This window comes from Rhinolophus sinicus, chromosome 9 (assembly GCF_057876585.1).
Source record: "Rhinolophus sinicus isolate RSI-liver-muscle chromosome 9, RSI-T2T, whole genome shotgun sequence".
Taxonomy (NCBI): domain Eukaryota; kingdom Metazoa; phylum Chordata; class Mammalia; order Chiroptera; family Rhinolophidae; genus Rhinolophus; species Rhinolophus sinicus.
The window spans coordinates 26,849,914-27,090,283 of NC_142509.1; the positions used below are offsets into that span (position 1 = coordinate 26,849,914).

Consider the following 240,370-nt stretch of genomic DNA (forward strand, 5'->3'; position numbering starts at 1 on the left):
CTATTTTCATTGGCATGTTGACAATGAAAAAAGTTCTCTGGGTCAATGGGAGACCAAATTTGAGTGTCAGAGCGATTGCCCTTTTCCAGGAATTAAAGGTATCAAGATTTAGAAGGATAGTTTTTTCCTGGTATATGTTGTCTATTTAGAAAACCTTATTGAAGAATTGTTTCTCTTTCTAAACAGCTAAGAAGTTACAGAAGCATTTGTGTATATAGTTAGAATAATTTAGTAGCCAGCCACAGAAACCTCATGCACAGTGAAGAAACTCTAGCTACAGTTTGTCATTGATCCATTCAGTCAATTATCCATTTCTATAGCACCTTGGCAACTGGTAACTCAAAATGGCACTGTCCTCAACCGAAAATCTATGTGAACACCCAGACGTCCTGGTTTTCCTTGCCATTCTCAAAATAGTGACTCTTGGAAGCATGATTCTCTGGGAGAAATAATTTGGATGATTGATGGAGAGGAGTAATGACTATGAAACTGGTCTTGCAGGGAAAATGCAACAACAGGTCAGCTTGTCCTCAAGCAAGGTTTTGTGGCATTTTCTATCGTCATGGCTATAGGAAATTCATGTAGACGTATAAATAAATCTATAGATAAATAAATTTATAGATAAATAAATAAATTTATAAATAAATTTATAGATAAATCTGCATGTAGTTGTATATTTTTTAAATAAATGAAGGAAGCTATTCTTCTTTAACTTGTGAATTAACTCCCAGATTCCCTTGGTAAAACATTATTTGAATGGAATATTACTCTGGAATGAAAAAAAAGAACAAACTATGGATACCTCCAGCAACTTAGATAAATCTGAAGGGCATTCTTAGTGAAAAACGACCTCAAAAGTTTATATGCTGTGTGACTCCATTTACGTATCCTTCTCAACATAATATGATTGCAGAGATAGGGGACAGGAGTTAGAGAGAGGATGGTTGGTATGACTATAAAACGTAGTGCATCCTTAGGGATGATGGAGCAATTCTGTATCTTGATTGTCATAGTGGTTACATGAATCCATACATGTGATAAAATTACAGGAACCACACACACACAGACACACACGTAAAAACTAGCGAAATATGAATAAAGTCTGGATTATCCCAGTGTCAATATTAGTTACATTACATGGGGGAAAAGCTGAATGAGGGGTACGTGGGACCTCTATGTACAATTTCTGCAACTTCCTGTGAGTATAATTATTTTAAAATAAAAAGTTTAAAAAGAAAACCCCTTATTTGGGAACATTAGAGATGGAGCCATTCGGAAATAACCTCAGAGGGAACTGGGTTTGAAGAGCAAATAGAAAAAAGGAAGAATTAAAGCCATGTGAATAATGACACGAATATTAACTGAGTACTTCGTGCCACTTGTTTGTGAATCATCCACTTGTTGGCATATTCAGTTCATGGGCAATTCATTCAAAATCTCACTTGATGCAAATCACCTGGGCAGTTGCCTCTTGCCTCCAAATTAGTTGGATGATAGGAACTTGGTCAAAAGTTGGAAAGTCCCCCTCTTAGCTCATGAGGAAGCGACTCATGATTTACGTCCATGTTTAGTATTTATAGAGGATGATTTTCACCATGTTTCAAATAATAAGTTCTGTGCCATGATTTTGTGACTTTATAAAACACCAAAGAGTCAAAATGCAATAGGTAGTTTTTAAAAAACTTTATTTTGAAATAATCATAGAGTCACAAAGTTGCAAAAATAGTACAGAGAGGTCCCATGGTACCGTCAATAGTTCCATCTTACATCGCTCAAGTACAGTATGTAAACCAGGACAAATCACGTTGGTGTGATGTGCGTGTGTAGTTCATGCCGTTTTAACAGATCTGTAGGTTTATGGAACAACAACAACCATTGAGAGTAATTATGTTTACTCTGAGTGTCTTAAGTGCTAATTAATTAAGCTCATTAAGCCTTTAATAGGCTCATTCTCATATTCAGTGAGGAGGCATTTTCACTAGAATTTATGAAGTGGCTTCTAAGTCATATATTGGGTTCAAAGAATACGTACTTGGGTTAGGTAGTTGACTCTTGAATCTCATTTCCAATACTTTCGTGTTTAATTTTGCAACTGATTTTTGGTATGGCTTATTTTTAAAGCAAAGCTGTGTCTAAACTAGGCTGGTGTGTTTTTGTTTTCCTACCACAAAGACTCAGATGAGCACTTTCCTCGAATCAACCTCCACTATCTTACCTTCTCTTTTGACTAACAAAATAAACCTTTTATATGAAAAGCAAATCTTAAAGAAAAGCAAAATCACACACAGTCTTACAGCCAGGAACTTACAACACTATTTTAAGTGATGTTCTAATTAACCATTTTTGTTGGCATCTGAGTAAAAGCCATTGAAAAGATGAAGCATTGAGTCCACGACTATTGTCTTGTTGACTGTTCCTATCATTGATTTTTTTTTTTAAAGATTGTAAATTCTGTAATGCCTGGCACACAGTAGGTGCTCAGAAGTTGGTGGATCAGGTGCTGTGTTTACTTGAAAAGAAAATAAGCCGCCATAATTATGATGATTTGGATTGTGCTCATGTCCCTATTAGAATCACTCAACTTTCTAATGTGATCATTTGCTTCTTGACAGTACAGATTCTAGGGTCAGCATTTCCAATGGTAGTTTGAGCAGGTTCCATAAAATTATTTCATTTTGTCTCTGCTTGAATCAAGCATCCTCTAACGCAGTAGATGCCGTCCATGGTGGTTGGAGAATCTAGTTCTAATTAGTTTCTTTTTCTCATTACTGTCTATTAGAAAACGAAACTATTTTCCCTCCCATATAGTATTCTGATTATTCGGGATTCTGTCCGATGAGCTTTGCTCTCTTTCTTTGCTTCAGAATTTGTTTTACTAGTGACTGGAACAAGAAGATACTCAGTAAGGTTCAGAAAATGAAGGGTTTTTTCTTCTTTTCAGGGGTAGATCCCTTGTCACAGCAGCCTGGCTCTGCTCATAATTCCTCTTTTGATAGAGTCTTTGAAAGATGACATTTATTGATGAAAATAATTCTAGTCCTTAGTTTTAATACTTTAATTGGGGGCACTTGGCCAGAAGATTCATAAACAACACCACTGTGATCCGTGGAAATTACCAGCAAATTCACTGTTGCCTGAATTTTTATTTCTAACCTTGTAATTCTGCATGTTTCAATTCCAGATGATTTCACACTACGTGATATGTTATAGTGGCATTTTTAATTTATGAGGATTAATCATGTTACTTAAAAAAATAATATAAAACCACATATAAAACATTATCCCAGTATTTTTACATACACACATGCACAAGGCAAAGGAGGAATATTCCAAAATGAAAACAGTGGTAATTGTTGAGTGGTAGAATTTTGGGTGATTTTTATTCTCTTTATTGCATTTTTTCAGAATGTCTAAAATGAATGTGTAATTTTTTCATAATCAGACCAAAAAAACTTTTAAAAGAGCTATATTCATGGGGGGCTTTTGTTTAAAGATTTTATTGGGGAGAGGATACAGGACTTTATTGGGGAACAGTGTGTACTTCCAGGACTTTTTTCCAAGTCAAGTTGTTGTCCTTTCAATCTTAGTTGTGGAGGGCACAGCTCAGCTCCAGGTCCAGTTGTCGTTACTAGTTGCAGGGGGCACAGCCCACCATCCCTTGCGGGACTCAAGGAATTGAACTGACAACCTTGTGGTTGAGAGCCCACTGGCCCATGTGGGAATCGAACCGGCAGCCATCGGAGTTAGGAGCACGGAGCTCCAACCGCCTGAGCCACCGGGCTGGCGCCATGGGGGCTTTTAATAGTTGTTTATTTAATAAGTATATTTTTCACCCTAGTCTCCCTACTTTATCTCTTCATAAACCATTCAATATTAATAGCAAAATCCAGAAAAGTCAATTTTAAAAAATTGTATGTATTTCTTTATTTCTTCCATGTTAGTCCTAAAGGGGTGCCTGTATGGGTTTTCTTTCTCTCTCTCCTCCCTTCCCATAAGAAACCGTAGAAATCCCAGCCAGAAATGCCCAGGATATCACTTGCCCCATGTGGAGTAAATGTTTTCAGTAAATTGACGCAGTCTATGACTAAAGAACTTGTACATTTTGCTTTCTATGAAAAATTGGGGACAGAAAAGGTCTATTTCTTTAGGAAGAGAAATTTTAAAGCCTGGCACTATTGTATCGTTTTGATTTCGATGTGTACTTAACGTTTCCTTGTATGGATTTGGGATTTAGGCCTTTTTGGCTGACCTCCCCTGTACAAGAAAAAAAAGAAAGGGAGCCTGTCCTGCCTGCTGAGTTCAATGTCACCAAAGAGAAATAACCTGACTGGTGTTTGAGATGGAGGGAAAACAGGTTGGAAAAGTTCGACTACATTCCAGTATTAGGAAAAAAAAAAAGGTTGGAGTTACAGTTTGTACAACCAACAAGCCCTTACCTCCCGGTCGGAGCTGGCAGAGGCCTGCCCTCCTGGTCTTTGTTCCCTCCTCCCTCCTGGGTAAGCCCCTTTCTCAACCTAACAGTGTTTGATGGAGTTTTCTGTCTGCCATTTTCATATTCACACTGCCTCAGGGGAATGCTGGTTTCCTCTTAAAGAGCTTTCAGTCTTCGTTTAAAACTAACTTTAAAATTTTCCCAAGATCTCTGGGTCTTAACATCAGTGATATACAGTCAAGGACACGCTAATCATCAAGGGATCTTGTTCAAATGCAGATTCTGTCTCAGCGGTGCCCCTGGAGACCGCGTCTCTGACAAGTTCCCAGGTGATAGAGTTACTGCAGGTCCATGGACCACACTGAGAAGTGGAGTTGTAACGATGGTCCTGGCTAGCCTCATTGGAATGCCTGGGGAGGGGACAGGTACCTGTTAAACATGCAGACTCCTGGGCCCACCCTCTGTGTGTTTTCCCAGGCTTCACCAGGCCATTCACCTGCATGTTGAAAGTTTGAGAACCATAGTCTCAGGTTTAAGTGATTTCTAAACCTACCAGAAGACACAATGTTTACCTGAGTGTTATTTAAACACCGCTTTCTGGATGGGGAATAGTTAAAAAGCCACGTTGAAAGTTATCTATTGTGTGAGGTCTATTAAATTCCTCATTGCCCCCAAAGCGACATGGACTGAGATGGAGGGGAAAGAGAACAAAAAACATAGGGAAATTTCAAGCTACATTTTTGCATCTGTTGATCCCAATAGATTTTAGTATAATCCATGGTCAATGTCCAATTTCTGCTGAGTGTTTCAAGGCTCCCGGTCCATGAAATATCTGATATTCTAGGGAAAAGATCTCTGAGGGTACCAGAATGATGTTCCTTCGGACAAGAAAATGCCTCTTTTACAAGTTCAGCTACAAATTCAGGGAGACAGGACTTCAGGGAAAATCCATGGACTTCAGGAAAGGCTCAAAGTAATTCGAATCGATAGCCTCCATTTAAAATGGCAATATCGAACCCTCATGTTCATTACAGCATTATTTACAATAGCCAAGACATGGAAGCCATCGATGGATGAATGGATAAGGAAATTGTGATATATATATATATATACACACATATATATATACACACATATATATACATATATAAAAATATAATTTGGACATAAAAAAGCATATCTTGCCATTTACTACAGAGTGGATGGATTCTGAGGACATTATGCTAAGTAAATAAGTCAAAGAAAGACAAATACTGATGTATGATCTCACTTTTACGGGAACCTGGAAAAAAAAAAAAGTAACCAAACTCAGATACAGAGAACAGATTGATTGGTGGTTGCCAGAGGTGGGGGTGGGGTGAGGGTTGGGAAACATTGGGTGAAGGGGGTCAAAAGGTATAAAATTCCAGTGATTAAACAAATCCTGTGGATGTAATGTACGGTGACTATAGTTAATAATATTGTACTGCATATTTGAAAGTTGCTGAGACAGTAGGTCTTCAAAGTTCTCATCACAAGAAAAATTTGAGACTGTGTAGTGAGGGACGTCAGCCACACTTATTGTGGTGATCATTTCACAATACATACAAAAATCAGATCATTGGGTTGTACACCTGACACTAACATAATGTTCCATGTTAATTATATGTCAATTTAAAAAAACCTGTGTGAAGGGATAAAAAAAAACTGCTACAAACTTCCAAAGACCTTTCTTTTCATTTAAAAAAAAAGTATTTAATTTATTTATTGTCAGGAAATAGCGAGAGCAGTCTAGGTTCTCACATTCGATATTTTTCAGGCCCTCCTTATGCTGAAAAATATGGCCATGTAACTGCAACGTTTTTCTCCACCTGCAACACCCATGGGGCCATTAAAACTCCATGAACCGCTCTAATTCTTCCTAATCCCTAAGGTAATTTAGAAGCATTATTTTGTCTGCTGCTATTCATAATTATACTTATTCCGCAGTGATTAAAAGGCTGCAGTTGGACGATACAACGCCAGCAGTCCTTCTGTCGTTAAATGGAAATCTAGTCCTCCAGTTCAACTGTTGAACTGTCAGTGTTGAGCAAATCAGACATTTTAAAACTCGCAGTATCATAATGCTTGTGTATTACCCAAGTTTGGTCCTTGTGAGTTCCCCAGCTAATACCCCTTAAATCCAAATCTCAGACCATGCTTACTTTCTGGACGGACATTTGGTTTGTATTTTAGCTGCCCGGGTGTACTGCCATTCAGAAGGGTTTCCTTGAGAAAGCTAGACGTGTCTGTCTGTAGCGCAAGCACTTGGTAAGTTCCATAGGAAAAACTGCTACCTGCTGCTTGCCCAGTTAATTTTGGGTTTGTGTTTGGCGAGCGGGGAAGCAACAATGGGTCTGGAAAGAAAACGTCCCAACTTGAGTTCTAAATGACTTTATGTTTCAACATTTAACGATGCGGTGTATAAGGAAGATCTTAAGAAGTATCCCAGCTCCATATTTGAGGGAGGTATCATAAACCCATTCAATATTTATTTGGAAAGGGTTCAATTTGAAATTTCCCTTTGCTTCTCTGGGTGCATGCAGTTTTTAAAGAGTGCTGATTCTGAAGTCTGGTTCCTAAAGGAAAGGGAAATGTGTGCTAAATAGGATGCAGAACAGGGATTGGCAAACTTTTTCTGTAAAGGTCCAGGTAGTAAATATTTTAGGCTTTGTGGGTCATGTGGCATCTGTTGCAACTACTCACCTCTTGTAGTGGGAAAGCAGCCACAGACGTATGTAAATAAGCATGGCTGTGTTCCAACAAGTATCAACACTGAAATTTGAATATCATATAACTTTCTCATGTCAATAATAATGTAATATTATAAGAGTGTATAATTATAACATATTAATATTATAATAACATACGAGTATTATAATATATTAATATTAATATAATAACTTTTTTTTTTTTCACTTGGGGCCAAAATAGGCAGCTGCCTGGATTTAGACTGTAGGCCATCGTTTGCTGTTCTCTGACCTGGAACATCAAACCTGTTTTGTTTTTAGAATTTCCTTGACCATTGGCCAAGCTTCTATCATTGGCTTCATGATGAATTTTGCTTTCTCCTTAAGGACCCACTGATCTTATCTAGCATGTTCTCGCTGTTTGACTCTGTGACACATCATGAGGGTCATCAGAAGCGGGTGTAACATGCAAACATCAGGGTTGCTGTTGCAGGAATAATAACAGTGCAGGGGCACATGGGCCATTTTTGAGAATCCGTGCAAGCCAACGCCTGTTTGTGCTCACTGGTTTCTCACCCGTGTGTTCTGGAAACACCTAGGCGGTGTGTATGCTGTGTGCAATATGCAAAGTAGAAACGACCCTAGAAGTGTTCAGTTAGATCTGTACATATTCCAGTATGATTCGCTAGATGAGTTAATCTGGTGAGACTTTCAAGATTGTTTTCCCTGCCGCTTTCGGGAAGGATCCTCGGGTATTAAACTCGTTTACCCTATTGAGAATGTCTTAGAAGATGGCTATACGATAAATATTTTCCAACCTTTTCTACTCATAGGCTTCTAGGTCTTTGGGTCTGAGTTTTTAATTACATTTTTAAATGTAGGCATTAAAGGACTGTGCATACAGTCCATCGGGGGTTGGCATGTGGTCCCTTGCTGATGCAGAAAAAGTTTCAAATTGTTGTTATTCAAGATGGTTTTGGTGTCTGTGCCCTGGAGATGGCCTTTTGCTATGTAGGGGCGGGCAGGAGGTGGCTGGAAGCTGTCCGCTAGCTAAGCGAACTGCGGGCTGGATTTCTGGCCTGAACCCAGACGTCTGAGTGCCTCGTAGCTCATAGGGGACCTGACAGGCAATTGTATTATGAAAGCTGACATGCTGAATGGACCGCTTTTGACGATATTCTTTACCTGTCTCTTTGTGTTAAAGTGGGAACAAGCAAAGTAGCAGAGGAGAGAGTCGATGAAGGCGGGAGGGAGATGGCAGGTGGAATAAAATAACCTGGCAGTTTCATGTGTGGAGCCGATGTCGCCTGCGTAACAAGAAAGGGTTGCACAGAACAAATCTCTTTTGTTCGCTGTCATCTTTAAATGAGTGTCAAAGTAGGCAGGGGGGCTTTGACCGTTAACCGCACAATTTAGACGGCCTGTTGTGTCCTGTGGGCCCCACCTCCGTGGAGTTTCTCAGATTAGAAAAGAAGGCCCCAGCCCCTTATAAATGGGCCATCTCTTGTTCTTTGTGTCCAGATTACCCAGTGTGAAATCCACAGTGACGTTAAATGTTTTCTAATGAATAATTACTGAAAGGAAATGGAGGACTATATGTGTAATGGATTGTAGCGCATTAAAATGTTTTATTTGGCGCACAAAAATGGTGTCCTTCACAAGCACCAGGATTGTTGCAAAAAGGCCTTTGTGCCAGACCTGTTTCAATGGATTATCTGCAAGCGTTTCCATCCCCAATGGGAATCAAAGGGAGCCTCTGGCCAACAGTTTTTCAAGATGGCAGCCATGAAACACATTTAGTATTTAAAGTTGCGGGGTTTAAAGGAATGTTTGAACTCGGGAGATTTTCTCACTTTCCCCCCTTTTGATTTGGGAAAGTGAAGCAGCTTTCCCCCCACCCCCACCTCTGTTCTGTTCCAGCGGCTGGATGGTCGCCTTTACAAGACTCTTGGAACCCATTTCTTTGAAATAATCAAGAGGTCCCAGGAATGGCGGTTGGCACTTTCTCTTGGCTTAAACTTCACTTTTTAATTTTTTTTTCTGGATATGTGTGGATTAATATGAGACTGCAGAGAATTTCAAATGTCACCGTGTTGTGAACTTAAGAATTTCCCGGTGGGTTTTTACTAGGGAAACTATTGGGGTTAGAGTGGCTATTCAATCTCGCTCTAAGGACTGAGACCCTTGGATTTGTGTGCCAGCTCTAATCGGTTTATGACAAAACTAATGGGAGTTTCTGAGCTTCTTGAATCAATGTGGAGATGTCAGTTTCAGAGTTTCAATGCTGTTTTGTTGCCAATTAGATAACTGCCATAGCAAAGGTCTTCTCTCTCTCTCTGGAACTTTATTAAATAATGTTAGGGATCTGGAGACAAGAATAGCTGTGGTTTGTTGATCCTTGTAGACTAAACTTTTCTGGAAAGCACAGGTTTCCAAACTCTTAGGTCATCTGCCTTCATGGAGTAGAGGGTAAATGTGTGTGTTGCCTGGAAAAAGTCTCTTTGGTCCTCCTGGTGGGTGTGTGAACTGTAGGTGTTTTTTCTCCATGGGAATTATCATATTGAAGTATTGTACTAACAAGACAAAAAAACAGAGACACATTTCTCATCTGTGAATTAGAGATGTCGAAAGAAGTAGGTCTTGCTTGTAAGACTCTGCCCGAAATTCCTGTTGGTTTTGAAGCTTTTATACATTACACGACCACAGGATTCAGTGTTAGAGGAGAAATAGAAACAAAGATCAACCCTTTTGAAAAAGTACAACAGAAAGCTGATATATTCTCCTTTCTCACACAGGAACAACCCCTATCTACCACGTTGTTCTCTTTTAGTTTACCCTATTTACCTGCTATCTACACAAGTTGAATTTTCCAAATGAAATAAGACTTCTCAGTAACTTGGCTTTCCCAGCTATAATTTATAAAGAATAAGTGAAAAATGAAAGTGTGGAGTTCCTCGCAGGGATTGCTGTCCCATATTCTTTTCCATGAGAGGAAACATGACAATTATGACGTGATGTTTTTAAAAGACTTTTTATTGTAGGATACAACCCATATACTGAAAAGCACATAAAATAAATATGCAATTTAATGAATTATTATTATAAGACACACACACACATAACCACCATTTGGGTCAAGACAGAACATGCTAGCAACCCAGAAACCCCTCATGTGCCTCTTTCATTCAATTCCCTTCATACCCATTAAAGATAGTGGATTTTCTATTGGAAAGTAGATTTTTGGATTTTCATGACTTGTTTTTGAATCATTTGCTGAACATTTGATTTCACAAAGTGGAAGCATCAAGATAATTTTAACCGGCAGAAAGATGAGAGTAGTTGCATCTTAATATATCTCACAAAACATAACTAGCAAACCCAATGCATCACTGTTTAGATACTATTACTTAGAACAAGATATTCTGTTATTAATCCTGCATCCGTGCAAAGAAAAAAAAAAGGAGTCAAAAAATAGAAAATATGAGATCTGCACACTGCAAAAGTCAGAATGAAATATGGATTCATTAATAATCATCATTTGGATTGGGGCCGATTGCTTTCTGTTGAAGTTTGCAAAGAGAAAGCAGACATCCCATGGCATTTTATTGCTCAGTTCCCAAAGTCTTCGTAATCTGTCAGCAAAAGTGAGAGCTTTTACTTAAAAACTACGTATGGCCAAATAATCCTTGGAGAGCATCAGGGTAAAGAGTGTGAACTTATTTTGTTGAGGTAGGGTAGGGCTCCATTGGCTGTGAGACTCACTGAGGAGACATATCCCTGTATTCAATGTACGGCTTTACAATGTGAGCTCTGGTTTGAGTCAAAGATAATCTCGTTTCTACTGAATTTATAATTTTATTATTTAAAAATTCTACCCGTTAGGTCATGTTTTGTGTCATGGGTTACAAGTCATAGAAACAACCCTAACTTATTCCAAAAAGGAATGAACGACTTGTTTCTTTTCCTCTGACCTTAGGTGCAGGGAGTGTTCCCCGGCTCACATCACACAGTCATTTTGGTCTTTTAAAGCCTCTCTCCCAATTTGTTTTGCTCCTTTCACACCCCACTTTTACCTCCCCAATTAGGGACTTTTCTCACCACGGTGCATTTGGTGTGGGTCCTTAAACATGGCTGTATCCATGTGCATCACGGAGCTTTGTTTTGCGTCTGAGTTCATTGCATGTTAGTTAAAAAGCACATTTCTTTTTCCTTCATAATGCATTTAATATCCTTCCATGATGCTGTGAGCGTATTCCCCTGGGTGCATCTCCCATGCTTACTCACTCCCTAGACAGAGGCACTGAAGTCTCCTCCAAACTGAGCTGTCGGCAACAGCCATTTTCCTTCTTTACGCCCCTGCAACCAAGATCTGAGTCCTCAAGAGAGAAATCTGGAAGTCCGAGCTGTGTCTTCTGTCGTCCTCTTGGCTAGAGGAGGTGGGAGTATCTTGTTGGACTGCCTGTGCCGCTTGCGACCTTCCACTGGGGGAGAGACACGCCACCAGGGAAAGTCAGAGGAGGCACGAGAGATACTGGGAGAGCAAAGGGAGACACCTAACATTACAATGGGAAAAAACCCCCACAATACTCTTGATCAGACTTGGTATCTGACCTGTCCGTGGGGAAAGCAGACAGACACTGAAAATGGGAAGGGGGGGGAAAGTCCAGGGTCTATACCTGCCACTCCATGTAACTGTGTCCGTTCCATGTCCCAGGCTAGTCTGGCTCCGTGGTACGTGTGCAGACATACTTTGGAATTGACAACGCGCAGACATTTGTATTCTGCTGTTCTCCCTTAAGAGGGAGAAAACATTGCTTGTGTCACCTTCCTAAACATTACATTAATATCTGGATGTATCCTATCTTATAGGTAGAATACATTTGGCTACTGTTGGCAATGTAATGTAAATCCCCACTTTAGATAACACTGCAGAAACACAGATACATGTTTTCATTGTTTGAAATGTTTCCTTAGGAGAAATTCTAAGGGAATAGCATTACTGGGCCTAATGGTGTGATTGTTTTAATGATTTTTTTTTTTTTTAACGTATGACTGACAACATTGGCTTTCTAAGGGACAATCAAAATATATAATGCCACTTGCCGTGTTTGGGTTTCAATCTCACCTCAGTCTTGCCAGTATTGTGTATTAATCTCTCCCTTACTCGTCCTCTTATGGTAATAACATAGCGCTGTTGTTATTTGTATGCATTTGGTTGTTACAGATGTTGACCATCAAAAGGCAATCTTTGACCAGAATGCTAGGAAGTGGCGAGAGCAATGACACGGCTCAACACGGGGCCTGCTTCCTTATTCCAATTTTGTTGCAGAACTGAAAATACTTTCCAGGCAGTTGGGGGTATGTAGGTGAAACAGAAGTAGGATCAAGCTTCTATGTAGAAGAACGGCTTTGGGCTTTTCTCCTCAGTCCTTTGCTTCCATCTCATACTTTTCCCTTTGGGTACCTGGAGCCTCCTGGAAGTGATGGGCTTGGACGAGCTGGGCTGTGGGAGTCCGGCTGTTGGAATCCAGCCATTGCTGTGAACGCTGCCTCCCTCGCTTATCACCTGTAGGGCTTGCAAGTTTTCCCTTTTGAAAAACTGAGGTAACTCCGACCTCACAGGGGCTTTGTGCAGATTAAATGAGATAATGAGGTGATCAACATATAAGTAAGGCCGTGGGCCTGGTGCCAGCACTCGGATGAAATGCTTCAGTGAGCTCTCGCCACCAGACCACACAGGTTACTACCTGCTTTTCCTTTCAATTCTCTCTCTCTCCTTTTTTTTTTTTTTTTTTTTTGCCAAAACTTCCTAAATCTGTGTCCCGCCACAACCTTAGCCCAAAGCAAAGGGGTCCAGTGGTGAATTTTTAGCCAAGGCTACAGTTTAACCAAGATGGGGAAAGGCTTGGAGAAGTTGGGGGTCTCTTTCCATACCCCTCGGTGCTAACCACATAAGGATCCTTGAAACAGCTCTAGAACTGGCTTGAGACCATCGCAGCTGGGGGGTTTTATTTTGTGGTTTATGTAAGATGAACAACCTATTCAAGATTCCAGAATGATTTCCTTGCCACAGAACTGGAAGCTCAGGATGGACGACCAATGTGTGGTTCTCATTCAGATGCAGATAAACCTACTTAGAAATTCAAAGGGATACAGTACAACGTTGAGCATTGAAGCTGACATTAAAAGAAAAACCACTTGCATTTGCTACATAAGAGGCTAAATTGAGTAGGTAAAGACGGGCAGTTTGGGGTGACAGATGTGGGTTGAATCCCAGCTCTGCCCCTTACTGGCTATTGAAACTTCATCATTTCTCATTGTTATTACTACATCTTTCATTATTTTATTATCTACTATTTCTGGGGGAGGGGCAACTTTTTATTTGGTGCTGTGTCTATCGTCGTCTCAGATCCTTGCAACAAATCGGTTAAATATGACATGACCTCACTTTATAAAGGGAGAACTAGAGGATTATAGTCTTCAGTTTCAAGGAACAAAAACCCAGACAAGTAAGTTTATTTTGTTTTAGAGTCACAAGAAACTCAAAGGGCTCCAAGAAGAGGCAAATAATCCTGGAGTCATCCACACCACAAAGGAAAAATGCATCAGCCCTTTCTCTGCAGGAAAAAGTCCACAAGAAAGTCAAGAGACAAATGGCAAACTGGGAAAAATAGTCTCAGTGCATGGCAAAGGGATAATTGATTAACTTTACAAGAGGTTGTTCAAATAAAAGGCAAAAATAAGGTGTCTGTTAGAATCCAAGAAAGGATATCCGTGGGCAGATCATAGAAAAAACAAATACAAAAGCCCAATAAATATACATATATAAAAAAATCAAAAAGACGTTCCCTCCTGCTTGCAGGTCACAAAATGCTCCCATCTCCAGCTCTGTGACTGGTGAGAATTAAGGGTAAAGGGGTCAAATATACAGTGATGGGAGGAGAACTGTGTGGAGAATGCACAATGCAATATATAGATGATGTAGTACAGAACGGTACACTTGAAACCTGTATGATTTTACTAACCAATGTTGCCCCCGTAGATTTAACAAAACATTGTTAAAAAGACCTGTAACTTGGGGGGGGAAGCTGCCTTTTCATACCGTTTGTTGGAAGGAAAGTTGAAGCCATCTTTTAGAGGCATGTTTGCTAAGTTGGCTCTTTAAGTTTTCTTTTGATAAAGCAATTTCTGCATGGCAAATGCTCCCTACTGGTTCTCTGGCAAAAGAAGCTGAGTTTCAAGTAGGAGTATAGGAGGCCTATTACAAATGGTCTGTGACACGAACAATAACCTATGTATCCATCTGTAGGAATGTCACTCCTCAAGGAGTGTCAAAAGGACCCAAGAGCCCATTTAATAGGTTCCCACTCACCAAAAATTGGAATTTGAGCCTCAATAAGAAAAATTGCCATGGAATGAAACAAAACACATCAAATACATTCAAACCCATGAGCTCATAATGATATTAAAAATATCACCTTTGGAGGATCCTATGGAAGCAGCTCATTATTCTGCAAATGGGCAAATCAAGCATTTATCCTGCCTTTCTTTACAAACTGTACCTCAGGGCAACCAAATCGTTGATAAGCAAAGTTTCTCTTTATAGGAAGGTCCCAGAATATACATCTCGAAAAGACAGCCAGACTTGATGTGTGTCCTGCTGGAAGTGCAGTACACTGCCTAGGAAGTGTTTGTTTTTGCCAAAACAAGTCAATCCTGTATCTGATCAGGTCTCTAGATCAAACTGCCATTTTTTCAAGAAATTCAGTGGAAGAACATGTTCACCCCATAGGAATGCAATCAACAAATTCCAGAATGGGGGAAATTCTACAGGAAAAAATGTCCAATTTCTTCAATAAATTACAAGAACAAAGAAAGGGGTAGGGAACCTGTAGAACAAAAGAGATTTGGGAGACACATCAGCTAAACGCGATGCTGGACCTTGTTTAGGTCCTGATTTGAGCAAGCCAATTGTATAAAAATGTCACATAAGATGATTGATTGGGTATGATAATTACTATTAAGGAAATGGGAAGTTCTTTATGATAATGGTGTTGTGTACATATATTGAAAAGAGTCTTGTCTTTTAGAAGATATTGAAATATTAATAGATAAAATGATATGTTTGTGACTTACCTTGAAAGAATCCAGTGTTGGGAGAAGAGCTGAAATAAGAGACTGTAAGTTGGTATTTATTGAAGCTGAGTAAGGGGTACATTCGATTTGTTGTGATTTTGATACTTTTGTGTATGAACATTTTTCATAATAAAGGACTTCACTGTGTATATTTACAGGAAAAAAAGTGATTTAAAGAAATGCATGAAGTAAAAAAATAGTACTGGTGGTGCGCAGATATGATTATAAATGTAAAAAAAAATAGTACTGGTGGTGCACAGATATGATTATAAATGTATTCAAATCCTGAAGCTTGGGGAACACGATTCAGGGGATATGTAAGGGTTTGCAAACTCTTCTTTGTCCTGGGGGTCCCCAGATTCGCTCCCATATGTCCATGGGCAACCAGTGAGACTTTCACCTTTCCTTGAATCAAAAAGGCTCTGCTTTCCTTAATTTTATATAGTTAGGTTTTTTATGATTTCATGGTTGCATTCCTGAATCTAGGATATTTTGTCAACTCTCTTTGAGCTGCAAGTTGCATAAGGTGCTGAGCTGACCGCAGGGCTCACCCTTGTATGTACATCACCCTCCCATCTCTAGAAATGAGATTAAAAAAAAAAAAGCTCTTTTCATCTCTACACCCTCTACCTGCCGAGCTCTGACTACAGTAATATTTGTGGGTGTAGCCTCAAAATGCTATTTCAGATTCCAGCCCACTCACAGTTTCAGAGAGACTCGTTGACTACTAACCAACAGATATTTTTGCTTTACTATGTTCTTGTTTCCAGTGATCATATTATTAATACTAATGAGGACCGAAGCAAGTCCCCACTGAGCTGATATTGTGTCTGGCACTGTTCAAGTGTTTTCCATGATTCTGTTCAAGCCAGCAACCCTGTGAAGTAGGTACAATTGAGTCCATTTTACAGACATGAAGCACAGACCGGCCTTGGAGAGATTAAGAGAATTTCCCAAGGTTGTACTGCCAGGAAGAGAGAGAGAGAGAGTATTTGAACCGGGACAAGCTCAGTTCAAAGTCCTTTGTGTTTAATCACCATGCTGTACTGCCTGTCTTAGAAAAATAAAACAAAACTTTAAAATGAGAATTTGGAATCACCAAAATATTGTTTGATCTAAATGCATTGTTTTTATCCTTCCCGAGCAGGTGATTGTTTATTCTAGCCCCAGTTGGCTAGTGTAGGGAGACACCTCGTGGCCATTCTGTTTTTTTAAAACTTCTGATGGGAAATTTAAAAACATACAAAGTAAACAGAATAGTCTAATAAATCCCTCCCATACCCAGCTTTACCAATTAAACACATTGTTTTCATTTATACTTCCATCCACTCTCCATCCCTCCCCACTTAATTATTTTAAAGGTAACTTTTAAAATAAAAATTCCGTGTCTCAGAATGCACAAAATCTTAACACTGTATCTTGACAAACAGATACACCCATGTAACTCCCAGCCCTATCCAGTTAGAGAACGTTTCCATCACTCCAAAAATGTCCTTTGCCAGACAATCCCCCTCTAACCAGGCAACAATTGTTCTGATTTTCACTGTTGATTCGTTTTGCTTGTCCTAGAATTTCACATAAATGGAATCATACGGCATGCACTCTTTTGTGTCTGAGTTCTTTCACTCTGCATAATGTCCATGAGAGCCATCGTGTTGTTGGGCACACCCGTCATTTCTCTTTTTTCGTTGTGCCCATTCTATTGTATAGATGGTCCCCATCCATTCTCCAGTTGATGGAAACTTGGACTGTTTCCAGTTTGGGGCCATTATGAATAAAGGTGATGTAAACCTTCATGTTCCAGTCTTTTTGTGGGCATATGTTTACATTTCTCTTATGTAAATACTTAGGAATGGAATTGCTGACTCAAAGGTTAACTTCATTAGACACTGCCAGACCTTCTCCCAAAGTGACCCTCTCAGTTTATATTCCTACCAGCAACGTCTGAGAGTTCCGTCTGCTCCACATCCTTGCAAACATTTGATGTCGTCAGTCGTTTTTATTCGAACTATTTGGGTGGTGTCTCATTGTGGTTTTCATGTGCGTTTCCCTGATGACTAACGACGTTGAGCACTTTTCTGTGTGCTGCTTGACCGTTTGTCTGTAATATCGTCCTTTGTGAAGTGTCCATTCAAGTCTTTTGCCCCGTTTGTATGGGGTTTGACTTTTTATTATGGAGCTGTGGGGTCTTTTATTCTGGATACAAATCCTTTGCAAGTATATACGTTGTGACTATTTTCTGCCAGCCTGTGGCTTGTCTATTCGTTTTTCTTAACAGTGTCTTCTGATAAGAAGTTATATATTGAATGAAGTCTAATTTCCTTTTTTGTTTTCTTTTATAATTGTTTCTTCCTGTGTCCTGTCTAAGAAAACTTTGCCTTCCTCTGTATTCCCCTGTTTTCTCCTAGTAGCTTGATACATTTTGCATTTACGTGTAGGTCTAAGATCCAGCTCAAGTTCATATATATGTGATTTTATATATATATAAGTATATATAAATTTTATATATAGAAATCATTATATACAGAGGGTGCCAAAAATGTATACACATTTTAAGAAAGGAAAAAACTGTACTAAAATTGTAATACAATGAATGGTGCTAGCATTCATTTGATTAACACCATTCAATGCAGAAAATAAAAATCTTCTCAACCAATAGTGCAGGAACAACTAGAGATCCACAATAAAAAATTTCATTTCAACCCCTATCTAATTCATATATACACATATATGTGGGTGTGTAATACATTCATATACATAATAAGCATATATTAACATTATTATAACATATATTATTAAAATATATTTGAATATATATGTAAAATCAAATATATATAAGATAGGGGTTGAAATGAAATGAAAACTTTCCCTATGGATATCTAAGTATTCCTGTACTCTTGGTTGAAAAGATATTCCTTTTCTGTACTGAATTGTTTTCGTGCCTCTTTCAAAAATCAATTGACGCACAGTGTTGATTACTTACAGTGAGGGAGTGTGAGTCCTCTAGCTTTGCTTTGCTTTCCTTTTTTCAAGGTTTTTTCCGCTATTCTAGGACCTTTGCACATCCCTGTGTGCCGGCTGTCAATTTATCGTCTTTCAGATCAAAGCTCGCTCTTTATTACCTGCATTTTGGTAATGAATTGTTTTCCTTAAGCATTTCTCCTTGAAGTGAGCATGATGTTAATCTTTGTCAGCAGAGGGCGCTGGAGGGACATTGCACTGTGCGCTGGAGGGAGGTTTCTCTTCCTGGCTCCCTTTGCTATGTCTCACTTTTTCTTGCTTTTCAGCTGCACAGTCAGCGGCACAGTGGTATGCGGGTGGGATGTGCGCTAACTGTGTGCCCAGAGCACAGTCTCTCGGTGACCTCTTAGCCCTGTCCGGAGTGTGATGACCACATCGCGGGCCTCCCAGTACAGACATGACACACTGCCGGCCTCCAGCTACAGCTGCACTCCCACTGCCTCTGCACACCCTCCAGCCTCAGCTTGCCTGAGCCCTGGGGAGCCATTTCCTGGGACTCTCCTGACTCAAACGGTGTAGCACTACGTCTGAATCCCTTTGCTCCCCTGTGCCCAGGAGGGGTGTTCTGATGCCTGGGACTGTGGACCAGCTCTGGCCCTGGTAACCCAGTGAGATTCTCTACCATCCATTCGGCTGCAACCACACCTTCTTCAGGGAGGTCTGAAGTCCAGCCTTGAGGAGGGGACCCTCCAACTTGGTCCTTCCTTGAAAACTCTTCTATAATAAGAATTTCTCTTTCTGAACAAATTATTCATCGTTTGTCTAGGAATTACATAGTGAGTTTAGGCAACTAACATTCACTGAATACATTTGATGGTCAGGAAAGCAGGCTGTGGGGCCAGGCTTTCTAGGTTTATATCCTGGTTCTGCCTTTTGGCATGTCTTGGGCATATTTTATAACCTCTCTGTCCTCAGTTTCCTCATCTGTAAAATGGGCACGATAATAGTATTTACTTCAAAGGGTCAGAATGAGGATTAAAGGAGATAATACATATCAAGCATTTAGAGTAGTGCCTAACCCAGGAAATACTCAGTTCCTGTTAGCTGCTGCTGTGACTTATCGCTTTTATCATCATCCTCTGTATCCCTCACCGGATGTAAACTCTTAATGAAGACAGCATCATTTAATCTCGGCTCTCTACTGTCTCTAGGGCTTAGCACCTTGCTATTTATTTCTGTATTAGATGTGCAATAGACATTACTGAAGAAATGAGCTGCTGAGGCATGTTCTGTTTCCTGCAGAAAGAAGAGGTGAGGAGAAAGCACATCCGTCTGCACATGGAAAGTACGCTGACCGCCCGGGACAAGGTCGGGGTGCAGGATTTTGTGCTGTTGGATGCATACACCAGCGAATCTGCTTTTTTGGACAATCTTCGCAAGCGTTTCAGCCAGAACCTCATCTATGTAATGTAACCCATTTTTCATCTGTATTCCTACAGTGGTGGTTCCCTCCCTGCCTTCACAGCTTTGATGATTCTGAACAATATCACCCAATAAAGGGAGGTGTGGAGGTAGCACTATGAGATGCACTTTGATCCTTTGAGTTAAGGCCTTTATGGTTGCCAGTGACAGAGACCCAGCTTAAACTGGCCTACTAAGCCCCAAAGGGGAATCCGTCAACCTATGTAACTTTAGGGTCTATGATAGATCTAGAGTCTCAAGGGATGTCTTGAGGACTCTTCATCCATCTTGAGGGCTCTTTCCCACCTCTCTACTTGCTTTTGCATCAGTTTCCTTCTGGGGCAGCCTCTCTACAAGGTGGCAAGATGGCTGCCAGTGGAACCAGGCTGACATGTTATCAGCTTAGAGTTGCTACGGAGAAGAGAGCAAGTCTTCCCAGAGATGCACACTGGTTGGCTCTGATTGGCCCATCTTGGGTCATGTGCCTATCTCTGAACCAATCCTCATAGCTAGGAATGAAGAATATCCTGATTGGACAGACTATATCCAAGCCCACCCCTGGAGAGGAGGGGTAAGGCTCGTACCCCGTGTGACCATATGATATTGACTGAGAGCTGGAGAAGAGGGTTCGTCTAAGGAATCTATTGGAAGAAAGGGAAGTAGATGCCGAGCAGGCAAAATAAGAGATGTCCACCACATTCCCTGAATCTTCAAGAGTCAAGACCTCCTCAAGTTGGTCTTGTTGCTTCGAGTGGTGGCCAGTTGTTATTAAGATCTCAATTTATCACCCCATCCTGATTTGATTGGTCAATTTTTAGGTAAATTCTTCTAGGGTGTACTTGGCAGTGTGTGTGTGTGTGTGTGTGTGTGTGTGTGGAGAGGAGGGTAGGGGCAGATGGGGGGGGTGTTGTTAAGTTTATTTAATTTTATTGAGATTGTACTAGCTTTTGTTAACAGTAAATTAGATAATCAGAAGCAGTTTAAAAATATTTAAAAATTAAAAAATTTTGTCTTGTAGTTATTTTGTTTGTAATGGTACCTATGACTTAATCTATATGTTGAAACCAAGGGTCCCGGAAGACGTAAGCAAGGAGCTTCTTAGAGCACGTATTTTTTTATATATAAATTTATTTTACATATAGAATTTATATATAGATTGATTTTATGCATCAACAAAGGAGAAATAGCACTATATGGAGAAGTGTAAGTGGGATGCTAGGATCACCATGAGTAAACTAAATGTTTTCAATTTGAACAGATAAATTTCAGAAACTACATTCTACCCTGGAAGTTTTCTACTAATTGAAGCGATGCGGAATTTTAGTGAAAATACTCTTCCCTGTTTTGGTTCTCTGCTTGACTTGGTCCTAGAGATTGGAGACAATAGTTGGAATGATTTTAGCATAATTTAATGTAGGCTCAAATACCTCCAGTAGTCAAGACCTTGAAATGAAAAGCGACAACACACAACTCAGAATCTGAAAGCACCAGATGTGTGTTCAAAGGAGGCCAAATATTTCTGTTTTTCTATATTAGCTTAGAGCTTTGTTTATTCTCAATTGTATGCCAAGAAGTTTTATATTAGTAGTTACATTACAAATATAAGTACTTCAAGAACATGAATATTAATAGAATCCACTGTGAAATCAAGGAAATTAATTAGCAGTAGTAGGAGTGTTTGCCCAATGTTAGATGGCTAATACTCTACTTGCCCTGCTTTTACCTAATGGCCAGAGAGAGCTTTGTGAAACATAAATCAGTGTGGTGTTCCCCCCTTAAAGCCATCTATTTTGCACAACAATTCAGGGTTCGGTATTTCATTTCAATAGGGAATGGTGTCTCCACCATCCATTACATTTGGAATAAAACCCCAATTCCTTATACCCTGTGTGATCTGAACTCACTCCCTCTCTGGCATCCTCTTTTACCTTTTTCCATTCTCTCTTCCCTCACTGGCCTCCAGTGCAGCCAGCCTGCCACACTTGTTCCCTCGGCCTGAAATGCCCTTTCTGCTCACTTTTTTCATGACTGGCTCTTTATCTTTCAAGTCTCAGCTCAGATGTCACCTCCTTAAAGAAACCTTTCCTACGCCTACTAGCTAAGGTGACCTTCTTTAGTCATTTGCTCTCTTCTTACCTTATTTATACCTTTCTTAACACTATTTGAAGCAGGCTCAATCCCTTGGTGGTTTGTCCTCCCCTGCCCCCATGTAAGTGCTGTGGTAGTAGAGGGCTCACCTGTCTTATGTATTGTGTTATGTTCCCAGCACTGAATGAACGCATGGGGCTCATAGCATGTTAACGGTCTTTGGCTGTAGCTATTTGCACCTCGGAATTCCTTACTAGTGCTTTGGTCCGTTCCTCTAGACATATATTGGCACCCTCCTTGTGTCTGTGAATCCATACCAGGAGCTTGGAATCTACAGCCTGAGCCAGATGGAGCTTTATGAAAAGGTCAATTTCTTTGAACTGCCACCACATCTGTAAGTAGCACTCATCAGGGCATCAATGGATGTATTTTTTGATTTCCTTTCTCTCTCTCTTTTTTCCCTCCCTCTCTCCCTCCTTTCAATCCACCCTTCCACCATTCATTCATCCATCCATCCATCCACCCATCCATCCACTCATCATGCTTCCACTCATCATCCATCCATCCATCCATCCATCCATCCATCCATCCATCCAAATCCTTGATACATCCTCATTAAATTTTGTATCTCATTTAAACTGCTGCCTTCTTGTGAAATAAATCTGTCAACACAGTAGAAAACATCAGTAGGTCATTGTCGAAATCTCAGCTTAAATATGGAGAGGTGTAATCATTTGTAGCTGCTGAGAAACCTGGGTATGGTTAAAGAGGTGTCTTCTCTAGGAAGTGGGTTACTACTACCGTTCCATCTACTGGTGCCTGAGTATCATGGCAGTGAAGGAGAATGCCCATTAGTAGAAACTTACTAGGGCTGCAGAACCCAAAGTCAAGCAATGTCCTGGGTAATCTCCATGTGATCTGGGGCTTTGCTGAACTTCCCAGTTCTCCTTGTTGGATTTCTGGGCTTATATTTAGATTCTCCCTCCATTTTTCTTGGCAACTCGATTCACCTCCCAAGGCATTTAGAAACCTTTCTGCATTGCTACCACCAGCAATTTCTGAAATAACCAGCTTTCAAACTCGGCCACGTGCAAAGATTATATTCTTGGGAGACCTTCATGCTTTGGTTTTTGATCTCTGAGATAAAGCCCTTATGACCTCTTTAGGACAAGAGCTATCACAGAGGTTTAAAATGTTTGCGGTTTCCTGTCTCTATACTCTTAATATTCTAGGTTTTGAGGGAAAGAGAAAATGTGAGATCTTATTATAGCTATTGAATTACTTAATATTCAGACAAGATGTTATTACCACCTGTAATGAATAGGGCATCTCTTGGGGACGTACTTTAATATCTGGCTTATTCTTATCAGAAATGTCGATAGATTTTTTAAAAAAAATGTTAAATTAAAAATTATTTTCATTACTGCTCAAATTCTTCGTTTTATCTCTTGTACTCTTTGAGCTTTGGTTTCTAGTACACTTTGTGTGTGGTCAGCCAGTGGGTTGTGGTAGGGGTTTGATCTCTCTCTGAGCTCAATGCACTTATACCACAGTCCAGATGTGGCTTCCTGGGGACAGGGTACTTTGCTTTTCTGCTCTGGTGAGCGTCAGAGCCAAGGAAGTAGCGTTATAGCCACTTCCCACTCTTTCCGTTTCTGTCCCCCTTCTTCTCCAGCTATGCCATAGCTGACAACGCTTACCGCATGATGTGCTCTGAGCTAAATAACCACCTCATCCTCATTTCTGGAGAGAGTGGGGCAGGGAAAACGGAAGCCTCCAAGAAGATTCTCCAGTATTTTGCAATGATCTGCCCAATGACCGACTCACTACAAATGGCCCGTGACAGACTGCTGCTCTCCAACCCAGTGCTGGAGGTAAGCGATCTTTGAGGACCTATAGAGGGGAGTTCCAGGAAGGTCACTAAGTAAGAAGACTCCTCAGTCAAAATGGGTAGGTCACTGTCTGGGAGTTAAGAAGAGGGATCTCCCATCCAGCAGGTATCGAAGCTAATCCCAGGGCAGCCATGCACCAGTACGCTTCAGCAAATCACTTCATATCCTGGAGTCTGTTTTTCCATCTGTGGAATGGGTCTACTTATAGTACCTACCTCTTAAAAAGTGTTGAGGATTAAACGAGATGAATGCATACAAAGCACGCAGCAGAATTAGTAAGCACTAAAATAATGCTTGATTACTTATTAGTATTTAGCATTAAAATTATTAATTTATTTTAATGATTATTTCTACTCTTGCAACTCACTGACTCGCTGAAGGAATCTGAACAAGTTATTTTTCTCCGTGTCTTCATTGCCCTTTGTGTAAAAACTGTTTATGGTTGAAGGAATTTTCCTGATGGGTCTTTGAGCTGAACAATTTACCTCTTTGATATAAGAAGGGGTCTGGTGATGGGGGCCATCAACTGTGCCTTCTAGAACAGCAAGGGCCTAGGATCCTAAATACCTCTCCTTGGGCCATTTTAAATCTATTCCTAGATTGAAATCCAGGGAGAAGATATTCTTGCGGTCCAACCCCAGTATTTGGCATCAAATCCTCCATAGTTAGTGAGTCCTTCTTAGAAGATAAAGTATGGCTTTCATCACTGGCTTCCCCTCCCTCCACCATTTTCACCATACGCATGGCATTTTGGGTCGGGAATTTGATGAGCATAGTGAGCTTCAATGACAGTGAACGACAATTTGGTTCAGTCTCTCCCCTCCTTTGTATCCCAAGGCTTTTGGAAATGCCAAAACGTGCCGGAATGACAACTCCAGCCGATTTGGAAAATACATGGACATACAGTTTGACTTTCAGGTACGTTGAAGTTCCCGTTACTGGTTCACGGGGACCCCTTAACTTGCCAGCGACAGAAACCCAACCCAAGGCACCTTAAGGGAGGAAGGGTATTTGTTGACTCAAATAACTGAAAAATCCAGGATTAGTACTACTTTTAGGAAATGCGAATAAAGACCACAAGGAGACACCATGCTATACCTTCTAGATGGGCAGAAATTAAGAAGTCTGATAATACCAGGTGCTGATAAATGCGGATCATTAGGAACTGTTACACATTGAGGGTGGGTGTGTGGGTTGGTACAACCCATTTGGAAAACAATATGTTATCTTTTGAACTTGAAATCTAAGGTGGAGACGTTCCACTCCTGGAGATTTTCCTACAGATGTGCAAGCATGTCTAGAATATCACTGTTCATGATGGTAAAAGGACTGGAGACAGCCAACACATCTGGAGAGGACTGAATGTCCATCTGTAGGAGACTGGCTGGTTAAATGGTGGGGTGTTCCCACAATGAGGGGTTGTAGGGCAGTGAGAGCAAATGAATGACAGCTACACGTAACACGGACAGGTCTTGGGAATGTGTACGGTGTCAGTGTGAGGCTCTTGCTTATAAAGCTTGAAAACATTCACAAGCAAACGACATATTATTTAGGCATACATAATTATATGGCACGGGTCAGCAAACTTTTTGGCCAGATAGTAAATATTTTAGGATTCGTGGGCCCTACAGACTCTGTCCCAACGATTCAACTCTGCTGTAGCATGAAAGTAGCCAGAGACAATAATGAATGAGTGTGGTTGTGTTGTGCCCAGAATTTAAATGGGGCCAATGCAAGTGGGAAGGGTAGACAAAGTGCTCAAGGGCATGTAATTCCGAGTGACAAAAGTGACACTTAGACTGGAGAGTATCCAGCTGAACATTGAGTGTAGTGATGAGGACAGACTGGCTCAGGGTTTCCCAGAGACTGGTTGCATGGACGTCTGGAGGTGTGTGCATAGACTTTTTTTTTTTTGGGGGGGGGGGGGGAGAAAGAAATCGCTGTATATTTTTTTAAACTTTTTTTTTTTTTTTTTAGGAAATCTTCTTTATTATATTCACAGGCATTTGATTTCAAATCTTTTTATTATTATTTTTATTAGTTTCAGGTGTACAAGACAATATAATAGTTAGACATTTATCATTTATATCCCTCACACAGTGATAACTCCCCTCCCTAAACTTTTTATTGCAATTTAACACACAACTTAGAAAGGATACAAACCATTTATACAACTCAGTGAATTTTTACATATGTCTCTGTGTAATCACCACTCGGGTCAATATATAAGAATGTCTAGCGCCTAGAAGATTCTCCCATCCTTCTCTGACAAGATCCCCCTTCCCAAAGATTATCACTATTCTGACCTCTACAATCACAGATTAATTTTGCTGGTTCTTGAACTTCATATGAATGGAATTTTACAACATGTTACATTTTTGTGACTGGCTTCAACATATTTATGAGATCCATTCATGTCATTACATGTGTTAGCAGTTCATTTTTTGATTGACTTTGTCAACATTTATCTTCCTGTTGGTGGACATTTGTGCTTCCAATTTGGGGCTATTGCAAGTAGTGTTCTCAACATCCTTGTACACACGTCTTTTACTAGATATACGTATTCACTTATGTGGGGCATATACCCAGAAGTGGCATTGCTGGGTTCTCACCAGCAATGTGACGATAATTAATGACAGTTCCAGACACATCACACCCTTGTCAACATTTGGTATGTCAGTCCTTTGACCCTGATGTAGGCAAAAATCTTTTCACACAGAGCCCAGGAAACGCTAATCACAGAAGAGTGATAGATCAGACTTCGTTCAAATTTAGCGTTTTTGTTCCTCAGGAGACACCAGTAAGAGAGTGGCTTGGTGATTGTTGTCATTGCTGCGTTTTTGTTTTTAATTTTTATTTTTTTGTCTTGTTTCAAAGGGCATTCCCGTAGGCGGGCATATCATCAGTTACCTAATAGAAAAGTCTCGCGTCGTGTATCACAACCAGGGTGAGCGGAACTTCCACATCTTCTACCAGCTGCTAGAGGGCGGTGAAGAGGAGCTCCTCGCTTACCTGGGACTGGAGCGAGACCCCCGTCTGTATAAATACCTCTCACAGGTTGGAAGAGCCAGCACCTGGCTCTGGTGGCCTTTTGGAGGCGGGGATCAGTGGTGTTTGAGGGGAACTCTGTGGGATGTCCAGGACCTTTCTCATTACCAAGCTGGAGGTATCTTACCAACTGGTTTCCTGACACTTATCAAAACCCCTCCTTTTATGCCTGGCAGGTATATCAACTTGGTAAAGTCACCAATATCTAGAGGAGGGGTTCTCAGCCCTGGCTGAAATTAGAATCACCTGAGGAGCTTTTAAAATTTATAAATACCTGGGCTCTACCCTCCAGAGATTCAGATTTAATTGGTCTAGAATGGAACCTGAACATCTGTGTTGTTATAAACACTTCCCTGTGATTGTGAAGGTAATTAAATGAATCCCCGGATGATTCTAATGCACAGCGAGGTGAGAACTGCTGGTCCAGGTGTGATAGAAACTCACTGTCCATCGGTGTCTATAACTTATGCTACTTTATGGAAGGAAAACTGACTGGGTGATGAACACACAATGCAATATATAGATGATGTATTATAGAAACGTACACTTGAAACCTATATAATTTGACTAACCAATGTCACCCCAATACATTTAATAATAATAATTTTTTAAAAAACCTAGTTTGGAAAAGGCTTTTTGCACCTTCCTGCCGTCCATTCTGAGAACTGTTAGCTGCAAAGTGAACATACTCCCTCACAAAAATCATTTAGGCTATTCCTATAAGTACTCCCGAGATTTAGTATTGTGAAATTGACTTTCAGAATTTAACTTGCCAGCACTAATTTTTCTGCAGCCAGCACTGGGGTTATAGAATGCCCAGACTGTACAGCATCTCTCAGTATTTGATGTCACTAGCACCTTTTTGACCCAAGATTTCTCTCCTCTCACTGGGTCTGACTTCGAACAGAGGTCACTGAAAGAGTGCAAGAGGAAACATAATGGAAAAGAGAACACGGTCTTATAAAGTGAATCTTGTAAAACAAGGATCAACATTTCGTAGTAAGCCATGAAAAAAAAGAACCAAACAGACATGCCTGAAATTTATCTTGAAAAATGAAGCTAAATAATGAAGATACATCTCATAATCTCATTTAATATTTAACAAACTTTGTACTGAGTCTTAGAACAAACGATAAATCAAATTTGATTTTTTTTTTCCTTTTTGAGAACCTAATTTTTCCAGTAAAGCTGGACAGTAGCGTCACATTTGTCTTTTCACGGCTGATCAGGAAGGATCAATATGTATAAACATCCGAGGGCTTCATCTGTTTTCCCAAGGGCTTCTCCCACCCTTTGATAATTAAATCATTTTCTTTTGGAATGTATCAGATCTTCAGCCTTGTAAATTTTTTCTGCCCAGGTGAATTTGGCCAGATCCTCATGCCACGATGGCTCTGTTCAAGAATTTGGATTCTTTTGATTGATTTCATGATCTCCGTAACTTTGGCAAACTATGTGGCTTGACTTTGCAGTGTATTTGCACTGCTTCTAAATCTCTAGATGTATTTGAAGGACTGACTTGCACAAGCCCTGACCTTGGGAAGCAGGAGCAGATGCTGCTGGTTGTGCGGGAAAATGGATAGTTGGGAGGCTGTAGATTTAATCCATACCACTTCACAGGTGAACATTTTCATGGTATGGCAACTTTCGTTTATCTATGCAACAAGGAAATCTCTTAAGATAATAAATCTTTAGATAACCAGGAAACTAAGAATCCCCTGTATGCCAAAACCAAAATAATAATAATTTTCATCTAGAATGTTTTCTCTTTAAATTGTGACATTGGTCCATCTGTTACTTTTTTTCTTTTTTAAGGAGGACGCAACTCACAGTGGCTCTTACAGGGATTGAACCGGCAACCTTAGTGTTATCAACACCACGCTCTAACCAACTGAGCTAACCAGCCACTTCCCATCTGTTACTTTTTAAAGGACAACTTCAAGAGTTAGTGGGAAAAGTCTTAGCGCAACCCTAGCCATTATTTCTCTGTGTTTCTCTAAATGCCAAACTTTTATTTACTTGAATGAGAGTCTCCTTCCATCTAATTCTGCAGGGAAGGTCTTCCTAGTGGTTACGAAAGTGTGTCGAGACTTTTCTGAATGTAATCACTATCATTTCCCTGCATGTTTCAGCAGGTATATATAGAGATGAGTTGTCTTCCGTTTATTTAGCAAAAATGGTAAGAAAAACTTTTTTTAAACACAGACACAAAATGACGTACCACTAATATGTAACTCTGAAAGTTTTCCTAGAACAGAGCTTTTTAAATAAAATTCCAAATAAATTTGAATAAAGCAGCAGTTGGCAAATCATCATATGCTCGACGATTAGAGTAAAACTTGTGTTTTCACAATTCTGAGCATTGTAGAACTAGCTCTTGCATGCTTGTAGAGAAAACCATTTTGATTTAGCAATAGGTATTCACATGCTAACTGTCCTTATGAACATGTCATTAAGTGACCCAATTCTATGTCAACAGGGTCATTGTGCCAAGGAGTCTTCTATTAATGACAAGAATGACTGGGAAACCATTTCCAATGCCTTTTCTGCCATCGATTTTACTGAACATGACCTTGAGGTACGGGTCCTGAGGGCAGAACTGCCCATAAGGTCTGGGATTGAGACGACGATCCTGCTTTCTTGGTGGTTGCATAGTAGGGTTACCAGCTTCAGCAAATAAAAACACAGGACACATGCTTGCATTTTAATTTCAGATAAGCAATGACTAATTTTTTTAGTATAAGCATGTCCCAACATTGCACAGGACTAACTTACACTAAAAAAAAATCAGTCGTCGATAACTTGAAAATCAGTCATTGGTAACTTCAAAGTGTTAACTGGGCCCTCTGCATTTTTTCTGGCATCTCCAACTTTTCCCAGTGTGTGTGGAAGGAGGAGGTGGTGTTTCTTCTTCCCAATCAAGTCCACTCTCAAGTATTCAGATCTCATGGATAATGAATTCTCATAGAATTGTTATTTATTCGCACTTCTGTTGTTGAACAGCCTGGCAGGAATTGTAGTGTTTATAAACATTGTTTTAACATCTTTTTGTCTTTTGATTTTGATTGTTAAACTATTGATCTTTCAAGGACCAGACCAGAATATAATTCAAATATATGTATCTGGGACCATGGCATTTGAACATTAAATGGCTTATTGGGTGGGGGGATATAAAAATAGAAGTGTCCTGTCCTGGAGATCCAGTAAGGCATCTCCCCACTTTCTGCGGAGGCATCTCCCCCTTTCCTTTAATACCTGAAGTGGACAAGAGGCCCATTTCTAGGAAAGGAAGACAGTTCGGTTCTGTAAGCTTAGGGTTGGAAGTGGGAAGAAGAGGGTGGTGTTTTCCTTCAGGGGTCTCCTCTGATGACATTGATCGATTAGGCAGCTGCTGTCTTCTCTCCCTGTCCTCACCACTTCCCACGTTCCTAGAATCTCTTTGGAATTATTGCCAGTGTCCTACACCTGGGGAACATTTGTTTTGGAGTGAACCACCAGGGCTGTGCCACCATACCAGTCACCCACGAGATCAAATGGATCGCCAAGGTGATGTTCACCTTCAGAGGTGGAAAGGCGGGAGAGGGGAGCGAGGCAGCTGGGTGCCCACGTCCCAGATGGCTGACACCGTGGCTGGTACTGGTTAGGAGGCGTAACGAGTGTAGGGCCGGGTGAGGGAATGGGTAAAAGCCAGTTGGTTGAAAGAGCTAATGTGGTCTGTTTTGCATAAAAGCACAGGGCAGAGAACCCTGGGCTTGAAAACTGTACGAACTCTTTATAAGCTAGTGAGTACCATCAGATCGCTGAATGGCATTTTGGTTTCCATTTATTCAGCTCCTGGGGGTCCCACCATCGGTCCTTCTGGAAGCTCTCACCCATAGAAAGATTGAAACCCAAACTGAAGAGGTAAATGGATCTAGTGGAAATGTGCCTGCCCTCCACTGCTTCTGTCAGCAGGATGGCGGCCCCCAGGGGTGTGGGAAAATTCCTGAACCCTGCCCACGAGGCCCTGCATAGTCCAGCTCCTACCAGCATCTCCTGCTTTCACTTCCCCATCCCACGCCATCACCAGCTTTCCATGCCTCACACTAGCCATGCCTTCCCTCCATAGGGTCTTTGTTTCCCTCTGCTGAGACTCTTCCCTATGTTCCATCTAGTTGACTCCTCCTCAGTTCCCAGGGGCACTTCCTCAAGGAACCTTCCCTGCTCCCCCCAACCCTACCCTACAGCACCATAGGTACCTCCTTACAGCCCTTGTCACTCTCAGCTTGACAACATGATTCTTCTTTCTGTGACTTATTGAATGTCCTGCCACATCCTCCCCCAAGTGTGAGCCCAGCCCACAAAAGACTGGAACTGTTTGTTTGGTCCTGGCTGTATCTCATTAGCCCACCACAGTGCCTGGTACTCAAGAATAGCTACTCCGTGCGCGTGTACAGGTGCGGGTAGCATCTTCCCCCCGTATCCTTCACTGGTCATCATTAAAGGCTCATTTGAAAACTTGGGTTTTTTGTGTTTTTTTTAAACCTCTGTAATGATGCACGTGTCATTCTTCTCAGGTGCTCTGCCCATTGACGCTAGAACTCTCTGTCTTCGCTAGAGATGCAATGGCAAAGGCTGTTTATGGACGAACATTCACTTGGCTGGTCAACAAAATTAATTCCTCCATAGTGAATAAGGTTAGTCCACATGTTGGATGACTCACTTTCACTAACATGGTCGTATTGTAGAATCAGCATCCATACTCTAAACAATTTGTGAGAATTGACGGTAAGCTCCTGCTGGGCAGGGACCATTCTTTGCACATGGATGTTCCCAGCACCCAGCACACAGTAGGCTCACAAAAATGCATGCTGGAGATTTTTTGCAGTGTGTCCCAAAGTAGGGGACGCACAGCATTCGAAGTATGCCAGATGGCTTTAAGTGTACACAGAAATGTTTTTATTTTAACAGTAGTATATGTTTCCTGTGTATCAGAAAAAATAGAACTCCTTTGAACTCACCCTATGGTCACATTTCCTTGGGAAGTGGAATTATTTAAATAAAAAAGGGAATGTGTTCAAAGGTAGAAATTAAGGAAATGATATGAAGGGGCGAGGTACGTGGAGGTAGGATGCACAGGACAATGAAAAACTCCAGCTTTGGGAGGCATTAACGCAGTGCAGACATCCCTCAGAGACATTGCAGGTTTGGTCCCAGACAACCGCAATAAAGCGAGTCTATACTGTTTTGGCTGGTGGAGGACCTTGCCTTCCATGTGTAAAAATGCAACACCTGTGAGGCATAATAAAGCAAAGCACAATAAAACAAGGTGTGTCTGGACACCATTCAGGATATTCAATTGTGTCCCCTTTTTTAAAAAGAGGTATATTCTCTGTGAATAGCGATCCTTGCCTGACAGATTTGGTCTTCTATTTAAAGTTCATACCACCTGTCTTCCCTCCTGGATAAACATCTCCTTGACCGTCCATGGGTCTTTCTTCTTCTTCTTCTTCTTTGGATTGAATATGGGCTTGGGAAGCTGAGGAAGGTTGAAATAAGGGAGTGAATCAGAAAGGGATAGTCTCACTGCTCAGGTGATGGATGTGGAAGCTGGCGTGGATGGGATATGTGAAAGCTGCAGGCAGGAGCATTGGACTGGGGACGTTGTTTCTTCTGTGAGCCATTGTTGGAAAGAGAAGGCTTGAGCTTTCTAGCCACGTCCCAGATTTGGGGCAGCTACTGGGTTTTGAGTGTCACACAGTAAAAGAGCTAACAGTGAGCAGCGTGTGTTATTTTGACTAGGAGTTCACCAAGAAAACTGTGATTGGATTGCTGGATATCTATGGCTTTGAAGTTTTTGACAAGAATGGGTGAGTTTGTCCGTTTGTCATTATCTGTTAGTCCTTTGTTCTTCTTTAAGGTCTCAGTCTGGTTTAAGGCATCTCTGATGTTATTGGAATTGATTTTCCTGTCCCCAGAAATTCTCCAGATTTGCATAGCCCCTAATTCATAGATTGTCTTAGAAGTGGAATAACCATAAAAAAATGCAAATGTCTTTTAGCTTGACTCATGTGATCTATTTTGTAAATTGTTTGATTAATGAGGACTTCGCTTTTTCCATATTAAAAACAATCTTTGAAAACAGTAAATACAATTTTTAAAAAAATTGGTCTACTCGCATAGCTTTAGTTACTTAAATCTTTTGCATCTCTAGTTTTGAACAGTTCTGTATAAATTACTGCAATGAAAAACTCCAGCAACTGTTAATTGAGAACACCCTAAAAGCGGAACAGGCAGAATATGAAATGGAAGGTATAGAGGTAAACATTTTAATGTTTTCTCCTCATTTGATTTCTTAATATAGCGAAAGACATTCACTTGAGAAACGTTGATAGTTTTTCCTGATTAGTACTAAGAATTATTTTTCCCTCCTTCTCTGCTTATTTCCTGGGAAATTATTTTAATATTCAGAAAGTATTATTTTGTTAATGTCAGAGATAAACAGATTTTGAAAAAAAATGTTGGAAAATCAATTAAAAGGAAATCTGTTTTATGCTCATTATGAGGAGTGATCAAACGATATGATGAATGTGTAAATAAAAAAATTTATTACAGTAAAAGACACATTTCCATTAATGCCCCTCAAAATACTCCCCCTCGCTTCAGACACACTTATCCCATCATTCTTGCCACTTTCTGAAGCAGTTCTGGAAGTCCTCTTTCATGAGTGGCTTTAGTTGTGTTGTCGTGGCTGCCTCCCTTTCCTGAATCATTTTTACTTTGTGGCAGAGCCAGAAGTCACACGATGCCAGATCCAGTGAATAAGGTGGATGAGAACATACTGTAATGTTTTTATTTGACAGAAAGTGACGTATACCTGAAGTGATGTGTGAAACATTGTCATGATGGAAGATGATTTACCACACACTTTAAAACACACCTTCTCTCAACCGTAGCTCACACCTGACTGACTGCACCAAACAAGTTGGAACTTGTCACATACTGTTACTAAGGTTCGATGTGCCACTTCCCGTATTGAAGATCCTTGCCTTTCCGTTGGACGGCCCTCAGCAGCAGCATTCACTGTATTTGTTGATCACAGCGGAAAGGCTCCGTGTCACACATTGCTTCTGGTAGGGCAATTTCTATCAAATAAAAACATTACAGTGTGTCCTCATCAACCTTATGCACTGGATCTGGCACCGTGCGACTTCTGGCTCTTCCCCAAAGTCAAAATGATTCAGGACATCGAGGTAACCATGACAGCGCAACTAAAGACATTCAAGAAAGAGGACTTCCAGAACTGCTTCAGAAAGTGGCAAGAATGATGGGATAAGTGTGTTTGAAGCAACGAGGAGTACTTTGAGGGGGATTAATGGTGATGTGTCTTTTACTGTAATAGTTTTTTTTTTTTATATAATTTAAACATTCACCGTGTTTTTTGATCTCACTTCGTAAATCCTTGGAGAATTCTTTCCTCTTTGTCATTTCAGTGGGAGCCAATTCACTATTTCAACAACAAGATCATCTGTGATTTGGTAGAAGAGAGACACAAAGGAATCATTTCCATCCTGGTGAGAACGTTAATATTGACTTAGAGTCCCCTCACACCATGTTTACAATACATGGAAGAACTTTTCCCCCAGCTTACAAGGCTCAAGAGTGGAATCTGCCAGCTGATTGAAACATACAAGTTGAGGTTTTTTGCTGAATTCTTGCTCAGAGCTTTGGCTGAGCTTTTCCCCTCTCATCTCAATCCACAGACCTAAATTATAGTCCGTTTGGAGACAGCAAGGAAAGACCTTTGAAATGAGAGCATACATATATGTCTTCCATAGACATGGAAGGATGAGCCAGAAAATGGGGGACCTGGTTTAGGCAGGTATTTGGTGGCAGCTGGGGAGGGGCTGCTTTCATGCTTACCACCGAGCAGGAAGCCAAAAAACGTAAAGGAAGGCCTTCCAAAGAACATCCACTGAGTCTGAGTTGAGGCTCCTTGGAGTGGGCCTGTGGCCTTGTTTTGAACTGTCGTGACTTCTGAGAACATTAATGTCCTTGAATCCACAGTTGTTCCAGTTCAAATATCAATTTTTAAAGTAAACCCCAAGGGCCAAATGAGAAATGGTTTCCTTGCCTTGCTTTTCGTTTGGGATCATCTGCCTCCGAAATGAAAATAACGGGTCCCTTTTTTTCTCCTGCCCTGCCCCAACCACCCCACCTAACTGCTGTGTGAACCCAGCATGCTAAAGCACAGCCAGACATTAATGGGTGGTGACTGTAGCTGCCAGGAACATGGAGAGCACCTGGTTTCAAAGCCCAGCCTCATTGCTTGCTAGCTGTGCAACCTTAGACAGGGATCTTAACCTCTCTGAGCTCCAATTTCTTTATCTTTAAATGGGTAGAGCAATAATAGGACTTACCTCAGAGAGGAGCTATAAGGTCAAATTAAGTGAGGTAAGACATGCAGAGGGCTTATAGCGATGCCTAGTCCGTGGTAAATATTCAGACTCTATTCATTCAACAAATACTCATCGAATGCCAGGATTGCGCCCTGTGCTTTGGGACAAAGCAATGGACAAAACAGATCAAAACCGCTGCACGCAGAGATTTGAAACTCTAGCATGAAGAGACTGACAACAGAGGTTAATGGGCAAAATATGTTGATTGTGCAGTGGAGGAAAAAGAGATTAGATGTGCTGGGGAGGGGGCTCGATTTTAGGTAACATGGTCCAGGAAGGACTCACTGAGAAAGTGACGTTTGAGCAACGACCTGAAGGAGGTGAAGTCACAGGCCTTGCGGACGTTGGGGAACTGCGTTCCAGGAAGCAAGGGTTGGCATTAAGCTCGCACATATACATTCAATGTTCATGTGAACTGCTAGGCTAGTATTTTAAAATATTTTGGCAATAAATACTTGTCTCCATTTGGTTTTCCATAGATGAGACCAGAAATCATAGAAATGCTACTTTATAGGAATTGTCTCACCAATCTTAATCCAGGTTTTTTGTTTTTGTTGTTGTTTTTTGAATATATATATATGTGTGTGTGTGTATATACATATAAGTGCATATATATATACATACATATATTTAATTATAGTTGACATTCAATATTATTCAACTTCAGCTTAAGTATAGAGCGTAGTGGTCAGGCATCTACACAGTCCATGAAGTTGTTGTTTTTGTTTTAATAAAAGCTACAGTGTTGATTGACTCATCCTTAATTAAGATGGTCAATTAAACGTTGTCACTGTCAAAGACCCAAAATAGGAAATAGAAAGGCACAGCTTGAGGACTATGAAGGGTTAGACTCAAGTGGTTTTATAAGTTGCTTTCCATGAAAGCTTTGCTCCTAGTAAAAGGGCATTTGTTCTTGGCCAGCAACGAGTAGTTAAGAAAAAATGAGGTCTAGTTGTACATTAGCTGGTCATGGAAGCTGTGGAGGGTCCTTGGGAAGACTTTGGAAATGTGCGTCAGATGGGTGGGAGCGTTGACTTTTCATAGAGTATCCAGTCTCTCTGGTTCCACGGTCCCCTTATCAAATCTGAAAAGCTGAGCACATGTGATGGATTAGTCACCGTACCCTGAAATGTTCACCTGAACTTGTGTGAGATGACGGCTAGTTGTACATTAGCTGGTCATGGAAGCTGTGGAGGGTCCTTGGGAAGACTTTGGAAATGTGCGTCAGATGGGTGGGAGCGTTGACTTTTCATAGAGTATCCAGTCTCTCTGGTTCCACGGTCCCCTTATCAAATCTGAAAAGCTGAGCACATGTGATGGATTAGTCACCGTACCCTGAAATGTTCACCTGAACTTGTGTGAGATGACGGTATTTTAGTCCAATACATTCTGCCACAGGTGGTGAAAGCACTTAATCTTGGAATTGATGGAGTGTGGTGCTAGGGATTGAGGCTTCCCTTTCTCTCTCTCTCTCTCTCTCTCTCTCTCTCTCTCTCTCTCTCTCTCTCTCTCTCTCAGTATCAGGTGTACAAAACAATGTAATAGTTAGACATTTACACCCCTCACAAAGTGATACCCCCCTCCCCCAGTCTACTACCCCTCTGACATCATATATAGCTGTTACAATTCCATTGACTCTATTCCATATACAGTACATATCTCTTTTTCTTTTGAAGGATGAAGAATGCATTCGTCCTGGTCCTGCTACAGACTTGAGTTTCCTTGAGAAATTGGAAGAGAAAGTGGGCAAGCACGCACACTTCCGAACGTATGTATCTCATTTGACAAGTTGTTGCATGGAGGAAGACCGCTGTATATCCATCCATTTTCTTGGGGCAGAGCTCCCCAAGAGTACATTATGAGGCACCAAATCATATACAGCAAATCCTTGAATAATGTCATTTTGTTATATCATTGATAAGATGCGATAGGAGCTTAACTCTTGTTTACATCAATTAGCCTGTGGCAAAACTGATTTCATTATATGATGTTTTGCCATAGTTCCAAGAACCTATTGGCGATGTAAAATGAGGACTTACTACTGTATATGCATACCTTTTGTTAGTAAAAAATCAAACTCAAATGAATTCCAAGTCAAATTTTTAAAAGATCTTGCTTTATTCATGATCATTTCATATTGCCCATGTCCACATGCATGAGATGGTCTTTTTTAAAAAAATTCAAGTATAAAATACATAGAGTGACATGTGAAGAAGATCTGAAGCATACAACCCAATGGGTTTTTATGTTGGTGTGTACCCACATAACCACCACACAGATCCAAACATACAGCATGTACAGCATTCCAGAAAATCAATTAGAAATTTCACTTAGTCTTTGAGACGAGGAGAGAATTTAAGAGCATATGCTCTGGAGTCAGAAAGGCCTGGTTTTGAATCCCAGCTCAGCCACTCATTAGACACAGGACCTTGGACAAGCAGCACTTCTGCATCTGAGTTTCCTCTTCTACAAGATGGGGGGAGGGGTATTAATATACCTACCATATATCATTGTAAATGACTACATAAATCACCTACTGCAATTTTTGGCCATAGAAAGGATTCAATAAATGTAGTGTCTTTATAAAACCTGTTGTAAAATATTGAAAGGATAAGTAAATGGAATTGGATAAGTAAATGAATCAAGAATGAAAAAATAAATTGTGGTGTATTCACAAATGGCATAAAGTATGGCCATTAGAATATAACAGTAGAACTCCATGTAGGGATGCGGGTAAATCACACACACGTAAACAAGAGAAATCATTGAGCTGCATATACACTTAGATATGTATGCTGTCACTATATATGTATATACATTTCAAGGAAAAGTTATTGAAAATTATGAATTACCAGAATCTGAAAAATATTTAATAAGTATTTTAGTCTCAACATCATAAGAATATAAAGTCTTAAAATTATTTCTTAGTTATCACCTAGAAAAATGGAAATTACTTCATTGTACAGATAAATGTGATTCTGTGATTCACGTACGTTTTTTAATTCCTCGGAGCTTAGGAGAAGGAAGGGTGTAACTTGAGGGAGACCTTGACCTATAGCCAGATGAAATAGGCAGCAAGGCTTCCTGGGAGCTGCTGTATGTGGTTAGATTTCAGTGCTGGCCTTCAGTAGATTATCATGGTCTTAAACACCTTGTCAAAAATCTCTCTTTTTTGGTTTTACATATCAGTGCATTTTGTTACTGTAAAGTAAAAAGGGTCAGCTCATGTCTATTTTTTGTCTTTCTGTAGCCGGAGGCTGGCGGGTCCCAAGGGCCGAAAGAGGATTGGCTTGATGGAGTTCCAACTCTTCCACTATGCGGGAGTGGTCACATACTGCACCAAAGGTGAGTGCCCTGGGGGCACAGGTCTCACCATGCAGGTGCCTCTGTGTCCACTGCAAAAATGCTGCACGTCTATCTCAGATGTTCCCTAGTCCCACATACAAGCATGCCATCTGAAAGGTCTTTTTAAATGTATTTACTGTGTGTGTGTGTGTGTGTGTGTGTATGTGTGTGTGTGTGTGTGTGTGTGTGTGTGTGTATCCCTTTGAGATAATTCACATATATTTCACCCATTTAAAGTGTACTATTCAACAGTTTTTAATATATTCACTATATGGTAGTGCAATCACCACCGCAGTCAATTTTAGACCGTTTCATCACCCCAAATAGAAACCCTATACACGTTAGCAGTCACTCCCCATTTTCTCCCAATCTCATCCCCTACAGCCCTAGGCAACAAACCAATCTACTTTGTCTCTATAGGTTTGCCTATTCTGGATATTCTTTATAAATGGAAACATACAGTATGTGACCTTTTGTGTCTGACTTCTTTCACTTCGCCTGTTTTCAAGATTCATCCATGGTGTCATTGCTTTTTGTTGCCAAATAATATTCCACTGTGTGGCTAGACCACATTGTGTTCATCCACTCATCAGTTGATGGGCACTTAGGTTGTTGACACTTTTTGCTGTTATGAATAATGCTGCTATGAACGTGCCTGTGTATATTTTTATGTGGAACATACAAGGTTTGACAATTAAGTTCACGAAATTGTTGTGACATTGTTGCTAACCTTTTTGAAATCAGTGGGATTATTCATTATGAATTTGTACCAACTGGACAAACAGTTAACCAAGTTTACTATTTGGAAGTGCTGAAACGGTTGCGTGAAAAAGTTAAACAACCTGAACTTTTCACCAACAGTTCATGGCTCTTGCATCACGACAATGCACCAGCTCACACAGCACTGTCTGTGAGGGAGTTTGTAGCCAGTAAACAAATAGCTGTATCGGAACACCCTCCCTCCTCACCTGATCTGGCCCCCAATGACTTCTTTCTTTACTCGAAGATAAAGGAAATATTGAAAGGAAGACATTTTGATAACATTCAGGACATCAAGGGTAATACGACGATAGCTCTGATGGCCGTTCCAGAAAAAGAACTCCAAAATTTCTTTGAAGGGTGGACTAGGCGCTGGCATCAGTGCATAGCTTCCCAAGGGGAGTACTTGGAAGGTGACCATAGTGATATTCTGCAATGAGGTATGCAGCACTTTTTCTAGGATGAGTTCGCCAACTTAATTGTCAGACCGTGGATGTTTCCATTTCTCTTGTGGAATTGCTGGTTGTATGGTAACTCTATGCTGAACCTCTGAGAATCTGACAGATTATTTCCAAAGCGGTTGTAGCATTTTACATTCCCACCAGCAGTGTATGAGATTTCCAGCTTCTCTACTTCCTTGTTATTGTCTATGATTCCAGCCATCCTAGTGGGTGTGAAGTGGTATTTTGATCTGCATTTCCCTACTAACTAATAATGCTGAACATCTTTTCATGTATTTATTGGCCTTTTCATATCTTCCTTGGAGAATCATCCATTCAGATCCTTTGCCCATTAAAAAAATTTTTTTTTATTGAGTTGTAAGAGGTCTTTATAAATTCTGGATATAAGTCCCTTATCAGCTCTATGATTTGCAAATATTTTCACCAATCTGTGGTTTGTCTTTTCTCTTTCTTGATGGTTTCCTTTGAAGCATCGAATTTCTTAATTTTTTTTTCAGGACTTTTATTGGGGACAGTGTGTACTTCCAGGCCTTTTTTCCAAGTCAAGTTGTTGTCCTTTCAATTTTAGTTGTGGAGGGTGCTGTTCAGCTTCAAGTTGTTGTCCCTTCAGTCTTTGTTGTGGAGGGCGCAGCTCAGCTCCAGGTCCAGTTGCCATTTTTCTAGTTGCAGGGGGCTGAGCCCACCATCCCTTGCGGGAGTCGAGGAATCGAACTGGCAACCTTGTGGTTGAGAGCCCACTGGCCCATGTGGGAATCGAACTGGCAGCCTTCGGAGTTCGGAGCATGGAGCTCTAACCACCTGAGCCACCGGGCCGGCCCCAGAATTTCTTAATTTTTATGAAGTTTACTTTACCTTTTTCTACTTAATATAATGTTTTCAAGGTTCATGCATGTTGTTACTCCTTTTTTATTACCAAGTAGTATTCCATTGCATGGATACACCACATTTTATCTATCCATTCATTAATTGATAGGCATTTGGGTAGTTTACACATTTTGGCTACTATGAAGAATGCTGCTATGAGCATTTTCTTTCAAAATATTTTAAAAACATTTTCTTTGTCACTTCTGATTTAGGTTCTTATTTAGAAATCAGTTTATGTCTCTAAGAATCTTTAAAAAGAAATATAACATGTATTAGGTTTTTTCCCCTTAAAAAAAGAGGGGTATAAAACAGAAAAATTTTAAACAGGACAGATATTTCTAGTCATATAATCTATTGATTTTTGTTTAAAGATAAAAGTAATACACATGTAAGGTTAAAAATTGCGGACAGCAGAGAATAGCACAAAAAGAAATTTAAAAGCCCTTTGTACTCTTAGTCTCCTCTGAAGTAACCACAAGAACCACCAATTTCTTGTTATTTTGTGTTTCCTATTTTGCTTTTTTAAATGAATGAATATTGGAGATCATTTGGATTCCAAATAACATTAATTGAGCACTTATCTGGGCCAGGCACTGTCCCAAGTGCTTTAGCTCTGTCTGCTGTTCACTACAACCTCACAAAACCTGCTGAGGTGGGGAGCGTTATTATCCCCCTTTTAATCTATGAGGCAACTGAGCTCAGAGAAGTTAAGTAACTTGCCCAAGTTCACACAGCTAGTAAGGAGCAGAGCTGGGGTGCCTACTCAGGTCTTTTGCTTCCAGATCTGCATCCGCTCTCCAGGGAATGAGACAGATTCTACCACATTTCTTTTGAAAAGCTACAAGCACTCCCCATAGTCATCTATTTGACAGCCACTCGTTTCCAACTTTGTCTTCTTATTCATGCTACAACATGAATGAACCGTAAAAACATTATGCTAAGGGAAATAAGCCAGGCACATAAAAGATAAATACTGTACCATTTCACTTATATGAAGTGCCTAGAGTAGTCATATTTATAGAGACAGAAAGTAGTGATTTTTAGGGGCTGGTGGGGGATGGAGAGTTAGTGTTTAAGGGGTACAGAGTTTCAGCCTGGGAAGGTAAGTGTTCTGAAGATGGGTAGTGGTGATGGTTACACAATAATGTGAATTCACTTAATGCCACCGAACTACATACTTAAAAATAGTTAAAATGGTAAGTTTTATATTATGTACATTATACCCCAATAAAAATGTTTTGGGAGGTGGCCAGTTAGCTCAGTTGGTTGGAGCGTGGTGCTGATGGCTCCAAGGTTGCCAGTTTGATCCCCACATGGGCCACTGTGAGCTGCACCCTCCTTTAAAAAGAAAAAAAGTTTTGATAACTCAAAATTGTCATCTAGAAAGGTTGTATCCAGACATCATTGATGCATGTCTTTTTTAGCTGGTTTTGACTTTATCATGCCATTAAGTTGTTAATTTAATTAGCTGATTAGGTTTTAAGTGAGAACTTTAAACCAAGTTTTAACATTGGGATTGACATGGGTTCCTTTGTATGAGGATGCCACTGGGTACCACAAATCCCGGTATTTGAATTTGTTTTTCTTAATAGTGGGCCTGATTTTCTCCTCTGTCTGCATGGTCTCACCTGGTGGCCCTGGAGTTCAGTGCCCTATCCATTGTTTTGATGTCATTCATTGTATGTGTAGTTCTTTGCTACTGGACTAGACCCGTGTACAATACTCAGTGTAAAGGCTGTATATTCACATAGTAGCTTATTAGGATTTAGAATATACTGTGTGCTTCATAAGCTTGGTTCTGAGGACCTGGTTCTCAATCAGCGGTGGGGTTACCCCCCAGGGATACTGGCAATGTCTAGAAACATTCGAGGTCAGATAATTAAGTTCGTGAACTCATCCTAGAAAAAGTGCTATATACCTCATTTCTGAATATCACTACTTGGATATAGGTACTTGGTCACCTTCCAAATACTCCCCTTGGGAAGATATGCACCGATGCCAGTGCCCAGTCCACCCTTCAAAGCAATTTTGGAACTATTTTTCTGGAATGGCCATCAGAGCTGTCATCGTATTACCCTTGATGTCCAGAATGTCGTCAAAATTTCTTCCTTTCAATATTTCCTTTATCTTTGGGTAAAGAAAGAAGTCATTGGGGGCCAGGTCAGGTGAGTAGGGAGGGTGTTCCAATACAGTGATTTGTTTACTGGCTAAAAACTCCCTCACAGACAGTGCCCTGTGAGCTGGTGCATTGTTGTGTTGCAAGAGCCATGAATTGTTGGCGAAAAGTTCAGGTCGTCTAACTTTTTCACGCAGCCTTTTCAGCACTTCCAAATAGTAAACTTGGTTAACTGTTGGTCCAGTTGGTACAAATTCATAATGAATAATCCCTCTGGTATTAAAAAACGTTAGCAACATCATTGCAACAAGTTAGTGAACTTAATTGTCAGAGCACGTATATGATTGTCACAACTGGAGAAGGTGCCACTGGTCCCACAACGAAGAATTATCAAGTCCCAAATGTCGTAGTGCCAAGGCTGAGAATTCTCATCTAATGCTAAGAGATGATTTTTAGGATTTCCCTTTGCTATCCATTGGGATGGAATTGCATTTTTAAGGCAAAGCCATTGATACACAATTTTTTTGCTTGATGTTTTGTAGGATTCTTGGAAAAAAACAATGATATCCTCTACAGACATCTGAAAGAGGTAAGCCTGAAACTTAGCCATATGTATTTTTGATGGGTATATCACCCGTGACACTGATTTTAGGGTAGATTGGCCTTCTGGATTTTTCTCTTCCGTGAGTTATGTTGGAATTCCAGCATGTCATGGCCGGAACAGTCATCTGTAGGAACCTTTCACTCAATAAACCCATTCAAGTATATGTGGTGCCCCTCCCGTGTGCCAGACACTGGGCCAGCTCTGGAGTTTCAGCAGTGAACATGGGGCTTTCCATTGTGTGGTGTGCAGGGTGGGAGGGAGAATAGTGGCCAAGAATAAATATAAACGTACACAAATAAGTTATCCCTCACCTCAGTGAAAAGTGCTATGAAGAAAATAAGGCACTGTGGTTGAGGGAGACAGTTTACATTTAATGTAGAGGATCAGAGAAAACACCCCTGTGGAGATGCCTTTGAGCTGAAACCTGAGTGAGAATGATTCTGGCTTTGGAAATATCAGGGTTATTCCAGGTAGAGAGACCATCATGTGCAAAGGCCCTGAGGCCCAGAGGAGCTCAGTGTGTGTGTTCAGTGAGGGGTAGTGTTAGGAGAGGGGGCTGAGAGCTCAGAAGGCTGAGGTCCCCAGGAAGGAGTAAGGTTTTGTTCTGGTGCCATGGGGATGTACTGAGGTGACATGAACTGAGGATGAGGAAGCTGAGACCCACAGAGGTTGGGACTTGCTCAAGGTCACATATCCCCTGGCAACCAACATTCTGCTTTCTGTTTCTATGCGTTTGACTACTCTAGGTACCTCATATAAGTGGAATCATACAATGTTTGTGTTTTTGTGACTGACTTCTCTCAGCATAACGTCCTCAAGGTTCATCCGTGCTGTAGGAGGTGTCAGAATTTCCTTTCTTTTTAAGGCTGAAGAATATTCCATTGTATGGATACAAGAGGAAATGTTTTTAGTGTTGAGTTAAATTGTTTTTTAAGTTGAACATTTTATTTTTGTTTTTAGAAGTCTTCAAACATAACCTTATTCTATTTGTAAAAATAGTGATTTTTATTTAAAATTGAAAACAATTGCTGTTTTGTTTGATTCGTATTTAATTAACTTATAAATTTAAAAAGATTAAGTTTCCTCAGACAATTGATTACCTTTACACATGTAAGTTTCCTAAACTATTTTCCAACTCCTCTTACAAATTAATATATTTGATTTTCTGAAACATTTCGAATGCCTAATGGGACAAAACTATAAACCTATGAAGTAAAATCTTTCTACATCTCAACTAACTCTTACAAATCTAATAAAACTAACATATACATGTAGTAACTTGGGTTCGCTTACACATTCAAACACTATTAATGGACATATTCAATTATTTTACAACTTTCAAATGAAAATCACAAATCGAATACCAATGTATCATTTCAAAATAAAATCATAAGGCTAATTTGTTAGAGTCTCTTAAACACTTCAAACTCCTTAAATAACAGATACAAACTGATCATCACAGTAATTATGAAACTTCTAAAACTTAACACACGAGTTTGATTGGCTTCACCATCTGCACACCTTTTTTACACCATTTCCATGGAGGCAGAGTCACCTTATCCAGTGAACGGGAGCAGGATGGCATTTCAGGCAGACTGGAGTTATTTGGAACTGCAATACAGACTATCAGTAAGATATACAGAGGGTGCCAAAAAAGTGTGTGCACATTTTAAGAAAGGAAAAAACTGTATTAAAATTACGCTGATGGAAACCACTTTGAGCACGTCTTGTCATTGCAGAAGTCAAACATGGCTTGTATTCATCTTTTGTTATCGGTACATATTGAGTATGACAATTTTAATACAGTTTTTTCCTTTCTTAAAATTTGTATACATTTTGTTGGCACCTTCTGTATAAAACTGGGAATTTTCCAGGATGATTCTATCTGAGCAACGGGTTAACACACTGAGCCACTTTTTATAGTTGGATTGGTTCTGCCTACACCAGAGGAGTGTACCATGGCGTCCCCAGAATGTCTCAGATGTCACCCTTTTCCTATTTTTATCATAGCCTCTTTCACTATTTTTTTTGTTTGTTTTTGAAGATTTTTATTAAAACATCGCTAACGTACAATATTATATTAGTTTCAGGTGTGCACCACAGTTACTCAACATTTATATACGTAAAGAAGTGATCCCCATGATAAGTCCAGCAACCATCTGACACTGTACCACGCTATCACAATATTATTGACTATATTCTCTATGCTGCACATAACATCCCCTGACTTGTCTTATTTATCACACCCATTCTATCAGGTGTGAGGTGGTATCTCAGGGTGGTTTTGATTTGCATTTTCCTTATAGCTAATGACGTTGGGCATCTTTTCGTATATCGATCAGCCAACTGTATGTCTTTGGAGGTCATTCTTTCTTTTTTTTCTTTAATGTTTTACTTTTATTTTTCCCCTTCTTCCGCGCGGCTGCTCCTGGCAGCACATGGCAGGTCAGCTCCAGGGAGAGCCGCATGTGGGAATCGCACTGGCGACCTCGGTGTTAGGAGCACGGCACTCCAACCACCTGAGCCACCAGGCCAGCCCCTGGAGGTCATTCTTAAGGAACCTGCTTATGCTGTAGCATCTGGGCTGGACTGGAAGCATTCTGGCTTCATCATGTCAGAGGAAAAACACCTACATGGCCTCATCAACTAGATGTAGCCGTGGATAACATATACGAACACTTCCTTCCATCCACACCTGTGTGTGGTTTTCCCCCTCTTCTTCTTCAAGGACTCCCAAAGCAGATGACTCTGGTCTGTTGTGCACACTGACGTGAGCTGCCCCAAAGACCCCTTAGTGATTTCTGAAGTAGCGAAAGTGGTTGTCATTTCCCTTTATTTACAGGTACTGTGCATGTCCAAAAACAGCATCCTGAAGGAATGCTTCCTGGTGGCCGAGTTACAAAACCGGAGAAGGTCACCAACAGTGAGTGGGGAAAATGCCCGTGCAAAATTGAAAGGCAGCAAAAATCACCCAGAGAGGGCGATTACCTCTGGCTATTTACACTTTTTAAGTCCTTCCTCCCCTTTATCTGGAAGTATCACTTTCTAACCTGGTCTACTAAATATATACTTTCCAAGGTTAGCAAGCAGTGTGGTCATTTACAGACATTCACTGAGCACCTACTGTGGATTTAGCAAGAATAAAACAGTCAAAAGTCCCTGAGCTCATGGGCCGTATGATCTAGTGGGAGATGGGATAGGAAAATGCCATCGAATAAAGAAAGAACTTACAATATGAGTGTCATAAAGGAAGTCTGGTAACGGGAACAGGGGAAGGTGGTGGGGGGTGGGCTCGGAGGTGATGCTGGCTTCTACAAGGTATTCACTGCATACTTGTGCCCCAACCAGTCTTCTTGGTAGTAACTGGGAGTAGCGATGTCTGTTTAGCTCATTCTCTCTCCCTGCAGGTGGGGACTCAGTTTAAAAACAGCCTGAGCAGCCTTCTGGAAATTCTCATCTCCAAGGAACCTTCGTATATCCGTTGCATCAAGCCCAATGAGTGGAAAGAACCCAGTGAGTTGTGAATCGTTCTGAACAGATAGCTCAGGGAAATGAGGCTGGAAGGAAAACCAAGATGGTGGTGGGTTAAAATCCTGAAAACTACCACAGGCTTGCTCCTTATCCTCTGGGCGTGAATTGTTTTCACTTTTAATAATAGAAGGTCAATAAGTAGGGGCAGGGGGTGTTCCTTGGGTGGTCCTGAGTGAACATTGCTCAGACTTTGTCCCATTTCAGGAGCAACGCAGTTGAGCCAGGCAGGTATCAGAGGTGAGGGGAAGTGAGGTGGCTTCTTTTCAGCCAGTGAGCAATCTTCCAAGATGGTCTATGACGTGGGTCTTTTCTAAACTCGTGCCATGGTCTCTAATAAAGTCAGATAGTCAAAGACTTCCAGAGGCCAGGCAGGAAGAGCAAATGAGTGAAGCAGACCAGGCAGTGGAGGGCGCTGCGGCAAACTGGAGAGAGCACACCCTGTCTAAAGCACTACTCCCTTCCAGCTGTTGTTGTTCTGTGAGACTCTAAGCCCAGAATGACCAGATGTCATGGTTTTTCAAGAGAAACCAAAATCCAGATGTTCCTGTAAGATGCTCCCATCACATGAAACACAATTAGGGCCTAAGGAAACATATTTGTGGCCAAACGCAGCTCACAGGTGGTCAGCTGGCCGTCTCTGGTCGGTCTGGGTTGAAAGAGAGCCAAAGGGTCCTTAACGGTCACTCTCCCTTCTGTGTTTCCAAAGGCAGGTTTGATGACTTCCTCGTAAGGCATCAGATCAAGTACCTGGGGCTGATGGAACACCTGCGGGTGAGACGGGCTGGCTTTGCATACCGGCGGAAATACGAGCATTTCTTACACAGGTAAAGTTTATTTTGTTGATGAAACCAGTAAAGTCAAACACCTATAGTCGTTCTTATCTGCAGAGACTACGTTTCAAGACCGCCAGGGGATGCCTGAAACCGTGGATAGTACCCAACCCTACATATGCTATGTTTTTTCCTATGCACACATACCTATGATAAAGGTTAGTGTATCAGTTAGGCACGGTCATAGACGGACAACAATCACTAATAATAAAATAGAACCATTTCAACAGCATACTGTAATAAAAGTTATGTGAATGTAGTCTCTCTCTCAAAATATCTTACTGTATTGTCCTCACCCTTCTTGTGATGATGTGAGAGGATAAAAATTCCTTAAACTGAGAACTTTCACCTTTTCGCTGAAAGGAATCCCTGTACAACTGCCCCTTAGCATCTCTGAATTGCCAGCCTCACCACTCGTGCTTTGGGGCCATGATGGAGTGAAGCGGGGTGACTTGAACACAAGCAGCGTGATATCCCAACAGCCCATCTGGTCACTGAGATGGCTCCTGAGTGACCGACGGGTGGGTGGGCAGCGTACACAGCGTGGAGGAGACACAGAACAAAGGGAGGAGTCACGTCCAGGGTGGGACAGAGCGGATGGCTCGCGTTTTCATCGCGCTACTCAGAACAGCGTGTAACACGTGTGAATTATTTATTTCTGAAATTTTCAGTGTAATGCTTTCAGACCACAGTTGGCTGTGGGTAACAGAAACTGCAGACAGTGGAGCTATAGATAAGGGGGGCGGGGACGACTGTTCTCGGTGTGAGTCTTTGGGTGAGGCGATGAATAAAAGGGCGTCCCTCGGGGAACTCAGTTTTTTTCACCTGCTGTAGCTGTGACAGTGAAGAAACACTAACATTTTGGAGGCTAGGGAGCCGACTCAGTTCACCACCTGCCACTTCATTTCACTAAGCCCCTATCTTCTTGGAACTGAGTGCAGAGACCCCAGGGCAGATATGGGTGGTGCTTCCCTTGGGTCTGTACTTGTCTAGGGCAAACCCTTCCTAAGGGGACCACAGGTCCTGGTTTGGCGCTGTCAGTCTGGCGGCGCTCCTGTCGGCCTCGCAGGCTGTCAAGAGAAGTGGGTGTGGTGGTGGGAACATAGGCATTGAAGCCACACAGACTTGGGTGGGAATCCCCATTCTATCTCTTCCACTGGTGACCTATTTCCTTGGGTGTCACATGGGGATTAAATTGCCTGCTCTCAAGGAGTTTATAAGAATTGACTGATATGCTCCACCACTACCACTACCATCGCCCACATTTGCTTGCTAATATTTCATTGGTGGTAAGCTGCGTGTGAATTTCTTGCCAAAATAGCAATACGCTCTCACACTCTCCAGAGAAGCATAGTGAAGTGGTCATTTTTGTAGGTCACCATGATTGAATATCAGAAATTTTATACTTCAACTGAAATTAGGCTTTTTTTAAAGTATGATTTTATAATCATAAAAAACACACGCGTGAACTTACATTTTTAAATCTAATAACTTGCGTTTTGCTCCTTACACCCCAAGATCCTGAGCTCTGAAACTTTGGCATTTTCATGTGTTCTTATTTTTAGCCCCTAATTTTGTGACTTCAGGTTTTTTTTCTACCAAGGATCATGTTTGTTCTCCTCCCATAAGCCTCGTGTTTTGATCATTGATATCCACTTACATGTGTTTATTAAGTAATAGTCTCTTTCCTCACTGTTATTTCAATGATTTATCTTCCTGCCGATCTGAACTGCTGATCAGCGTCATCAGCATGAACCGTTTGAGTTGATACAATTTCGGCTGAACACACCTGGGATGTTATCGACATGCATCAAACTTACCTTGAGAAATGGCATAACTCTTTGGGTTTTAGAAACAGTGAGAAGCGTTACAGACAATCCTGCCCCAAATGCTATCTTTGAAGGCTCCCAAGGGGGGCCCAGGACCCCAGCTCGGGGACCTCTGCACAGCTTTGCTCTGTACCGTGCGTACATTCGGAGAGGCGTTTTCATCCCCAATCCTCAACTCCTTGGAACCATAAAACACCCATGGAGGCGTGCGTAGAAGGCAGGTCTGAAGGCAACACAGGATCTTCAAGCAGCCTAATGTTGGGGGCTCATTGTCACATCCCTTTCCTCTTTGTCCCCTCTCCTTTTTTCTTTCATCCGTCCCCATTTCTGGACCAGACTCCCAATGCATAGCCATGGTCTCTTGTCTTTTTAAATAGCTTTATTGAGATGTCATTCACATACCACGCAATTCACCCACATCAGTGTCAGTGATTTGGGGTGTTCAGATATGTGCAAGCACAGTCCGTTTTAGAACATTTTCATCACCTCACTAACCCTGTACCCTGTAGCTGTAAACCCCCCCATCTCCTTACCACCCCCAGCCCTAAGCAACCACTGATCTACTTTGTCTTCATAGATTTCCCTGTGCTGGACATTTCATACAAATGGAGTCATTTGTGTAGCATTTAGGCTTTTGTGTCTGGCGGCTTTCACTTAACATAATGTTCACAAGATTCATCCATGTTGTAGCTTGGATCATATTTCATTCCTTTTCATGGCAGAATGATACTCCATTGTGTGCACAGACCAGATTTTACTTATCCACTCATCTGTTGATAGGCATTTGGGTTGTTTCCATTCTTTGGTGATTATGAATAATGCTGTTAGGACAATTCATGTACGAGTTTTTGTGTGGGCATCTGTTTTCATTTCTTTGGGTATAAACCTTGGACTAAATTACTGGGTCAGATGATAATGTATAATTGGGAAACCACCACACAATTTGCCAGGTGTTTTTGTTGGGGGGGTTGTACCCCTTTTGTTCATCAGCTACCTGTCATTCATTTGCCCTTATCTCATCCATCTTTCTGAAGTTGACTTCTGGTGAAGGTGGCAGGAAGTAGCCGTCACTGCCCACCCCCCCACCCCCCACCACACACACACTTGACCTTCCCATCTTCCTGGAGTTTTTGAACTTCATACATCTTTTCCCTACTCTGCTGCTATCTGAGGCTGGTTTCTTCTTTCCATAAATACCAGTGAGCACCGGCTCTGTACCAGCTCTGTCCTAGGTGCTGGAGAACAGGACAGATTCCATCCCTGCCACATGGAGTTTACTTTCTGATGGGAGAGACCAGTGATAACATGAAGATATAGCCGGTCGTGGGGGTGGGGGTACATTCTTAGAAGGAAAATGAATGTGGGTAAGGGGGGAGAGTGGCGGGCTCCCTCTTTAGGTAAAGTGGTCCGGGAGGGCCTCTCCAAGTGAGGTAGGGAGCCCTAAAGATATTGGGAACAGCAGTCCAGGAAAGAGCCTAGCAGTGGGAACTGGGCAGGCTCAAGGACCAGCTAAAGGGCAGGTGTGGCTGCAGGTCAGCGGCCCTGGGAATAGAAGCAGGAGACATTCAAGGGACTAGGTTGGAGATGCCCTACCTGTGCACCTGGCCAGGCACTGCCTCTCGTGGTCAGGAAGCAACTGCATCTCAGGGCTGAAAAGGACAGAAGTTAGTAGTCCCCCCACGCTGCAGGCATTAAAGTCACCTCCCCATCACCTCTGTATCTCTCTGGCCCATGTCTGGGCAGACCGGATGGCATGTGCTAGTGATGGGTGAGGGCCGGAAGGGCGGGAGCAGGGGTGGGCATGCTCCCTGGGGTGGGCATGCATCCGTGCCATTGTGTCTGTGGCTAGACAGGGGGAGGTCGTCAGGGAAGAGTGGGTGACACTTAATGCCTGTCTTTGTTCAGACTGCTATAACCAAGTACCATGACATTGGTGGTTTATAAACAACAGAAGTTGATTTCTCACAGTCTGGAGGCTGGAAATCGGAGGTCAGAATGCTAGCACAGTCAGGTTCTGGTTAGTACCCTCTTCCGGGTTGCAGACTGCCATCTTCTCACGTGTCCTCACACATTGGAAACAGGGTCAAGGAGGTCTCTGCGGTCCCTTTATAAGGACATTGATCCCATTCATGAGGACGCTTCCCTCAGGACCTAATCACCACCCAACGGCTCCACCTCCTAACAACCATCACCTTGGGGGGTTAGGATTTTTCAACATGTGAATTTGGGGGAGAAGGTTCACAAACATTCAATTCATTGCAAATGCCTTTAATGGACTTGCTCATAAAATATAGTCCCAGGAAAATAACCATGTTTTTAACAGTTTAAAATTCGATTTTAAAATAATACCATATAATGACATTAGGAAGATGCTTAATAGTTACGCCATGGCTATTGTATGGAAGTCTTGGACCATGCCAGATACTTTCTGTGGATTCCTCATCTCAATCTTCTGGATGATCCCATGAGGAATGTCCTGTTCTTGTTCGCATTGCGTAAGTGAGGAGATGAAGTGACTTGTTCAGCCCCTGAGCTGGGCTCAAACCCAGACCATGTGGTTCCAGGTTATCTCCTCCAGTTGTATGCTTTCTGCCTTGGTCCACAGACACTTTTGAATTCTGCATTCACGTATTATTTATAGATCTCACGGTTGTCTTTCTAGTGACTGCCTATTAAAAGGGAGTTGCAGCCTATGCTGAAATCAAGTTCTTAAGTCAACACCGGGTCCCAAATTACCCTTGAAAAACCCCTGGTCCCCTTCCAGGCATGGCACCTTTTCTTCCCATGCTGGTTCACATCTGTTGTCCATGCGTTTGTCCGTTGATGGACCTTTGTGTGTTTCTACCTTTCGTCTATTATGATCAATGAGTCTGTGAACATTCATGGATAAGGTTTTTACATGGACATACGTTTTCATTGCCTCGTGGGTCTATACCTAGGAAGGGAATTGTTTTCTGGTGAGGTTGTTGTTCTGTGAAAACAGGCCTGTCCCGCTGATACAGTTTCTCTCTTCTTTCTTGCCACGTATATCGTGTTGAATTCAAAGAAGTTAAGTTCAAGGAAGTAGTGAGTCTAGGATGCTGAGCAGCTGGTGTGCCAGTAGCAGAAAGAAGCCTACTCCTGGTGGGGGGCCAGTGTCAGATCAGATGGCTCTCCAGGTGTGCCTCTCCTCTCTCCCTTAGGTACAAATCCTTGTGCCCAGACACTTGGCCGCACTGGCAGGGGCCTCCAGCAGAGGGCGTAGAGCGGCTGATCAAGTACATTGGCTATAAACCCGAGGACTACAAATTAGGGAGGTAAGTGGCTGGGAAGTTGGGGTCGAAATGTTTTGGGCATTGATCCATATCCATCTAGAGCCTGGAGATGCGTTTTTCAGGAGTTGACGTAGATTTCCAAGCAGATACTTTCATCCACTCCATTTAAATGCATCTCTTTAAAGAAACAGCTCTCCTGTGTGTCTCTTTCACTCTCAATTCTTCACGCACACGCACAACTCTCCATTGCACAACACTTCTGACACCAGCTGGATGTCCTACAATTTACCCCCATTCTGACCCTGTCCACCTGGAGGTAGCGTCAGATACTGCAGGTGAAGGGGCCCACGGCAGACACCGGTGCCACGGCCAGGTTGTTACCTGTGTTTCTGACTGATTGGCTATAAACCGGAGCTTCCCGCAACCCCCTCCTTGGGTCCAATTAATTTGCTAGAGCAGCTCACACAACTCAGGAAAACATTTTACTTAGATTACTGATTTATTCCAAAGGGTTATAACTCAGGAACAGCCAGATGAAAGGGATGCAAAGGGCAAGGCATGCGGGAAGGGGCGGGGCTTCCACACCCTCTCCAGGTACACCCAGAAACTCCAAACCATGTCCTTTTGGGGTTTTTACAGAGGCTTCATTACAGAGGCATGATTGATAAAGTCATTGACCACTGGTGATTAGTTTAACCTCCAGCCCCTCTCCCCTCCCGGGAAGTGAGGCTGAATGTTCCTACCTTCTAATCATGTGGTTAGTTCCCCTGGCAACCAGCCCCCATCCTTAGGTTACCTAGAGGCTTTCCAAATATCATCTCATTAGCATAAACTCAAGTGTGGTGTGATCAAGAGGGTTTTGTTATAAATAATAAGACACCCATTTCACCATTATCATTTTGAAGCTATTTCAGGAACAAAAACCAAATATAACCAAAGCCCCTATTGCTCTAATGACTTAGTAAATGACAAGGGTTTTGTGGGCTGTGACACTGAAACACAACAAAGGCCAAATATCTATTTCTCATTATAAATCACAATATGACAAGCTCTAAATGGTTAGAAGGGCGATTTTGCTGCCTATTGGAGAAGATTAAGTTATGAACAAGGCCTGTGTTCTATGCCTGATGGGTGGGGGAGGGCCAGAATGAGCCTCTTGGCTTGAAAAATGAGGGGACTAGGGTGGCTCTCCTAACCTCTGTGCCTAGAGTCTTCCATGGTTCAAACGTACCAGGATGTCTTAGAGGAGATATTGGGACTTCCGTGACGTGAAAGCTCAGACTGGAAAGTGCTGGTGTAGAACTCGGAGTAGCATTCCTATAGAGTCGTAGTTGCGAGTGAACTTTCACACACATTGAAGGCGTGGAGGCAAAACTTAATCAGGGGGAAGCAGGAAGATTTTAGTCTATTAGTCATTTTGATCAGGGTTCATTTGGTTATAAGGCCTGGTGCCCAAACGTGAAGAGGATTCGTTACCAGGACGCAGATTCCAGCTTCAGGGACCTCTCTGCCTTTGCATCTGTCAGTGGACTTGTGCTGCCAACTCCTAAGTCCCACTTGGACCTGGCCGTCTGTGGCCACTCTGCCCCATCTCCATCTCTATGCTTCTATTCTGGGCCCTTCTCCTGAGGGGAATCCGGCTTAGAACTTCCTGAGGGAGGCTAGGCCATGGAGGTTAGAGGGGGGGATCTTTCCCCATTCCACAACCTCTGATGAGGAAGTGGGATCAGGTGGCATAACATTGCTATAAACCCCCCCTCACCCCCGTCAGGGGCTGTCCTGGGAAGTTTCCCTCAAAGGGTGGGTGAGTGGGGCAGGCAATGGAGAGCAATAGTTAAAATTTAGCTCTGCTAATTGATGGGATCTTCTTTTAAAATTAGACTCAGTCTTTCTCATCACTTTTAAAAAATTTTATTTTATACTTACAGTCGACATTCAATATTATTTTACATTCGTTTTAGGTGTACAGCCTAGTGGTCAGATATTTATATAATTTGTGCAGTGATCACCCTGCAACATTAGTGACTATATTCCCTATGCTGTACTTTACATCCCGTGATTTTTTTGTAACTACCAATTTGTATTTCTTAATCCCTTCACCTTTTTCACCTGGTTCCCCAACCTCCCTCCCCTCTGGCAACCATCAGTTTGCTCTCTGTATCTGGGTCTGTTTCTGTTTCTGTTGTGTGGGTTTTTTTTTGTTGGTTTATTTTGTTCTTTAGATTCCACATATAAGTGAGATCATGTGGTGTTTGTCTTTCTCAGTCTGACTTATTTCATTTCTGTGTCATCACTTCTTAAAGCCCAGGGAAATAACTTCAGGTTAGGATGGTGTATTTGTTTTCTAGGGCTGTATAACAAATTGCCACAAACTAGCTGGCTTAAACCCACAGAAATGTAGTCTCTTACAGTTCTAAGGCTAGAAGTCCAAAATCAAGGTGTTGGAAGGACCATGCTTCCTCTGAAGGCTCTGTGGGAGGATCCTTCCTTGCTTTTTCAGCTCCCAGTGGCTCCTGGCATTCCCCAGCTTGTGGCCACATCACTCCAATCTCTGCCTCCATCTTCACACTGTCTTCTCCCCTATGTCTCTGTGCGTTCTTTTCTGTCTCTTATCAGGACACGCTTGGATTCAGGGTCCACCCTAATAAGCTTATCTCCATCCTTACCTTGATTACATCTGCAAAGACCTTATTTCCAAATAAAATCACTTTCTCAAGTTCTGAGTGGACATGAATTTTCGGGGAACACTATTTAACCCATTACGAGATAGTAACTGAACCAACTAATAGTGAAAACACTCTCGGCTGCCCGTCTCAGCCCAACATGGTGATACCAGCACAACGAGGTGGTAACACTGCAGACCCCAGGTCCCCGCCGGAGCTGGCGGAGCTCGTGAAGTGGCTGCAGGAGCTGGTGGAAACACTGGCAAACTTGGAGAGACAGAGCGATGTTTTTGAAGGAAAGCTGCTTGGAAGACATGCAGATGTCTGGCAATACTATTCGTGGCTGGGATAGGTGTGTGAACAACCACAAAAACTCCAATAGCAAAAACCACCAAAGGAACCAGAAGTTTAAGGGAAGCTGAGCGACTCATCAGTAAATCCTCAGTTACTTCAGCAGCTGCGTAAGTGCATTGGCAGGAGTTCAGGACCAGCTCATTGAAAAGAGGGAACCAGGAAGTGGGACGGAAAGTGACACTTCCCCAGATTTCCACAATCAGGAAAAGGAGCCCAGCCAGGAAGACCCTGAGGGTTTGGATGGTTCTGTGCAGGGAGTGAAACCTCAGAAGGCTGCTGCTTTGACTTCCTCAGGGAGTCATCACAGCGGTCATACAAAAATGAAAGAATGAAAAAGCAGCACAGGACTGATCTGAAGTTAAACCAACAACACCCCCCCCACCCCCGCCCCCATAAGCTATTAGAAGACTCATCAGTGCTGAAGCTTCCAGGCTGTAGAGCCTTGCCTCCCTCCTCTGACTTCACAAAGATAAACCTCCCTCACCTGAGTCTGTCACCACCCACCTCTGTGTTCCCAGACCCAGTGCCTGTGACTGAGTAGCTCTGAAATGTGACAAGTCATTTCAGTAAGGCCACATCGGATCATTGACTTCGTGTCATTTTTAGTAGGAACACCAAGAATGGGGTTATAATCCCAGCAAGTTGCTAACTGAATCTCTCTCTTCTTAGAGGGAATGTCTTCCCCCCCGCAAACTGGCTGGCATCTGTTTCATCTGTGATATCCATTGAGAAATGGTCTCTGCTTTTGTTTCACGCTGTGTGGGGGCAGAGCCCCAGAAAGTAGTTTCCAGGCTCTCGGCCTCACGTGGAAAGGTGCTGGCTCAGGTAGTAAATGGCCATCAACTGTGATTGGATGGCCATCAGCTGTGGCTAGTTGGTTGTCAGCTGTAACCAGTGAGCCATTGGCCACTAATATAACTGACGTGGCTACGCGAGCAGCAAATGGGGGGCTGGCAAGAAGATGGTGGCTGAGCTAGCAAGCGCGGATTGTAGTTAGGATGGTGGGTTGTGGACAGTGTGGATCCAGCCTCCAGTGAGAGTATAGTGCTGCTAGCAAGAATATACTAGTATGACTCCCCCATCTATGGCTCCGTGGGTGTTTCTTTTTGGCCTCACCGTATCCTATGTTCTTATGTGGGGAGCGGGAGCAGAGAGCCCGCAGGCCGCCCTGCATGACACGCTGAAAGTAGAACACAGGTCATATTTCAGAGGGAGGCTGTAAATATGCCAGCATTTTTGTATTTTGTTTGTGTTTCATCATTTTTCCGCTGTTGTTTTTACCATCTTGTTTTCTTTTGGGCCTTTTTGTAATGCCCTTGGTACCGCTGGTACCTTCCTGCTGACATATCTGATCATATTTCGTGGAGTTGCCAATATTCTTAACTGAAAGTAATTGGGTTTACCATAAACAAAATGGGGAATTTGGCTCTGTTTTTTTTTCCAGGGGAAAGTTACAGAGTATTTAGTACTTACCTATCTTAAATCGTTCTGAGTTGCAAGCAGTTTCTTGTTCAAGGAATAAGAAAAGCTGAAAAACATGTTTAAATCAGTCCTTTTAAAATCAATTTTTATTCTTTTGTATGAATAAAATTTCACAGGCTTTAACTTTTCATTGCTTTACTTTTAAACCTGAGTGGGTTTTTCTTTTTTTTTCATTTTATTTATTTGTATCATGCCTAATGAAAATTTCTTTTTTCATCTTTTCTCTCTCTGCTATTTGCCTAATTAAATATTGCTCTTGAAATCATTAAAGCATACAGAAAGGCTCCAACTTGTACCCAAAGCTGATAATATATGGAGTTCTTGAGTAGAGTGAAAGATAGAATCAAAGAGCGCCATCAGTATCCAACAGATCCCCCTTCCTACGGGGGTGACGGGCCGAGGAACTCTGATAATTGTTACCTGCCGCTGAAGCAATGGTCACCTAGTTAGCTGCATATTAGAATCACCTGGGAAGCTTAAAAAAATATGGCTGCTTGGGTCCCACCCCCAGACACTCTTGACTAGAGTACAATCTACTTAAGGGGGTATCCTTTCAATGAGTCCCTGGGCTTCTGATAGGAAGCCAAGTGGAGATCCCCTGCATTAGAAGACTGGATGGTGTGATTTAAATCCTATGTTGTAAATCAGTCTACAGGATGAGATTCGGAGCTTTACCTTTCGTTTGACTGTAATCACAGTCTTTAACTTCTGCCCAGATCTTTGTTAGAAAAAATATGTTCCATTTGTGATAATGTGGGTAGAGTTGAATATGGGTGGAGTCTATTATCAAAACAATTTCACCTTGTCAGATATGCAAAAGCTTTCACTCTTGTTCTCAGATAAACTTTCTTTAGGAAAAATAATAATAAAACATTCTTTTTTTTTTTTTTTTTAACTTCTAGAACCAAAATATTCATTCGTTTCCCCAGAGCTCTATTTGCTACTGAAGAGGCCTTTGAATTTAGGAAACATCAATTAGGTATGATTTTTTTTTTCCTGCCCTGATTTCAATAGAATGTGAAGTGAACACGCTTAGCTTGGGATACATCTTAAACATGGTATTTGATATAACGTTCCTGGCTTTGGAAACCAGGAACAAGATATGAGAAAGTGGTAAGATACACGTGATTATATGCCTTTAATGGGTGTTTGGAGATCCTCGTGGATGCACACAGAGGCTTCACCACTGCAGGGCTGCCCCAGTTTTAGTCTGGATCCAACTCTGTTGTGCTACACGAGGACCTAAACCCATGGGAGTCCATTGCCATTACATGAAGGTTTTAGAAACTTGGTTTGTATGAGTATCCGTCGTCCGAGGGTGTAGCTTCAAAGCCTACAGCCAGGGTGTTTGTTGCGAATGGTAATTAGATGGGGGGTGAAGGAGGGTGGAGAATGGAAAACAATAAAAAACTCCTGGGCCTGAGGCAGGTCTCCCTTGAAAGTGAAACTGGTCTGTTGAGGACTCAGCTTGAGTAATCTGAGTGTTTGCTGTGTGCCAGTGCGTACCCACTCGTTGGTACTCATGTTCTCATTGTATCGTCAGAACAAACCTATGACGTGATATTACCTCCACTTTATATTCGGGGAAACGGGCCCAGAGATGTGGGTAACTTGCTGGAGGCCACACAGCTAGTCAGCAGCATAGCTGGGCTTTGAACGTGGGTCTCTTTGGCTTCAAGGCCTGGACTCCTAACCATTGTGCTGCATGGTTTCATTTTTTTGACCCCAGTGGGTAGTCATCAGCCGGGTCTGGTTAATGGACTGCAGCTGGCTGTGGGGGCCTGAGTCAGCATTTCTAACCAGCTCCCAGGGGTGTGACACTGCTGGTCTGTGGGACCCTCCTGGAGGAGCTTGGCCTGGGGTGGGACCTCAGGCACTGGGAGGAGGAGGTGGAGCGTGTGTGGTCCCCCAGCCCTGCAGCTGCGTTGCCTGGCAGCCAGCAAGTTTCCTTAGTGCGCAAGCCTGCATGCCCGTTGCTAAAATGTGCTGATGTCTGCCTAGCAAGGTAGGGTGTGAGGATGAAATATAACGCCTCACAGGAAACCAGGGCCCCACAGCCCCTTTAGATGGTAACTCGGTTCCTTACTCTGGGGGAAGGAAGGCAAAGGGAAGGAAGAACGGAAGCTTGTCATTGGACAGCTTCTGACCGCCAGGCTTACGATAACCTGCCCACTCTCATCTCTGCCCTGCTGCATGGGTTTCCTCTGTCTGCTCCGCACCGCACACCCCAACGCCCACTTCTCACGTCCCCTCTGAAGGTCACAACCACCAAGATGCAAGAACGAGAGCCATTTCACCAAAACTTTTGTTTTATTTTAAGTTGCGAAAATTCAAGCCACGTACAGAGGCTGCCTAGAAAGGAGAGTCTATGTGAAAAAGAGACAAGCAGGTAAGCAGTCAGCAGACATTTCCAGTTTGCGATGGGCCAGAACCCCACTGTTTTCCAATCAACTACCCACCTCCTGGAAGCACAGGCTCCCTTTGCTCGTCCTCTCTCCCTGCCTGTCCTTGAAACCTTGGTATGGGGTGGCCTTGGGGTCCAGTTCTGGGGCCTCTGCTCATTTTTACTCTGTTGACCAGAGATGATAATATATAACCTATATTTGTTCCATGTTTTATTTGATTCATAACATGTGCATGATTAAAGAATAATTTTTTAAAAAAGTTACCAACATCAGGAGTACCCTTGGATCCTTTCTGTCCCCAATCACTTCTCAGTCAGCCCCCCCCCAAACACACACACCACTCTTCTGATTTTTGCATTTATAATTCCCTTGGGTTTTTGTTTTTTTAAATATAGTTTTACCATCTATGAATGCATCACTCAACACTAGTTCTAGGCTGGCATGTTTTGAACTTAATAAATTATACTGCTTGTAGTTTTTGCAACATTTTTACACTCTAAGTTGTTTTTGAAAGTCAACCAGTAAATGTGTGTAGATTTAGTTATTCATTTTCATAGCTACATAGTATTCCACTGTATTAGAGGTCAGCATTCTTTTTCTTAAAGGACCAGACAGTAAATATTTTAGGCCTGTAGGTCATATGATTTCTGTTGAAGTTACTCAACTCTGCTGTCGTAGAATGACAGTAGCTTTAGGCAAATACATAAATTAATGATCACAGTGATGTTGCAGTTAAATTTTATTTACAAAAACAGGTGGCTGGCCCGAGGTCTGTAGTTTACTGACCCCTGTGCTATATGAGTTTTTCCCAAGCTAGCCATTCTGTTGATGGGCATTTGGGTTGTTGCCAGTTGGTTGTTTTTGTACCAGTTATGAGGAATAAAAGCATTTAAAAAATCTGAGTAACTGAGAAAAATCAGAAAAGCATTCCGAAAGTGGGAGACAAGCCAGAAATCTAAATTTTGTGTCCCAATTTGTTTATATACCCCAATTTTTAAATGTAGACAATTAAACATGGTGAAATAAACCAAGGAGTGGTAAGACAACTGGATATGCTATCACATGCACCACTCGTCCCCAGAAACGACCTTGGGAAACTCTGGTCCCCTCACATAATTTTGGGGCTTCCCTTGAAGCTTCCCAGAGCATCCTGGGGTTCGTCTGTCTCCCTACTTCAGCCTCCGTCTGAGCACCCCCAGGACGTTCCATCTCTGGGCTAGCAAAGTGCTTTGATGGGCTTGTAGATGTTTGTGGTATGGATGACCAATTCTGAAAAAGCCTTTTGTATTTAAATATGATTGTACTCACCTTCTAATGCCAGCAGTGAACTCTTTCAGCCATCAAACTGGAAGCCCACTGGCGTGGAGTCCTGGCTCGGAAGGAGATGAAAAGGAGAAAGTGGGCTGTGCGGATTATAAGGAAGTAAGTTCTGGGGTACAGGAGGGAAGAGAGGCCCTGCTCAATGCTGGCGCTCTGAAGAGGGTGGCCCTAGACTTGGTTTTTCGGATTTGTGTGGAAAGCTAATATTCCTTTTGGGATGCCAATCCTTAAGAATCCAGTCCCATCTCTTCCCTCTGAGCTCCCTAACTTGGGGGTGATTATAGCTCAGTACATTTCTAGTATCTCTTAAGAGTCTAGTTCAAAAGTCACAAAGTCAAGTGCCCTCTGATGCCAGGCGGGTAAAGTGAGTCTCATGAACTGGGATAAGACAGTAAGGTGTGGTGGGGACAATAAGGTGTGGCAGCAAACTGGAAATCTTTCCATCTCAGCCGACCACTGCCGTGGAGAAATGCCAGGTCAGCATTGCCAAATCTTTCGATTATTTTTCAAGGAACGCTGGAAATCTGGCTTCCATGTAATACCTCCCAATTTTTGTTGTTGTTGGCAACTAATTCAAGCTACTAAAAACAAAACAGAAAATAGTGTGGGTGAAACAGAACATATCTTCGGGGGCAGATCTGGCCTGCGGGCTACATTACTGGCTCTGGCCTATGGGACCATCTAAAGAATCTCCACCAGTTGGCTTCCTCTGAATCAAACAAATGGGGAGAGAATGCAAGTCTCGGTGAAGAAATGGGACAGAAACACCAACAAAATCCTTTCCTGTTTAGGTTCATAAAGGGATTCATCAATCGATACAAGCCTCTTTGTCCTGACAATGAGGAGTTTGTCGTGTTTGTGCGGAAGAAATACATCTTGAATCTTCGGTACTACATCCCAACGAATGTCCTGGATAAGAACTGGCTGATGCCTCCTGGGATCTTGGAAAACGTAAGGGCTCCACTGGGACTCGTGTTGCAAATGACTTGGGCACTGACGGAGCTTAACTTTTCTGTTTCTTTGTGCTGTCTCCCCTGGCTTGAAAGGCCGGCCTTAGCAAAGCACTTCTTTGCAAGGGTATTGCACAAGAAGTCGTAATATTCTTACTGGAAGTATAAAGCCATGGGAGGTCTGTTTACAGAGTACTTTTAAATGGTGTCAGTCCTTGATGGAGCCTTCCAGATGGGTTAGGTGACTGTCACAGGGTTTCTCTAAAGATGACCTGAGGACCCTCTGTGTCTGGAGTGCAGAGTGGGGGCTACAGTAAGATTCCCGGGTTCCAATCTGGACCCAGTGAGTCGGCATCTCTAGGAATTTCCTTTTAGTCAACTCCTCAGGTGACTCAAATACATTCACGTTTAAGAACCCCTAGCTTAGCAGTAGCGAAATTAGCGCAGGATTGGAAGATTAACTGCTTTGACTATAAAAGATTAACGTTGTACTTTAAGTTGAAGTAAACTCAGCTGTGCTTTCAAAGCCACAGCCCAAGACAGGGTGTGACTGAGGCAGGTGCAAAAGAAGTGTGTTCTCCACATAGGCATCCTATCTGCTCTGGAAACTGTGCAGAAGAAATCTGGTTCGAAAGTACTGCCGCGGGATCACAGCCGAGAAGAAGGCACTGGTAGGGACGCGGTGTATATATGCATGTGTGTGAGACGGTGGACTGGTGGAGAGTCAGGGGCTGGCCCTACAGCTGGGTGATCAGAGGTAGCAGTCCCCACCCACCAATTCACCTGTAAGCCAAGGGTCACACTAGGCCCAGGCCTCATACACGTTGAAAATTAAACGCATGTAGACCACGTAGCAGAGCCCTCGTTAAATGGCAGCTGTTATCAGCATCACTGTTACCATGGGAAAGTAACCCAGATGGCCCCTGCCCTGCAAACGCAGGACCCTTCTCTGCTGGAGGTCTGGTTTTGTTGACGCTTATCTTCAGGTCAGCAGACCTTTCCCATAAAGGGCCAGAGAGAATACTTTAGGCTTTGTGGGCCAGACAAACTGCGTTGCAATGACCCCACTCTGCCATAGTAGCCCCCAAGCAGCCCGAGACAACACATATCTGGATGGCAGGATTGTGCCCCAATAAAACTGACTTATAAAACCAGGCAGGAGGCTGGATTGGGCTCGCAGGCTGTAGTGTGCCCATCTCTGACCTAGAAGAAAGGAACTGCCCTCTGAAATTCTGAAAGTTTCAACCTCTGGCAGTATAATTTTTAGGGCATTTTGGCTAGAGCCAGGAATGTGTTCTGATTTCTATGCAGAAGTATATGACAAGGCTCCCACAGCTTATCCAGGAAAGTGATACCGTGGACCTTAACTCTTCTCTGTCCCAAAGAGCTCCGTGGCCACCATTTTTTTACTTTTCAATTCTGTGTGACCAGATGCAGCAAAAGGTAGTTACCAGTGCCATCTTCGGGGGAAAGAAAGAAGGCTACGGAAAAACTTTAAACCAACCGTTTGCCAACAGTCGGCTAGGTAAGTACACCTTGCCATGTATGTACTCTTTCCGTTTTAAAAAAAGTCAAAGGAAGAGGCTCGGCTCCATAGCATTTGCTGACGCCTGTTCCCCAATTGAGATCTTGGTCACAGAGGGACATAAAACCAGCAGATGCCAGTGGCTTTTGCACAGGGTGGTATTTAGTGACGATTCACTGTGTTCTGGTTCCTTCCCTAGATGAAGGAGATATTAATCCCAAAGTGCTTCAACTCATTAGCAATGAGAAAATCCAGGTAAGGAAGCGTGGGCCTGGCCTCAAACAGGACTCCTGTGTGGGGTCTGAGACCAGGGTCTGTTTCCTACATGGAGAGTGCCCGGAAGCACTGTGTGAACGGAGGGGTATGTGGGTGGCCAGACTCTCACCTGTCATGCTCTGGACAGCAACTAAGGCTGTGGGGACCAGGTGACGATTAGACATACCTGTTGCTGTTCTTATGGAACTTATCCGTCGCTTCAGGAGCTGTGTTTGGTTTTCTATGAAATTGAGTTAAATACAGAGGGTGCCCCAAAAAATGTAGACACATTTTAAGAAAGGAAAAAACTGTATTAACATTGTAATACTCAATATACACCGAAAACAAAAGATGAATACAAGTCACGTTTGACTCCTGCAATGACAAGAGGTGCTCAAAGTGGTTCCCATCAGCGTCCAGACACTTCTGATGACAGCGAACTACTGCTTGAGCAACGCTGACCAAAGTGTCCACTTGTACACATTTTTTTGGCACCCCCGGTGTAGCCATGAACTTGATCTTTAAACATCCCTCTTAGTGAGCAGTCTGGCAAGGTGCCTGGGCGCCCACGTGGGCTTAGCTGCTGTGCGAGCCCCACCAGGTTACGTAAGCTCTTGATGGCTCTCATGGCTGCTCTGTCCCTTTGATCCCCTGGGGAAGACACACCTGTGAGGCTGGAGTGGATTATCCTCTGGCTGTGAGGGCTTTCACTCCCACACAGCGTTGGAGAGGTCATCTCTGTTGACCTCAGAGCAAACCTGTGAGCAGGTGGCCATAACCTTGACTTCCTCACAAGAGCAATGCCTTAGGGAGAGCTAGAAAACAACATCTACCGAGCAGAGAGCCAGAGGAGAAAACACATTTATGCAAGATCTGGTTGAGCCTATGTGTGTGTGAGCGCTTGGAGTAACGTGGCCAGAGTCTGAGTAACAAGGAACTTAGCCCGCTGCCCCCTTCCCGCCATGAAGTACCCTCCCCTCGTAGTGACGGCAATCTCTTTGCAGTACGGTATCCCGGTCATTAAATATGACAGGAAAGGCTTCAAGGCGCGACAGCGGCAACTCATTCTTACTCAGAAAGCGGCTTACGTGGTGGAACTTGCCAAAATCAAGCAGAAAATAGAGTACTCCACACTCAAAGGTACGAAGCCAGCAATCTTAACTCATTGGATTGCCTGGCTCCTGGGCACACGAGTCATGAAGGTGCCTTCAACCCAAAGGCCTCCGTGTAGGGGGGCTGTCCAGGCCCAGCCTGGGTCTCTTATTCTGGCACAAATATCAGGGGTACCCTTTTCCCTCAAGTAACCAGGCTGGACGGCAGTCACCTTCCACAGTGACCTGTTTTTTCATTCAGCGCCTCTCTCTCTACAGCCCAATAGCACGCAGGTCCTTCATCCAACCGGGCCCAGCTGGGAGGAGAAAGTGTGTGTGTGTGGGGGGGGGGAGGGGTGGTTAGCGAGACCCGAGGCGTGCCTTTTCTGTATTAACGCCAAGTTGTCTAGTTCCTGGTTCCTAATTTTGGATCTGTCCTAAGGTGTCTCCACTAGCAATCTGAGTGACGGAATCTTAGTCCTTCATGTTTCGCCAGAAGTCAACAAGCAAAAGGTAACTGACGACCACCAGTCTCTGCTAGGGAGACTGCCACACACACTGCCGGAATGTTGACCACTGTGAAACCTCAGTAAGGGAGAGTATTTTTCTTTAAACCGCTACTCCTGACACGGCGTGTCCTCTCCTCTCCACCTCAGGGGGATGCCGTCTTACAGTGTGAACACATATTTGAAGCGGTTACTAAACTGGCCATGCTGGTTAAAAAGGAGAACATTGTAAATGTTGTTCAAGGAAGGTAGGTTGGTCCCATCTTCGGCTCCGGAAGTAATGCAATGTTAAAATGTTTATTTGCGGATCAAGGAAGAATTGAATCGTAGCCTGCCTCTCCCCATAAAATGAGCATTGCCTACAAGAGGAGGGGGGAAAGAAGCCTCTAGTGGGGTACCCGTGCCCTCTCTGATACGAAGAACGTCCTCCCTTGCCTTCTATGGGTTGGGCTCTGGGCAAATGAAGTCAGTGATTACTTACTGACGTAAGCCAACTGAGTGGTCTTACCATCCAATGTTGAAAGGAGGTGCTTATGTTCCTGAGGGAAGCTGCCACAAACTGAAGGCTGGGACTCTGGGCTGGAGCAGGTGACAGCCACACCTTTGCTGCTGAAACCTGTTTTTTTGGACACTTGGTTGAACACAGTGGGCCTCAGCTTTGCAGGCTGCTTCTAGACTGACTAAGGGACACGTGCTGAAAAGTCTCTAGGACGTCAGGGAAAAATACCTGGCATGTAGAGTACTTAATTCTCTCAACAACTCTGCAGTAGGTGCCACCTTCTGCATTTCCCAGGCACAAGGTGGTGACCCAGCATGCCACATGTCACCTAGCTGGTCAGGGATGATGGGCGGTTTCCCAAGGCCAGGCTTGGTTCTCATTCTCAGACTGCATCAGGCACAGCACCCTTAGCCCTGATGAGCTCATTCATGTGTGGAATGGGGAAAGAGACTTGGGTCCCTGGGACAGTGGTGTTTGTTTTACTGGACCTCTGAGGGACGACCTCGCCCACTATGAGAGCTGCAGCATGAAGATGTAGAAATGGTTCTTCAGACCTCAAATTGGCCCCTTGAAGAACTGAATGTGCTAGATTGATTTGCAGATAACTACAGAGACAGGTGGTAAGGTTCCCAGTTGTGGAAGTGGGTTTCTTCTTTTGATTATTCAAGTATGCAGTAAAGCTTCCTGTAATAAAACAGGAATTCGATCTTGAAACTAGTAAAACTGCATAAGTAAATTTCTTTTGCAGACCAAAGGCTGAAGGGGGAAAAATACTACAGTATGTCAATAATCCACTGTTTTGTCTATGTTAAGATTACAGTTTTATATTAGTCCTGGAAAAGAAGGCACAATAGTTTTCAACACTGGACCCGAAGAACAAATCTATAAAGATAAAAATGGACAGTTAACAGTGGTGAGTGCTGTTTGGGGAGGAGGGAGGTAAATGGTTTTAGATGAGAATAAAGATTAAAAGGCCACCAATTTCAGTCCTTCTATAGACTGAGTGCAATCCTAAGCTAGTTCACCTCTTTATTTCTGATTCTGCATCTGAAAAACAGGAAGGAATGGATGCTAGAGGTATAGATTCCAAACTGAATGAAAAGGGAAAGAAGTTTACCTACCATGTTTAGTTGTCAGTGAACCAGAAGTGGGCATTAAATTCTTCTCAGTTTTAAATGACAAAGCCCAACGTTTCACTGGCTGGGGAAGGCCTTAGGTTTTATCACAGTGGTTCTCAAACTCCACATTGCAATTTCCTGGTGAGCTTCAAAAAATTCCAGTGTTTGTATCTCACCCCCAGACACTGCGATGTAATTGGCTGTGATGTAGCTGGGGGGCTGGGCTTTGGAACCACTGCTGTCTCAGCGAGAAAGTCAAATGTGCTGATCCCACCAGCCCTCACAGGCAAGCAGTACACTGAGCTTGTTTTGATCCAATTTTGCCAGATAATATGTTAATTTTAACATATGAAAAGCTGAGGGGGCTGAATCTTTAAGATGTATTTTGTATATAAACCACGTATTAGTCATTATTTGATACAAACTAATTAGAAAATGGTCTATCAACAGGGAGTATCTCATGCATTTCAGTTCACAAACATTTAACGAGGATAGTGTTTTGTGAATGTAAAGAGTACACAAAAGTGTCTTTTATAACGTAACTGGCCCTACACACAATTAACGCCTCTGGGATAAGTTAGACTATTTAAGCATGATTTTCAATGTAAAATAGAAGGTGATTTTTCGGTTTATATGCTCTTCAAACGTCCACCCCTAAGATCGAGTACCTCTGGGAGTCACACAGCCAATCTTCCTGCCTGAATGGCTCAGGCGGACGATGCTGAAGCCCTCAGTGAGCCCATTTCTAAACGTGGCTCCTCTTGTGGGAGCCGGGGCAAGAGAGATGGTGTGGGTGGTGGGGCTGGCTTCTCACAGCTCATCCACACCTACCTGAGGATGCTGGCGGTTGTGGTGATAACTGCTTCCTTCTGAGGTGAGCAGCCTCCACACCTAAGCGTGGACTCTCCCCAGGTGTCGGTCCGCATGAAGTCCTGAGAGAGGATGACGTCTGACTGAGACAGTACCCAGGAAGCAGGAATTTGAGCCGGTTTGCTACACCTTCCAGGAAAGGTTACGGCAGCGCTAAGGAAAGAATCATCACCTTTGAAGAAACGGAGTGGCACCTTCTGCCAGAGCCCTACTCCAGCGTCCCAGGCGCCCTGTGGCACTAAGGGTCTTCTTCAGGGAGCCAACCTCAAGTCACCCAAGGAGGTGGTGGTTTTAAACGTTCCCAACAGGACCTACACTTGGGCACGTAAACCTGTCATTCTAAGGTAGGCAACAGATTCTCTCTACCTTTGTCAGACTGCTTCCAAGGCACAATGAAGTACTCTATCTGGTCGGAGTAAGTAAATGACATTTCACAAAGCTGTGGAATTTGAACTGTGGTTTCAATAAATGGAACTTAGAACTGGACCCACTTCCTTAGCAACAGATGGGCTCCTTTGGTTCCAGATGGTGAGCTGTGGCCCCTCCGACCCTACCGCCCCAGTGTTAAAGCGCTGGCAACATCGCTGATTCATTCAGCTTTTTCAGAAGCCCCGCATATTTCTGCTCAAAATTTCCTTCCAATGTTTAAATTCAATCACTACAGATAAAACGACTCCTCTTTTCTACCCTAAGCAACTTTGACTCTTTTGCCGCGACGGTCGGATACATCCGTAATTTTTATACATAAAAGTGTCATTTCTATACAAAGCAGCTCAAATTGTTATGAACTGCGTAAAATAGTCAAAATACCAACTTTTTGTTTTTTTGTGGATTTGACACATTTTGAAAAGAAAACCAAAAACAAACTTGAAATCAATCAATGCAGCAAAAGAGTTAAGGGGACAGAGTAGAAGATGCAATTCTGTGCCTCGTTCTCTTCGCTGAAAACTGCGCTTCAGTGGCTTTATTGCGCTGGGTGTTTCTGAAAAGACCCAGAAAACAGATTTAAGTAGAAGCGTTATATGTAACTTTTATTTTTACCTAGGTCCACAAACGCTTGTACAACATACTTCTAAAGCTTATTAGCATTTTTTTCATAGCACAAAGATTAGTGACACACAGATATGTAAAGACATATTCTAAGAGTCAGGGCTGACTGCTGTTCACACTTGAGCCCTGAATAGCTGCTGTAAGATACAAACACCCCCAAACAGAAAGTGGGTTACTCGTACAGCAACCAACCTGCTAAGCCATTGCAGGAGGGCAGCAGAAGAGGCTATGCCAGGAATTGTCTCAGGCACAGGCCCCCAGCCACCACAAGCAGATGGCCTATTTGAAAAAACAACTTGATGACAAAGGACCTAAAGCTGTTCCACTGTTTTCAATTGTAAGCGACTGCAATGTAATAAAACTTGACTCTTTACCAAATCTTAGACTCGTGTTTTACTTGGATGGTTCTTAGGTATAAATATTGACTTTTGTTTGCCTTTAGTGCCAACAGAAGAAAAATCAGTTCCTTGTAGAATAGATTCGGTAACAGAGCTGGACGATGTGCAGCTCACAGTGGCATTAACAACGGAATGTTTTGTGGATCTGTTCCTATCCCAGGGAAGCAAAGACTCAAAGCTATGAGTGCAAAGTTGGAGGAAAAGTGAAAGTAGAGAGACTGCCAGAAACATTAGCTCATAAGGTGTAGAAGCCCAAACAAATCAGATTGTTCCACACACGTACTCTTCACGTAAACATTTAAAAAACAATTATATGATGGCTTTTCCATTCCTACAGAAAACATCAGAACTGACATTCACTTTAACTTTCTAAAAAAGCTCAACCCAAACAGCTGGGTTGGTGTTTAAAACTCAAACAGTATAAAATATTTACAAAACATTATTTTTAAGCCCCCCCCCCTTTCCTTAGCACTTAAAATTCAAATGGCTTAATATGAAAGTTTCCCACACAGCAGTTTTAAAAAGCATCTACCCAATACTTGATGTTTAGGTCCAGTCATGATTGTTTTAAAGGTTTATTGTACACTTTGCTGCTGGATACAAAATAAAGGCATACAACTGTCGCAACTCGGGCAGTACGTACAAAGTCGAAGCGGTAAAAACCATTTCAAAATATAAACTCGTTTTTTTGGAATACATTGTGTCAGAGGCTGCCCATATTAATACCTTTGGTATAAAACAGTAACGTTTCCCTTGAAAAGCAGACAAAACCCATCCATTACCTTACACACATTCGCATCACCTTGTAACTACTCTACCTAGTCTAGTCTCAACCACCCACATTAGTCACGACTCACTTCCGTCCCTTGACAGGCGGAGACTGGGAGGTAGGTAACCGAGAACGTCCGTCCCACGCGAGCACCGAGCTCCAGCGCCCCACAAGCACACATCCCCGTCTACAGTCGCACACGTCCCTTAAACAAACACGAACACCGACGCTTACTGGACCCAAAAGGATCTGCATATCCTCTCACTGATGGCTATTCCACATGGTGTCAGAATCACAGACAAAGACCCCAAGGGGCTCTCCAGGTGATGGCTGCGTTTACAGCAGGCAAACTGCCCTGAGACTGCTGGTGAGTGGCGGTCCCGCCTGGACGCCAGGCCAGGAGGACAGAGTCTAGGGCCACACTAAATTTCTAAGCATCTACTACTGGCTGTAAGCCCAGCGAAACAAGGAAGGAGACCGAGGGAGAGGGAATGGATCCCCGGGTTTGAGCTACCCCCATAACCAGGCCAGCCAGCCTTCCTGGAATGGAGTGGGTCAACAAGGGGGGGGGCAAAGGGATGGGCAGGAGTCAGGGAATGGGGCTGGGAACAGAGCCGAGCACTTACTGCCAAGGACAGCTCTGCTCTTAGCCAGATGTGCGGGGGCCCAACAAGCACGGGACCACAGACCAGCCAAGGTGGCAACAGGCTTGCCCCCTAAACAGGGCGATGTGAGGAACAACAATTTAGAAACAGGAAGCACAGCAGGCCCCATCACCACTGCTCCGAGCTGCAATGATTTACCAGTAAGCCGTGGGCACGAAATCCTGTGGCAAAATGGGCTTCCAGCAAAGCCAGCCTGGAGACTGCCTGGCCTAACACACAGGGAGCAGAGCCAGGACGCTGGGCTGGAAGGTTTCGAACTAGGGAGCTTGGAGACACCTCTGGTGGCCACTAGCTGCAGGGTCCCTCTCAGAGTTGTCAAACTGAACCCAAAGGGAATGCCACCGAAGACACTCAAATAGGTAGTCAACATCCACAAAAATAAATACTGCAAACAAAAGTTCTCACGTACATGTCATACCCATTCATACTTTTCCTTCGAGAACCCAGCAAGCCTGGCTCCAAGGCTCCTCAGATTCTCCCAGAAAGTAGGCCCTTGGGCAGCTTGTCAACAACAGGGCCCATTCACCTGGGTAAAAAAATCAATTCACCTTGTCGAGAAATATCAAAATAATCATCTGGCATGTTACAAAAGTATCTGCCGGCTCCAGAAGTGGAAGGTGCCTGGAAGCCTGTGTAGGTCCAGTGTGGGGCGGGGGAGGGGAGAGGGCGGGAGGAGGGCCGGGCCTGCCCTTGCCGGCTCACTGGTGGAGGTGGGTGCGGTCGTCGGGCCGCTTGATGTGGATCCGACGCACTCGCTCAATCCGCTCCCGTTCGCGCTCCTCGTCCTCATCCAAGTGGTGGGAGCGGCCGGCCGCCCCCCCTGTGGCCTCCAGGAGGGCATTGTCAGGTCCCCGGCCATCCTGGGCCTCGTACAGCAAAATATTCAGGGTCTCCTCATAAATCCGGGCTTCAGGGAACTCCACCTGTGTCCCCACAAAATACAGGGCAGGCAAGTTAGCGTCACACCCCCGCCCCCACCACCTGTGCCGCCCAACCACCCAGTACTTCCAATGGGCTAAACCAGGCCCCAGGGATTCCATTTAAGACCCTTGTCATTGTTTTTAAAGTAGTTATTTTCAGTAGGCAACACTTAGAGCGCTAAATTCATGAGACAAAAGGGAGACAGTGAAATAGGTCTCCCCGTCTTCTCTGCCCCCTAGTTTCCCTGCCTGAAGACAATGCCTCTCATCATTTTACACACCCCCCAGGATCCAGTACATATAAATATACGTATGTTACATAATATTCACACACGTTAAAACACACAAAAGGTGGCCCCCTACACAGACTCTTCTACCATTGCTTTTCCCTAACTTGGAGATCATTCCACACCAGGGAATTACAAAGAATTGGACAATGCAATTAACTAGTTCAAGCCTGAGCTCCCTCATGAAATGGACACCGATCTCCCCTTCTTTGTAAAGTGCTGTTTGGCTTATTCCCTTTTGGGGTTAAGGCGCCTTGAACAAGAGGTGAGCTGCGTAAGTGGGACCCAGGCTGGGTCGCAGGCACTTGACTCAGAGGAGAGACTCTGCTTTTGAGGGCAGGATTCTGAGCTGAGGTGCTGGTTTCTGGAGGAATGGAGCACAATCCACCCCATCTTTCCCACTGAGGCTATAAAACCAGGAGAGAGTGTACACAGCAGCTAACTAAGGACAGGGACATAAATACTGGCAGAGAAATTGGGGGAAAGACCAGAGTTTGAAGTAATAACAAACCATCTGTGAGTTTACTGTTTTTCTCTGCCAGTATTCCCCCAGCCTGAGTGCAAAGCAGCCCGTCACCCGGAAACGGGCACCAACCAGGACAGAGGGAACTCGGGGAGAAGGTCTCTGGTGGCCAGAGGGGCCACCAGTCTCCAACACCTAGAGAAGGGGGGGGTTCCCTGGTTTTCTTTTCTCCATTTTCTTGCACCTCAGCCCCCAAGAAATCTTGTGGTGGCAATGAGAGCCTGTGGGAGCCAAAATTCTGAGGGAGGGAACCTTCCCTTCTGATTAGAAGAGCTGTGGTCTCAGCAGGACGGGGAGAATCCCGACTGCTGTTTTTCTCTGTCTTCTTGCTGCTTGGCTCCTGACACAGGCAAAGTCACAGGCAGCGTGTGGCAGAGCAGAGCGGGTAACGAAAGCCCCAGATTCCTGGCCAATGACTGAAAAAGGGGGAGTCCCAAGGAAGCAGAAAGTTTCAAGGAGTCTGTGAAGGAGGGAAGCTTGAGAAAGTGGCTTCTTAAGGTTGTGTGTGAACTCCAGGCTCACCCCGCTCTGCTGACCTGACCCTCAATAGCGTGTGTAGACTTGAAGAAATGAGCAATGGGACAGACCGCTGCCCAGGACACAGACTGGCGCCCAGGTGGCACAGATCTGCAGGCTTTGAAAACTCAACTGTCATTGGAACTACAACCCCCAGGAGGCTGGTGGGCACTGTGGCATGAACCCAGCTGAGTTGACTGCCTGCTAAACAAAAACATTAATGTTCTCCCTGGGATTTAAACAAGACCTACAGCCCTAAGACTTTCCAAACTGCCCTGGATACAACTCAAAAGTTCTCAGCATATACATGAAAAACCAGAGAAATCTGAACTCCTGAGGAAAAAGATAATCAACAGAGGCCAAAGCCAAAACGACACCAGATGTCAGAATTCTCTGACAAGGACCTGGAAGCAGCTACTATAAAAATGTTACAACAAGTAAGGGCGAATGCTCTAAAACCAAAGCAAACATAGAAAAGTCTCAGGAGGGTGATAGAAAGAACCAAATGAAATTTTAGAACTGAAAAAATACAATAACCAAAAGAGAAAAAAGACCAACCCACTGGAAGGGCCTCATAACAGAATGGAGATGACAGAGGAGTGGCAGGGAACTTTAAGACAGATCAACAGAAATGAGACTGAACAGCAGAACCAAAAAGACAATAAAGGGCAGGATTCTGTGCTTAATTATCACCTAGTGAGTCAGAATTAAGAACCAAATGGACAATGTCCGTATTAAACATCTGCTTACACTTTATGTCAGCAAGCTACACCATTTCCAACTTAACTACAAGAGAGTTAAATGGTGATTACAATAATTACTGCAGCACTTGGAATGTTGTATCCAGGAAGGTAAGATACAATTATGCAAGAAGCCCAATGGAACATAGGTACTGGAGACAACAGAACATGCATGTTTGCTCCAAAGCATAGCTCCGGAGGTTTGGGCTAGAAGGAGGAACCTGTTCCTGCGGGGACAGCCGACCCCAAAACCACCTCCCTGGAAAGCCAAAGCCACATGCTTCCCTTGGAGAAAGGAAGAAGCCCTCAGGGACAGGATGGCAGAACAAAGGAGCCATGGAGAGGGGCCCTGGCCTCCCATCCTGGCCCTGCCACTAACCAGCCTCAGACACAAGCACAGGCTCGCTCAGCCTGCCCACTCATCTATCATATAAACGGTTGGGATCAGCTCCCGTGGTCTCTAGATCTTTCTGCTCCCTGTGAAGCTCTGAAAATGGCAAGTCAAGATTTTAAAGCTTAATATGATTATCCTTTTAATAGCCAAGGGCAGAGGCAATCCATATATATATATATATATATATATATATATATATATATATATATATATAATATATAAACAAACTACAACAAAATGGGGAGTCTAGTTAGGGGAGTCACAGCCCTAAGGAAAAAAAAAGTTCATGGGAGCAAAGAGGCATGTGTCTTGCTAATGGGGTAAGAGGAGCAAGCGGATTCTGAGCCCCATCCGTCTTTGAAACAAAAAAAAAAAAGAGCCTCTTCCCTCATTGGCTCCCTTCTAACAGTAGACATCTTTTAGGATACATTTTGAATACGAATGATTAAAATGTTTAAGTTAAAAAACAACAACTCTGGTTTCTACTTTGAGGTCTGCTTTTCTCTCATTTGCCTTTGCTTGACGCCAGCTCTAGAATCCCCCAGAATGGCACGCTCCTGGAGCTGGTGATGGTGATAACCTGAGTGGGTGACCGACACACTTGAACGAAGGTGACTAGAGCCATGAAAATCTACCGTGGCAGAGCTACTGCATGTCCCCGGTCACCAAGGCTCCCTTAGATAGACTGAGAAGGAAATGACAGAGTATATTGTAGTATCTTTACAAAAGAAACAAAAGGAAAGAGGACCGAGTTGCATAGCTCAAGGAGGGCAGGGCAGCAGAAGACGTAACGGGAGTGAAGGTCAGTGAACAGCGACCAGAGCTCTCACGGTACCTGGCGGTATGATCCAGCTTTGCAGAATGGCACAGAGACAGAAGCCAAGGGAGAGCTCAGGGCTCTTGGTGTGGAGGATGATATAAAAATGGACCCACAGGGAGTCCTGTACGAGGTCGGGAGCCAGGGAATGCTGAGTGGGCCCCAGGAGGGTGGATGGCCACTCTAGGTCAGTGGGTAAGAGGAGGACAGACAGGTGGTAGGAGCAGTCGGTCATGACTAGAAAGCCAAGGTCAAAATCTTGAAGGTGGCACCGTTCCTCTGATGATCAAATGGGATGGGGCCATGCTGGTGGGAAGCAATGTGGTGCTGGAGGGCAACACACTGCACAGGCAACATCAGATCGCTGAAGGTACAGGCGCAAGTGCCGGCAGGGGGTACACACAGGTACCAGGACATGTCTGCATCAGCACAGATGGCAAAGGAACTTAGATGCGTGCTGAGCGTCAGAAAGGAAATGCCATTCCGAGTCTCCAAAACCTACGTGTAGATCTCACCAGGGCCCGAAAGATCATGCTTATTGTGAACAATGAACAGTCACAAGCCAAGGAAAACACTTTGAAAGCTTTTCTCTCTTTCAGTTTCTTCTGCTCAAGTGCAAAGGGAAGTTGTACGAGGGCAAACGTCAGAGCAGCCGCTCAGCACTGTCCCCTCGCAGCCCTTACCTTGGTCTGCTTCTTCTCAGTGGCATAGACGATGGAGGTACAACAGACTTCGGCAATCTTGCGGCCCTGACCGTAAAAGGACCAGCAGCAGATTTCGTCCCCAATGACATCCTTTATGAATAGGACCCTTCCGTTAAAGCGCAGAGAGAGCTTATCAAAGAGTTCAATGTTTTTCAACATATTGTCGTCAGAATTGCTGCAAAAGAACATTTGAGATAAGGTGACCACAGCTGACAATGACTGCCACTATCGGTTGTGTTTCCACATGCTGGGCGCATTATCTCCACTATCCCATTCCAACTTCACAATAATCCCATGGCAACCAGTCCCCCACTGCTCAGAAAGGGAAAGTGAGGGTTAGAGAAATCAGGTAATTGCCCAAGGCCCCAAACTAATAAACAGCAGAGCCAGGCCTCAAAAAAGACAGCTCTAGACACTCAGCCCGTGTTCTACAACAGCCAGCGGTGAAATGCTGAACACATGGAGCCTGCGGGCAGAGGGCACAGGTGGGGGACCACGGAGCCCCACTGAGTCACAGGAGTGGCAGAGCGGGACTGCCCAAGGGAGACGTTTTATCCTGGGGCAGTTTATGGGTCATGCTTGAGTAACCTCATCAAACCCCCCGACATCCCTCAAGTTCCTGATTTAGAGTCACATGTTCCCAAGGGCCACCGGGCATTCTATAAGCCCACTTAGACTGCTGGTGGGGATGCAAAATGGTGCAGCCACTTTGGAAAACTGTTTGGTAGTTCCTCAAATGACTAAACCTAAGTTAACATACGAGCCAGCAATTCTACTCCTAGACATATACCCAAAAGAAATAAAAACATGTCCACACAGAGTCGTGTCCATGAATGTTCATTGCAGCTTATTGATAATGCCCAAAAAGTGGAAATGACCCGAACTGCCCATCACCTGGCAAATGGGTAAATAATATGTAGTCTATGCACACAATGGATTATTTACTCAAACAAAGAAATGAAGTGCTCATCATACAACATGGATGCACCTTGAAAACATGACGCTAAGTGAAAGGTGCTAAGTCACAAAAGGCCACATATAGTATGATTCCAGAGATATGAACGTCCAGAGGAGGCAAACCCACAGAGACAGAAAGCAAAATAGTGATTGCCCAGGCCCGGGAGGGAGGGGGAATTGGGAGGAAAATGAAGGGTGACAGCTATGGGCCTCGGGTTCCTTTTGGGGGTGATGAAAACTAGGTTACGTGGTGATGGTTGCACAGCTCTGTAAATATACTCATTATACACTTTGAAGGGCGGATTTTACGGTATGTGAGGACTATGTCTCCTGTCGATCACCTGTCTATCTTTGTCTCTACCTAGCTGGGCATCCTCGAGGTACAGGAGTGCCACCCTTATCAGGAGGCAACAAGAGGAGCTGGGCCTGCCTGGTGTGAACAGAGGCTTTCCTGGCACGTGCAGAAGTCTTGTCTGGCTGATGCCTTACCTGGTATATGAGTACTTGTTGTTACTTCTGTTGTAGAGCAACTTCACGGCTGGCTGTGGGTTGTTTTGAAAAAGAAGAGAGTTACTTGGTGTGCAGGTGCAATGAACCCCTGGTTTCCCATGGGGCTGGGCCCTGCCACCAGGCCAGAGAGGCAGACAGCATAGCTGGCTGGCTGGAGTGGGGCTCGAGAGGGACATGGCATGACCCGATAGTGGGGGACACAAGATGAGCTGCAGGTTCCCACTCGTAACCCCTTCTCAGGTCTTGCCCAGGCAATTGCACACACTGTCATTTAAAAACTTATTCCCAAGGGCCTCCATCATGTCTAGGAGCAAAAGAAATGCCACAAGGCTGCCTCCAACGTACCTTATTTGAAGTTGCTATGAGTTTCTGTTCTTCTTTGGATGAGGTGATCACAGGAACTTTGCAGAAAGGCTCGTAAGTATCTTTGTTCTGCTGGAACAAAACATGCTTTCAGCCTAGGAGGCCTGCCCTGCACCGGATTATTTAAGCTGGCCTGGCGAGGGGAGATGGGGCGGGAAGAGAGGCGGATTCTCACCACCCGTGAATGGGGGGCGACCAGAAGTTGAGTTCTCCAGGAAGTCTGCTCTTTGGCCAGGGCTATTATATGCCAGGGGCTCAATAAATACTAACAACGATGACACATTTCCACCGCCTAGGAAGCCACTCAAAAATAAACCCTAAACCTAGTAGATGAAACATGATTGCGTCAAAGCTTCTAAAACCCCACGACAATGACTACAGAAGAATATAAAGAATAAAAAAAGTATAAGCTCAGAAAGAGAAAGAGAATGAGAGAAGTGAGGTTAGCAGACAAAAGATAGCAAGACTTCGAGGCTGAAGGGCCAGTCACAGACGAGTAATAACCAAGGAGGAGAGGAAAGCTGGAACCTAAGTCAGCAGATAGGAGAAAGTCCTGGAGATTTTCAAAGAATGCCTCTGAAGGCTGGTGCACACAGACCAAGGTCAGAGGACTGCTTGCCCCAGCGAGTTGGCAGAAACACCAGGGAGACCCCTGATGGATCCCCTTCCCCAGCCCAGCAGAAGAAAGATCCATTTTCTTGGAGTGGTTTGTACAAGGCAGGACTGAGTTGCTATTCTGAAAACAGGGTGATCCCGTGAATGGTCTACACACTAGAAGGTAAACTGGCCCCTTCCCCCACTCAGATCTCAGAAGGCAGTCAGTCAGGCATATACCCTCCAGGCAAGAGAGTGGAGGATACCTCCCCGGGAACTGACCTGTCCAAAAAAGGCTTACAGATTCTGACATTGGGGGTTCCCACCAAAATGTCAGCTTTATCACCCACCGCTGAAGCCTACCGGAGAACAAGGACCACCCCCACACATACAGCTTTCCAGAGCCTTACTCCTCAATTTCAATAGGCCAAAGGTCATCAGATAATACATAGAAAGTCTCTCAAACATGAGACCAAAACAAAGAGAGAAAAAGTAAGGGAAGCAGTCAGACGATGAAGGCAGCAGAAAAAAAAACTTCAAATACTAGTATCATCAGACAGATGAGAGCAGATACTGCATCCTATGAAAGACGACCAGTGTGCTATATAAAAAAAAGGAAAGGCTCTTGGAGACTAGAAATATGATAGCAGAAGTAAAATATTCAATAGAAGGGTTGAAAAGGTAAAACTGAAAAAAAAAAACCTCTGAGAAAGTAGAACAAGAAGACAATTGGGATAAAAACTGGGAGGACATCAGCTTTGAAAGTGTGACCTCAGAGACTAATAGAAACCACAGAAAGGGGACCCAGAAGGCAAGTCTCCAAGACAAAGAGGAAACAAGTTCACTGATGTGTCTGAACGTACCCACAGGACACTGATCTTTCTCAGAATTTAGGGCTGAATTAGGGATATGAACTTAGAAAACCAAGCAAACAAAACAAGGAAGCAATCACCAACTCTGGCAAACTGAGAAGTCACACAGGAAAGAAAATAAGTCACTGCATACTGGGGCTCAAATGTTACCAATATAGACATCTCAGTGTAAACTCAGAATATCCATCTAACCCAAACTGTGGTAACCGATATTGGGAGACCAGGAGAAGGAATGTATAAATATGTAAGTTTGCTAGTGGCTGGGGAGGGGGTGTGCTAGTACGTAAGCGAAATTGAAATTTTCTATAGTAATGCCAGTAGATAATGTTGAAAACTGAAATGTCAATGAATAGCAGTACACCAAATATGAAAGTAAACAGAACTGCTGAAATTAAGAGGCTGCCTGGGGGTGGGGGGTAGAGGGGAAAGGACAGATAGAGGTGCTTTTGACACCAACCTTGCAATACTATGTGACTTCTTAAATGATGTACATGCATTACGTTAATATAAAAATGAAATAAAAATACTATACTAAAGGCTACATTTGGTTAGATTTACAGTGAGTTCACAGACTCCCAGGGCAGAGGTGGTGTGTGGAAACAGGTTCCTTGAGGAGCTAGGCATTATGGGTACTGTTCCCGTGGAGGGCCTGAGAGACCTGTGGCTTGGGGGAGGCCAAAATAAGAGCCTCACCTGTACAGGTCCAATTCCTGTGACAACCTAAAGGGACCCTTCTGATTCTCTGCCATGCCAGAACTTTGTCTGAAACAAATGGCCATTGGTTATGTCTAGAAACATTGTGGTTTTATAGGGATTTTGCTATCACTAGACTTGACCCTGATATTCCTGCCTCAGGGCCAGCTGAGGAGTGAGGGGTGTCTGTGTCTGCAGAGACCATGCTAGGCTCCCAGTGATAACTCATGGGGTGAGAGTAAGGCCCCAGATGGGTCCAGAATCCAGATCAGTATAAAGGGGTTCAATGTACACGAGATGACCCAACACCGTGGAGGCTGAGATGAGCCCGAGGGCAGCTGGGTGGCCTAAGCATTACAGAAAAGCCTCTTAGGGGTCCCTCGGACCAAAGGGGACAAGCTCCACAGCGAACTCATTAACACTCCCAAGAGCTCGGTGAGGTAGGAACTGCACCCCCTTTTGCAGAGGGGGAAAATGAGGGAGGCAGGGAGGTCTGGGGCCTCGCTGCGCTTATGGGAAGAAAGGGTGATGCCTACTTGTAGGGCTGCCTGGCACTCTTCCACCAGGCCCTGGACCAGGTAGTACTTGGCTTCTGCCAGCAGCTCCTCGATCTCCCGGCGGCTCTCGGGCAAGGGGACGGCCCCATCACGAAGGTAGTTGAGGATCGTACCAAAGTGCTTCCCACAGCGGTCAATTAGGATCCAGCCTGTAGAGGAAGGGAGGGGGAGTTACGTGGGCACTGCCCTCTTGGAAGGCGCTGGGAGGACCTGGGGAGTCTCCAGGCTCCCTCCACCTCCCGGGGAGAGCAGGAACCACAGAGAGAGCCACCAGCAGCCCTGTCACAACATCCCAGCCCTGCTGGCTGGAGACCACCACACGCCAGACTCATCTAGTCTCAGACTCTTTTGGACGCCAAGGCCCCTGAGACCTAACAGCATGTTTCTAAAGAACCCTCCAAAATCCCTTAGACGAGAACATCCCAAGGGGCCTTAGAGCACCGCACCTGGATTAATTGTGTCTAAATGACCCTGACATGGGAAAAGGCCTCTGGAGTGAAAATACCTACTCCCTCTTTCTACAAGGCTTTTTTCAGACTCTCAAAACAGAGCCATTTCTAAGGAAGCAGAGGGCGCATCCCCGCAGACTGGGACCTGTCTCAGGGGGGTGACCCCAGACACTCACCAGCACCAGAGGAAGTTCCTGCTGTCAGTCTCCACACGCACTTACTGGCTAGTGGCAGCTATTAGAGATAAAATGGTGAAGGAGGCAGACCCTGCCCCCAAGCAGTTCAGGGTAACATGGGGAAATGAAACTTGCGTTTATTAAAAGTACCCATATGGAAAAATGACCAACTGCGGACCAGAACCAGGCACCGAGAAAAATTCTTGGGGGTGGGGCCAGGAAGACAAGCCCTTCCATTTCTCAGGGTCCTTTCCAGGGTCAGCACTTGCCTGCTATCCCACCACTAGAGATGTGATGGGTTTTCAAAATTCCTCTATTGAAACGCAAATGTCCCTGGCAGTGGTATTTGGGGGAGGAAACAGGACTGGAGCCTGGGCAGAGAAGACGGTACCGAAAAGGGAAGTAGGAATGGGACGAAGACCAAGTATGTCTGGATGGAAAACGGGGAGCGCTAAGAAAGAAGCCAGAGAGACATGAAGCCCCGACCGTCCTCGCCAGCAGGGCCTCCTCAGGCAAGGGGCTTGCCCAGGTCTCCCATCCAACATGGCAGGTGGGAAACAGCAGCACGGGCACGTGAGGAGGATTAAACAGGAACCAGTCATCTTCTGCCCCGGCTGTCTCGCTGCCTTTGCTCCCAGCTCAGGGAGAAGGGGCCCACATTTCCACTGCTAACACCCCCGAGCCCTGCCCCATGTCCCCCTCAGCACCCCAGGCCTTGGGTCAACAGCAGAAGCCAACAAAAACCAAGAGCGGGGAACATACCTTTTTCGGATTCAGAGTCACCAGTCCACTCACTTCCCCCAACCCCCTCAGCCCCCAAACCCAGTCCCGCCAAGAGCTCTCTCTTGGTTTTAGGGGACTAGTTGGGATTCTTTTCAACGTTCACCAGGAGAGGGGATAACTAGGCTATTTCCACGCTCCCCTCTGGCAGCCTGGAGTCAAATCTTGGTTTCAGGAAAGGAAGAGGTAAATCATATCCCCTGACAGTGACTGCTGGACATTGTCCCATTGCTTCTTTCTACATTTGAGACAACAAAGAATGGACTCAGGATCTGTAATGCAGCCCAGATGCCTAGGGGAGGCTTTGAGCAGGCAGGATAAACAAGTACAAGTGGGCTGGGCTGAGGGCTGACCAGAGAACTGTGCCCTACCCGCTGTGGGCTGGGGGTGAGGGGTCTTCCTTCTCCGGCCAAGAGTGGCCAGGCAGGGATGTGGGCCCGGGGCTGTATGAGCCTCTGACATCGCAAGCGAAGCCAAAAATGCAGATTTCTTTGTGAAATCTCCTGATTTTTAAAGAATGCTAAACTAATTTTTTTAAAAAACAGTTATTATCCCACCATAGGGCAACCAAAACACATCTGCAGGCTGCATGGGGCCCACATGTCACCAGCTTGCAACCTCTGTGCTACCCTGGAACTAGTGCTTTTCTTCCAACGAGCTGACAAGGTGTGGAAAGAAAGACAGCGTTATGTTTCCACCAGTTCTTTTGGAGGGAGGCTCACTCCCCTGCATTTTCTGAACACAAGGCTCAGAGAAGCTCAGTGACATTCCAAAAGTTGGGGAGGCAGGACTAGACCACAAAGAAGAAACTTAGGAAAACTCTTGTCACTGGTATTGAGAAGACCAGAAGAACTTCAGTCTTTAACAGAAATGGCAACCAATTCAACCTAGCTGCTCGGGGAAGAAACCGTCCACGTTCTTCTACCTTTGACGCATGGACAATTCAGCTGCTTGGAAAGAGCGAAAGCCCCTGAAATCAATTACCGAAGTGACAGCCCAGAGTTTCCATAAACGAATAGGCGGACTGGACCGTGACACTGGGCTCCAGCTCAAGAATGCCTGCCGTCAGGAAATGCTTGTGGCGAAGGAATCATACTTTGGACAAATAAGGGCAAAGGAGCCAGGCGCACTCTCCATGAGGCTTCAATTAGCATTTTGACTTTGAAATATTTTCATTGTTTTCAAAGCAGGAATCTCTCCCTTTGAAACAGCTCAAATGCCTCGCGCACGTAGAAAAGCAAATGGAAGTCAAGCAGCCGCTTGCTTGCTAGTGGGGCGTCTTTCCTGCAGCCACAGAGCACACGGGCTCTTTAGGAAGGCTGTACAAGTCAGGACGGCCTGGGGTCCGCAGTGCATTCAACAAGGCTGGAGAGAACAGGCGGGGCACAGACAGGGGGCTCGGGGACGACTGGAGACGCCGCATGGCACAGGGTGAAGAACGTGGGCCTGTGTTCGAAACCCAGCTCTGCATTCTTGCTGGAGGATGTTAGTGTTTCACTTAACCTCTCTGTGCAGCCGTTTCCTCTTCTAAAAAAGGTGCCCCACAGCGCTGGCATACAGGTCTGATGAGAGAATGTACGGGAAGCACATACCGTGCCTCCCCGAAAATAAGACCTAGCCGGACCATCAGCTCTAATGCATCTTTTGGAGCAAAACTTAATATAAGTCTTATTTTACTTATATAAGACCAGGTCTTATTATTAACTTTTGCTCCAAAAGACGCATTAGAGCTGATGGTCCAGCCAGGTCTTATTTTCAGAGAAACATGGTAGCAGAACACTGGGTCTACTGGCAGCTCTCAAATTAGGTCCCTGACCATGAGCGCTTTGCACATTTCATCACCATTCTCTGAGAACAAAGCAGCAGCATGTTCCAGCCCCCAGGTGGGAGCTTGTGAGACGCTCAGGGTACCTCAGAGGCTTCCCTTTGGGGTTGGGGGGACTAGGCCGCCAGGTTCACCTTCTCCCCGCCCCGCCAGCATAACATGTACTTACTTCCCCTCTCCTTTCCCTCCCCCCACTTCCAGGGAGCTTTCACTGCCCTCTCTTCTCCATACTGAAGTATTTATATTTCTGCGGTTCTCAAACTTGCCTGATCATAAATCACCCGCGGTGCTTGAAGCTGCTTCACTCCGAATCAGAGTCTCTGGGGCAGGGTGTCTAAGCCTCGGCACTACTGACGTTTTGGACTGGATAATTCACTACGGACTGGATAATTCTTTACTACGGCGGCCTGTCCTGGGCGTTGTAGGTTATTTAGAAGCATCCCTGGCCCCTACCCACTAGATACCAGTAGCTAGCACTCCCACCCCCAAATCGTAACAACCAGAAATGTCTCTGGATAATGCCAAATGTCCCCTGGTTGCATACCACGGAGGTAGATCACAGACCAAAATGGAAAACAAACAATGTAAAAACTGAGGTATCAAGACACCACTGAAAAACCTAGGACGGGTCAGACTTCTGTTGCTTATGTTTACAACACAAAACCGTAAAGAAATGGGATCCAGAATACACCTTTCTACAAAGCAAAAGGGGAAATGGGAAAAGACGTAAGAAAGATGCAATCAGGCAGCTAAATGATAAAAACACAAATGACCAATGAACACAAACCGATGCTCAACGCACTAGAAACCAGTAAATGTTAAATAAAAAACAGAGCACCGCACCACAACCACCAAACTGGCAATAATTAAAAAGGTTTGACAGTGTCTAGTGCCAGCAAAAATTCAGACCTCTGAGGAGAGTGTAAACGGACAGAAATGCTAGTATCTAGTCAATCCTCTCCTGGGAATAAACCCAGCTCCCAATGCTGCAGCCCCTGAGGCATCTGGCTGGGGTCCAGAACGCCTTCATTTACCAAAGGAAAAATATGATTTTCTGGGTGTGCCATGAAGTGACAAAGGCTGAGAAGTGCTGCGCTCGAGGAGCTCACACATGCCAGGGAGCATATTCAAGGACGATGACATCCCTAACAGTAGACAGTGGGAGCCATCTACAGAACTAGCGACAGAATATGGATCCCAACACTGCAGTATATTCCTAGAATGGAACACTCCAGAGCAGGGAACTGTTTGAGCTACAGCTATTTATCCATGGCTTGATCTCACCAGCATAAAGCTAAGTAAAGCAAAACCAAAAAGGCTACAGACTATATAACGCCATTAATACGATGTTTAAAAATACACCAACAATACATTGTTTAGCGATATCAACAGTTGTAGTAACTCACGGAAAGATCCAAACCAGTGGTTCTCAACCATCACTGCACATCAGAATCCCCCGGAGAGCTCGTACAGGGCCAGATGCCCCAGTGCACTGGCTGGGGGCGGCGGGTGGGGGACTCGGTGCCACCAAGGTTGAAATCCACCTAGTGACCCCAAAGTCAGTCCAGGGTTTACCTCTGGAAGGGAGAGCAGCAAACAGAGAAGGTAGAGAGAGGACCCATCAGTCCAGGGCGATGTTTTATTCCTTGTCTGAGGGGGGTGCAGGGGAGTTTGTTACAGTACCCACAATTTTAAAGCTCTGAATGTATTTCAGACTTTTACAAAAGGCAGGAGGCTCAGCGATCTCAGAGATACCCCTGGCTACTACAATTTTCCCACATATTACCCTGACTTCCCCACTGGTTTTCTAGGAAATGTGCTGATAAGAAGATAAACGGCTCCCTCCTTTCATCTGGTTTACACACTCTCTCATTCAAAAGCCTTAGCAAGAGACCAGACTTCACTGGGGGTGGGGTGTGGGGGGTGGGGTACCACAGCAAGCAACAAGGTGATGCAGACAACACCAGCGAGGGCTCCACAGAACTCTTAACTCAGAAAGGTGCCCCTAACGCCACGGCCAATGTTGACAACGGCAATGTGACAAGGGCTCGCGTGAAAATCCCAGCAGCGTAGAAATTGGACGTTTCTGGGAAGGAGCCTGGCCAAGGCCTGCTCACTGCCACCGTGTCTCGGCTTCTCAGGACAGCCCCATGCCCCCCACCCCCACCTCCATGGGCCACTGTGGAAGCACAGCACACTCCTCCTTCAAGGCCAAGGCCACCGTCTTTCCCCTCCCCGCTGTTAAGACCTGCCTCTCCGTGGCTCCCCCCAGCGCTCAGCCCTCCACCTCCACACCTCACCCCAGGCAGGAACACAGGCCACAGGGAACAGTCCCCATTCCGAGTCTCCCAAAGTGTCAGATACTCTACCGAGTGCTTTCTAGAGTGCTTTCTAACGGCCTCATTTAATCCCCAGACAACCCTGGAGAGCGTTAGCGTTCCCAACTTTGAAGGGAGGAAACAGGCTCAGAGAAAAAAAAGCCGCTCACCCACTGTCACATTACCAGTGACCAGCAAATAAGTGGCAATTAGCACAAGGCTCAATATATAGAAATCGCTCCACAAATGTTAGCTGTGACGGTTACCATGTGACAGAGCAGGACTCAAACCCCGGCCCATCTCACGCCGACGCCCAAGTCCTCCTCTGTGTAGGAATTCCACGCACACGGTACAAAACTCAAATGGGCAAAACAGTATGGAGCATAGGAGTCGGCCAGCCACCCCAGACCCCTGCACCCCCCCAGAAACAACCAGCTTCTCAGGCGTCCTTTAGCGACTTCTAGCAACAGAACACACACACTGTTCTTTAGCCAGCAGGCTCTGCTGCTACATTTACTCTCCTGGTTGAGCCACACCTGGTGTTTCCACCTGTTTGTGGCAAACTTCTCCGCAGTTGACAGCCTTCTGGCCTGAGGCCCAGGGTGAAGCTGTGAGATGCAGGAAACTGTCCCAATTTGAAGGCCACGGGTCAGGCCATGCAGAGCGCTCACCAATAGGTGGCTCTGCCCGGTGCGGCACTGGCTGGAAGACCAGACAGCCAGGCTGGCAGCCCGGGCCCTCACAGGGGCGTCAGCACGAAGCCAGTGGTGGACCCTAAGGCTGCCACACTCAGGCGGCCTGGCCTGGGGGCTGGGCCCGCATCACACCACGGACAGCAGATGGTAAGAGCCAGCAAGTCCCGGGTGCAATAGCTTTTGAAAAAGCATCTCACATGGGATGTGGATTTCTCACTTATCAAACTGTAACCACGGGATAGCGCTCACCCCTCAAAGAGTTCAGGTGAGGCAGAAATGAAATAACACCCATAAAATGCCATATGGTGAGCCTTTCATAAGGACGTTGGAGCTCCCGGGAAATGAAAACAGCGAGGTTTGGAGCGTCAGCGACAGCACTGCTTCCCCGGAGATGCTGGGTTTTCCAGGAAGCCCCGGAGAAGGACATCCGCCAGCAGAGGTCAGAGTCCTCAGCAGGCCCCCTGGTGCCACTCTCAGGTGTCCCCCACTTGGGTGATGGGGGAGCTTGAGGAGCATTAGGCCACCAAGGCGAGCGCTTCCAAGGAGACGAGGCTTCCTCTTTGCTTTGAAGCGACTCAGCGCTTTTCCTGAGCCCCACCAGAGGCTGGGAGGGCAGAAGAAAAGCCACAGCAATCCTGGGTTCTCAGATAAAGTCTGTTTCCTTCTGCAGCTGGGGTGCTATTGTCTCGTTTCCACAAATACTCCAGGCAAGGCTGGGTGTGGCACAGCAAAGGGGATCCTCCCACTCATAAAAGGCTTGGTTTTTTTTTCTGAGTAAGGCACAGACGGCAGTTCTGGAAGGCCGCGATCACGGGAAGCCCAGAGAAGCGGAACTGCAGCCCTACAACCCAGCCACCTCCAGGACACAGAGTGAGGCACCCCAACTGGTGATAGCCCAAGCTTCGGCCCTCTTAGGACCACCAGGCTTAGGGCCTCCAAACCCACTGCTGTGTCAAAAAGTGCCCATTTTCTCAGGAACCACTGTCCCTGGAACGGCAGGGACATCAGCAGAGGCCCGCCTCAGAAACAGGTTCATAGGATCAAGCCAGGCAGTGGTCTGACCTGGTCTTAAGCAATCTCAGGCCAAGGAATGAAGGATGAGGCTGTTTTTAAACCTCATGTGACCTGCCTGGCAAACCTAGCCAGGTAAAGATGTTCCCCCTTGCCAGGTGCTCTGACTGTTCCAGGTGGGTAGGAAGTAGTTATGGAAAGTAAGATAACTTTAAACAATTCTTTGCTTTTTACTAACATGACTTTCCATAAAGAAGAAAAACGCACTAAATATACATACATTGATTACCTACTATGTGACAACAAACCCCCCACGAGGTGGGTATCACTATGCCCATTTCACCAGATGGGGAAAATGCGTTGTCAACGTCTTAAACAACTCGATTAGGATCACCAGCTACTAAAGGGGGAGCTGTGACTCAAATCCAGGGCTGTGCATCTTTGTCAGGACCCCGGTCCAGAGAAAGCTCTTATGACTCACACTTGAGTTTCACTATGAAGTCATAGAATTACCACTACAAGAACAGGAAGGGAACCAGCTAGGGTAGCTGGTCTAGCCTCCATCTTACAGAGCTGAGCTTTGGAGTGGGGAAGTGACTTTTCTGAAAGTCACACAGCAAATCTACAACTAAGTCAGGACTGTGAGTCCCTGTCCAGCCTGATTCCCACTTGTCTTCAGGTCTCAGCGTAAATGTCACTTCCTCCAGGAAGCCCTCCTTTACTACTAGATCCAGCCTCCCTGTTACTCACTCTCAGGGGTCCCTACACACAATGATGGCACTGAGCACAACCAGAAATCTGTAGCTGTGCGGCCACTGCACATTCCGTGTTGGTCTCCTGCATCAGAACGAAGCCGTCGACCACAAGCACGTGCCCTGTGCCTGGAGGGTGACCTTACCTTCACTGTCGGTTAGCACCTCCATGCGCCCGCTGAACATGGCTTTCAGCATGGTGTCCTGCTTGGTCAGTGTCTGCATGGTGGTGTAGTAGAGGGCGCCGCCCACATTCAGCTTCACGTACTTGGAGCTGGGGCTTGTGCCTTTGAAGGACGTGGTGCGGGTAGCAGCCGCTGGCACCGCTGAGCTCACCACACTTTCTCCTGACATCTCTTCCTGCCAGTGGAAAAGACACAAGGTCACTGGGGTCACAGCACCAGGTCTGGTTTACTTCTTTCAGCCACTGGGCTGAATCTAGCTTTCAGATGTGTTTTGCTTAGTTCAAGCATATACTGCATTTTAAAAAAAACAACTTTGCTCCCAACGTTGACAACTCAGGCGAGTTCACAGAAGAATCTGGATTTCTGGCTTCTCTTAAAATCAGAGGCCAACTTGGCCAGCAGGGCAACGACTGGTGAGAGCCGGGGTACCTGGCGAGGGGCATGTATGTATTCACCCATCTACCCCAAACTCCACCCAGATAGCCTCATATACTGACCTCTCCTGCTGACCCTGTGGGTACGAGTTTGCCACTAACTTCTGTGTTACAAGGGCTTCCATTATGTCCACTACCTGTACAAACGAACGCCCTCGTTCTATCCTAAAGCAGCCTGAGGCACAGCCCAGGGCATGTACCACAGGACAGCTAAAAGTGCCACCTTTCGGCTGAATTACAGATGAAATAAGCTTTTATGAAGTAGGATCCCAACTACCTCTCCTAATACTTCCCATAGAAAACAGAGGTGTTTCTGAGAACTAAACAACAAACATAAAAACTCTTGGAAACAAGTTAGAGCAAAATTAGAGACTTTCTGTATTAGCGCTACCCCCAAAGGGCAAGATCTGATGACAGTCTTGTAACAGCGGCTAACTTTCATATACATATCAAAGGAACGGATGTAGTGTCCTGATTTAAACAGGTGCAGGAAAGGAGACTGGTACCTGGCATATGTGCACTCGAAGAAAACATTTCTTTGTTTTTTTAAAGAGGGCGCAGCTCACAGTGGCCCATGCGGGGATCGAACCGGCAGCCTTGGTGTTATGAGCACCACGCTCTAACCAACTGAGCTAACCGCTGCCCCCAAGAAAACATTTCTTGAATGAATAGGTAGATTTCTACAGCTGGAGAAGATGCCCAAGACGGGGCTGAATCTTTACTGAATGTGAGACAGCAGCTCAAATGCTCTGAGAGGCCCCACAGTTCTCCATTAAGGCATCACGGAAATAAACCCAGCTTTGTCTGACTGGTGGTTCTGGCTAGAGGGCACTGACAGCACGAAGTCTTTTCTAGATCTCCACAATGACTACGTCTTACATCCATAGTTGTTAAAACACACGTTAGTTTTTTCAATGGGATAAGGGACTAATGGGTGGCAACCCTCCTTCAATCCTTAAGAGCAGAGGCAATGGACAACCCTCTTGATCTCAGTGGCCCCAAAAGACTGTGGCCTGGAAATCACCCACTGGGAGTCACATTAGAGCCTTGTAGAGTAACAGAGAAAGAATGGCCTCCTGGAAAGACCAGGGTTCCCTCAAGTAACTGTCTCTGCCTCATCCAGTAAAAAAAAAAAAAAAAAAGAAAGAAAGAAAGAAATGGCACAAGAAGGTAAGTTTTCAAAAGCTCAGGCTTGGCTCACCTGGAGTCTCTGTGGCCTGATGCCAACCGTAAAAGAGGCCCGAGGAAGTGGTGACCCATCCCTTCTTATTTTCCTCTGAAATCAGTCCCCAGAGACCAGACACTAACAATTATCACCAACCATTTCCCTCAGAAAAACTCTATTCATGGGATGACAGAAGTAGTTTATGGGAATAAAGAGCTTCTAAAAACTTTGAAGCGGTGCTCGAGGAGTTAGTTAAGGAAATGTGTTCCAAAATGGAAATACCCTCTGAAGCATTCTTTTCAGATCTAAATTTATACCAAAATAAATGTTTTGGGAAAATGCTCTCACGTTTTGTAAGGTGCTTACAATAAAACAGGCCAAAAAAGTCATCAAGTATACTTCACGCACTTTTTTTGCTCTCCAATATCTTTGAAAAGATAATTTGGGTACAATAGAGTGTGTTTTCTGTGTACTGTCTGATGAGTTTTGGTCAACAGATGCATCTGTGTAGCCCCCCCACTCCAGTCAAGAGAGAGAATATTTCTGTGGCTCCAAAAAGTTCCTCCACGCCCCTTTCCCAGTCCCCCCTCCAAAGACACTGCTGCTTTCATTTCTACCACCATCTACAACCACTGAAAATCCAAACAATGCTGGAAGACAACCATCATGATTTCTATTTTGTGCATTCAGATACCACAGCTCATAGTTTAGGCACTTCCCAAAGTGAGTTTGTGACAGACGTGGCTGGGTGACAGAGCAAGTTGAAGGACGTGGCCAAGTCCTGCCTGGCCTTGAGCCCCTGATTTTATCAGTGGTCATGCTTAGCATATACAGAGCTATGACATATAAATTGAGAAAGGAGGACCCCACTGCTTTCTTTAAGTACAAAAAAAAAAAAAAATCACTCTGAAAAAAGATGGAAGGCCATGCGTGGTTATAGGCTTGGCTTTGGACGTCAGACCTGAATTGAAGCCCCCAGCCTTGCCATTTATCAGCTGTGGGAGCCTGGGTGATTCATCTGAGTCCAGTCCAGCCTATCAAATGGGGAATATGGTGGTGACTCCCCCCAACCCCAGGGATGCCACAGAGCACTGAGCACAGCCCCTGGCTCAGAGCAAACACTCAAACATGAAATACTCAAATGACTAGTTGAGAATGCGCTCAAAGTCTCAAATTATCTTCTCTTTGGAGACTGGTTCCAGCTCTCCTGACTTCTGACTGCATTACTAAGAGATCAAGGCAGAAACCATCCTGATCTAGCTAGAGACTCCAGAATAGACAAAGAAAGCTCTGATCCTCTCCGGATCCCACTCCTCCAAAGGTCAGTCATATTAATACGAAGAGGCCCTTGAAAAAAAGGTTCTGGCTGTGTTCGTGTCCCGGAGCCCGAGTTACAGTGAGCTGAGGACACAAAGCAGAAGACAATAAGCCTCTCACAGCAAACCTCTCTACAGAGGATGCCCCAGCCATCGCTACAGGGATCCTGCTTTTTATAGCTTGTTTCAAAGGTTTGATTTAATTTTTAATGAGGTTGGGGAGGTGAGGTAGGAGAGAGCGAAATTGGTGACAAGAAACAGTGAGGTAATTAATACTGGAGGTATTGGTTACCGATTCCATTCAATCAGAAAAGAAGTTTATTCCAGTTAGATGGATAAGCAAGGCATCTCTCTTTTCCATCTCCCGAGTATACTGTTGCTGATTCTAAACAGTGGCCCTCCACTTGCTTGCACATCAAATTCCCTGGAGAGCTTAAAATAATACTGATGCCTGGGGTTCTCCTACCCACAGACATTTTCATGTAACTGGTCTGGGGGTGTGGCATGGGCAACAGAATTTTAAAAATTCCTCCAAGTAATTGCAACGTGCAGCCAGAATTGCAACCTACTGTTCTAAAGAGTTCTGTATGCTTTAATTAGGCCACAACCGTGTTTCCCCGAAAAATAAGACCTAGCCAGACAATCAGCTCTAATACGTCTTTTGGAGCAAAAATTAATATAAGACCCAGTCCTATATTATATTACATTATATTATATTATAGCCGGTATTACATTATATTGTATTATATTATGTTATATTAGATTGTATTATACCCGGTCTTATGTCATAGTAAAATAAGACCGGGTCTTATATTAATTTTTGCTCCAAAAGACACATTAAAGCTGATTGTCCGGCTAGGTCTTATTTTCGGGGAAACATGGAATTAACTTCATGGTCTTGGAGACGCTCCCTTACCTCTTGCTCTATTGGTGCAGTAGATTCCGGACCATACATGAAAAACAAACCACAGTATCACAAACAAAAGCAAGCCTCCACTTCACAGCTTCCAAGCCACAGACAGGAAGCAACTATATATATATGCTTAAAAAATAAAAGTCAGCCGATGGGGAAAAACTGTTGACTTGAAAGGAGACCCAGGCAAGTACAATAGGAAGAAACGTACCAAATCCCTCACCCCTAGATGTTTTCTATACAACTCTGTGGAACTGTGTCCCTTGTGTGTGTAGTGGGGGAAATATATGTGTGGAATGTTTGATTGAGTTTGGCAAACCTGGACTGCAGTTCAGTTCCACTACTTCCTGTGTGATGTTCAGACTAGTGATTTAACCCAGTCTCAGTTTCCTAACTTGTAAAACGAAGGTAAAGTCATGATCTTCATAATAACCCCCAGAGAATGAATGTCAAAGTACTTGGCACCTGCTCCTTAGTGTAGGTTGCCTTCTGCTCCTCAAGCTTTCCTTAAGACCAAGATTCTCCAGCCTTGACTGTACTAAAAAGTACACCTGGGCATGTCTAAAAAGTACTAATGCCTGGGCTTCACCCCAGAACAAGTAATCAAATTTGGGGAGGGGGAGAGAGGGGCATAGCAGCTCCGAAACTATTGTTTGAAAAGTTCTAATGTGTGGCCAGAGCTGAAAGCCACAAAGCTGTTTCTTTAACCAATTAGATCTAAGAGTCACTGTCTTGAGGCTAATTATAAAAAAGTCTGTCATTCCATTTCAATCAAACTAAATTCAATTATCCACATAAGTGTAGCATGATTTTGCATCCAAAACCTATATCCAAGTGTTCTACCAAATTATATTCTCTTCCTGTGTTTAGCACACGATTGACCTATTTCTCTCAATGGTCTAGTGAGGAAAATGTTGTCACCAATCCCACTTTTTAGGGGAGAAAATTAAGAATCAGAACTGTTAGGGTACTCTGACTCCCAAGCTCATGCCCTTTTCATCACATAGACAAAATCAAGAAATCATTGCTCTAAATCCCCTGCAGGGCTTGTTAAAACAGATTGCTGGGCCCCACCCCAGACTGATTCAGTAGTCTGTGGTAGGGGTTGAGAATTTGGCCATTTCTTACAAGGTCTGGGGACCATAACCTGAGAACCACTGGTGGTCCTTATATTACACAAAATGGAGCAGACCAAAGTCAGACGCTGGTTGACTCATTTTTCTTCAGCAGTGTCCTTGGGACTGATCTTCCTTAAAGATTGCACTTTCCAGGGAAGAGACAAGGGCAAACTAGTAAAAAAAAAGAGGGTCTGGGCTGAACTTTGCTCATTCCCACCCCAGGACAAAGTTCAAGAAACAGATCCATGAAGGATCCCAAGCACAATTAACTTCCCACAGCTAGGAGACTGCATGTGAGCCATCCCCAGCTCCTTAGGTGTGGCCACCTCCAGCCTCAACGGAAGTGACCATATAGGTAGGTACCAAGGCGCCAGTTAAGACGCTGGACTCCGTGGCGCAAGTACCCTGAACTCAGGCCTCTGGCATCCCTTCGGGGAGTTCCAAGCACACAAAGCACACCCGCCTGCCCACTCCCTCTCTTTTTCCTCCACTCGCCTGTGTGTTCAGATGCACCTGGGAGGCCCCCTTGGCCACTTCCCCGAAATCCAGCGACTTCTGCAACAACTTCCCAAACTTTCCGTCCCAAGGAATCCCACCTCGCTCTCTCATAACCTACCCATTCTCCTTCACAACTCCCCCAAATCTCATTTTCCACCCCAAATGTCCGTCTTCAGTGACATCTCTTTGTTCTCTTTGCAATTACCAATTCCGATTTCCAACAAGCACTCAAGACTCAGAGACACCCCCCTCCCACCCACACACATATCTACTCCCCAAACCCAAATGCTTTTGCCCCTGTGCCCAACAGCCAGAGACCCCGCAATTCTCCACCCAAAGCCCTACCCCCACCCCCGGCCTCGCCCCCATCCAATCCCCCAACCGCCTATCGTCTATCGCGACAGCCCCTATCGCACCCCCTCCGATCGGTCCCTTCCCCCTCTACTCTCCCTCTGCCCCGCTCTCCGCCGCCCAGAGCCCCCATCGGTGGGCACCGCCCTCCTTACCATGAAAAGTCGGAGAACGCTGGAGCCTCCAAACCCGGACTGACGGAGGCAGGAAACACCCAGCTCGCGTGAGCCAGTGAGGGGGGAACGGGGGGGTCGGGGCAGGAACTTCCTCTGTCCCTACCCCACTTCCGCCCCGCAGAGGGCGCCTTCCTAAAAGATCCGTTGTACTGCTAGACGTCGGCGCATTCCTTCCAACCTGCCTGGCCGGAGTGGGTTGCATCTCCTCTCTGCTGGGGCAGGCGTTTATCCCGCTCCTGAATGCTCCGCTTTTTCAGCTTCCAGAGAGGACGACAAGCTACAGGGATATTGTCGTTCCCGGGTGGAGAAGCTCTGGGGAACTATCGGTGCCCGGAACTGGATAGTTGCTTCCCGGCGGAGCTCTGAGAACAAACACCCCGGGGCAAGATGGCGGTCGGGTGTCTATCGCTGCCCCGGGTCTGGCAGAGCTCAGAGGTATTGGGCTGAGACGACAATAGCTGCGGCTCCGACCCCGAGCGCGGGGGCCTCGAGCGGATAAAGGTCTACGGCCTGCGGGTAGCGAGTGGGAACAGGGTCGTGGGTTCACCGAGTGGTGGGGCCGGGGACTTTAAGGGAGGTGGCCTTGGGGCTGGGTCGCTGCTTCACCTGGTCGGAGGGGCTGCTTCAGTAGCGTCTGGCTTTCGCGTTTCGGGGAGGGGTGAGGGGGGAAGGATGCCTCTGCGTAGCCTTTTCCATCTCTTTTCATCTCCGGGGCCTTTATAAACAGACTAACGCTGGGTGGAAAAGATTTGTTATTGTTGATGCCGAGGAAAGAGGCGGGGTCTTAGGAATCACCGAAACCGGAATTGGAATCCAGTGTTCTGGCTGTGTGACCTTGGATGAGCTCCCTCACCTCTCAGAGCCTCAGTTTCCTCCCCTGTAAAGTGGAGTAATTAGCTCGTTTCACAGAGTGTGTTGTATAATGCCAAGTTTTAGTACCGTGCCTGACACCCAGCTCAGTAAAGGCCTCTGGTGTTAATCATACAAATAAAGAAAAGCTTTTTTTATAATTTGACTCTAACTTAGCCCCATGGCAGCCTTGCATTCGCAGCTTGTCTTTGCTGTTTGTGAGTGAGGGAGTCTCTGGGTCTTGTGTGTTTCACTTACAAATAAATAATAGCTTTGGAATTAGAACTGAGTTCAAATTTGGGAGCCTAGCGACCTCTGACAAGTCATGTCCCTTCTCTACATCTCATTTTCTCCCTCGGAAGGTGGGGTTGATAATAGCATGCTCCTCGAGGGTGGTGGTCATGAAACCTAGCTGCCAGCTGTTCCCACATATAGGGAGAGCCCTTTGGGGCTCAGTTGGTATTTATGGTACTTCACGTTTGAACGATACTTTTTGGATTCTCTTGCTCTTTCATAGTTCTCCGTGGAGTTGGCCTTCTCCAGAAAAGACTGATTTTGAGCAGGTCTCATGTGAATGTAGAAGCAGAGGGCAGTCTGAGCCCTGTCTCTTCGTATAAAACCCTCGCCTCTGACGCTTGCTAACAGTCTAACCTGGGTTGTGGGAGATACTAAATAATCTCACAGGTTTGCTGTTCTTATTAGAGGAGATCATTTAGAAAGGACCTGGCCCATAGTGGGTACTCAAACAACATGTTTTCCTTTGGCTTTTCATATGATCTTGGTTGTCACGGATTCCTTGTCTCCTGATCTTCCCACGTATGTCACTGTTGTTTCCCTAATGATTGTAAGCTTCTTAAGGACAGTACAGTAAAGCTCACTTATGTGCTTTCTGCTTTCAGATCCTCCTTATTAGGATTTTCCCATTTAATGCAAATTAGTGCCATGAGGACTAAATTGAGATATAGAAGAGCAAATGTTTCATGTGATCCTTTTAGCATTCCTAGGAGGTAGGTACATTATAGATAAGGACACTGAGGTCTAGAGAGGATAAGTAACTTGGCCAAATGAGGTAGAATCAGAACTGAAAAGAACCAAGGACTACATTGTTTGATCCAAGGCTTTGTCTGTTACAGACAGCATTTTTTTTTTTTTATTCTCCATGGCATTTAGCAGAGTAAGCACTTAGTAAATACTTCAATGTGTTTTGTTTTATTGATGGATTGTAGTAAACAATACAGGTAGAGACGGTGAATAAGAAAGAGTTAGAAAAACTGGAAAGTATAGACTATCATATAGTGTAAACAGAAGCCAACGTATAGCATCGCTGAGGGGATGGTAATCTCAAGGAAGGATCTTATCCTGAGAGGCCACCTGGGAGAAGTGAAGGTTTTGAGATACAGCAGGTTCTTGAATCACACTTTGTTCAAAATCATTTCATTATAACATTGATGAGATGCCATAGGAACTTAACTCAATTAGCCTGTGGTAAAACTGGTTTCCTTATGTGTTGTTCTGCCCCAGTTCCAATAACCTATAGACGGTGTTAACTGAGGACTCACTATAGTCTAATTCTTACAGGTACTTAGTCACCGTTTACGTGCAGCCTCTTATTTTTCCACTGAGAATAGGCTCCCTCTTCTCCATCCCCATAAAGGAGGGACCGTCTGCATGTTACAGAAAGAGCACAGCATTGTCACGTGGCTTGGGGCCCCGCTCTTTTGCAGTTCTCAGGAGCTTGAAGCTATTATCCAATCTGAACAGAGCCAGGGGTTCATAGCCCAAGTGACAGGACTGGTGCATCTTAGTGTATTTAGGGAGAGGGAAAAACAGCTAATGGGTAAGGAATATAAGGGTCCGCACATTTTTTCCTCCCAAAAGAACCTTAGTGGCTGTACGGATAGGAGCCTCTGCCAAAGACTTTAAAAACAAAATCCTGTGTCTAGAAAAATAACACCTCAGACCTATTGACCGGGTGCTCTGTCAGCCACCTCAGTAGGTACTTGGTGCACATTATCTCAGTTAGTCCTCATAACCATCCTCTGAGCCAATTAACGAGAAGACAGAAACAGTACGTGGCAGAGCTAGGGACTGGCTCCAGAGCACAAGTGCCTCTAAGTACTATGTTGCCTCTCCGGGTGCTTTCTGTGAAAAACTTAGGAGATAGAGACCACCAGTTAGAAGGGCGGCTGGTTGCTCATTGATTAGAGTGCGGTGCTAATAACACCAGGGTAGCTGGTTCCATCCCCGCATGGACCACTGTGAGACCACCAGTTAGAGAAACAAATTTTCCCACAATTCCACTCTCTCAAAACAACTACTCTTACTTAATGTGTTGGTGTTTTTTGTTGTTTTTTTTGCAGTTTTGTATCTATGTGTGCATATGCATTTTCATTTTTGTTATGTAGTTGGGATCATATTGGTTCATAGCCAGCCCTTTTTTCCTTTCTTAGGTGTAAACATTTTTCCGTATTGTTAAAAATGTCAAACATTATTTTCAGTGGCTTTTTAACTTTTCACCTTGTCTGTTATTCTTGCTTACCATCACAAAGCATGTAAAACTTTCATTTAATAATATCTTTGGGATGACAGTTGACCCTTGAACAGCGCAGGGGTTAGGGTCACCACCCCCATTGTGCAGTTGAAAATCCACGTATAACTTTTGATTCCCCAAAAACTTAACTACTAATAGCCTCCTGTTGACTGGAGGCCTTATTGATAACGTAAACAATTAACACACATTTTGTATATTACATATACTATAGTGCGATCTTACAATAAAGTAAGCTAGAGAAAAGAAAATGTTAAGAAAATCATAAAGAAGAGAAGATACATTTACAGTATTCATTGAAAAAACTCTGTGTATAAGTGGACCCACAGAGATCAAACCCGTGTTGTTCAAGGGTCCCCTGTATTTTCAACCTATTCCCTTTAAACCGTGTGGGCTGGGGAGATCAAGTCTAACATTTAGACCAGACAGTAGGACAGAGACACAGTGCTGTCTTTTTAAAGCCAGAGACACTATTTATTGCTTTTACTCAGGAAGATATATGATGTCCTACCTATAAAACTTAACCCTAAATCTGGATTTTTTTTTTTTCCTTCTGCTTTTGCCAGAAAAGACAAGCTCCTCTGAAGCGAGAAGCTGCCCTTGGCCATGAGTCCTGTGCAAGATCATTAATGATTACCTGGCATTTCTGCGACATAGGCAAGTCCTCAGGTGAGCTCTCTGGACTTCTGCTGGGGCAGAAAGAGGGAATGATTCAGAAGACTGTTACGTTTTCCCCTTCAGTCGTCTTTCCCTCCCTCCTGTTGTCAGATGGACTTTGATAATTTGTTTCGAGAATTATTGATGAGAGACCCACTTAATGGAAAAAGCCTTGTGTTTAGTAGATGTGAAGCAGTGTTGAAAAGGGGCCACAGCGATCCCTCAATGTGTCAAAATGGGAAGAGCCCCGCATGAGCCTTTCCTCCTTGGTGATGTTTCCACATGGGTGCTGCTTTGAGTGAAGTAACCGAGTGAAGAGATTGTTTTCCAGAAGTCTGGGTGGATGAATAATTCATTTCAGTGCTTTTGTCAGCTAGGCTGCCTATGTATGTTGGCTAGAAGGACAAAGTTATCAAGCATCTGAAGAAATCATCTCAGAATGGAAGGTTCCATGGACCGGTACTGTGAGCTCTAGGCCGCTAGCCAAAGCCATCCCTTTGGGAAAAGACACGTACTGGTGATAAAATGTGATGGATAATTTAGAGCCTCCGTCCAAAAAGTGCCAGGCAATGGATGGGATCAGTTCTGCCCTAAAATCTTCATCGGTCCTTGGCGGGGTGGAAACAGTAAGGACCACGGAATAAGTTACACGTAAAACCAAATGTATTTATTTAATAGATCGTCTTACATTCAGGAATCATGGACCTTTGGCTTTTTTAGTGTTAAAATGACCCTTTAAAAAATGAAAAGCTTTTTTTGTGTTGGCAAAGCTAGGTGCTAGTAAATATTTGTTGAGTGAACGAATGAGTAAAATAACAGTGACAGTAGATGTTCGTGTTTGGTTTTTCCCTGAACTCTTTAGTTGGCAAAATAAAAGTGGCCTGCTTGGGGTAGGCTTCCTAAAGATTGTGGACTGCTCCAGAAAATTCAAATATCTAGAAACCTTTGACTCAGGATGCCTGGCTTGCATTAGAGCTTTATGGATGGGATCGAGTCATGCTTTGTTCATTCATTAAACAATTACAGAACCCGTACCCTATGCCAGGCGGTGTGTTCTTTCTCTTAAGAAAATGTAATTATTTAATACAGGAAACAGCATCACTGATCTGGGTGAGTCGCATGGAAAGAGCTGATAGGAAGTTGGGACTTGTGCCAGGAGAGCTATTAGCACTTTGGAAGGTGCTGGAAGGCCCTGAGTAGCTCTCTGCTGCCGCCCACGTCCCCGCCTTTGCTCTTGAGCCCCTTTGTGTGTGTGTGTTTTTCATATAATGATCTATACTAGCTACCCGCCATTTTCCTTGCAGGGTTTATGCAAGTTTGCAAACATGTTCACCGTCTCTCAGACCTCGAGAGCGTGGTTCATCGACAGGGCCCGTCAGGCTCGAGAAGAAAGGCTGGTGCAGAAGGAACGGGAGCGGGCAGCCATTGGGATTCAGGCCCGTGTCCGGAGTTTCCTCTGTCGGAGTCGACTGCAGAGAGAAATCAGGTGGGTGCCAGGAACTCCTCAGCACATTTTCTCTTGCTTCCAATTCATAGCAAGAAAAGATAGTGTTTTCTTTTGCAGTTCTTAAAAAGCCTTCCAGCTGCTGGGAGCTCCTAATTTAATGTCTTTTTTTACCCTTCCCTCTCCAGGAGAGAGATCGATGAGTTTTTTAAAGCAGACGACTCTGGGTCCAGTAAAAGAAGTGCACTTTGTATCTTTAAGATTGCCAGGAAACTGCTGTTCTTGTTCAGAATTAAGGAGGATAATGAGGTAAAATAATAACGACAAACATACATTGTACTTACTGTCCGCCAGGTCTTTTTATACGGATTTTATAAATAGTAAGTCATTTAGTGCTTACAGCAACTCTGAGATAGGTTCTGTTTCGCCCACACCCTGCCCTTTTGTCTTCTCGGGGCCTGTTTTGTAGGGATTATGCCCAGTGCTTCTGGGCATGCGCACGATTCTTTTCACATCAGCTATGATGTCGGACTCAGATGTATACAGGAGCCAGGCAGTTTAAGTAAAGGAGTGAAAGAAGCCATGTATGAGACAAAACATAATACCAGTCATAACTGACAGCCGTGGCGAGGACATCAGGGAGTGATGGGGTCTGTGATGTGCCCATCCAAAGCCGGTGACCTCCACTCACCTTCGGCCAGTGGTGGTGTTTTTTAAAGAGATGCTAGAGAGCTTTATGCTCAGTTTTCTAATTTGTAAAACTTGGTTATCTAATTTGACCTTTCTTTTAAATCCTGCAAACCAAACAAAACATGCTGATTGCACTTTGGGGATGAGAATGATTAGCCCAGAAAATACAATTCTGGGAAGCAGCTAGTTGTCTGTAATAGTACTGACAGTAGCATTGAGGAGTGCCAGGTGATCAGGGGTTAAGTGTTTATCATTGCCAAGCTTTACCCTGTGCCAGGCCCTCTGCAGGGCACTGAGGACCCAGAAGGAAACAAGATGGCTAGGGTCTCCACGCAGGAGAGCTCGGAGCCTAGCAGCAGAGGGAGGAGTACACTGGCAGTGAGCACACGGTCACAGAGATGAGGGTGGGCAGGCTTGGTGAGGTAACCCCGGCTTACAGAGGAGGAAACCGCAGCTCCAGAGATGGGGCAGGCGCCCAGGGCCACACCCCTTTTAAAGGTGGATATTGCCTTGATAGGGTGGATTTTAAAGGGTCAACATTGCCAGAGTGTAACCTGGTTTCCGGCTTCTACTTTTCTTCCTTTTGTATTTCAAGATAAAAGGGAAGATTCGACGGCCTGTGAGGCAAAAGTCAGCATCCATGATGCTTCCAAAGTGGGAAATAGGAGAGCGTGATTTAGGAGACAACGGCTCGTCCCCAGGAATCCAAGCCCAGTTTGCCAGATCGATTTTGTTTTTCAAAAGGAACCCCAATCTGGACTTTTATATGAAATATACCAGTTTCTAAAAACATCTGTATGGCTCATCCAGCCTGTGGGCCACCAGTTTGAGAGCCTTTTTTTAGCTTGTCTGATCCTCCATTTCCACATCTGTAAGAGGAATTTAAAATGATTAAACATTTGAATCTTCTGGCATAATGCCTACATATAGTGGCCACCAAACATTTTGCTTCTTTCCTGTTTTCTCTTGTGGGAATTTATAACCCCCGTTCTACCTCTTTGCAGAGATTTGAGAAGTTGTGTCGCTGTATCCTTAGCAGCATGGATGCTGAGAATGAACCCAAGGTATGTGAGATGGGAGCTGAAGTCTCCCACATGCGCCAAACCCACCTATTAGGCTCTGAAAGTTCCTGTTGAATGCTACGCCTTTGTTAATTCCCACACACATGCAAACAAGTAATACATCGAAACCATGAACAAGTACAACGGATTGCCTAGTTTCTTCTTTACCCAAGAAGCTATGTTCCACCCTTGCCTGTTACTCAGGGGGGTAAATTTCCTTCGTAGTCTATTTCATCTTTGGGTTTGATGTTAAAATAAGCCCTGTCGGCTACTTGTTCATCCGTTCATCCTCACTGCCTTGCCTGGTACTGGGCTTAGCTCATTGGCCCCATTCCAGTAGCTAGAACATATGTAACTTGATCCCCGTAACTGCCCGTTATATTTCTCTCTCTCCTGCTTGTAGGTGTGGTATGTGTCCCTGGCTCTTTCCAAGGACCTCACCCTCTTATGGATTAAACAGATCAAGGACATTCTGTGGTATTGCTGTGAGTTTCTCGAGCAGCTCAAGGTAAGAAAACAAACAAATATACCCTTTCCACTTGGGGACTGTAGTATATGTTTTCAGAGGCCTCATGATCCCCTCATGGGTTATACCTTCGGAGATCTATCAGTCAGAGTTTAATAAAGAGTTATTAGGGCCCCTATGCTGTGAGAGAGAGAGTAACATACTTTGATTTACAATTTTGAACATTGACCTGTGATTGCTATAATCTCAATGACAGGGAAGCTGGTGTCTTCCCTCCCATACTTCTGATGTTAGGGATACCTTATAGTTTATGTCATTAGACCATCAGGCCTCCTTTTATAAGTACAGAAACCCAACATGAGTGTAGCTAGTAATACACGCAAGGTAAGCAAGAAAGAGACTATTTTGTCATAGAACGTATTCTGGAACATGGCAGCTGGGGGTGACTAGAGCCAGGGGCTTTTAGATTGTCCCCCTCATTCTTTTCTCTCATCTCTAGCTAGTGCCTTTTCAAGTCACCTCACCCTCTTCTGCTGTAGTTATGGCAGCCAGCGGTTCTGGCCTCACATCCTTACTCTGTTTTGACCAGAGTAAAGAGAGGGCTCCCCAACCAGTTCAGAAATCTGAAGGGACTCACAAAGGCCCAGTGGGATCTTGGTCTCATCCCTTAACTGGTCACAGTGGGGAGAGGGATGGATGGTGTATTGCCACTGGCCCAACCTGGCTCTGTGCCCACCCTTGTGTTATGAGAAGGTGGGCAGAGGCGTAAGGAGATGCAAACAGCAGCCACTACCACCTTACACATAGGGAGAGAGAAATTTCAGGGGCAGAGGCTTGGTAAGGACTCAGGTACTCTCTTTCCCTAAAAATAAGACCTAGCCGGACGATCAGCTCTAATGCATCTTTTAGAGCAAAAATTAATGAGACCTAGTCTTATTTTACTATAATGTAAGACTTGGTCTTGTTTAATATAAGACCGGGTCTCATATTAATTTTTGCTCCAAAAGATGCATTAGAGCTAATTGTCCGGCTAGGTCTTACTTTCGGGGAAACACGGTAGCAGCTGAGCAGTGGAGTGAGTACCAGCAGAGCTGCCTGTGATCCATTCCCAGCCGTGTCTGGAAGCGCTGGTGAATAGCTGTCTTGGCCATGACCCAGCAGCAAGCCATGCCCAGCTTGTCCGGTGGGGCATGTGCCACAGAACGGTGCTCTTCACACCCTGTTCCTTGGAGCGCTGGGCTTCCACCAAAGTGCGTGCCTCAGGGCAAATGGGCAGGTTCTTCCCCTACCTTCTCTCCAGCAGACAGAGCCTCTTTTATCTGCTCTCTGTATCTGCATTCCACAGCAGGTTTCTCTTTGAGAAGAGACTCTTCTACTTTGAAAAAAACTTGTATTTTAATTTTATGTGAAGAAATACACGTTAAGAGAAAAGAACACTGGATCTGGAGCCTGGAAGATAGGAATTTAGTCCCGATTCTGCGGCTGATTTCCCATGCGGCCTTGGACAAGTCACTTCCCCTCTCTTATTCTCTGTGAGCTTAGGGGTGTGAACTAGGTGGCCTCCAGGGTCCCTTCCAGGTGTACATGCTAGAAGGTCTCTGAGCCTAGAGAGGGGTCAGGTCTTTTCCCCAACCTGCTCTTGTGCAACGACCAATAACCGTGATAACAATAGTCAGTGTTACATAGACTTATCTGTATGCAGGCGCTGTTCTCAGTGCTTTATATACACGAGTCCGTTTATTCCTCACCACAACCCTGTGAAGAAAACGGTGTTTCTATCCCTAATGAACAGATGAGGAAACTTAGGTATAGAGGTTAAGAAATTTACCCAAGATCACACAGCTACCGTGTTTCCCTGAAAATAAGCCCTAACCGGGAAATCAGCCCTAGCATGATTTTTCAGGATGACATCCCCTGCACATAAGCCCTAATGTGTCTTTTGGAGCAAAAACTATTATAAGACCCGGTCTTATTTTTGGGGAAACATGGTAGTAAGTGGTTAAAGCCAGAAATCTGAGCCCAGAGTCCCTGGTACGCTCCACTGGGGCTCCAGTATATGTCCATGCATATATTCATAAACGCAGATAAAACCAGCAAGCCAGTGCTGGCCGTCTTGTTTTCCAGGAATTCTCAGGTCTGCAGGCGCAGTATTTCAGAAGTGATGGTCAGTTACTGGTGTGCCGAAGTCCCTGTCATTTAACTCCTGCAGTGGTCATTCCCCAAGAGAAAAAGAACAGGGGCTTACTTATAACCCTGACTCGTGTGTTTGAGCCTGAGTGCACGCAGCAAAGTTCTGAAGTGGTTGCTTCAGTGTCTGCGACTGCAGGGTGTGTGTCTTACTCTTAATGTCTTCTTTGTTTCCAGCCTGAAATCTTACAAGACTCCAAACTCGTCACACTGTACCTCACAATGCTTGTCACCTTCACAGACACTTCAACATGGAAAATTCTCCGGGGAAAAGGTCTGTGGGACTTGCTTCCGCGTCTTCCCTAAGTAGCAGAGCGTGGGGCTCTTTTTGCCTTTTTAGGAAGCATGTTTGCTGCCATGAGCCCCCGGGAAGGCCCTGAGACCACACAAATGAAGTGCCCTTGGCACTTCCCATCAGATGGCACTGTGCTGTCCAGAACATATTCAGTATTCTGTGTTATATTCTCTCTCGTCTTGGAATTTATGTTTCAAGGCACAGTTCCTCTGAGCTCATTTTTGTAACTCCCATAGCCCTTCAGCCTCCGAGTCATACTATTTGCTTATTAAGCCTCGTCATTTCATTTGGCAAATCATTAGGCAGAAAAGAATTGTATTTTGGCCATAAAATTTGTATTGTGTTGCTACCTCCTTCCCAGAGTGTTGTACTTGGCCTTATGCTTGTCATACATTCACTTCATCCATTCAACAAACAGCCTACTGTGTGCCAGATATGTGCAGGCATTGGAGAAACAGAAAAGGTCGCTGCCCTCCAGGGCCTTTACGTGCTGAACTACTGTGACGTGCCTGCCCTTCCTCACAGAACTCAGTCTGGTGGGGGAGACACATTAAAGAGAAGTCGCCAGTATCTGGTGCTCGGAAGGAAGAGAACAAGAGAAATGAGAGTGTTCAGTGGGGGTGGGAATGGCCTTGCTCTGTCTGGGGCTCAGGCCTTCCTGAAGAAGTGATGTCTGAGCTCAGTTGGAGGGAGGGTAAGAGTTCACAGACTGACGACGAGGACAAAACTTTGAAGGCAGAGGAAACTGCATGTGCAAAGGTTCCAGGACAGGAAGGAGGTTTGAAGACCTTATCCTGGACTCTGGGGAGGATTTAAACCATGAGAAGTTCTGAGCCCTGCTAGGGAGCTTGTGTCCCTGTGGGAAGCGGAGGCAATGGCAGAGAATAGAAAGTGCCAGGCCCTCGGAGGGGGTTGGCAAAGGTGCTCAGGAGCTCGGAGGCCAGGGATGTTACTTCTGGCCAGGGGAACGATAGGGCCCGTCACCTGAGAGGTGACACTTGAGCCAGGCCTTCCAGGAGAGATAGAATTCAGGATATGCAGCACCTCCCCGCACTCTGCTACCAGACCTGAGGAGACCAGGAAGGCAAGCCAGAGAGGATCTCGTTTCCTGGGGCCTTGGGTCTGGGGCATGATTTTCTGTTCCACCTCAGCCGGTCTGGCCAGAGATCCTGTTTTTCTCAGACTTTTTCTTTATTTAGGTGAGAGTCTTCGACCAGCCATGAACCACATTTGTGCAAATATAATGGGACATCTCAACCAGCATGGGTTCTATTCGGTGCTACAGGTCTGTGACCCCAACCCCTAACACGTGACCTCCTTTCTCCACATCTGAACTTGGATTTGCATGTTCGGTGTTGGGATATTTTGTGCCCTCCTCACAGAAACAATATTCGCAGGAAGAGTTGGATGCTTAGTGTTCTCTCCTCCCTTCCTCTGCCTCGGGTCACTTGCATTTTGTGTAACGGGAGGACAGTGGCACTGGGGTCCCTTTAATGTGCTGTAGTTTTGGCTACAGGTGTAATCCAGTCTCTTGAACTTTTAAACTCGGGAAGGAGGCCTCAGGGTTTGTTCCCTCAGGTTCCTTCTTAGTTGGTATCTGGAATTCTCTGTCTAGCTCTGTGTCCTCAGACTGCCTTCCGTCCACAGTGCACCTTTTGTGCCAGTTCACACAGCCACGGAATGGTCAGAAGCAGTTTCAAAGTACTTTGGAATTCTTAAATTTGAGAAGTTAACATTGATTTAGCCCTCTTTTCTGCCTGGCACTGAGATGGGTTCTTTCCTGATTGGGCTTTGTTTTCTCCACACAACAACCCTGGGAGGTGGTGTGACAGCCAAAGTTGCTGTTGTCAACAGGTCGTCACAGTGAGGAAGCTTCTGCCCGAAGCCATAACTTGGAACTCTTTCTAAAATAACAAGCTGTCTTGAAATTTTAAGTCTGGTATTTTTATCAGCTGCTCATTTTTTTAAATTGTTTATTATTTTAAAACATTAAATGTACCATGTAAAGTAGAGAGAGGGTGGTAAAATGAATCTCTGTACCCATTACTTTCTCTCCTGTCGTTTTATAAAAACATTCCAATGCAGTTTTTTATCTGAAGCACTCGTTTTGCTGTCACGCTTCTTTTTTTTTTTTTTCTTTTAACATACCAATGACTACAAAGTTGGCATCGTTTCCTGACCAGTTAAAATGTTCTTTTCAGGTTCTGTTAACCCGTGGCCTGGCGAGACCCCGGCCCTGTCTGTCCAAAGGCACTTTAACTGCAGCCTTTTCTCTCGCGTTGCGGTAAGTCGGAGACCATAGTTGAGGGGTCGGCATGCTTCTGAGGGCTTCCTCCTCTTGCTTGTCTTTCCTCTTGTTACTCATGTTAGGTATGGGCTTGCCCACTTGGTCAGAATTTACATGAAGTGTTGTTCTTGGGGAAAGGGACTCATCTGTGACTGTTCTTTGTCTCATCTTTTGTCTGTACCCCTGGATATTTTTGCATCATGATGTGAGGGAAGCTATTCAAAATGATTTGCTTTCAGTCAGCCAGGGCCCAAGATCACATCCTTTCTCCTTTTGAGCTTTTAGTTGATAAAATAAAGGAAACCCAAGAGCTGGCGGAGGGCCAGCAAAGGGCAGGGTAACAGGACAGACTAGTGTTATGAACATGGGTGTAACATGTTAGAATGTGAAGGACCAGAAAAGATGTGTATCTGCCATCAGTAAGAGATGTACATAAGGTCAGTATTTCCTAATAGAAATGACACCCGCAATTCTGAAAATCACCAAGTATAAAAAGCTATGCTTGTTAATGGGTCCAGAACATTCTTCAGTTGTTGAGAGGAACACTCGGAGAGATGTTAATAGGATAACTTGATAATCTTCATCCCCAAGAGAATAATAATGGGAAAGAAGGAGAGTCACTGTCAGCTCAGTAAAGCTCCCTGCTCTGCCCTCTCCCGCTCATCCACAGTGCACCTCACTGCTGAAAGCTCGGGCAAGTCCCGCAGTAACAAGACCCTTGGTGTTTGTGTGACCTGATGTGGGCTCAGACACATCGGAACATGGAATACCTTCGTCCATGTTTAGATGGTGAAGCACATCTCTTCATAGCCCATGGAATCGTTTTCTGTGGAATACCAGTTTGGAAAATGATGGTCTAGAGCATGGATTGGCAGACTTTTTCTGTGAAAGGCCAGCTGGCTAATATTTTCAGTTCCGTGGTCCCGGCAGCTTTCTGTCACAACTACCCTGCCATCGGAGCACAAAGCAGCCGTAGACAATACACAAATGAGTCTGGCTGTGTTGCAATAAAATTTTATTTATAAAAATTGGCAGTGACCAGAATTTGGCCTGTGGGCCAGTTTGCCAGCCCCTGGTCTAAACTGTCCTTTTGATTAACCACTGGCCACATGGGGCTGTTTAAACAGAAATGTATTAAAATGAAGTGAAATTAAGAATTCGGTTCCTTGGTTGCGTTAGCCACATTTCAAGTGCTCAGGGGCCACACGTGATTAATGGCAACCATGTTGGATTGAAAATATGGAGTGTTTCCATCATCACAGAAGGTTCCGTTGGACAAGGCTGGTCTAAGGCAGCAGTGTTCAATAGAAATATAATGAGACCTACACGAAAAAGTGGGAAGAAGGGTCGGCCCCGTGTGGCTCAGGTGGTTGGAGCGCTGTGCTCCTAACGCTGAGGTTGCCAGTTCGATTCCCACATGGGCCAGTGAGCTCCTTCCTTTACAGCTCAGTTTGTGAACAACGGCTCTCCCTGGAGCTGGGCTGCCGTGAGCAGCGAGAGCAGCTGGTGAGAGCTGCCGTGAGCTGCTGTGAGCGGCCGACCAACGACCGGTGACATACTGTCACAGCCGGGGGGAGCACAAGGCTCGTAATATCAGCATGGGCCAGGGAGCTGTGTCCTACACAACTAGACTGAGAAACAACGGCTTGAACTGGAGTGTGTGTGTGTGGGGGGGGGTGCGAGGTGGAAGAAGGGGGGAAAAATTGAAAGAAAGGGAAAATTAAGTTTAGCATTTTATTTAAACCAATATGTTGAAAATATTTATCATGTTTACATGTAATCAATTAAATGATCTATTTTAATTAAAAATTTTTTAATTTATTTCACTTTTGATACTGAGTCTTCAAGAACTGGTATATATTTTTACACTTATAGCATATCTGAATTTGGACTAGCCACGTTTTAAGGGCTCAGGAGCCATATGTGGCCAGTGGCTACTGTATTGGACAGCAAACCTCTGAAGGATAGACCCTCATCACAGAGGAACAGGATCCAACCAGTTACGCAGTAATTAGTTATAGGAGAACACATTAGTAAACAATCATACCTTCATTTCACACTTTGAGAGAAGTTACATAGAGGTGTATTTAATGAGTCATAACATCTGGGTACAAATGGGTTTTCCTCGTAGCAGGATTACTGAATCTCCCTTTCCTGAGTCACCGAGGGCAGCTTGTCCCAGCAGCATTGCCCACTCTCCTCTGTCAGAGCCAAGGCAGGGTCCACACGCAGATGCCTCAGCTCTGCAGCACAAGAGCAGCTCTGCCTCCTCGTTGCCTGAGAACGCAAGTCTTGTTTTTCCGTTCCAGCACCCCTTCCCTGCTGTGATGTGGTTGTGATTCGGTGTGATTCACCAAGAGGGTCACATCTGATCATTTCTACCACATTTCTTCTCCTTTAAGAATATAACAGCATCCATTGTTTTAGGTTTTTCCTCTATATATGTTAGAATCCATTGACTCACTTAAGACCAGGTTGTTCTAAAGTCTTTTTCTTAAACAGGGCCCCTTTCCCTTCCTCTGAATATTTGTATGTAATTGAACATGACCAGGACCTTTTTAAACAAGACATTCAGTGGCTTTGTCACACAGGAGTATACTATTAAAAGGGTATAAAATCACAAGTGATACATTTAGACATGGTCACCAAATCCTACAAATGGCTAACATTCATGTGCCACACATTGTTTTAAGACTTTTACACGCGTTAACTGACCCCTTACCATATTCTCTTATCTCTCTCTATTTTATAGAAGAGGAAGCTAAAGCCCAGAGAAGTTAAGCCACTTGTCCTTGGTCACACAGCAGAGATTGGCAGGACCAGGAATTAAACCCAGGCCATCTGACTCCAGAGTCCACAGTTGTTACTCCTCATTCTTTATACTTGCTTCACATATTGGACACCTTTTTGTATTCTAGGAATATTCTATATTTTTTGAATTAATGGCACATGGGAACTTTCCCATACTTGCCCTGTTCCGTTTATTATCTGGGCCCCTTGTTTGCCCAGGTACATGTACCTGCGAGCCCCAGTTTCTGTTTTTCCCTTTGTGCCTGTCAGCTCCCTAGTTGCAGGATGAGCTCTCTGGAAGCTGGGACTATACATTAAACCTTTCTTTTACATTCGTCCCCCTTCTGTGTTTGAGAGTGGATTTGAGCCCTATTAAATGTACTACTAGCAGTACATTTACATGGTGGAGCACATGTGTAGCCACTACACATCGACTAAAGAAAGATTTTGATGACCGCATGCTGGGGAAATAGATACTAAGAAATTGAGGGAACAGTATTGGGTGTGTATGTGTGGTCTGTTAAGACTGGCCCTGCAAGGCAACCCTGCATCCTGTGGCATCGTCCAGTGCCCCATTCCAGTTGGTCAAGCTGTGTTGTTTGCGGGTATGGCCCAAGGTGGAATCCTTGGGTTCCTGTGAGAGCCCCCAGAGAAACCCCTATGATGATGGAGTTGTCCCCTTGGAAATGGGAAGTGATGAGTTACAGTTTCAGTGGCTTCTGTTGTGGTGTGCTCTTCCTTTGTCTAGAGAATTGTATACTCCTGATTCAAACCTCTTCCCAACCTGCAGAAAATAATTCTTTTTCAGAGAATTCTTTTGTCCAGCTCAGCTCAGTGAGTTTAGCTTGATTGGCCAGCCTCCTCTCTAGCCAAGTTGTTGATGACGGCACTGATATTTTGAGCATGTCAACCTTATTAAAATTTTCTTGCCCCAGGAACGGTACTCTTGAAAATAAAAGTTTATAATATAAATTCTGATCGTCTAAATACTAGTCACATTGCTATTAGAACACATTAGCTAGAAGAGATCATTTTCCTCCTATAAGTTATTCCACCTTTTTTTCCCCTGCGTTCCTGTGTTTTCTCCTGTGTTTTCTTCTAAGAGTTTTACAGTTTTAGTTATGAAACGAGCATTTAGGTCTGTGATCAATTTTGAGTTAATTTTTCACTATTGTGTGAAGTAGGGGTCATTATCTTATTTAATTAATGTTTATCTCTTTTTTGGATTATGGAAGCAATACATGCTTATTGTAGAAAACCTGGAAAAAACAGAAAAGTATAAGGCACAAAAGTGTTTCTCATGATTCTACAATCCAGAGATAACATTGTTAACATTTTTTTAACTGGTGTTTTAAAAATTTATACACATTTATGTGTTTATATATACATATTTAAACACTAATATAATACAGTTGCCCCTTGAACAACATGGATTTGAACTACGTGGGTCCACTCATACATGGATTTTTTTCCTTTTTTTTCTTGAGCTATTCTTTACAGTATTCTTTTGGGAGTTGTGGCTAATTCCATTTTCATTCAAACTGGTGTCAGATTTTCTGTGTGTATGGTTTTTTGGTGTGTCATTTCCAGTTTTTAGGACTGCTTTTAAATAAAATCAAAACCTTCACTCTACCACAGTTGATCAGAATTTTGGTACTATTATTGATATTTGCAATTTCAGGAAGAGAAATATTTTAGCAGAGAGATAAAAAGGCAGAAATGTCATTCAAGTAGTTGATGAGAAGTTGCAATTTAAATGGTACACTCAATGTGCATGTTAAACTCCTCCTGAAAACTCAACTAACATGACACTAGGGAATAAATAGATTTTCAAAATCTCACAAAAGTCATAGAAAACATAAAAGAGCATTAGCAGTAGAGAGAAGACAACGTTTTGGAAACTAAAGCATATGAATGTTAATTGATCTAGCAGCCCAGTGAAGGCTGGAAGCAAATAGCGTGCAGGGGTAGTAGCAAGCCAGTTCTTCCTCCAAGGCCCTGAAAGTATGGGGAATCCGAAACACTGAGTAAAGCTGGAAACTGGCCGAGTCATTGAAATTTACATCAACAGTTAGGCTTCCTAGACTCCCTGGTGTCCCTCCCAGCCCATGTAACCTCCTTGGCATAAGGCAAATGTTTACCTTCTGAAAACGTTGAACCATGGTGGGTATGGGCTCTAGGATCCCAGGCACCGCTGACAGGAAGGGTGAGAACCCACACTCAACAGAGGGATTCACTGACATTAAATGTTGAATAAAGAGATTCTTTAGTCATCTTCTCCCTTTCAGCCAAAGCAGGACCCTGGACGCTTCTTCTCTAGAAAACACAGATCAGCCTAGAGAAAACACCTCCAGATTCTGAGCTTTTGAGGTTCCCTACCCTTATGATGAGGTCTTGACAAACCCCATACACATTCTGAAGCTTCAAGAAATAGTAATACTTCAACATTGTGAGGAAAATATATTTTTTGACCTAGGAATTTGCTCAAACACTTAAGTATGAAGAATGAAGACATTTTCAGAATTTCAAGTTTTCAAAACTTTCTTCTTCTTGGCTTTCTTTCTCATAAAGCCAGTGTTGGAGGGGGGCAGAATATGCCACCCTGAAATACACCTCTTTGGCCTAAGGATTATTTTGAGCTGAAGGCACTTGAAAAACAGCAAATGCAGAGAGAGGCTTTCTCTGAACTCCCCTCATCATTGTTTTGTTTTGGAATGAAAAATAGAAACAATAAAAAAATTATTAAAATTATTTTTTTAATTAAAAAAAGTTATATGCAGGTTTTTAACTGCAGGAATGGGGGTTCAGTGCCCCAACCTCCACATTGTTCATTGTCAACTGTATATATACTCGTATTTAAAATAAATTGCTTAATTGAAGTATAGGTTGTTGGTGAGTTATAGTAAACACCACCCCATTTGAGAAATACAACAACAGTACCGGCATTCCAAATGTCCCCTCCCCCCCAACCCCCCAGTCACTACCCGCCCGGTCCTCTCCCATGTATAGTTTCTTACTCTGCCTTTTTTTTTCTTTAAGTTTATTATAGCTTGAGCATTTTCTCATGTCAGTAAAACTGGAAAACAGGTTTTTCATAGCTCTTGTCATCGAATCAACCATCCCCTAGTGGATAGCTCCACTTTCTGTCTTTATTTTTCTAGAAGTCCTGGGAAGCATAATTTCTAGGGATTTGGGGGTGTTGGTAGGGTTGTTCTTTGGCTCCAGCTTCACATGTAAACTTGTCTGAATAAGCTGATCTTTCTGTGTCTAGCCCTGTGGTTACTGCCCAGTTTTCAGACAATCTGATTCGGCCGTTCCTCATCCACATCATGTCCGTGCCTGCTCTTGTGACTCACCTCAGCACGGTGACCCCTGAGGTAAGTCGCGTTCCCCCCCAATTCCATTTTTGCCTTTCTTCTTAGAAATTGGAATCTAAAACCTTTTCTCTGTTAATCTCTACCTTTTCTGATTTTTCTTTGAAATCAGTAGCCACTGTAGACACACTTTTGTTAGTAGCTCAGAGAAATAGGTTCTCATCTTTGTTCATTTTCTTCTCGGACATCAGTAGCATGTGTGGCTACCAGGGGGTGACCTGCCGGTGATCAAATTTGGGCTAATGGGAAATTCTTCCGGTCGGCTTCCGCTTTAACAGTCTGCAATTGTTTGCAGCGCCTCACTGTTTTAGAATCTCACGACATGCTTCGTAAATTCATCACATTTTTAAGAGATAAAGATCGATGCCGTGACGTATGTGAATGTTTAGAAGGATGCCACACGCTTTGTCTAATGGGTGAGTATCTGTGGCTGGAATTTGATTGTGTTCTGGGCATCAGGAAAAGCCCCCGTGTTTTTGCTTTTCACCCTTCTGGAGATCACGAGGTGTTTTTAGTAACAATTAGAAATGCTTATCATAAAAGACATGTCATCAGATAGACAGTTAAAACAGACGTGTAAAATGGAAAATCACATGGAAAATATATCAACCTGGCAGACTAGTTGAGTGTCTGTAAAGGAATGTTAAATTTCAGCCCTTAGCTTCTTGGCAGCCAGGGGAAAGTGAAAATGTGATGAGTTGCCTGGATAATTCTCGTCTCAAGAGAGGAGGGCGGGCACAGTTGGGTAGGGCTTAGATCAGGGCAGAGCCTGTATCATCTGTTTCTGTTTTACTGCATTTTCACTGTAAACGAAAGAGTTTGTGGGTAGCAGCATTTGAAAACAGCAGAGGCACATAATTCTCATTGCCTAATTATTTTATTTTACATAGAAAAGGGGTCTTGGGCTAAATTTTTAGGGAGTTTATGGTAAGAGTCCTTACACAAGGCACATTCAATAACTTTGGTGAACACTGAATAACAGTAATTTCCCAGGACCTTCAGATGTTCTTCGAAAGGTCCTTTCTTACGTTGACCCTTGACTTCAAAATCTTAGCATAATATTAAAGTATAACACTAGCTAAACATCACGTACTCTGTGTGCCAGACATTTTACATGTTGCTTCCTACGGTCCACATCAAGAGTGGGGAACAGTGTTCCAGTCTTACAGATGAGGGGACAGATGGGAGAGGTGAGTGAGGTTCACACAGCTGGTCTGTGGCAGCCAGGATTGGAAGCCAGGTCGGCCTTAGCCGTGTACCGCACTGCAGCCCCCGCGCTGACAGGTGCCCCTCTACGTGCACCCTCTTCCTGCACATGGCAGAGAGCAGGGAGGGAGGTGATAAAGCGCGTCTGTGTGGGCTCAGCACACTCAGCCTTCTCTGTTTGTAGGCAACCTCCTGCAGCTGGGCTCCCTCAGCCCCCGAGTGTTAGAGGACGAGACGGATGGGTTTGTGGGTCTGCTCACCCAGATGCTGTGCTACTGTCAGAAGTATGTGTCGCAGAAGAAATCCAACCTGACCCACTGGCACCCTGTGCTTGGCTGGTTCTCCCAATCCGTGGACTATGGGTGAGTCCTGGGGCCAGTCACTGTGCTTCCTGCCTCCTCCTGCCTCTCTCGCACCTCCTCTCCCTTCTTCCTTTCTCTTCCAGCTTAGGTCGTTTTCTTTCTTATTGCAAAAGAAACACGTATTCAATGTATAAAATATCGATGAGACCAAAAGGGAATAAAAACCATCCCATAGTATTGTTACCCAAAGACAACCTGTGTGCACGTCCATTCAGTCTCTGTCCTGCCTTTCCCTTTTCTTGCAAAAGTGAGATCATATCACTTTGTATTTTGTTGTTTTCCTTTAGTAAAGTTATAACCCTTATCTATCAATATGATCTTTTCTTCTTCAATATTACTTTTATTGGCTGCCTGGACTGCCACATGTTGGAGGTAATAAAATATGATTCTAGGGACTAGAAGTCACCCCAGATCCTTTTCAAGAGGTGGGATATAAACTTAAAATTTTTAAATTAAGAACTCAAAAATTTTGAAAAAACAAATACTAGCCTAAAAGATAGACAGTAAGTAAAATGGCACGACAAATTTAAAGACATGTACCTGGGCTGAGATGATGCGGCCCGCTGGAGCTCAGGCAGCTGTGACGCCCAGCTCTTTTCCTGGTCAGATATCTGCCTGAGGCCTCGGTCCTTGGCAGGTACCCTTGAGGCAGAAAAGTGAGGGACAGGGAAGGAAATCCCAAATTTTCTCCCTTTACCTTGTACCTGAGTGACATCCAGTTAAAAATACAGGCTGCCAGCTGAGGCCCTGCCCCGGCCTGAGGAGGACGGAGTGGGTATGTTAGTGGGTGGGGGAAGTCCGGAGGGATGTCGTGGGAAGAGGATGGGGTCGAATAGCTTGGTGAATTGCCTGGTTTCATCATTCCTCTTCTCGGAGGGACCTTGCTTCACCTTGCGTTCCTCGTCTGAAACATGGAGAGAATTCTCACAGTCCCTCTGACCAGGGTTGTCTCAAAGGACTGAATGCGATGATGGATGGCAGAGCCCGCCGCAGCCCCGGCCCATGTCTAGCGGGTGGTGGCTCTTAGTCCTGTGATTGATGCTAGAAGACAGTGGGAGCCACTACAGGGTCTCGAGCAGCGAGGTGATGAAGGCGGATTTCAGGGTGTGATTCTGATACTGGGGCTGTGGCGTGGAGTATGGTGAATCAGGAGGCTGGTGAATCAACGAGATTCGTGGGCCAGGCCTGCAGGCTGGCAGTGAAGCGGAGGGCAACACAGCGGGCATGAGATGGCTTCTGTCAACTGAGTGGTAGACAGGATGGAATTAGGATGATGAGCTGATAGAGGGTGTCTGGGAGATGACTGACATGCCATCTCGCGGGGACCCAGGAAGAGCAGTAATGCTATTGGTAGCATAGGACGTCTGCGTAGAGTGACAGTGCCTGACACATCCAGGCCTCAGCAGCAATTTGTGGATCCCTGTTATTATTATTATTATTATTTACCATGTTGAGTGAAAGGCCCCTGAGGGAGCCGGATGGGCTGTCCCTCGCCGTCCGTCAGGTGGAACTGACATGCCTGGTCTGCTCTCTCCTAGCCTTAACGAGTCAATGCCCTTGATCACCAAACAGCTGCAGTTCCTGTGGGGGGTGCCTCTGATCCGGATCTTCTTCAGTGACATCCTGAGCAAGAAGCTGCTGGAGAACCAGGAGCCCGCCCACGTGCAGCCGGCATCCCCACAGAACGTGCTTCCCGTGAAGAGTGAGTGGCTGGAGCAGGCCTGGCCTGTGGCTCTGCTGCTGAGCTGGAGGGCAGCTCCTCTGTGTTCCTGGGTGCCTGCCCCCTCTGTTCGTCTGATGCTCTAACTTCTCCCACAAACATTTTGAGACCGCTTGGATCAAGTTTACATTTAACAAAACAGTGACAGAAAATCCTTAGATATAGAAAACAAGGACCTGGGAAAAAGAAGTAGATGAACAAAATCAAGGTCGTGTATAGAGAATGTCCATGATGGCCGCTGTAGTCGTTTCTGAACTTCCCTTTGGCTCTGAATTTCTAGTAGCCAAAATTAAAAGGGATTTGGGACTCTTTCTTACTTTTCTTTTTATAAATTTTATTGGGGAATATTGGGGAACAGTGTGTTTCTCCAGGGCCCATCGGCTCCAAGTCGTTGTCCTTCAATCTAGTTGTGGGGGGTGCAGCTCAGCTCCAAGTCTAGTCGCTGTTTTCAACCTTTAGTTGCAGGAGGGCACAGCCCACCATCCCATGTGGGAATTGAACCGGCCACCTTGTTGTTGAGAGCTGGTGCTCTAACCAACTGAGCCATCTGGCTGCTCCACCTACAGCTCATTGTCTTCAATCTAGTTGTGGAGGGTGCAGCTCACTGGTCCATGTGGGAATCGAACCGGCAACCCTGTTGTTCAGAGCCTGCACTCTAACCAACTGAGCCATCCGGCCTCCCTTCTTTCTTACTTTTCATAAACAGGAAGAAGACCTGTTTCTTAGAGGAAGTAGAGCTTTTCTGACTTTGTAATCGTAAAAGAAACGTCCCATGTGGAGCTCCTGATAACGGGGACGTTGGCTCACTGACCAGGCTAGCACCGTAGCAGTGTCCCCATTGGAAAGGTTTCTTGTCGCCCGTTCTGATAAAAGTTGAAGTGCTGCTAACACATAATTCAGTGGGGTTACCTGCCCATGGCTGACTTCCAGGTGCAGGGCGGCTTTCCCTCTGCTCCCCAGTGTGCTGCAAAGCTGTCTGGTGGCTGTCAGTGAGCATGGGCTCAGCAAATGTAACTTCAGCAGGATATAAATGGAAAGGTTTGAAACCAAATGAGTGTACAACCCCAAGGCACGTATCAGTACTTGAGGTTGACGCCCCTACTTCCTTTTAAAGCACAGGCAGTTGGGAGTCGACCAAGTCCTCACCTTTGCCTCTCTTCCCCTAATACGGTCCTCGGAATTTTTATCTCTGTGTTCTGAAGTTAAGTGTACAAAGGATCCTGGGTAAGAATCGGGTATGCCTGGCTTGTTCTGAGAAATTTTCGGATACTCTGAAGCCATCTTTGGGTTTCACCTGCAAACCTATTGTTTGGGTGTTTCTAATTTACCCCAAAGGGATGGCTGGCCCCAAGCAGCAGCCCCACTGTCTGGCTCTGGCTCTGAGTCAGGAGCTTTACTGACATGCTCTTCCCTTCTCAGACTGGAACTGGGCAGGTGACTGACTCCTGCTCACCGTTCCTCCCCCTCTCCATTTCAGATCTCATAAAGCGTGCGTTTCAGAAGTCTGCGTCAGTGCGGAACATCCTCAAGCCTGTCGGGGGTAAACGCGTGGACTCGGTGGAGGTCCAGAAGGTTTGCAACATCTGTGTCCTGTACCAGACCTCGCTGACCACTCTGACCCAGATCCGCCTGCAGATACTCACAGGTTCGAGTCCCGAGGCCTCTTCTTCCATCTCTCACGTGGCAGACAGTTTTTCTTAGAACAAGTTGGTTTTTTTCTGGCTCCCTTGACTCGGAAAATAGGTTTTGAAGGAGGGTAATTTGGAGCCATTCTTTGAGGTCGCTACACTTCAGTTAAACACCTCACGCTAACCTCAATCCTAGCACTTCCACTTTGTTCCTGTGACCTGGCTCTTACTGTCGTTATGAAGTACGGTTTGCTCTTAAAAAGTCACTGGGTTTTTTTTCACTGTGTAGAAAACTGAAAAAGACAAGGAAGCGGAAAAAAGAAAACGTCAACCACTCTTAGTCCCACAACCCAGACAGGACTACCTGCGCCTGAGTGTGTTACGTGTATCTATTTAGATTGACATACATGGTTTTATCTAACTTCCCTTTCCATGGTCACTTTATAAGCATTTTGTCATGTCAGAAATTCTTCAGAAACCTCATTTTTGTCGGCTGCATATGTCATTGCATGGGTACGCCCAACATTTTCCTTTTTAGCTGAGCAAGGAAGAAAGTCCCCTCTGAGCAGAGAATTGGGCTTCGGGGCCTGTGTAGTTGCAGTGCAGGAGTTGTTGGTATGAATTGGAATTATACTAACAAGAAGTCTGCAGGCCATGCAACTGTGCTACGTAGAGGAGTAAGACCTCTGCTGCATTTTATATTTTTTTTAATCATAAATTGCCGCTGCCTTTCTGTTTCACACTTATTTCTTCATCTTCTCATATTCACAGAGCACCTATGTGTGTCAGGCACTGAGGATGCAGAGGTGAATAAGACAGCCGAGGCCTGTGTTCCCAAGGGCATCGTATTCTAGTAGTGGAGAGACCAATAATAAGCAAGGGGAAAATATATTTAACGTACGATGGGCACCGTGACAGTGAACGTAATGAGAGGCAAGGTTGGCTTGGACGAGACCAGGGTTTCAGAACCTCAGCACTGTTGACATTTTGGGCCAGATGGTTCTTTGTTGTGGAAGCTGCCCTGTCCATTGTAGGATGTTTGGTAGCCCCTGGCCCCCTACTTAATAGATGGCCAGTAGCACCTTCCTCTCTCCCTGAGTTGTGGCAGCCATACATGTCTCCAAACATTGCCAAATGCCCCTGGGGGACAAAATCATTCCCGGTTGAGAACAGTTGAACTGGTGTAATGATGGAAGCAGGAGGATTTAAGATATGTTTCAGAGGTAGGGTCTTACAGGCCTCACCAATAAATTGGATTTAGAGGAGTGAGGCCTAAACGTTTCAAAGATATGCCAGATTTTTGGCCCAAGCCGCTGTGTGGATGATGGTGCTATTTGCTGAGCTGGGGATGAGCAGCTGGGGGCAGGGCTCGTGGGGCATCGAGAGTTCTGTTTCGGCTGTAATGAGTGTAACGTGCCTGCTGGACCTGCAGCAGAGATGCCAAGCAGGCACGTGACTAGACTCTGGGGTCTTGAGCAAGGGGGATGGTGTGCAGAACCTTTGCCTAGAGCAGGTTCCCTGAGGAGAGTGCTGAGGGAGCTGAGAAGGGGCCCATACCAAGCCTCAGCGCCCCAGCACCCAACATGAAGGTTTGGGAAGCACATTGAATGAGATGATTTTGCCTGTGTCCAACTTTTTAAGCTGACCACAAATTTAAGCATCCCCCATTGTCCCAATGAAAAAACCCAAAAAGAAGTTAGTTGGCCAGCTTGAAAGTGTATGTACTTTTAAGAAGGAAGATAAACTACTCCTGAACTACATGTATCCTACCCAATCAGTTTAGCTATGAACACCTGAGAGTACAGAAAATACACTCATTTTAAAAATACTGCTGTTTTTTCCTACTTTCAAAATTTACAAAGCATCCTGTATATGCTCCTCATGTGTACATGAGGGCCCTGGAGCCCCGGGCCGCTCCTCTGACAGCTCTCCAGAGCGTGGCATCTTCATTGCTCTCTCAGCTGCTCTGGCTTCAGCCCTTACTGAACTGGCGTACGATGCCCTGAAAGAGTGTTTCTGTCCACACAGTGAGTGCCCTTTCATAGAGTGAGGGCAGTTGCTTTTCTTTCGTCCTGTGGGAGCATATTTGTGACCTCCACAATGTAACTACCTTTTGTTTCTCTTTTAACCCATATTTAAATTGTGAAATTGCTGTATTTTATAACCACATCCTCCCACCCGTGAAAATGTGAGGTCAGAAACCTTTAGGGATGCTAACTAAATGATGTTAAACATTTCTTTGCTCCCTTTACAGTTCTTTTCAGGTCAGCCTCTCAGCATCCTTAAGTAGCGTTGATTGAGTCTGTCATCCTGCCTCCATCCCAGGCTGATACATCTTCCCCCAACAGTTCTTTGTTCAAAATGAAGTAATTCTATCAAATGAGAGGAATTATAGGGACTCAAATATAAGGTGACTCCCCTTTTTCTGAGGAATAATTTGAGGAACACACTGTATCGTATGTTCAGTGACACATGGAACTTCAGAGCCAGGCTTTCTAAGCCAAGAGCTGCATTAATAGACTTAAAATAAAATAGTGATGTAACCTGTGTGTCAGCCTTGTAGCCACCAGGAAGCAGACTCAGAATGTCCTCTGCTTTGCGCAGGGTTAAATTTTTGTGCTGGAGAGTATCTCTGCTACAGTCATTCATTGCTTTCCCATTTTTAGCGTAAATAGAATTATAGAAGTATATGAGAGAAAAAGCTTTGCTAAATGTGGGTGAGCCTGCAAGATAGTTTCACGTACAGGATGACAAACTACGGCCCCGTGGGCTGTATCCAGCCCAACACTTGCTTTTACAAATAAAGTTTTGTGGTAACAAAGCCACATCCGTTCATTTACATATTATCTATGGCTGCTTTTGTGCTACAATGGTAGCATTGACTAGTTGTGACAGATTGGACCACAAAGCCTAAAAATACCAATTCTGTAGCCCTTTCCAGAAATAATTTGCTGATCTCTGATTTAAAACATAAATGCTGCGTCAAACAGACCTGAGTTCTATTCTTGGCTCTGACACTTATTGGCTGTGTGATTTTGAGCACTTAACGTCTCTGGTCCTCAGTTTCCTTTTCCTAAGATGGAGATAACATTGGGTTTCGCAAGGTGGAAAGGAGAAAATGCATGCGAAGTACTTAGAATAGCGTCTGGCACGTAGTAAGCACCCATTAAATGTTAGCTGTTGTTCTCATTGTTGTCCTCATGCTGATAATGATTGTCTTAGTAATTATACCTCCTTTCACACACATCTAATGTTCCCTAGTAGGTGTAAGTGTTTTGTTTTCCCAATGGATAGGGGAATCGGGACGAGATGGAGCCCCCACCTGAAGCTTGGGTTTCTCTGTCCTTTTCCAGGTCTCACTTACCTTGATGACCTGCTGCCCAAACTGTGGGCGTTTATCTGTGAGCTGGGGCCCCACGGAGGGTTAAAGCTCTTCTTGGAATGCCTCAACAATGACACTGAAGAGTCTAAGCAGCTCTTGGCCATGCTGATGCTGTTCTGTGACTGCTCCCGGCACCTCATCACGTAGGTCCTGCTGTGGCCAGAAGGCCTTCGCTAGAGGTGGAGACCAGACTACAGTGTCAGTCAGGACGCAATTGCCGATGGGATTACTGCTCACGTTTGGTCCTGTGGGGCAGGGTCGTTAGAAGAATTAGACGAGAAAACATTTACAAAGTGGGCGGCATCTAGTAGGGGTTCAGCAATTGTTAGTTCCAATCCTTTTCGGGGAGCTGAATCCTTTTAGGGTCAGTACCACTGAATGTGGGCTTTGGGCTCTCCTGGAGCTGGGTTCAAATCACCTCAGCCATTTTATGCACGGTGCTAGGTCATGTACTAGAAAATTCCAGAGCCAGGGCGCCAGGGTACAAAACCTGGCTTAGCCACTTACTGAGACACTGGGCCAGAGGCAGGAGGCCTCTCAGCCTGTTTCCTCATCTGTCTGTCGATGGGAATAACAACAGCACCTACCTCTTCGCTACATGGCAAGGATTGGCTGAGGTAATGCGCATAAAGTGCCCGGCATAGCCCCTGGCACATAGGAAGAGCTCGGTGTGTGCTGGCTCTTTTATCATGGTTACAGACGAGTTGCTTAACCTCTCAGCCTCAGTGTTCTCATTAGGAGCATAGAGATAACATTACCAGTCTGACAGGAAGTAAATGAGAAACGGAATGTCAAGTGCATAGAACAGTGCCAATTAACAAATGTTAGTCCCATGCAGTCAGTCTATTTGTTCTTCTATCGTGTTTCCCCGCAAAATAAGACCGGGTCTTATGTTAAGTTTTGCTCCATTAGGGCTTATTTTCAGGGGATGTCTTATTTTTTTCGTGTACAACAATCTGCATTTATTCAAATACAGTCATGTCATCTTCTGGAACATTGTTATAATGTACTAATTGCGTCCATCTGGCTGACGATCATAACTGGGGCTTATTTTCAGGGTAGGTCTTATTTTTGGGTAAACACGATAGCTTATGTGTCTACTTGTGTATTTGGTATTCTTTTAATTCTACATTTTTCCAAAAAGATCAGTAAAGAATTATTAGAGTGGACCTCAGGCAGTTATGTTTAGGCCAGACGACATTGTTAGGAGGGGATCAGGGACATGTAGATGGCAGATTGGGTAAGAATCACAGAGGGAAGAGCTCCGTGAGCAGTTGGAAGAAAGCAGGGGTGTGACCCTGAATTGCTGGGTCAAGGGTGACCCAAGAGTGAGTCATATTCTAAAGTGAATGGAGCAGTTTTAGGAGATCTTCAGGTACAGACGTATCTTACATGGTTCATTTATTCATATATTCTTCCAGACATTATTCATTCACTCATAAATACTTCCCGAGCACCTACTAAGTGCCACTAGTATCTGCTGTAGATACAGACTAAGCTGCCACAGCTTTCAGCAGACACAGAGTGCCAGTCAGGATCCCTTGACACTCAGGCATGATTCCAGGCATGAACTAAAGTGTCACAGATCCTATGAATGAGAAAAATGGAGAGTAGCGCTTATTGGTTTTTTTCCTTAATTGTAGTTTTTGACTTTTTACTATGGACAATTTCAAATCGATAGAAAGTAGAGAGAATACAGTATAATGAGCTCTCATATGCCCATCACCAGCTTCAGCAGTTATCAACTCATAGCCAGCTTGCTTCATCTAAACCCCCTACCTGCACTCGTCTCTTTGAAGCAAATCCTAGACATGATAGCGTTTTATCTGTAACTTTTGCAGTAAGCATCTCAAAGATACCGCTTATCCTTAACATTATTTTGTCTAGTAAGAGGTACAGATCTCGCTTTCTTTCCCTTTTCTCATCAGGAAATTGTGTATAATTTTCTGTCTGGTTTAGGATCCTTGATGACATTGAAGTTTATGAAGAACAGATTTCATTCAAACTGGAAGAGCTGGTCACCATCTCCTCTTTCCTGAATTCCTTCGTGTTTAAGATGATCTGGGACGGAATTGTAGGTAAGGTAAAGATGGCAGCTATCGTTCAACTGATGCTGCAGGCAGCGGGGCCAGGGTCTATCCCATCAACTCATTCTTAGCCTTATTGTCTGGCAGCATTCACTGAACACGCACATTTCTTCACATAATTAGAAGTTTTATTTCTTCAGTATCTGTGACCTCTTAAGCTAGGGGTGTAGTTAAAGAAGTCTTGTCCTCCCATGTGTTTTTCAAGTTGTACATGTACATCTCAAAGGTTACTCATGATGATTACTTTCACCCTGAATCTCCTTTTGATTCTTTGAGCTGATTTCCATGAAGATAAAGCCTGGGCCAGGACACACTTCAGATTAGAGGCCACCCCCTGAAGTGTTTCCAGTTGTGGATTCAGTACCAAGTTCCTTAGAGTATAAAGGTCCTTGGATGAGGTACTAGGGGGAGGCAGCGTGAGGGGCTGTGTCTGAGGGATTCTCAGTTCCTACAGACACTTAGAACATACCCAGGGGGCCTTTCCGTCCTGTTGGTTCCATGTAAACTTCAGAGTGAGGGACATCAAGACCTTGTTGGGACTTGATGATGTCAGGAAGAGACAAGAGCTCTTCTCCAGTTCTAGTCAGCTCCATGCGTGTGACTCTCCCGGTGTTTGCCCCACAGAGAACGCCAAGGGCGAGACTCTGGAGCTGTTCCACTCTGTCCACGGGTGGCTGATGGTGCTGTATGAGCGGGACTGCCGGCGGCGCTTTGCCCCTGAGGACCACTGGCTGCGGAAGTGAGCACAGGGCTGGGAAGGCACTTGGGGAGCAGAGGCGCCCGAGCGCTCAGTGGACAGGAGTTCGGCCCTCTCCGTCCTCCTGCCCTTTCATTCCCCTGAGGAAAGCTGCTGTTCCACGAAGCCCCTGTCAGGACAGCTCATCTCCTGTCAAGTCGCTCCTGCTAAGATAGGCGTACCCTGAAGATGCTTAGAGCTCAGGGCAACAAAGCCAGGTCACAGTTAGCAAATGTTTCTGGTCCAGGCCAGGAAGAAAAGTTTGCACCTGTACTGAACAGATGATGACAGATAAATGGCAGTTTTCTACCAGCAGAATTAGGATGACAACTACAGCTAGGTCTTTTTGAGACGTGGGATCGGGGGGATCATCCGGCAACAAGTGAACGTAAGGTCATGTCCAAATTCTGTCATCAATGACATGTCAACTCTAACGTAACTCTTGAAGTGATGGCACTAGAGTAGGGACTGGCAGACTTTCTCTGGAACGGGCCAGACGGTAAACATTTTAGGCTTTGCAGACTGGACGATCTCTGTTGCAACTACTTGATTCTGCCGTTGTAGCGTGAAAGCAAACAGAGACACTTTGTAATGACGCAGTGTGGTTGTGGCCCATTGAAACTTGACAGAAACGGTCAGCAGGCACGATCTGACCCTCAGGCTATCGTTGGCCAGCCCTGCACTAGACAGTACTGTTCTTGTTTTCATGATCCCAACCCCTGTCTTTTCTCTTTAAGGGATCTCAAGCCTAGTGTGCTGTTCCAGGAGCTGGACAAGGACAGAAAACGCGCACAGCTGGTCCTGCAGTACATCCCGCACGTCATTCCTCACAAAAACGTGAGTCGCACTCAGAGCCGGGCTCCTTGTGGGGGTGTCTCTGTTCCCCCACGTGGTTCCTGACTTTCCATCTCCGTCCTAGCAACTGGAAATGAAGACATGAGATCATTCATTCAGCCGATGCAAACAGCAATTGGCTCTGAACCTGCGTTGGGTAGTAAGCGGAGCATTGGGGTGCAGAGATTGAAGACAATATGAACGGGCAGTTCTGGCAGCGGGGTGTGCGTATGCTACAGGGGTGGCTGCTGTAGGAGCCCAGGGAAGGGGGGCAGGAGCGTAGGCAAAAGTGGGCAGTGTTTAAGGGCCTCGGGGGAGAGCTCGCAGTGGGTACCACGGGAGAGCCGGACGTATAGTCTGGCTGGAGAAACTAGAAGGCAGACGTCGAGAAGCTGAGGACGTTTTAGGAGTTGAAACAGCAAGGACCTTGTCAACCCAGGGTAGGACCTTGCATGTTGTCCAAAGCCATTGGAGAGCTTTCAGCTTTGGAGGCACCTGGTCAGAGCTCTACTCGAGAATGTTCTTCTGGCTGTAGTGTGGGGCAGTGGCTAGAGGCAGAGGTGTCACAGCCATCCGGCCTGGTCTCGGGTGGGGTCACGGAAGTAGAAAGATGATAAGGTCAAGAGACTTTTAAGGAGGTGGCACTTAACAGGCCTTGGAGAAAGATGACACTCGGAGGAATTCAGATGATGCTCACGTTTCTGGCTTGGGTGCCCAGGTGCCTGGGAGAGCCATTCCCTGACATAGGAGCACGGCCAGAGCAGGTCTGGGAAGTGCTGGCGAGGTCAGCTTTGAGGAGCTAGCATGGGAGGTGCCAGCAACTCCTCGGGGCTATTGGACACGTGGCTGTGGGGCTCAGGAGAGAGGCCTGGCCTGGAGACAGGACCCAAACCTCCTAACTGCGTTTATGGCCGTGGATGAGGTGCTCAGGGAACCAGACGGAGTCAGAAGATCAGGGGACCGAGGCCAGAACCCTGCAGGACCTGGCCCTTAACAGGCCAGCTCAGGAGAGAAGGAGTCATCAAAGGGAGCAAACCAGCAGAGCGTGCTGTCACAGATCCAAGGGACATGAGAGACGGCTCACGTCCCTGTGTGTAGCGCGGTACCGGGGCCATTCTGCGCTCCTTGGGAAGACGCTCTTACAGGTCTACATGTGCCCTTTCCTTTCCTTTTGTCTTTTGACAAAATAGACATTTCTAGAAAAGCGTAAGTCACATGTTTGTAAATTAAATCTCACTTTTCAGAGATCTTACTCCCCCTCACTGCTCTCTGATCTTGTTTCGACCTTGACGTTAATACTTACAATTGCCATTCTATACCCTCCAGCAGTGATTCGCAAATGGATATGGCTGTTTAAATTCTTACTATACTTGACAGTAGAGCCGCTCAGAAATGAGGGGCCTCATGGCGATGACTTCATCACATGTGCCCTCCTTGAGGGAGCCCCTTCAGCTGTCTCCCTTTGCAAAATAGGCCATTCCGTTGCTTTACGCTTCCCAATGATGGAACATTTTGGCTCAGCGTAAGCTGATTTATTATACTTCTCTGTAACTTCTGCCCTTTGGCCACTGAAGGTGGAATCTCTAATCTGAAATTTACAGGCATCTCTCGTTTGCCTTCTGAGTCTGTTTCTAAGGGTAGCAGCCTTCCCTTCTCCAACTATCCTCATTAAGGTGGTAGTTTCCAGCCCTTCGTCTCCTGGACCTCATCCAATTTGGTGGAGTCTGACTTAAACCACAGCGCCACGTCCTGGACCTGTGTGTCCATGAGTTCAGCCTGAACCGGAGCATTCCCGTATCGTATAGTCTGGAATCTCTGCTCTGTATATCCATAGCTCACAAATGGTGTGCTGGGGTACCCTGGGATATTTTGAGTTTTTGAGGGGAACACAGTGAAATCTGTTGGACGCTATTATGAAAGTACTACTAGCTAGGGTTCCCAGTTTCAGCTTTTTTTTTTTTTTTTTTTTTGGATGATGTCATATTTTCTAAGCTGGGTTTTAAAAAATGAAATTTAAAAATCTTTTTTTCAATGTATTTTTTTTTTACAATACAATTACTATGTTCTTAGCACATAAATACTTATTACGTTGTTAGGCCCTAACTACCAAGTAAATGGAACTGTTAAGTATTGCTTTTGACCCAGGAGTGCCGTGAAAATACTGCTGAGCCATTAGGGGTGCTGTGAACAGGAAAGAGGGAACCTCTGGAGAGTAGTTTGCATGATTTGTGAGTCCAGAGTGTATCCTAACCCTCACCATTTTTTCCTTTTGCTTAAGATTGCCATCAAGGCTTTCTGTCCTTGGCTCATAAAATCTCTCTGGTCCCTCCCTTGGGAAAATAGGGCCCTTCCTCATCTCCTGGCCCGTCCTGCTCCCTGTGACGGCACCAGGAGGTCGGGGAGGGTGTCTGAGGTCTGATGCGTTAGAGCCACGAGGGCACACTTGTCGCCTGTCTCTGGCTGTGCTTCGCGGGGGTGTGCCACCTTCTGCTATGATTCATTCGTGCTGGAGGGAAAAGGGGCTCCCCAGTCCTGCTTCCTTCCCTGTTACCCCTCTGCCCTCGGTCCCTAAAGGCTGAATCTCTCCCTTGTTCTTGATCTCACTCAAGCGGGTGCCTTTCTCGTTTTCCTTAACACTTTGCAAAGCCCCGACTCTGCCTAGTTCACGCACACAACCCTGCTTCCTCTGCACTCTTCTTACGTTTTGCTTGTACACATTCATCTCCCAATTGGGACTTACAGCTTCTCTCTCTCGTTTTGGCCTAGAAGGCTTAGTGCCATGTGGGCTGGGCAGCAGCTGTGTGGTGTGGTGTGGTGTTCTGTGCGTGAGCTGTGGGTTTGAGTCTGCCCACCCGCTGTGTGACCTTGGGTGAGTCCTTTTCTTTATCTGCAAAATGGGGATAATGACCCTTAACCAGATGTCCTCTGCTGTTGCTGAGGTCTTACCGCCCCTTGAAAGCTGGTTAAGTTTGCCTCAAACCACCTTCCACGCACCCTGGAAATCCAGAGCCCCATCCAATCTTTCCTTGGCTACCGTGTTTCCCCAAAAATAAGACCTACTCCAAAAATAAGCCCCAGTTAAGATCGGCAGCCAGACGGATGCATTTAGTATGTTATGACGATGTTCCAGAAGAAGATGACATGACTGTATTTGAATAACTGTAGATTGTTGTACATGAAAAAATAAGACATCCCCTGAAAAGACGCCCTAATGCATCTTTTGGAGCAAAAATTAATACAAGACCCAGTCTTATTTTCGGGGAAACATGGGCACATTCTCATGGGCACCTCTGCAGCTCTGCTTTTGTGTGTGCTCTCTCTGCCCCAAACTTAGTGAACCCGGACGTGAAGCTCATCTTCTGCTTCACGTTCCATAAAAGGACACCCCTTGTTCAGGTGGTCATGCTAACGATGTGGGGTCCCCGGAAACAGTCATGCTACGTGACCCCACACAAGGTAAATACCTATTCTGACCGCCTCCAGTTCCCCCACCATAGAAGGGAGAGGCGGGAGTGCCCTCCTCCCATGTCGCCCGACACCTCGCTCTTCCTCCGTCTGTGCTCTCCTGTCCCCGCGGCCCTGGAGCCCCAAGCGCTTTGCAGAGCACTTCAGCCCTATTTCTAGACTCATGAACCAGCCGCATCGAGCTGCTGTGCTGAAAGTAGCCCTTATACCAAATACATCTCTCCTTAGGAAGCTGTTGGCAGTTGCTTTCTCTGTTATAAGCATGTTTCCTTCATAAGTTACTATAGAGGATCAAATGAAATGCACTAGTTTCCCTTTGTACATAGTTAATTCTTATTATTATTGTTCTGATTACTGTTCTTATTTGTGTTTAACAAAGCTCTTGACTTTTGAGGGGATTCCCATTTTAAAACGAAAAACAGCTGTGGTTGGATTTATATATTCATTCAGCTGACGTTATTTGAGTGCTATTATTGCAGCAGTGATGCTGAAACCCAGCTTGGGGTCAAGGGTCAGTGTTTGCCTAAAGGAGCTTATCAGAATCTTGAGAAAGGAGAGAGGTTCTTTTGAAACAGTAATTGAGAACTATTACCAGTGGGACCACAGTGTACTTGAGGGCACAGAGGAGGCAGATGAAAGGTCAGGAACCTTTATTCTATAGGATCATTTAAAAAATTTCTGACAGTGAAAAAAATTGCCCTAGAAATATTTCTGTTTTTTAAATTTATAATATTGATTTCCTTTAAAACAGGCACGGCTGTGAAAAGCCGCCTCTGTAAACTTGTCTTGCAACCAGGTTTTTTTTTTTTTTTTTTTTTTTTTTAAAGATTTTATTGGGGAAGGGGAACAGGACTTTATTGGGGAACAATGGTCAAATTGTTGTCCTTTCAATCTTAGTTGTGGGGGGTTCTGTTCAGCTTCAAGTTGTTGTTCTTTCAGTCTTAGTTGTGGAGGGCGCAGCTAGCTCCAGGTCCAGTTGCCGTTGCTAGTTGCAGGGGCACAGCCCACCATCCCTTGTGGGAGTCGAACCGGCAACCTTGTGGTTGAGAGGACAGGCTCCAACCAACTGAGCCATCCGGGAGCTCAGCTCAAGGTGCCGTGTTCAATCTTAGTTGCAAGGGGCAGAGCCCACCATCCCTTGCGGGACTCGAGGAATTGAACTGGCAACCTGGTTGAGAGCCCACTGGCCCATGTGGGAATCAAACCGGCAGCCTTCGGAGTTAGGAGCACGGAGCTCTAACCGCCTGAGCCACCGGGCCGGCCCGCAACCAGGTTTTTATAGTGAATTATTGACTGATTGCTCCTAGGCTGTTCTTTGCTGGCCTCTAGCTGCAGCCAGACGACTCGTTCTGGAACCTTTATTCTTTGGCATGTATTCGGTTATATTTTTAATTCCCAAGAGTGTTTGGGGGACTGTTTACTGTCCCCCAAGTCACTTCTAACCTGCAGCACGTATCGAAGTGTCCCATTCTGGTTGCAGCTCATGTGACGTAAATTTCGTTCCTTTCGTACAGTGTGTTTGAGGGACTCATCCGTTGTTGACCCTGTTTTGGTCTCACCTTTGCTCATTTCAGAGAGTTCTTCTGTTCCGAAACATGGTTACCAAGGAGAAGGAGAAACTGGGGCTCGTGGAAACCAGCTCCGCCTCCCCCCACGTCACGCACATTACTATCCGCCGCTCCCGGATGCTGGAGGTGAGAGACCCCAAAGAAGTGTTCTCTGGGAAATGTGGGTTTTTTAGTGGATGACCTGTTGCCTCTGAACTCTTCTTGTCACTCCTTGATCTAATGGCACTGAAATCAAGGCTGTGGGAGCAGGACAGCTGCCACTTGTCTCGTTTCCTGCTCTGAGAGCTGCGTGATTAAATGTGTCCTCAGTGCCTCAGACCTGCGGTGCAGTATTCCTTTTCTCCACGAGGGCCCCTGGGCTAGAGCATCAAACACTTCGTGCCTCTTTGAAATGAGGACAGGAAGTGCCACGTGCAGACATCTCATGTCAGTGCAAACTCCATTTGTCCCGGCAGGCACTTTGCCCAGACGCCCAGCTGTGAATGTGGAGGCTGGAATGTAGGTGTTACTGAGCCCTACTGGGAAAGGCATTTGTCACAGCTGGAAGTTCTTTGTAGTCAGCAGCTTAGGAGATAAAAAGGAAGCAGCCCACCTTAGCCAAACAAAGCCAGTGTCCCGGTTACCACCGTGTGGCGACTTCATGCGAGTTAGAAATAAGTGCCTCTCCTCAGAACACTTTGCCTCCATGTCAGAATATATTGATTTTGTGGGAACAAGACCCTGACTACTGTCTGCTGGACACTGTCATCGTAAATGTCTGTACCTGCGATTGTGCATGCCCCCCGCTCCGCCCCCCAGGGCTGTGCCGTGCACAGCCTGCCTGCGTGTGTGGGTCCTGCCAGCGGTGGGATTGGTGACTGAGCCCCAAGGACCCTTTCCCAGGAGAGCCGTGGCCTGGTTGATTTGCCCACGCTTGCTCGTCAGACCTGTTATCACACCCCAGCCACAGTTCTTCCCTAGTAGGTCGTGCCACGTAAGGCAGTCGTGGCATCCCAGGACAGGCCATGGCCACAGAGCCAGCCACCAGCAGACGGCAGTGGCTGCAGCGTTTCCTCCCTGCGTGCTGACATGTCTCCCTGGCGGCATGCACACTCCTTCCTGGAGCCCTTGTTTAGTTTCCCTGACCGCTGGTGACGGACGCTGAGGTCTGCTGGGAAAGGCAGCATGCGGTAGACGATGATATTTTTGACATTGGTAAAAGCAGGGAGAAGCCTCGTAAGTGCCCACAGGGACCCTGCAGGGCATGGGAGTGAGGAAAGCTGGCTGAGAGGGTTGCAGCGCGGGGGCACCTTGTGTACACACTGAACAAATAGAAACATCCCTCACTTCCACTGCTCTCCTCTGCTTTGCAAACACAGCCCTCGGTCTAGGTGATCTCCTTAAGAGAAACAGCCCCACAAGTGGGTTGATAAATGACAATTGACATCCAGCTTTCGTGTCAGGGAGCAGTAGAGAGTGGGCAGGTGGAGAACACGTGCTCCCCCAAAACATTCAGCGGAGGTTTGTGCTCCAGGAGTCTCGTTTTTTAAGAGAAGGCCAAAATTCAGGGTTTTGTGGGAATTCCCCAGATCTTTTGATGTTGGGAACTAATGATATTTTGTAAAGTACCTGGAAGGTCAGATAACTCCTGTCTTCCCACCGAATTCAACCTATGGGCCACCAGTTGGCGACCTTCACTTTGACTCGAAGCGGAAAAAGCCCCGTCGTGTTGTCCATACTCCCTTCTCCAGCACTTTCCTGGCTGCACCTCTCGTCTCTTAAATTCCTCCGTCCCACCACCCATCTTCCCCCTCCATGTGACCAGCACCCACAGGAAGTGGGGTGGCAGGGACTCTGCTGTCTCCTGAAAGGGATGGAGTCCCCGACCGACTCCTTCCTCAAGTGTCGTTGCTTATGGGAAAGTCACGTGGCATCCTGGCTGCCCAAGTCAGCTGTTTTTTAAACACGTCGCTCAGGGACATCAAAGGAGGGATGTCTGTCTTAAGTTTTAGGCAAAGTCTGTTTTCCTCTTTACGTCCCACTAGAAATATCTCATTGTGAAATTGATCACTGGTGTCCCTATTGAATTCGGGGGAGAGGGACATTTATTCCATTACCATAGTGTTGTTATGATCTGGTGGTTTGATTAAAACCTGAGTCCAGTGGCCTTTGCTTGATTTGGACACAAGGGGGCATCAAAAAGTTGATATTAGACTTAGATATCCAAGGCTTTTTTTTCTGTTTCCTTTTTAATAGCGTGTATTGAAGGCAGTGCTTCTGTATCAGGTGACCGGGTATTCATCCTGCAGGAGGACTTGCCCTCACAGGGTGTGACCTGGGGCTGGAACTCAGGCATTTCAGGACTGGAAGGAACCTTACACGCACCCTTGCCCAACTCTTGCCCCTCACCCTGTCCGTGCAGACCTGAGGCCAAAGAAAGTCAGCTCCTTAGTCAGGTCACTCGGATATCCGTTCTTGAAGTCATTGGAAAACAAAGCCAGCTCTCCTGTCCCTGGGTCAGTGTTCTGCGTCTGCTCGTTGCAATGCAGTAGAGAAGAGGCGTGCCCTCCTCCCGCTCACCCTCGTAAGGGGCACAGAGCTAATCCTCTGGTAATGACACCAGTGTCCAGAGTCCCGTGGGGGATGGGGGGAAAGCACGACAGGAAATACACCAGAGGAGGCAGGCGGCAATTTCTCTCTACAACTTTTCAAGGAAGAGGCTGATGTGGGGCTGATGAAGCCAAATTGAGGTTTGAGTCCAGCACACTTTCCTGGGCGCCTGCTGTGTGCTAAGTGCTTTCACATACACCTTCTCACTGAATGTGCGAAACCCAAACACCTTGCTAATGGGTTACGGTTAAGGAGGCCTCATGTTAAAGCAGCATGGAGGAAATCCTGCAGGCAAGCGGGAACCCGTTTGTATTCTCCACTGGCCCCTGATCAGTGCCAAAATAATTATCTTAAATTTAGGCAGAATGGTTTAAATGCTACAGCAGCTGCATGGTGACTTCCTGTTTCTCCCTTGTTTTCAACGAAAGGATTCTCAAACTTCATGTGCATAAAAGCACTTTTCAGGATTGTGCTCTCACAATTGTGTTCCTGTTCCTTCAGCTGACTAACGGGACTGCACAGGTTGTTTTTTCCGTGCTCTCTAACTCTAGAGCCTAACCCTGAATAAGATTGGGAACCACCATAGACAGTCCTTTGGATCACAAGGGAAATGTGATTGACAGCAGAGCAGCAAGCGTTCCCCAAAACAGACTGGCCTCATTTGCTCTGTGACAAGGGGCCAGAGCAGCAAATGGGTGGATGCCACGGAGATGGTGTCTGTCAGCAAAACGTCTGAGAGCACCGCAGTTGTGACTGAGTGGGGGAAATGGGAGGTGGCTTCAGCAGGATGTTATGTGACAGTATCTAAAGACGTAGGTTTCACCCTGCCGAATGGGCCTCATGGCAGCCCAAAGGCCTCCTGCCTGGGTCCTGTCCGGTTCAGCACTGTTTTACAGTCACTGAAATAAAAACCTTAGCAGCTTGCTTAGCAGTGTCCACATGCCAGAAATATGTTAGATGACAGACAGAATCGGGAGCCAGGAAGACCTCACCAGGTTAGAATCGAGGCAAACTACGGAGGATGATTAGCAGGGAACTCAGAAGTTGTGTCCGAGAGCTCTGGGTAGGGGAGACGTGCTGACCAGCTGCGTGTCTTAAGGGAGCTGAATGTGAGCCAGAAGCACGCTGAGGCTTCTCCTGTCTGCTCCTGCCCTCGTCCAGGCCCAGCATCACTCCTGCGCCCCGTCTCCCTGCTTTCTGCTCCATCCCCTGCCATCCGTCTGCTCTGCTGCCAGCAGAAAGCCAGCCATGTTGCTCCTTGCCTAAACTCTTCTGTGGCTCCCCATTGCCTGCAGGATATAATTTAAACTCCTCAGCATGGCTCACAAGGCCTTTTAGGTTCTGGGGGAAGATACCACGAATTGAGGGTGGAGGGTATTTTTATTTTTCATTTTCTAGCCCTCTAAGATTGATTGATTGATTGATTGATTTTTACCGTAAGCTAAAAGGTACACTTAGCATTAAAATAGAGGTGCGATCTTGTCTCAGTTTCTTCTGTCCTTTGTCTGATGGCCAAGAGCTTGTCTGACCCATCTTGTCTAATTGCCTGTCTCGCTGCCCTGCATCCTCTTAAGGGAAGCCCCCCCCTTGCCACACAGCAGGAAAGTCACATCCCCCAAAAGGAATTTCCCTTTTAACAGGCTGTCGTTGGAAGCGGGTGAGAACGACTTCTCATGCACCCATGCATCCTGACTTGCACGTTTCTTACACTGGGAAGGCTGCTCATGGGAGAAGGGGCCTTGAGGGGAGCCCTGAGTTATGCAGAAGGCCTTGGGTTCCTAATGGGCTGTAACTCTGCCCTTGGCAGGACGGCTACGAGCAGCTGCGGCAGCTTTCCCAGCATGCCATGAAAGGCGTGATCCGCGTGAAGTTCGTCAATGACCTCGGGGTGGACGAGGCAGGAATTGATCAGGACGGTGTTTTCAAGGAGTTCTTGGAAGAGATCATCAAGAGGGTGTTTGACCCAGCACTCAACCTCTTCAAGGTATTTAAGGGGGCGCGAGCCAGCTTGACAGTAGCCAGATTCGGGGTGACAAATGAAACGTGACGCACTGGGCTTGCTCATTACAGGGCTTTTAACCTCCGCCTCTCTCCGTCTTTCTGCCTTGCAGACAACCAGTGGGGATGAGAGGCTCTACCCTTCGCCCACCTCTTACATTCATGAGAATTACCTGCAGCTCTTCGAGTTTGTGGGCAAGATGCTGGGGAAAGCTGTATATGAGGTAGGCGAGTTCCAGAGCCTTGAACTGGCATGGAAAATAAGATGGGAGAAATACCGCGGGGCTTCGTATGCATGTGTGCGATCAGGCCCAGCCATGTAAACTACCTGTCACTAGGATAAAGTCACGGGAAGAGGGACAGGAAGCAAGATTACCATACAAAACATGTGGTGCTGCCTGTGTGCTGTCTCATTTAATCCTCTCAGTCGTCCTGGGGTGCTGCTGCTGTCCTGTGGACGTCAGGATGCGAGAACTGAGGCTTCCAGAAGTCGCGATGGGACCCGGAGTCCCATTACTAGTTCAGTGGTAGAAACCAAATTTGACCCAGGCCAGCCTGAGCCCCAAACCAGCCTTCTGCTTTCCTGAGGGGTGAGGGGTGATATGCCAGAGCCAGATCTCCAAGTAGAGTCCAGGTAGTATGAGGGCGGTATTCTGTGGGGTTTGGTAGTAGTTGCAGTTGTTTTAAAATCCTTTGTCATTTGAGTGCCTGGAAGTGAGCCAGAGGTGCCTGGGAGATAGATGGCTGCAGACTAGAACATGAACGTAGGACATAGCCCAGAGCAACTGACCCAGACTGGTCTTCCCTGGCTAGCTACGTGACTGTGCGTGGAAGTCGCTTTCCTTCTTTAGGTCCCTTCTTTAGGTTCTCATCAGTAAAGTGGGGATAATACGTTATTTGGTTACTGCAGATGGTAATGAGGTAATATAGGGGGAACACCTCCAATGGTGCCTGGACCTGCTCATGGGGGAAGTGGAGTCCATCCTCACTGTCGTTAAGAAGAAAGGTGTCTGAATTTCCCCTTCTCAGTCTCTGTGGGGTCAGGACCAGGTGGACTTCTGCAGGCTCCGGTGAGGCCCACGTAGCTCCAGTCCCTCTCCACTGGGCTGAGCTGGCAGAACGCCCTCCTGGTGGCACTTGCCCCTCCCCCCCGTACCCTGAAAGTCCTGCTCCTCGGGAAGGAAGGAAAGCTGCAGCAGGAGCTCCCTCGGGCCCAGGTAGCCAGGCAGTGAATAAAGCACCTGAGCCCCTCTCATGTCACAGGCCATCACAGACCTGAGAGGAGCCAGGAGGCCTTCCACAGGCGAAGAGCCAGAGCTGGGGCAAGTTGAGGGAAGGAGGCCATGTGGGGCCGACATCCTCTGACTCCACGTGATCCATCATTCTCTCTGGGGGCCGCCTCTGTCCACGGCCTCAGTCCCTGGCCGCAGTCGTCAGGGGCCCCGTCTGAGTCCCTGCCCAGACGCCCTTCAGTCCTCCTGCTCGGGACCGGCTGCGTAGCCTGGGCTCATTTTCTGTGCTTGTTTTCACATCTGCAAAATGGAGACTTCTCAGTTGATTCCCATTTAAAAAATCTCATGCGGACCTACCTAGGCATGTGCCGTGTTTTTCCTTTAAGCACGTAGCTGTGATGAGACCCAGAGGTGTCTGGGCCCGCTGGAAAGCATGACCTCCTGGCTTTTGTGAATGCCCTCCCCTGTTTCCTGGGCCCCATCTGTCTCCTCCGTCCCCAACAATAATAGTATGGATGGAAGAAGTTAGGACGTAGTGGGCCCCGTATAAGGAGCAGCACTCATGGACTCGTGTAACCCCCCTGCCCCCCGATCCTCTGTGACAGGCCCTTGCTGAGTGTGATTCAGCCCCCCCTCTAAATCTCTCCAGTCCACACACCACTGTCCGTCCTTCAGCTGCTGCCCTAGGCCAGTCTGCCCGCAGTTCTCCCTGGTGTTAGGCAGTGGCTTCCTGCCTGTGCTGTACCTCTGCCTCCTGCCTTCCTCCTCTGGTTCATTCCCCACATACAGTACCGATGTGACACTGCCCTGCTCAGAGCCTTCCCAGCGCTCCCTGCTGCCCTCACGGTAGAATCCAGACTCCTGGAGGTTTCTGCGGCCCTTCCTGACCTGGCCCTGCCTGCCTCTCTGGCCTTGCTGCTCGCCTCCCTTCCCTCTCACACGGATGTGTTGTCCCTGGAGCTTGCCTGTGGGTCTCGCACTGAAGGCCTTTGCTCCTTAGGTCTAGTTTAGATGTTTTGTCCTCCAGGAAGTTTCCCCCATCCTGCCTCTTGGTGAGAGCCTGTCCGCCGTGCTACTCCACACCGTGCTCCTTTATATACAACTGACAGGCTGTGCTGTTCCCCATTTACAGATGGGAAAGCTGAGGCCCCGTGGATTTGATCCCTGAGCGGTGCAGCTCCAAAGCCTATGCCCTTAACCGCTGTGCTGTAATGTCCCCAGGAGACACTCTATTGTTAAGTGCAGGGGAGGTGGTGTTCTCCAGGTTGAAACTTTAGGAAGTGCCTGGAAATGGCCTTGGCACCCTTGGGGGTGGGGCGGGCAGCCTGAGCGGCCCCTGATGGTGGTCACTGACCCGGGATCCTGGCTGGACGGGTGGCAAGCTTCTGTCTGTCCCCTCGCCCAGGGAATTGTGGTGGACGTGCCCTTCGCATCCTTCTTCCTGAGCCAGCTGCTCGGGCACCACCACAGCGTCTTCTACAGCTCTGTGGATGAACTGCCGTCGCTGGACTCTGAGTTCTATAAAAACCTCACTTCCATTAAGGTCAGTGGAGAAAGGCGGGAGGGCTGTGCTGAGCGCTGGTGTGAGGTCAGAGAGGAGGGAAGCCCAGCGGGGTGTGTGGTGGAACAAGAGGTCCTGCTGTGGAAAGAGGCCCCCGCGTGGCTTGCTCGGGGCACTGCCGCTCAGGCCTGATGCTCCCCTCCTCCTTCCTCGAGGTGATGAGGGGTCTTTTTCTGTGCATCAAGCTGCACGGCAGCCACAGCCGTTACTCCCCAAGCAGGCCTCGTGGGACAGGAGTGTGAAAGTCTTCAAGGAGATGGCCCTCCTGGGTCCCCACACTTTCCCCTTCTCTGTTGTACTAGCGTTATGATGGGGATATCGCTGACCTGGGCCTGACGCTGTCATACGATGAGGACGTCATGGGTCAGGTAAGTCAGCCTCTGTGGCCGAGCTCTCCTTCCTCTCCCTCCGTGGGCTTCCTGAGGCCTGCCCTGCTCTTGCTGCTTCACCCAGGACGTCCACAAACCTGGAGGACCTGGCTGGCTGGCCGGACTCTCTTCCTCCGTCCCCCTCGCCCATCTTCATTCTCCCACCTTGCCAGGCAGGAGTGAGGGCAGGGCGTTCCCTCTTCCATTCCCGGTTGACATGGCCTTTGCTTTCTCTCCCCTCACTTTGCCAAGGTGGCATTCTGGGTCATTCCTGCTGGAATGTTGCTTTTCGTTACTATGGTGAGGATTAGCTGTCAGTCCCACATGGAGGATTGTAACTTAGAGAGAAGGAAGAAGCCACTGAGACGAAGTGCCTCTAACAGAATCTTGTCCTGGTTCCCACTCGTTATAAAGAGCAGAGCAGAAAGAAAAGACTCTTGGAATCGTGGCCACAGGGGTGTTTGCTCCCCACGTTTTTCCTTTCGGCTTTTCTCAGAACTGCCCTCAGTCCCTTCCAGTTTCATCCCTACCTACACAAGCCTCTCTCTGCACGTCGTCTGAGGGCTGCTATGCAGAAACCATGCCATGAGCTTAGTATTGCAGATGGGCTTCTTGGAGCCCTGCCTGTGTCGCTGCAGAGAGGTCACACAGTCTCCCCAGGCCACACTTTCCTTATCTCAAAAAAATCCCATTGACCAAACATGAGTCCTTGCTGGGCCCATGTCACCGGCCGCTCTGTAAACGTCTGCATGTCCTGCCCTCCCTTTGAAGACCTAGTCTGGCATGTAAGGGCGCCGAGAAGCCTGTGAGAAAGCAACCTGGCTTATGTTCACCTCAACTTTTCCCAACTCATTTGATCACAGACCTCCGCTTTCAGAGAAGGAGAATGCCACCTCACAGAACGATTTTCTACGTAACGGCTCACAGACAAGTGTTTCCCTGGAGCCCTTTACGGGAAACATCAGGCCGGGTGATTCCCAAGGGCCCTTCGAGCTTTCAGGTCTCTGGCACGCCCCAAGATGCAGACAGCAGTGGGACTAGAGGTCACTGTTTTTCAAACTTTCTACATCTCTAGAGTTACGTTAACAGAATTTCTATTAAAATTACGCATTCTTTGAATTTTAGGTGACCCACAGAAGTTCTTTTTTTTTCATTATTATATTTTTTCAGTTCTAGTTGACATTCAGTATCACTTTATATAAGTTTCAGGTGTACAGTGAAGTTCTTGAAGTTGAGGAAAGCAGTTGATTCTATAGTTTTCAAATAAATCTTTAATCAGATTTTGAATCTTCCTCCTGACATTCTTAATTTTCTCTCCCGACTATAAAAATAATGCACACTCCTAACCAAATATTTAGCCATACAAAGAGCATGGAAATGAAATCCACCTCTAGCGCTGGTGACGAGAGTGCCACTGTTAACGGGGGCCTGTGTCCTTCAAGATTTTTCTCCCTGGGCACGCGTGTAATTTATTTTTCTTTTTTGTAGAAATGATACCATACCATGCATGCTTTTCCCCCTGCTTTTCAATAATGTAAATTTTCTTTTTTCATTGAAGTTATTGGGGTGACAATTGTTAGTAAAGTTACATAGGTTTGAGGTGTCCATGATACAAATTTGCATCATATATTTTTTAAAGAGCTGCATAGTATTCCAGGGGATGCTTGTAAACATCGTATTGTGTCCTTAAATGTTAACACGTTCCCCTCCACCACGTCCTGAAGCCTTAATACAAATGTCTGAACAAGGATCAGATGAGAAGAAACCTTTTATATCGATCATGCAGCATCTGCTTGCTGATAATTGAGCCCTGGCTTTTTGTGAAAAGCATTGTTTCCAAACATGTCTCATCTTAATTGTCATTATCATGGACGTTGGCGTCGGGCCCTTTCATCTCCAGGAAGCTTTATTCCCCCACTAGCATCCTCTCGAGTAATTGCTCCCCATCTTCTCCCCCAGCTTGTTTGCCATGAACTGATTCCTGGAGGGAAGACCATTCCTGTTACAAATGAAAATAAGTGAGTATAGCAATTCGATTTTTAAGGTCACCACTTGAAAAGACTTCATTCTGGCTCTCCGGGCTTACTTTGAGAATTTATTAAGATAGATTGAAGTAGAAAGAGGCCATAAATATCATAATGGAATTTACTGGTTACAGTTCATAGGCTAAAATCGTATTAAATTCGATTTGCAAAATAAGAATTGACAATTTATTTTTTGCAGTAGCACTTCTAAGGTCAGAGGCACCCAGGCCGTGGCGTTCCTAGGAATTTAATGACGGCTCCAGATTCAGACAGATGGATTCTGAGCCATCCAGGCATGCAGTCCTGAAGCCAGAGGGCACAGAGGCGGAAAGACACGTTGGAGGGGCAGATCATTTGGGAATGATAGCATGTGGCAGTTGGATAAAACACTGTTCTTGAGAACACACAGTAATGAATTCAAATGCAGCAGACAGTTCCTCAGACGGGAGATTTTGAGGCCCAGCATCTATTGTCACAGATAACAGGCTTTTAGGAATCTATCATAAATGTCAAACTTGGCTCCCTAGAAGCAAAACCCCTGAATGCACTGTCTCCACCCAGTGCTGTTCTCACCTAACAGGAAAACCTAGCATAAAGAGTAGATATTGACCCTTTTGTCAGTCAGTCCTCTCCTGCCGCCAGGCTCAGCTGTGCATCTGAACTGTTAATCTGAATGTCACTCTTCAGTGACAAGGGAGAGGTCAGTCCCACCTGGTGAGTCTCTCGGATCAGTTGCGCGTTCCAGCCCAGTGTTCCGGAGCACCGAGCACGGGTGGTTCAGTCGGTGAGCATGCTTGGGAGCTTTTATCCAGACGGAAGACCAGACCTGCTGCTCATTGTGATTGACATACACCCGTTTGACTCTTGGCCACGGGGTGTTAGTTTGACAACTGAGAAAGAACAGAACACAGGGTGGGAGTAACTGCCTGGGGGCATTAGAGAACCTGGGTGGATCCTGTTGCTGCCTCACCTCCCGCCCTGTCTCCACCCCTTCAGAGGACTTCACATGAGATAACACATGTAAAATACATTCCAGCATGTCTGGCTCAAAGCGGGGCCTTAATACATGAGAGCAGTGATCGTCACCATCATCGGATATGTCACATGTCACATCCTGCTTGCCACCCTCCGGCGGGGGGGCGTTTTTCCCAGGCTGATGGTGTAGGGGTGGTGGTAGGAGCTGTGTGTACAACCTCCAGGGGTTGTGGCTCAGTGCAGCGTGTGTCAGGACTGTGATTCCTGCCCTGCCTGGAAACCACCTATGTGGAAAGTATTTCACAAACTCATACATGCTCTTAGCGTAAAACTTCAGTAGAAGGGCAGGGGTATTCGGTTCTACAAACTGCCTTCCAAGGCCTAGCAGTGCCAGTTTCCCCCTCCTTAGGAGTAATATTTGATCTCCCACTCCCTCTCTCTCAGCAAAATGGAACAGTATTAGTAACTTGTTTCAAAGAGTATAGGAAAGGAGTAACAATAATAGATAAAGGCATATTTAAGTGTATTCATGTGCAAGTTCACTGCTGGATAATTTTTAAAAATAGGGATCTGTTCAAGGTTAGTGACTCAGATCTGAGCATTGTGGAGCTAAACAGGTGTATTTGGACTGTACTAATTGGGAATTTTAACAGTTGTGTCTGGGCTGAGCTCAGGTTTTTTCACCTCTGAATAAATGGTTTGCTAAGAAACCAGCGATGCTAGCAAGCCTCTCGGAATGTATTTCACTTGTTCAGATCCCACAGTTGTAGATGCGATCACTGTGTTCATAGAAACAGACCTGGAAGGTCTACCCGGAACTGTTGTTAGTGCGCTGACTGCCCAGTTGAACCTAAACATAAGCTGACTGTATTTGGTTAAAACTGTCTGCAGGCTTGCCTTTTCGTGGCCCAGACTCTCGGTCCAGGTGAGCAAGGTTTTGATCGAAGTTTCAACATGAAACAGTTACTCTATGCCTTAAAGCTTATTGGAGGACTGAATTATATCTTAATTGGTATATTCCAGATGGAAGAAATTAAATTCAAGTCCAAAAAGTACCCTTTGTACCAAGAAGGGCCCTCTCCTTAGCTGGAGAATGTCACTTTGCTTCTTGACACAGTGGGGTGTCATCCTGATGTGTATTACCCACTGGTTTCTGTTTATCATTTTGTGTTTGGGAGGAGTGAATGAGGTACTGCCCTTGTTTAACGCACCCACAGTGGCACACAGTGTACCATCAGGAGAGCTGTCATCGGCATCATCTCTGTTGTTCTGGTGAAGTGTTCTGGTACTATTTCTGTTTTTTGTTAAAATGGTTCAGAAATGACTGGACTCATCTCTCAGTCCATTGGGAACAGCCTGCCCTGCCCTGTTAATTTCCATCGTTTTCTTTTGTTGGCAACAGAATTAGCTACATCCATCTGATGGCACATTTTCGAATGCACACTCAGATCAAAAACCAGACAGCTGCCCTCATTAGCGGGTTCCGTTCCATTATCAAGCCCGACTGGATCCGGATGTTCTCAACCCCTGAGCTACAGCGTCTCATTTCTGGTGACAATGCTGAGATTGATCTGGAAGATTTAAAGTAAGGAGCGAGTGACGGGGAGAGGGTGAAATTCTTAGGCCTCCAAGAAAGCGCGCTGCTGCCTTGTTGGGTCCCTTTTGGAGAGTTGTTTCAGGAGCCCACCCTAATCACTGGGGGAGTGGCTTTGGAATAAAAGCTCAGCCCCTTGTCTGCCTAGAGACTGAGAAGTGGAAGCACATCTTGAGGACTGCAGGGCTCTCTGAAGGCTCAGGAAATAGTATTGCAGGATCTCCTTTTGGCTTCTGCCTGGGGCTGCAGGGCCAGCTCTTGACCTCTCTGCCCATTTTGCTTCCAGGACATGTGCTTGGGAAGGCATGCGCTTGTGGCTTAAAGAGTAGTCAGTCGTCAGTGCCACTTGTCTAACCTCCTTGCCTGTCAGTGTCTATAGGCGCCCAGCAGAATGTGTGGCTGAGCCCGTTGTCTGCATTGTTTTCAGGAAGCACACAGTGTACTACGGTGGTTTTCATGGAAGTCACAGGGTAATTACCTGGCTCTGGGACATTCTGGCCTCCGACTTCACGCCCGACGAGAGAGCAATGTTTCTGAAGGTATTTCCTATGTTACCTATGCCTGTCTTCATGTGTACGTAGATGTTCTCATAAACCTAGATATAACAGCTGACACTGGAAACCAATACAGTTATCAAGAGGACCTCCTGTCGTCAGCATATCCTGTCCCATAGGCAGGGCTAGCTGGTAGGTCAAGCAGTGACCCAAGGGGCTTGAGATGAGACAGGGCTGCGTCTGATAAGCCCGTGAGCCTGCTGCGTACCCTCTGCAAGGACAGGCCCGTGCGGGTGGGCAGGCGTGCTTATTGCGCTCGGCACGCCGTCTGCCCTTCGCCGGTGCTGGCCTTGCTGACATCTTGTTTTTTAACTTTCCTTTCGTTACCTAAGTGAGGGTGTTTATTAAGAAAATATAGACAGGCAAACTTGAAAACACTCTCTGCTCCTACAGTGTGGGATGTACACACCCTCCATTCCTACTCACCACGGACAGCCTCTGTGTACTCTTTCTCAGCAGTGTGAATGTGCAGTAACACACACACAAAATGTCCCAATAAAATGCACACCATCAAGGAGGCGGATATTCATGTATGTTTTTGCAAACAGAGTGGCTGACAGTAACCAGGTCCGCTACTACTGGTGTCTTTAAAATTGTAATGTTCAAAATGTTCCCCCAATGCCGCTGTGTTGTTTTTTTCTTACTGACATCGGCAGAGTGTTTTACAGGAGCCTGGATGACACACACGTCTGTGTGTTAAATAGCATGTGTATGTTTTTATAAAAATGGAATATTGCTTTGTCACCTGCTCTTCTATTTGATACTTCATCATGAACGTTTTGCCTTATTCTGGGGGTAAATTTAAGTGCCTAGAAATACTTTCCTTTGGACACTGGGGTTTCTAGAATGGTCTCATGTGACCTCAGTTGTTGAGGCAGCAGGGACATTATCGCCACCAGTTGAAATGGCAGCGGGCTTGGTTTTCTTTTTCCTTGGTTTGCCGTTCTGAGGAGGGTCCGTTCCCCTGGAGGAAGCCCTCGCTGCAGCCCACAGATGCAGACACGCACTGGCCGTCTCTGCAGGTCTCGGGGGACTCGGGGTGGGCAGGTGGACATAATTCACGTTGTTGGTTCTTCAGAAAGGCAGTTCAGGTTTTCTAGCAGTGTCTTTGTAAGCAGAACAGTCTCTGGTGACCTGTAAAACCAACTGCTCACCCCTGCCTCTCCTAGGAAGAGAGGAAAGCCAGTGTCTCCTAAGCATGCAGGCCTGGCCCCATGCAGTGTGTGTGTGTGTGTGTGTGTGTACACGTGTATGTGTACACGCGCGTGCCTTTGGAGAGCCTGTCACCAAACCTGCAGTTCCTGCCATGGGCCTGCCCTTTCCTGTAGCTGTGGCTGCAGACAGGCCCCAAAGCCGGGTGGAAGCCACAGACCTGTTGTACAGGAGTGGGTGTGACTGTGCTTTCTGTACGTGTAAGGATAGCAGAGCATCTGGGGGCTTCCCGTGCCCTCCGTTCCTCCTGCCCCAGGACGGTGCGAGCCCCTTCCCTCCTCGTACCAGCCCCAGCTTGCAGTGGGCAACGGTCTGAGCAGGCTGATGGGGACGTGCACAGATGCTTCGGGGTCTGTCTCCTTACCCTTCAAACGGGTCACGTCACGCAGCACTGTGCAGTGATGAGATGAGCTTGGGTTCGCGGAGCACTCAGCACAGTGTGGAAACTCAGCAGTTTCTAAATCGGAAGTGCTGCGACAGTTTTTATGGTGGGAAAGAAAATACATTAGGGTAGTAATATATCTCATCAATACTTTCTGTGAAAACTGTTTTTGAAGCATGACTTTGGATATAAAATGTCTTTGGATGGTCTCAGGACTCTCACAACCATTTTATAACATTGTTTAAATGGCAGTGTGTATTTTAAAGACCCAAACATGCAACTTGCCACAGAATTTTGAAGCAAGCTTGGTGTTGTAAGTAGTGGGTGCCTATATCCCCTAGAGAAGGGAGAGCAGTTTGGGCCAATGTTGAACTAAAGGAAGTGAACGGTTTCTTAGGACGTCCCTATGCGAGTTATTGTTTGGATTGCCATGTTAGTTCGGTGTCTCTGCCCAGGCACGAGCTAGCAGCACATTTGGGGAGTGACAGGGGCTGCCATCTGGAAGATGCAAGGAATTCCGAGAGTAGCAGGAGAGTGTGGCTGGCTGCCCTTAAGTCCTCTGTGGCGTGCCCAGTGCCTGCTCTGCCCCTCCGCCTCTGTCTCCGAGGCCTGATTTCTGTCCATGTGCTGAGAGCAGGTTAGCCTGTCACAGAAGGGCCCCCAGGGGCCGGGCTCAGCCTGCTCTGCAAACCAGCAGGCCGGGGGCTCAGGTGAGTGCACCTGCGCATGCTGCCCGCATGGCTGAGAAGCCAAGCAGGAAGCCAGGTGCAAAGCGGGCGCGGGCACTTGTCATGTGATCCTCACCGTGGCTTCCTGCAGCCCGGCTCCAGGACCCTCAGCCCTTGGCACAGCCCTCTCTTCTGTGCCACACGGAGCTTCTCCCAGACCTCCTCTCCGGTGCCCTCGTTGCACAGTCTCTCTAAGGAAGGCTATCAGTCCGTAGTGATTCCGCTGTCTGCAGGCCAGTCCTGCGGGAGTTCCGGCCCCTGGTGGGGAGTGTGGTTGTCCCTGAACTCTTCAGCCACACAGTGTCCGCCAGTCATGTCCGCTGGTGTGGATTTCATGTGTTTGAGCCCCAGAGAGCAGCACCCTTAGGAGAGATGGGCGATGTGTCCCAGTTCTTGGGCCGAATGCGCCCTCTCACCTGTGCTGCTGACTGAACAGCAGTTAATGACACAGTGACTGGAGAAGGCAGAAGAGCACAGCTGAGTGTAGGGGCGCGTTTCTGAGGGGCCGCAAGCCCCACGCTGTCCCCTGACCCCGCCTTGTGTTGCAGTTTGTGACCAGCTGCTCCAGGCCCCCGCTCCTGGGATTCGCCTACCTCAAGCCGCCTTTCTCCATCCGCTGTGTCGAAGTGTCGGATGATCAGGTACCACTGGTGGGGGAGTCGTCTGCCCCCTGTTGCCTGCTGAGCCCACCGCAGGGCAGGCAGCTGGGCAGGGGCCTCAGTCCCGGGCTGGAGAGCAGGCTGGCCTTGCAGAGGGCGCCCGTGGACGGACCGGGGCTGCTCTGGGCCTCAGCTTTCCCAGTCCCTTCCTCTTTACCCCCTCAGACAACAGCAGCTGGGGGCACTTTTTAGTAGCTGCTGGACTGGCCACGGCTCCAAGTCTGAGAGGTCGTGTGGGAGAGCGGTGGGGACGGGCCTAGGCCTGGACAGGCACAGGCTGCCATGGCAGCTCCTCCACTGCTGGCTGCACATCTGTGAAGACCGCTTTATTTCCTCCTCTGCAAAGGCAGAATGAATGTGTAGGGGCTGTTCCTGAGCTCTGTGGTGGTGGAGGGGCTGCTCAATTAGGGCTGCTGTTAAAAGCGTCTCCCCCGCCCCCTGAAAATACCCCAGTGGCCTCTGAGTGTCTGTGCCTTTCAGGATGCTTCAGTCTGGGCTCCGAACCCCCCTTGTCTGACACTAGCCCCCTTGTTTAAGGAAGGCTGCCCCAAGTTACAGTCTGCCACGAGCCACAGCAGTGGCTGGAAGTCAGAGGAAATCAATGTTAGGCTGCGCCCAGAAATGCTTTGGTACCCAAAGTATTTTTACAGTATCCTGGCTCTGAAAAGTAGTTAGCCAGCCGTAATTGGCAGCTGACAGAAGGCCCCATTTCCGAGTGCTTACAGGATTCCCGTGCAGGGCTCAAGGAGTGGGGGTCGCTTCTGTGTACTCAGCTCTCGAGGCCACTTGTCCTCCATTTGAGGGCCAGCCTCAGCAGTGCCCGCACTCCCAGGCCCAGCCATGCCAGGGCCACGTGCCACACTCTGCCCAGCGCCCAGGGGCTGCCAGGTCCTCTCCCGGGCCACCTGTTCTGGTCCCTGCCGTCTCCCGAGCCGGGCACCTCCCAACCCGAGGCCATGGTCTGTGCTCACAGGACACGGGGGACACCCTGGGCAGTGTTCTCCGAGGCTTCTTCACCATCCGCAAGCGGGAGCCAGGCGGCCGTCTGCCCACCTCCTCCACCTGCTTCAACCTGCTCAAGTTGCCCAACTACAGCAAGAAAAGCGTCCTCCGGGAGAAGCTGCGCTACGCCATCAGCATGAACACGGGCTTCGAGCTGTCCTAGTTCCTGACCCCGGTGGGACTGCCTGCCCTCAGGAACTGGCCTGCTGGGGCCCTGGGCTCCAGGAGGGCAGCGTTCCAGGTGACAGACAGGTGACATGCAGCCCCAACCACTCTATAGCCATGAGACTCCCCTGTGGCCTCAAAAACTTTGGACGTACGAGACGACGCTACCCAACATTCTCCAGGTGACACGAAGGAGAAGGGGACATTGGGAATAAACCTCCAGGTTCCGCCAGCATTGGTCCTGTTTTCCTGCTTCCCAGTGGCCTGAAGCCCAGGCCTGTGATTGCAGAGGGGCTTCTCTTTTTGATAGTCGGGTCTTTTTGCGAGTCTTCTCTTTCCTTAACTTTCTGAGTGAACTGTGCCAGGCACTCAAGGCTCCAGAGTGGTTTTCACGACACGGGCCTGAGTGCACGAAGCCTACTATGCGTGCAACGCTCTCCTTCCGTTTCTGAAAACTCGACTCAGGTAAGGCCTTGCCAAGCCTCTATGCACCCAACAAAGTCTCTGCCTCTAGTCCACCCAGCCAGGCCCACCTGGTCCCCCAGGAAGCAGAGGCGCCTGCCGGGAGCCCGCAGAGCACAGGAAGTTTGGGGCGCTGCTCCCCCCTGGAAGCCATGCGTTCCACACGGCAGCAGAACCCCTTCCCCTCTCTCACCTCCGATGCTCGGAGTCCTCAGCAGGCCGAGCTGCCAAGGAGCCTCCACTGGGCTGTTCCCGTCTTGTGCGTTCACCTTGGCATCCTGGGCTTCCGAAGAAAAAAACCTGTTAACCCTGAGAGCAGCTCCATTTCTAGAAGGCGCTGGCTGTCTCCATAGCCTGCCGATTCCCTAGAAGCAGCTGCCTTTCTCCTGCTTGTTTGGCTCGCTTGCTGCCTAGTAAGAAACCAACACTAGCCGAAGGTCCCTGTCTCATCTGGGCAGTGGCTTCACCCCGTAGGTTGTAAAATCCCAAGAAGCTTGGGTCTTGCACCTCTCCTTCCTCAGCACAGGGAACCCGGGAGCCCTTCGCACTGACTGACTCAGCTGTGGAGGCTGAGGACACTTATGCACCCTCTGGGTTGGTTTTCTTTGTGGTTGGGTTTTTTTGTTGTTTGTTTTCTCTTCCAACCCATTGTGCTCTTCTGTCTTCATCCTTGACTTTTATCATGAGAACTTTACCTCTGGATCCAGGGAATTGAGGCAAAGGCCGTGGTAGTGGTCTGTGTTGACAACCATCCACCCTCGCCCACCCCATCCTGCCCCACGTGCGTCCCCACCACCGAGACTGAAGCCAGAACCGAAGCCAGGAGTGTCGGGTCCCTCCTCGGCTTGAGGAGTGGCTTAGCGCTTCCAGCTCTCTTCCAAGCACCATAACACCTTCCAGCGGCAAAGCAGACAAGACCTGTCATCTACCTTCCTTTGGAGGGTTTCTGCTGGATGCCAGTGTCCTGTGTGGGTCCAAGCCTGGCTGTGTTAGCGCCCCTGGCTTCTGGAGAACAGACTGTTTTACTTTTATGGAAAGACGGCCAGGAATTTAAAGAGAGACAGGAATTTGATATGACTTAAGGTTTGTTGGTAACCTCTGATTCTATGGATTTGCCACCTTCTTCAAACGTTCAGTCCTTTTGAAGATCTCTTCTGAGCGTGTGTGTACGCTGAGCAGGCTTGTGCACCTGTGCTAGGGCCTGCGGAGTTGTCAACCTGCCCAAAGAAGTTTGTTCCCATCCTGGTTTTTATTGCCTATGTGTGTGGGGCTGGGGGAGGAGCGGCTTCTAAGCACTGACATCAACTTTGTTTTTTTGATGAGGAGGGGTCGTTTGTAATTTCATTTAAATTCTTCTCTTCAACAGCTGGAAATATTGCACTATCTTAAAACACTAAATCTGTACTTTTATAGCTGGTGTTCAGTGACACCTCAATGGCTCTTGATGGCTCTACAAAGTTGCATTTTTTGTTTTCATAGATAACTTATGGATTAAAACGTGATCAAAGGCTTTATTAAATTTGTACTACAGCACCTGATGGCTGCGTTCTGCTTTTCATCCTGCGAAGGAGCCTTTCCCGACCACGTGCCTGGGTCACTCAAGACAGGGAGGCTGGGGCTCTAGCACGTAGGTTCCGACAGAGCAAAGCAGCTAGAGGACAATGTAACAGGCGCCCAGTGCCTCACAGAGCTAACAGCAGTTGACAGTGTGCCATAGTGCTTCTGGTTGTGTCTTAAGAAGTCACACATTTGAGCTAAAACGAAGTCACCCTCTGCACCATCCATGCTCCCGTCCGTCTCACCCGCTTCCCAGAGGCAGCCTTCCCCTGGATCACGTGTATTACACACTAGGGTACAAAGTGAGAGGTGCTCGTTGAAAAGAATCCAGACAATTCAGAAGTATTTGAAACAAAATCCTACTGCTACGTCTGGGCGTACTCGGTTCTTCTCCCTCTGCGATGCAGGACATAGCCCTGTCATTCTGTTAAACAAGCCCAGCTTTACACTCAGCAAAAAAGGCATCTCACACCCGTTCATTTTTCCAACGCTACCTTGGGTGGCTTTTCCCTTCGCCTGAAAGTTCTCGCTGCCTCCCCTGGCCTGGGGGCGCCTGAAGATCGGAGCAGGACACTGGCCGGTGAAAATCCAGGGTTTCAGGAAAGAAAGACTGAAAGCCTGATGGGCCCTTTTACACTTGGAACCAGGCTGGGCACCCAAGAGGAATTTGCAGGGCAGCCTTTCTCACAGTGAGCATTTATATGAAAAAAAAGAAAAATCTGCAAAGTTCCCCAAATACATTGGTGGCCTCCAATGTGAGACACACCCACCTAAAAATCTAAAGCCTTGTTCTGTGACGTTGTGGCTTTTATTTTTTTTTAGTTGTTTGGGTTTTTTTTTAATTTTCACTGGGGAATATTGGATATTGGGGAACAGTGTTTCTCCAGGGCCCGTCAGCTCCAAGTCATTGTCCTTTAATCTAGTTGTGGAGGGTGCATCTCAGCTCCAAGTCCAGTTGCCATTTTCAGTCTTTGGTTGCAGGGGGCACAGCCCACCATCCCATGCGGGAATTGAACCGGCAACCTTGTTGAGAGCTCACGCTCTAACCAACTGAGCCATCCAGCTGCCCCTACATTGTGGCTTTTAATTACAAGTCATTGCAAAGAAAGTTTGTTTTTAAAACTGGGAAAAATAACAGTAAAATGACAATTTTAATACACTGACAGAACTTGCAAGTGCCAAAGAATGTTTAGATGGAACACAGCTTGAGAAACGCTGGTCTCCACTGTTTCTGACTGCAGTGAAGCCACTGGCCTCTTTGTCCTGTTAGTTTAGCAGATACCAGGCTGTGATGGGTGTGGACAGATGGGTTGGTTACCTGGTAGATTCAGGGCTCTCCTGGGCCTCAGACTTATTTCCTGGAACTTAAATTGGTAAGAGCGGCTGAAGAACTGGGAAAAGTGGTTCATTCAGTGCACTTTTCCAGCAAGCAAAGCAAGGGCCATCGACCGAATCCGACGTGCAAACCCAGCCCCTCACTCCTGGCTCTGAGGCACTGGGGTAGGGGGTCGGCCTCTGCATGTGTTCCCTGTCGCCGTGCCTACCTCAGGGGCACTGAGAAATAAACGAAGTAATGGGTCAAATGCACCCAGCGCAGCTCCTGGCACCAAATCACTCAGATGTTAGTCCCCTTTCTACATTTCCTCACCTTTCACTTGAAGAAAATGGGGCTCCCCATGACCTGTTGTGAGCTCTGTGGAGCTTATGCCCCTCCCCACCCCCCACCCCCACCACTCACCAGCTGTGAGGCCAGAGTCCAGGCCCCTTGCTTCTCAGGGCTCCTGGCTGTAGTTTCTTCCATGAACTGCAGCGATAGCAGCACCTGCCCTGCAGCATTACAACAGTCGTCATTTATCCCAGGGACCTAACTGACGCCTTCTCTGGAGTTACCTTCGTTTTTCAGACTCCTCACTACGTAGGAGGCATCACTGGCATTAGCAGGACGCCCCCAGGAGCTTCTGCTGGGCTTCATCTCAACCTCCAGGTTTTGGCTACTCCTCTGCCAGACCCGGAGCCCCCACCACACACTTGGCCCAGCATCCGCCTTACCCGGGACCACAGCCGCATTCCCTCCGTGGTTTTCTCAGCCCTTGGCAATGAGGGGTGTCTGAGCGATGGGGAGACTCTGAGGCTGGGATGGAGTGAGGTAAGGTCTGTGTCAGTTTACAGCCCCTTCCGCATTAGAGCCAGACGGCAAGAATCCATCAGTGACGACAAGAAGCCCTGCTGAAGAGGGGCCGCATCCCTCACCCCAAAGCAGCCTGCAGAGGACGCTGAAACCGTCACCCCAAATCAGAGCTCCTCAGACGTTTCCATGCATATCAGTGCCAGGTCACCACCACCGGGGAGATCCGGGTTCAGCAGGTCCGTGTGGGCCCGGGACCCCGCATTCCTGACAGGCTCACACTAAGGAGGTCGGGTTACAGCCTGTCGTCAGCCAGGCCCAGCATTCAGTAAGTGGGATAAGACCCTGAACTTGGCATGAAAAACTGGCTGAGTAACCCTAAGCAGGTTTCCAGCTCTCTGAACCTTCTTTCCTCATCCGTAAAATCATTCCAGTAATAATAGTAATGCCTGTCCTGATTACCTCCAAACAGCTCAGAGCCGAGGTGGAGACGAGCTGTGAGGTCAGAACACGGGTGCTAAGCCTGGCCCGCCACTCACTGGTTGGGGAGCATTGGCCACCTCTCCGAGCCTCACTCTCAACCTGAGAAATGGGCGTAATGAGTCCCACCTGAAAAAGCATCTTCATGGTAATGGGATAGTAATACATGGGGATCAAAGAAAACAGGTCCCATCTGCTTGGGGAGAAGGGGCCAAAAAGGATGGGTTTTATTTTCGCCTGGAAAAAGGATTTCTACTTTGCAGACAGGAAGGTAGGCATTCGGGGCAGAGGAAACCGCCAGACCAAAGGTGTCAGTTGGTGAACGGAATTAGAACACCTGTCACCAAGAACAAGAGTGGGGTGTCATACCACAAATGGTACAGGCAGTGGCCGCCATCCCTGGGGTCTTCACCCCAGCTGCACACTGCACTCAGCCTTCTGCACAGAGGTCGCATTTAATCCACTTGGGGACCCTGGACGCTGGGAGTGTAGCTGGTCCATCCTGCAAATGAGGACATAGGTTCAGAGAGGTGGATTCACTTGCAAGAGACAACACAGCTCGAAAGCATGACAGCTGGGATTCAGCCCTAGGTCTGTGACTCCGACAGTCCCCCTTCAACCTCCATTAGCTTTGCTGCCTCAGGGAAGGGTCTGTGCTGGATGTCCTGTGCGGTGGGGAGGGGAAGTCACTGGGTACAAACAGATCGAGGGGGAGGCAGGGGAGCCTGAAGTTGGGAGCAAAGGGGGGGCTACACAGCAACACTTGGTCCTCTTGACAGTTTTGCCTGCTCCAGTGTCTGTACTATGTATCAGGCTCAGTGATGCTTTCCCCACAGGTCCTGGCCCCACTGACTCTCCCTGACCTGCGCGTGTCCCAGCCAGGGACATTGTCCAGGGAAGGGAGCACAGCATCACCCTGAATGGGGCAGTAAGGGGCCGCCTAGAATCTGCCATGCAGCCTGGATGGCCTTGTCACCATCCCAGATGGTGCCAGATGGGCCTGGCAGCTGGCAGGTGTCCCAGCCAGGAGTCAGCCCAAGAAGCCAGACTGCCAAGGAGTTCAGGCTCGTGTTCATTCATCCAACAAATAGACACGTAGGGCCTACCTACGCTCCAGGCTGGGGGTACAGGCAGGAAGAATATGGGCACCACTCTGCCTTACAGAGCTCACTAGGGTGGGGGGAGGAGGCAGAACTAATCAAAGGAGGAGACGAAGGAGCACTTACCCCCAGTGCCGGATGCCACACTGTGAGGAGGCCCACTTTGTACCTGGGAAAGCAGGTTCTCAGATGCTGAGTGCGCCCCTTGTGCGAGGTCCCAGAGTCAGGAAGTGGTACAGCCACGATTCGCACCCTGGTCCGCCACACTCCAGAGCCCTTACCCAGTCTGAGTAGCAGGAGAGGGGTGGCAGAGCCTTCCAGGCAAAGGGGCCAAGCTTGAGCAAACCCCCAGGAGCTGTTCTGTCCCCTCTCCAGAGCCTGTTGTGTGTATTCATGCCTGTTCCATCTACCTCGTGGGGACTGCTGGAAACGGACAAAATTGCACCCACTTCACAAATAAGGGCCGGCAGCATTTTTAAGGACTTGCTGAGGACCCCAGAGCTCTTGTCTCCCGAAGTCCTGGCACAACTAGGAGTGGTAACAATCTATCCAACAGCACCGATCCACGGCCACAGAGGTAAAAGGCAGAGTTGGATTTGGGGGTGTACCTGAGCAAAAGGCGACCTTCTCTGCTGTACTATCATCTCCCCACCCCCGCCCTGTCGAACTCCCCATGTGGAGGAAGACCGCAGGAGCTTCGGGACCCCCACCACTTCCTTAGCTCATCACTCCTGTCCCAACACGCTGCAGCCCCTCCCTCTTGTCACCGGCTGAGGCAGAGACACAGGTGTCTGCTCCAGGAACGGCTCCTTCACGCATCTGGGAACATGATCCATTCGGAACTGCGGGGAAGGCCTTGTCCCTCATCCTCCAAGACACCTTGATAATGACAGTGAACCTACCACTGCTTCCACAGGGAATCCCAGAGTTCCTTGGTCCTCCCTCGGTATGCTGTCACAGTGGCCCCAGATGAACAAGCTGGGTGGCTTGTCCCAGCAGGGGGTCAACACTGAAACTGGAAGGTTGGAAACCGCTCACCTCCCACCACCATCAGCCAGGGTTTTTGAGCTGCAAGCAACAGCAACCTGCTCTGGCTCGTGTGGACAGGAAAGGAATTTCCTGGCAGATACTGAGGCCTGGAGGACCAGGCCTGAGACATGACGAGAGCCAGGGCGGTTCAGGGGGCCTGACTCTCTTCAGGACTCTGTGGGGGCGAATGACTCGGCTCCACCAGGAGCCGATTCTCATTCACATCCTGCAGGGTCTTCCAAGAGATCCAGGGAAAATTCAGGGAGAGACAGAGTGGCACTGATGTCATTCTTTCATTTAGTCATTCCGTAACTATTGATGGGCACATGCTATGTGCCAAGCACCGTTCTCGGCACTAGGGTACAGGCCGCTTTGGGAGAGACAGGCACTAAACAGGAAACCAATGAGATCATTTCTGATGGGTTGAAAATAAGACAAAGAGCCTCACGTAGGTCGTATCCCATGGGAAAAGTCAATCCCCAAAAGGAAATGAAGATATGGCTATCGAGGGGAGGTCCCCACACACAGCAAATATCCACAAGAGTGTTCCTGAGATTTTTAAGGCTTCCAGTGGCCCCTAGGACAGTGGTAAGGATTCAGGTTCTGGAATTAGACAGACTAGAATTCAAATCTAGACTTGGCCACTTCCTCACCGTAACCTGGGCAATCTCCTAGTATCTCCAAGCTGGCAAAATGGAAGTGATAATTCTCCCCATGTAGGGTTGCTGTAAGGTCAGATGAGGTCATACGTGCAGTGCCTGGCATATAGTGAGCACTCAAGTTACTTCCCATACCAAGTACTTGATGACATCCGGGGTGTGTGTGTGTGTGTGTGTGTATGTGAGGGTGCCAAGGGGGTCTCCCAAGCCAGGTCTTTGAGATTGGGGCTATGACAGTGTATTCCGTTCCAGCTTTAGCTTCATTCATCCCTCCCTCCTTCTAGACAAGATTTATTAAGATACCTAATCAGAGCCACCCTGCTTCCTTGAACCTCCCCCAAAGCAACCAACACAAGCCCAAATCCTAAGTCCTTTCTAACACCCTCTCCCTGGAACACCCCGAGGTCCCCAGTGCTGTGTGTGCTCTCATTGCAACAAGACAGTCATCCAACTTGGTTCCGCTACGCGTGCAGCCTTCAGCAGGAGGGCATTGTAAAGCATAAACCCCCAAATGTCCCCTAAATAAAGCGTTTGCCTCAACTAAATGCAGTGCCTTAGGGAGGGGAGCCGGACCTGGTGCATAGCACAGCAGGAAACAGCACTGGAGGGACCTGAGAGATAAAAGCAGACAAAGGGAAGGGGCTTCTGGACCTACAGCCCCTGTCCTTGGAGACCTGCCTGCTGGAGGGAGGAGCGGCAGACGAGGGTGGCAGAGATTGGCGGTGGGCTGGGGTCAGGAGGTTTCTCACTTGCTTTAATCTTAATTTTGCTTGCTTTAATGTGAAATGTAATTAGGGATTCTGAATTACGGCGGCGAGCATGTCAAGGCTGACTAATCAATTAGTCAGATTTATAAGTCTTTGGTTCTCAATCTATGACCCTGATGTGTCACTTGAAAACTCTGACATATCTGTCCTGCCAGTTGGCTCTCTTGGGGAGCTGTGAGGCTGGGGGAACTACTTTTAGGGCTGCCTTGGAGGGCCAGTCTGACTACTCTCAGGCAGCCTAGAGACCATACCTGCCTCTGAAATCCCCACCTTTATGAGATCTGTGAGGGCTTTAGCCTAGTGTATAAATGTCAAATACACTCCATCTGTTCCACTGTGTCCATCCTGGGAAGCCATGGCAAGACATTACTAATGGATTACCACACTCCTCCCTGCTGAATTTGAATCCCGCCTCAGGTCCCTTCTTAAAGCCCTCCAGGCAGCCACCACCAATCAACTGGAATGTGCGTGTCTTTCCCACCCCGGGGATAAGCCCTTCCCCTCTGTTTTAGCAGAACAGAGTTGGGAAAGGAAGCTGGATGTTGGTTGACCCAGAAGGCCCGGGGGAGTGTTGGTTTTGCCATGTCCTGACTGTGACACGTTGGACTCGTGACTCTACCTGATGGGGCACCACTTTGTTCTGGTAAAGTTAGGGTGGTAATCCGGTATGAAAATCCATACAAGATAATAAGTATGAAAGTTCTTCATCTACTCTCAAACCCCGTACAAGTTACAGAGGCAGTAGCCCACAGGAAAGGGAAGAATGCTAAGGTCCTCGACATCCTGTGAGAAGCTGGCACGATCCCCCCCCCGGGGGGGCATCTCGGGGGGGCCGTGGTCATTTCTCTTCTTTCCTCCGTTGCCCTAGAATGGAAGCCAAGCGTCCACATTCAGGCTGTACAAGGGCTGCACTCCGACAGCCAGTTGTCTCTGGTGGAACAAACACAGGGCCTATTCTCCAGGCTTCTAGATGTTGGAGGGACCCCATGGCTTTGGCTACAGGAGGACACCCTCCTTTTGGCTCCAAACGTCCCAAGGGAGAGAGAGATGATTTATTACAGGCAGGGAAAGCAGTAGCCCGTTTCTTTTCTTTTTCACTCATGTTTATTAAGCCTTTGTCAAATCCAACCCAAACTCATTGTAAACAAATAAAAAAAATATAGGAAAATCCAAGCAAAAATGAAAGTTAAAACCACCCATAATCCCATGACTTAGAGATAAGTATTATTAACATATAGAATGGCTCCATGCATTTTTGTTTCTGTGGCCTACATACACATACACACATATATTTCTTTCACAGGATTTGGATCATTCCATACATACCATTTTATAACTCGGTGTTTTTTGTTTGTTTGTTTTGTGTTTTTACGTAGTAGATTGTGAACACTTTTCCATAGTAATAAATAAATACATAGACATCATCATTTTCAGTAGCTTTATGATATTTCTTATAGTCCCTTATTGTCCAATATTTTACTTATTTAATGATTAGCTCCGTATTATTGAACATTTGTTTCCAAATGTTCATTGTAATGAGCAGCACAGCACTAAACAAACAAACAAACAAAAAACCCCTTATGGCTCCACCAATGTATCTATTTACTTGAGAGAAACCCTCAGCAGTGGAATTGCTGGGCCTAAGGATGCACATTTCTAGCACTTTCATCTGCATTGCCAAGTCGCCCCCCCTGAAAGGTCAGACCATCTCCAATCCCCCCAACAGTGGAGAGTCAACGTTCCTCTCTCCCCGCTGACATCTGCAGGTGGAAAGCCACAGGCTCGGAACTCTCTCCAGCTGCTGGCTCCTGTGGCAGGACCCCCGAGGGCCGTCAGAGCCAAGATCTTCCTCTCTCACTCCCTAACCCAGGTCCCCTGAGAAAGTCCACTGCCAGGTGGGGGTAGGGTCCTGATGCCACCTGACATGGCCACTTGCAGACCCTAACCTCCTCCGTTCCCACGTAGGCACCTGGATGTCTTTTGTCAAAGCCTACCACCCACACCTGTGATGGGACAGCAAGCTTTTGAATTATCGTCAACCTTATTTCCCTCTACAGCTCCTACAGAGTTAACAGATGTACACACGTCTGAGGCAGTCATGCGGCAAGAGACTTTGGGGCCAATCCTTCCCGTTTTGACAGTGTGTAATCGAGGTGAAGCCATAAATTTTATAAACAAGAATAAACGACCCTTAGCAACATATGTCTGCTCGACCCTTCCAAGGTGATCGTAAATAAAGGCACCTGCTCACTAGGGAGGGGACGTGGGCAGACGGATTCGTGCCTTGGGAGCATCTGATGGGGGGAGAGGGGCAGAGAGGTCCCCCAGGCACCCCCAGGTCCTGAGTCAGCTGGACGCCTTTCTGAGATTTATTCAATCAATTCTCCAGGCTGCCTCCACCCTGACGGTGCCTGCTTCTCACTCAGGTAGCTTGTGGCCGGGTCAGGTGGGTCCTCCCAGGTTTATGGCACCCTCTTCTCCTCCCCTGCACCACTTCGTCAATCACATCCTTACCGCCGATGTCCCAAGATGCCCCACCCCCCGCCGTGGGAGTCTGAAGACCGTTCTTGTCCTGGCTCTGCTACAGCCCACGGGGAGACATCGAATAGCATGTGTCACCACGGAGAAGTAAGAACGTGCTGGAGGTAGGCAGATCCACGTTCAAATCCGAATTTGGCCTCTTCTTCACTGTGCGACACAGGCCAAGGTGCCGTCTCCCAGTGCCTCTGTGTCGGTGCCTGTATCTGAAATGGAGATACTACTATCTACCTGATGGGGCTGCTGTGGGAGTAATTGCTAAGCACACAAGGAATTGTTCTTGTATTGCTGTGGTGACAGTTTCAAAAGTTCTGCATGTAAGAAGTCAATAAATGTCAGCTGTGTATAATGGTATCATTATAACCATCCTCATCACCCCAGCGGACACTGCGTGATTCTGAGCAAAGACTTCACTGCCTCTGAATCTGTTTCCTCACCTGTGAAATGGGGAGAATAACTGTACACACCTTGTAGGGCTCTGAGAATTAAGACGACACATAAAAGACCTGGCTTTGTGGTACAGTTGAGCATGTAGCTACGTGATAATAAATGCTAGTTATGGGGTTTGGAGGCAAACAGCTCCAATTGAAAGCCTAGCTTCACCTCCTAGAGCTGTGTGACTTTGAGAAAGTCATTTCTCCTCTCTGGGCCTCAGTTCGCTCATCTGTAAATGGGGTAATCATCTGAGATCCCTTTCAGCTCTCACTGCTCTGTGACCCAGTCACCTCTCCCTTTCACTTTGGTATGGTGTTCCTGGAGTGATGTCCCCCAGGCTGACTGGTACCAAACCCTAGTGAAGTCACCTGTCTCCTTTGCCCTCGGCAAGTCGAAACGAACCAGAAGCGCTGCTCAGTGGGCCTCTTTGCTTCACCTGGGCCCGAGCTACTTGAAAATGCTTTGAAAAGAATAAAACATGATTCAACGACCAAGCTACTTCTTTTTGAGCTGCCACCATGTGCCAGACTTATTCCCTGAACCCTGGAAGTTGGTATCATCCCCCGTTATAAAAGGTGAAGACTGAGGCTAAGACTGGTTAAACGACTTAAGGTGACTCAGCTAAGAAGTGGCAGGGCCAGGGTTGGCCCGGTGGCTCAGGCGGTTAGAGCTCCATGCTCCTAACTCCGAAGGCTGCCAGTTCGATTCCCACATGGGCCAGTGGGCTCTCAACCACAAGGTTGCCAGTTTGATTCCTTGACTCCCGCAAGGGATGGTGGGCTCTGCCCCCTGCAACTAGCAACAGCAACTTGAACTGGAGCTGAGCTGCGCCCTCCACAACTAAGACTGAAAAGACAACGACTTGGAAAAAACTCCTGGAAGTACATACTGTTCCCCAATAAAGTCCTGTTTCTCCTCCCCAATAAAATCTTAAAAAAAAGAAAAAAAAAAAAAAAAAAAAAGAAGTGGCAGGGCCGGAACTTGAATTCAAATCATCATCATCATCGTCTTATCGTTGTCTATAATAATGGCAGCTCATCTACGCCAGAGGAGTGCTAAATCCTTTTATAATAAATATTGCCTCCTTAAACTTGCCCAGTGGCCCTTTTCGGTAGACAATATGGTAGTCCCCCCTTATTTGTGGTTTTGCTTTCCATGGTTTCAGTTACCTGTCTGCGGTCAACCGCAGTCCAAAACTATTAAATGGAAAATTCCAGGTATGGTTAACACATTTTAAATTGTGCACCATTCTGAGTAGCCTGATGAAATCTTGTGCCATCTTGCTCTGTCCTAACTAGGGCGTGAATCAGCCCTTTGTCCAGTGTCTCCATGCTGCGTATACTCCCTGCCCGTGAGTCACTTAGTAGCCGTCTCCGTCATCAGAGAGAGAGAGACCATATTCACATACCTTTTATTATAGTATATTGTCATAATTGTTTTTATTACACACTGTTAATTTCTTACTGTGCCTAATTTGTACACTAACCTTTATTATAGGTATGGATGTATAGGAAAAAACATAGTATATACACAGAGGGTGCCAAAAAAAGTCAAAAAAACTTATACACATTTTAAAATGTCTATATATTTTTTTGGCACCCCCAGTATATATGTCTCAGTACTACCCACGGTTTCAGACATCCCCTGGCGGTCTTAGAATGTATACCCCATGGATAAGAAGGGACTACTGTTTTATCATTCGCATTTTACAGATGAAGAAGCAAATCTGAGAAAGATGGAATGACTTGCCCAGAATCATGGAGCTAGGAAGGGACAGAGCTGGTCTTGAACTTGAGTCTGCCGGAGGCCACCACCCAAGGCGTGCATTTGACTGTTGTTCGGTGCCCTGCAGGCTTGCAAGCATCAAAGGTCATTCAACAGCCTCCCCGGCCAACCCCAAATGCTCCTTTCTCATACGTCAAGGCTGGAGCCATACACACCCCACAGAGGCTGCTGGAGCAGGCAGCCTTGTCAGTCCGATTCGCTCCTGAAGAGGAGGCTGCCCTGGCCATTCTAGAACATGGGTCCTTGCCTAGGGCTCCCACAGACTTCCTCAAATAGTGTGCAAACCGTGGACACGTCTGTGCGCATGTATCTAGGGGGAGTGTAGCCTTCACAGAAGTTTCTGATTCTGAGGAGTGGGAGAATACAAGAGACATCCCCAAAGTTCCCGGGTGTGCCCAACCTGCTCGTTCCCTGCTGCTGCTCGAGCTCATGTGTGTCTTCCACAAGACAAGAGAAGCAACAGGTCAACGCAAATGAAAACTGCACCCCCAGTTGGGCTGCAAAGGCGAATCTAGTCCCCTCGATAAGGAAGACTGGACCAGCCTGGGTCCAGTATTGCCAGTGGGATTCCCGGGCCTGGTCTAAAGCGGGGGACAAACTGCAAATCCTTCCAGGCACTGATTTATGTAGCGTTCACGCAGAATTTATTATACAAAGAATTTTATTCAATTAAACTTGAAATGCGTCTGGATTCTTAAAGGTTCAGTAGTGATAACTGGGACACAGCGATCATAAAACTGGATGGGCTGTCGGAGGAAGGTGCCGGGGAGGAGGTGAGGGTGACATTGCCGCTGATGGGAGATTCGGAACTGGGAACGTTTGTCATTGGGATGTGTTACAAGTTCGGGCTGTGAAAATTACTCGGTGAAAAATGCACATTAACAATAGCCATGAAATATCAGTTAAGGGAAACTAGGTTGAGAAATGAGACAGCAGAATCTATTAGGCCTGACATTGTTCTCGGCGGTCCAGGTCGTGATTAAAACGACTGTCAAGTGGCGACTGGGAGGGAGGCGAAGAGCACTGGGCCAGGAGTCACAAGGCCACTGCCTGGGCCCCCATCTAGGCGCTGACTCCCTGAGACAAGTTGGTTTCTCTGAGCCCGTTTCCTCACCTGCAAAGCGACAGCATACAAGCGTCTCCTTCAAGGTTGCTGTGGGGTTTACAGGAGATGAAGCCGGGTGCTGGCGTGACCACGGTGGGGTCCTCTGCGATGGGATATCTAGCCATCCGCTCATCTCTGGCAACGGTACTTAATGTGTTCCCGAGAGCTGGACCTGGAGTAGGGGGAAGCAGGTAAAGCACTGTCTTGGGTGCAAAATGTCTGGGTGCGCCCAAATCCCCGGTAATCAACATAAGCAATCCTTTCACACAGTATTTTTTAAAATCAAAGTTATGTACACAAAAAATCTTATGATCAATAAGGTATCACGACTTTAAATAAAGCAGCCTGATGTTTCTTTTCCAACCCTGTATTACTGTGCAGTGGGGACAATCATGGACGACGGTTGACAGTGGTGTGCAAATAGATTGGGCTTTACGGTCCCGTGGTTTGACTGGAGTTTTCGTTAACTCCTCTGACCGACTTCAGGACGTGGATATCTTGTTACGTGTGCATGGGGTGCACGTGTTGCCTTTTGCCTTAGGCTCCAATACGGCTTCGTAAGGCGCTGCAGAAGAGCAAACGTTTCCAACTAAACCATCCTCCAGGTCCCCCACGCAGAATTCCTGTTTTACCCAGGTTGGTGACACAGGACACACCTCCAGAGATGCCAAGCCTGCCCTGCCCTAGGGCTGTCTCTCTGGGAACATTGCTGGTGAAGGGCAGATGCAGAGGGAGACCTGGGAACCCGGGAAACATCTGGCCTGCAACAGCCGCTCCCAGCAAGGGCTGGTGGGGACGGGATTTGGCGACAGGCAAATAGCCTTGTTTCAAAGAGCGTCACTTTAGGATGCTATATTTACACAAAGAGCTTCTCTTGTTCTTTGTGGGGGTATGTTTCATCGTAGCCAGGAGCGCAGGACTGTTGTTTTACCACCCACGTCCTGCTCCTTCTGGAAAGACTTGGAGGAGGGCAGAACCGAGTGCACTGAGCCTTTCGCTGCAAGCTTGTGGAACACGCCTCCCAGCTCAGCCCGAGCGCCGGCTCTCAGATGGGGCACTTAACCACTGTCAATTGCCCTGAAGCGCTCGTGCTTTCACTGTTTTCATTCTGTGCATAAACACCGAGCACCTGCTATGGTACCAGGCCCGGTGCCAACCACAGAGACTACAGGGAGGCACCCCACATGGTCACGTCGGGAGAGTTTTCACTTTCACTCACGGTCCCTTACACCTCAGCCGCTCTGCCCAAGGCTGACGGGGGCCCGCCACGCCTGCTGGGAACAAAAGGCCCCAGAAGGTCTGAAAGGTAAATGTTCTTCCAGCAAAATTAGCAGGCGAGGTGGTGAGCGCCAAAGCAAAAATATGCACGTGACTGACAGTTTTAACGTTGGCTGATGGGCGGGCAAGGACAACGGAGTGACCTGTGTCCTGGACGGGCCTTGCTGGTGTCTCATGTGAAGCAGGCACTCAGTAAGTAAATGATTGCTGAATGGAGTGCACAGGCAGTTCAGTCTTGAGAGTTAGCAAGAGCCTGCCCTTCTGAAGTCATTTCCTGCAATTAGCAGCGTGGCTTCTTCAGGTTCTCAGGGCTGCCTCCTCGCCCTTCATAAATATCCCCCTGCCCAAGGACACAGCTGGCACTGGCAGTGTGGTTTCATAGCAGGAGGGAGCAGTGGTGACACGTGAAATAAAATACAGCAATGGCATGGATCTCAGAGGCATAAACCAGCCAAGTGCAACATCAGGGAAATAAGTCTCGTCTGTGTCGGCCTCGCTGGGAACAGGAGATCTTACTGCTTGAGCTGAATACGCTCCACCTCAGCCCCGGGACACCATCTGCTTGGGCAGGACATACCCTCCTTTAGGTGGTGTTTCTCTCACCAGGGCCTCCAGTCCTGGATGGGGGAGGGATCCTGTGAGAGAGGCTTCTCCAGGCTGCACCCCCGCCACGCACCTGTCTGCCCAAGTGTGTTTCCGAGGCCTGGCCTGTCAATCTGCAGCTGTCCCTCCCCCACATTTAGGCGGTGATGGGTGGCTCAGAGGTGACTAAACTTCCAAATCCTGTCTGCCTTTCCCTTTATACATGTGACATTTAAAGCCCCTTTGGCACAGGTAAATCACCATTACATTTCCAAGTGCCTCTGGTCCCACTCCAAATCCTTAAACAAGCTGAGTTGGCAGTGGAAGGGCTCTCCCCCCCCCCCACATGGTTCAAGCCTTTCCCACTTTTATTCTTTGTTCTGTGTGGCTTCTTCTCATTGCATCACTCGCTTTACCTTTCTTTTCTGCAATACTGAATTCTTCCCACTTTCTCTGACACCAAGGAGAGCCCGGGGGAAGTGGGGGTGGAATTCTCCAGCAGCCACAGCTCCTTGAGGGAAGTGGCACGGGGTCTGAAAGGCAGCTGAGTCTGGACAAAAGACCAGCTTCCAGCCCCTCCGGGTGAGACCTTCAGGAATCAGGACACAAAGGGCAAACTTCTTTTCATCTTGTCACTGTCACCACCGAGGGGTCTACAAAGCTCCCCCTTACCATTATTTTCAAGTGCCGCAGGTTCAGGCCGATGGGTCATTTTTCTTGTATATTTTTTCTTGTTTCCCCTCCTTCATGGCTGCATATCTGGCTAACGTAAAGAGATAGTCGCTGAGTCTGGAGGGACAGAGAGAAACAGACGGAATAATCTGAGCTGAGCAATCAATGCTAACTGGGTCCTTCCCATATTAGCCTTCAAGGAGGAAATATAAATCACACGGCCCCAGGAGCATCAGGCAGGACAGCGGGTGCTCGGTCAACTTGGGCGTGATGGATGGCACTCGGAGCCAGCTTCTGTGCGAGCCAAGTGCCCGACTGTGGCGCCAGAGCTGGGGCGGCTCCTACAGGACAAGGCCGCTACCCGCGAGCCACCTCACAGGGCTGGCGACTTTGGGCCATGCCCTGGGCTAGTTTCTATACTGTCCAGTGACCGGAGCTGGTGACCCCCAAATTGGAGCATGCACATGAGTCCCCTGGGGATCCCAGAGAGGTGCAAATTCTGATTGGCGGGGAGGGGCGCTGGGCCAGGCCTGGGATTCTGCAGGTCTGACCTGTACCCAGGTGACACTTTGGGCAGAGGAGGCCTAGGGTGGGGTTCTCATCCTCGGGGCTACTGACCGCGGGCTCATTCTTTGTGGTGGGGGGAAAGGGACTGTCCTGTGGATCGCGGAACGTCGGGTACCATCCCTGGTCTCTACTCACTCAATGCCAGTAATACCCCCACCCAGCTGTGCCAACCAAACATGTCTCCAGACACTGCCAGGTGTCCCGGTTGAGAAGCACTGGCCTGCTAGGCCCTCGTCTGCCTCTCCCTTCTTGCTGAACCCCCAGGGATGGGGCCTGTGGGCAGGAGTTGAGGCAGAAGAAATACAAAAGGAGACACCGAGCCGGCCCTTACGGTGCTTGCAGGGGGTTCATGCAGCTCTCCACCTCTCCCTCCTGCACTTCTTGTTTGCATGCTGACCACTGATGACCACTTCCTCCATCTCCCCCTGCCCCACCTCTATCCACTGAGGCCAGCTCCGTGCCAGGTCCTGCCAGAACCTTGCCCACCCCTGCTGCCCCCAGGATTAGGTCCCCTTCCTTCTAAAGCCTGGTGGCTCGTGTTTGTTTCTTATCCACTCAGTGATGCCTCCCTGGCTGAGGGAATGAACTGACTGGGTCCTCACAACACCTGTAGGACTGTCAGGGCTCCCCCCAGGCATTGGTGCTGTGATGATGAATGGAACGTGCCTCACTCCCCGTCAGGATCACTCGCCTCCCAGGAGGAAAGGAGCTAGTCAGGACCCCTCACAGCCCAGGCCACGTACCTGTGAAAGGAGTGACCATAGGAAGGGGCCAGATCCCGGATGTGAGGTCACTCTCTAGACACCCAGGACATCTCGCAGGGGTCCCCCAGCTCTTGACCTGCCCCTGCCCATACGGGAACTGCAAAAGCCAAGGCTGGAGCAGACCCAGTGGAGCAGGCCTCGGGCCCGCTGTGGCCTCGGAGGCTGAGTGATGGGCTGCAGGGGCCCTCCCTGGGCCATCAGCTCACCAGGTCCTGTGCCAGGAGCCTGGGCCCAGATGGACCTGAGCTCACTTTGCCTGGCTGTCTCCTCAGCTCACACTGCTCGGGGGCCTCGCAGGGACTCCTGCCTGGGCTCCTTGGTCAGCCACCACCATACTTCCCATGGCCTCCCTGGTTACCCAGCCTCAACGCGGGCCCCTTGCTGCTGCACTATCCCTTTGTTCCGATGTTTCTCTTGGCTGGTTTTTACAGCGGCCTCTCCCAACAAGATCTGCACCTCTCCAGGGACAGGGACGGTCCCTGCCTTGTTCTCAGCTGCATCTCCCTGCCCAGCACCATGCCTGGCACACAGCAGGCCCTCTGCGAAGAGATGAGCGAGGCCCATTTTGTTGTGGTCACCTCCCCGCCACGTGGTTCACTCTTCAGAGGAGACTCCAAATCCCACCTAAGTACCTGTTTAAGAACTTGGCCACGTTGGCATCCGTCTCACCCGCTTGGACAAGAGGCACCACGCTGCAAAGGGAGGACACACGGCATCACTAACTTAGGGGATCAACGCACTGCAGGACCCAGGGCTCGGTCCCACGCTGGCGTGTCTGGCAGCTACTGCCTGGTCTGGTGTTTGTGCCAGTCTATGGGGACATTCGAGGCTGTGGCCTGCGGTCTGGGGACATCAACAATGGGGGAGGCCCTTGCTAAGCCTTTTGCACACATCACCTCTGCTGCAAAGCCCTTGCCAGGAGACACTCTCCCCAAAACGAGGCTCTGGGTTTGTGTCCCCTGCCCAAGGGGCTTTTTCACCCGGTGGTGTCCTGCAGGCACATCTGCACACTCCTTTCTGGTAGACTGAGGGCCCACCCTCTGCTTGGCCACTCTCCACTGTGGCCTTTGGGTTGTCTCCAATTTTTTGTTATTATGAGCATGGCTGATGTGCATGGCTTTGTACAAATGATTTTTTTTCTTCTTTTGAAGCCAAAGCTCTTCCTGTTACCCAGGATCCCTTTAGGAACCACTTGGGTCCAAGAGCCTCTCATGAAGGATGAGACCTTTAAGATGTGGGGTGATGGACAGAACTCGGATTTGGACTGGACAGACCCGGGCTCAAATCCAGACTGTGCCATGGGCCTCTTGGGTGATCCTGGCCATGTCACCTCTCTGAGCCCTGACTTCCTGACTCCTGTGAAGTGGGGGCTGCCCCCACCTCTCTCCCAGAGTCGTGAAGAATCAATGAAATAATGACTATAACGTGCCCAGCTCAGCCCTGCCTGTTACATCAAGGTAGGGCTTTCTGTCCATTTCTCTATCAAGTTGGGTGGCAGCCTGGTCTGAGTGGTGGAAACAGAGATTTTGCAATTATTCTTAAGTTTCCTTGAAAAGGCTGTCAGTAGCTTCTGGGGGTCCCTCCTCTCCCCAACTCTGAGCTGGGGAGTTTGGGATAACAAGTGGCTGGTCTATTGACCATTTCTACTTGGGGCCCACACTCATGTGGGGCCCTCTGGGTCCTTCTGTACCCAGCAGGCAGCAGGACCCTTTCGAGTCACCCTGTGGCCTAATGCCCATCATGGCTTCCTGTTACTCTCTGGAGAAAGGCAGACCCTTCTGGGCTTACGAGAGGCCCTGCCCAGCGAGGCCTCATCGTGCCCTACGCCTCTCACTGTGGATCCAGACACTTGGCCTTTCTGTCCCTTCAGTGCAGCTGCTGTTTCTCCCCTGACACTGTTCCATCCCCTTTACCCCAATCCTTCCATTCTTGGCTCCCGCAGGATGACTGGAGACCCTCCCTGCACCCAGCCTGGGTCACTCTGGTGCCCCACACCCTCCTGCACAGCGCTTATCATGGTGTGGGCTCGGCACTCATTTCTGCTCCACTCAAACTGCCTCATTTAAATGAACCCCCAGGAATGAGGGAGCTGGGGCACAGGAGAGAATTTTCACTGAATACCCTTTGGAATTGGAGTGTTATAATTATAAATAACCAACTAAACCCACTAGGACTTCCTCCCCTCTGTTCATCCACAACTGCTTGTTTCTCTACAAGCCCATCATCTGTCATTTGTCTGGTCACAGGTTGCTGTCTGCCCTGCGCAATGCAGTGCTCTGAGGATAGGCACTTGGTCTGGCTTGGTGTCCACCTGGCACGGTGGAGGTGCTGGGAAAGACCCTGTCACCAGGTGGCTGGGCGGCACTCTTTGCATGCAGCTGCCTCCCGCTCCGACCAGGATCCCACTCCCTCTGCCCTGGGCCCCTTACCGTCTCTCAGCTCGGCGACACACAGTCCGACAGAAATGCAGTGCAGAGCTGCTTTTGCCTCCCGACTGAAAGGAGAAAGTGGGTGATGGCCGGAGCAAAGGGGTAGGTGGTGTGCCCACTGTAGAAAGGGAGCTCCTCAAACGGACAGATGGATACACCGGACCCGCCACTCAGTGGGCAGTGTTTTGCCTTCATGGGGCCCTGCTGGGAGGCACCCACTGGGCACCCCTGTCCAGAATGGGCCGAGCTGGGGAGGGTCTAGAGGGGAGCTTCTGTCACTACTAAAAATTAAAGAGGGGATTTATTCAACACCCATGTGTTTTTGTTAAGACGCTCGGCCGGCAGCTCCCCCCGCCCCCTCACCCCCAGGTGGAGACTGCCCAGTACGTACAGGCAGAATGAAAGCCGTGAGAGGGGGGAGCTGGCTGGAGTATTTGTCAATCCACTTCTCCAGCTGCAGGATGGGCCCCGCCTCGAACGTGGTGTGTCCTGAGGGGTCAGGGAGCAGAAGGACACAGCCATGAGGCCCATCGCTGGCCGGAGCATCAAGGAAACCTCCCCCATGTGCCCCCTGCCTGGTGCCCTCCAAACCACTTCCAGTGTCTTGAAAGGTTCCTTTCCTCTCAGGGTCTACAGCCCGGCTGACAGGGGTCGCAGGTGACACTCAGGAGAGTCCCCCTTTCACCCCGCCTTGGGCCTAGCCCCCTGTAGAGCCCTGTGGACACACACAGTGGGTTCAGAGAGTTACTTAAGTGAGCCTCCCTGGCCGAGGAACGTGGTGTCGCCAGGGCAGAGCCGATGTCCTGCAGTGAGCACTGGATCTGGGGAAGCAACAGAGGCAGGAATGAAGGTCTATTCACGGCAGGCCCAGCGGGGATAATGGGCCCACGTGCACAGCTGCCTCCTGACGCGCAGGACACACGGGGACTGTCAGAACCTTTCATTAGCTGGCATTTAAAGGCTAATTAGCAACCTGTCTGAACCTTCAGGACGTTGGACGCCAGCCCTGTTGAGAGGGGCTCTGGCTTCCTTGGGGACGACTAGGTTACAGAAAATGTCCAGGGGTGGCCAAGAGGGTCTCCTATCCCCACCCTTGCCTCCCAGGTGCCTGGGCCCTGGGAGGTTTTTTTCTTTCTCTGAACAGACAGCTTTGGTTTTCTAACCTGTAACTGTGGGGCCAGGAGACCACATATGACGATGCTTTCTCAATGATAAAGGCCAGGATCTCTGAGAACATGGGCAGCTGAGGGGCAGGAAGCATGGCTGGGTGAGGCCTCTGCTCTGAGCGGCAGGAGCAAGGGGCTTTGCTTAGAACAGAGGTGGCCTGTTGAGCTCTGGGGAAAGGACTCCAGGCCCCTGCCTGACAAATGACCGATGGGGCTCCTGTGCCGATGAGACCCACAAACACCGCCTCTGACTTTCTGTCCGGCTGGGTCCACGCGAGCTGGATGGTGAGCTGTGGGGAGAGTGGAGGTCTTCGATTTCTGTTAAGATGGCCACTGTGACGTGTGCCAGGAGGAGGGCACAGCAGATGAACTGAAAGGCTCCCCACCCAGCAGGGGACGAGACCCTCCGTGGGCCACCGACCAGCAGACCCTGGGTGACTCAGTGGCCACCTGGTGCCTGTGGCTTCTGGTGGAAGGGGGGAAACAATATGGCCCAGTGGCTGGCACCTGCGGCGATCACCCCAGGTAATGCTGGAGAGAGTTGGCTCTGGTTTGGGAATCGGGTCCCAGCTCCACTAATCCCTGGCTGTGGGGCCTTGGGCAAGTCGCTCCTTCTGGACTCCTGCGCGGATCAAATGGGGAGATGCGAGGAAGGCAGCAAACAGGCTGCCTGGCATTCTCCCGCAGCCCCTGGGGACCAGACTGGCCCCCCCCCCCATATGAACAAATCACAGTCTGCAACATCAGGATGCCCTGGGCAGGTGGGGAGAAAGGCAGGGGACTGGGCGGTTTGACACTCCGGGTGACGCCTGCTATTGGAGTGCGAAGCACAGGAGCTGTGGAAACCTGGGAGAGGCGCACACCCAGCTGGAGGTGGGCGTGGCCAGGGAAGGCCCCTGGCAGCAGTGACGTGAAAGCTGTGACCCAAAGGACGGGGGGCTAGCGCACAAGGTGTGCTCATCGTGTCGCTGTCCCAGCTTTCCCTCTGCAAGCCCCACTCAGATGAGCACAGCAGACAGAGATGACCACTGGACGGGAACAGTTAGGTTCCCATTACGAGGCTGAAAACTGCCCTCCGTCACACGGGAGGTGACTCGTTCACAGAACGTCCCAGCGGCAGAGGCCTCGCATCCTTCCGCAGCCCCCTCACTGCCCTCCACCTGCTCCCAGGAGCCCGAGGAGGCTCCAGCCTGGTCTGGAAGCGGGCTGACGATCAGCCCTCCAGGGAGCAGTTCCCAAAGACTCAGGTCAACATGTGGACTGACGCTTCATCCTGTGTGTGTAGGTAGGGAGTCCCTGCCTCCGTTTCTGAAGTCCTCTCTGGGGGTCAGAGCTTCCAGTGCCTAAGGAGCCAAACAGTCATACTAATAACGATAAACTCCCTGGGTAAGGGCTTACTGCAGCCAGGCTTCCAGTTTCTCAACCTCGGTGCTACTGACATTTTGGGCCGGGTCCTTCTTTGTGGTGGGGGCTGTTCTGTGCACCATAGGACATTTGGCAGCATCCCTGGCCTCCACCCACTAGATGCCAGTGGCAACTCCACCTCCGGTTGTGACAATCAAAAATGTCTCCAGACATTGCCAAATGTCCCCTGGGAGGTAGAACTGCCCCAGGGTGAGACCACCGCACTTTACATTTCCCTCTTTTAGTGCAATCCTCATCACTCGCCTGGGAGGGAGGATTATCTCCGTATGTCCCCATTATACAGATGGAGAAACTGAGGCTCACAGAGGAAGAGTGACAGGTCCCAGGTGACACAGAGAGGAAGCCATCGTCAGATGGCAAAACCAGTTACGGCCACCAGGCCGCAGGGATAAAAAAATCCCAGCTTGGTGGGAGACGACGTTACTCACTTTCTCAAGCTCTTCAGCAAACGGGTGGCCCTTCTCTGTGATTAATTCCATAGCAAACCTATGAGAAAGAAGGAAAAAGAATTTGCCTCTAATATGATGTCCCCAGGCCCTGTCTTGCTCTAAGGAAATAGATTCTCAGGTGATAGGCCGTTTAGATAATTTGGCTCTAATAGCCACCGTGCTATTTTTCTTGCTGACAATAAGAACATCATAACCTTCCATTTGGTTAAGGGTAGTTGTTTCTCAAAATGCCTTCTCTTAGACTCATTACTCATTCAGTCGGTAATTCCTTTTTCAGTGTCTACTCTGGCCCGGCCCAGGCAATTTGGTGGTGAGCAGAGGTGACACAGGCTCTGTTTGGCAGGAGGAAGACCTGAATTGAATATTACGTGACTGAAGGTAAAGTTGCAAACTGAAGTCAGTGCTCTGAAGGAAAGCGCTAGATTCCTGGGAAACCTGGTCTTGGCTAGGGTTCAGGGAGGGCTTCCTGGAGGAAGCGATGCTGGGGTTGGGACTTTAAAAGCTTAGGGGGTTTCCTGGTAAGGTGGGAATGGGCAGGGAAAGCAAAGTGCCCCAGATGCAGGTGAGGACCCTGGCGGCCGTGGCCTCCCTCAGAACTCTGCACTCCCCTTCTGTACCATCAGGATCCTGGCGGGAACAGATAGTGGTGCTTTCAAAGGGTTCCCGGAGGTGAGCTTCCCGAACATGGGAAGAATTATAGAAACTGACGATGGATGGCAAAGGTCAGCAAAAGCAGGAGCCTGAAGGAGCCAGGGAGGGTCAAAGGTACTGCCAACCCTGGAGAGAGCCGGATTCTCGGTGGGGGCCACCCCCAGGACCATGCAGCTGGGGGAGAGTAGGTGGAGAGCCAGCCACCATCAGAGCCATACACAGCGGGGGAGCAGGCAAGAAATACTCCTGCACCTCTCCACCCACTATCCCATCTCCTGCTGGTGCCTTCCACGGGCTGGACCCACCAGAGCCAGAGGGCAAGGGAATGGGGGTGAAACAGTCACCAGGTGATAAAGGCCAGCATTCCAGGCACAGAGCCAAAGAGGAGGGTGGAGAATGGCTTAGAAAGGGCAGGTGAAGAACCACCAGCACATCCTCCTAGCCCATCTTACAACTAGAACTAAATAAACAAATGTGTAATTAGCTGTCTAGTGTCGGGCTTCCCCTCTGGACGCAAGCAAGGGCTGTGCAGACGGGACACACACAGTCTGTCCCTCACAGCTGGATGCCTCAGGCCTGGCACGTAACAGGTGCTGAGAATATCTGTTCACTAAGGATGTTCCCATGATGCCAGCTAGCTGGAGGCCCCTCCTTGGTGCCTGCCCCAGCCCAGCTCCCACCACTTGGAGGTGCCTCTTTAGTGTCTGTCTGCACCCCGCCCCTGTCCCTGGGACTGTGGCCACGAAGGCAGGGCTGAGGCTCTCTGCTTATCAGTGCCTGGCATACAGAGATGTTCGAGCAACATCTGACAAAGGAAAAATCCCCAACTGAGGTTTCGCCAATGTCCCACATCAGCTGAGAGATGATGGCTTGATGATTTGCTAATTTTAGGCAGCTGATGCTAGAACTTGCCTTTCCCTCCCCTCTGCCCACTTCCTCTTGTGTCTGCCTGTCCCCACCTCCCTGCCCCTCACCTTCCCCACACACCAAGGGGTCTGCCTTCTTTACTCTGCTGAAAGACTATCTACACCTCCAATGATCTGTCCTGAAGATCTCACTTAGTCAGGCCCATCCTTGAAAATGGAAGCCATGAGCAGGTTAAGTTTTAATAATAATAATAGCTGGCATTATTATTACTGGCACTAAATGCTATCTTAAGGGTGAAACATGGAATTGTCTCATTCAATCCTAATAAGAACCATATTACTATGATCATATGACAGAACAGGAAACGGAGGCTCAGAGAGGCCAGGTGATTTGCCTGAAGTCACACAGCCAGTCAGCAGTGATAGACAATTTGAAGCCAGGTCTGTCTGATTCCCGTGACTTTCACCCACAAGGCCTCAACCAAGCTCCTGAACCGGCACTTGAGCTAAGGGCCGCTCACACTGTCAACAGTTTGCTGAGCTTGGAGGACTGGACAACTGTTCTCAAATATTTGTTGCCCCTCCCACAGCAATGCTGTCTGGTGTGTCCATGTGACTAGCTCTGGCCAATGAAACGTGAGCAGCTATGATGTCACTTCATGGAAACTTGAAGAGACAGTGTGAGCTTTGGCACGATCTCTTTTCTCTCTGTTACAATTACTGGTGTTGTTCTAGACAGAGGCTGTCCTGCCAAACTGGGACCCAGAATGATGTCATGAAGCCCCCAAACACACCCAACCGGCAATGGGCTTGAAGTAAGTATACTTTGGGTGTTGTAAGCCATGGGATTGGGGGGTTGTCTGTTACCACAGCATGGCCTGGCCGATCCTGACTAATTCCCTGAGTCCACCTCCTAAACTCTGGCTGTGTACATGCTTATTGAAAAGCCAAGGCTCACAAAAGGGATCACACCTGATGCACAGTACACTGTGCTCGACTTACCTCCTTCACTTAATAAATGCATGCACCTCAACAGTATACATGTACTGAAGCGTGAGAGAGGAGAGATGGAGGGGTAGGGCCGCCTCACATGGCATGGGACAGGAGTACGCAAAAGGGAAAGGTGTCTGCAGCCCGGCAGCCTTGGGGCTGACCACGTGCCCCGGTGCTTCCAGGCCGAGGCAGGTTCATGGGTGGGCAGCCTCCGGGACGAGCGAGCACTCTTGAGAGCTTCACGTCAATTACATGTACAGAAGAAAGCCCAATTCAAACTCAACCTCAGCGCCAATCCTGTCGCCCTTACCCGATGGCTGAACTTAATTCATCTGTCGTTCCCACGGCCTCAAACACTTGGTCATCTTTGGGTCTCCTTTCTCCAGTGAAGGTGCTAGAAAATCCTGTGAAAAAATGTGTAGCCACGCAAATTAAGATTTTTTTTTTCCCTTGTATGCACTTTTATAGAAAACTTTCTACTTGAGGTATAACATACATACAGAAAAATGCTTGGATCATTAAGTATACAAGTTGATGAATGGCTACTAACTGAATAACATCTCTGCGATCAGCACCCAGATCAAGAAACGGAATATGACCAGCACCCTAGAAGCCCCATGCACCCCCTTTCAGTTGCTACCCTTCAATCACTATCCTCACTTCTTTCCTGATATGCTTTTAAACATAAAAAATTATGTCCTAACTATCCTGCTAAAGAAAGAAAACACACGTGTACATAATATATATACGTTATATTTCACATAAAATCAAAGTGCTCTGTATCACTACCTCCGTCACCTTTCCCATCTTTGTCCCCCAACCACCGAGAAAGAGAAAACCTGCTCTGGACAGCCAGGCTGACCTGGCGCTATCAGACAGGCTTTGGTGCTGCCAGGTGCTGGCCTGGCCCTCACAGGTGGGGTGCTCTCCTGTTGAACGCAAACAATTTCACAGAACACCATCAGATGGGCCACTCTATGATTGTGACAGATCAAGATCAAAATGGAAATGCTCCTAAACACGTCTGAGCACAGAACATTATAAAATGACCAATGTCCCCCTTTCTTGGCTAATGTGAGTGACTGCTATTTCTTTATCAATTACACCTGAGGCACTGGATACCTTTAGGCCCAAGCTGTCCTTCTTCCCTTCTAAATAAAATGATTAAGATACCCAATTACAGAATTATCCCTGCTTCTGACATCACCTAATCCAGAGAGAGCCCACTTCCTTGAACTCTCTTCAAATCACCTACAAAAAGGCCAGGCCTTTCTAGCACCCTCTTATTGAGCTGCCCCATAGCGCCTATGGCATGCCGTCTCCCTAGGTGTAATGAGCTAACTGATCCAACTTTATTTGACTAGATTGACCCTGGAGTTCTTTGGCGGGAGGGCATGAACACCACCTTCTGTTTGTCATACCTATGCATACTTTTTCGTTTTATTGTGGTAGCATACCGTGTTTCCCCCAAAATAAGACCTAGTAGCTGGACCATCAGCTCTAATGCGTCTTTTGGAGCAAAAATTAATATAAGACCCGGTCTTATATTAAAATAAGACCGGGTCCTATAATATAATATAATAATATAATATAATATAATATAATATAATATAATATAACATAATATAATACCGGTTCTTGTTTTAAGACCGAGTCTTATAATATAATATAATATAATATAATATAATATAATATAATATAATACAGTACCGGTTCTTATATTAATTTTTGCTTTAAAAGATACATTAGAGCCAATGGTCTGGCTAGGTCTTATTTTCGGGGAAACATGGTATATAATACATAACATAAAATTTACCACATTCAACCATTTTAAGTGTATAGTTAAGTGGCACTGAGTACATCCGATGCATGTTTTTATACTTCTGCTATATAAGTATACAGTTAGTCTTCATTTACCATCATTGAAAGGTTCTTGGAAACTGCAACTTTGAGCAAAATGAACAAAACCAATTTTACCACAGGCTAATTGATTTAAACAAGAGTTAAGTTCCTGCTGCATCTCATCAACATTATAATGAAATGATGTTGAAGAAAACAATGTTATTTGAGGACCTGCTGTACTCATATATCCAAAAATCAATATATGAGTATCCTAGAGATCCGCACATTTTAAACTTGAGAAAATGGTATCAAACTGGTATTTTGCATCTTACATTTTTCTGGACCATATTATGTTCTGGTATTTTTTTTTATATTCTCAAAGTAATGCTCAGTCAAAAAAAATAATAGAATAAAAGTATTTACAGTAAACAATGAAAGCACTTCTGTCCATTCCTCTCCCCCACAACTCAATCTCTCTCCCAGGTAACAGTCCAAGGTGTAACCTTTTAGGCTGTTTGATGCATACCTGAATACACACACACACATACACACACACACACACACACTTTTATCCAAATGATTTGGGTTTTTGGATTGTTCTGCAACTTGCTTTGATTACTTACTATATTTTGGGCATCTTTCATATCACACATTTTGGTCATGTATACTGAGATCGGCCACATACTTTTTAATGGCTGCAAAGAATTTGGAAGAACTTTAAAATGAAGTCTTCCACGTCTCTCTTTGCAATTTTCACCGGTCCCCACCCTACCTTTGTCTCCTGTTTTGGTGTAAATCTTGGGGATCTTGGGTGTCTTCAAGGAAGGCTGTGGCCTAACGAGAAAACAGACATCAAGAGGTGGTGAACGGGGGTGGCGTACACAGTGGGACACCTCCTTCCATGGGCCCCAGCTTGCTGCTCATAGCCTCAGAGGCAGCACCTACCCACCTCAGCTTCCATCTCTTGTTGCCATCTTTCCCCTCCATCTCTCTTAACTTTAAGCCCTTTGTGGGCAAGCTCTGTGTCTTTCCCACATCCATGTCTGCGGAGTCGCTGATGTAGTCCATTGCTCAACGCAGAAGCCCAATAAATATCCGCTGAAAGAATTTACAGATCACTTTTCGTAGTCCCTGCACTGTGCTAAGTGGATTACTGGCATTATGTCCTGAAATTATCCCTGGAATCTTCCCACAGCCCCAAGGACAGACACTATCTATGACCTTCATCTTACTGTTGAGGAGACTGTAGTTCACAGGATGAGACTCTCCTTCCTAGGTCACCCCGGGAGGAAAAGGTAAGGCTGGGACTCATGCCCAAGACCATCTGCCTTACCCAAAACTGTTGCTTCTGCCTTACCCAAACGCTTATCTTCTACTCCACCAAGTCAGGAAAAGAAAACTGGGCTACTTCCATTCTATGAAACTTCAAGTATACTCAGAAATAAAGAATTGCCAAAACAAGGTTCGAGAATTGGCATTTTCAAATAGCAACATAACACCTTTAATACAGACTTCAACATGAAAATGTGACATTACAAAGTTATTCAAGTGTTAAATTACTGGATCTATGAAATATATGACTGCATTATGAATTCATGGTACTTTACAGGCTCTGAGGTCTGGGAATGAGGTGTAAGTTTCAAGGTCTATGATGACAACCATCTTTAGATTACGTGGTGTGTCTGTGTCTGAAAGTATAAACTGCTTTGGAGATAGGTCAAAATCTGAATTGCCCCTACAACCACCACTGTGAGGCCAGGCAGCCTGCCCTTTTGGCCCACATGGTTCATTCCCCGCACTGTGGATGACAGCTGAGCTTCGTTCCGACATGTGCAATGAAATCTTGGTCTCTGGCTCCCACGGGGCCCACACTGCCATAGTGACGTCAGGACTAAGATGTCACCTGGCAGGTGCCGTGGTAACCTCACAGCAGTGTGACGTAACTATGGCGACAACACCACAATTCATGGCAGGTGTCCGAGTTACCCTCCCAGCCAGGCACTCACCCGTCCCCGTCTTCCACGCCCGGGACCCCGCGGCTCTGGAAACGGGGACAAGGTAGCCTGCGGGAGCCGAGGCAGCCGCGAAGGCCAAGGCGGCCTCCCAGGCCCCACACAGCCATGTGCCAGGCGGTTGTCGGCGTTGACCCCACCGGGCTCCAGTACAGGTCGCGGGGCGACTCCACCTACCACCAGCCGCACCACTCGTCAGCCACCATTTCCCATTGGTCTGTGGCTCTCGGCCCAGGGCGGGACACTCCCAGGAACTTGTTTCCTATTGGTTCACGGAAAGAGCTGGGCGGGGAAACCCGTGACGACTTGGTTGGCAACACATATTGGCCAATGTTTAAGCCAATTGGTAAAGGACTTCCGGATCGCGCGCTCTGATTGGCTGGGAGGAAGGAAAGGTTACCGCCCCACCCCGGGGCGCTCAGAGGTGGAGTCCGGCGCTCGGGCGCTCGGGCTCCGGCGCTTAGGGTCTGCGGCGGCGGCAGGTGAGAGGCCGTGGTCGCGGGGTCGGGTGGCGCGAGGTCCTAGCTAAGACTCAGGACGACCCTAGGATGGGCGCCTGGCTTCTCTGGCTTAGTTTCCCCAACTCTGAGAATCCATACTGAGGTGAGGGATCGGTGACTTCGAATCTGACTTGATTTTGAGCTTCGGGCAAGCAATAGGTTTCCCTGCTGAGAAACGGGGATCACGATAGTACTTAACTCATAGTGAAGTTCAGTTTTTGTTATACGCAGGTAATTAATGCACATAAAGCCTTAAATGGAGGGTGATTTTGCATTATTTATAAAAAAATCTAAAATGCACACACCTGTGGTCCCAGCAAGTGACTTTCTAGGACTCTGTTGTAGAGATCCTCGTTTACATGTGCAGAAAGAGGTGTCATAGCTGTTTTCTGCAACCTGTTTATAATTGTGATACATTGGAAATAGCCTCAATGTCCAGGAGAAAGTTCTTTTTTGGTCCACTAGTTCACTTAAATCTCTTCCTTTAATAGTAGTAGTAATGAAAGCTGGAACCAAGAACACAGCCAGTAATAAGCAGCCATCAGTAATCGAGTGATTATGATGTGCCAGACACTAAGTGTTTCCCTTGCATTATTTAATTTAACTTACCTATACCTATTGAGGCAAATAGTGATTGTCTCCGTATAACATGTGAGAAAACAGGTTCATAGCCATTTCAGTGAGTTAGATAAGAGGACATCACCGGGGCGTAGACGAGCTGGGGTTTGAACCCAGATCATTCTGATGTGTCTAGTTAACTGGAATAACTACTGCACTGCACTGCCTTTTGAGCAAGTGCTAAGAGGTAGCTGCCTTTTTTTGTTCTAACAATGAGCTTGGACTAAGCACTTTCTAAGGTCTTTAAGATCTGGGGACCCTCCATCCTCCCTCTGACTTTCCTTTTCAGGATTCCCAGGAGCCATGTTGTCAGAAGCCCTGCTGGTGTCCGCTCCAGGGAAAGTCATCCTTCATGGAGAGCATGCTGTGGTCCACGGCAAGGTAAAAGGCCCCCAGAGCCTTCAAGGATTGGACACCACTTCTCCCTGGTCCTACTCTTAAAAGAAGCCAAAAGGAAGCCTTGAGGCATAGCCTGGGAGTAGGTCAGAGGGGAGATCAGTTTCTCCCCAGCCAGGCATCGAAAAGACAGGAGTTAGGTCCATTGAAAGGCTTCTCTCGCCCACTCAATAAGATAGCAAAAGATGATATGTAAGGCCCCACGAGTGGAATGAGATCACCCAGGAAGGGAGCTTCGGTGGAGAAGAAAAGAGGTTTGAGGACTGAATTCGGGGTCTTTCCGGATTTAGAAATTGGGAGGATGAGTAGGATTCAGCAAAGGATTCTGAAACGTGCATCATCTCATTTCACTCGTACAACTATCCTCTGAGGTTCAACTTTTAATCCTGATGTACCGATGTGGTGGTTGCGGCTGGGAAGAGGGTTGCCGAGTTGACCAGGGTCCCATACACCCTGGTGGAGCTAGTAGCAAACCTCAGTCTGTCTGAACCCAAAGCTCGTGCTTTTCCCATTCCTCATCTCTGTCATTCTTTATGTTCTTAACTTACATATATCTTTGAAAACATGGTGATTATGGGGAAGCTATTCCTTAGTGTTGGGAACCTCTGAAGTTTTGCATAGGAAAAGCAAATGTCAGTAGATACTAACTCCTGATTGATGGGTAGTGGTAGTGCAGAGGCTTAGTGGGAAAGTATGCCAAGGTTGGTCTGCCAAAGGCATGGGTACAAGTGGCCTTTGTGCTAGCACATTGACCTTGGCCCCTTTGCCCTAAGACAGGAGTTGTACTTGTTGCCACTTACCCTCAGGCTAATTGCTTTTGCCCTATGTTCTGTAGGTAGCACTGGCTGTGGCCTTGAACTTGAGAACATTCCTCCGGCTTCAACCCCACAACAGTGGGAAAGTGGGCCTCAACTTACCAAACATTGGCATCAAGCAAACATGGGATGTGGCCAGGCTTCAGCTTCTGGACACGAGCTTTTTGGGTAAGTGCAGGAAGAACGAACCAGGTATGGGAAGAGCGTGGGCCCTGAACGGAGGGGGAAAGATAATGACTGGCTAGGTATTCCAAGCTGCCCCGACGGTGCCAGAGGCCAGCCACTCTGGGGGTGTTTTCTCTCCGAACCGTGTACCAGTAGCTTTACTTATTCATTCATTCATTCATTCATTCATTCATTCATTCATTTATTTAATTTAAAAGAGTAAAATGATGCACTAGATCTGTGTGGGGTGTTGCAAACAGATTATCGAGGCCTACTGTTGAGCGAAAGAACACGAGATGCACAACAGCACTATGAGGAGGAATGGCACAGATTGTCAGTCTGTATGTAAATGCATAGAAAATGGCTGGAAAGATATACGTCCAGCTGGCAATGTTGATTAGTGAGTTACCTCTGGGGGTCTCCCAGGGGTCAGGGGTGGACACAGGGAGCCTTCCTTCTATGGTGTTATTTTCATAAGGAGAATGTATTGAGTTTTTGTACAATTAAAAATCATTTAAAAGTAATTTATGCTTGTTGTTGGAAACTACAGTCAATACTGGAACATTGCAAGTAAAAAAAACAAAAAAAACAAAGCACTTCTTGTTACCACCCTCCAGTCCCCACCCCGCTTGACAGCTCTGAAGCATTTTGGTGTTAATCCTGCCGGATTATTATCTGTAGATAGATTGAGATAGAGAGAGATCTTGTTTTTTGACTAAAATTGGAACGGGCCACGTAACCTCTTCAGACACGGGTGGGTCTCTTTTTCTTCTCCAGTACATTGAAAGTGCCTTTCGTACATAAAGACCTCCGTGCTCATTTTTGATAGCTTTGGGAATGTTGTGTCCACTCCTATGCAGGCAAGGTTTTTTAATCAGCAGAGTCCCCACCTGCATTAGAACTGGAGCGTGTGTTGTGTTCTGTTCTGTTCTGTTCTGTTCTCATTTGCTGTTTCCTTTCCGGACCGATGCCTCCTTGTTTGGAATGGTGTTTCTCAGTCAGCATGGGGCAAGTGGGACTCTTCCAGGGGTTTATCCCTAACTGTTCCCTGTCTTGCATAAGAAATCAGTCCACAACCAGCCACTCCCAAATACTGTAGGGAGATGGAGTTAAGAGTTGAAAACCCCCATGTTTGAGCCACCATTTTCAATCTTGGTCCTGCCTTGAGATCCCCTGGGGAGGTGTTTGTTGTTTGTAACAATACCAATGGATTCCTGACCCTGCCCCTCTCCTGTTGAGAATCAGTGGTGATGGTAGGGGACAGGGATGTATATTTCGAAGGGCGTCCCCCAGGGTGATCCCAGGGACACCTTAATTAAGAGCCACTGCTTTGGAGCATGCCTCAGAGAAATGGCCATCCTGAGCCAGCTAGATGTTGCTTTCTGTGGTGCGTGGCATTGCCCAGCCAGGCCGGAAATGTGCCCTGAGAACTGGCTGCTGCTTCTGTCTGTCAGTAGCATGGATGGAAGTAGCCAGAGCTGATGGGACATGGCTACAGCCTGGGCAGGTCACTGCTGAGCCTCTGTGAGCAGAGTCGTGTTGCCTTGGAGAGTGGTTGTGAGGACCCAGCAGGATTGGAGGTGGGCTTAGGGCTGTGATGCAGAGGGTAGTACCTACATGAGGGCTTCATCGTTACTGCTACAAGGAGACAAACGGAATCTGAGCCTTTGGGAGACTAATATTTTCTATTCAGTTGTAGGGATCTGCCTTTTTTATTTACTTCCAGTGTTGTCTGGTTCCCTCCTACTAGTCATAAGCTCAGTGAACATTTATTGGGCGTTTATGTGTACCAGGCACTGAGCTAGTGTATTATGAATGACAGCAGTCTTAGAATTCTCCAGCCTTCCCTGGAAGGAGGTGGTGTTATTCATCCCCATTTTATTGACGAGAAAATTGAGGTTCAGGGGCCAAGTGGCTCAGGTTGCACAGCTGGTTGGTGATACAGAAAGGATTCAGACCCAGATCTTTCCAGACTCCAGAACGTAGGCCTTTAATGAGCCATTCCATCTCTATGGCAGCGCTCTGGAGTGTCTGGGCTCTCAGGGATACTGTCACTGGCTTGGCGGCCTTTAAGGTATCATTAATTCAGTCAACCCATAGCTCTTCACATGTGCCCCACCCTGAAGTTCCTAACAGGCACGCCAGCTCAGTTTCATGCCCCTGTAGAATTGGATGCGGGACTCAGGGAGTGTAAAGGTAAGCTGGTCAGACATGCTCTGCCACCTCAGCCTCTCAGACAAACGTGCTCCAGCCTCTTACATGCATTGGAGAGAAACTGCTACCTGGCCTTTTCCTCCTGCCCAACCCAGTCTCCACATTTCACGTTCACTGGTTTGATTTGAGTGTCCTGTTCTAGCTAATTATGTTTTGGGAGAGGGAAATACTTGGGGAATAATGTAATACTGCCTTTGGGATTGGTTTTGTATGATGGAAGTCAAAGCCAGGCCTTTGATTGAGCTATGGTAGCATTCATTTGCATATATATGTGTGTTTTTAAACTAGTATTAATTAAGCACTTACTGCGTTCCCAGAGATGTGTTAAGGATTTATTTTATCTTCATGACAATCTTGTCCCTATTTATCAAGGAGGGAAACTGAGGTTTACAGCAGTTAAGTCACATGCTCAAGGCCACAAAGCCAGTCTGTGACACAGTTAGGACCAAAAACCGTCTACCTGCCTCCAAAACCTTAAGTGCACTGACAGGTTGTGGTGCTCGGACCACGAATCCATGCCCATCGATGCCGATTCCCATGGCTGCTCCGTTCTTTGCCTTCTGTTGTCTATAAAACACTTGAGAGGCCCTCACCCATCTGTGTGTGCTTGTGTGACAGAGCAAGGGGATGTCACAGCGATCACTCCAGAGCAAGTGGAGAAGCTGAAGGAGGTGGCGGGCTTCCGTGAGGACTCTGCCAACCACAGGCAGCTGGCCGTGCTGGCCTTCCTTTATCTGTACCTGTCCATCTGCCGGAAGCAGAGGTGCGTGTGCGGTCTGGGGAAGGAGTCCTGCTTTCTCTAGTTTGGGCTGCAGGAGGACGCACGTGCCTCCTTCCAGGTTTCACAAGGTGGGACAACAGCCATCGACTGTCCCACCATGTGCCAGGCACTGTGACAGATACGTTACGTATGGTCTGTTTATAATATTCACAACAGCCCTATGAGAGAGGCATTGTCCGCATTTTGTGTAGGGAGAAACAGACTCAGAGAGTCACTGAAGGCCATGCTGCTAGTTAGGAAGTGGTGGAGCTGGGGGTCAGCTCAGTCCACCTTAACCCGCACGCTGACATCCTTAACCCCACATTGCCTCCTCTGCCCTCTTCAGTTCAGTAGAACCCCAGCCAGATTCCATCCTTGGATGGGATCCACCGTGTGGCTTCTCCCATGCCATGTCCATACCCAAGTTGCTCAAGAGTCAACTGTATAATATTTCTAATCCTCTAGGAGTTTTCTAATCCTCCCTCGCCCCCACCTTGCCTCTTTTGGGTTCAAGTACCCAGCATGTGGTGGAAAGTACCTGAGCCCAGGTGTAGAGGGCAGTGGGCTAGATGAGACGTTGGGCTCACCTCTGCCGTCGACTCGCTGAGGGGCCTGTTCCCCATCCCACAGGCGCCAGGGAAATGCTGTGATTAGCAGAGTGAAGCCTGTATCCACTCCACCCCTTACGATAAGATCTGGGTTATCCACGCTTAGGGAAGCCAGCGCCTAGGGGGTGACAGTCCTGTTGAGGAGGTGTCACGTGGTGATAGCATGGGCTGAGTCAGACTGCGTGGGTTCATACCCCAGCCTGACCACTTACTGGCTCGACTGAGGTTCTTACCTTTCCTGAGCCTCAGTTTTCTCATCTGTAAAATGGGAGCTATTAAATAGTACCTCATAGGGTTCTTGTGAGGTTAAATAAGTTCATTTATCTAAAGGGCTTGACACACAGCCTGGCACGTTGCTTGATAAATGTTAGACATTATTATTATTATTACTATTATTTATTTTTTATTTTTTCTCAGAAAACTCTTAGAGGATTAGAACTATTATACAGGTGACCCTTGAGCACCCTGAGTTTGAACTACACTGTCCCACTTCTCATGGGTTTTTTTCAATAAATATTCAGTCAGCCCTCAGGCTTCACATCGATGGATGCACAGGGCCAACTTAAGTTATATGCAGGTTTTTTCGACTGCGTGGGGGTTGGTGCCCCGATCCACCCCATTGTTCAAGGATCAACTGTATATGAAATGAGCCTAGCCCTGTCACTGGCACATAGTGAATTGTCACTGTGATTTTTTGGTCCAGAACCCAAAGGGAAAGCTTCAGGCGACAGCCCTTGACTTGTGCCGCAGACGCTGGTTAAGCAGGTGCTGGGTGCCAGGGGCGGTGCTGAGGACACTTTCATAAATGTCTCAACATTTGCTGTCCATTTTCAACTTGAAGGGGGCATATATGTTCCTTCTTGGAAGGGGAAGGGGTGCATTTCAGAATCCCCTGATCGGGGTGAGGTAGCCATGTGAGGTTTGAAAAGGCAGATTCAGTATTATTTTATATTTGGAAAACAGGAAGAGTACTTAATGGAAATTACCGAACATGAAGCTTGACAGTTCTCGCTTGGGGGAAATACACGTTAAGATGCCAATGATCCGAAGCAGGCCTGTGTTAACACACGCTGGGAAACGCTGTCGGTGGGAGACGCATCCTGTCATGGACACACTCACTGCACTGCTATGAGGCTGCCATGGAGAAAGCTTATTGCCGGGGGATCCTTGGACGGGGCAGGGAGGGACTAGGAACGTCCTCTGGGTGGTCATGGGAAGTTTCACACCGGCAACAAGATCTGAGAAGGGTCTTGCAGGATGGGTAGGAAATTCCATGGGGGAGAAAGAGGTGCAAAGCTATCCCGGGCAGGGGGACCAGCCCCTGCTCCGAGCAGGGTAATGAAAAAGCCTCGCTGGTGTGGGCGTTAGGCCCTGCCCATGTCCAGTCCTGGGCCTGGGCTGCTGGCTCAGCTGTGGCAGCTCACCACCCTTCCAGTCACACTCTGTGCCCTGCTGTGTGTGTTTCAGGGCTCTGCCCAGCCTGGACATCGTGGTGTGGTCAGAGCTGCCCACCGGGGCCGGCTTGGGCTCCAGTGCCGCCTACTCTGTGTGTTTGGCAGCCGCCCTCCTGACTGCGTGTGAGGAGATTCCAAACCCACTGAAGGACAAGAAGCCCGTCGGCAGGTAATCACGGCCCTTATCCTGCTCCTCCTTCCTGTGGGCTAGGACCTGAGCCTGGCTTCCCTCGCTGAGGGCTGACCACCACCTTGTGAGGCGAGAGATGTCATGTGGCCACGTCACAGAAGAAGCTGAGGGACAGAGAGGCCAAACGGCCTGGCCCAGGCCAGCCAGCTAGGGATGACAGAGGGATTTGGATCCAGGCAGTCTGGAGCTGGAGCCTGAGCTCTTCAGGCCTGTGCTAAACCACTTGAGCTCCCCAACCCCCAGCCCCTCAGCCCCACCTTGCCTCTTTGGGGTTCAGGTGCCCATGGTGTGGTAGAAGGAGCCTGAGCCCAGATGTAGAGGGCAGTGGGCTAGCTGAGGCGTTGGGCCCCCCTCTGCCACTGACTCGCTGTGGGACCTTGGCCCACTTGCTGTGGGACCCAGGGGTGCCTCAGTGCCCTCCTCTGTAAATGGTAATACTGAGACCAAGGCAGGTATTGCCAGGTCGTATCGATGGTTATGAAGAAACTATGACGTGCCGAGAGATAAGCACAGGAGGTGTGTCTGTCAGATGAGGGCGTCTCCCTTCCTGCGGGTCCTTGACTTGTCTCCACAGAGGGAGCGTCGCCTCTGCGGTTCTCACTGAGCCAGGGAGGCCTGTTAGGACAGGCTTGCTGGCAGTTTCTGTCCCTGCGGGAGTACGCCTGGAGAAGCCACCCCGAGCACAGAGGTTATGCAGTTTGCCCTGGGCCTCGTCCCGGGAGTTGTGGATCAGGCCTCAGAAACCAGTCTGGCAGCTTCTTGGCAAGGCCTGTCCCTGGACCTACAGGGCTTGGGGGAGCCCTCCCGCTGGGGGGCCTCCGGTCCCAGCCACGTGGAGGCCAGGTGTGCTGTGTTAGGTGGACTGCTGGCCTCGTCTGACTCCCGGCGTAGTCAGCCCACCCGAAGGCTGCGCAGACAGTGCTGGCTGCCAGGATGGACGCAGCCGCGTGTTTCCCCCCAGAGCAGTGTTCCTGTGCCCTCTGTACCTGCCGCAGGGGCACCCCAAAGAACATAATGTGCAGGCCTGTGGCTGAGGTACTCCGTCCCCTTCCTGAGTCTGGCTTTGAAGTGAGGTTTTCTGCCTCGGCCCTGAAAACACTGGTTTTCTGTTTCCTCAGCCTGCTGAGTTCCCTGTAGGAGTTCTGTCTCCGCCAGTAATTGCTCTTCTGAGGCACGGAGGTTAAAACATAGATGAATTCAGATTGAGCCCAGAGGTCACTTTGGTCTCTGTGGCAGCGGTAGATCTGGGGGCTGTTGATGTCACATCTCTGTCATCTTGGAATGGCTCCTGTGCGTGGAAAGAAGGTGGAGGGGTGGGGCAGGTGGCTGTTGTCAGGGGAAGAATCCAGCAGGTAATGAGAGATTGCACCTGGAGGTAACAGGTGATGGTTTTCCAGAATTTCAGGAAGGTTTGCCTGCTAGCTCGCTACGTGGCCTTGCAACACCTTTTTCCCTCTGGGGCTCTGTTTCCTCTGCAAGCGCAGGGCTGCTCCACATCATCCCGTGGGGGGCCTCCCCGCCTTGACCCTGTGGTAGATGGCAATTCAGGACAGAGGCTTCGAAACTGCTGCTCATTCCTGTCTGCTCATCGCTGATTACAACCCAGATGAGGGGAGGCCTGGTTGCCCTGGGTCTCCTGAATAGACACCTACCCACAGGCCAACAGCCTGGAGGGCAGAGGGTGACTCGTGTGTCTGTATGTGTGTGCGTGGGCTTTTTCTGGCTGCTTCCACCAGTTCTCCACCTCCGCTACAGGCCCAGTCATCCCTTCGCAGAATCTTTGGGGGAGATCCAGAGATGGGGGGTGCAAATCGGGCTCACCACGGGTGTCTGGAATTGGAATGCATGACGGTTGTGCTTTTGGCCTGCTGGCAGGGCTTTGGGAAATAGTCGTCGCTCTGCTCGCTCTTCAAGTCTGGCGTGGCTCAGGATCAGGCACTTCTGTAGGGTCTGTTACAGTAATAGTGACTGTCTGCGCACACAGTGCCGGGTGCTCTGCCAGCATTTAATCCACCTGCCATGCAGGCTAGTTGCTGAGCAGGGTGGAATTACCATTCGACAGATGAAGAGAGGGGCTCAGAGAGGTTAGGTAATGGGCCCACTGTCACTCAGCTAGTAAGAGGCAAAGGAAGACCGTGGGAACCGTCCTGGGCTCTCTCCACAGTGCCAGGCAAGAGGGTCTCAGAGGGCAGGGAAGGTATGGCGCACGCTTTCGCTGGAGAGTTTCTGAGCTTTTGTTTTTGTTTTTTCTCCTGTTTTTGAGTTTGAGGGCCCAAGCCCCTTTGCTTTTTGGTCTCCACCAGGCCCAGCCTATGGCCCCTGCCTCTGCTGCCCAAAGGGACCCCTGTCCCCGACTCACCACTACGGTAAAGATGAATTTCTGTGTCTTCTTCAGGTGGACCGAGGAGGATTTGGAATTAATTAACAAGTGGGCCTTCCAGGGGGAGAGGGTGATTCACGGGAACCCCTCTGGAGTGGACAACGCCGTCAGCACCTGGGGTAGGTGCTGCCTCACGCTTGTTTTCTTTATTGGTCTTGTTTTTAAGAGTCGTGCAACTTACAGATGCCCAGGTTCTATTGGTTTGGGAGGAATAGAATCAATGGGTTCCGAGAAAAATCGCATTTTCCTGTTTTGAAGGGAATGGGGGAAATCTCAGCCTCGCACCTGAGTCTGAATTTCAGGTCCGGTGGGGCTGGGGCCTGGAAAGCTCCATCCAGCTCCAGGGAGTTCCCTGGTGAGGTCCATAGTTAAGGCTGCAGAACCGCTGCTGTGGTGTTTACAGACCACAGAGTGGAGCTCCCCTCTGGTGAGGATGCGTGCGTATTGGACCTGGACGTAACCCTGCGTCCCGCCGTCACCATGTCACCATGTGGCCTGTCAGAGTGGAGCTGGGCAGCCTGGAGGGAAGGGAGTGACCTTGGAACCCAGGCCTGGTGAGAGCTCTCTAGCAGAGCGTGGAGTGCCTGCATGCCCTCCTGGGCCTTTGGTGGCTGAAGCCGAGAGGATGGTTATGGTATTTAGTCTGTTCCCATGAATGGGGCAAAACACAAACCTGCCCCTGAATCCAGCCTGTCTCCCAAGAGGCAAAGGTCCGTCGCTTTTCTGACCTGCTGGTTTTTGTCTTTAGGAGGAGCGCTCCGGTACCAACAAGGAAAGATTTCATCCTTAAAGAGGTAACGAAGTGGCACGTTCCCCATGGCTGCTCCAGAGGGGAAGCTCTGTTTCTTTGTTACATAATGTGGGGCAAGTGTCTCTGGGCTTTGCCCCCGGTCGATGTGGCCCTCACAGGCCAGGGGCCCTGAGGAAACCCTGCTCTTTCCTTTTCCACTTCAGCTGTTGAATCTTGCCTAGAGGGCACAGGGGACGTCATGCATAGCCACCTTCCAGAACGTGGCTATTCCCCCAGACCCGTGACCGCTCATTTAGTCATTCATTCACTCAGCAAACAAGAGTTGGTATCTACTGTGTTCCCGATGATGCTGTACTAGGAATGAGGGCTATAGAGGTGAATCGTGGACATGGTTTTGAGCGGGTGGGGACAGACATGCACACAGAAGCCACCCCCAGGCATCGTGAGAGTTGCCATAATGAAGGCACGCCAGGCAGAGCCAGGACAGGAGCCCGAGGGAAGCTCGTGAGAGGCTTAGCGCAGAGGTGACATTTGGCAACTTTCAGCCCATTTTGTTTCTTTACCCCGCCCTCTGGAGTAACTGGAATCACCAACGTGCATATTCAGCATCCTCTTTGCACTCAGAGTAGGCATGTCGGGGAATGAGGTATGGGACAGGCAGGAGTGGGTCCTTTTTGGCTGTTCCCTGAGCCCTCGATCAAGTCGGTTGGTGGGGTTTGTCCCAGGGCACCTGGCTGCCTCAGTGGGCTTTTCCAGGCCTCTGAGGGGCCCAGGGCTGGCTCTCATCTTCTTTCCCCAGGGTGGTCTTCTTTGTGGATGGGCAGCAGACCCTGACCCACTGCCCTTGCCAGCTGGGCCACTCCATGAGAGGCTCAGTGACCTCGGGTGACATAGTGCTGCACTCCTGCACCTCTGGGAGCTTCCTGTCCCAGCCGTCTCGGCTTCGGGGAGCCAGGCCTGACTCTGAGGCTCCTCCTCTGGGTTTCTGAACCTCACATTATTGACATTGTGAGCTGGATAATTCGCTATAGTGGGGCCATCCTGGGCACTGTAGGACGTTATGTGGCATTCCTGAACTCCACCCACTAGATGCCAGTAGCACCTCCCCCATCTCCCTGTTGTGAAGACCAAAAATGTCTCCAGACATTGCCACATGTCCTATGGAGGGCAAAATTCCCCTGCGTGACTATCTCTGATCTACAGGAGAAGGAAGCAGAGCCATTGAGGATCGTGGCACAGCTTCCTCTGGCTCCCTGTGGCATCGATGGCTGTGCCTTTGGGAAACATAAAGCAGGCTGAGGGGCTCAAGGTGGACAAGGGAGCTAGTTGGATGGATGATGAGTGCAGGCCTCTGATGAGATGACATTTGAGCTGAAACCTGAATGAGATACAAGAGTAAGTCAGAGCTTGGGAGGATGGAGGTGGGTCCTGGGCAGAGGAAGGCAAGTGCAAAGGCCCTGAGGCAGGAGTACGCCTGGCCTTTTGAGCAGCAGCCAGGCGGCCAGGGTGGCTGAGTGGAATGAGCACCCAGGGAGGACAGAGAGAAGATGAGGCGAGGCTGGGGAGGTAGCCAGGCTGAGGATGCACGTGCACTTACAGGGCATAGCCCCAGGTGATGGTTACAGGCGGTCTTCGGCGCCCTGGGTTTTCTGGGGCTGGCCTGTTTGCAGAGGACTTATCCAAGAAAGATGAAGAGACAGTACCCAAACTCCTCCCGCCCTGGTGGATGGATGGGAACACAGAGCAAAGCGTTCACTTCTGGCTGCAGGGCGCCACGGCGAGCAGATGGCAGATTCTCTGCGAGGCAGAGAGGCCAGGCCACATTAATCCCTCTGCTGGCTTACAGGGGAGCCCTTTTGCCCCCAAACCATGCAGGGTGCTTCTCCGTAAAACAAATGCATTTGTTTGCAAAGTGGATCAAGATGTGGCCTCCCAGAATGTGCTGCTCTTTGGAGGAACGGCTTGTGTTTAAAGGGAAGAGAAAAGCCAACTAGACTGTTCATCTTTTGTAAAGTTGAAAAAAAAAAAACGAAACAAGAGCCGGCCTCCAAGGCTGAGAATCGATATTAATTTCATGGGCTTATGGGCGGTGAGATCAAGGAGGGGTCTGGCAGCCTATTCCAGTCCTATTGGATTTTACAATCTTGAGCTGTGAAAAGAAAAGCGAAGAAAGCTATCAAGGGGTCTGCCCATTTCCAGCTCTCTCAGGCCAGAGCTCATCCAAATTCTCCACCCTCTGCCCCTGCCAGCAGCTCTCTGAAAGGCAGGTTGGGATGACAAGAAATGGGGGCTGCAGTCCCCGAAGGCAGCTAACCACAAGGACAATCGGGACTGTGGCTTTAGGAGGGATTATAAGCTCAGAGGGCAGGCGAGGACAACGGGCTCATGCTGGAGAGCCGGCTTACCGTGGCCTTCCCGACCCTCTGTTCTCTTACCTGGGGTGGCCTGGCGCGGCTGACTGAGTCCCTCTAACCACATCTGGTTTCAAAGCAGGGCAGGAATGGGCTCAGCATGCTGGGAACCCGACTCCTCCACAAGCTGCCCTCCCTCGAGCTAATCTGGGTATCTTCCCTCCCCCATGCCCTCCCCACGATCCATCCCAGGACCTGTTGCTTTTTCTTTCTAAATCTCCAGCACCGTCCACTTGAGCTCCCCGGGGGAGTGGGGGTCATATGACGGAACCTTGGCCCCTTGTACTCTTCACTGTAGAGCCTTGGAACTGCTGACTCCAGAATGTGCCATGCTCCATCACTTCCAGGCTGTGCTGGGCCCTCTCATGTGCCAAATACATACAGGTGCCCAGTGAAAGCCGAGTGAGTGAGCGAGAGAGTGAAGAGCCAAGGGAAGTGTCCGTCCGCCCAGGGGCTGAAGCGGAGCTGCAGCTGTGGCCAGCTGCAGGCACACTGGGCTGGGGATTCGGGAGCTGAGCTCCCCTGACCCAGCTCCTCCATCCTCAGCTCACTGGGCACCCCTTTCACCCCACAGGCCACCAGCTCTGAAGATCCTGCTGACCAACACCAAAATCCCTCGCAGCACCAAGACTCTGGTGTCCGGTGTCCGGAGCAGGCTGCTCAAGGTGCTTGCTCCGCCCTTGGGAGGGGTGCCGCCAGGGTCATGACCGTCACGGGGTAGGGGGGCACTCCCTGTGCCCCATGGGTTAGTACTAGGGAGGGTGGAAGGAGCTGATGGTCTCCATCACTTGGGGAGGCACTTTTGGCGGATAGGGAGGCGCTGTCTGTCCACCCACCAGCTGGGAAGAGGGACAGGGCTCGTTAGACGTGTTGGCTTCGCAGCGAGAACCCCCACATGTGTTGTGTTGGGCGGCTGGGCAAGGCAGAGCTCAGGCCGGAAGGAGAGGCGGTTTCCTCAGAGGGTAGGTGTAGGCCATGGGGACACCTTCCTCCGCCTCATTGCCTGGGCGCTGTCCAGTCCTGTTTGCCCCTAGGCCTGATCGGCCTTCGCTTCCTTTCCGTCCAGTTCCCAGGGATTGTGGCCCCTCTCCTGACTTCCATAGATGCCATTTCCGTGGAGTGTGAGCGCGTGCTGGGAGAGATGGCGGCAGCCCCGGCCCCAGAGCACTACCTCGTGCTGGAAGTAAGAGCCTGTCTGTGGGATCCGGGGTCACTCACCCACACCGCTGTCCAAAGCAGGGGCTCCCCTATCACTACGCTCAGAATCCCCGGCGGGGTCCTGTGCGTGCACACACGAGCAAGCATGCCTTCATTTTTAAGCCTCTATCCAGGTGACTGAGGTAATTAAGTGAGAGGATACAAGAAAGTGCTGAGGGCAGTGCCTGGTTCGAGGCAAGCGCGATGGGCCAGGTTTGGGGTCATGCGCGTTTCAGGAGCACCAGGATATTGCTGACACAGTCTTCCCTGGGTCTAAGGGTGATTTCTTACTTGGCTGCCTCTTCCCTGCTGTTTGCGCTAACTGCACTTACTTATTCAGTAACTGTTTTTCACCTGCATGCTTTGGATCAGACATGCCTAAGCCGGTGCTTTCGTCGTCGTTACCCCAGCCACTACCCTTCTAGTGTGGAGGTTGAGACCTCATGCTTTGTATTTAGTCGCCCAGGTCTGAATCCTGCCCCCCGCCCCACCCACCCCCGGAGTGCCTTAAGAATGAATGCAGTGAGGTCCCATGGGTGACGTACAAGCACAATGCCTGAGGAAACACCAGCTCAGTACGTAAGCCAGAGGGCCCAGGCTTGTCCTCGGACACGGTCCATCTGGCCTGGTAAATGTGGGCTGACATTGAAAAGCCATCTGGCTTCTTTTGAAGAACCACAGGATCAGGCAGCCCCACGTCGTGGCTGTGCAGCAGCAGTCAGCTGGAGGTGCAGAGGGGCCTCCTGTGGGGGCCGTTTCTCCCCAGTCCTTACCGTTCTCTATGTATTAACCCACAGGTACTATAATCTTCGCCTGGGTCCTCCCTGTCCCACTGTAGGCATTTGAGTTGTAGCCCCTGTAATCAATGGAATCTGCTACTCTTAAGTCTTTTCACAAACGATTTCTCATTTGATTCCTACCTGTTGCCCCCATTTTTCAGACATAAAAACTGAGGTCTAAAGAGAGCAACTTTCTCCAAGGTTTTCTGACTAGGGAGTGGCTGAGCCAGGGGTCAGACTGACTGACTTATTCCTTTAGTCAGCAGATCTTTAATGAGCACCTACTATGGGCCAGGTACAGGGACTCCACCCAGTTCCTACGCTTTTGCCCTCATGGCCACAGCCATTGCCTCACTGGCTCCCAGTTCCCTTCACGTGGAAAGGAGGGAACACGGTCCTCCTGAGCAGGAAATTAATAATGATAGAGTAAGGCCTGCAGTGCACCCCGCTGAGCCCCTGAGAATACAGAACAGCTCGTCGGTTATACACTGTGTGTATTTTTGGCTGTGGCAGCCGCTGAAACGTGCACCTCGGCTCCCGGACAGCTTTGAGCTCAAACCAGCGAGCTGTTCTCATGTGTCACAGCCTGTCATCTGATCCTTGACAGATTTTGGATCAGAATGTGACAGGTGTCTGGAACCTGCCTTGGCAGCGTGACACCTGGCGCTCAGGCGCAGAGAGAGGCCCCCAGAAGTTTTTCCTCACATCCAGCCCTCAGGCCCATTGAAAGGCACCCGGGGCTGCCACTGGGCCATCACGCCTGTCTGCTCCTTTGTCAGAAGTGCTGGAGGTAGGAGGCGGCTGCGGGGGAGGGCTGACCCCACCCTGCTGCCTCCCTGGGCAGGACAGCCAGGTGGGCTTCCGCAGACAGCTGGTGATTGGCAGTGCTCATGGCGCACCGGGGTCCCAGCCGCCTGGAGCAGAGCTGCGTGCTGTCAAGCCCAGTAGCGCGAGTGGGTGGCAGCAGGAATGCCGAGGGCGCTCCCGGAGGCAGGGCAGACACAAGCTTCCCATTCAGGCAGCCCCAGCCTCTGGTACCAGCTCTGTTCCTTACTAGTCCGGTGACCTTAAGCAAGTCACTTTCCTCTCAGCCTCAGTTTCCTCCTTTGTAAAATGGGGCCGATGGTCATTACCCCGTAAAAGTAACCAGTAGCAGTTGATGTCTGCCAAGCACTGATCTCATGCCAGGCATTGTATGGAAGGCTCACTTCATCTCACCCTCACGGCAATGAGGCAGACCTTCTTACCATCCCTGTATAAGGGGGGAAACTGAGGCTCAGAACGAAAGACCTGGTCCAAGGACACACACCATGAAGTGGCAGAGCTGGGACTCAAACCCAGGCCCGCCTGACTCCAGAGCCCACCTTTTAACTTCCCGACGGCAGGGAGGGACCGTAGCTGGGTGCTCATTCTTAGAGCCCCAGCGTCTAGCATGGTGCCGGCGCGTGGTAGGCATTTGGCCAACACTGATGAAGTGAATGACGTGTGAATAGGGGGTGCCCGGGCAGTGGCAGCGGTAAGCTTCATGGCATCACCCTGCATCTCCTCTGCTCCTCAGAAGAGAAGGAATTGTATTATGCATGATCAAAGAAACCTGAACTCTTTCCCCCGCTTGTGTGTGACCTTGGTGGAGCACCGGGGTATTGCTGACACAGCCTTCCCTGGGTCCGAGGCCGATTTCTTACTTGGCTGCCTCTTTCCTGCTATTTTCGCTAACTGCACTTGTTCATTCGGTAACTATTTATCACCTGCATGCTTTGAATCAGACATGGTCTAAAATTGTGCTTTCATTGTTGTGAGATTTTCTTCTGAATATCAGTACCTGAGGCAGCTGGAGGATGGCATATTACTTGGGACTTCTCCTGTAAATGACAGAAATTCATCTCAACCAGGCTTTAGCAGACAAGGAATTTATTGGCTCATAACTGAGAACACCAAAGGGAGGAGCAGCTTCAGGCATGGCTATATCCAGGGTCCCAGACAACCTAGTCTGAAATCGCTCTCCGTCTTCCATGTAACCTTTGACCCTGTGCGGGATAGATAACTCTGGCCATTTACCTCTGAACCCAACCAGTTGTAGCAGCTCTAGTGGAAAGAGCCTGAGGAAACCCTGATTGGCCCCCATGCCCATCCCTGACCACTCACTGTGGCCAGAGGCTTCCATGGCCAAGCCTGGGATGCTCACTACCAGCTCCATCCTAGCCGCATGGGAATTCCTGCAGGAAGGAGAAGTTCTTTTGCCAACAGAGAGGGACAGTGGTATGCTGGATAGTCAAAGCCATTTGCTGGCCCAAACCAGCATCTGTCAGATGGGTGGGGCGGGCATAGGACCTCGACCTCAGGCAGGCCAAGCAGGAGCAGACTGAATCTTCTCCTCCAGGAGCTCATTGACATGAACCAGCACCATCTGAATGCCCTCGGTGTGGGGCACGCCTCACTGGACCGGCTCTGCCAAGTGGCCAGGGCCCATGGACTCCACAGCAAGCTCACTGGCGCTGGTGGCGGTGGTTGTGGCATCACTCTCCTCAGGCCAGGTACGGGAAGGGGGGCAGGGTTGCCAGCATAGGCATTTCCCTTGGGAGGAGGAAGAGGCCTGTAAATAAGTCTCATCTCTGCTGTGTGGCCTTGGGCAAGTTATTAACCTCTCTGGGCCTTCGTTACTACATTGGTAAACTAAGGATGCCAACATCTAGATTATAAGATTGTTCCCCAGATTCAAGGAGAAAAATACATTGAGAGAGCCTGGCAGAGGGCTGCTGGGTGGTAGGGCTTCCTATCGTGGTGGCTCTTTCTACCACCTTCTCAGACTTGGAAGCCTCCCACAAGCCTGAGAAATAACCAGGACACTGTCACCACTCATCTTGGCCTCAGACCCTCTACTGTCCCTTCTTGATGTGGCCAGGATGGGGACTGACCTTATTTCAAAACAAGGGTTTCTGTCCCCTTAGTCTTTGGGGGAAGGGCAAACCCCGCTCTCGGGACCTGGGACTAAGAGCTCCCGCCCGCCGCCGTTTCCTTCAGTGCTCTCTGCTCACTCCTCGTGGTCTCCTTTCACTCAGTCCCCCTCCTGTACCTTCTCCTTCCTTTTTCTGTCCTGCCTTCCCCCTTCACTTTGCAGTAAGCCCACAGTGGCCCCTGAGGCCTCCTCTCAGCCTCAGTGAGACTCCCAGGCCCCAGGAAGTCGCTGCCCCAGACCTTGACTGTTGGGTCCTAGTTCAGGGTCAGTGACGATGGTGAGAGAACATTTCTCGAGCATGGACGGTGTACCAGGCACTTGATCTGCATGATCCCTTGTAAGCCTCACAGTGACCCGGAGCAGAAGGTATCGTTATTAGCCCCATTGTCCGGTGAGGAGACTGAGGCTCAGAGAGAAGTCACTTGTTTGAGGCCCTACAGCCAATATGTGACGAGGCCAGGTCCATGTGACTCCAGAGCCCACCTTTTCCTTGAGTGGGGATGGACATTCTCCAAGGGAGCAGATGGGTGTCAGGGGTGACCTGTGGCTTTCCCTCCCCCCAGATCTGGAGGGGCCAGAGGTGGAGGCCACGAAGCAGGAGCTGACCAGGGACGGGTTTGACTGCTGGGAAACCAGCATCGGTGCCCCTGGCGTCTCCGTCCACTCGGCTGCTTCCCTGGATGCCACCGTCCGGCAAGCCCTGGATGGCCTCTGAGGTGAGCCCACGCTGCTGCAGCCCCACCAAGAAGCGCGTTGCTGGATTATTCTGGGGGCGAGAGTTGGCCTCTGTGCTGGTCAGTGGGCACCCAGTTCCTGACACCGACAGAGAAGCCCAGCCCCCTATGATGTCCCTACCGCTGGCTGTGCCCCTCTATTCCCAGTGGTGGGAACTGGAACTTGCAGTGGGCTGGGCTGCCCGGAAGACATGGTCTGCGTTCTGCCTTCTCTCAAGCCAGCCTGGCAGTGGGGTAGCATGGGGTCCTCTGAGACTGCAGACCTGAGACCTGAGATGCTTTTTCTCCTGTCCTCCCCGAGACTCCGCCAGACCCACCTGCTTTGGGCCTCTGCCTTCACCACCAACTCCCTGGCTGACCTGGCAGGGTGCTCAGATGCAACGCTCTGGTTCCTAGAGAATCGTGCCTTCTCCCTTCAGTCTCTGCACTTCCTTCTGTCTCTCAGGGCTAGGCCCCCCCACCTCTTCCAGGAAGCCTTCCCGGAGCCCTGGCAAGGTGACTCTTGTCCCTCTTCCCTCCCTTCATACCTTTAGTTTTTTTAAACCTTCATCACTTTGTGTGGCCTGCTCTTCTCTCAAGCTAGACTGCGGACTCTTACAGGGTGTCTGGGTGGTGGTCTTAGCCATCTATCCTGTGGTCCGGGGTTTGACCAGAGGCCAGGTCAATGTCCAGTTTCTTCTAGTCTGTACCCGAGGGGTTTGGAGAAAAGATGGCAAAGGGGAAATAAAAAGATCTTTAGTACAGTGCTCCATTCTGAGTCTGGAAAAGAAGGATGAGGGTCTGGTAGTTTCTAGCCCACCTACACCTGCCTTTTCTGATATGGTCCCTTCTCCAGCTACTTTGTCAGTGCAGCTCTTCAGGAATTGAAGGAAAGAAGGGCTCTGGGTCACTTGGTTGCGCGTCTCAGAGATGAAATGGGCTTCTTCCAGATGGCCCTGCCAGTCGGGAATGGATGCCAGAACACAAGGCTCCGCCCACCAACACAGCTCCAGCCTACTTTTCCAAAATGGGGAAGTTTAAGCTTCCTAGTTCTTAGAATCATGAGCATCCACTATTTCAGAGACTTTTATAAGCCTTGGAAACAAAAACCTGCTGTAGGTCCTGGAGTATTCCTTTCTTTCTGAAATTAACTGGGTGGGGAAAACACTCAAGTGCTTATAGCCCGGTGCCTGGCACCTACCTGGCCTGATTTGAACTTACTAGTCAAGACTTTTTTTGAAATGGCAGAATCCATCAAAAACCCTTGTAGCTAGTGCATTGCCAACAGAAGCTCCTGGAACCGGGGACCTGCAGGGGGCAGGACAGGGAGATGGGGGCTAGGGCAGGGGTTTCTGGATTTGCTTAAAATGGCTCAGTGTGCTTCTGCCCTTGGCCACTAGGGGGCAGCTGGCGCCTTTCCCAGCATCTTCACAGGGAGGGTGGGTGGCAGCTGGCCTGATGAGCAGAATCAGCTCAACCCCTATCACCCACACCAGGCCTCTCTCCAGGCTCCACCTGGGGTCACTACCAGGAGTGTGATGGTGATAGAAAGGACACCAGCCCCAGCTTAACTTGTAAAAATGGCCCCAGCATCACTGATGGCTTCCCCCACCCTTTAAAACAAAATGCATAAAACAGTGAGTACCGAGCGCTTGCCATGTGCCGGGCACTGTTCTGAGCATGGTACACACATCTCTTTTCATCTACCCCAGACTTGTGTTTTAATTGCTAGTCTCAACCCCGTTTTACAGATCAGGAAACAAGCTCAGAGAGGTTGAGTAACTCACTTCTGCCTGGGCTCCCATTTAGCTCAGCCACCTCCTGGCCACATGACCTTGGGCAAGCCAGTCCGGCTCTGGAGACCAGTCTCTTCATCTAGAAGATGGAAATAATAATAGCCACCTGATAGAGATTTCATGAAGACTGAGTGAGAAAGTGCACATAAAGCCCTTGGCACAGAGCCTGGCACATAGTAAGCGCACAGTAAATGCTCATTATTATAACTGTCCTGTGCTGAAAAATTAGGTGTCCCTCAGCCCAAAATTTGGGCAGCCCAGAAATTTCAGAATGGTACAGAGAGCTGGTTAGAAGTGCCCAGCCCAGTTTGTCCAAACCTTCTAGGTTGAGATCCCTGGGGTCACTGTTAGAGAAACAGCCAATGCCCACTGGCTTCCCAGCCTCCCAGCTTCCTCTCCAAAAAGACGGACACACAGTCGTGGTGCCCTCTTTGCCAGCTGGAGGACAGCAGTTCAAGTTAGCATTTGGAACCACTCCCAGCATCTGCAGCCGATTGTGGATTTAACACCCCCACCCCTACCCCACCCCCCAGAGCCTGAAGTTCACAGAAAATTTCCCCGGTCTGGTAGAGGTCGCATGTTAGGAGACAGGCAGCACATATTGTGATTCACACCAGACAGAGTAGCTGCTGCAATTCCACCGATGTTCTTTCTGCTGGTGAAGATTTTTCCTCCCCGAGAACGTCCCCCATGGACCACTGGCAGCCTGTTGAGTTTGGCAGCTGGCTGCAGGTCAGCAGGCATGGTCGAGGCTGGCTCTGCCATCTCAGTGTGCTCGGGACAGAGTGCTTTGTCTTTCAAGGTCTCCGTTGTCATTCTCATTCGCTGGCAAGAGCTTTTTGTAAGGCACCTAGCTTGATGTCCAGCACCTAGCAGGCACCCCCTTCCCCAGCCCTTCCAGGCTTGCAGCTAGTTTGGGCTCAGCTCCTTGGCTGTCTCAGCACCTACTGTGTGCCATTCCGTCATTCATTGTCTTAGATGAGGAAACCGAGGCCCAAAGACGTTAAGCATTATGCCTACACAATATGTTTTCATCTCGAATGCCCAGGCCATAGTCACATGTCTTCTCAGTTGTCTCCTAAATGTCCAGAATTCTGTTTAGGACCATACATCTGGCTGCTATAGCCCTCAATTCTCTCATCCAGCACAGCAGGTCTATATATATACACATGCATACACACACATTGTTTTCTCCATTACATGGCTTACTTGAGACCTGGCTGTGTGAGGAGGCAGTGTGTCCTGTCTCCTGCATTGGTTGTTCGGTCAGACCCCTCCCTGTGGCTTTGACAGCTGCTGAATTGCTAATAGCCAACCTTTCTGAGCACCTGCTCTGTGCCCAGCATGGCGCTGAGTGCTTTATGCCCCCTATCTGTGTGAATCCTCTCGGTTCAGTGAGATAGGTGTTGTTCTGATGCCCATTTTGTTGATGAGTAAACTGAGGCCTGGAGAAGGAAAGGGACTTGACCGAGGTCACAAGGCAAGCGAGTGGCAGAGTGGGATTTGAACCCAGGTCTGTGTGACGTCAGAGCCCTGCTCTCAGTTACTATATTGTACTATTTGGGAGATGACCGGGGACCTCCCAAAGCCCCTTCTCCATTCCCTGCCTGAGTAGCTTAATCGAGTTGTCACAACCATCCCACGGGTGCTCGCCCACCTCCTGCCCCCTTGGTCCTCATTACCACCCACACTTTGGACCTGGCCCTGCCAACACAGCAAATGGGCAAACGGATCGAACTGCCAAAGATGACCAACGGTGCCCAGAGCCACTATCTACCCCCTTCAAACAAAAAACCTGGCACTGAGTTGTACAAACACCACACCCCATGTCTTCTCAAGATTGAACCGGACCAGGACGATTGCCTCCAAAGTCAACCAGACGGATGTTTCAGTTGCTTGTAATAGGAATCCAAAAGCATCAGGGTCAGGAGGACCCTCGGAAACCACACAGTCCAACGTCTCATTTGCAGCTGCTAGTGGAGAAACCCAAGCCCAGAGAGGGCAAGAGACCTGCCTAAGGTCACACAGTGAGCCACCTTTGCGTTTTCTCGCCGCCAGGGCATCACCATCACAGAAAGAGCACTGTGCTTGGAGTCCAGGAGATTGGTCTCAGGGCCAAGCTTCTGCACCTGCTGACTGTGTGGCCTGGAGCAGAAACTTCCCCCTGGGCCTCAGTTTCCTCAAATGTAAAATGCCAGGCAGGGGGCTAAACCCATCAGGCGTTGTCACATTTCATTCCCACAAGTCTGTGGTGCAGCTAGGACAGAACCACAGCCCCTTATCTGAAACCCCAGAGCCAGCTCTGATTTGGAATTCAGAAGTTTGCAGTTTGAGGGATAGATGCCCTATGTTCCATCCCTTGCCTCTGGGTGTCTGGGGCAGCACCACCCGGACTCTGCAGTGAAAAGTATGAAGAGTGAAGATCGTATGTCAGCCCGTGTTGCCTTTGCTGCCAAAAGCGTTTTGGTGCCAAGCTTCTGGATTTTGGAGTGTCTTATATTGTGGGCCTGAATGATTCTCCCATTCTACAGAGAAGCAGACATTGGCTGCTCAAAGAAGTTCAGTGACTCACCCCAGCCACGAAGCTAAGGGGGTGAAGCCCAGGCTTGAACCCCATCCATCAGCCTGGACACGACCTCCCGTGCTGTAGGGGCTGGCCTCTCTCTGCCCATTGGGGTGGGAAGGCGCTTCACCGGCCTGTTGGGGCTGGACGCTGTTCTCCATGGTATAGGCTGAAGGCAAGGGGCTCCTGGGCCCCGGGTACATGGGCTCAAGCTGGTAAGTCAAACCAAAATCGTCTTATTTTTTTTCCCCCAACCATACATAAAGCTTGTAATGTGACAAACGTGACTGTAGGAAAATGGCTCAGCGATTGCCCCACGCCTCCAGCTGCTGGGCCCTCTTAGGGATCTGCTTCTTCCTGCAAACGAAATGGGGGGGGGGCCCACAGCCCAAGGGAGAGAGAAGGGGCCTCCCTGTCCTCCTGGGCCACCCCCCACTCCCTCCAAACAGCAGGAAGGGATGTGGGGGCCCAAATGCATCAGTGGGGCAGCCGCCTAATTACACACATGGGGAAGAGATGGGAAATTGGCCTCTTTCACAGGCTGCAGTGCCAAACCCCCCTGGCTGGGGAGATTAACTGGGTCTGTTCTCACACAATGTTTAAATCTGATAAGGAAAACATCCATTTTGAGGCATTTGCATAATGTATTGGCTGAGGCCAAGGTATCCCCCTGAAAGCTGACAGGCACAGAGGCTTTGCTGGGATGCACTTGGCCTCCTGGGGCCTTCTGGGTGTCCTCCCCACAATTGCCAAGGGCTGCAAGCAGGTCCCGGCTCCTCCGCTCCTATTCATTCAGCAGATACTAAGTGTGCACCTACTACATGCCAGGAACTGGACTGGGCCCTGGGGAAGTGAGGTGACCGACAGGGCAGCTCTGACCCCTGTGGGCACGCTGGCCTGTGCTCTGGATGCTTTCACATCCCTTCTGTCCCCACACCCCCCACAGCAAGCCCAGGAGGAAAGGGTGGTAAGAAGGCCCATTTGACAGATGAGAAAACTGAAGCCCAAAGGGAAGGCCCTGCTCAGGCCACACACAGCAGGTGCAGAAGCTCAGGGTATCCTGACTCCAAGTACCGTGCTCTTCCTGTGACAGCCCTCTGAGGAGAAAACCAAAAGGCAGCTCACTGCTTGACCTTAGGCTGGCCTCGTGCCCTCTCTGGGGCTTCGTTTCCCCATCCACAGAAAAATGGTGTCCAAAGCTTTGCCCTTATGCCCTCGTTTTATCTTCCCAGTGATCACTCCCTTGTGGGTTTTGGGGTCCGAGCTGGGATTGGAACCCAGCAGCATCTGACTCCAAAGCCTGGGCTCTCTCCCCTCTCCTTAGCAGGCCAGGCTGGGTTTTGCTGACACATCCATTTGGCCCAGGAGGGAGAGGATAGGGCAGGACTTGGGGTCACAAGGTGAATTTGGCTGAGCTGCCGCAGACACTGGTCCCCAAGTCCACAGTGGCAGCCAATGATTATCAGGGGGTCTGGGAGTTGGAGGATGTGACCCTGGAGGAAGCCGCTCCCCTCCCTGGAACTGAGCACCTGCCGTCTGTTGCCCAGACGCCACGTCTGTTCCACAGGCCGGGGCAGTTGTGTGCCACAGCCAGGCCGGGGGTAGTGAGGGCACATGTATGGCACCCCCTTGCAGGCCCACAGTGGCAGCCCTGGGCGCATGTGGCTGGCCTTGTCCCTCGCGGGCATCGGAGGGCTCTTCCTTACCCCAGGTTCCCATTCCTGCCATCTGCCGCAGAGCGGCCAGTCCCCTTAAGAAGGGATATCCTCCCATTGAGAACACTCCCTGATGCACCCCAAGGACCTGCATTCTGCAGATGGGGAAACTGAGGCACAGAGGGAAGCAACCTGTGGTCACACTGTCTGTGGCAGAGCCGGGGTTCAGGCTCAGGCCTCATGACCAGCTGAGGGCCTGGGTTCAGTCGGGGCGTTGTCAGGCAAGGGGAGCAGGAAGGAGGGCCGCCGACCGTCCTTGCTTGCCCTGAAGATGGCAAGGCCTCTGCCCATGCCCTTAGGGAGCTTTGAGCTTAGCCTACGCCCAGGAGGGGTGACGGCACACAGATGCAGGAGTCTTAATGATGGATCCGAAGCAGGGAGGGAGGCATGGCAGGGCCAAAGCCTGGACCGCCTCCCATCTCCCCACCTGCCTTGTGTGACTGAGGAGAGCACTGTTCAGTAGTCCGGAGATTTCTGAAATGCTGTGTGACTTAGGCTAGTGGCTTCCCCTCTCTGGGTCTTGGTCTCCTATGGGTTCTGAGGATATTATTACCAGCCCTACGAAAGTGCCCTGTCTGTGGTCAGCACTATTCTGAGGAACCCCACCCACTCAGGGGTTTCAAGTTGACAAGCTTCCAGGAGTCGGGTCAGCCGGGAGGAGCCAGCCCCCCGGCAAAGCTCCAGCCGATCATTGCCCTTTGGGGTGGTGGACCCACTGTCGCCCAACCTTTCTATCTAGTTTTAAAAGAGAATTCAGAAATATGGATATTTTGGTAAAATACCCTGTTTTTTAAAAAATACTGTCAACCAATAAAGAAAAACCAATTAAAAAAAAGAAACGCAAATGACCAAATCAAGCTCTTTTGCTGACAGAAAACCGTCTAGGGTTGAGACCTCTTTTAGAGCCCATCGCCCCCTGGCTCAGGATAGTGAGTGTGGGAGTGGGGGCACCACCTGTGGGAGCGCACCCCACCCCCAGTAGAATCTGATTACCCCGGGGCACCCTGTGAAATGGCAGGAGGGCGGGTGGCAGGGGCGGCGGGGGCACCAGAGGTTGGGTTGAGAGCTCTTCCCTGTGAGGCACAGATGGTATTTTTTTTTTATCAGTGTCAGCATTGGCTTCTTTCTGCTCTGATGAATAGATTCTAAAGAGACAGTGACATTATTCAAGATAACAGAGGGAACAGAAAAAGGGTCAGCGATGGAGAGAAAATGGCAGAGGCAGCAGATAAAGGGGAGGCCAGAGGAGGCGGAGTGCCCTGGCTGGGATGCCCCCACCCAAGCCCGGCCCCCAGCGGTGGGGGCTGGAGTGCCCCCCGACCGGGATAGGGGAGGCCCAGACAGCTGCCGCTGCGCCTGCTCGCTCCCCGGCATCCCGCCTCCTCAGCCCGGCCGCCCATTCCGCCTTTTCAATTCGATTCAATTAGGCCTCCCCGCTTGGAAGCTTGTCTCCTCTGATATCCAGTTTAACTGACAGGGGATTAGAGCTGTTTGTATTACACACACACTCTCGGGTTGCTAGACCCGCCAGCAGGGCCCAGGGACCCGTGTTATTTATGGAGCCTGCAATATCGTCCCTCTCGATCTGCTTCCTTTGGGGGGTGTTGGGGCCCTGCTGTCTGTTGCATCCCCTACCCCCACTCCAGGCCTGAGCCGTGGAGCAAAAGAGCCCGGATAGAACTGAGTTTGAATCCCAACTCTGCCACTTGCTGGCCTTTGGCAAGTGACATCACTTCTCAGCCTCAGTTTCTTCATCTGCAATGTGAAGACGACTCGTAAGGTGGTTGTGGGGGTTCAGGGCATTTCGCGTAGTGCCTGCATAACCCCCACCTGTCCACTCAACAGATTTGATTGAGGGACAACTCTGTGCGAGGTGCTGATCTAAATCACGAAGGTAGTAATGATGGACCAAGCGATTCCAGGCCTGTCTTTAGGAAGCTTAGGTCCCAGTGCAGTAGGTGGTAAATAAACATGGACTCCCTCACGGCGCTGCGTGAGGACACACAGGGAGTGCGGGGCAGACGAGAGCCACGGGCCGGACTGACGATGAAAAATCGCAGGGCCTTTGCCTCTGCTGTTCCCTCTGCCTGGACTACCCCTCCCATCTCTCCCTTTGTTTTGTTTCCGAACTGTGCAATCATATGTGTTGTTACCTCGCCTGTCTCCCCAGTAAATCGCCTGCCCCCCCAGGGCAGGCGCCGTAGCAGTCTTGCTCGCTGCAGTCTCCCCAAGTCGAGCACAGAGCCTGGCCCAGGATGCGAGCTTGAGGTTTTCTAAATGAGTGAGAACGGAAGGAGGAGGAAGTGGCCCCTCTCGCCTGCACAGGGCTCCCCTGCTCAGCTCAGGAGTCCTGGCTGCCCCAAGCCCACCTCGCCAGCTCTCCAACGCGTTTGCTGGGTCTAGAAATGGGTGGGAGTCGGGGTCTTAGTCAGAAAAGGATGGGCACTTGCCCTTTTGTCCGTTCTTCACTTGGAAGGAAAGAAGGGCTTCCACAGATCCTCCCTCTCCCATCAGCCAGGGCGGCTGGTGAGACAAATAGCATTTCTAAAGTCCTTTGAAGTGATGGCTGGAAGGCCCCAGGCATAGGAAATATCCTCATTGTTGGGGGCAGGGGGAGTTAAGGCCATCAGTGCCCATCTTCACCCCCTTCCTCACTTCATTTACCAGACTTTGGGGCGGTGGGGGGGCAGGCTGGCTCTGGGAGGCTTCAGGTCTGGACATTTATAAAATTCAGTACAATAAATTAATAGCCACCACTTAACTGGACACGTTTCCCATGCGTGTCAGGCTTAATATGCACAACTGCATTTTATTCTCACAATAGTTCTCAGTGGCAGATGTTGTCTCATTCTCCAGAAGAGAAAACTGAATCTCAGAGTGGTGGCATGTCAGACATCACCCAACCAGGAAAGACTGGAGCTGGGGTGGAGCCCAGGACCCTGAGGTTAAATACTGCTCGTTCATCCAACATCTGCCGAGTGCCAGGTACCTTCATGTACATTGTCTCCTGATGTCCTGAGATGTGGGTATTCCTCCCCCATTTTGCAGAAGGGAAAACCGAGGCTCAGAGCCTGGTAGAGGCAGAGCCAGATGGAAACAGGTCCACCTGACTTCAGATCCAGTTTGCAATCTCTGCCTTGCAGTTTGCTCCTCAGCTCAAGTGCCCAGATTACTTCAGATTTGTATTAGGCCCTGGGTGGGCAGCGCTAGAGTCACTCAACTAGCACTCGTTGAGTCCTTCAAAAGCCCTTGAAGGTAAGGGAGCTCCTACTGGTAAGGGAGATGTCATCCAGTTGGGAGGGTAACACATTAATATGTAAAGAGTTATAAGAATTAAATGACAAACATTAACTTTGGGCCCTCTTCCAATGTGCTTGTAAGGATCCACAATTTTGAGGAATCGGTCAGAGAAGCTGGCCTTGAACGACCCAGGGATTTTGGAAACAGAAGTTCACGTGAGAACCACAGTGACTCAATTATCATTATAAAGACAAAAGCCATTAATCACTACAGTTAGACTCCATGTTGTAGGTTTTGCTGTTCTCATTTCACAAATAAGAATGCTGAGGGTGAGAGAGATGAAGTGATGCCGCTGGTAAATGAGACTCAAGCCCAGATCCTTTGAGCCCAACACCAGTTTCTCTTCCCTGACCCTGGGCAATCTTACAGAGTGTCGCGAGCAAGAGACTTACTGGCCCAGGTCTTGTGGGCTAAGCCACTATTTGTTCCTAGAGCCAGCTTCTTGGCCAAGGCCTGAGTTTGCAAGTGGTCATATTGCCTGAGCTCAAACTATGTGCTGGGCACTGGGATCAGGGGTGAATGAGACCCGACCCTGCCGTCCAGGACTCACAGGGCAGAGCCAGCTAAGCAAACGCAACAACAGTAAAGAACTGTGGGTTCTGAGTTACCACAGGAGCCAAGGGAGAGGATGGTTGCCTATCCCAGCCCGGAGTGTGGGAAGGGGATCAGGGAAGGCTTCCTGGAGGAGGAGATGTCTGGGCGAAATTTTGGCTGGGCTGGGAGGTGAAGGAGGGTGTTCTGGGCAGCAAAGGCACAGAGGTGAGCTGTGCTGGAGCAGGTACAGGGAAGCCACAGATGGTTCAGATAGCACCTGTTGTATGAGGCAGGGCCTGGGACTGGCCCGACGTGAAACGAAGTTTATCCTGAGCGCCCTGGGAAGCCAGAGTGGGTGTTAGGCACACACAGACCTGAGTTGTGCCTGAGAAAGTCCTCTGGCTGGGGCATGGCAGATGGAGGGGGGTATTGGGAGGTGAGAGATGGCAATGGCTGGAGTGGGACAGTGGCATTAGGGACGGCTAGGGAGGAGGCAACAGGTTGGAGGATTGTGTAGGTGCTTGGAAAGGCCTTTCAGGTTTGGAGTCCAGTTTGTCTCCTCTGTTCAGGGACCAGGTGCACCCCTTTTTTGATAGTCTCCTGCCAGGCATGGGGCCTCTTATCTGACTCCCTAGTTGGCACGAAATCCCTTGTATTAATTCCTCGTGCTGTTGTAACACAGTTCTACAAACTGGGAGGCTCAAAACAACAGAAATATATTCTCTCACAGTTCTGGGGACTAGAAGGCTGAATTGTCAGAGAGCCGTATTCCTTCTAAGACTGTGCAGAATCCTTCCTGGCCCCTTCCAGCTTCTGGTGGTGGCCGGCAGACCTTGGTGTCCCTTGGCTCACACCTGCAGTGCTCCAGTCTCTGCCTCCCTCGTCACGTGGGCCTCCTCTCCCCGTGTGTCTCTGTCTTCATGTGACTTTTCCTCTTTTTAAACGGACACCAATCCCATTGGATTAGGGCCCACCCTGCTGACCTCACCCTTAACTTGCTGACATCTGCAAAGACCCTATTTCCAAATAAGGTCATATTCACAGGTACCAGGGATTAGCCCGTCAGCATCTCTTTTGGGGGGACACAACTGAACTCATTACATTTTTAAGGGCAGAAGTTTTCCTGGTTCGTTTCTGCATCTGTCGCCCCAGCACAGAGCCTGGTGTATGTCTGTGCTCAGAGAGGATTTGTAGGATGAACAAATGAGCAGATCGAGTCAGGGCCTCCAGCCTCTCCCTCACGGCTGACCCCAGCTCCTCTGACAACGCAGCAGTCCCAGCCCGGATGGCATCTGGGCAAGGCAGGTCTCCAGGGGACGCCTTCCCTGTGGGTTCTTCTCTGAAAGAAGTGGTATTGATGTCAGCAGGTGCCTGTCACTTTCCTTCCCCAGCAAAATCTCAACTGTCAAAGTAAGTGAAATAGTCATTGCCTATCCTTATGTTTGAGATTTTATTGACAGTTTCATTGTCACCCAAAAAAACCTTTTCTCGGTTGGTATTTTCATCAGGGAAGTCTGGCGACAGGAGGTGGATGCAGGGCTGGCTCCTGAAGACAGATGTGGGCAGGTGGTGAGCACTGGTTCGGCTGGCCTGGGCTCAGCAGGGGCAGAGACCCCCGTGGTGGGCTCTGCCACATGTCAGCTCCAGGCCAGCTCGGCACCCCCTCCAGGGGGCAAGAAGGACATGAGAGACAGGAGAGGATGGTGGCCAAACGGAGATCTCTGGCCCTTCTCCTGCCCTCCCCAGTGGGCATTAGGGAGGCATCAGGGTGCTGAGGTGAGATATGGGCTGTGGAATCGACCACCGAGGTGCAGTTCTCAGCCCAGCGATAGGCACCTTAGGGCAAGTACTTTGCCCTGTAGAGACTCAATGGCCCCATCTGTGAAATGGGGTAGTAACAGGCAGCTTCCATTGGTCGAGGCTTCCTGTGGGCCGAGCACCCATTCTCCTATTCAGTTCTCACCAGAACCCGGAGATCTGGGTGCTGTCAAGACCCTCCCATTAATGATGTGGAAACTGAGGCTCAGAGAGCTGAGGCAGCCTGGCCAAGGCCACCAGGCCTGGACGTGGTGTGAACCCAGGGTGTGAGACTCGAAGCTTGGGTGGGAACCTACCTCGTAAGATCTGTGGGAGAGTGCAGACAACTAAGGATCACACCGCACCAGTGCGTAGGGGAAAGCCGTCTGCTCTTGTTGTTAGCGTGGGGTGGAACTAGCCCCTTGGCAGCCCTCCTGTCCCGCCTGAGGACTCTGGATGTCACTGGGTGGTGCTGGCCACCCGGTGGCCCAGGGCACCTCTGAGGGCGTGAAGTGAGCTCAGTGACTGCACAGGGGCCAAGGACCTGCTCAGAGATCCTATCGCGCTCCGCGCTGAAGCCCCTCTGCACACCCCATCCCTGGCCCCCAGCAGGGCTGCGGGTGGGACGGTCAGTTACCAAGTGGGCAAGGGCACGTGGCTGCAGTGTCAGACCAAAGCCTGGCGAAGCTGCTTCTGCATGTCCAAGCGGCACAAATGGGAAACGAGGCCCGGAGAGCCGCCCCTGCTCAGGGCTGCCGAGCCAGGCCGGGGATACAGTAAACACCAGGGATTCTGGACTCAACAACGTCCGAGTGTGAGGCTGGTGAGGCTACCAGCCGGCCAGTGACAAGTCATAGACTCTCAGCAAGTCTCAGTTTCATCCTCTGTACAATGAGATAAGAAAAGGTCCCCCTCAGAGGGCGGAGGGGCTAAATGATGCTGTGGAAAGCACCAGTGAGGGCAGAGTCTGACACACAGAGCAAAGAAGACAGTTTTACCACATTGAGGCTCCTTCACGAATTCCAGCTCTAAACCCTTCCAGGTGCACAGGAGGAGCGCGAGGCCCACAGGGGAAGGTTGTCCTCTCAGCCACCCTGCAGATCTGGGGCTCACTCCCTGGCCTCGGACTCCTGCTTCAGTGCTCCCACCACCTCCCAGCCTAACTTTTCTGATGAGCCCCCCTCCGTGTCTCTCCCCTGCCCTTCTCCCTGTGTCTCTGGCCCCCCGTGGCTTCGAGAGCCCAGCCCTGGGCCCGCAGCGAGGAATGCCATTCTCCCTCTCCCCGGCACACTGAAGGTTTTGAAAGTTAAAGTATTACCGTCAGCTTTGTTGTTGCCTAAGTACGACAGACAAATTGAGAACCAGTTGTCAAAATGTCAGTGCACAACAAATCAACATGCAAAACGAGTCACAGTACTCTGTGGTGTATAATTAAACAAAAAATCCCTTTTAGAAATTTCAGCAAGCGTTGGTTCCACTTTATATTTGTCTGCGTGATTAATAAAGGCAGCTAATTTTCAGACTTTAAAAACAGCTAGAAAATAGCTCCTAATTACATATTAGGTTCCTAGCGGCCCCCGCTGAGCTCCGCCAGCATTGGTGGGCCGAAGAATTTGGCAGCGCCTTAATTGCATTCTGAGCATCATCTAATTTTAGTTAAATGTAATGTAATCAGCAGCAGATGTCTGAAATAAAATATGAATTATGAATATGATGAAATTTCATTCTTGAATAAAAAAGTAATTTGCTATTTAGTTCATTAAAATCTTAGAGGTTTATTAGGAGCAGGTATATACCGCCCAGAGAGGTGATGTATTAAATGATATCTGGGAGAAAGAGAAACCCCAAAGGGATGGAAACTTTATCCAGGAATGTCCAGGTTTGATTAATTACATTAGGGCCTGGGGGAGATGCCTGGGGACCCCAAGTTTACCTGGGTCCCATGATTACCTAGACCCTTTGAGGTGGGCCCAGAGTTTGGGGTGAAGGGGCTTGAGGGGGAAGCCATGGGCACTGGTGAGGCTTGTGCCGTCCCTAGCATTTCCCCCCCAACTCCTTCCCACCCTGCACTAGTATCCCCTGGCTTCTGAGATGAACATGTGGAAGGCTTGTTCCCAGTGACACGGCTCTGTGCTGGGCTTGGTGACACCACGTGAGGCGGAGATCAGCATCCAGGGTACTGAGCAGGGATTCAGTCTCCACCTCTCACTGTCGGTACATCTTCAGGTCAGCGCCTCAGTTTCCCTTTCCATAAAATGGGTACAATAGTAGCACCTAGCAGACACACCAAACAGTACCTGGAATGTGGCAAGGCCCCCGTTGAGTATTGGCTCTAGTGGTCGGAGTTGTTACTATTTGTCCATCAATCATTATTAAAGTGCCTTCCTTTGTTTTGTCTTTAGAAGCAGCCTGTGATGCAGAGATTATAAACTCTAGTTTGTTTTTCACCTGAGTCTCAGAAAAGTTAAACAACTTGTCCAATGTTGCACGGCTAGTAATTGCCAGAGCTGAGATTTGAACCTAGGACCATCCCTGCTCCCGTTGTTTCCCCCTGCATCCCAGAATGGTGCTGGGAGGGCTGGCCTGGTGAAAGTCCTGGACTGAGGACTCTGGAAGGGGCTGGGTAGGGGGCAGGAGGAAGCAGGGCTCATCTGCCCTAGATGCCAGGAAGAGAGAGGTGGGTAAGGGGCAGGAGGCTGGGGAGAGGCTCCGCCAGAAGCTGCTCTGGGCAGGTGGCGGCACAGAGGCTGCCTCTCCATCCCCACTTCACACCAACCAATAATTTCCTGCAATTATCTGGAAAAGATTAATTAGCAAAGTGCACCGTATTGACTTGAGGCTGCCATGGCGATCGATAAACTTGGGAGAGTCTCCCAGGTGCTTGGAGAAAGGGCCAGAACTTGAAAGTGGGGGAGGAAGCCCAGCTTTGGCTGGTCTAAGCCTCGTTTTCCGGCCCTGAGGAAAACCAGGCTGGCTTCCTGGGCTGGGGCCCGCTCTGTATGACATCTTGTTGGTTCTGAGCCAAGTCCCTTTGCCTCTCTTAGCCTCAGTTTCCCACATGTCAAATGGGGACTGGACTGCCCCAAGCCAGGGGTCTTCTTTCCGCTCCTATAAATTCTGGGAAGAGAGCAGGATCTCTGGGGGTGTATGGCTCAGTGGGACAGTCACTATGGAGGGAGCCCCTCTTCTCTTGGGCTTGACTTTCCTTTGCTTAAGGCCAAGGAAGCATAAAGGATTCCATGCTGCCTTTCAAGGGCAAAGGAGAACATCTGGTCTTTCCAAAGAATCATCAATGTACAGCCCCAAAGAGCTTTTCACCAGCTGGGGGGCAAAGGGTCGAATACGCACAGCGTGGGTGCTAAGATGACAGGGCTGGAGGCCGGCAAAGAAAAGTTCAAATCCCGACTCCCCCGCCTGCCTGCTGGGCACCCCAGCCAGTCTCCTGGCCTCTCTGAGCCTCAGTGCTCTCCTCTGGAAATGGCACATCCCACTGAGCGGTTGGAAGTTTCCAGTAGGCCCGTGGATGCCCGCAGCTCAGCCCCGTGCCAGGTACAGAGTAGGCATGGCGGGAATAGAAGCTGCTGTCACAAGGAGCTAGATTCCTACTCCACCCACCTCTGTCAGCATCCTGCAGGACGCGGCGTTCCCCTGGGACGGCACAAGTGAAGAGAGAGTTCAGTTAAAGGACTTACAGAGGGGTGGAAGCCAGCCGGGGACATTGAGACCCAGCAGAGGCCCCTAGACCAGAATGGGCAGAAATGGAGCTACCAGAGCCCCGTTGTAGGGGAGCTTTGGAGGGATCACCACCAGGCGGGAGCCATGGGCTTGAAGGAAGCTAGTGATTGCCAGGAATGCCATGGTGAGGCAGGCAAAGCTGGGCAGAGGTACCCCAGCCTCTCCCGCTCCCGCTCCAGCCTCCCATCAGATGGTCCGTCTGGCATCCAGAGGCTGGAGCAGCCTGTGGAGGTCAGCTTCCCCGGGCACAGAGCTGGGCTGGGAAAGTGGGGACTGAACAGGTGGTAAGTGAAAAGGGATAAACCCACCACAGCCCCTCACCCCAGGGCTTTGGATAAGTATGGGGGAGTGGGGAAGAGGAGGCCCTGAGCAGGCGTGGGCTTCTCCCCCTGTTGCTGACACCAGGCCCCACATCACCTCTCCTCGGGCTTCTCCTATCTCTCTACGGGGCCTCACTCTGCGCATAAGAATCTCACTTGGCACGGAGTGTTCCCCAAACAGTGCTCCTTGGGAGCTGTAGAGGATGGCCAGGCAGGCCTGGGCTCACCAATTCCCAACTGGCTTGTGTCTTAGGCTTAGGGACTTCACCTCTTTGAGAGGAGAGAGGTCACACCAGCAGCGTCCCTAGCATAGTGCTTAACACATAGTAGGTGCTTCGTAAAGCACTGGCGTCCTCCCCCCTCCACCCTCTTTCTCATAAGCCACTCGTGGCTTCGCCCATTCATCAAATAGCATTTGGACTCCTGCCATGTGCCAGGCTCGCGCCAGGCCCAGACCCAAGCTGCAGCGAAACTGAGAATCATTTGTCCTACAACGAAAACTGACAGAGTCTCCTCCGAGCGGGACTCTGGGGACACCGCGGTGACAAGTTAGTGCTGGACTGCACTCTTTGAGGTGCACGGTGTCTCGGGGAGGCAGGTTCGAAGCTGGAGTTTCCAGAGGTTTGGGTGCTGTGGTGGGGGGTGGCCCAGAGGGCTGCAGGGTGAGAAAGCATCCCCTTCTGTATTCTCAGCCCAGGACCTAGGAAGCTGTCTCCAAAGGGGGGCTCAGTGTGCAAAGCCCTAGTAGGTGGGTGCAAGCAGCCCAAAGTCCTGGGCATGGGGCTGGATGGCTCAGGTGCTTCCCCCTCCACTCATCTCCTGGTCTCCCCGCACCAGCTCACCTCCTGCCGGGCCCGAGGCCACCTGCCTGTCGCCCCCTGGCCACTCCCCTGGCCCAGGTCAGCCGCCTGTCCCTGCTCTATTCATCAAGGGCATGACAGCTAAAATTCATTTGAAGATGAAGAAAGTGCCCGCTAATCCGTTCTGCAAGACATTGATAGACTAGCAGCTCAGGGAGAATTGCACAGCAGTAATGAAATTAGGCTAAAACTGCTGGCGGATTGCAGATAATTGCCCTTGTCTGTCACTAGGAATAACATCTCCCAAATCCAACACAAGGATTGTTCAACTTGCAGGAATTTCTTTTCTTTTCTTTTCTTTTTTTTTGAAGAGAGGCAAAGCCAATCGGGGGTTTGGCACTTCTGTCTGGCCAACGCCTGAATGGGGTGGAAGGTGGTGGGGAGGCAGGCATTACCATGGTGACTGCCTTCCCTGTCGCTAGAGTCCCCCACCCCCATCCCCGAGGCCCAACCAGAGACCAGGGGGCAGTAGGAGGAGGCGGAGCCATAGTCCCAGGACATCCTTCCCATGGTCCTTTGTGGGTCCTGCCTGGAGCCTCAATTTCTCCTCGATGCCCCCACCCCCCAACCAGCACGTTCCAGCTGGCAAGGCCCTGGGTAGAAAGCAGAGAACAGGGAAATCTTAGGGAACTGGGGCTACCGCAGTGATGACTCTGGATTTGGGGGGGACAGAATCTGATTGAAAGAAGGGCCATTGGACTGTGTTAAAGCTGCATTTATGTTATATTGAGACCACATCAATCCTTCGTATAAGAGAAAGGACTGTGGGGGGATGAGGACAGCTATGGTCCACCTAAGCCACTGTCGGCGCCACCGTGGGAGTCTAGATTCCTGAAAAGAAAGTTCTGAGAAGGGACAGTATATGGACTCATAGGTTTCCTGGGCTGTTGGCATGACTGTCACATAGCTGGCAGTCAATTAACATTGATGTCATAGAGCGTTCAATGTCAGCAACAGTATGTTTGAATGTCAGCATAAGGGATCTTGTCACGTGTGAGCATTATAGACTGTTTGATGTCAATATCATTGGATGATGTCAGAGAACATTTGAATGTCAACATCATGCTACGTTCAAAATGTCAGTGGACCGGAAAGCATGAATGTTCCTCTCATAGAAGTTGGAGTGTCACTTCGAGTTGGAGTGTTGGCTCGTGACTATCATTGACTCGTAGAATTTGGGAGCTGTGAGGAGTCCTAGGGATTGGTCCAAACTCTTCATTTGACAGATGAGGAAACTGAAGCCCAGAGAGGTTAAGTGATTTGCCAAAGGTCACACAGGAAAAAAGACCCTGAATATAAGTTTTATCCAGGTCACGGTTTATCTAGGTAGGCCTTCAGATCATTTGTAACCCCTTCTTCTCCTCTGGGCCCCACCTGTCCCAGTCTCCTGGGGGTGCTGGTACCTGGTGCTCAGTCCTTGGGATTATGCCAATGTTCTGGGATTCATAGCAAGATCTCCCAGAATTCTCTGGCCTGTTAACCAGTTAGCCACTGTCCTAATCAGCCCCAGCCATTGGCCATGTCACAACTTTCTTTCTCCTCATTCATTTGGATCAAAGTGGCTCTGTTGAGGGCTTATTATGTCCGAGGCAGGGTGCTGGGAATGAGGTGAGGCTGGAACGGGGTTAGGGGAAGTTCAGAAGAAGGAGACAGGATCCCCGCTGAGGGCTTATGTTCAGGAAGGCTTCAGGAAGAGATTGACTCTGAGCCGGGTTTTGAAGGAGCCAAAAGGTCTTCATTAGCATCCTCAGGGAGAATTGTGATTAGGGGAGGAGCTGGGCCTGGGCATGGGGACATTTGTCCCCAAATGGGGAGGAGGCCCCAGGTGGTGGGGGTAGGGATAGTGGTACCTGACGGTGCAGAGCAGTTCGTAAAGGTCCTTTCACCCATCGAGTTTCATCCACGTCTTCCAACACCCCTGGCAGCGCTGGGAACTATCGCCCAGGATCAATGGCTCTCAGAATGTGCTCCATAGTACTCTGAGGGGTCTGCAGGACCCTTTCAGGGTGTCTGTGAGATCAACCATTTTTACAATACTACAAACACATTATTTGCCTTTTTCACTGTGACACCGATGGTGTAAAAGTAATGTGTGAAGGGGCGGCCGGTTTAGCTCAGTTGGTTAGAGCGCGGTGCTCTTGACAACAAGGTTGCTGGTTTGATCCCCGCATGGACCAGTGTGAGCTGCGCCCTCCACAACTAGGTGGAAACAACTACTTGACTCGGAGCTGATGGGTCCTGGAAAAACACACTTAAATAAATAAAAGTTAAAAAAAAAAAAAGTAATGTGTGACTAAAACTATTGGCCTCATAGCATGGGTCACAGCCCTGGCACCAAACTGTCACGGAGATTGTTGCATTCGTTACCTTAAATACTCTCTCAGTTAAAAATTAAAAAGCCAGTTTCACTTAAGCATATCCTTGATGAAAAGAAAAAGTACTAATTAAAAAAAAATCTGAACCTTTGAGTCTATATCTTTTAAAGAGTCTGTAACAAAATAGGAAGTGAGCACATCAAAGACAGTCGCTGTGTCATTCGATGCATCAGAAAAGCTGCATGCACACTGCCACCTTTTTCATGAAACTCCATTTTTACTTGAAATAATAACGACTGACTGACGATCGTCTTTCCACCTTGGCTATTGGCAGATATTTTCTTGAACATGAACATAGTTGCCTGTCAACTGACAGTATTTGTTGCCAATGATCAAATTTGACTTTACAGAAAAAATTAGAACTTTGGAGAACTTGTATCTGCCACCGTGGGTTTGACAGCTTCCTACTTAAAGACTTTCCTGAAGAGATTGGTAGTAATATTAGTGAAGGTGACTTTTTTTGATGTTATATAATGAAATATGTCAACCTTTGGAAGAACGGCATAACTCAATCAATCATATTTTCCCAGTGACCAATGCATAATGTTGCAAAGTAAGTAAAAGATCCATTCAAAGTGCAAAATAGACGGATGGGTTTTAAACTCACAGAGTAAGAAAGCCAGCCGATGTGGATTCAGGTACCATATTGCCGCTAACCTTTAACACACTACCCCATGTGGAGTTTTGGTTTGGTGTCAAAGGAGACTACCGATAGTGATCTGAGAAGGCGATTAGAACTCTTTCCCCTTTTCTAGCTCCGTATCTGTGTGAGACCAGATACTCTTCATCTACTTCAACCAAAACAATATGTCGCAACAGATTGAATGCAGAAGCAGAAGTGAGAATCCAACCGTTTTCTGTTAAGTCGGACATTAAAGAGATTTGCAAAAACAATGAATGAACCCCATTTTACAGATTCAGAAACGGAGGCTCAGAAGGCCTTGGACCAAATCCCGTTCTCTGCCTGGGCCTCAATCTCCGCCATTATCTCGTTACTGACGATGGATCCACTGGGCAGGGGTCTTCTCATGTCTCCTGCCCAGGCACCTGGGAGGCGGGGTGGGCAGAAAGCCAGGCCTTAGCCCCCCAGCCCTCTTCTCATCTTGCTGCCCAGGGAGGGTGGGGCCAGGCTGGGCAGCTGGCAGCTGGCTCACATCCCTGGGACCTATGAGGAGGTGACCAGGGCCGTTTGCAGTAATGGATTGCGGGCAGGTGGCGGCCCGGTGAAGGAGTGTGCTGGCCACGGCCCGTAATGCCTCACGAGCCAGCTCTGGCACGGGTAATTTACTGCTGCCGACAATAACATATTTCACTTCCCGTCGCCCCGATGAAGATTAGTTGTGTTTGAAAGTGGCTGAGTACACAGTCAATTCCGCTTAAACGTTTACAGTCAACTGAGCACAGATAATGCCCCCTCAGAACATGTGTCTGGGCCTCCTGCAGCTTGGGGAGGGGCTCGGAGCAGGGTCCCTGCCCAGGAAGGGGTTGCAGCTGAGAGGAGGGAGGGATTCAGGGACTGGGAGCTGGGCAGCGATATCTCGCTTCCTTTGGCCCCACTTTTCAGACTGGTTGTTAAAATCATTCATTCAATGACCATTTCTCTGGGACTGGATCAGAACATCTGTGTTGCCTTTGGGTACAGGGAGAATTCAAAGCCACAATCAGATGTACTCCCAGCAACATCCATAGGAAGCAGGTTTTACCTCCAGTTTCCAAAAGAATGGAAAGTAAGGCTCAGAGAGGCTCACTAGCTTTCCGGATGTCTATAGCTGATATCAGAGTCAGGATTCAAACCCAGGCCTGACAGCCTCTGAGTCTCCAATAGTTCCTGGTGACCTTGATTATATGAGCATGAGCCCTTGGCTGGGCAGGGTCGTCTGCTTAGTTCTGCAATGGCCCCAGGCTCCTAGACAAACTCTAGACTCCCACCCTGTGTTTGGGTTGACCAGCAGGCTCCAGGGCTCTGGCTTGGGGCATGCGAGGGGGTCCCAGTAGCAGGGTTGGGTTGCCATGAGGCTGATGGGACCTAGCGCTGGAGAGTATCCCAGAGTCTGGATCCGGGTGTAATGGAGGCCCCAGCACCAGACTACCAGGCCTTCTCTGTCCAACATGGGCTGTGAGCAGGCCAGACAGGCCTCAGGCCCACACGTGTGGACACCAGCCTGCCAGGCTGAGCTCAGTCTAGAGCATCTCCCTCAAATGGCCACCCCCGGACCACCCCCTTGGGCCTGGGAGTGCTCCCAGGGGTGACAGGTTTGTCCTGGGAGGATGGACCTCAAATGGACTTCGGGAAGGGGCCCTCCAGGCCTTGGAAGTGGGCTCATGGCTGCAGGAGAAGGGAATTCTGGGATTCTGGCTTCCTGAGTGTGGACAAGATAGGCACAAGCTCCCAGAAGGCATGTCTCCTTAGCCTGGATAGATTTCCCCTTGGGTATATTCCTCACCCTACAAAAGGGGCATAAAATGCCAGATGATGCCACAGGCACTGCGTCTATGGGAATGATCCCAGTCACAGTGTTTATCCACGACTCTAGGACTCCAAGTTGTCTGTGGGATGCCATCTATCAGTGTCTCATGACCCCATCTGGGCAACCTGTGTGTATCTGTGACACCATCTGTCTGTGTCCTCTGACCTGTTGGGTAACCTTGTAGTGTCCAGGTGGTATTGTCCCCCAAGAGGGGCCATACTGTGCATTCTTAGGCTTGAGAGCCCATATTGGGCACTGGGTGCTGGCAGAGCTTGGTGACTGCTGGACCCATCTCTGCAGCCCGGGCCCCTCTGCCCTTTCACCTAGCCATGCCCGGACAGGGGCCTGAGACCTGGAGTGGAGGGAGTGGCCACAGAGGCCACAGAGGTCCTTGGCCACACAGACCATGGTGGGGGCCCCTGGGCAGGGCTGGCTTCACGTTGTCTTGCTATCGCTTCATACGGGGGGGCATCTCTTTCCATGGCGGGGGGCAGTGGCAGCGCCCTCCATCCTGGGCAGGACTCCATCCCTGTCATTTCTAAGTCTGTGCGGGCTCCCAGGCCCCCTATCTACTTAGGGGACTCCTCCAACGAGCCGAGCCTGTTCAAGACCCTGGGCATTCAGTGCAGCCCCTGCCGTCGCTGGGCACACCACCGAGTGGATGTGCTCAGGCTGGGAGCTCCCTGTTCGATGCACAGCCCCTGCCGAGCCTCTGCCCCGCAGCACAGTTGAAGCCGCCTGTCTGGGAAGAGAAGGAACTCTGTCGGGCAGGCTCTGTGCCCCTAAGTCATGACCCCTCAGAGACACTACTTAAATTTTCTGGGCTGAGCCCTGAGATAACCTAAGGAAGGGCCTGATGATTTGGAAGGGCAGCAGACTCGGCAGGATGCCCTGCGTGGCACAAAGCTCTGCAGTGTTCCCAGGGCTGCCGCTGTCACCACAGATAATGATGGAAAAGGCAAGTTCTGTGTCTTAGCACCGGCCCCGCTCAGGCGCTTTGCATGCTGCATCTCCTTGCAGGCGGGCTTTATTTTCTTTTCTTCTGACTTTGCAGATATGGAAACGGGTTTAGAGAGGGCACATGACTTGCTCAAAGCCACACGGCAAGAGACTGAGTTAGGACCAAATCCCTACTCAGATACCCCCGACATCCCCTGCCATTGTCTCCAGTTCAGATGAGGCGTGGCAGGAGTGATCTCCCCTTTTACAGATAGGGAAACTGAGGCTCAGTAAGGAGATGTGATGTTTTAAGGTCTCTGGACTCCCAAGCCAGTGTTCTCTCCCACCCCTCCCCAATCTCTTTATCACCCCGAATGCAAATCACTGAGGCTGGGGTAGGGGAGGGCTGGACAGGCAAAGAGAGAGAGCCTGTCTGAGACAAAGAGCCGCTGTGGTCACACAATGGTGACAGCCCAAGTCAGATGTCAGGCACTGCGCTTCAGGAGCAGCTTGGAGCCCACCTGCAGCTTCCTGCGGACAATAGGAGCCTTTGCTCCAGGGTGGGCCACAATGAGCACCCTGTGTTTGGGGCCTGCCTCTCCCTGCACCACTCTGGAGACAAGAGATGGCCCTGACAGCCAGTGCCCCAACTAGGAGCAAGGGGAGAGGGGCTGGGTGAGCTTACACGGTGGTGGTGGGAGTGGAGGAATGGGTAGAATTTGGATGGTCTCTCTTTCCTGGCCCAAATCCTCTGCCGTAAATGGCCTGTCACCATGCCTGAAAGTGCATAACTAGCTTTTCATTCCCTTGTTTTTGGGCAAGCAACTGAAAACATCTCAGAGCCTCAGTTTGCCCATCTGTAAAATGGAGAGGCTAGACCTTACTTGATAGAGGTGCTATAAAAATTCAATGAGGGAGACACATAGAGTGATACATAGTTAATGGCTTGAGACGTGTTAATTCGTTTTCTGGATGGATGGATGGATGGATGGATGGATGGATGGATGGATGAGACAATAGATGAGTGGAAGGATGAATGGGTGGGAGGATGAATATGAGGTGAGGGTAAAAGCAGATAGAAGGAGGAATAACAGATGGAAGGAGGAATGGCGGCTGGTGTAGGCAGGGAAGGCTTCCAGGAGGAGGTAGGCTGCAGATAAGCAGAGAGGAGGATGTTGCATGCTCCTTGAGGGCAGGCAGTGTGCATCTCTCAGCTCTGAAGCTCCAGCTTCTGAGCACACAAGACAAGTGCTCTGAGATCCCCTCTCCCTGGATCCTGGGTCTCTGCTGATCCGGTCCCAAGGTGTTCCACCCCTCGCCAGCCCCTTCCAACGGGTGGCATGAGGACTTCAGTCCTTCTCCATCCGTGGGGGAGGTGGCAAAGGCAGGAGACTTGGAGTCAGGTGGCCCTGAGTCTGAGTTCCAGCTCTACCACACTCGCTGTGTGACTCTAGGCCCACTCTGAGCTTGCCCTACTCTGTAAACTAGGCGTGAGAGGGATGATGGAGACGGAAGCCCCAGCACACAGTAGGTACACAGTAATGAGTCTGCCGGAAACGTGGGACACGGGAGAAGCAGGATGGCAGTGAGGGGCCTCAGGCCCAGAGCCCCTGCCGGGCCTGACCTGTGGTCTCCTGAATCCTCATATTCTCCAACTCCCGTCCTCTGGTCCCTGAAACCAGAGGGGCCGACAGAGTATTTCATAATTTAAAGAAAATGAGCAAGAGACTCTCGAACCACAGCTGCCTCTTAATGGAATTACTGAAAAGGGCGTTTTAATTAAAAACAAGAAGTTGGGGACAGGTTCATATCTATAATTCAGGGTCCCAGCACTGTGGCCACCCATGGTTTCATTTCTCTCTCTCTCTCTCTCTCTCTCTCTCTCTCTCTCTCTCTCTCTCTCTCTCTCTCTCAGTGATCTATATTCTTAAAATCCTGCATGAAAAATGGGCCCAGCTTTTCAGGTGGAGCCATAAATATTTACCCTGCCTGATGCAGTCCCCTCGTCACGGGAAACTTAGGGGCTTTTAAATGCAGCTTAAGACATCCCAGAGACGACTCATTAAAACTCAGTCTCACTTTCCTTCTGCTTTGATTAAGGCTCCCAGGGCATGGGAGAGGTGGCTGTGGGGGGCGGGGCATGGAAGTGGCGGGGTGGGCCAGGGGGCCCTAGCTGTGCAGGTCTGCGTGCCCTTCCCTGGTGCCATCTCAGGCACCCCAGCCTGAGAAGAGCCGGCAGGGCAGGGCAGGTGGCCCAGAGTTGGCTCTGCCTCTGGGAAGTGGATACTCAGAGCCCACCCACGATTGGCTCTGTGGGCCTGTGAGCTGCTCCCTCTCCTCCCTTCCCAGCCCCTTCTTCACAGAGCCAGGGGGTTCTCCTGAATTCCTCCTTCCTTACCCTCTTTCCTCCCTCCCTCCCTCCCTCCCTCCCTCCCTCCCTCCCTCCCTCCCTCCCTCCCTCCCTCCCTCCCTCCCTCCCTCTCTCCATCTCTCCCTGTGTCCTCCCATTTTGCCTCTGAATGTGCCGTACTCTCTTGAGCGTCTAGGGCTTTACATCTGCAGTTCCCTCTGCCTGGAATTAAGCACCTAGTTGCTTAATTTCTTCTCCTTAGTTCCATCAGGTCTCTGCCTCCATGTTGGGTTCTGGGGAGACCATGCTGGGCCTGAGCCCGGTTAGGGTCCCCTCCTCTCTGTGTTTGCCCTGATTGTAGCAACGTCACACTGGGCTGTCATTTCTGCCTACTGTTCAGCCCCACCCTGTTGCCACTACCCATTGGTGGCTTCCTGGAGTTGGGGCACTTTTCTTGCTCCCCACAGAGACCCCAGCTCCAGCACGGGCCTGGAACATTGACCGTAATTTGAATGGCAGACGAGGTTCAGGATTGGTTTTCGGTGGCGGTTTTCCCTGTGTTACTTCCTGGGTTGTGCCCTGTGGCCATGCCCAGCTTTGGTGGGGTGTCTGAAGACTGAGGTCCCCCAGCGAGGCTCTCCCCTCAGCATGGTGCTGTGTGTGGATCACAGAGACTTGGCTCCCCAGTGCTTACTGGGTTTTGTTCTTCGCAACAGCTTTAGTGAGGTATAATTCATATACCATATCATTCACACATTTGAAGCATACCATTCAATAGTTTTTGGTGTATACCAGGACCACAATTTTAGAACATTGTTATCATTTCCCCCCAAAATGAAACTTCCTTCTAATTAGTGTGGGGGCACGTGAACACACACACACACACACACACACACACACACACAGCCCCTGGCAACCACTAATTTTTCTGTCTCGTGGATTTGTCTATTCTGGGCATTTTATATGAATGGAATCATATACTATGTGGTCTTTGGTGCCCGGCTTTTTTCAATTGGCATAATGTTTTCAAGGCTCATCCACATTGTAGTGCTTCCTTCCTTTTTAAGGCTGAATAATACTCCATTGTATGGATGTACCACATTTTGTTTATGTGTTCTTCAGGTGATGGACCAGGTAGGTGATAGGCATTTGATTCCACTTGGGGCCATTACGAACAAAGCTGCAATGAGCGTCCACATACATGTCTTGGTGTGGACATATTCTCATTTATCTGGGGACGATCCAGGGAGAAGAATTGATGGGTCATATACTTGGGTTTTGTGATGGATTTTGGCAGCTTTCCTGGGTGGTGAGGAAGGGGCCTGTGCTGAGAGGCGTTGGGAGGGGTGAGGGGATCGTGGAGAGGAAAGCAGCAGCTCTGGGCTACCTGCCATGGCCTCTGAGCAAGTTGCTCCATCTCTGAGCTTTGGCCGCCCCATCTGTGAAACAGGGACAGCCAAGGCACCTCCCGCAGGTGCTGGGGGACCCACGTGAAATGACAAGACTGGAGAGACAAGGTGCAAGAGGAACCATTCTCCTTCGCCAGGTGTGGGGAAGACCCTGACAATTCAGTGTCAACTGTCAAGTGCTGTTGTTCCTGCCACCAGGGGATGGAATAGGAAGAGCCAGGTTCAGTGGGCACTGACTAGGTTGCCCTGGGAGAAAGAGGTCAGTAGGGCACCCATTTTGCTGATAAGGAAACTGATCTGGGGAAGCAACGTTTCTTGCTGAAGTCACAGAGCCAGCTTGCAATCTGTCGGATTAAGGGCCTTGCCTCCACCTGCTCCCAGCCTGGTCCTGCCTCATCCTGGCTGCATATGAAATTCAACAAGACGCCGGGTTCTGTTTGTGGGAGTGAGTCCCCCAAGAGCTTGGACTTGGTCTGTTTTGTTCCCTAGGGTGGCCCAAGTGCCCAGAATAGCCCCCAGCACAGTGCAGACACTCGGTAATTTTGCCGAAAGGATGCATGACTTGGTAACTTAGTTTCTTCACCTGTGAAATGAGGATAACGTCTGGCCCCTCAGGCTCATGAAGGCATAGGGCACATCGCCTGCGCTTTTCAGGTGGAGTTCCTTCTTCTCTCGCCTTCCCCAAGGGGATGGTGTTGGGGTGGGTGGGAGACCAGCGCCCACCTGGGTCCGTGTTGGGAGAGAAGAATTGACAGTCACGGTTTATGGCAGTTCCTGCCCTAGCAGAGCTTGTGAGGGCACCTGGCATGTCTCCGATTGCCCTGTCCGTCTTCCCAGGCTGGGTGCTGTCAGTCAGCTCCCGCACACCTATCTGGGGTCGTGGCCTCACAGTTCTGCCCGTGCAAGAGGTGCCACACGAGTGTCTCTTCTGCACAGAGATGCCCTTGCTCATTTTCTAGCTGACAGGGCCAATTAGTGGTGTCAGGAGGTCCTCTCACCTGTGATTCCCTTACGACAGCCAGATTTTACAAGTCTAGTTATCGGGTGCCCAGCACTGCCCCTCACTCTACCAGAGATGGTAGCAGTCCTGTCCTCTGTGGGCGGTGGGCTAGCGGGGAGGGAGGGGGCACGAGGCCTCCCCATTCCCAACCCCTTGACTTTCCCGGCAGCAGCTCACACAGTCCTCACAAAGGTAGCACAGTTGATTGTAGAGCTGCAATTCCCCCGAGGCTGCAAGATCCAGAGCTCATGCTTTGTCAACCTCAGTGACAGTTCCGGGGCTGTTATTGTGTTATTATTATCGTCAACATCCCCCACAGATGCACTTTGCAAATTGCTGCCCTGGTAGAAAAAGTCGCGGAGTGGGAGTGAAGGGTCTGTGTCCTGTCCCGTCTGCTTCGGGCAAACCCCAGTCCTCTGGGCCTTCAATCGCCATCTTTACAGTGGCCAAGGCTCAGGCTGGGAGCCAGACCACCTGCTCTGCTGTTTACAGGTAGGTGACATGGGACAAGTAAGTGACTTAAACACTCAGTGTATCCATTTCCTCATCTGCAAAATGGGAGCAAAATAGTCCTCTCCCCACACTGGGTTTTAGTGAGGCTCTGTGTCAGAGTCATGTGTGCAATGCCTGACTCAGTAAATATTAGCAAATATTTACTTCAGCCTTGAGGCTTGTTGTGGGAGCCCAGGGAGGTGAAGGGAGCGGGGTGTTTGGGGAACTGCTCTGTAGTGGACCTCGGTGGGAGTCAGCAGGAATGAAACCACAGCATTTCCCTGGTAGGGAGGGGCTGGCACTCCTCACCCCCGGGACCCTTTGCCTGTGACAGTCACGCTGGTACGTGTGTGAGGGGGTGGCCCACATATGTCACCTAGGGGCTGCAGTTGGAGCAAGCCACCGTTTGTGTCATTTTCTAATCTGCCATGAGGAATCAAAGCCTCTGACGGGCCTGTTAGCGCCCATTCTCCAGAGATCACTCAGACAATTTCCCCAGCGCTCAGTGACAATGGGCCGTAATTAAGGTGTCAGCATATCATTTAGCCCTTTCAGTGCAAAGCCCAGAGACAGGCTGGGCAATCTACAGCGTCTTTAATGAGAGACGCATGGAAGGAGTAGGAGGATGGGAGGCAGAGAGGTACGCATGCGTGAGAGAGGGGGTGCACAGCCTCCGGAAGCTAGCCCAAGGGGACAGACCTATCCAGTAGGCAGGTGGGTACCTGAGCAGTGGAGGTGAGCAGGCTGTCTTGGTTGCACCAAGTGTGTCCGCAGCCCCACGAGCCCCATCAAAGCCCTCACGAGGTTGCGGGGCCAGTGGTCGGTGCAGCCTCACTCTCTTCTAGACAGTGAGCTCCTTAAAAACAGGGACCCTGCATGCCACCTCTGTCTCTACGTCTCCAGTTCTTCAGAACGGAACTTGGCAGGGGGTGAAGTTCAATAAATGCATACAGGGTCCAAGGAAGAAAGAATGAAGAGAGGGAGGGAAAGGGAGAAACAGACAAGGGAAGAGGTAACCAGAGGCAAACGTTTGATAGTACAAGGAGTCAGGTATGCGAATGATATAAGCCTGAGAGAAAGACGCAGAGGAAAAGTGTGTGTGTGTGTGTGTGTGTGTGTGTGTGTGTGTGTGTGTTGTAGGTTGAATTGTGTCTCCCCCTCCCCCTTCACAAAAAGATGTGTGAAGTCTTACCTCCTGATACCTGTTAATGTGACCTTATTTGGAAATAGAGTCTTTGCAGATGTAACCAAGTTAAGATGAGGTCATTAGGGTGGGCCTTGATCCACCCTATGTGTCATTTTAAGAAGAGAAGAGACACAGGCACACAGGGAAAATGCCATGTGACAACAGAGGCAGAGATTGGAGTGGTGCAGCTGTGAGCCAAGGACTAGCACGGCTCGCCAGCCACCCCCAGAAGCAGGAAGAAGCAAGGAAGGGTACCACCCAGTGTCTCAGAGGGAGGATGGCTCTGCTGACATCTTGGTCGTGGACGTCTGACCTCCAGGACTGTGAGAAAACACATTCCTGGTGTTTTAAGCCTCTGAGTTTGTGGTGCTTTGGTACAGCATCCCTAGCAAACTAAGTGTGTATACACATATGTGTGTGTGAGAAAAAGGGAGGAAAGATAAGAGAGAAGAGAGAAATGGAAATGCAAAAACACAGTGGGTGTAGTGCATGGGGAAATCTGAGGCTTCAGCATAGCTCGGCCTAGCACACTTTCTGTGCTGAGAACATCTCTTAACAGCAGCACATCTTTGTAACCATCACCACCACCACCACCACCACCACCATCACCACCACCACCACCACCACCGTCACCATCACCACCACCATCATCACCATCACCACCACCACCATTACCACCACCATCATCACCACCACCATCATCACCATCACCACCACCACTATCACCACCACCATCACCACCACCACCACCATCATCACCACCACCATCATCACCATCACCATCATCACCATCACCATCATCACCACCACTATCATCACCACCACCACCACCATCACCACCACCATCACCACCATCATCACCACCACCATCATCACCATCACCATCATCACCACCACTATCACCACCACCACCACCATCATCATCACCATCATCATCACCACCATCATCACCATCACCACCATCATCACCACCACCATCATCACCACCACTATCACCGCCACCACCACCATCATCATCACCACCATCATCACCACCACCACCACCATCATCACCACCATCACCACCATCACTACCACCATTGCTACTGAGAGCAGGACTCAGTAAATATTAGCAAATATTTACTTCAGCCTTGAGGATTGTTGTGGGAGCCCAAGAAGGTAGTCATCACCATTATGACTACCATCGTCACCACCACCACCACCAGTCATCACCAACTCACTACCATTGTCACCATGACCATCGTCATCACCATCATGACTGACCCCCATCATCAGTACCACCACCACCATCACATCATGCCCACTGTCACCACCACTACTACGTGTGGGAGGAGAAGCAAAGACAGAGACAGGCAGAGCCCTGGGGATTGCCCGCATTCAAGAGGCCAAAGGAAAGGAGGAGGCTGCACGTGCAGAAAACTGAGCAAGCGTGTTTGGGGAGGCAGGAGGGGAACGAGAGAGAAAGCATCCCAGAATCAAAGGAAGAGAGAGTTGCAAGGAAGGAGTCAGAACAGTGTCTGATGCCCCAGAGAAGCTTGTGAGGTGGGGCTGGCGCACATTCAGGATTAGGGAGAGCATTCTCAGGGATGGGGGGAGGGGCCAGAGCACATTGCAGTGGCCTGAGGGGTGAATGGGAGGTGGGAGTAGAGTGAAGGCTCCAGGTTGGAAGTTGGAAAGATGCCCCTGGTTGCTGGGTGGAGAATGGGTGGCGGGGCCTAGCCTGAGCCAAGGAGACTGGGGCGAGGCTGGTACAGTCCTCCAGGGGGAGGACAGTGGCTGCCCAACCTACAGCACAGACCTGGAAGAGAAGATTTTTGGAATCTCGAAGGAAAAAGCCTTGGCCAGGCTGGCCAGCTGGACAACTCACTCTCATTGCCACTCTTAGTTTCTAGAGCTGCCATAACAATGTGCGACAAAGTGGGTGGCTTATAGAACAACAGAAGTGTGTTCCCTCAGTTCTGGAGGCCAGACGTCTGAAATCAAGGTGTCGGCAGAGTTGGTTCCTTCTGGGGGTTCTGAGGTCAAAACCATTCCAAGCTTTCTCCTAACTTCTGGTGGTTGCTGGTAGCCAGGTGTCCCTTGGCATGCATCATTCCCATCTCTGCCTGTTGTCACATGGCATTCTCCTCTCTGTGTCTGTGTCCAGATTTCCCTCAATTTATAAGGACACCAGTCACTGGATTAGCACCCGCTCTAATCCAGTACGACCTCATCTTTACTTGATGACATCTCAAAGAAACTTTTCCCAGGTACTGTGACGTTCACAGGTACCAGGGGTTAGGACTTCAACATATGTTTTTTGGGGGCACAATTCTACCCATTATAGCCACTGTCACACTGTCTGTCATCCTGTTACTAGAAGCATCTCATCGCCTCCAGAGCTGGCCCAGGCATGAGGCTTCTGGTCACCCAGAGCTTACAGTCTACGACCAAAACTCATGGTAGAAGCTTTGAGGCACAGGGTTGGGGTTCAGCAGGGCAGGTGAGTGCCTGGGGGCCACATGTTGGGATGCTGTCCTCAGAGCTGGACTAGGAAAAGGAGGCAGGCCAGGGGTGCGGAGGGGGCTGCAGTGTCAGCCCCCAGCCCTTCCCCTCCTTCCCTGGCATTTGGATAAATCCACAGAGGAGCCTGTGACATCTGGAGCCTGTGTAAACGGAGCATAAATTAGCTCTAACAATCACATCTGGAGCAGCCGCGCTACAGTCTGTTTCCTGCCGAGCCCTGGGTGGGCTTGGGGTGGGTGGGAAGGCAGAAGCTGGTCCCATACATGTCGGAAGCCCCCAGCATCGCTGTGTTTAGAAGCTTCTGCTAAAGTGTGTTGGTGTTCCTGACACACGGAACACATGATTCTTTTCCTAGATGGTGGAATTGGGGTGTGAAGAGATATGGACATAGAAGGGACAAGCTTTGAAAGGCAGAGGAGTAGGGGTGGGGCGCCTCCTGGGGGTGAAGGAAAGTGAGGACAGGACCAAGTGGCTAAGACAGCGTGGGCGGAAGGGCACCAGCAAGAGCTGGTGTGGCCACAGAACCAGCTTCACACGCTTTTCCATGCTGCCTCCCTTCCCCACACCAAGTTGGCAGTCCCAGAGCCAGCCAGGGGGGTAGAAAGGAAGCAAGGGGCCATAAATGATCTCATTGCACTCCATCTAATCTTGACCATGCCCTTGTGTGGGTGCATGCTGTCATGCCCATTTTACAGATGGGGAAACTGAGACCGTACCATTCACAGATATCTGAGCCAGGACCTGAACCAGGAGCTTCAACTCCCCTTCTTTATCCTTGTCTCACCTTGCACCTGATCAAGAAAGGGTGTTGCACATGTGTGAGCATCTGTGTGTGAAATAAATGTGTAAAGGCATACATGTGTGTATGTCAGTGTGTGAGTGTGTGAGGATGTATGTGAACCCAGCATCAAAGTCTAGGAATCAGGACCTCCTCTCCTGCTCCTGACCCAATCAGCAGGGCCATCATGAATGGGAATCACCCAATATTGAGCACCTACTGTATACAGGACCAGCATGTTCACCAGCACCCACTCATTCATTCGACTTAAGAGGCCATTTCTTAGGCACCTACTATATGCCACACCTTGCACTGGGGACTTGCACGAGAGGAGTGAGACACAGTTCCTAACCCCAAGGTGCTCGCTGTCCCATGGGGGCTGCAGCTGAGAAACAGCTGAACTCGGCAGTGGACGGTAGCAGGCGTCCTAAGAGGTTCAAGTGGCCGCATTGGGAAGTAGATTTTCAGGAGGAGGTGGCATTTGGGAATTTGCTCCAAGAGCATAGGGACGGGTTCATGCTGAATCCCCGCTCCCGGCACAGTGCCAGGCATACCACAGCTGTGCCATACATGTTTATTGAAAGACCATTGGTTGAAAGATGGGCAGGGGAGGGACTCGTCATCCTAGATGAGGACCTGAGGCACAGAGGTAGGGAAGATATTTGGGGGAACAGCGTTTTGGGGAGGCTGGACTAGAAGAAAAGGCATGTCCCTTTTCTTCAGATAGGCCTGGGGGGTGGGGGAACTCCTGACTCCAGTACTTATGTACTTGCTGGGTGAGTCTAGGCAGCTTTCTTAACCTCTCTGATCCTCTGCATTCTCATTTCCAGAGTGCAGCCTCAAGTGACCTATGTTTGCAGGGGTTTTGTGTGTGTGTGTGTGTGTGTGTGTGTGTGCACGCACGCGTGTGTGAGTGTGTTTAGGATTTTTTCCTTTTTATTATGGAAACTTTTAAACACATGAAAAAGTGAAAAGATGAGAATAATGAACTCCCACGAGCCCGTCATCCAACCTCAACACTTCCCAACATTTTGCCATTCTGGTTTGAAGATACTTAAAATGGTGATTAAACTCAGTAGACAAGTGAGGATAATAGAAATAGCTTGGACCAAGTTAGGGCACCCGGGCGAAAACCACTCCACCATACCTGCCACCTGGCTGGGGAGAACTGGTTTGAAAAAGGCAGAATCCCAGGGCCACCCCTGGGGATTGTGTTTCAGTGGATCCGGTTGGGACCCAGGTTTCTGCCTTTTTAGGTCCCAAGCCGAGTCTGATACTGTCTAACGTGTGACACCCACTGTCTACACTCCGCTGCTTGTAAGGGTGTGAGACACGGGGCTCAGAAGCCAGAAGTTTGAAAGCAAGAGTGCCTCCGTCTCTGCCTCCCTGAAAGCGGCTAGTTTCCGCCTTCAGGCTTGGTGGGGACTCGGGCGTCTGCCTCTGTCCCCTTCTCTCCACCGGGGCTGCTGCCAGCGAGTGCAGTTCTGCTGGTAAAGTCTTTATCGGGAATGTCGCCTAATGCATTCATATCAAACAATAGCACCTCATACATCATTCCTGCCAGAGGCCACCTCCACTAGGACAAGCACAGTCCATTACCCTGACGGGCGCAGGCCGTGCGCAAAACAGATAACGGGGCTCGGCTGTGCGGGGAGGGGGGATGACATGGGGCGGGGAACTGTCGCACCCCACCCCCAATGGCAAGCACCAAGGGGGTCCTGGGAAGCTGTCACCCCAGGGAAGTTAGGACATAGGGCGCCTGAGGTCCCAGCCTTCCAGGGCGGTAGATAGAATATTAGTTGAGAGCCTGGCTTTGCATCCCCAGGGAAGTGACGCCACTTCTCTGCCTCGTTTTCCCCATCTACAAGAGGGGGCTGAGAATAATGGTACTTGCTTCACCTAGAGCTGCTGGGAAGGCTTAAGAAGAAGAAGGCAGTAAAGTGCTGGGCACGATGCCTGGGGAAGAGGAAACATTTTATCAATGGGAGCTCTGCTTACTGCTTTATCACCAGGACCTCATTCACGCCGGCCGCTGCTTTCTAGGGACAGTCTTCCAGGTTTCGCTATCTCCACGCTCCCATGGATATGGAGGGACAAGTCACCTGTTCCCGACTGCTGGTTCCCCCAGAAGCAAATCCTGCAAGCCAGGGCTTGAAAGCAAGTCTCTAAGTCATTTGTTTGGGGAGGTGAAGCTCACACGAGCAGGAGGAGGGAGAAGTGAGGTGGGGAAGGAGGCAGCCAACAAAAGGACACATCCAGCTTAAGATGCTGGGAGCTGGGGTATTTCCAGTCAACTCGCATCGCGGTCGGGGTTGCTCCAGGGGCATGAATTCCTTGGCACTTCCAGCTTAGCATGCAAGTGGTAAAGCTTCAGAAGAAGACCTTGGGCAGAGAAAAGTAGGTGGTGGTAGCTACAGGCTGGATTAATGTGCACCCCACTGGTAAGGGTGAGGGGATATGAGTGTGGCAGTCTTATGGGCTGAATTGTGTCCCCCCAAAATTCATATGTTGATGTCCTAACTCCCAGAGTCTTTAAAGAGGTTAACTAAGGGAAAATGAGGTTACATGGGTGGGACCTACTCCAGTATGACTGGTGTCCTTATAAGAAGTGATTAGGACGCAGACACACCCAGGGGGGAACCCATGTGAAGATACAGGGAGGAGACTGCTGTCTACAAGCCAAAGGGAGAGGCTCCAAAAATCCAAACCTACCAATACCTTGATCTGGGACTTTTGGCCTCCGGAACTGTGAGGGGGAAAAAAAGTCTGTTGTTTAAGTCACCCAGTCTGTGGTATTTTGTTACGGCAGCCCAAGCAGACTAATACAGGCACGACAGAGTATGCCACACCAGCCACCCCCTCCTTTCTCTCATTCCTGGTCATTTGCCCTCTTTACTGGACAAGAGTCACAAGGGACAATGGGCTTGTCCCCTGCTCTTGATCCAGCCATCCCAGTCCTCTCTTGGTTCTCCAAGCTTCTCCAGATCCTTTCCACCTCACGATCTTTGCTGTTCCCTCCACCTGGAATGCTGTTTTCTCCAGCTGTTCCGAGGCTGGTGTCTCATCATTCTGGTCTTTACTCTCTGCTCCTCTCCTTGCAAAGGTCCTTCCTCATTCTCTTTCACATCACCCTGTTTTATTTTCTTTTGTGCGCTGCACTGGCCCTTCTGTATTTGTCTGTTTATTGTCATCTCCTTGCACTGAAGGCAGGAACCTTGTCTGTCTTGTTCTCTGCTGTGACCTCAGTGCCCAGAAGGCGCCACATTTCGTATGAGGCTCAGCACCTTTTGGGTGAGTCAGCATGAGTCCAGGCGTGGAATCCAAGCACCTAATTCCCCGTGTGAACATTTTGTCTCCCAGGCACATGGTGCTCTCAACTGAATTGCATTCCGTGTGAATACCTATGTCGAAACCCTAATTCCCAATGTGATTCTATCTGGAGATGGGGCCAAATAGATAAATAGGTCCATAGGTAAAGATGAGATCGTGAGGATGGAGTCCTTGCGATGGGATTGATGCTCTTCCAAGAAGAATCACCAAAGCTTGTTCCCTATCTTTCTCCATCATGGGAGGACACAGCGAGAAGGAGGTCTTTACAAGCCAGGAAAAGGTCTCCCACCGGAACCCAATTATTCTAGCACCTTGATCTTGGACTTCCAGCCTCTGGAACTATGGGAAAGCAAATTGATGTGGTTTAAGCCACCTAGTCTATGGTATTTTGTTTCGGCAGCCTGAACTGAGTAATACACAGTGTAAGCTCTTGAGAGCATTTCAAAGCTGTTTGCATTTCCTCTTTCCCTTCAGCATAGGCACATAGTAGGTGCTCAATAAATAATTTAAAAGGAAACATAAAGTCTGTGGGGGCCTTTCTCTTTAGTCACTTGTCTGCCTACTAGGTTTTCCTTGCTTTTCACTTGCAAAGTTTAAAGCGATGGTCATGCTTTTTCCCATCTCCACCTCTTCTAGGACGGGGTGGGCAGGTGGGTGCTTGAGGGGTGTGGAAACACATCTCCCACAGTTCAGAAGCAGGAAGTGCAGAAGGCCGTTTAATTCTACCAGAGGGGTTGGAGGGAGAGAAACAGGCTGGATGAGCCACTGAAGGCAACGGGAGATTCTGCTCAAAGAGATTGGTGATATTGGTGCCCAGGGCGAGGGTGGGAAGAAACCTCTGCTGGTTTCTTCTGTGCCTGCTGGTTCTTCTGAATCTTCACCCTAGCTCTCTCCAAGAGGCAGCCTGGGGTGGTGGCTAGAGCAGGGAGTTCTGTCTTCTGGATCCAAATCCCAGCCCTGCAAACTTACTGGCTGTGTGTCTTTGGGCAAGTTTGTGAAACCCTCTGGGTCTCAGTCTACCTCATCTGGGAAAAGAGGTAATGGTAATGACCTCAGGGGGTTGGTGCAAGGACCCAATGTAAATCCTGATGCTGTGAGTTTGACTGTATTAAAATCGGTTCCCTGTTGGCTGGCTCCGGTCATTTGGTTAACATCACATGTGACTGTGTACTATATACAACTGAACACTTTGGCCCCATTTTGAAATATTATGGCAGGGGTTTTACTGTATATCAAGCATTTATACAGTACTATATGTTAGCTATTATTATTGTTAACCCCATTTTAAAGATGACAGACTTGGTGCCAGAGCTGGCAGCTAGCAGAAACCCAAGGGCTGGAGAAGGCATTTTGGTACCCCGCTGAGGTGTGACAATAGGGTGGCTTCACATACCTCAGCCCTTTCCAGGGGCTACTGGCAGGTCCAGGGGACAGCAGCTTCATTATATGACCCCATCTCCCCACATCAGCTGAGGCGAGTGAAAGGGTACATGATCGTAAACCAGTTTCATTAGCTGCCCTGTTGGTGGTTGGGCTGGGCTGGTCTCCTCCCTCTGGACGCAGAAGCTGAGAGTCTGATGGCCACTGCCCACGCAGCCCCCTGAGCCCTGGAATATTCCAGGAGGACATGGCTAGAGTCAACAGGAATGGTGATTGGGTTTGGGTTGCATAGCAGCCCAGAGAGCAGGGAAGTGGGCCAGGCTAACAGCATGTGATTAAAGATCCTAGTAATTGTGTCTGACGGGGGACTCATCCCCAGGGCTGAATAGGAGGGAGACCCCAAAGTCCAGATGTGGCCCAGGGTCGGAGGCTGACGGGGGTGGGGAGCACTCCCTCAGAGCTCCGGAGCAGTCAGTCCTGTGGTTCTAGAAGACGGTGCCATACATCACCCGACACGCCTTTCCGTGGGACCAGCCTGGCTGACAGCAGCCATTTATCTGAATGTCATTGGCAGTAAACTGGTGAAGGGGAGGGTGGTGAAGAAGGAGGGGCCAAGGGGGAAAGGGGGTCTCCTTGGGAATTTCCCAGAGGCCCGTCCACAGCCCCAGATTTGGGTGGGAGGGGGATGGCAGCGACATAGTTGGAGAAGTGTGGGGTGCTGTCCATGGTGCTGAACCCCACGGACCCCTTCTTTTTCACTGGGGACAATGGGGGTGGACGTGGGGGAAGGGCGATGAACTCAGTGCTACCCTGGGAGTCAGACGGGCGCTTGGAGCAGCTCCAGTGGTGAGACACTCTGGCAGGGGAGGGAGGGGATAGTCATATACCCTCGTGGATATGGACATGGAATTTGGAGCCATAATCCTGGTATGTTCATTCACTTAAAGAATATTTATTTATCAAGAACAGGTTCCCCATGACACAGCCACTGCATATGTCAATCAAATAATCACACAACCTAAGGTAAAAATTTCAACACTAGCTGTGTGACCTTGGGCAAGTTACTTAACCTCTCTGTGCCTCAATGTCATCTGTAAATTGAGGGTAATAACCAGAGCCACTTCAGAGGGTTGTGAGAGGATTAAGTGAGCTAATGTAATTAAAATGTTTGGAATAGTGCCTGGCTTGTGGAAAGTGCTCAATAAGTCTTAGCTAGTGTTCCTTTCATTATTAATACCAGGAAGTATACTGAGCACTCTAAAAAGGCAATAACATGTGGAGCCACACTTTATTCAGAGAGCCATGGAAAACTTGAAGGATGACAAAGACTTGCCTGGAGGAGGGTGTAAGGCATTCCAGGCAGAAGGGACAGCATGAGCAAAGGCCCTGAGGTAGGAAGAGGGCAGGACACCATCAAAGAGCTAAAAGGAAGCCAGAGGTACTGGATCCATGGAGAGTGACAGAAGAGCCTCAGTTTCTTAATCTGTTAGATGGGCATAATACGCACCTCCTGCGAAGCTGGGAGTGTTCAATGAGATGGTGTGTTTAAAATTCCCAGCGTGGAGCTTGAGAACACAGGGCATGGGCTTGCATGATGATTGATTAGATTGCTGGTTCCAACCTCAGGAAGACCAAATTCAATTTGCCACACCCTACATTAAAGCTGAAACGGAGAAGCCATTCATTTTACAGATAGGGGCACTGAAGACTTTAGAGAGAGAGAGATCCACTAAAAGTGGAGGTGGTTGGGGCTGTCTGTTCTGGTCTCCTTGGGTGGGAGAGTGTGCAGCAGTGGAAACAATGGGGATTTGGGGGGCTGAGATGTGGAGTTAAACCCTGACTCCACTGCTTACCTGTTGTGGGATTTGGTGTGATGGATGCAACCTGGAGGCACTCAGTTTCTTTACCTGTCAAATGGGGATAATAACACCTGCCTAGAAGGCATTCATGGTTATGAGGAGATGGACACTTTGCTGCCCACGGGGGCCAGGCAGGCAATGTAAAGGATACAAGAGGACTGGATGGGAACTGTGGGCTAGGACAACTTGAGTCCCACGAAAAATGGCAGCCACACCCAGCAACCCTGTGGGAAAGGGGCTCAGCATTGCCCGGTGGTCCAACTTCTACTAGAAGGTTCTTCTTTTAAAGAACCCTAAATCTTGATTTTATATAGGATTTCCCTAACTGTAGGTGTTAGAAACTAATTCAAGCTTTTTAAAAACATAAGGTGGGTCAAAGAAATCATGTTTGTGGCCTGAATTTGATCTGTGGACTGCCGGTTTGCAGCCTCTGGTAGAGGGTAATACACTTAGTAGCTGCTAAGTAAATGAGGTCTGTGGGGGCAGAGCCCCAGAAAGCAATTTCCAGGCTCTCGGCCTCACATAGACAGGTGCTGGCTCAGGTAGTAAATGGCCAACTGTGATTGCATGGCCATCAGCTGTGGCTAGTTGGCCGTCAGCTATAACCAGTGAGCCATTGGCCACAATATAACTGCTGTGGCTATGCTAGAGGGAGAGAGAGAGAATGGGGGCTAGCAAGAAGATGGCGGCTGGGCTGGCAAGCGTGGATGGCGGTTTGCGGACAGTGTGGATCCAGCCTCCAGTGAGAGTATAGTGCTGCCAGAGAGAATATAGTGGTATGACTCCCCCATCGATGGCTCCGTGGGTGTTCCTTTTTGGCCTCACCATATCCTGCGTTCTTGTATGGGGAGCGGGAGCAGAGACCCCGCAGGCCGCCCCGCATGACAAGGTCCCTTTTGCTTGGGGAGTTACTCTCTGCCCCCAGTCTCCAAAGCCTCTCCCTCATTTGTCTCTATGCCTCCTGGAGTTGAGACCTTCCTAGGCCAGTCTGGGGCCCAAGACCCAAGACCTAAAACCCTCCAGTTCAGGAAGGGGCAGAGCCCTACCCAGATCGAAGCCCCTGGCCATCCTCGCCCCTCCTCTGCCCCCATGCTAGGAGGTCCCGTCTCGCCGGCAAGGTGCTGTCTGCCTGACTGGGGACCCAGGATCACGAAGCACACAGGTGACTGGTGTGGGAGGTGCTCGTCACAGCCCTGTCACCACAATGGCTGCTCCCTCCTCCAGTCTGTGGAATCAGGAAATCCTGGGAACCAGATGACACAACTCCCTGGGGTCTGCACCTGCCTCAGGGAGGAGCGGCTGTGACTCAGTCATGCCACCAGGCTCAGATGCACTGGTACAATAGGCAGAAAAGGAGTGATAACTGGTCAGAGCTGCATGAGGCCTGGGAGGGCAGCTCAACAGTGTTCAGTGGGGAAACTGAGGCCCAGAGAGACGGTCACACAGCCAGATGGTGGGGTCTGTGTTTCTGCTGACTCACAATTGAACGCTCTTTCAATGACACCTTCCTGCCAGACACGTAGAACAGGCACGTGAGTAACCTTCGTATCCCTTGGGTCGTGGGAAGAGGATTGTGCTGGAACCCTACAGACGGTGTTCCCATCCTGGTTTTGCCACTTGCTGTGTGTCCTCGGGCAAGTCACATAGTCTCTCTGGGTCTCAGTTTCATCATCTGTAAAGTGGGAATATACCCTTTGCCAAGATTAAGTGAGAATTTGTGTAAAATGCCCGGTTCATAATGGATGCTTAAACGTCTTTTAAAAGGTACTTATATCTGGACTCACTTCAAAAAGGCTTAGAACTCACTTACAAATATATACTGCAATGCCAAAGCAGGAGAGACCTAGATGAGAGAGAGGGTCAGGATGACTGGATAATAGGTAAGGTTCTGTATGGTTGTGAACAGTGGGCTTCCTGTCTGGCTCAGAGTTTCCTGGCGGCCAAACCAAAGAGAGAAACATGACATTATGTGACTCCTAGTGTCCATAAAAGCTGAGAAACTCCCAGTTGCTTAGGGGGGAAAAAAAGCTTTTCTTGGTAATGAGATGTAAGCAATTTTTCATGTGATTTTTCAAAAATGGGCCCTGTGGAAAGAAGTGTTAATTCTCTTTCCTTTCCACTCCCTCGGCCCCTTCTCTAGCTACTCTGTGGAGTGACCCAAACCCTACAACCATAGCTGATGGCATAATGGTTACGAGGCCCAGCCCTGAAGACAAGACCAGTCTTCACCCCTGTGCCAACGTGGGCTAGAGACCTCCCCTCTCTGATCCTCAGTTTCCTCACCTGTAAAATGGGAGGTTATAATGATAACTACCTCATCAGGTTCTCTTGAGGACTGAGGAGGTATCTCCTGTAAAGAGCTCGGAGTGGTGTCTGGCACACAGTAAGTGCCCCATAAATGGTAGCTGCTCTTATAGCAAGCACGCAATACACGTTCAGCGAATGAACGGCACGGGGCAACAAAAGCATTTTAGCTCCCGAACCATCCCGTCAGTGTTTCTCGGCAGCAGGCTTTCTCCTCCAACCAAACTGAAACTGTTCTGTGTGTTTTAATCAATTCCATAGTTTGTGGGAGGCAAAGAGCCCAGGTTAATGGAACACAGCCCAATCCCCCGTGAATTTCAAACCCTCCAGGAAAGGCCTTTGCTTTTTCCTGCTCAGGCACTGGGAAGCCGCTGCCTCCACTCGGGGAGGAGAAATTGAATAATTGATGCAATTTGAATAACACTAGGATTTGTAATGATATTGAAATGTAAAGATAAAAAGGGGCGTGAAGGGGTGCTGATAGCGGAAGGGAAAAGTTGTTAATAGGCACTTAAGGGATTTTGGTGGAGGGGGCTCCACTGGAAAGGCGTGCTGAAAAGGCATTAAGAGACTGCGAGGGGGTGGGCTGGGAAATCTCCACCAATGAGGGGAAAAAAACCATATTCATAAATAAGATGCGGAAATTTCTCCCGACTCAGCAGCACTAACAGTTAGAGGGTGGATAATTATTTAAATGCCAAATCATTCCGTTCATTAGAATCCCAAATCGTAGCTGAAGAAACTGATTGCCCTGGGCAGGACTGGAAGTGGCAGGGGAGGAAGAAGGTGGCTGGAAAAACAGGAATACAGAGGTGGGGGGTCTCCCCAATTTCTGGTCCAGGCTAAGGGGGAGATAGGGTAGATAGTAGGGAGGGTAGGAACATAAGCACAAAAATCAGACAGACCTGGATTCCTGGCTGCGGGCCTTGAGCATGTTACCTTGTATCTCTGAGCCTCAGTTTGCCCAGCTGAAAAAATGGGCTGAATGCCAAGATCTACTTTGCAGGCAGTGAATGTTAGCTGTTAGGATGGGGGAAGGATTCTGGGAGGCAGGACTGCGAGTGGGTCAGGGAGGGAAATGGGCTAGGGCTGAGGAGGTAGGAGAAAAACCTCAATGAGCCCCAAGTCGGGCCCCTTTTTCCTTCCCACTCCCCAGTCATAGACATAGGAGCTGACTTGAGAAGATAAGGGAGTTGGCGAAGATGACACCGCAAGTCGGTGGCAGAGCCAGGGACCCAAGTACACACAGCCTATTACCCCATGGGCCCCAACTCGCAGCCTGATCTGGTCACCCTCTGGGGTGTCAGGAGGTCCCCAAGGTGGGAGCAGCTCAGTGCCTGGCAGCTTTATCATGTCTGCGGATGAGAGTCACAAGGGCAAGTCGGTCACAATTCAATTATGCCATGGGATTCGAGGCTGGCTGGCACCCCCTCCCATGGCGGATGGCCATGCCGCCCCTCAGACACAAATGAGGGGGTGTCCTGAAGCAGGGAGGACCACCAGATTCCTGGCTGAGCTCAGCTGGGACAGGAAACCCCCAGACACGTAAGCAACATGAGCTCTCATGAGCTCTCAGTATAACCATCAGAATAGTAGTGATAAGACAATAGTGATAAGTCAGCACAGTAATATTTATTGGCTTTTATTCTGCACCCGGCCCTGTGCTAAGCATTTCCTATCACTTAACTGTCATAAAAACCCTGTGATCGAGGACAATAGGGAAACACAGCAGTGAGAAGACTAATTCACGCAGCCCCAAAGCTGTGAGGCTGGGGTTTGAATCTGTCTGCCTCACACCCGAGCCTCTCAGAGAAACTCTGTGCTACTCCCAAGCCTCAGTCTTTAGCCAGTGCCTTGTTTTCTCCCCACCACGGCTCTGAGAGGTCCCTTAGGTGCCATGGGTCCCGGTGAGACCCCTCAGCCTCAGAGAGAGCAGGAGAAGGAGCTGGGGTTCAGACACAGGGGGCTTGAATCTCAGACTCACATCTCCATCCGTCTGCCTCTCTCTGGAGCGTGGGACCCTCCCGCGCTCTAGCCCACCTTGCTGACCACCCTCCACCCTACCCCACCCTCAGGGCCTCACTGCAGAGAGCTGCCCAGATGCCCCTTACCCCATCCATTCAAATAGGACTTCCGACAGCCACTTGCTTGGCTCAAGAAGCCTGGGGAACCAGCCATAGGCTCCTAGGTGGGCCCCCCACCTGTTTGCTTAAGGTCACCCTGGTACTCACCCTCAGTTGAAGTTAGGGGCCAGGCCTGCTGAGGTGCCCCGAATGATAACCGAAACATTAGGTCTATTAATTTTTCAGTGGCCCCGTACTGGCAGGGAACTCCTGCCTCTGGGAGGCCTCGTCCTCTCTCTTCCCAGAAGGACAGGTGGAGCCAGCCTGGAAGCCCTGGAGCCAGAGGCATTTAGAGGATCTGGGTTGGAGCCTGTCTGCATCGCTGTGTGGCCTTGATCAAGTTCCTTCCCCTCTCTGGGCCTTGCCTGTCAATTGGAGACATCAGTTCTCCCTGCCTCATAGTGTTATTGGGATCCACCTGAGGCCTGGCGTGTAGTAGGTCCTCAATAAATGTTGGATAGTATTCACAAGACCCATGTTTTCCAAGGTGAGGTACATTTCTACCTGCTCTAGAATCACACGGGGTGCGTGTTACGCATACAGACTTCTGGGCCCCACCTGGAGCATCAGAGCCTGGATGCTGGGGCCCTGGGGTCTGCATTTGTAACAAGTGCTCCCAATGACTCCCCAGCTGGCACTGCCCTGCACCCCTGATTCCTACTAAAGTGGGAGGAGTCTAGGCTCTGGGGCAGGCAGCTGAGCTTTGGTTTCCTTGTATGTAAAGGAGAACAGACATTCACCTCTGGGGGATAGTGGGAGGAACGAATGAGATACAGGGTCTGGCATATAATAGGTACTCAATAAATGAGACGCCCTCGCGGAGGGCTGAGAGTCAGCCCCCTAAAGAAGGGAAGAGAGGGTGTCCTGCCAGTCGGAAGCCTTGTCAGCAGGGTCTGCTCCAAATCGATCTTTTTCCCCCCGTTTTCACACACGGCGTCAGCATCTCTTGGGGCAGGCGAAGAAAATGCCAGCATCAGCACACTGTGTGCCCCAGCCAGACACCGCTGCTCTTTATTAATTAACCGCCAGATGTTAGTTTTGCATCTTTTATCAGAGGGAGGTTTATCACTGGGACACTGTATGTCAGGCCATTAAGGAGAAGCAGGAAAACATCCCTTGGGGGGCCCTGGAGTTGGCAGGGAGCCGGGGCGGGGGAAAGGAGCCAGGTGTCCAGCCCCCTCCCCTCCAGGGCACACGGCCCCCATCCCAGAGCATCTCTCTGCCCTGGCCACCCACCCCCACACCCAGTGCCTCCCTGGTCCTGTCCGTGGCTGCCATTTGACCCTCTAGAAGGCAGCCATGAAGCAGCCACTCATGCATCCGTTCCCAGGGTCACTGTGCTGAGCAAAACGGACTGAGTCCCTGCTCTCTGAAGCCCACAGTCTGCTGGGGAGATAACCACAATCCAGTAAACCCAAATAAATAACATTATGACAAATGGTGATCGGTGTCATGAAGGAAACTGACAAGGTTCCCAGAGAGGGCGAACAGCCGGCAGAGGACCTAATTTAGATGGAGCAGTTTCCCTGGGGAGGTGACATTTAAGTGGCTTCGTGGAAAAGGAGCCAGGGGCAGAAGGTCCCAGGCAAAATGTACATACACAAGGGCAAAGGCCCTGGGCAGGAACCAGCTTGGCATGTTC

The 240,370-nt window shown here is 48.1% G+C and overlaps 5 protein-coding genes, 1 non-coding gene and 1 pseudogene across 11 annotated transcripts; 4 read left to right on the forward strand and 3 right to left on the reverse strand.

Moving 5' to 3' along the window:
* Positions 1–19,542: 19,542 nt before the first annotated feature.
* Positions 19,543–69,223, forward strand: MYO1H (myosin IH). Its single transcript, XM_074321620.2, has 31 exons — positions 19,543–19,701; positions 22,065–22,180; positions 23,462–23,660; positions 24,516–24,596; positions 26,556–26,735; positions 29,206–29,304; positions 30,159–30,272; positions 30,558–30,629; positions 31,283–31,402; positions 32,508–32,575; positions 32,920–33,025; positions 34,199–34,279; positions 36,841–36,932; positions 38,415–38,509; positions 43,252–43,298; positions 46,156–46,236; positions 46,721–46,826; positions 47,551–47,668; positions 52,686–52,799; positions 58,159–58,235; positions 59,577–59,645; positions 60,999–61,083; positions 61,773–61,932; positions 62,519–62,602; positions 63,363–63,456; positions 63,656–63,711; positions 64,716–64,851; positions 65,245–65,315; positions 65,459–65,556; positions 66,621–66,720; positions 67,838–69,223. The coding sequence occupies exons 1-31, from the start codon at positions 19,576–19,578 to the stop codon at positions 67,859–67,861; spliced, it is 3,069 nt and encodes a 1,022-aa protein (XP_074177721.2). The 5' UTR covers positions 19,543–19,575; the 3' UTR covers positions 67,862–69,223.
* Positions 55,581–56,315, forward strand: LOC109461312 (chromatin modification-related protein MEAF6 pseudogene; annotated as a pseudogene).
* A 581-nt stretch (positions 69,224–69,804) lies between the features above and the next one.
* Positions 69,805–94,397, reverse strand: KCTD10 (potassium channel tetramerization domain containing 10). Of its 2 annotated transcripts, none has more exons than XM_019757448.3 (7): positions 94,266–94,397; positions 88,277–88,490; positions 80,104–80,273; positions 77,391–77,477; positions 77,025–77,077; positions 75,558–75,753; positions 69,805–71,600 (listed from the first exon to the last, which is right to left on the reverse strand). In XM_019757448.3, the coding sequence occupies exons 1-7, from the start codon at positions 94,266–94,268 to the stop codon at positions 71,376–71,378; spliced, it is 948 nt and encodes a 315-aa protein (XP_019613007.1). In that variant the 5' UTR covers positions 94,269–94,397; the 3' UTR covers positions 69,805–71,375. The 2 variants fall into 2 exon arrangements, with proteins under 2 accessions (XP_019613007.1, XP_019613006.1); XM_019757447.3 differs by having other exon boundaries at positions 77,391–77,480.
* On the reverse strand, positions 89,318–89,393 carry TRNAM-CAU (transfer RNA methionine (anticodon CAU)). Its single transcript has one exon. It is a non-coding gene; the product is annotated as a tRNA-Met (tRNA).
* A 49-nt stretch (positions 94,398–94,446) lies between the features above and the next one.
* UBE3B (ubiquitin protein ligase E3B) lies at positions 94,447–148,965 on the forward strand. 3 transcript variants are annotated; one of them, XM_019757440.3, is made up of 28 exons: positions 94,447–94,802; positions 98,250–98,352; positions 99,645–99,826; positions 99,973–100,093; positions 101,479–101,538; positions 101,939–102,043; positions 104,366–104,462; positions 105,683–105,768; positions 106,685–106,767; positions 112,832–112,937; positions 113,230–113,350; positions 114,325–114,502; positions 116,041–116,204; positions 117,700–117,867; positions 121,204–121,375; positions 123,192–123,310; positions 123,944–124,058; positions 124,793–124,892; positions 129,929–130,048; positions 134,319–134,495; positions 134,623–134,733; positions 137,147–137,284; positions 137,605–137,670; positions 139,630–139,688; positions 142,072–142,254; positions 142,691–142,802; positions 145,688–145,780; positions 146,772–148,965. In XM_019757440.3, the coding sequence occupies exons 3-28, from the start codon at positions 99,666–99,668 to the stop codon at positions 146,961–146,963; spliced, it is 3,207 nt and encodes a 1,068-aa protein (XP_019612999.2). In that variant the 5' UTR covers positions 94,447–94,802; positions 98,250–98,352; positions 99,645–99,665; the 3' UTR covers positions 146,964–148,965. The 3 variants fall into 3 exon arrangements, with proteins under 3 accessions (XP_019612999.2, XP_019613000.2, XP_019613002.2); XM_019757441.3 differs by having other exon boundaries at positions 94,447–94,787; XM_019757443.3 differs by having other exon boundaries at positions 94,447–94,721.
* Positions 148,966–160,523: 11,558 nt separating this feature from the next.
* MMAB (metabolism of cobalamin associated B) lies at positions 160,524–176,904 on the reverse strand. Of its 3 annotated transcripts, none has more exons than XM_074321371.2 (11): positions 176,698–176,851; positions 175,641–175,789; positions 175,464–175,525; positions 173,160–173,253; positions 170,319–170,376; positions 168,048–168,120; positions 167,691–167,788; positions 167,300–167,364; positions 165,503–165,562; positions 163,540–163,656; positions 160,524–161,179 (listed from the first exon to the last, which is right to left on the reverse strand). In XM_074321371.2, the coding sequence occupies exons 2-10, from the start codon at positions 175,757–175,759 to the stop codon at positions 163,563–163,565; spliced, it is 723 nt and encodes a 240-aa protein (XP_074177472.2). In that variant the 5' UTR covers positions 175,760–175,789; positions 176,698–176,851; the 3' UTR covers positions 160,524–161,179; positions 163,540–163,562. The 3 variants fall into 3 exon arrangements, with proteins under 3 accessions (XP_074177472.2, XP_019613086.3, XP_019613085.3); XM_019757526.3 differs by lacking the exon at positions 160,524–161,179 and adding an exon at positions 161,186–162,902 and having other exon boundaries at positions 176,698–176,852; XM_019757527.3 differs by lacking the exon at positions 175,641–175,789 and having other exon boundaries at positions 176,698–176,904.
* Positions 176,905–177,073: 169 nt separating this feature from the next.
* Positions 177,074–196,377, forward strand: MVK (mevalonate kinase). The gene is made up of 11 exons (XM_019757495.3): positions 177,074–177,185; positions 178,111–178,202; positions 179,053–179,200; positions 182,030–182,174; positions 184,247–184,402; positions 186,819–186,922; positions 187,552–187,597; positions 190,540–190,630; positions 191,032–191,148; positions 194,322–194,475; positions 195,461–196,377. The coding sequence occupies exons 2-11, from the start codon at positions 178,125–178,127 to the stop codon at positions 195,610–195,612; spliced, it is 1,191 nt and encodes a 396-aa protein (XP_019613054.3). The 5' UTR covers positions 177,074–177,185; positions 178,111–178,124; the 3' UTR covers positions 195,613–196,377.
* The last annotated feature ends 43,993 nt before the right edge of the window (positions 196,378–240,370 follow it).

Bases quoted from the DNA above. Each gene is read 5' to 3' on its own strand.
- KCTD10 (XM_019757447.3), bottom strand. The intron at 80,274-88,276 runs GTAAGGTCACCC...CTTCCTCTACAG, and splicing joins GGTGCTAACCGACAGTGAAG to GCTGGATCCTAATTGACCGC. The intron at 71,601-75,557 runs GTAAGGGCTGCG...GTGGGGACACAG, and splicing joins CTGAGAAGAAGCAGACCAAG to GTGGAGTTCCCTGAAGCCCG.
- MMAB (XM_074321371.2), bottom strand. From the start codon at position 175,759: ATGGACTACATCAGCGACTCCGCAGACATGGATGTGGGAAAGACACAG. The intron at 173,254-175,463 runs GTAGGGTGGGGA...ATTTTTTCACAG, and splicing joins CACCAAAACAGGAGACAAAG to GATTTTCTAGCACCTTCACT. The intron at 170,377-173,159 runs GTAAGGGCGACA...TCTTTCTCATAG, and splicing joins GAATTAAGTTCAGCCATCGG to GTTTGCTATGGAATTAATCA.
- UBE3B (XM_019757440.3), top strand. From the start codon at position 99,666: ATGTTCACCGTCTCTCAGACCTCGAGAGCGTGGTTCATCGACAGGGCC. The intron at 105,769-106,684 runs GTCTGTGACCCC...TGTTCTTTTCAG, and splicing joins GGTTCTATTCGGTGCTACAG to GTTCTGTTAACCCGTGGCCT. The intron at 130,049-134,318 runs GTGAGAGACCCC...TGCCCTTGGCAG, and splicing joins GCCGCTCCCGGATGCTGGAG to GACGGCTACGAGCAGCTGCG.
- MYO1H (XM_074321620.2), top strand. From the start codon at position 19,576: ATGGAAAGTACGCTGACCGCCCGGGACAAGGTCGGGGTGCAGGATTTT. The intron at 46,237-46,720 runs GTGAGTGGGGAA...CTCTCCCTGCAG, and splicing joins ACCGGAGAAGGTCACCAACA to GTGGGGACTCAGTTTAAAAA. The intron at 59,646-60,998 runs GTAAGCAGTCAG...GAACTCTTTCAG, and splicing joins TGTGAAAAAGAGACAAGCAG to CCATCAAACTGGAAGCCCAC.
- MVK (XM_019757495.3), top strand. From the start codon at position 178,125: ATGTTGTCAGAAGCCCTGCTGGTGTCCGCTCCAGGGAAAGTCATCCTT. The intron at 178,203-179,052 runs GTAAAAGGCCCC...TATGTTCTGTAG, and splicing joins ATGCTGTGGTCCACGGCAAG to GTAGCACTGGCTGTGGCCTT. The intron at 194,476-195,460 runs GTACGGGAAGGG...CCCTCCCCCCAG, and splicing joins CATCACTCTCCTCAGGCCAG to ATCTGGAGGGGCCAGAGGTG.